The sequence below is a fragment of the Panthera uncia genome (genome assembly GCF_023721935.1).
Source record: "Panthera uncia isolate 11264 chromosome A3 unlocalized genomic scaffold, Puncia_PCG_1.0 HiC_scaffold_12, whole genome shotgun sequence".
Classification (NCBI taxonomy): domain Eukaryota; kingdom Metazoa; phylum Chordata; class Mammalia; order Carnivora; family Felidae; genus Panthera; species Panthera uncia.
The window spans coordinates 29,051,581-29,339,938 of NW_026057579.1; the positions used below are offsets into that span (position 1 = coordinate 29,051,581).

Genomic DNA, 288,358 nt, shown 5'->3' on the forward strand with positions numbered 1-288,358 from the left:
GCAAAAAATTTGATGGCAGCCATAAGACAATTTATTACATACACAAAAGAGAAAAGAGCTCATATTATCAAATCGATTGTTGCTGAAAAGACATTTGCCAAAGAGAGGCTGAACTTCCTAATTAAAACTAAGTTAGCTAGAACTAGGAGGAGTCTCCATAAAATAACCACAAGGACCGTATAGCCCAACACTTCACTGAGTAGAAGAGCAAACGGGGTTCCAAGAAGCTCAGGCAGTGATTTCGGAGCAGAGCGGGGAGAACTCAGGTGTCCTCCTACATGGTTTGGATCTACTTGCACCGTGACAGCCTCCTCCTTCGCCACAGGTGTATGGCCTCATTTTGGTTCTGCTTCAGCCTGAGGTGCTAACATCTTACTGGTGTGAGCTTGGGGTATGTTTCTTTCTTTCTACCCTCAGAGGAGACAGAAAGCCTGTGCTGCCCTCTGGGTGAGTATTGTCATAAGCGCTGCCTCCTGTGCCCTCTTCTCTGTTTCCTGTTTCCTCCACACTGGTCGGCTTCCCTCCCAGTGACCCTGGGCGGGAGTCTCAGTGCCAGGTTGCAGCAGAAGAAACCGAGGCTTAATGAAAGGGTGGGTGAGTTTGGCCGCCACATAATCGTCAGCGCTGGGATTTGAATCTCCATTGATTCCAAACCTCCACTACTTTTCTTACTACACCAACAGCTCCCTCTTGCCTCCCTGGGTGTTCCAGAAAATGGTAGGAGCTGGGTGAGGGCAGAGCAGGTAGCGTCCAGGGCGCCCGAGGAGGGGGGATGGGGAGTAGGGGGACCGGGCCTTGTGCAGAACAGGATTCTGGGAAAGAGTCATGGCGGCGCCCAGCCGCGGCGAGAGGCGCGGGTTGCGGCCTCTGGCTCTGCGGTGGTGCTGCTCCCAGGGATGCAGCGGTGCTCAGACTACTCCCTCTGCCCCCTCACACTTAGTTCTTAAATAGGGATGGCAAAATCAATTTCACAGTTAAGTCTGAGGATTGAGGAAGATCCTGTATGCTGGGCAAGTGTCTGGAAAATACCCTCATTCGGTGAGCGTCTTCAATAGACATGGCTTCCCTTCCTTCAAACTGGGGCATCCACTCTTCCTACAAACGCTTCTCGAGGGCTTTTCTGTGTCAGAGCCAGGTACCTGGACGTGGAGGGCAGTATTAGAAATTAAAATGGGCTTCAGGTTAACCTGACTCATTTTAAGTTTTAGAAAAAAAAAACAAAACAGTTTACAATCCTTTTTCTCAATGGTTTTATTTTTATATGATATCGATTCAGTGGGAACTTTTTTCTCTATAGGGTTTGTCTGGGTTTAGAATAGGGGCTCCTGTCCCCCCATCCCAGCTCTGTGCTCTGCCTTTTTGTGTCTCTCTGGAAGTGGCCATGAAGGATTAACAAAAATTTAGATGTGGCACATTTATGCTAATGTATCTATTGCAAAATCACTTTCCCTTCAATTTCAAATCTCCCAGGGAATAACTTGGCAAGAAAGAAGGTGGTAATTTTTGTAGAAATTGGTAACTCTAAACCTTTTATTCTAAAAAAAGGTTTGCTGCTCATAATCTTTCATTCACCAATGGGTATTTTTGAAGCTGAAGTCTAAGGCATTTACTTTGGTTTTAGGGCCTGCTATTCTGAGAGACTATGATTACCAACTACCATCAATAAGTTTTAACTTCACAACTTTCAGCAAAATAATTTTCAAGTTCTTATAGATAATGCGTAGGTAATACCCTTATCAGTAAAAAGTGCTTAGGATTGCTAAAAAAAAAAAAAAAAAAAAAAAAAGTTAAAAATTGTGAAATATGCCATATGCTAATGATTTTTTTTTTTTTTCTAAGGCCATTTGCCAGTATTGAGATAGGGTTTTTTGCTGTGTGGAAGATATGGAAATTTATATCTTACATCATGATACATTCCACTTCCTTGGTTAAAAATCTTTCATTATCTCTTTTGTAAAATGCATCTTTGGGCTCTAGGAACAAAAACCTTAGGAACTATGAATAAGGGATAAATTTTCCTTTTCAGAGTTTCCCTCCTCTCCCCATCCCCCAAAGGGCAGAAATGATTCGGGAAAGATAGGTATTGACATTTGCAAACAGTAGGTCTTCTAAAGAAAAAAAAAATCTAATTTCTTTGGAAGATGATGTCGGAGTTTGTACACTATTACATTTCAAGTAAATTGCTTGAAGTAGCTCATTACTTCAAAGCACATATTCTGAACTGATCTTAGTTTATTTAAAACTTACATACAAGTACATACACATGTTAACACCTTCCAGTTTTAAAATGTTAGTGCACTTAATTGTAGTATGTGGTTTCCTTGGTGAAATGATGCATACATTTATTGATCATCTAATTTTTCCAGGTGATTTCATGTTTGTGTTTTCCTTATAACCTAGCCTATAAGGCAATTTCCATAATTTCCATTTATAGATTTGGAACCTCAGCAGGGCCATGAAATGTAGTCAAATTTACACATCTAGCAATTGGAGGAATTGCATTTCTAATCTCACACATATTCCACTTCCTTTCCTCTGACAAGCTTGGAAATTAAATCTAGAAAGACTTTTCTCCCAGACCAATGTATCTGTTCCTCAAAGCTCCATATGTAGTAAGGCTGGGAAGTCTATACCTCTTTCTTGGATTTTAAGAAATCGTAGAAGTGTGTTCTAAGTGTGAGTTATGAGGACTCATTTTGGTGTCAAGGAATTCTTTTAGTTTCTGTACTTCCACAGGATGTCCACCTTGGATTTGGAGACGTTCAGCCTTGATTTTTCTCCTCAAGGGTGTGTTGAATCAGTCGGTTCAATGTTTTTCTTCAGAGTATTTATAGAAAATATTAGCAAAACCTGTTGTTTTCTTGATGGCACTATGGCAGTTTAAGTGGTGGGTGAGGGAAATGTTTGTTGAGCAGCTATAGTGTGTAAAGTCATAGGTAGCGGCTGCCCAGGTATAAAACTGGATGCCTCTGTTCTTACCAACCGTATAGTCAAGCTTAAATCACTGTCAAACAGATGATCAAATTGGGTCACGACAAGGGCATACAAAATGTCCTAGGAATTGAAAGGGGGATGGATGCACTTCTGTTTAGGAGGATAAGAAAATACCTTCTTTAAAAAAAAATATTTTTAACGTTTATTTTTTGAGAGACAGAGCATGAGCGGGGGAGGGGCAGAGAGAGAGGGAGTCACAGAATCCAAAGCAGGTGCCAGGCTCTGAGCTGCGAGCTCAGAGCTCGATATGGGGCTTGAACTCACGAACCTCAAGATCATGACCGGAACCACAATTGGACGCTTAACCGACTGAGCCACCCAGGTGCCCCAGAAAATACCGTCTTGAGTAGAGATATGTGATGGGCCCTGCTGGGGCAAATAAGATTTGAGCAGGTGGTGATGGGGTCTGGTTGGAGGACACTATCCAAGCATAGACCCATAGGGAGGAAACTGTGGAAACATTTCAGCCCAAAGCAAGCCCTTACCCTTCAGTGATTATTGCACTCTGCTCAGAGCTACTCACTTTGGCCTCAAACTCTACTTCCAAATCTTTCCTAGTTTTCCTGCATCTGACCTTATAACTGGTTTTCTCACTCATGTCTTCACCTTTCTCTTTGGACTTTCTCTTTGGACACACCCAGCTACTTTTATCTGGCTTTTACTTTAAGAATGAAATGTCCTTCTCAATTACTCAACATTTCAGACTCTTTCTCTACATCTTTATACATTGACCATTGAGGGAAAATAGCTTGTCTGGTCTAGTTCAGCCCCCAGAAACTTACATCCCAGTACGGGTCTTCCTGATGTTGCTGTCACTGGGCTCGCTCAGTCCTCCTAGGGAGAACTCGGTGGGTATGTAAAGAGATGTCATTCTGAAACAGAAACAGCTAATTTAATACCTTGCAACTCTATAATTCTTTGGGGAAAGGAATAGCCAGCAAGGAGGCAGGCCAGATTGTAGAAGCCTTTAACAGCAGATGAAAAGTTTGTTTTTGATTTTGTAGACCAGAGAAGGCAATGAAGATTTGTTAGCAGAGGAAAAAGTCATCACGATGGAAATGGTGTGATGGATCTGGGGCTGTGTAGGCTGTACAGGGACTAGCAGGAACCTTAGTCTGTGGAGAGAGGGTGGAGAGGAAGTGATACATTCTATAGATGTGAACACAAGACAGATGGGAGTTAGTGGCCAATTAACTTAAATTTCCTTTGGGATCATGTTTATCTACCCAGATCTTGCTTCAAATAAAACAAAAACCATGCCCTCAGCTCCTTTTTATTTTACAGCGCAGTTTTTCAGGAAATATTGGCCTCCTGATCTGAATTTGTCTGAAATAGGAGAATGGCCCTTAGGCTCCTGAAATTAAAATGAGCAAATATGCATTTACCCAAACTTGGGATGCTACTGAGTATTCATCACTTTATTCCTCCTTTGTTTAACACACATTTCTCATTTTATTTATCTTGGGCATTGTGTTTTGAAGAAGGTAGGAGGAAAAGGAATGGTGTTCAGATTTGGATGAGCCAGTGTGGATACAGATCCAGGTATGATAGGGTGACATGGAACCACTGACTGAAGTTATTTTGATAATACCTATAGGTACATCTATTCAGTTTATATTTCATAGTCAATGGTCTAGAGGCCTCTGCCAGGTCCAAGTTATAGGGAAGGGAAAAAGATAGTCCCAGTCTTCAGGAGATACATATTCAAGCAACAGACACGTTCACAGATGATATAAAGGCTCCTGTGGAGTGATGTATAAGGCAAGTGAGGAGGAGAAGCTGCAGGTTTGCTGGAAGTCTTCATGCAGGAGATCATTTGAACTGAACCTCAAGCATTGAGAAATTGGGGAAGGAAAAGACATTTCTGGCAGAAATAACAATGTGTACGATAGCATGAAGGCTTGAAAGAATGATAGAGTGATAACTACTGTGGTATGAGTATATTGTAGATGGTTTGGGAGGGACAAGAGGACAGGAGGAAGGACAGGAGAGGCAGGAATGGAGGCCTCAAATCATTGTTTGAGGCCAGTCTGTGTGTGGTTTTTGCCAGCCCAAGGAGTCTGGAACTTCTCTTGAAGGAAATGAGTGCCATGGAATGTGCTAGAACCAGGGCTGACGTGCTTTGTATGTTAGAAATCTGCTCTGGGCTGGGTTACTTGATCTCATACTCCCATCCTACTGCCCCTATTACTTTTCTAGGTAACAGGCTTCTCAAAGGAAGTTGCTGGTTCTCTTTATTTCTTCACTGCCCATTTTGGTTTCTGTTTTCACTGCCCAGTGAAGCTGTTTTTGTTAAGATTACCAAATGTCATTCAAATGGACACTACTTTGTTTTTCTTCTCTTAAACTCTGTAACAACAATCCACATCATTGTCATCCCCTTTCCTGATCTACTTGTTATCTGCTCTGCCTGAATGTTCTTTCCCTCCTACCTCACAGACTTTTGCTTCTCTAATTTCTTTGCATCCTTCTCTTCTCTCTGACTTGTAAATGTTAAGAGTCCTCCAGGGCTCAGTCCTGGACCTCTGCTTTCATACTGAAAAATCTCTTTATGGGTGACTTCACCTACAACCTGGATTTTAAATTCAGTGTGTATGTCGATGAATCCCAAATTTATGTCTCTAGTCCTTGTGTATACATTGAACTCCAAATTTATCACTCCTACTGCCTTTTGGACATCTTCCTGTGAATGTCTAATAGACATCAAAACAGAGTTCTTGATCTGCCTCCTCTTTTATTCTCCTAATGCCAAAAGAGGTATACTCTTCTAGTAGTCTGTATCTCAGAAAAGGACATACGTATCTTTCTAATTACTCAATCTCAAAACCCACACATAGGTATAATCCTTGATTTTTCTCCCTTCTCTCTCTCTCCTTGTATCATATACATTAGCAAATCTTATCAGTCTACTGTTTTTTAAACTTAAGTTTTTAAAATAAGTTTTATGTTCACAGCAAAATTAAGAGGAAAGTACAGAGATTTCCCATCTACTCCCCACCCCCATATGTGCATAGCGTCTCCCATCAACAACCCCCACCAGAGTGGTATACTTGTTATACTTGTTGATGAACCTACACTGATACATCACATTCATCCAAAGCTCATAGTTTACATTAGGGTTCACTCCTGTTGTACATTTTGTGGGTTTGTATAATGACTTGTATCCATCATTATAGTATCATACAGAGTATTTCCACTGCCCTAAAAAATCCTCTCTGTTCTGAACATTTATCCCTACCAACCACCTCCCTTTCCTTCCCTCTCACCCTGACAATCACTGATCTTTTTACTGTCTTCATAGTCTTGCTTTTTCCAGAATGCCATATAGTTGGAATCATAGCGTATGTAGCCCCTTCAGATTGGTTCTTTAACTTACTAATATGAATTTAAGATTTCTCCATGTCTTTCCAAGGCTTGATAGCTCATTTCTTTTTAGCACTGTTTTAGTACTATTCCGTTATCTGGATGTATCACAGTTAATTAACCTGTTCGCCTACAGAAGGGACTTCTTGGTTGCTTCCAAGTTTGGGCGATTATGAATAAAGCTGTTATAAACATCTGTGTGCAGGTTTTTGTGTGGACCTACGTTTTCAGCTCCTTTGGGTAAATACCAAGGAGCATGAATTCTGGATCACGTGGTAAGAATATGTTTAGTTTTATAAGAAACAGCTAGCTGCGTTCCAAAGTGGCTGCACCATTCTGCATTCCCATCAGCAATGGATGAGAGTTTCTGTCGCTCCATTGCCTCACCAGCATTTTGGTGTTGTCAGTGTTCTGGATTTGGGCCAGTCTAATAGATATGTAGGTAGGTATGTAGAGGTATGTAGAGGTTTTTCATTGTTGTTTTGATTTGCATTTCCCTGATGACAAATAATATGAAGCATCTTCTCATAGACTTATTTGCCATCTGTGTATCTTCTTTGGTGAGGTTATCTGTTAAGGTATTTGTCTTATTTTAAAATCAGATTGTTTGTTTCCTTATTGTTGAGTTTTAAGAGGTTTGTGTGTGTGTGTGTGTGTGTGTGTGTTGTGTGTGTTGTGTGTGTGTGTATTTTGGATAACAGTTTTTCATCGATTGTGTCTTTTGTAAATTCTCCTCCCACTCTGTGGTTTGTCTTCTCTTTCTTTTGACATTGAAATATTTTGTTGGCTTTTTTGCCCTGTATATAAATCAGTTTGTTGATATCCTCAAAATAACTTGGTGGGATTTTAATTGGAATTGCATTGAGTCTATAAATCAGGTTGGAAGAACTGATACCGCGATGATACTGAATCTTTTTATTCATGAACATGGAATATCTCTTCATGTATTTAGTTTTTTGCTTTTGTTCATCAGAGATTTTTAATTTTCCTCATACAGATCTTATACATATTTCACTAGATTTATACCGAAATATTTCATTTTCTTGGGTGCTAATGCAAGTGGTATTGTATTTGTAATTTCAGTTTTTACTCCTGCATTGCTGGTAGGTAGGAATATGATTGACCTTCGTGTGTTTACCTTATATCCTGCAACCTTTCTATATTCGCTTATTAGTTCCAGGAGCTTTTGTTGTTGCTGTTGTTGTTGATTCTTTCAGATTTTCTACATAGATGATCATGTCATCTGCAAACAAAGCCAGTTTCATTTCTTCCTTCCCAATCTGTTTACCTTTTATTTCCTTTTCTTGTCTTATTGTATTAGCTAATCTTTCCAGTACATTATTGAAAAGTAATGATGAGAGGGGGCATCTTTGTCTTCTTCCTGATCTTATTGGGAAAGCGTTACATTTCTCATCTTTCTGCCTTTAAAGGTACATCTCAAATCCTTCCATATCTTTCCATTTCTACTACCAGGTAATGTGTTAAACTCTAGGCCACCATTATCTCTTGCCTAAATAACTGATTTTTTGAGCGTCCAGATTTATTAGCACCCAATCCCATTCTCCACACAGCAATAAGAGTAATACTTTCATACATAAATTATATATTTTCCTCTTTTTAATGTAGTTCATGAATTCCCATTGAACTTGGAATAAAAATCTCAAATCTAAAACATGACATGGCCTTCAATGCCCTATATTATTTGGACTCAGCCCCCTTTCTGACCTTATATCCTTCCCCTCTCTCTTCTCATATTCTCTATCCACCAAAATCTTTTTTCTTCCTCTTACCTCAGGGCCTTCACACTTAGAGTTATGTCTGTCTGGAACTGTCTTTCCTTTTGTTTCTGTATGGCTAAATTCTCTCATCATTCAGCTCAAGTGACATGTCTTCTGAGAGACCTTCCCCTATTACACTATTGAAAGTGATCTTCCAGCTACCCTGGAATAAGCTCTCCCTGCTTATTCCCCTCATAACACCTGTTGGTGTTTAAATTTTTGTTTATTTTTGTGTTATGTGCCTCCTCAAATTGGAATGAATGTACTTGAGAAAGAGGTCTGGGGTGTCTTGATCACTGCAATATTTTTAGTGCTAGGCCAGGGCATGCACCTAATAGATGCTCAATAGACTCTTATTTATTACTTATTATATAAGTACAAAATTATGTTATTTCACTCAACCCTGTGCGGCATGCTTTAAATTGTTGATTAGAATAGAATTTCTGATCTTTTCCCCTATCCCTCATCCTGTCCTGTTTCTCACTGTTCCTGGGTGAGTGACCACAACTCTGATGCGGTCAGATTCTAGGATTTCTAGTGAGTATGCATGTGAGAGGTTGTGCACGTGGCAGTGGCTCTTCTTCTGCAGCAGAAGCCTCTCAAGCTCTTTGCCCAGTGGCCACGCTGCTCCAGCCTCGTAGTCCGATCCTGGTGCTGGCGTGAGTGAGGTTTAGGATGAAGGGAGTGGTTCCCAGAGTTCTTTAGGGTTCTTTGTGTTCTGGCTTTGTTTGCAACACAGCTCTGTGCTGAAATTTGAACAGAAGCACAATTCTGTATAAAAATTAGTACTTTGAGTTCATCTTTGATTGAGGCCTGCCATTACAAAGAGGCTGCTTGGCTGGAGGATGGCAGGTTTGGGCATCCTGGGCTCTGAGGGGATCTGTGCTCTCTGCTGGCAAGAGTCCTTGCATCTGCCTCTGGGTGGCTATCCACTTCTCCACTCTCATGTCATATTTAAATTCCTTCACTTTCTACTATCTAGCCTTTTTTTTTTGGGGGGGGAGACCCCCTGAGAGGTTGATTTATACAAGGTCATGTTGCTTGTAGTGGTGCAGCTGGTGTTAGAATGCCTGTTTCTTGACTCTGATCTTAGTGACTTTTTGCCCTGAAATTCTGCCCATGAACATTGCCTGTATGTCATTTTCCAGTTTTTTGCTTGTTTGTTTGTGGATTAGCCCTGTTTTTGTTTCCAAGTTCATAGCAACTTGGACCTAAGTATCTGCGTTGATGACTTTTCTTGTGTATCCTACATGTTAAAAGGAGGCAAGAGTGAGCACAAAAATAAAGCATTTAAATATTTGAAATGTATCGTTCAGGTAAAGGGAACAAAATGTAAACTGCCACACTAGTACTAACTTTGTGATGCATATATTTAATATCATCTTACCTTTGTCATATTAGAAACAATGAAGATGCTTTCTGGAGAAAATACGGACACATCTGCAAAGGAAAAGAAAGTGCTTATCAAGAAGAGATGTGTATACACCTTGAGGTTTCTTTTCATTTTCTTTATCCCGACTAAGCACAAAAGTTACCATGTCTTTCAATAGAATCTTTAATATGTAAATGAAATTAGGCAAATGCTTAAGTTGACATATTTTATGCACATTTTACCAGTTCCATACATTTTCACTGCTGTGCTTATGCCTACTATCTCCCCTTGTGACATCTAATTTTAGATTTTATGTAGGCAAATGTTATCACTAGGAGATGCAGGACAGTTCACATGAACAATAAAATAACAAAAGTGTGGATGGACAGCTGAAGAGATGCAAACGATACTGATTTGCCTGTCTCTGGACAGAGTATTAGAGCATATTGTATTTTTGAGCACTATCATTAACTAAATTTATCAAGCTCCTACTATAAGCGTGTCATTTTTTAATGGCTTATTCGTTCTCTGGGAAAGGCACAGCTCTCTCTCACAACTCTCTGAGGGAGAATTAAAGACAAAATGTAGTTCTTAGGAACATGTTTAGGCCATGATGCTAGATGATGAATAATTTAGTGGGAAGAGTGATTAAACTTTTCTCTTATGCAGAACACGTTTTGGATTATTTTGTTCCCCTGATAATTTCTTTTTGAGGATCACCTTTTATTCGATGCAGCTGACAGCATGGAAATGTCCTAGTTGAGAGGACCTTCCCAGTGACTCCATTTTGGAATACTAAGCATGGAGCCTTGGAAAAGGAGGCATTAATAGTTCAGGCAAGTTTTTGTTCCACTTTGGGAGAAGATCCTACCTTTTCCTAGGTTCATCTTTCCATGCCACCTCTTACAATGATAAAATTTTGAAGGTGAAGACTTGGGTGTGGGTCTGGGTAAATGGTTCTAGGAGTCTGCTTAGTCATGCTCTTTGTCAAGAAGGGCAGAATGAATCCTGATAGCTAAAGTATGGTTCAACATTTGACAAAATAGGATTAAATAGATTAGAATAAAACTTTGGATTTAAGATCAGAGCTATTATTTGCATTAGTCATGACTAATACACTGAGCATACATTGAGCTGAGCATTGTGGCCACCTGGGTGTGGTGTTGAGGGGGGTGGACATTGACAGGGGAAGTGCTGGGAGTGCTAGCCTAATGGCAGAAGCAGCAATCAATGGAGTTATTCTTTCTCCTTCCCTTCCATGTTACTTTGTTAGAACAGGTTGCACTGATACATTCTTCTCCCCGCCCCCCCATCCTCATCTCTGTTCTTCTCTGAGATTTACAATTACATGTATTTTATACTCATTTTGGCAAGTTCCCCAGTTATCTCTTATCCAGATAAAGTCCGTTCTCTAACACAGCCTTTGGCAATCTTTTCCTAGTAAAAGGCCAGTCGGTAAACATTTTAGGCTTACTGGACCATACAGTCGCTGGTGTAACTACTCAACTCTGCCATTGCAGTGCAAACACAGGACATAAATAATACGTGAATGAATAGGTATGGCTGTGTTCCAATAAAACAAAAACAGGTGGTCAACTGGATTTGATCCAGAGGCCCTAGGTGCCAAACAATCTAGTGGATTCCTTGGAAAATATTCTTAAATCTAGTATTCCCTGAGCTTTTAAATGTTTATGATTGTTCTGCTTTAGACTTGATTTTTTTAAATGTATTTATTTTTTAAATTTATATCAAAGTTAACATATAGTGTAATAATGACTTCAGGAATAGAATTTAGTGATTCATCACTTACATATAACACCCAGTGCTCATCCCAACAAGTGCCCTCCTTAATGTCCATCACTTATATAGCCCTTCCCCCGACCCAGCACCCCATGAGAAACCCTCAGTTTGTTCTCTATATTTAAGAGTCTCTTAGGGATTTATCCCTCTCTGTTTTTATATTATTTTTGCTTCTCTTCCCTTACATTCATCTGTTTTGTATCTTAAATTCCACACGTGTCAAATCATATGATATTTGTCTTTCTCTGACTGCCTTATTTCGCTTAGCATAATACACTCTAGTTCCATCCACGTGTTGCAAATGGCAAGGTTTCATTCTTTTTGATCACTGATAAACTTGATTTTTGAAGGACATCTGGACTGGATATAGAATCCTTGGTTCATCCTTTCTCTGTGGCCATAAAAAATTTTTTCTATGCTGCTTTTCAGACCTATGATGCCAACCTGATGCCAATTTGATGCCAAATGATGCCAATTTTTTTTCTTTGTAAGTAACTTTTTTCCATTGCCCTGGAGGCCAGAAAATTTTTATTTTTATTTTTACTTTTGGCCTTAGAGTCCAATAGTTTTCCTAGAATATGCCTTAAAGTTGAAGATTCAGGGTAAATTTTCCCAATTACATTGTGGGTCTTTTAAATATGAATGTTCAGGCCTTATTTTGAAATTTTTCTTGGATTATAACCTTCAATATTAGTTCTATTCCATTATTTTCATTTTCTTCAGAAACTACATTATACATATGCTGGATCCTCTTTGATTGTCTTTGAAAAAGATTTTGAGTTTTACCTTGTGAGTTTTTTTTCTTCTCCTGGCTCTTGCATTACTCTCTTCATTGCCTCTTTTATTTTCAGCAAAATCTATGCTCCGTATTACCTTATAATTTTTTTTTTATTTCTTAGATGATTTTGTCTTTTTCTTCAACTTTTTAAAAAATGTTTTTATTTATTTTTGAGAGAGAGAGAGAAAGAGAAAGCTGGGGAAGGGCAGAGAGAGAAACAGGGACAGAGGATCCAAAGCAGGCTCTCCACTGACAGCAGCAAGCCTGATGTGGGGCTTGAATTCACAAATTGTGAGATCATGACCTGAGTTGAAGTTGGATGCTCAACTGACTGAGTCACCCAGGTGCCCCTCTTCAACTTCTTTCTTAAATTTGTTCAACATACTTTATATATAAGTTTTTTCCTGAGTTTTGGTTTTCTAATTCATGGTGTTAGTTTATATTTGGCATTGCTTATTTAACTACATGCTGGCCTCTTATTGTTTTTCTGTACTTTGGTTGCAATTTATAGAATATTTAATTGAGAGTTTTTGGTTCTCCCTTTTTATTTTCTTCTTACAGTGGTTTCCCATGCATTTTGCTATCTTTTCCTATTTATTCTGAGAGGTCTTGGATTTTTTGAAATAGCAATAAACAATTTATCTATGAAGAGATTTGGGGGATTTGGGATACCTACTGTACCTACTGGATTTCCTTTTTCATGGGTCCCCTCTTGTGTGTATTAAAGAAAATGAATGCCCCCTTTCCTCTTTCTTTTTGGGGGATGTGTGCTGCTCAGTAGTGTCTTCTACCTCTGTAATATTATTTCTTTTCCGTCACTAGCAAGTCTTCAAGGGATGGTTCTTTCTCCAAGCTGGTTCCCTCTTCCCCAGAACTAGTGTTTTCCCAAGACTGACACTGTTACACTTGTGTACTTTCAGGTGGCTTCCTCTAGGTTGTCTAGTAGTTGGTCCACCTGCTTTTGGACACTTCATTGGAATTCCCTTGTTTAGAGTGTCTCCTCTACTGAGCATGGTGTTACCTGCATTTCTCTGTCCCTAGTAGTGTGGTGCACTCTCCAACAAATTTGGATGGTTTCTATCACTGTGCCTTCACCAATCTTTATCTTTATGTAGGGTCTAGTCTGCTGTCAATTCCATTTAGTGTATTTCTAATCTCAGGATATTCTTCATGTCTAGAAGTTTGATTTGGGTTTTTAAATATTTTTCATATATTTGTTTGCCTTCTGGAAAATAAGGAGTGTAGTTATAATAGATACTTTAATATCTTTGCTAACTTTTATCTGCTTAATTTTTTTATTGATACTTTTTTTTTCTTCTTGCCATAGGTGACTTTTTTTTAGATTCATTGAATAGCTGTAATTTTTATTGGATGCCAGATATTGTGAATATGTGTTGTATGCTGGATTTTTAGTGTTTAAAAAAAAATTTTTTTTTGCCTTTTTTACCCCTGGCACACAGTTAAATTTCATGGATATACTTTGAATTACTTGAGGCTTGACTTTAAGCTTTGTTAGGACCTGAAGAACCTTTAATTTAGTGCTAATTTGGCCCACTGCAGAGGCATTGCTCTTTTCGGGATTCTACTCAGTGTCCATCTGTTTGGAAGCCTCTTCCATTTATTTACTTGCTTACCTATTTTTATAAAATTTTTATTTATTTTAGAAAGAGAGGCAGAGAGAGAGAGAGCAAGCAACCATGAGTGGGGAAGAGGGGCAGAGAGAGAGAGAGAAAATCCTAAGCAGGCTCCATGCTCAGCCTGACACAGGGCTTGATCTCACGACCGTGAGATCATGACCTGAGCCGAAACTGAGAATCCGATGCTTAAGTGACTGAGCCACCCAGGCGCCCCAAGGCCTCTCTCATTTAGCCACCAGGAACACAGACTGTCTCTGACCTGTGTGAGTCATGAGGATTGTTCAGAATGCCCCTTCTTGGTGGATTTTCCCTGGACTCCTTAGTTTTCTCAACACCCATGCTCTGATCAGTACTCAGGCAAAGACTCGAGGGGGCCCTCTGCCACTCCTTGGGGTTCTGTCTCTCTCTGTGAGGTGCTCTCTTCTCTGGTACTATGCTCTCTGGGTTCTATCCTGCTGGCTTCTCTGAAATCTAAACTCTGTCTCTGCCATTTGGGGAAACTGAGCATCGAGCTCAGTTTAGATTTCCCTCCCCTGTGTTGTGCACAGGCAGTAAATTGGGGCATTTGCAGGGATCCCTTGATTTGTTTCCCTTCTCTCAGGGACCACTCTTAAGCTGTGCCTTTGGCCAAGGTTGGAAAATCATTGGTTTTTTTTTTTAATGTATTTTGTTCAGTTTTTAAATGAAAGTAGGAAAATTAATTCAGTGCCTGTTACTCTCTCATGGCTAGAAGCAGAAGCCCCATTCAACTCTATGGCTATTACTCATCAGTGTTGACTCTTTGTGCCTGTGGTCCCACAGGTGGGGAAAGGAATCGCCACTCTGGCTGTGCAGCACAGAGTAGAATATGTTTGACATCTGGGTGATTATCTGGGATATCTCTTGCTACTTTGGGGCCAAATTTTGGTGGAAAATAGATAAGGGCAGGGGCCATAACCTGAGGAGGAAATGGTGGTCAGATACCTCATGGAGCTCAGATACCTCATGGATAAGGAATTCAATCACCTCACCCTTAAAACCACTGAGACCAGCAGCAGCGCTGGTTGGCAGTGAGAGGACTCTAGAGAGAGCGGAGGAGGACCATGGGGTGTGACAGGTGCAGCCCAGTGAAACCAGGTGCAGAAGTGGGGGCTGTAGTTTGTTGCATTAACCAGCCCACATCCTGGGGCACTAATACATAAGGGAGGGAGTGCGGAAAGTGAGGCACAGTAGGGGTGAAGCCAGCAGTGGGTGCATTTATGAGCTGGATACCACTGTGAGTGACTGAGGCTCAGTCTTGCTAGAGACTTCCTGAATGACCATTTACAATAAACTCAGTATTATCCACCCGAAGGATAGGGAAGTTGAAGTATTTTCCACAGAGTCTCAGCGTGTGAAATCTCGCATTTCTGGACAGCCCTGCATAAGGTCTAGGCACTAATCTGGTTGCAGGGGAATATCCTCAGGGGACAGGCGTAAAGGTGCAGGTACTTGAGATAGGAGGTTGTCATCAGGCTTGGGGTCAACAGCAACAGCATTTAACATATAATACAATTTGCTTGTTTCCTGTCTCCTCCTACTAGTTGTGAGGACCATGAGGGCAGAGACTGGTTCATGAGCACCACCTCTCAGCAATCCCTCCATCCCCTACTCTCTGCTATAAGCCAATGTGTGTTTTTATAGTTCATAGCTTTATCAGAACCACATGGAAGTGTGGTAAGGAATATTTTTCTAAAGGAAGATAGAGGGAAAGGGATGTTGGGAAGACAGAGCCATACAGATGAACTACACAAGACACATTAGCTGCAAAGCCCCTGTTTTATTGGGGGCACTAAACATAAAAAGAGGGAAAGCACATAGCTAGTGACATCCCTGAAGAAATCAGAAGGCTTCTGATCCCTGGGCTAAAACACACCAAGATAATATACTAGCCACATCTACAGCCTTAGCTGTAGAATAATGAGAAAAGTCTCAGGACAGCAGCTTTGGTGAGAAAGGATTTTCAGGTAATACCACACGTCTGTTGTATGAATATATCTTTGTACTTAAAAAGATGTGTATTTATTTTGAGAGAGAGCACAAGCACCAGTGGGGAAGGGGCAGAAAGAGAGAGGGAGAGAGGGGATCTCAAGCAGGCCCAATCTCATGAACTGTGAGATCATGACCTGAGGTGAAATCAAGAGTAGGATGCTTAACCTGTGAGCCAGGTGCTCCTGTTGGTACTTCTACACGGAACCTTATTTTCTAGTCATTGTCAGGAGTTTACTTATGAGTGTTTCCAGAGTAAAATTTCAGTCATTTTCAACAAATCCTATTATTATTGTCCTGGTAAAATCCAAAATTAAAACAACTACTTCAACTATTAAAAAAAGATAAAATAAATGCCCACTCAAGCTGCCCTGAAGCACCTGGACTATATTAATCTGGATCCCTGACTGTACCAACCAGATGGGAGGCGTGGGGCAGTGGGAAGATCAGAAGCTTTGGAACCAGACCCGTGTGGATGTAGCTTCCAGCCTTGCTGTTTGTAAGCTATCACATTGGGCAAGGTGCTTAACCTTTCTGACTTCCAATTTCCTTAATTGTAAAACAAAGCTAATAATTGAGATGATCCACGTAAAACACACAGCGGTACCTTGTACACGGAAGGCAGGCACCTCATCAAAGGTGTAGCGATCCTCAAGGTCTCGTAACAGAGCAGAGTAAAAAGTGGATCCTAGCTCACTTGGTTGATATGGGACATACTTTTTCCTTTTCCCCCTGTCTCTGCATGACTGTCACAATGATTAGAAAGGAAGACATTTACTAGTTCCAAGACCAGAGTAAGCAGTCAAATCTGCAATTTCCTTTTTATTTTTTTTTAAATATATGTAAACAGGTTTAAGAAAAATGTATGGACACAAACTATATCAACATGTTCCCAAACAAACAAACAAACAACCCAGGCTCTCAGAAGACAGGAGGGACTACGCTATCTTTCTTATTTTTTTTAACAATCATGCACATGATCTTGACAGTGTTCTGATTCACAATAATAACCACTCCTTACTTGCAAGCACTTTTCAGTTTACAGAGCACTTTCACACACATGCCAGTGCTCACAGATGCTTGCTGAACTGGTAAATAGAGAAGCCACAGCGGGCAGCTCAAAACTTCACATTCAAAATACAGACCCTGCCAAATGAAGATGTTTGCCCTTGGCTGGGTCTTGAGGTAGAACATTCCTATATTTGCTCGTCTCGCCCGGTTGGTCAGGTCTTCCCTGAGAGATGCCTGACTCCATGCTTCCTTGGACTTTTTATATCATTTGCAAACATAACATAATTAATCTACCAATCTGTCACCCCTCTGCTCTCCTGAGCTGTGATGTCGAGGCAAAGCTGTCAAGAAGTGTTTTGGACTGCTTTCTGTTCAGAAGACTGCTATGGCTCAATTCATATTTTATTGACTCCTGGAATGTGGCCAGCAAGGCTGGCGTCCTGACCTAGCCACAGACAAGTCTGTAAACTCCACTTAATGATATAGCAACTTGTTTCATTTACCCAATAGGAGGTTTTATTTGCCACTCTTAAGCTCTTCCAGTTTGTTTTGTTTGCTTTCCATTCCTCTGCATAGCTTGTAAACCATTCAAGATCTTTGTGGCATAAAATTTGGTGGTGTTTCTATGACTAACCCAGTCAAGTATATATCATCATTATTGTTCAGAGTGTCACGGTTAGATCTGGTACTTGTTAGTAGTGTCTTAGTATCAGAGTTCTCCAAAGCCCTTTTTGAATGGTGAGGATATCGTGGAAAATGTTAAACCAAGATGCATCTCACATCATCGTTTTTTGTGGTCCAAATGAATATTGACTCTAATTGCTGATCATCATTAAATCTGCTTACTACTATTTTTCAGAAATACCCCCGTGTCTCAACAGGAAGTCCCATGCCCTCAGACATCAATTTTCAGCCACATGACCTCATTTGACCATTATATTTTAATCAGTACTTGATTAAGAAGAATGAGAATATTTGACTAGGTACTTGGAAAAATGGATTCCACTTATATCTTTGCCATTTCAGGCTTTGACAAGTCATTTCACATCTCTGGAATTTGACTCCTGCATTCAAAAACCAAATACGGAAAATCCTAGATTAATGTGCACCCGTATAATATTGGTGTTGCTATTGTAATATATTCTAGGGCTATTTGAATTAGCAATTTATAACACACTAGGAACCAAACATTTTCTGCCCCACCACCATAGGAATCAATGGAGAAACAGAGGAGACAGACAGCTGGAGATAAAAAATATTACTGGTATCACCAGGTTAGAGAACATAGATCTATATCCAGAGTCAGTGTTTCTCTTATCACCCATTTGGCCCAAACCCCCAGAACTGGTAGTCACTCACTGCAAAGGGAGAGCCTGCACGGTTCTTACAGGTGCCTCGTGCCCTTTCCCTCTGGACCTGCTACCCTACTCATTCACACTGAAATGTCCATTACTAAAAACAGGCAACAGGCACCTGGGTGGCTCAGTCAGTTGAGCATCCGACTTCAGCTCAGGTCATGATTTAACGTTTTGTGAGTTCAATCCCTGCATCAAGCTCATTGCTGTTAGTGCAGAGCCTGCTTCAGATCCTCTGTCTCCCTCTCTCTCCCTCCCTCTCTCTCTCTCTCTCAAAAATAAATAGTTAAAAAATAAAACAGTTGAAAGGGGTGTTGATACAAAGGATGTACAAGGTTAGTTAGCGAGCAAGAGGGGAAGGTGGTTTGAGTCTCTATTGCTCTCCCCTTCCCGAAGTTTTACAGATAGGGAAACAAGCCCAGAGAGGTGGGAGTGACTTATTGAGGCTCTCATACAGGTAAGGAGCCGCAAAACAGAGAGAGGTATTTCTTACTTGCTTTTAATACAGAAATCCTTGTTGGAGGAAATCCAACAGTGAATAATAAAGATCAAAGCTGAGCTGCTCTGGGGTGCGTGGGTGGCTCAGTCAGTTAAGTGTACGACTCTTGATCTCAGTTCAGGTCTTCATCTTAGGGTTGTGAGTTTGAGCCTTGTGTTGGGCTCCATGCTGGGTGTAGAGCCAAAGCTGCTCTGATTGAAGTGGGTTGGGAGACCAAGCGATCCACTTGTTATGTGCCCTTTTCCCAGAGGAGGTCCTTGAGGAAGTCCCATGCACAGAGGGCTCTCTAGAGCAGCAGAAGTGATAGCAGCCTACAACAATTACAGTTGCACACTGTATCTAATAATAACAAGTTAACACTTGGTGCATTGTTCTGATGTAATGCTATGCACTGTTCTAGGTGCTTTATATGCATCTTATTTTTTTTTAATTTATTTGAGAAAGAGCATGTGATCAGAGGAGGGGCAGAGAGAGAGAGAGAGAGAGAGAGAGAGAGAGCAAGCACCAAAATCAAGAGTTGGATGCTTAACCAGTTGAGCCTATGCATCATCTTATTTAATCCTTCCAACAGCACCTACCATGTAGATTCTATAATTATACCCATTGTACAGATGCCTTAATTGAGTCAAGGAGATGTTAAATAAATGGCTCAAAGTCACACAGATAGTAAATAACAGCTCAGGTAGCTGGAGTAGTATGATTTTGCAGCTTTTGTTCATCACTGCAGCACTCTGGGTCTGTATGGTGCTGGGTATTCCACAGAAGCTCACCACGAAGGTGTCTGTTTACAGTCAGTAGAAGAGGGAGCTGACCCTCCGAAAGGCTAAGGAACTAAGACTAGAGCATCTATTATAAACCGGAGAGTGGGATTTGCATATACGCTCTGTCTCTACTTCTTCTGTTTCTTGAGTTTAACTTCCGAGCACTGTGCGATGGCATTCACAGTCTGAGAATAAAGGAGACCTGGTTGAAACCTTTATTTATTTATTTATTTATTTATTTATTTATTTTTGCTCATTACTTTCCATCAGGTGACCTCCAGGAAGGTAGTAAGCTTTTTAAATCTCAGTTTGTCTACAAAAGATAGGTATTATAAGTGTTGGGAGATAATTCTCCTTGAATCCTTCAGGTTTCTACACAGCCAGGTATTAACAGCCAAATTGTTTTATACTATCTTTGCAAGAATGTTTATAGAAGCAAATGGTCTTGGAAAGATATGGCGACTCCTCCTAGAGCAAATTTAATCACCCTTGGGATGATAAAGATAGAAATGTCTCCCTTTCCACCCCAGAACAGATTTGCTCACATTTCAGGGTAATGAAGATAATGGGTCTCCAGAGGGGAAGATGAGAAGCTTTGTCAGAACTTTTACATAAGAATAGAGTCTCCTAATCTCAGCGTTCCTGAAACATGACACTGATGTGTCACTTCTGGGTCAAAATGTCTAAGAAGTGGGTGTGCCTTCTTCACAATCTTCCTTTGCCCTCATTGACTGAGTGGAGGGGACAGTGGTATCATAGGAGCAGGGGCTTCCACAAAACCAAGAAGCCTGAATCTCTGCATTAGACTGTAGAAGGCCACCCAATCACAGACACCCACATTGGACTCCAATGTGAGTGAACAAAGAAGTTTCATTGAGGTAAGTCACTTAGAATTCAAGGTTTACTTATGGTAGCATCTAATATTACCTTAATCAATACAGACTGTATGCAGAAATAGCATTTATGAATTGCTTTCCAAATGCCCAATATCCTGCTAAGAAATTTCACATGCACTATCTCATTTAACTGTGGATTCAACCTTAAAATTATTTTTAATTTTACAGGTGGAGAACCTGAAACTCAGAAAGATTACATATTGCTTGTGGTGGTGGTGGTTGTTTTTTCTTACAAGATCACACAGCAAGTAGAAGGCCAAGGTAAGGTTAAAGCCTGGTCTCTCGGATTAAAAAAAAAATTATGCTATCCCTTTCTTTAAAAGCTAATTATTTTATCATAGATTCTTTAAATAAATATGGCTCACATGCAGAATGCCGGAAATAGCTGAGAACGAAACCAGGGATCTCTCATGTTTGCTTGATTCCCTCCCTGAATTGTGTCTTGATCGGTTGTTCTTTGTTTTATGAATTTAGCCATTCTTTGCTCATTGACCCTTGGCTCCAGACTTCAGCCCTTATCCTCGCTGGGGACATTATTGCTCTCCTGATGGGTTAGATATGTTCTTTGAGGTCTGCTGCATGGTCCTCCCTTCTGGCAATTGGCACAGGGAACAATGAATGTGAGAAGCCCCACATTCCACTCTGGCCTTCTAGGACCTGTACTTACCAAGACGACGCTGCCTCACCTCCTTTCCCACTAGGGAATCAGAATGATGCTGATGTTATAAGAGTATTTCCAAGGTGTTTCTCGTTGCCTGTTTGCAGTGCATTGCCAGGCTCTTAAAGAATGCAATATAAATTTTAAGCCCAGTAGTAAAGTATAAGTTACTACATAATAGAACACTTAAATTATGGAGGGGAGAGCATCATCCTGAGATTTCTCAAAGGAGTACTTGTGGAAGGGCTATGTCTGCTCAGTGTAACCCTTGAAAGCAGTAATGCTATCTAAAATCCGTGTTTTTCAAGAACTAGAAAGGAAAGTGTTTAGTTTTTCTAAACTGGCATGTGCGTGTTGTTTCCTCTGGCAGACTGGAGACTCCTCCAGACAGATCACAAAGGCTTCCCCTTCCTTTGTCTCTCCCTTACCCTCAGGTTGCTGATGTACTTAAGTGCTCATAAATTCTGGGGGCCCTTATTAGTCCTTGGAGAAGATACTAACCTTTCCCATAGACACCAGTGAGGTAAATAAAGACCATTAGACAAAATACATACCTATTATGTTGGTATTAAGTATTGAGAACGATTCCCAAATGAATAATGTAGTTATTTAAATTAGATTCACTGGGCATTTGCAAGGTGCCAGATTCTAAGACATGTACTGGAGTTGCAAATGAGCAGAAGACAAAGTTCTGGCTTTCAAGAGGATTATGGACTACTAGGAGAAGTAAGCTTTCACAAAGCAAAATTTAGGGGTAACTAAGAGGTACAAAGTTGTATGTGGCCTATAGCTATTAATGATTCAGCCCCATGAACAAAAATGTTCCCACCAAGAAAAATCCAGGCTCATATAGCTTTCCCAGAAAATTCTACCAAATAATTAAGGAAGAAATCTTATATAAAATCCTACTGAGAGAGAAGACATGATAATATTTCCTATTGGTCTTATGACTTGAATAGTAAAATTTGACCAGGATATTACCAAGAAGAAGCATTAAAGGGCAATCTGACTTGAGAACTTACATTTCTGAAATATCTAGTTTGGACATGATAGATTGCCCTTTTTGACACATGACAGTTCAGTATGTTCATACATTGTTAAGGATTTTTTTATGTGTGTCCATGACCATCATCATTTGCCAATGGTATGATTTTGCATGTCACAAATCTAAGAGGATACACAGGTCACTTAGCAAAATTAAAAAGGGAATTTAGGGATCCGTGAGTGGCTCAGTTGGTTAAGCGTCCAACTCTTGATTTTGGCTCAGCTCATGATCTCACAGTCTGTGGGATTGATCCCCACCTCAGGCTCTGTGCTGACAGTGCCAGCACAGAGCTTGCTTGGGATTCTCTCTTTTTCTCTCTTAGTATAAATAAATAAACTTAAAAAAAATTAGAAAACAAATTTAGAGGAATGAATCTAATCTAAAGGTGTGGAACACCTCTAGGCAGAAAATTTGGGAGAAAATAATGAAAGCTAAGTAAATGGAGACATATTCTATGTCCATGGAGTGCAAGACTCAACCTAATCAAGCTGTCAGTTATTCCTAAATGCATGTATGGATTCATTTTGATTCCCAGCAAATGTCCAATAGTTGGTATGACTATGCACAGAATTATTCTATTTCTGTGGACTAGTAAAGGGTCCCAAACAGCTAATACACCCTCGAAAAAGAGAACTTGCTACACTAAATACAAAGATTGGTTTTGAAGCTACAGTAAGTAAGATAGCAAGGGAGTAAAGGATAGGCAGATAGTCAAGTGGGACAGACTTGAGATCCCACAGACTTACAGACAGATACAACCCCCCCCCCCCCGCAACACACACAAGCGCTTGATTCATGGCGCTGCAATAAGTTGATGCCAACCTCAAGCCATATGCCAAATCAGTGAAAGTCAAAACGATGACATTTCTTGAAAATTGAGAAGAATATCTTCATGTCATTGGGGTAACTTTTTTTTTAACTAAATAAAAAAAAAAGTATTAAGCAGGGGCGCCTGGGTGGCTCAGTCAGTTGAGCGTCCGACTTCAGCTCAGGTCATGATCCGTGGGTTCGAGCCCTGCATCAGGATCTGTGCTGACAACTCAGAGCCCGGAGCCTGCTTCAGATTCTGTGTCTCACTCTCTCTCTGACCCTCCCCTATTCATGCTCTGTCTCTCTCTGTCTCAAAAATAAATAAAACATTAAAAAAATTTTTTTTTAAAAAGTATTAAGCGTAAGAAAAAACTTGATAGAATATGGTAAAATGTAAAACTTCTGTTCATCAATAACCTTCATTTAAAGAGTAAAAAAAGGGGCGCCTGGGTGGCGCAGTCGGTTAAGCGTCCGACTTCAGCCAGGTCACGATCTCGCGGTCCGTGAGTTCGAGCCCCGCGTCAGGCTCTGGGCTGATGGCTCGGAGCCTGGAGCCTGTTTCCGATTCTGTGTCTCCCTCTCTCTCTGCCCCTCCCCCGTTCATGCTCTGTCTCTCTCTGTCCCAAAAATAAATAAAAAACGTTGAAAAAATTAAAAAAAAAATAAAAATAAAAATAAAGAGTAAAAAAAAAAATCGTGAGAAAACCTGCTTGTGATACATGTAACTAACAAAGGGCTTTTACCTAGAAAAAAAGGAGCTCTTAGGAGCTCCTGGTGGCTGTCGGTTAAACATCTGACTGTTGATTTCAGCTCAGGTCATGATCTCATGGTTTGTGAGTTTGAACCCTGCAGCTTGGGATTCTCTCTCCCTCTCTCTCTGATATCCCACCTCAATAAACATTTTTAAAAATTAGAAAAGAAAGTATAAAGATCTTCTATAAATCAATAACAGAAAGACAACCTGACGGGGAGGAGGAACCAGGCAAGATAATAGAACAGACATTACACAAAAGAGGGTATCTAAATGGTTCATACACAGATGGACAGGTGTTCAGCTTTATTAGGTAGCAAGGAAATGCCACATGTGGGGCCCTGACACACCCACCAGAATGGCTGAAACTAAAAAGACACCCGGTATTGAGTGTTGGTGAGGTTGTGTATCAACTGGAACCCTTATTTACTACTGATGGTTGTATAAATTGGTATGGTTGCCAAAAACATAGTTTGCAATCTTCTAAAGTTGGCAATACTATGCAATTTCTTGACCTAGCCATTCCATTCCAAGTTAATTACCCAACAGATGTGTCTACCAGGTGATAAGTGTGCTCATAACAACTTTATTCATAATAACCAAGATAACTCAGGGATCCCCGACCCAAAAAAAAAAAATGAGTACTATATCCCAGTGAAAAGACATGAACTGTAGTAATACAGAGCAAAGCACAACATATTTGCAAATATGTTGAAGGTAAGACATTAGACATAAAAGAATGTGCCCCATATGATTCCATTTGTATAAAAGTCAAAATAGGTATAATTCTAGTCTAAACTGGAGTGATTAAGGATGTATAATTGAGTGCTAAAATAGGAAGAGAAGGAAATGATTACCATAAATTAAGACAGTAGTTCTGTTAAGAGGAAGGGACCTGGTTGTGATTAGGAAAAGCTAGCTTTTGGAATTGGAAATGTTCTATTTCTTGACTTGAGTGGGAGTTATGTGGATATTTATATTAATTTATTGAGTTTTATATTTATTTATATATACATACTTTCCTGGACATGTGTTGTATTTTACACACACACACACACACACACACACACACACACAAGGTTAAAAAACCTACATCTTCCTTTCTTTTATTTATTTATTTTTAATTTATTTATTTATTTTTAAAAATTTACATCCAAATTAGTTAGCATATAGTGCAACAATGATTTTAGGAGTAGATTCCTTAATGCCCCTTACCCATTTAGCCCATCTCCCCTCCCACAACCCCTCCAGTAACCCTCAGTTTGTTCTCCATGTTTATGAGTCTCTTCTGTTTTGTCCCCCTCCCTGTTTTTATATTATTTTTGTGTCCCTTCCCTTATGTTCATCTGTTTTGTCTCTTAAAGTCCTCATATCAGTGAAGTCATATGATTTTTGTCTTTCTCTGACTGGCCATCTTCACTTAGCATAATACTCTCCAGTTCCATCCACGTAGTTGCAAATGGCAACATTTCATTCTTTTTGATTGCCAAGTAATACTCTATTGTGTGTGTGTGTGTGTGTGTGTGTATACACATATACACATGTGTGTGTATATATATATATATATATATATATATATATACACATACATACACACATACACACCACATTTTCTTTATCCATCCATCCATCGATGGACATTTGGGCTCTTTCCATACTTTGGCTATTGTTGATAGTGCTGCTATAGACATGGGGGTGCATGTGTCCCTTCAAAACAGCATACCTAGGGGTGCCTGGGTGGCTCAGTCGGTTAAGCGGTCGACTTCCGCTCGGGTCATGATCTAGAGGTCCGTGAGTTCGAGCCCTGTGTCGGGCTCTGTGCTGACAGCTCAGAGCCTGGAGCCTGTTTCAGATTCTGTGTCTCCCTCTCTCTGACCCTCCCCCGTTCATGCTTTGTCTCTCTCTGTCTCAAAAATAAAAATAAAAATAAAAAGTTAAAAAAAAATTAAAAAAAAACAAAAAACAAACAGCACACCTGTATCCCGTGGATAAATACCTAGTAGTGCAATTGCTGGGTCGTAGGGTAGTTCTATTTTTAGTTTTTTGAGGAACCTCCATACTGTTTTCCAGAGTGGCTGCACCAGCTTGCATTCCCATCAACAATGCAAAAGAGATCCTCTTTCTCCACATCCTCACCAACACCTGTTGTTGCCTGAGTTGTTAATGTTAGTTATTCTGACAGATGTGAGGTGGTATCTCATTGTGGTTTTGATTTGTATTTCTCTGATGATGAGTGAAGTTGAACATTTTTTCATGTGTCGGTTGGCCATCTGGATGTCTTCTTTGGAGAAATGTCTCTTCATGCCTTTGCCCATTTCTTCACTGGGTTACTTGTTTTTTTGGGTTTTGAGTTTGATAAGTTCTTTATAGATTTTGGATACTAACCCTTTATCTGATATGTCGTTTGCAAATATCTTCTCCCATTCTGTCAGTTGCCTTTTAGTTTTGTGGATTTTTTCCTTCGCTATGCAGAAGCTTTTTATTTTGATGAGGTCCCAGGAATTCATTTTTTGCTATTGTTTCCCTTGCCTCCAGAGACGTGTTGAGGAAGATGTTGCTGTGGTCAAGATCAAAGAGGTTTTTGCCTGCTTTCTCCTTGAGGATTTTGATGGCTTCCTGTCTTACATTTAGGTCTTTCATCCATGTTGAGTGTATTGATGTGTATGGTGTAAGAAAGTGGTCCAGGTTTATTCTTCTGCATGTCTCTGTCCAGTTTTCCCAGCACCACTTGCTGAAGAGACTATCTTTATTCCATTGGATATTCTTTCCTGCTTTGTCAAAGATGAGTTGGCCATACGTTTTGTGGGTCCGTTTCTGGGTTCTCTATTCTGTTTCACTGATCTGAGTGTCTGTTCGTGTGCCAGCACCATACTGTCTTGATGATTACCGCTTTGTAGTATAGCTTGAAGTCTGGGGTTGTGATGCCTCCTGCTTTGGTTTTCTTTTTCAAGATTGCTTTGGCTATTCGGGGTCTTTTCTGGTTCCATACAAATTTTAGGATTATTTGTTCTAGTTCTGTGAAGAATGTTGGTGTTATTTTGATAGGGATTACATTGAATATGTAGATTGCTTAGGGTAGTATCGACATTTTAACAATATTTGTTCTTCCTATCCAGGAGCATGGAATCTTTTTCCATTTTTTTATGTCTTCTTCAGTTTCTTTCATAAGCTTTCTATAGTTTTCAGTGTATAGATTTTTCACCTGTTTGGTTAGATTTATTCCTAGGTATTTTATGGTTTTTGGTGCAACTGTAAATGGGATTGGTTCCTTGATTTCCCTTTCTGTCACTTCATTGTTGGTGTATAGGAATGCAACCGATTTCTCTGAATTGATTTTGTATCCTGCAACTTTGCTGATTTCATGAATCCATTCTAGCAGTTTTTAGGTGGAATCTTTTGGGTTTTCCATATAGAGTATCATGTCATCTGCGAAGAGTGAAAGTTTGACCTCCTTCTGGCTGATTTGGATGACTTTTATTTCTTTGTGTTGTCTGATTGCAGAGGCTAAGACTTCCAATACTGTGTTGAATAACAGTGGTGAGAGTGGACATCACTGTGTTGTTCCTGACCTTAGGGGGAAAGCTCTCAGTTTTTCTCCATTGAGGATGATATTACCCTTGGGTCATTCATAATGGCTTTTATGATCTCGAGGTATGCTCCTTTTATCCCTACTTTCTGGAGGGTTTTTATCAAGAAAGGATGTTGTATTTTGTCAGATGCTTTGTCTGTATCTATTGAGAGGATCATATGGTTCTTGTCCTTTCTTTTATTGATGTGATGAATCATGTTAATTGTTTTGTGGATGTTGAACCAGCCCTGCATCCCAGGTATAAAGCCCACTTGGTTGTAGTGAATAATTTTTTTAATGTATTGTTGGGTCTGGTTGGCTAATATCTTGTTGAGGATTTTTGCATCCATGTTCATCAGGGAAATTGGTCTATAGTTCTCCTTTTTAGTGGGGTCTCTGTCTGGTTTTGGAATCAAGGCAATGCTAGCTTCATAGAAAGAGTTTGGACATTTTCCTTCCATTTCTATTTTTTTGGTACAGCTTCAAGAGAATAGGTGTTAACTCTTCCTTAAATATTTGGTAGAATTCCCCTGGGAATCCATCTGGCCCTGGACTCTTGTTTTTTGGGAGATTTTTGATTACTTATTCGATTTCCTTACTGGTTATACATCTGTTCAAATGTTCTATTTCTTCCTGTTTCAGTTTTGGTAGTGTATATGTTTCTAGGAATTTGTCCATTTCTTCCAGATTGCCCATTTTATTGGCATATAATTGCACATAATATTCTCTTATTATTGTTTTCTGCTGTGTTGGTTGTGATCTCTCTCATTCTTGATTTTATTTATTTGGGTCCTTTTCTTTTTGATGAAACTGGCTAGTGGTTTATCACTTTGTTAATTCTTTCAAAGAACCAGCTTCTGGTTTCATTGATCTGTTCTACTGTTTTTTTGGTTTTGATATCATTAATTTCTGCTCTAATCTTTATTAATTTCCTGTTTTCTGCTGGTTTTGGGTTTTTTTGCTGTTCTGTTTCCAGCTCCTTAAGGTGTAAGGTTAGGTTGTGTATCTGAGGTTATTCTTCCTTCTTTAGGAAGGCCTGGATTGCTATATACTTTCCTCTTATGAGCGCCTTTGCTGCGTCCCAGAGGTTTTGGGTTGTGGCGTTATCATTTTCATTGGCTTCCGTATACTTTTTAATTTCCTCTTTAACTTCTTGGTTAGCCCATTCATTCTTTAGTAGGATGTTCTTCAGTCTCCAAGTATTTGTTAACTTTCCAAATTTTTTCTTGTGGTTGATTTCGAGTTTCATAGCGTTGTGGTTTGAAAATATGCACAGTATGATCTCGATCTTTTTGTACTTATTTAGGCCTATTTGTTTCCCTGTATATGGTCTATTCTGGAGAATGTTCCATGTGCACTGGAGAAGAATGTATATTCTGCTGCTTTAGGATGAAATGTTCTGAATATATCTGTTAAGTCCATCTTGTCCAGTGTGTCATTCAAAGCCATTGTTTCCTTGTTGATTTTTTTGATTAGATGATCTATCCATTGCTGTGAGTGGAGTGTTGAAGTCTCCTACTATTATGGTATTACTATCGATGTGTTTCTTTGTTTGTGATTAATTGATTTATATATTTGGGTGCCTCCACATTTGGCGCATAAATGTTTACAATTGTTAGGTCTTCTTGATGGATAGACCCCTCTATTATGATATAATGCCCTTGTGCATCTCTTGATACAGTCTTTATTTTAAAGTCTAGAATGGGGCGCCTGGGTGGCTCAGTCGGTTAAGCGGCTGACTTCAGCTCAGGTCATGATCTCGTGGTCCATGAGTTCAAGCCCCGCGTCGGGCTCTGTGCTGACAGCTCAGAGCCTGGAGCCTGTTTCCGATTCTGTGTCTCCCTCTTTCTCTGACCCTCCCCCCATTCATGGTCTGTCTCTCTGTCTCAAAAATAAATAAACGTAAAAAAAATAAAAAAAAAATAAAGTCTAGATTATCTGATATAAGTATGGGTACTCCAGCTCTCTTTTGTTTACCATTAGCATGATAGATGGTTCTCCTTCCCCTTATTTTCAACCTGAAGGTGTCTTTAGGTCTAAAGTGGGTCTCTTGTAAACAGCATATAGATGGATCTTGTGTTCTTATCCATTCTGTTACCCTATGTCTTTTGATTGGAGCATTGAGTCCATTGATGATTACAGTGAGTCCTGAAAGATATGAATTTATTGCCATTATGTTGCTTGTAGAGTTGGAGTTTCTGGTGTTGTTCTCTGGTCCTTTCTAATCTTTGTTGCATTTGGCATTTCTTTCTTTCTCTCTCTCTCTCTGTGTGTATGTGTGTATGTGTGTGTGTGTGTGTGTGTGTAATACTTATTTATTTATTTATTTATTTATTTATTTATTTATTTATTTATTTTCATCTTCTCTCCCCTCAGAGAGTCTCCCTTAAAATTTCTTGCAGGCCTGGTTTAGTGGTCATACACTCCTTTAATTTTTGTTTGGGAAACTTTTTGTCTTTCCTTCTATTTTGAATGACAGCCTTGGTGGATAAAGAATTCTTGGCTGCATATTTTTCTGATTTAGCACACTGAATATATCCTGCCACTCCTTTCTGGCCTGCCAAGTTTCTGTGGATAGGTCTGCTGCAAACCTGGTATGTCTTCCTTTGTAGGTTAGGGACTTTTTTCCCTTGATGCTTTCATGATTCTCTCCTTGCCTGAGTATTTTGTGAATTTGACTATAATATGCCTTGTTGATGGTCGGTTTTTGTTGAATGTAATGGGGGGGTCCTCTGTGCTTCCTGGATTTTGATGTCTGTGTCTTTCCCCAGGTTAGGAAAGTTTTCCGCTATGATTTGCTCACATAACCCTTCCACCCCTATTTCTCTCTCTTCCTCCTCTGGGATCCCTATGATTCTGATGTTGTTCCTTTTTAATGAGTCACTGATTTCTCTAAGTCTTAAATTGTGCTCTTTTGCCTTAATCTCCCTCTTTTTTTCTGCTTCATTATTCTCTACAAGTTTGTCCTCTATATTGCTGATTCTCTGTTCTGCCTCATCCCTCCTTGCCGCCACTGCATCCATCCATGGTTGCAGCTCAGTTATAGCATTTTTAACTTCTTTCTTACTACTTTTACTTTTTTTTTTTTTATCTCTGCATAAAGGGATTCTAATTTATTTTTGACTCCAGCTAGTATTCTTATTATCGTGATTCTAAATTCTGGTTCAGACATCTTGCTTGTATCTGTGTTGTTTAAATCCCTGGCTGTCGTTTCTTTGTGCTGTTTCTTTTGGGGTTAATTCCTTCATTTTGTCATTTTGAAGGGAGAAAAGGGATTAATGAGGTAGAAAATTAAAATAAAAATAATTAAAATTTAAAAAACATTAAACACACACACACACACACACAAATCGAGTAAATGATGCTATATCCTAGGTGTGTTTTGGTCTGGATGTTGAGTGGTTTCACAGATTAGAGGAGAAAAAGCGGGGGGACAAAAAGGAAATCGTTTGAGAATTTGAAAAAATGAATACACTGAAGTAGACTAAAATGAGATGATGGCAGTAAAATAGGATTTGAAAAAATATACACAAAAGTAAAGAATATGGTAGAAAAAATATTAAAGAAAAATATTTTTAATAAAAATTAAAAATAAATATGAATTTTTTCTTTTTCTGTATTCAAGAAAAAGAAAAGAAATGAAAAATATAAAAAAGATTTAAAAAAAGAAAAACAATCGTTTGAAAATTTGACAAAGTGAATACACTGTAGTAGACTAAAAAAAATGATAGAAGTAAAATAGAATTTGAGAAAATTTACGTAGAAGCAAAAAATATAGTAAAAAAAATTAAAAATATTTTTAATAGAAATTGAAAGTAAAAATGAAGTTTTTCTCTTTCTGCATTCAAGAAAAAGAAAAATGAAAAAGAAAAAAGAAAAAGAAAGGAAAGGAAATCATTCAAAAATTTGAAAAGGCGAATGTAGACCAAAATAAAATGATGGAAGTAAAATAGAATTTGAAAAAATTTACACAAAGTTAAAAAAATATAGTAATAGAAATTAAAGAAAAATATTTTTAGTAAAAATTGAAAATAAAAATGAACTTTTCTCTTTATGTATTCAAGAAAAAGAAAAGAAGTGTAAAAGTGAAAAAGAAAGAAAGAAAGAAAGAAAGAAAAAGAAAATTGTATAGATGAACCTGCTGACAGATTGAAGTAGGACTGAAGTGATTTCGTTTTCCCCTAGGAGTCAGTCTATGTAGCGTTTGTAGTCCATAAACTAAGCGGGTGGTGAGACTTGTGTTCTTCAAGAGCGAAGTTGGCCCCAGTTGGGCGGGGCTCAGTGTAACAGCTCCACTCCGCTCTCCACTAGATGGTGCTGCTAGCCTACTGGGGTGGATTGTTGCAGTGCTCATAGGTGTGTATGTGTGGGAGCGGGAAAATGGCGCCACCCAGCTACCCAGTCTCTTCTCCCAGATCAGCAATTGCGTACCTGTCCTTTGTCTTCAGCTTTCATCCACTCCCCGCTTTTCCACTTTCCATGACCGGGCCCCAGGCAGTACCTCTCTCCCGAGTTTTGTCTCAAATTGCGGCTGTTTGCCCCAGCCCCTTACTTCTGAAGGACTGCAGCTTTGACCCGTTCCGCCCCTCTGTGGGAGGGTCTCACCGAGCAGAGGCCGAATGAGCAATGGCCGAATGTAGGCTGCATCCAGGAACGCTTGCTGGACCCTGCTGCTCCCTGTGCCCCGAGACTGCAGCCAGGTGCCAGCCCATCCCAAAAAAGATCATGAGACAGAGTAGCATCAGCGTTTCAGGGATTATGGAAAATCGCAACACACATCTGGCACCAGGCTTCACCCTCAACGACCTTGCCCCAGCACCAACGAATGTGTCTGCCTTCCGGGGTCTGCTGGGACCAGGTGGCTTCAACAGTCTCTACCAAATGTCCTTCCAGCAGTGGAACCACTTTCCCCGTGTGGCCCGAGAACCTCCCGGACCCCACTCTGTTCCTGAGGATTTGCCCTTCCCACCAGATCACCGCCAGGTATCGAGCTGTGGAGTTGCAGACTTTGCGCTCCCCTTGTTTACAGTCTTAATGGAATTTAAACCCTCTCCTTTCTCCTTTCTCTCTTTTTAGTTTAGTCCCTGCGGTTGTTTCCAATTTTCCACTTTCTCTCCAGCTGCTTTTGGGGAGGGGTGTTTTTCCCGTATTCTCCCCCACCCCCCCCAGTCTCCATCTTCTCTCCGCTCGCAAAAGCACCTCCCTTCCTGTGCCTTCTAACTTCCCAAGCTCACCTCTCCGTGCTGCGTACCTGCTGAATTCTGTGGTTCAGGTTGTGCAGATTGTTGTGTTAATCCTCCAATCAGTTTTCTAGGTGTGTAGAATGGTTTTGTGTTGGTCTGGCTGTATTTCATGGACGCGAGACACACAGAAAAACTTCCATGCTGTTCCGCCATCTTGGCTCCTCCTTCCCTACATCTTCCTTTCTTATCACTTTTCTGAGCTTCTGATTTTATATATTTAAATGCCTCATGGATATCTGCACTGATATTTTCCACTGCACTTCAGACTCAATATATCTGAAATGGACATTACTCCACCCCCAAAATCTGCTGTGCTTGCTGAACCCCCTATGGGTGAATCCATTCCCTCCATCTTCCAAGTCAGGAATCAGGATATCATCACTGACTCTGCCCTCTCTCTTAATCACCACATTCAATAAAGTTCTGTTGATTTTACCCCTTAAAACCTTTCAAATTTTGTCCTCATGTTCACTTGTTCTTGTTGCCTTCTGTCCTTGTTGCTATGGTATCTGCTGTCTGTTGCTTCAACAGCCTCCTAACTGTTCGTCTGTTTTTTTACCTGGTCTTGCCCTTCTCTGTTCCACCTTCCATGTTGTTGTCAGGGCTGGAAAATACTAATCTGATTGTGTCCACCCCCTCATTAAACTTGCCCTGGCTTATGCCAGCTTACGCAAATCATTCTTACCCTTTCTCCATAGGCTTATTCATCTGAAACAGTGCCTTGTTTACCAAAGGTGCAATGGTTAAAGAACAAAGCAATGGCACCAGCTTGTCGCTCTCTCCTACTTCCCACCTTTCTCTTGGGTCATCTTCCCCAATTTGCCCGTGTCTTCTTACCTTACTCTTTCAGTGCATGAGGTGCTCGCAGGTTTTGTAATCATCTCCGCTGCCCTGAGCTCCAGGGAATATGGTAGAGTAAGTGTTCTATGTAACGAATAGTATTCTGTGCAACGAATATTTTTGACTAAATGAACTTAGAGGCAGCTGGTGTTGCATCTCATGAGAAGATTCAAGAGACTTCATTGTCCGGCTGCAATAGGCCTTGAAAGTCAATAGAGCATTCGAGATGGAAAGAATGTCACAAACACAGGAGCAGAAACAGAAATTTGAGTAGTTCTAGAGGAAAGAGTGGGTTGTTCAGTATTTATAAGTTTAGGCCCAGTGTTAGAAGATTGATTTTTTTTTTTTTTTAATCTGCTGTGTCTGCACTTAGGCTGTTCAACATTCAATTTGACTGGAGCTTGATGGGAGGCATTATTTTCCATTGATTATCTTTATTCAATACATGACAGAAGACTGCATTCCTGAACTGGCTGCAAAATCATAAATATTTAAATCCAAGTTATTTGCCATGCATAGAAATAATCAAGTCATGTTAGCTAACTTATATGTTTGGTGATTTGATTATTGATTTTAACAACTCGAATCTAAATTCCATAATAGTTCACTGAAGTGGCTTCGGGGAGATTGTTGTTTTACTACTGCAGCAGATGGTTATCTCACAGACACAGGTTCAAAGAACAAGAGATTTAGGAAATATCTGAATTATCATGTGTCTCCTACATATCAGACAATAAAATAGTCCCAGAGGGTCAAGTGACACAGTCACCTTCCCATGGCTCATTAGGGTCAGAACAAGAATCCAGGTCTCCTGACACCCATGGCCAGGCTCGTACTTATTCTTTTTTTTTATTTTAATTTTGTTTTATTTTTGTATTTATTTTTGAGACAGCGTGAGCAGGGTAGGGGCAGGGAGAGAGAGGGGGAGGGACAGAGGATCTGAAGCAGACTCTGTGCTGACAGCAGCGAGCCTGATGCAAAGTTTGAACTCACAAACCGTGAGCTCATGACCTGAGATGAAGTCAGATGCTCGACCGACTAAGCCACCCAGGTACCCCAAGGCTCGTTCGTATTCCTTATATGAATTGTAATGCACACTTCCATGATCCAGGATCTTTGCTCATAAAGGGAAGAAGGGCTCAGCATCCTGCTGTTGTGTGATTTATGTGCTACAGACAAGAAGGCAGTTTATGCAAGCAAGTAGTGATAATAAGGGTGGTAAGAGTTTGTACTGACTGTGTCACCTACGTGCCAGACTTTGTCACAAACACTTTACCTGCCCCATCTCTGGGCTTCACAGGAGAGTGAGGTGAGAATATTTCACAAACGAGAACCCTGAGTGCCAGAGAAATTAACAACTGGTCCTGGGTCTGTCATACAACCCCTATGATCCCTGATCTGTTAGTAGTTTCAGCATAACCTCGTGTAACTTGGGCTCTTCTAAATGACAGTCCACTGTATGCTGGTGAGAACTTGGCTGAATGTCACCACTTTAGCCTCAGTGGATCTCGTGACTAAGTATGAGTTTTCTGCCTATCTACTTTGATGGAGGACTAGAACCTGGAGAATTAAAATGTGGGTAGTTACCAAGTTCATTCATGTATTGATGAATTTAACAAACATTTGTGAAATGCCTACAGTCTTAAAGATTCTGAAATAGACTTGGAAATCACAGGAGAGGCAGAGTAATGAAGAAATGCATGTTTCAAACAAGGCGTGCCATTCGTTAGCTCTGGGACCTTGGGCAACCTACAGATTATCTATGTTTCTCTTTCTTTTGTGCCATGGGGATCATGGCTTTGTCATCTGGTTATTGTGTAGAACAGTGTTCCTCACCCAGGGGTGATTTTGCCTCCCAGGGGACATTTGGCATTATCTGGAGGCATCTTTGGTTGTTACAAGTAGGGGGCAGGTGCTATCACAATGCATGGGATAGTTCCAAATAACAACTAATTGCCTAGCCAAAATGTCAATACTGCTGAGGTCAAGAAATTCTGATGTAGAACACCTGTACCAGTACATGTATAACAGAGGTGATGTATTAGATACAGAATGACTCATTCTGTGTCTTCCCAGCTGCTGTAGCCAGCAGAAGTTGTCCAGAAGTTCCCAGCCGCTCCTAGCCTTTATGAAAGGCAGAAGTTGTCCATCCTGCCAGAAGTTGTCCGTCCATTTTTCCTCTGAAAACTTACTATAGGGGCCAGGATCACTGAAAGTGTGCTGTCCATAGATAATGAAGAGGTGGTGGGTGTGGGCAGGAGGCGTGGTCCTTAGTTGGTCTTTAGTTGGCAATGCACATCTCCGAGTCTCCTTGCTGTCAGCTCCCTGGTCCACGTAATGGAAGATTTCTCTTCTTCTGCCATTGTGTCAAAAGCTCTCATCTCCTATCCAAGTTCACTTTCTACCTCTTCCTGCTCCTTACCTGGCCAGTCTACCTGGTTTTTGCAAGAAAACAAAAAAGTAAAAACAGAAAAAACATCCCTGTCAACAAAGCACCACCGTTAGTAAACATACACAGGAATCTCCTGTTGCCACTTAGGTCAGGGACTTCTTCTCTCTTTAAGTCTTAAGTGGGTGACTAAACACATAGATGGTAGGGTGGAGGCAATAAGAACCCTCTGGGAGACACGAACAGTGAGGAGGAAAAAGAAGAAGTGTAAATGTAAAATCACACAGCCATGACTGTGAAACAAAAGACATGTGAATTAGAATACTTGTTCTGAGCCTGAAGTAGACTGCATGCTCCATCAATATAATAAACTCTCTGAGAAATGCCTACAATGTAGCTGTCATGATGGTTGGTTGGTTGGACAGAGTCCACAGGCTTTTGGTCAGGAGATCTGCCTGTATGACTGAGCGCCCTGAAGCTAATGTCTCCAGAGTATCTACTGCGTGCTGGGAAATGTGTTAAGCATAGGCATGAATTATCTCATCTCCACTTTTTACAAGTCCTGGGATATAGTTACTGTTATTACGTTTATGTCATCCCCGTGGATACTGGAGTTAGGAGGGAAGTTAAATGACGGGACCAAGAATACACCCCTGGCAGGTAGTAGAGTTGGGGCTTCGTCTGAGGCAGCCTGACGGAGAGATGATACATTTCGCTGCTAGGCTATACCAACCTCCTAATTTTGGACCACGTGTTAATAACAAAAAAAAAAAAAAAAAGAAGAAAGGACATGCCACGGTTTATATAAAACACCAAGTATTTGAGGCAAAGGAGTAATCGCGTAACTAAGTAATAGATTGCTTAAGGTTCCTCTATATTATTAAGCAGTATCAGGAATAGGAATTTTCTAAAATAAATTTTGTGCTTTCAACAGAATCCAAAGGTATAATCGTTTCCTTTGACACTATTTATAAAAGTGATTAATTCCTTAGCCTCTTTTGAGTTCTTTTTTTTTTTTTTGTATAAGATTTTCTTTCCCACTAATGAGGAATAACTTATAGTCCTGATTGTCGTGTTACTTAAAATATATAGTTTCTGTTCATTATTAATTTTGAAATGGAGTATCATTTCAGGGGGGGGTGGTTCTGAAACAGTGATTTTTAAAATGCAGTTAGAAGAGTTTGTCTTTAGAACTAAGAACTCATTTTTATAAAATCTTGCCAGTGTTACGGTTTTATTTTTGTGGTTTCTCGCCACGCAGAGCAAGGGACCATTACTGGCAGGTGTGTTGCATTTGGCTGGACAGGTTGTGATGTTCCCCTGGCTGGTTCCATGACCAAGGTGTGTGCCATGATGATTCATACCTCTTGTGAGAGCTGAGGGTGAACATCACTTCCCAACCCTGTTACATCAGGAGTTTCAAATTGGTCATGGTGGGCGTATTTACACCACAGAAATTGGCATGCCCCACCAATCACGGAGCTGGTGGTTAAATATTTACCAGCATGCCACTAGGCACAGTGAGGAGAGAGGGGTTGGGAGACAAAAGCACAGCCCTTGCCCTGCTCCCTGAGGTGCGCGTGAGTGGGAATGGGCTACTTTTTCTCATTCAGACAAAGCTGCCGTCTGCTCACAGCTGTACCCCCCCCCCCGAGGCTACATCTCCTGAAGGAGGTATCTTCTACTAATTTATGCAAAAGCAACAAATGGGCCGGTAGCAACCCTGAGTTCAGAACAGTGGTTCCCAAACCTGGATGATCATCATCACCATATTATAATTCTTTTAGAAATAGATTTTAGAGATTTTCAGGGATTTTTGATTTGGCAATCCAAACACGTAGCATCCAAGAATGGTTTCTTACCCACTCTTCTTCCTAACTGGCAAACCCCAGTTTTGATAGGTTGTTCACTGAATCAGGGGAAAATATTTCTATCTCTACTTGCAGGGGTTAATCGTAAGTGGTATAAACCAATAAGGATGATCCCATCCCCCTCCCCCTCCCCCTCCCTTTTTGTAGGCGTATGTGTAGGCATATGACCCGGTTGTGGTTATTTATGTGAGGCTAATCATGTTAAGTACATTGGGCTAATTGCATGAGACCACATCTGTTTTGATGCTTCTGAGCAAGATCCAAAATTTGAGAAAGAGACATAAAAAAAGACAGTCCCTTAGATGCTGCTTATTGCTGGACATTGTATAACAGAAACTGTTTTAATGCCTGGAAGTGTTGCAACCATGTTTTTTTTTTTTTTTTCAATATATGAAATTTATTGTCAAATTGGTTTCCATACAACATCCAGTGCTCATCCCAAAAGGTGCCCTCCTCAATACCCATCACCCACCCTCCCCTCCCTCCCACCCCCCATCAACCCTCAGTTGTAACTATGTTTGAATAAGGAGGGGAGCCAGCCTGAAGGCAAAGCTGATGAACTCAGAATGGGACTGTGGAGAAATAAACCCATGTTATAACTGAGCAACACCGGAACTTCCTATTAATTGTTTAAGACATTTTGAGTCAGTATTTTGTGTTGTTTACAGAGGAAAGCAATTTAAACAGTATGTTTTGGATGAGGCCTGGGAATCTATATTTTAAAAACTTTCCAAGGTTTTGGAAAATTTGGGAACATCAGATTAAGAACCCTATAAACCGAATGTATTGTGCAACCACCTAAGCCCCGAGACAGATGGAACCCCTGAGGGCGTTGTACCAGGCCTCGAGCATCCTTGTCCCTTTACCCCAGCATCCTGTACGAAATACCAGTTTCTGTGTGTGGCGTGGTGTGAAAAAGGTTGAGAAGCACTGAACTGCTGTGTTTAATAGTGCGGCAGGAGGAACATAGGACTAAATCACCAAATAGCTGTGTGATCTTAGAAATGCACCTTGTTTATTTGTTTCTCAGTTCTGAAATCTGTAACATCATATAAAGTGAATGGTCATGAATGATAATGGGATAAAATGCAACAATGTGGATATGACCTCCTGGCCACCTTGTTCGGTTTTTTCTCCCTTAGCCCATGGTAGGTGTGGGAATGGGTTGGTGGATATGACCTCCTGGCCACCTTGTTCAGCTTTTTCTCCCTTAGCACAAGGTAGGTATGGGAATGGGTTGGCACCAGCCGCGCACCTCAGCAGAGTCACAGCCCATTCATTTGACGAGGCCCAGACACGATGATAATACTGACAGGAGTTGTTATTGTTCAGCACGAACAGATAGGTGTTGCTGACTCTTTGGAAGCAGTTGTGCAGCACAGGTGGGCCTTAGCAGCTGAGTTAAATCTCATCTCTGGCTCTGGCCCCCTGTGCCCTTACTTCCTGTGGTGTCACCCATTGCTCTGGGTCCCCATCTTTGGCTTCCTCTGTTCTGGGCCTCTTTTCAGACACCTAACAAAGACCTCTGTCTTCCGCAGTTGACTTGGAGCCTCGACTGTCTGAAAAAAAAAAAATCACTGCCAGGAATACAAAATGTATAAATGCAAAAAGTATTGATTATATATTTTCATTTAAAAATAATTAATATCAATAAAACAACCTTATTTCTTTTAAAGTTTATTTATTTTGAGAGAGACAGAATGCGAGCAAGGGAGGGGCAGAGAGAGAAGAGAGAGAGGAAGAATCTCGAGCAGGATCTGAGAAATCAGTGGAGAGCCTGATGTGGGGCTTGAATTCACCAAATGTGAGATCATGACCTGAGCTGAAATCAAGAGTCAGATGCTTAACCAACTGAGACACCCAGGAGCCCCCAGAATAACTTTTTATATCCATGCTGTTTTATTTTTTTAAAAAACAACAATCATGTATGAATCTTCTCTTTTTTACCTTCTTTAAATTTTTTTTTCAACGTTTTTTATTTATTTTTGGGACAGAGAGAGACAGCATGAACGGGGGAGGGTCAGAGATAGAGGGAGACACAGAATCGGAAATAGGCTCCAGGCTCCGAGCCATCAGCCCAGAGCCTGACGCGGGGCTCGAACTCACGGACCGCGAGATCGTGACCTGGCTGAAGTCGGTCGCTCAACCGACTGCGCCACCCAGGCGCCCCTCTTTTTCACCTTCTTAATACAATCTTTACATTCAGTCCATCAGTAAATCCTGAAGCTCATACCTCTAACTATATCCCAAATCCATTCACTTCTTTCCGTTCCTGCTGCCAACCCCTCACCCAGCCACCATAATTTCTTACTTGGTCTACTTCAGTAGCCTTCCAACTTATCTCGCTGTTTTCACTCTTGTTTTGAAGAATTAGTTTTATTTTTCACACATTCATTAGAGTGATCTCTGTATAAACCAAATCTTGTTATTAGGAATTTTCCAAAAGCTTCCCACTTCACCTAGAATCAAATAGAGATTTCTTTCAAACAGCTGAAAAGCCTCAGTATGGTCTAAACCTGCCTATCTGTCCTTTTTCCTTTATTCATTTTTTTTCCCCAGCCATTTCACCCCAGAGCCTTTGCACTTCCTGTTTTGTCTGCCTGGAACATTAATCTTCTGGTTTTTGCACACGGCTGCTCCTTTCCAGGTCTCAACTTTGATGTTACTTCCACAGAAAGACCTTTCCTTACTCAGAGCCTCCCAGCCACTTGTTTTCAAATCACCCCGTGTTACTTCATCCTGTGTACACATCACATTTTAAAATAGTCTTTTAAAAATGTTTTATTTTCCATTTTCTTTTTTCTAGAAAGTAAGGTGCAGAGAATCATGACCTGGCTAACTTATTTATTGCTCTACTCAATGTTTCAAATGACTCTTGCCCGTATATAATCAGCAACCAATAAACATGTATCGAATGAGTGAGTGAACAAATGAAGGAAAATGAGTGAATAACTGATATCATGGAGATAATGCCTTTTTTCTCTCTTTTTTGCATTTTTGTTGAAATTCTAGGTAGTGAATATACAGTGTAATATTAGTTTCAGGTGCACAATATAGCAATTCAACACTTCAGTACAGCACATCCCAACAAGTGATGCTCACCACAGCAAGCACCGTCTTTAATCCCCATCACTTATTTCACCCATGGTCCCACACATCTCTCATCTGGTAACCGTCGGCTTATTCTCTGTAGTTGAGAGTCAGCTTCTAGGTTTGTCTCTATCTTTTTATTTATTTATTTTTTTAGAGGAAAATTTTGCTCTTTATATTCATTGTTAAACCCCAATGTAGTAACACATTTACAATATTTTCCATGGAGCTTTGTAAAATAAAAAACATACAGGCTAAAATTAACAGGACAGGAAACAACAGATGTTGGTGAGGATGCGGAGAGAGGGGAACACTCTTACACTGTTGGCGGGAATGCAAGCTGGTGCAGCCACTCTGGAAAACAGTATGGAGGTTCCTCAAAAAGTTAAAAATAGAACTACCCTACAGCCCAGCAATTGCACTATTAGGTATTTCCCCAAAGGATACAAAAATACTGATTTGAAGGGGCACATGCACCTGATGTTTATGACAGCATTGTCAACAATAGCCAAACTATGGAAAGAGCACAAATGTCCATCAACTGATGAATGGATAAAGAAGACATAGTATGTGTATGTATATATATGATGGAATAATACTCAGCCATCAAAAAGAATGAAATTTTGCCATTTGCAATAATGCGGATGGAGCTAGAGAGTATTATGTTAAGTGAAATAAGTCAGAGAAAGACAAATACCATATGATTTCACTCATGTGGAATTTAAGAGACAAAACAGATGAGCATAGGGGAAGGGGAAAAAAGAGAAGGAAGTGAAACATAGGAGAGCATTATAGAGAACGAAGTGAGGGTTGCTGGAGGGGGGGGGGGGGGGGGGGGGGGCTAAAAGGGCGATGGGTATTAAGGAGGGCACTTGTGATGAGCACTGGGTATTATATGTAAGTGATGAATCACTCAGTTCTACACCTGAAACCAATTTTATCATATATGTTAACTAATGAGAATTCTTTTTGTATTTTTCTTTTATCACTTTCTAAAATGTTAAGCCAGTATTTCTGAAACATTAAAAAATGCCCACAGCCCCGCCCTCCCCACCCCAGCCCCAAATGTTGACATATACACGAACCAATATGAAATGCATTCAAGTTCTTCATGCTTATAGTCCTTATGTGGATCCAAAATCAAAACATATTTGCAAATTACATACAAACAAAACCACAAAACAAATATGATTCAGATTAACAATATGGACAATCTGATAGGTGAAACTAAATCACGACTCAGGGTAAATAAGGTACTGATTTCTATGATGCAGTTTCCTTTGAGTTCCAGGACCATCCTATCCTTTGCTTTTTTGTGCCTTTCCTCTTTGAACTACTGCTAGACCTTAATTTCTGTGTCATGCTGTGAGTTATATTTGTTTGGAATGGGTGTGATATACTGGAGACGCACTTACCTCTGGTCTTTTCTGATTAACATTTCTCAGTTAAGTCCTACTACTAATGGATGCAATGTGATCTTTAATCTGCAGTAAATGCAGCCAGTGGATCATGTTTCAGGCTTGTTTTTAAGGAGATGCTCATCCAGATGGTCCAGCATGGATTTACAATGAGTTGGGACATGCTGTTCCCTAGAGTTCCAGGGAGGCATCTTCAGGAGAAAAGTAGGCAGGCAAGGAGGGATGAGACCAAGCTTTCTAGGGCTCTGCAAGTAACAGAAAGGTGGCACTTTGGGACTGGGGGCTTTGGGGTCAGATCAAATGGTGAGCAGATGGGACCTAAAAGAAAGTTAGCCATGTGGTGATGGAGTATCTTAGAGGGCTGCAGTGTGATCTTGTTCTCATGATGCAGCCAGTGTCTCCTGAAACACTAGAGAATCACACGTTGTTTGGTGAGACTGAATCCCTTGGAGAAGTCGGTAAGGGGCAGAGCTCTGTCTGGAGGTGGCACAAGAAAGGGATGGAAGGAGGTGTGAGGCAAGATTGCTTGGGTGGCTCTGGATTCATCCACACCAGGAAATGAAATGTATTTAGTTATCCAACTAATATCCTGTTTATGTGTAGTATCGAACACACATCTCACTAAGCACATCACACACCTCATATGCACCATGTCTCATATGTGTGTGTGTATTTGCATATCTATATATTCATTTCACTATAAAAGTTGATGTCTGTTTAGATTGAATTAAAAAAGCACAACTAATTACAATTTTAAAGCTTCTAACAAATGTCTCAAACATCACAAAATCCGGGATCTTAAATTTGCATATTTACAAAAACTTGTGACCTTGTGAGCGTATTGCTGGAGGACCCCCTCCCCTTGACCTTAAGGCTTGGGGATGCCCTCCCCCTCATCTTAGGATTTTGGAAGAGGTCAAGGCAAGTGAGGAGCCCTGAAATTTAAGCCTCATTAGTTTCACGGTGTATTGATTATTTATAGCTCTGTAACAAATTACCCCCACCCCCAAGGAAATCTAGCTCCTTAAAACAACAAATACTCGTTACCTCACATAGTTTCTGAGGGGGCTGCTGCTATTTCCAAGTTGCAAAGATCGGACTTTCCCCTATTTAGCAAACTTTTCATAGGATTTTAATTGCTTGGTTGTCTGCAAGGTAGCTGTAAGTTACTTGAATTCAGGGGCCATTTTTTCCTCTCCCTAAATCCACAGTGGATGGCAAACCCCTGACTTGAGGTCAATGCCAGTAAATGTCTATTGCATGAACAAATGGATTGTCCTAGATGCAGAGAGTCAGGGCTCATTTCTAAGGCCATATATGCATTGGATTTCTGGATGATTAGCATTTAATGATCACAGCAAATCACTAGGGCCATAGGGACTCAGCCTTTTTTTTTTTTTTTTTTTTTTTGGATGGAATTTGCTTTGTCTAGAGAAAGGCATTGGGACAAGTTAACCCTCAGCAAATCAGTGACCATATGCTGCCTACTTTATATGGTAGCAACACCACTCAACAGACTGATACTGCATGCAGAGCTTCTTGACGCCAATAAAACCTGCAAAATATAAAAAAGCTCTATCAAGTGTGGTGCCCCCATGGGCAGCAGGAGCCCAGCATGTGGCTGCCCCCTGCTTCACGGGGCATACTGAGGTTGCGCATTCTGCAGACGGGTCTCGGGTGACAGAGTCAGCACATATGTCTTAGAAGATTCCAGCTGTCTGTTACTCCCCAAGAGCACCCATCTTTTCCAGATGCCAAATGTACCTATTTTATTTTAACAATTTTCTTTCTTTCCGCAAATTGGAACACTCCTTGTGGGAATATGTGAACCTAGGACATAGTAAAAATACAAAAGGAAAATTCCAAACATTCTTCTCCAGGTGCCCTTCACCTTGGGCAGGATGATTTGCTTTCTTCATCCTGCACCCTCTTTGCTTCCTATGCACCTGCTCTTTCTCATGCATTTCTCTTGCTTCCCCAGGGAATTCTAAACACCTCATAGGAATCCCACCCACAATCTCAAGGAAGACAAATCCAAGTTCTGCGTTCAAGTTGCCTTCTCCGATCACCCCTGCTTTTTTCCTTTCTGGAGTTCCAATGGTGTTTGCTCTTTGATGCTTAATATAGACCATCCTGCTAAGATTTTCCTGTGCATACACGTCACCTGGTGGGTTTGTTGGAATGCAGATTCTGACTCAGTAGGTCTGTGCCAGGGCCTCAGAGTCTGTGCTTCTAACAGCCTTCAGATGATGCTCTTGCTGCTGATCCTTGGACCACATTTTGAATGACAAGGAAGGAGACGACCTCCCTGTCTTCCTTCTTCCCTCCCTCGCTCCTTTCTTCCCACTTTCTGTAAATATTTACCGGGCTCTTGCGTATTTTACACTTAGCATTTTGTGTTGTCATTTTAGGGGTAAAAATCACCTCTCAATAACTTTATTTATATTTGTATCTGCATTTTTTTCATTTTATTTACCTAGTTTTGTACTTTCACCCATATTTAGAGTTCTTGAAGGCAGACAGTTGTCCACAATACCTAGGTGGTATTTGTTTTATTATTTTAATTCCAGTATAGTTAACATACAGCGTTATATTAATTTCAGGTGTACAATATAGTGATTCAACAATTCTATACATACTCAGTGCTCATCATGATAAGTGTTTTCTTTATTCCCCATCACCCATTTCACCCATCCCCCCACCTCCCCTTTGGTAATTATCCATTTGTTCTCTATAATTATGAGTTTGTTTTTTGCTTTGTCTCTATTTTTCTTTGTTTCGTTTCTTCAATTCCACCTATGGGTGAAATCATACGGTATTTGTCTTTCTCTGAGTGACTTCTTTCACTTAGCATTATACCCTCCAGATCCATCCATGTTGTTGCAAATGGCAAGATTTCATTCTTTTTATGGCTGAGTAATATTCCATTGTATGTATATGTGCCACTTCTTTATCCATCCTAGGTGGCATTGTTGTGTGTGTGTGTGTGTGTGTGTGTGTGTGAAAAGAGCACACCCACTGAGAAAGGCCTGTCTAAGCTCAAGTCCCTGTTCTACCTCTCAAATACTGCAGCTGAGATTTGGACACGTTCCTTCATCTCTGAGCCTCAGTGTGACTACCTGAGAAGTGGGTGTGACAGTTGCTGTGAGTAGAGAATGAAGCTTCTTGCAAAGTATCTGGCTCAGGGCTTGGCTCCTTTGGCCCTGAGAGATGTGCATTCTGTCTCCACCTGCCTGAAACTGATTGGCTCCAAGCATCCAGGGGATCAAGTGCTGGGGAGGCTGGGCAGAGTGTCAGGGAAGCCGGGCAGAGGGGAGGTTTAATTTCCATCCACCCTGCTTCTCATTTTGAAGTTTTAGTTGAAAGATTTCATGGTATGCTGGCAAATGTTTACATTTCTGTTGTTTTTCAATTTTATTTAAGACAATGTTTTGAAATTCCCATTTTAAAGTGTGAGGAAAGATGGTTGATACAGTAGCTAAGCCTTGCAAAAACTACACATTTCATATATTGTAAAAAAAAAAAAAGTAGAGGATAGTACATTTTTTATTGCCAGCGAATTTACCACTCAAGTTGCAATTTCAACTTCTTTAAAAAAATTCTAATATTATTGAGTTTGTTTTTCATTTGAAAAGAATGAAGTAATCCTTGGGAAAAATTTAAAGCCTTGGATGGCTGCGGTGGGACGTGGGATAGGGCGCAGGCCTGCTATAGGGAAGCAGGACTGTGTCTTAGTCCTGTGAGTCTAACCGGCTATGAGTGCTTCCTAAAAATTACCTTTAATATATCCAGGCTCTGTTTCCTCCTTACAAAATGGGCGGGTCAGACTAAATGATCTGTAAGACCCTTTTTTACTCTTAAAAAAAAAAAGAAGAAGAAGCCAACTATGATTCCTATTCATTTAGTTACTAGTATTGGGGAAATGAAAACTTCAGTCAAGTAAAACAATTTCTTATACGTTTTAGAAATAAATGGTGTAAATGAGATTATAGGGAGAAATGTTTAAAATGCTTGAGAGAACACTTCCAAGTAATTTGAAGCCCTTGAAAAGCATGGATTAAGATACGAAAAATTGATTGGTTAATTGCGAACCATTCTTAACTATTCATTACTGCAAGCTAGAGAACACGCCTTGCTTAAATTGAGTCCCTGTAGATTCTTGACAGGAATAAAGAGATACCTCGTTACAAAAAATCTATCTTCATTTATATTTGTTTTGCGGATGCTGCTTGTGACAGAGCAGTATCACAGTGTGGTTCCGCGCATCGACACTGGTGCCACGTTCTGGGGTCACACGCAGGTTCTGTCACTTATAGCCTGTGTGATTGTGGTACATCATTCAGCCCCTCCATAGAACAAGCTTTATAACTGTGGTAGGGTAGTGATGGGGATTAATGAAGTATATTTTGCGTGTTGCCTGTTGTATAGTAGATGTTCAATAATTATATTATTATGATAGCTTCATTTTAATGATTTACTTGAAGTGTGATCTATAATCTTCTATCAAACTACAGCCCTATATTCATAACTGAGGTTTTGTCCTTCAAATACCCATTTCCCATTCAGATTGCACTCATTGCTGCAGTTTGCATTGAGAGGTCATGCCGTGTGATGAGAAGAAAGTAGACAGGGTGATACGTTACTTTAGCAAAGTCAACACTTGCTATCTTTATCTAAATAAGATGGTGGTTGGGTTAGATGATCAGATTAGATCTGTTTGATTTGGGGTGCATGGCCTTTGGTGGGCTGTTCTGTATGCAAGATACTGTATGTAGGGGCACTTTTCTAGGGCAAAGCTCTGTACCATTCAGCACACTCTCCGATGGGTCCATGAAGAGTCAGGAGCCTCCTGTCAAGAGCTTCTTCAGATTCCCTTTTGATTCCACAGTTCCACAACTGCAAGACATTGGAATTTTGGTGAAAGCACTCAGGGGAACAGATTTTCTGGGGAAATTGATAAGCCATTTCCTTGTGAAATAGGAGATTGTCTTTTGACAGTTCCTCTGGCAATAGTATGAACAAGGAAAAATTGAATACAAATTTTCAACTGACACATGACCCAGCTTGTCCCTCTATTTCAATGAGAAAAATGCTACCTATTCAGTTCTTTAGGAACATTTGAATTACTGTGAAGGCTCTTATTCAAGATTTAGACCTGCTTATTCTCTATATAATGATTATGTTAATACTTTTGGGTGCCATTTTTGATTTTGCTAACAAGACAGAAAAGTGTGTAAGTTTTTACTTGAGTCCCACCTCTGATCACTCTATATTAGTCTGGTAAAGTTCTCTTGATTGGCTGTGTTATTACTGAACACTTTCTCCGGAAGGATCTGGAAAGACAGACCTGGTAAAATATGGGCCAGGGAAAAAAGCAGGGAATTTATAAGTTTGAAGCTGGAAAAGAAGGCAAGACTATTTTTAAAGAAAGTGGAGTAAAAAGAGGAAGTAAGGAGTAAAAAGCTCAGAAAGGTGATAACACCAAATCCAGAGGAGGTAGGGTTGATGTTAGGATGGAGAAGTCAAGAGATTGAAATCAGATGACTTTATCAATCAGGATCAAATGACCTACTCTGCAAAACAGGGATAAGAGCTCCCTTTCACGCTATGAAAACAATCAGGCCCCATTAGTGTGCATGTTTTCTTCCTGGCAACCAAGCTCCCACCCCTACGTGGCAGCTCCAGTGGCTTGAAAGTGTGTCTGAATTCCCGAGCTTAGAGTAGCTGCTCTTGTAACTGACCTGACCCGGCCACCTGTGCCCATAGGACACTGCTGTGAAGAGGCAGGGTGCCCATCCTCATGGAGGATGATTCTGTTCAGGCTCCATTCTGTCAGAGTTGCTGCTTCTCTGTGCTACTTCCTCAGGGTAACAAGAAAATAACCAGCACTATTGTATCTAATCCTTCTATGCCTTTCTTCTTAAAAGTTCCCGAAGAGATCTTTAAATTGATGTTTTAAAAAGGCAACAGGCAATAAGTAGAGAACTTCCTTGACATAATGGTACATATTATCTATAATTAAATTATCTTAGGCTTTAATTACTATAATTTAATTATTGTAAAGGAATATCTTGTGTGTACATATTTAAGGAATATTACAAATAATATATAATTTCCCCTAGAGTGTGGTGATGCTTTTAACTATTTAACACTCTTTAGTGTGAAACTGGCTAGAAACACATTTGTTTATGACATGGTTCGACTGGGGTCTTCTATTTCTTTATCTTACTGTAAATCTTTGAACTCCTCTCAATTACTTCTGTGCCTTACACTTTTCCACGATGCATACCAAACCATTTTAGACTAGTAAGTGGTTTCATACTCTTCTTCTCCATCTTTCCATCTGTCTCAACCTCTGAGTCTGTCTCTGAAATATATATATTTCGTTGGCTGGCATGCTGCTTAATCTTTTGCTATTGACATTGCTGTTTTCTGTTACACAAAAGAGCAAACTAGAAATTGTAGACATCTTGGAGGACACATTGGTCTCTGCAAATATGCTGGCTGTAAAACTCATTCTCCTTGTCTGCTGAGGTTGGAAGGGTTCTGTAAGCAGAGGAGCATTTGCAGAGAGAGAAAACAACCCTTGTGTGGGATTTAAATCTTTTATTCATTCATTCATTCATTCATTCATTCATTCACAGACATACCCTGAGCACCTAATATGTCCCAGTCATTCAGACAGAATCTGGTGTATGAAATTGAATATGAAATTTCAGTTGAATATGAAATTTCCCCTACTCTCATGGAACACAAGGTCCAGTGGAAAAAAAGACAGAATAGCTGACAATTACAGTGTGGGGTGAGAAGTGTTATGATAGAGGGAGGCACAAGTGGCTAGGGAAGCTCTGGTATTATAATCTATAAGAAGACTTATATATTTATATAAATATATTTATAAATATATATATATAACATATAAACATATATATGTTATATATATTTATATATAAACAAAAAATATATATAAAATATAAATATTTTAATATATATTATATATATAGCATATATTATATATATAAAAACATAAAAAATATTTATATATTTGGTCTTCATGCCCATTTCTGACACAGAGCCCCTAAAATGCTTGGAATTTCCTAAGTAATGGGAGTAATAAAGGTATCTTTTGAGCTTATGTTAATAAGGTGACCTTTGGAAAGCCCTTAGGTAACTTAAGGATGGGGCTTTGTTGCCAGGGAAACCAACCAGGTGATTAGAATGTTGGAAATTTTAGTTTCACCCCCTGACATCTAGGGAGGGGAGAGGAGCTGGAGTTTGAATTTAATCACCAATGGCCAATGATTTAATCAATCATGCCTGTGTAATGAAGCTTCCATAAAATCCCATAAGGACAGAGTTCAGAGAGCTTTCAGGTTGGTGGACACGTGGAAATTCAGGGAGAGTGGTATATCCAGAGAACATAGAAACTCTGTGCTCCTTTTTATACACCGTGCCTTATTCATCTCTTCCACCTGGGTGTTCTTGAGTCATATCCTTTTCTACTAGACTGGTAAACATAAGTAAATGTTTTTATGAGTTCCAAGAGCCACTCTAGCAAATTAATCAAACCCTGGGGGCGGAGGGTGGGAACCTCTGGGTGTATGTGTAGGCGATTGGTCAGAAGCACAATCTGGAGTGGCAGCTGGCATCTGAGGTGGCAGAGAAGCAGGGGGAGGCAGTCTTATGGGGCTGAGACCTTAACCTGTGTGATCTGACACTATCACCAGTTAGTGTCAGAACTGAGTTAATTGCATGATGGTATGGGGGGCGGGGACACATAGGAACTCAGAGGAATGGCACAGGGCCAGCCTAGGCTGCTCAGGAAAAACTCTGTAGAGGGTTTGAACTTGACCCTAGTCTTGAAGAGTGAGTAGAAATTGTCCAGAGAAAAAGAGTAGGTTAGGAAAGATTCCAGGCAGAAGATGAATATGTGCAAAGATCTAAAGCTAGAGGAGCATTTCAAGTTCATGGAAATACAAGACTGTGTTTCAGTACCATGGAGACAGGGGATTCTTTTTTCTGTGGCTCCTTCCTGAGTGTCACCTCCAAGCATCCTCACCAGCTGGTCTTGCTGCTTCAGGGCTTATTTCTCTCTACTGGCTGCTTTGTAGACTTTTGGCAGTCAAACCATCTTATGCCTCTCCTGGAGGGCTTGCCTTGACATTGTAGAGACTGTCACAAATTAATCAAATGATTAAACAGAATTTGCTACCCACTGTATACAAAGACTTTGGTTTTAGTTCTGTATATATAATTTCTGTCGTGACAGACATTCTGGAAAGAGTGGAAAGAACACAGAACTGGAGCCAGACCACCTGAGAACAAATCCCCATTCTTCCATAAACTAAGTGTGTGATTCTGGGAAAACCACTTAAACACTCAGTTTCCTGAAAGATTATGAATTTTATTAACTGAATTATAGGTTATTGAGAAAAGTAAGTGGGATGATGAATGCAGGTAGAACTTTTAAAGATTAGGAGGTACTAATGATGAGTATTACTGTTACACACTTACACACCTTCACATGTGTAGAGCATAGTCCAGGGTAAATCTGAATTTCTGGGAGGAAAATATCTTGAGGAACTTTTTGAAGAAGGTGAGCAGAGAGCTCCTTGGACCTGAAGTAGGAGGTGATTACAAGAGTGGCAGGACTCATGGTGCTGGTGGATTGGGAGAGTGGGCTTCGCCATACGCCCCATCAAGCAGATGGAGCAGAGACCAATGGGACGTGTGTGTGGGAAGTGGTGACAGAGCGTTAAAGTCTGGGACGTGTGGGTTATATGGGCGGGAACTGGAGTGGGTGGGAGGAGCCGTAGGATGAGGAGCTTATAGATGTGTACAGCAGGAAATAATTTGGCGAATATGAAACATCACATGCTCATCCGATTGGTGAGGAAATTAAGTTCAGTGATGCGCTCCTAGCTGCAGCCATGGCCAGTTACAGAACTGAAATTCCAACGTGGGAATCCCAACTTTTAGTTTTATTGTTCTTAACATTATCCTGAAAGGGGCAAAATAAGAGTCTCTATTCAGTCCTAATCCTAACCACCTCAGAGAATAAATTTAATACAAGTATATTTATAAATATGTTACTTCTTATATTAATTCCTCTTTCTTTCAAGTCTTTTGAAAGACTTTGAACATTTACATTTATCAGGAATCTTTCTACCATCTTCATCAGATTATTTATTCACCAATTCATTTATTCATTAGTTCAAACATCCTTTAGTAGGGTTTCCTATATACTCTAGGCACCGTAAAAAGGAATGGGGATCCAAAGATGAACAGAGCCCTGTCTGTGGTCTCAGGGAGTTGGTCATATCATTTACAAGACAGACAAACAGACACTTGCAGTACTGCACATTGTGCACAGTGGAAGGAGAGATCAGTTTTGAAAGCTGAGGGAGGGTGTCTCAGAGTTAAGATCCTTGGTCTTAGAGGAAAACTAGGAGTTTGCCACTTAGAGGTGGGGGGCGGGTGGAGGTAGGTGAAGAGTAATGCGTTTCCAGGTAAGTGATGTGCAAGAGTCTTTATGCCTGAAAGGCATAGAGAAACTCTTTCCCTGACAACATTTTATAACATATGATGACATTATGGTGTGAGTTTTGGGGAAACATTTTCAAGTCTCAATCAAGTAAAAGGTTACTTAATGAAAAGGACAAATGGCACTCTTTTAAATCCAGGAAAAAAAGAAAAACTCTCTTCGAGCCTAAGAAATAGGCTAATTATTGTGTGGAATCACTTTATGAAGCCCTGCCAGATGGGATTCTGCTTGTGGCTTTTTTTTTTTTTTTTTTTTTTTGCTCCAGGCAGTGGAGGAGGAGTTTTGTGGGATGCATTCCTTTCCCACTTGTTAAGCTTTGGCAGCTGTGACTGGCTGCACACCTGCAAAGTGTGGTGTCATAACAATGACATTGTTTCCATAAAACTGAAGTGATATTTATTGAGCTGTGGGTACACAGAGATGAATAATATCACATGATCTCTGCCTCTGGGGAGCATACAGCCAGGTGAGGAAGACAGACACTTGGTGAAACACACGTACAACATGGTGGGATGTGTGCTGGAGGGCTTAGGAGAGAGCACGGGGTCCATTGTGACTTGTGTTCCTGTGCTGAATCTTGAAGAATAAGTAGAGTCAGGTAAAGGGAGGAAACTTTTCCTCATAGAAGAAATAATGATAGTAAAAACAAACCCTCCTGAAATCTGAACCTGTATGAAGTTTTTGGAGAATGTGGATGGGACAGCAAAGCATAAGGGACAGCTGAAGCAAGAAGAAGCCAATTCCCAGAAACTTCTAGGCTTAAAGGAATGTAGACTTTATTTTGTGAGATTGGGAGAGCCATTGCAAAATTTTAAGCAGAGAGTAATCAGAATGGGTTTTAGTTTTAGAAGAATCGTCTGGCTGTGGTATAGGGGAAGGAATGGAGAGGGGCAAGATTAAAGGCAAGGAGACCAGTTGTCTGGCTCTTGCAACATCCCTGGCAAGAGATGAAGAGGGACTGAATTAAGATTTAAAAATTGTAGGAATTACCAGTTGTGTCAGGGTAGGAGCAGAGGAGAGGAGCTTGGTATGGCTCACAGATTTCTAGTTTAGTTGTCTGGGTAGTCATGCCATTGAATATGATTAGGAATATAGGAGGAAGGGCTGGTTTGGGGTGATGGTGTGTGTGTTGAGCTAAATTCTGGATTTGCTGGATTTGAGCTTCCTGTGGGTCCTTCAGATTAATATGTCCTGCAGAAAGTAGGGTTACAGAGGATAGGACGAGTCTGGAGCTGAGAAGAGATATCTGGGTTTGAGATGAAGACCTGAGTGTCACCAGCATGTAAAAAATAGTTGGAAGTGGAAAATGATCAGAAAGAAAGGAGGCTGAAGGTTGGATTTAGTGAATTCTCTGTTTGAAATTATAAATCAGAGGCTTCAGATCTTATTCATTATAGACACAGCCTTCAGGTGTTTTCCCCATGGGCAGACTCTGGCTGACAACAAAGTGTTAAGTGCCAGGAGCTTTATTCTATAAAGAAATTCTTCCCAAAGCAAGAAATTTTTGGCTTTCACCCTGGGACTGTGTGTGCTTAGCTTCTAACAACTCTTAGTGGTTGGTAGTTTGGATCACATTTGGTTGAATATTTTCACACTAGTTTTTTGAGTAAAATAGTTTTGGATCATAGAAGTGGATGAGTATTCTCTAAGCCTCACAGCTAGTCACCTGTTTTGATCCAAATGAGTTTGGCAGTTTTTTTCTCCATATTTTCTTAGGATACAAACTGGGATTTTACCTTTTGAAAAAGGAGGAACTAAAGACCAAATAATTTGTCATTTCTTTCTACCTCAGTGTACTTGAGTTCTCTAGAGAAATGGACCAATAGAATGTATATGGAAAGAGGAAGAGGTTTATTTATGAGGAGTTTGCTCACACAGTTATGGAGGCTAAGAAGTCCTACTATATACTGTCTGTAAGCTGAAGACCCAGGAAAGCTGGTGGTGTAATTTAGTTCAAGTCAGAAGTCCTGAGAGCCAGGAGCCCTGAGGGCAGGAGAAGATGGAGGTTCCAGCTCAAGCAATCAGGCAGGCAGGGCTGAGTTCTTCCTCCTTCCACCTTTTTCTTCTATTTAGGACCTCAAAGGGTTGGATGGTGCCCATCTACACTGGAGAGAACTTCTTTGTGAGTCCACTCATTTAAATGCTAATTTCATCTGGAACCATCTTCACAGACACACCCAGAAATAATGTTTAGTCAGATAGCTGGGCACTTCATGATATTGTCGAGTTGACACATTAAATTATCAGACTCAGAAGTAAAAGGCATGGGAATACTTGAGTTACCTTGCCTGTCTTTCTCTTCCCATTTCTACTTTCTTTTCTCCATCTCTTTCTATGATTCACTGAGTATTAGTAGAATGCCTATTTTATTTCAGGTACTGTGATGAGGGATTTGATAAACACAACACAGTCCTGGTCATTGAGGAGTGTGGTCTACTGGGGAAGATGGTAATGTAAATGAATACATGTTGGGAAACGTGCAGGGTGGTATCACAGAGATGAGACAGGATGGCCTGAGGGCTTGTAGTAGCCTGTTAATTTGGTGTTCCCAGTGGACTATCTCTTCCAGCATTCCTTGTATGATTCCCCCCCTCACATGGACTCTGGGCTTGTCCATGTGATTAGCTTGAGCAATAGGACATTGACCAGTATGATGTAAGCAGCAGCTTGATAAGCACTTGCACATTGGGTCGTGTCTTTTTGGAATGATCTTTTTTGTAAGCTGGTCACTGTTCTATGAGAAAGACCAAATAACCACATGGAGAGATCCTTTTGAGGCCCCAACCCTGTAGATATAGTTGAGCTCCCCACTAATGGCTAGTATTAACTGCCAGCATGTGAATGAGGCCATTTGTATCATCCAGTTAACCCACTGCCCCAGTCAGTGCTGTGTGAACAGAAGAATCGACCAAAAAACAGAATCATGAGAAATAATACATTGATGTTATTTCTAGCCACTGAGTTTTGAATTGATTTGTTACTATTAGATAACTGAATTTTATTTTATTTTTTTGAGAGAGAGAGCACAAGAGAGCTTGAGTGGGGCAGGGGAGCAGAGGGAGAGAGAGAGAATCTTAATCAGGCTCCAGTGCCCAGCAGGGATCCAGACCTGGGGCTGGATCCCATGACCTTGAGATTATGCCTGAGCTGAAATCAAGAGTTGGACACTCAACCGACTGAACCAGCCATGTGCCCCGATAACTGAATTTCTTGGTAATGGTTCCTCCAGTCACCAAAGCCCTTTTTAACTGTTCTTCCTTCTTTACTTGCTGTTGTGGGCTGAATTGTGTCCCTCCCTACTTCCCTCCCCAGTTCATAGGGTGGAAGTTCTAAGCCCCAGTTCTCTGAATGTGACTGTGTATGAAGATAGGATTTTTAAAGTGATGATTAAGTTAAAACAAGGCTGTTAGGGCAGGCCCTAATCCAACCAGAATGGCGTCCTTATAAGAAGCAGAAATTTAGACACACAGGGAGATGCCAGGGATGCACGCAAATAGTGAAAAGTCCACGTGAAGGTGGCCGTCCGCAAGCCAAGGAGAGAGGCTGCTGAGGAAACTTAATCTGCCTACACCTTGACCTTGGGCTTCTTGGCTCCAGAATTGTGAAAGAATAAATTTCTGTTTTTAAAGCCACCCAGTCTTTGGCAGTCCTAGCAAACTAGTACACCTGTTCCAGCTAAGTATTCACCAAGTAATGCCAATTCTGTTTTGTTAATCTCCCTCCTGTCCACCTCCTTCCTGCATTTTGTCACCTGTATTTCTAGGTTCGTCATTTTCGCTCTGGGTTATTGCAATAGCTGCATTACTGGTTTCCTCTCCTCTTTTATTTCTTCCTCCATGAAGCCACTCTTCCTCCATCTTTTAGATCAGAGTTTCTCGGCCTTGTCACTTTGCTGTTTTGGACCACATGATTCTTTGTTGTGGTTGGTGGAGCTGTGCTTTGCATTGTAGGGGGTGTGGCAGTGTGCCTGGCCTCTACCCACTAGATGCCAGTAGCACCATATAGACTATCTCAGAAATTGCCAAGTATCCCTGTGGTCAAAATCACCTCCAGTTGAAGACCAAAGTCAAAGACTCTATCTAGAACCCAATTCTTCTATCTCCTTGCTCAAAAACCCTGTGATGATTGCCCACTATCTTTGGTATGTTTCCCAGATAAGTCTCTCCTCATGATAGGGAAAGGAGAGGTAAGGGAGGTAGAATGCTGTTTTTGGAAGACCTTACCTTAGTTCTGATCTGAAATCAGGGGCTACATTTGATTAATCTCCTACCTTCTGGGCAGAAGATATTAGAAATCTAAAGAAAAGTGCATCATGTAAAAATGTGAGGGTTTTTTTTTTTTGTTTGCTTGTTTATTTTTTAAAAATCTGACTCACATTTGTTCTGACCTGCAGAAGACGTGACCTATTTTTGCACTTTGTAAAATTGCTAATAGATATTACTTATCCGGCCCTTGCTATGTGCCAGACATCATTATGCTCAGAGTTTTAGAGAAATTAACACATTTAATCCTCACAGAAGCCCTGGGAACGTGATACTATTTTAAATCCTGTTTTGCCAGTGAGAAAATGTAAATTATAAGATTACCCCTAATAGCACAACTAACCTAGGCCAGAGCACAGATTTGAACCTAAGCCAGCTATCTCTGGAGGCATATCTTCACCAGGCTACATTGTGGACACACAGTGGACATATCCTTTCTGTTCTGGGACTGGCTTTGCCACTTACCAGCTCTGTTCTTGGTGAGTTACTTTACTTCTCTGAATTTAGCTCCTTTTTCAATAGAAAGGGGGGACTTAATCCCTACCCTATCCTATCCCTATGTAATGTTTATAGGATGAAATAGTCTACAGTCTAGTACAAAGTAGATACACAATAAGAATTAATTTATCCTTTTTATATTGGTGTAAGAGCTCTAATACTTGATCTAATTATGTCATTCATGAGTTAAGGATAGACGATGTGCAGAGTAACAGGTGTTAAAAATGTGAAACAGTATATACATATTTAATGTTTGAGAAGTGTAGTTTTTTGGGCACATGTGCTTGAAAGAGGCAGCGTGTGCACTTGCCTTTTGGAACATATAATTTGTTCCCAGTGCGCTTTTTTTTTTTTTTAAATGTTTATTTATTTTTGAGAGAGAAAGAGACAGAGTGTGAGCAGGGGAAGGGCAGAGAGAGAGGGCGACACAGAATCCGAAGCAGGCTCCCGGCTCTGAGCTGTCAGCACAGAGCCCAGTGTGGGGCTCAAACTCATGAACTGTGAGATTATGATCCGAGCTGAAGTCAGATGCTTAACCAACTGAGCCACTCAGGCGCCCTGTTCCCAGTGCTTTTATGTATTATCTTATTTAAAAATTTTTTTTTCAACGTTTTTTTATTTATTTTTGGGACAGAGAGAGACAGAGCATGAACGGGGGAGGGGCAGAGAGAGAGGGAGACACAGAATCGGAAACAGGCTCCAGGCTCCGAGCCATCAGCCCAGAGCCTGACGCGGGGCTCGAACTCACAGACCGCAAGATCGTGACCTGGCTGAAGTCGGACGCCCAACCGACTGCGCCACCCAGGCGCCCCTGTATTATCTTATTTAATTGTCCTCAGAGTCCTCCATTTGATTTCTAAGAAAACTGAGGCTCAGAGAGATGTAGCTTACTCAGTGTCATAGAGCTAGTAAATGACAGGCTGTCATGTAATCCTGGGTCCATTTGGTTCTGAAAACTAGGCTCAGATGCATTACTTTGCCTTCATGTGACATTTTTAACTTTCTTAGCTTATCAGAATAGTTAAGTGTTAGGCCGTAATCATGTGAAAAAAATCTATAGGTGTTCATGTTCTTTCTGAAGTGAAGTCCCACAGGGATGCTAAGTGTAATAGCTTAGTGCCCCTGGGCAGAGCTTCCCCTGAGGGCTAGTGTATCAAAAAGAGAAGAGAAGCAGATACCGGAGCCCATAGTTTCATCCTATCTCCGCCTCTCTGTCAGACAGACACACACACACAGGCGCCCTTGCTTGTGTGTGATCTGAAAAGTCATCAAGATAATGCAAAGGGCTGTAGAAAATTACTTTGTGTTAGAAGTACCTGGAGAAAAGAATTTGGGCATTTATGGAAGTAACTCCACAAGAAAAACCCTGAGGAAATTAGACTCCATAATAAATAGAAACCTTGAGATAATTGCTGACTTTGTAATCATTTTAAAGTTCAGTGAAAAATGTAGAAACAAAAGAGAATACACCATGACTGAGATATTTTTTTAAAAAAATTGTATTTGAGCCCCTGGAAGTAGTAAGCATGTCAAAAAACCCACAACTACTTACATAGATACACCTGAGGGATACACATTGGATCCAAGTAAAGAAAAAGATCATGTAAATCATTTCTACATTAGTGTGCGTTTTTGTTATTGTTTTTTATACAGAAACTGTGAAGATATCAGGAGACTACAGAGAAAACAGGAGAAAATGTGATGCAAAATTTCACAGAATAAATGAACTGAGAACATGTACCTCCAGGGAGGTTTGACAACTAACTGAAAATGAAATGGAATAGATTTTATAAAGAAAAACTACTTTGGCAATGCCATAGGATGATCGACACTGGCTCATGTGAACTAAAAAAAAAAAAAAAAAATTGAGATAATTCTTGGTCATTTTGGAGGCCAAAGAATAAGTCTCTCGAAGGCTTAGAGAAGTCCATTCCTTCTTTTTTTTTTTTTTTTATCTCTTCTTATTCTACTTAGATTGTCAGCCTTTGAACATTTTAGTAATAAGGACAATAGTTTAGACTTTAAAGATGGGTGATACATTTCAAGATTATTATGGGTGAAAAAATAGTTTTTTTTGTATGTGGTTAGTTTCATTTGCAATGGAGGAAAATAATTCTAGGGCCCATACTAATGGGTGGGAAACTTAGAGTGGCTGTATGGCTATAGCATGTGTAGGTGTGTCATTATGGAATAGTCCTTTTAAAGTAGAATAACCTGAACTGATCAAAGTGGCGACTTATGACTAAGAATCTTTGTTCTCAAGGACAGATATATTGAAGCATTTTTAGGCAGGAAGGGAAAGTATATGCATTTCTGCTCAACATTTCTGTGCACATACATACACATACCCAGAAATGCGTGCATTTGGTAGAAGTTCATGCCACAGGGGACGGAGGTCATAATCTTCATGACCTAGGACGTCTATAGCCTACAACTCTGGAGGAGTGGTTCTCAAAATATGGTTCCTGGGCTAGCATCAGCATAACCTGGCTATTTGTTACAAATGAAATTCTTGGGCCCCAGCTCAGACCTATTGAATGAGAAGCTCTGGAGAATATCTGCCTGTGTTTTAACAAACTCCCCAAAAGACTCTGGTACATTCTAGTTTGAGAGCCACTGGTCTATAGCATGTAGCAACACCTTTGTCCAGGTGGGGGATGTATAGGACATAATTCTTGCCCTCAAGCAAATCTCAGTCTAGTTGAGATTTTAAGACCTCTATTTGATTAACAAGAATTTATCAGTTTTGAAGGGTGTTGATGCAGCGGAGGCAAGCTATGAAAATAGAGATTAAGAAGAAATAGGCTCTGCTTGATATTAATGGAAAAATGCTTGAAAGTAGAGATGTACTTAAGAATTTTAATGGGAGCTTTCCAACCAGACAAAGGCGGGGAATAAAATTGAAGGCAGGGGGAAAATCGTACATCAACGTGCAAATGCATGAAAGAAATTATTTGTGGGGGGAGTGGCAGGTGGTTAATGTGGCTGGAGCACTAGTGAATGGTTGGAAATTTTGGAAGCAGAACTGCCCTAGTCAGGGCCACTCTTCTCTCATCTTTTGATTATTGCTGAGACCTCCTTACTCCCCTTTTATCCTCCAGTATAGCTCCCCATCCAGTTCATCTTCTGCAACTAGAAAGACTGGACAAAAGTGCCAATCTCCAAGAATCGGCTTATATTTCATTTCCTTTGACATTCCCCAAGGACCCTACCTCCCAAGCTGACTAAGGGGATCTTCCATGTGCTTGTGTGACATCCCCAGATGCATCTACTCTGCCATGTCGCACACAGTACTGATAATGCTCACCTGTTTCCTCTCATCTTATTCTGATCCTGTGCAGGACAAAGGCTCAGGCTTCTTAGTTTCTAACCTCAAGTCTGAGCATAAGGCCTGGCACATCATAGTGTGAGTGAATATTTATTGAGTGGGTGAAACATGAGGAACCATGAAGAGATTCATGTTTCAGGCAAAAAATCCCATGAAGAAAATTTAAGACAATTACTGTTCTTCTCTAATAGACAAGATCATTCTGTATAAGGAAACAATGATGGTGGCAGTAAATTCATAATTCTGAATACCCTTCAAACCTGGTTTTCTTTCTAGCTACTCTTAACTTTGGTACAACTCCTTACCACTAACACAATTACATCCACCTAACCTGAATGATTTCTTCCTTTTACCAGACTGAACACAGCATGAGAAACCTCTGTTAGAACCTGGGTATTGATCTATTTCATGTCAGAGCTAATATATAGTTGGTTCTCATTATTCATGGAGTTGTATTCTATAAAGTCCCCATGAATGTTGAATTAGCAAATACTGAACCATTGCTCTTAGGAGAAATACTGGGTTAAGTTCCTGTGAGTCTATTTTTGTCAACTGATTGACATTTAACTTTGTTTTATGTGTGTTTCTATGTAAAGCTATCTTATTATATGTGTGTATATTAATTTTGAAGCACGATTTATTAATGTTGAGTTATTAATGCTGAGTTATTAATGTTGAACTCATTGCCAATAGCACCATATAATTCATGCCTGAAAAAACCTTGCAGCGTGCATGTTTTCTACATAAGGCATCCCATTGCCTTCTTGACCTTAGGGACACTAGACTATACTTCAGCACTGTGCTTGTGGGCATTTCAAACAACAAAATCAGCAGTAAAAACACAAAAATGTGAAAAATGTGGCACTAATTAAACCATGAAAAGGATATTTGTTTACAGTGTGAGAACTGAAACAAAAAGGCTGAGCATCATCTTGTTTGGTCTCAGCTGGAAAATTGTGATTAAACATTGCAGAATAAAAGATCCATGACCTTAATGTGGTATATAATATAAACAATTAAAAATGAAGCAGACACATAGTTAAAAATGTGCAGAACTGTGTCAACATCAAGCACCTTAATATCTGTGCAATTGGAGCTCCTGCAGGGCAGGGGAGGGGGTGAGAGAAAAGTGATCAGTAAAATAATCTAAACCTCTTCCCCTCCACCCTCCCTTCAAAAAACAGGAAGGGAAATTATAGTCAAAACCAGCTGAAACCAACACTAACAAGAAAATTAAATTTAAAGACAGGTCAGGGCAGCGGCCTTATTACAAACAATGGAATAAATATAAGGATGGCAGTAGATTTATCACCAGAAACAATGCATGAAAGAGAAATAATTATCAGCATAGGTTTCTATACCCAGTAAAAATATCTTTAAAAAAAAAAAACAAAGGAAAATATTTTTTTATAACCATACAAAAGCTAAAATAATTTACCTCTGCAAAACTGCCCTACAAGAAACATTAAAAGAAGTACTTTAGTCACAATAAAAATGATATGCAAATGAAAATCTTGATCTGTACACAAGATTGAGGAACCCTAGAAATGTTAAGTGTGTAGATATAAATCTTACCATAAAGCAAAGCAAAATAGTATAGTATGGAGTTAATAAAATATGTAGAAATAAAATGTATGAAACAGAAGAGAAACGGAAGTATAAAGTTGTAAGGTTTATAAATGTAATCCAATCTTTTTATTTGGAGGTAGGCTGTGATAAACTGAAGGTGTATACGATACACTTTAAATCAAACACTAGATACCATAACAAAAAGTCTTATCCAATAAGCCAAAAAAAGAGAGTATGGAATCATTAAAAACAAACACACAAACAAACAAAAACCAAAAAGCCTCAATCCAAAAGGAGGCGGGAAGAAAAAAGAAAAGGAATGCAGATACCAAGGTAGAAGGTGTATATCCAACCATGTCAATAAGCATGTGAATATAAATGGTCTAAGCATTCTAGTAAAAGGCAGATACTGTCATATTGGATTAAAAAAACTGGATGAACTCTATGTTGACTAAAAGATACATTAAATATCAAGACAAAAATAGGTCATTTGTAAAGGAATGGCATAAGATATTCCATACTAACATTAAAATAAAAGATGATTGGAATGACTCTATTATTATCAAAGTACACAGACTGAGAAATATTATGAGAGCTAGAGTGTCATTTCTTAACAAAATGTTTATCAATTAAAAAATATAAAGCAAAAAGGAATAGAACTACGAGAGAAGCAAACAAAAGCACAACTGTAATGAGAAATTTCCATATCCTCAAATAATTGAAACCAGTAGACATAAGATTGGTAAGGATATAAACAGCATTATCAATCGCCTTGACCGAACTGACCTTTTAGAACAGGGTACTAACCACAGTAGAATACACATTCTCTTCAAGTAAAAATGGAACTTTTACTAAGACCATCTATTCTGCCATAAAATAAGCATAATAAATATTAAAAGAAAATTTGTTCTTTGACTACAATACTATAAGTTAGAAATCAATAATAGATAACTGGAAAAATCCTAAATATTTGGAAATTAAGTAACAAAATTCTAAATAGCCCATGGGTCAAAAACTAAAAGCGAAAATAGAAAGTTGAGCTGATTAAAACTGAAAACACAACTTATTAAAATGTGTCATCTGTAGTGTTCAGAGTTAGCTAGTCAGTGAACTTAGAGGTAAGCGTATGGCATTAAGTGCCTATTTTAGGAAAGAAGTGTCTCAACAGATGAATTTAGTTTTCTCCATAAGAAACTAGAAAAAAAAAAAGAGAATAAGCAAAATGGGATAAACAGAAGAAAATAAGTAATAAATGTAGGAACAGAAATCAATAAAATAACAAACGATAGAAAACAAGAAAACCAAAAGCTAGTTCTCTTATCTCTGAGAACTTTACAGTATGTAATTTCGAAATTTGTAGCTTTTTTTCACGTGGATGTCCAATTAATTCCAGCACCATTTCTGAAATTTGTCCACTGAATTGATATTGCAAATTGCTACCACAAATTCTAAATCTGTTGAAGAGCAACTGACAGTATATTGTGGGTTTGTTTTGGGACCCTCTTTTCTGTTCCACTGATCTATTTATCTTGATACCACTGTATACTGCCTTGATTATTGAAACATTATAATAATTCTTGAAGTCAGATAGCATTAGTGTTACATTTTTTCCCCTTTCAAAGTTACTTTGGCTGTTATAATCCTTAGCACTTACATATAAATTTTAAAATCAGTGTCTAGTGGGATTATGATTGAGTTTGCCTTTGATTTATAGATCAATTTGTGAAAAATTAGCATCTTAACAGTATTGAGTTTTCTCATTCATGAACATTGTATATCTCTCCATTTATTTAAGTCTTTTTAATTTTTCTTAAAATGTTTGCAATTTTCCGTGTACAGGTCTTGCATGTCTTTTGTCAGGTTTATCCCATAGTGTTTCATATTTTTATACTATTTATAAGTGATATTTTTATAATTTTCATTTCCAATTTTTGTTTCTAATATGTAGACATACAACTGATTTTTGCATACTGACATTATGTTCTCAACCTTGTTAAACTCACTTATTATTTCTGGTAACTTTTTTTGTCATGCTCATATTTTTGTCATCTGTGAATGTTTCCTCATTCCTTTCCTGTTTAAATATCATTTTTTTTTCTTACCTTAGTTTACTGGCTAGAATTTCCAGTACAATGCTGAATAGAAGTGATGAATATGGACATCCTTGCTTTTCTTCTTGTAAAAATGAGAATGCTTCTCATATAAATGGTGGAAAGCATTCAGTCTTTCACCATTAAGTGTGATGTTAGCTACATGTTTATTGTAGATGTCATTTATGTTAGGTTGGGGAAATTCCCTTTGTTAGTTTTTTGATAGTTTTTATGGGAATAGATGTTGGATTTTTTCAAATACTTTTTCTGATTCTGTTGAGATGATAATAGAATTTTATGTTCAAGTCTGTTAATACAGTGAATTATACTGGTTGATGTTTATTAAATCAACCTTGCATTCATAGGATAAATTCCACTTATGACACATTAAAAATACATACAAATAAATATGTTGTCATATTTAATTTGTTAAATTTTGTTTAAAATATTTGCATCTATGTATAGGAGTGCTATAAGTCTATAATTTTTCTTTTTTTGTAGTAAGACTGTTTTTTTTTTTTTTCTTTGCTATCAGGATAATGCTAACCTCAGGGAAGGAGTTGTGGAGTATTTTTTCCTTTTCCATTTCCAAATGACATGCTAAACATTTGATGTCATTTTCAGTGAATCTATCTGGGGCCTGGAGTTTTCTTTGTGAGAAGGTTTTTAGTTACAAGTTAAAAGAAAAATACTAGACATAAGGCTACTTGACTTATCTACTTGTTCTTGAGTGAGATTTGGTCATTTGTGTGTTTCAACTACTGCCCACTTATCTAAGTGGGCAAATTTATTGGCATAAATTTATTTATAATATCTCTTTACTATCATTTTCAGATCTGTAGTGTCTGTACCATCTCCTGATATTGATAATTTACATCTCTTCCCCCCCCCCCCGACTGATTTGGCCAGAAGTTTATCAGTTTTATTTAACAAGTGTTGAAGGACATGTGGGCTAATTCTAGTTTTTTGGCTATTAAAAATAAAAGTTGCTATGAATATTTGTGGCCAAGTTTATATATGAACATGTTTTCATTTCTTTGAGATAAATAGTCATGGATACAATTGCTGGCCTGTGTGTTATTGCATGTTTACTTTTTTTAAGAGACTGACAAATTTGTTTTCCAGAGTGGTTGTGGCATTTCACACTCAATTAGTCATGTAGTTATCAACGTTATCCATATTTTAACCAACATTTGTGCTACCAATTTTTTTATTATCCATTCTGACAGGTGTGTAGTAATATTTCATTGTGGTTTTAATGTGCATTTCCCTGCTGGCTAATGATGTTGAATATATTTTCATGTGCTTATTTACCATCTGTGTATCCTCTGGTGAAATGTCTGTTCATATCTGTTGCCCATTTTCTAATTTAATTGCTCATTTTTTTAATTTTATTGACTTTCAAGAGTTTTTTATGTATTTAGAATTTTTTTTTGTTGGATATCTGATTTACAACTATTTGATATTTGTCTTTTCATTATCTTCAAATGACTGTTCACAGAGTAAAAGTTTCAAAATTTGATGAAGTTCAATTTATCAATTTTCCTTTTATGTATTGTGCTTAGTCTAGACTAAGAACTCTTTGGCTAATCCTAGATCCCAAAGATTGATTGATTGATTGATTGATTGATTTGAGTTATATAGTTTTTCATTTTACATATAAGTTTACAATTTATTTTGAGTTACTTTTTATATAAGATGAGAGAATTCCTTCATTGAGTTGGTTTTGCAACTTTGTAAAAAATCAACATATTTATATGGGCCAATTCATATGATTTTTCTTTTGTGACTTATTGTGGTAGAATAAAGACGACTAATTATGGTGTATAACTCTTTTTATACATTGTTTGATTTGCTTTTTATCATTGTTAGATTTTGCTGAGTATTTTTCATGAGAGATAGTGGCCTGCAGTTTTGTTTGTTGGTTTGTACTACTGTCTTCATATGGTTTTGGTATCAGGATAATTCTGACCTCATAAAATGAGTTGGGAAATGTTTCTCTTTTATTTTCAGAAAGACATTGTATGAAATTGTTGATGATTATTCTTTAGATGTTCAGTAGAATTCTCCAGTGAAGCTATCTGGGTATGGAGGTTTGTTTGTTGATATTTTAAATTACAGATTCAATTTACTTATTGATATAGTACTATACTGATTCTGTATTTTATCTTAGTTGAGTTTTGGTAGTTCGTGGTTTTAGAGGAACTGGTTTATTTCTTCTAAGTTAGCAAATTTGTAAGCGTGAATTTTTTCATACTATTGCAAGAAGTGTAATTATAATCTGTTTCATTCCTGATACTGTTTTCTCTTTTTAATAATGTGAGCCACATATGTGATTTATTAAATAGTTTTATTGAAATACAAGTAATATACAAAAAAACCTGCACATATTCAATGTATACAATTTGATAAGTTTGAACATATACATATACTAGAGGCATACACATTTTATTAATTTTTTTCAAGGAGTAAGCTGGGTTTTTTTAAATCAAATTTGTGTGCTTCCCCCCCCCCAAATTTTATGGATGTCTGCTTTTACAAGTGTTTATTATTTTTCCTTCTTGATTTGAGTTTAGTTTGCTCTTCTTTCTCTAGTTTCTTGAGGAAATTTGGTTATCAACTTGAGATCTTTTCTTGTCTCTAATGGAAACATTCAGTGCTATAAATTTCCCTCTCAGCACTGCTTTAGCCACTTGCTACATATTTTGATAACTTGCATTTTTGTTTTTATTAATTATATTCATTTTGTAAATTCCTTTTGACATATGCATTATTCAGAAGTGTATTGTTTAATTCTCATGTGTTTAGGAATGTTCCTGTTGTTTTTCTGGTATTGATTTCTATATGGTCAGAATATACATTTTGTATGTTTCAAATTCTTTTAAATCTGTTGAAGTCTGTTTTGTAGTACAGGATATGATCTGTCTTGGTGAATATTCCTTAGGTGCTTGGGAAAAAAAGTGTAATCTGCTGTTATTGGGTAGAACATTCCAAATATGTATGTTAATTAGATGTCCTGTTAGTTGATTATATTGTTCAGATCTTCTAAATCTTGCTGATTTTCCATTCATAGTTCTCAAATTTACTGAGTGGAAGGTGTTGAAGTCCTCAGTATAATTATGAGTTTGCTTATTTCTCCTTTAAGCTCTATCAGCTTTCCTTTCGCTTATTCTGAGTCTGTTGTTTGGTATGTACACATTTAGAACATTAAGTTTTCCTGGTATATTTATGATGTTATCATCATGTAATGTCCCTCTTTGGGTTTACTAATTTTCTTTATATAGCTAGGTTTTCTTTATATAGCTAGGTTATGTGCTTTTTATGTACTCTGCCAATCTATGCTTTTTGATTGGTGGACTCAGACATTTAAGATCGTTATCAATATGTGACCTCTTAAGTGTACCACTTCTCTGTTTTCTTTATCTTTCTTTCTTCTGATTATGATTCTTACCTTTCTCGTTTCTTGCCTTCTGGTGGGATCCCTGAAAACTCTTTAGGATCCTTTTCTGATTTATTTATCATATTTTTGAGTATATCTTTCTGTATAATTTTTGTAGTGGTTGTTCTGGGTATTACAATGTTTGTGACTCCTAATAGTCTTTTGGTATCTGCATTTTACCACTTTGAGTGAAGTGTGGGAAAGTCACTTGCATTTAGGTCTCTTTGTCTTCTACACTTTAAATATCATTGTCTTGGGTATCAGATGGTATTACTGTTTTTGTTGTAATCATCAGATAAGATTTATAAAGCTCATGAGGAAAAGGATATTCTATTGCATTTAAACATACATGTGATCTTTCTGTTGTCACTTCTTCCTTCTCAATTTACTATAGTTCTTTCTTTTATTATTTCCTTTCTGTTTGAAGAAATTTCTTTTAGCCAATCTCTAAGAGTAGGTATGCTGGTGATAATTTTTTTTTTTTCGAGTTTTTCTGCATCTGAGGATGTGGATATTTCCCGTTCACTCTTGAGGGATAATTTCTCCAGGTAGAATTAATGGTTGACAGTTCTTTTCTCTGAACATTTGAAAAATATTGTGCCACTTCCTCCAAGCCCTCCATGGTTTTAGATGAGAAATCCGCTGTCATTTGAATTGGTGTCCCTTATCTGTAATGTGTCGTTTATCTGCTTTCAAGACCTTTATTTTGTCATTAGTTTTCAAAAGTGTAATTATGATATGTCTTGGCATGGATTTCCTTGATTTGATCCTCTTCGGTGTTTGTTCAGTTTCTTGAATGTGGAGGAGTGTGTCTTTATCAAATTTGGGAAATTTTCAACCATTGTGTCTTCTAATACTATTTCTACTCTACTGCCTTTCTCCAATCCTTGTGGGACTCTGATGATACAAAGCTTGGGTCTTTTTTTTTTTTTTTTTTTAATCACCCTACTTGACCTCCAGACTGCTTTTTGTTTGTTTGTTTTGTTTTGTTTTTTTGTTTTTTTTCCCCCCAAGTATAAGTCCTCTCTTGTTCAGATTGGGTGAATCAATTGTTCAATCCTCAAAGGTAAAACAAAATCCTTGGTTTACCAAGGCCATTTTACTCCATTATCTCCATTTTACTATTAACCTATTCAACTTTTAAGGTTTCCATTTTTGTATTTCTAGTTTATAATTTTCATCTGATTGTTTTGATAAATTCTTTGTCTTGACTGAGATTTCTCAATTTTTCATTTGTTTCAAGAGAATTTGTAATAGATTTTTGAGACATTTATATGATGACTGTTTGTGTTAGTTCAGGCTACCAGAACAAAAATACCACGGACTGATGGCTTAAGTGACAGAAATTAATTTTCTCACAGTTTGAAGGCTGAGAAGTCCAAGATCAAGGCACTGGCTGATTTGGTTTCTGGTGAGAGCCCTCCTCCTAGCTTGCAGATGGCTGTCTTCTCGCTGTGTCTTCACATGGCCAAGACAGAGTGGACTTTGGTATCTTTTCTTATAAGGACACTCATATTATTGGATCAGGGTCCTACCCTTATGACTTCATTTAACTTTAATTACTTCTGTAAAGGCTCTGACTTCAAATATAGTAACATAGTGGGTTAGGGCTTCAATATATGAATTTGGGCTAGATACAATTCAGTTCACAGTACTGCTTTAAAATCTTTGTGAGAGAATTCTAACATCTGATACATACATCTCAGGGTGTTGGTATTCCTTGATTGCTTTTTCTCAATCAAGTTGTGATTTTCTTGATTCCTGGTATCATTTTATTATAGTCTAGATATTATGTTTGGAGATTCTGGGTCCTATTTAAATTCTGTATTTTCATAGGTAGTCACCCTATGAAAATAGATTATGAGTTGTGGTCTACTTTTATTCTATGGTCCCAATGGCAGTTCAGTTTTCAGAATCTGTGCAGTGTTATTTTGATCCTCTTAGGTCAATAGGTAATATCCAAGCTCCCTTTGTTCTTGCTGGTTCTGCTTAAGCGGGTGGAAGTGATATCCCCAAACCAGACCAACAGGTATCTTACCACTGGGGAGGGATGTGGTAGGATCTCTCTTCTGATGCCCTTCCCTCAGGCTTCCCCAGTGTCTCTGGGTAGGAGAGGAGGGTCACAGGCCCAAGAGGACAAAGAGGTTTCCTGGTGCAGGGTGTTCATTGGGACTGGGTCCTGTTTTCCAGTTCTTTCCATGTGTTCCACTCATGCCTATTTATTTTCACTTCTTGTCCACATCTTACCACTCAGTGCAATGTTTTGCATATAGTAGATGCTCAATTGCTACTTCACTTGAATTACTCATCAGTTATTTATTCACTTGTCAAGGGTGTTGGTGGAGGTGGTTTTATTTTTATCCACTCTCCTGAGTTTGTCTAGACAACTGTAAATCAAGGAAGAACCTCTCTAAGATTGTAAGATACAAGGCCTGGATTCTTTCTGTGGAAAGTGTGTACCTTTATGGGAGGAGGGGAGTGGCTTGGAAATGTGTGCTATTCTGTTGAGATGCTTTTCTTTCTATCACGCAGAGTCCTTTTTAGAGGGAAGCAAGAAAAATCATTGCCTCCTCCTGTAAAGGATTTCAGAAAGAAATTTCAAACTTTACATTGCAAAATAGGCTATTTGGTTGGTATGAGAAGAATCCATAAATGGGTAACTATTTTATTCCCTGTCAAGAGGCTGCCTCAAAAGCAAATGTTCCTTAATTTTGATTGATAGGATTATAGCATATCACAACTGAATGAGACATTAGAGAACAGCTGGTCCAAAACCTTTTATGTTACCAGTGTGGAAAATGAGGCTCATTTAAAGTAATGGTTTGTCTAAGACCACAAAGAATCTGGCAGTAAGTGGGCAGTAAGGTTTGTGTTCGTGATTCACAGAGCTTCTGGGTTTGAATTCTAGCTCAGCCACTTCCTGACTGTATGATCTTGGACAAGTCCTTTATCTTGTCTAATTTTATTTATTCAGTTGTGTCCTGAAGACCCAGTAAGTTAATCCATGCTCAGTGTCTGGAAAATAGTAAGAGCTCAATAAATAGGACTCCAGCCATCCAGGGATCACCCAGCTTTAGCTCAGAGAGTTTCCTGCTCCATGTGGCAAACCAATTATGCTTCTCCTGTTAGGCACAGTTTCCAGTTTCACTCGTTTATTCATAAGCATTTGCTGAGCACCTGCTATGCACTCCAGCACTGGAGACACCAAGGTGAGTAAAAAGTCCCCTTGCCCTTCTGGAGCTTGCTCTGTCAAGGGGAGTTAGACTCGTAAATAAAGTGATCAGAATAGAGGCATGCACAAGTCACAGAGGCTAGAAGAAAGGAGGGGGTCTCTCCTATCATGGGAAATTACTTTTAGGATGATTTTATTTTCATCTATTTATTGGAAGATGGCTTAGCATTCATTTATTGGCTGTACATGAAAAATGACTGTAAGGTATTTGGGCCAGTAATGTTCAGAAATTAAGGTTTCTAATGTTAAAAACATTGCTATCAATGTATACATTGAATACCCTTTAGGAGATCAGTGTTTTGGAAGTTGGAGGAACTAGTTCTGAGTCGTCAGTAACCTGACTATGCTGAAGTCAGGTAGAGTCACCTTTTACAGTAGGTTTAGCCACAACCAGGCAAGTAGGAGTTTATTCAGAGTCCATTTGTTGTTTGTCAGTTTTAAGAACAAGTTCTAATTAGGGAATGATTATCTTGGGAAACAGAAGCATGTTCTGAAAATTGTGGAGTGCTATGGGAGAACAGGAGATATAGAAGTTAATTTCATTTATTATCCCAGGACTATGGAAGACTTGACCTAGCTTTGAAAAGCAAAAATGGGGGATGTCCATTATGATGGAAAGGGATACCCTAAGTTAAGACTGGAGTTTTCTAAGTGGAAGATGAATGTTGGGGGCAGCACACAGCCTGATGTGGTTCTCTCATGAGCTGGAGGAGGTGCAGGAGGATGGGGCAGACTGGCTTAGGGGTGAAATTCTTGGGATTGTGAATATCATACCACCCAAGATTGACTCTGGACTTAATGCCACAGGGAATCGGGAGGCAATGTTCAGTGTGAGTACAAGAGCAAGCCTGCAATTATTATGTTGTCAATAAATTCTCTGCTCTTTGCATCTCTATGTTTTAAAGGACAGGGATGTTAAACATATTTAAACAATGGCAGATTTTTCTTGCCACAGTAGCTATTAGACATACATACTTTAAAAGAGAGCATTTTATACAATGCCTTTGGAAAAATCTTATGGACGTACAATAGGGACCCCAATCTGATTATGGCTCTCAGGAATGTCACCTAAAGCATTTGGCTATACCCCTGTGTTGATTGATAATCATGTTGATCTGGCTGCTATGGCCTTGCCTTCTGATTGAATAATGGCATCCTCTGCCATTTCCAGGAAAAGAAATGACCAGGACCGGTCACATTATTGTAGATTTTTTGGGTGCAGATTCTCTTGAGGGCCCCATGTGGGAAATGAGGATTCTCTATCTTGTTTATGCTGAAGTCCAGGCATGAAACAGTCATCACAAGATGAAAATAGAGCAGTCGCTTTTTGCGATTAACTGGTTCTGGGATGTATTTGTGTAAGCAAATTAATGAGCTGGAAAGTCTCATTTTTACAAGTGCTAAATTGTGAAGACACTACAGGGACAGACGCTTCAGTGTTATTGATGTCTGTTCAAATGAGGGAAGGGAATCTCATGGAATACCAAGGAAGCCTTCTCATTTAAAATATGCCTTCTAACTGTTAGCGACATCATTTCAATCTCAGCAGAGGAGGAAATGGCAGAGAATATTTTTCATTTTGTCTGTTGCAGATTTTCCAAAATGCATGTATAAGTTACCAACTATGAAAAGGGTCTTATGAAAATTTTCTTTCCAAGATGGCTAAATTAAAACTTTGAAGTAGAATCTTTCTTGTCTCCCTCCCCCCATCCTGCCTTCCTTTCCTTCTTCCTTTCTTCTGATTCTCCCTTCCTCCTTTCCTTCCTACTCTCCTTTTATTCTTCAAACATTTATTGAGCACCTGTAATTGTCAATCGCAATAGGTGACAAAACTCATAAGGATGGAAAATACAAGTCCTATTCTCAAGAAATTCATAGTCCATAGAGTAAGTGCATGCATAAAGTACATAAGAATGCAATCACAACACAACACAACACAAGAAGTGATTCCATTCCAGTCATTATCAGCTCAAAGGAATTTTCCATTGTTATCTGGTGGGGGGAAGCACCTTAATTTGTCCTTTACCTTTTGAAAATGTCCAGGATTCTCCCAACAGAGCAGTTCATCCTCTGCATCCTCTGGTAAGTGTTTGATGAAATCAAGGTTGCTGAAGAAGGTCCCAATAGCCATTCTTCCAAAAAGCCTGGCCAATTTGATAATTCAGGAGAGTAAATGATTATCAGATCTTCATATCTGGCTTAATGGACCTTTTATGCTTATGTTTGCGTGTGGCAGTGCCATCCTGGAAATTTTTAGCTTTTCATATCAAATGAAGACCCAGTTTAGAAGAGCCTGGGCAAGACCCCCTCTCACAGAATTTCATTTCATGCAGGAGTGCAGAGTATCAACGTCCAGACTAGATCCAAATCCAGGCTGATTTCTGCTATGTGGATAGCGGTTATATCTTTAAGAGTTTTGGTTTAAAAGACATCTGGTGTGTTTGTTTAAAGTGCAGGCCCCATCGGTTACGCTGATTTTAAGTGTCATTTCCCACATCACCTTCAAGCACCAAATTATTCAGTTCTCAAGCTTTTGAGGAAGCTAGTGTTACCCTCATCTTACTGATACAGTCCCAGATTTGAGGAGGCTAAATACACAATTAACAGAGCCAGGAGGTGACTGAGTCTTAGTATGAAGAACCTGCAAGTCTCCCTCCTTCCAGTTCTGCTTCACCACAGGTGACATGGGGAGTAGGTTAAAGAGGAGGCAGACGTGGCATAAGTTTAGTGGCCACAGTGAATAGCCCCTGGCAGGCCATTAAGTGCCAGCTTGTGATACAGTGGGAAAGAAATAGGTCCTCTAGCCACCCAAGGGTTATATGGATCAGATATTAAAACAAGCAAACAAGCTTCACCATGCTGTTGAATCCATCCATTCCATCATTTAACAAATATTTTTTTAAGTTTCTGCTATATGGAGGAAACTCTTCTAGGCCCTCTGGATATAGCCGTGAGCAAAAGAGACAAAAGTCTGCTTTCATTAAAGGAATATTCTAGAATTGCATGTCAGACAACAAATAAGTATATTGTATATTAGGTAAGATGGAGATAAGTTCTGTGAAGGAAAACAAAGCCGATGAGGGTAGCAGAGGTGCTATTATTTGTAAAGAGCAAAGCCAAGGGAGGACTAATAAGGTGGTAGCTCGAGGGGGGAGGCAGTGAGTTGCATGGTCATCAGGGGAACTGCTCTGGGCAGAGAGAATAGCTGGAGTGAAGCCCTGTGGTGGGGACCAGCTTGGTGGGTTTGAGTCACAGCAAGGGGGCCAGTTGGTGGGGCTGAGTGAGCACAGTAGGCAGCTAAGGAGATGAGGTCAGAGAGGTCACATAGCAGGTCACATGCTGACCTTGGGCTTTGGCCTGGTCTCAGAGGGCAAGTGGTTGTGGTTTGGAGCAAAAAGGACTGATGTGAGCTGATGTATTTCAGCAGGCTGTTTGCTACATTGAGAGGGGGCTAAAGGGCCCTGGGCTGAAGCAGGGAGACAGGTCCAGGGGAGGTAGATATGATGCCAAGGACCAGAATGTTAATTCTCAAGACAAGATGTGTGATCCTGTGCAGGCATCAGCTCCTCCGGGCAGACGATGCCCACTGCCTCTTGTTCTATGTTCAGTCTTGGATGTTGGCATTTCACTGTTACCATATACTTTATGCTTCACTGCATTTATTACTTGAACTCTCTATGAGAATTCAAATCAAAAAATCAAATAGCCTAGGGCAAGTCACTTAAATTCTTTGGGCTCCTGAGTGCTCATTTTAGAAGGATGAGAGTAACATCTAATTTGCTAATCTTTTAGAAACATTCCAAGAGAGGTGTATAAAAGAAATGTGTTACTAGAAAACCACTATACAAAGTAGAGGGTCCCATCTGCTATATAACATTACTATTACTTTTCTGATGTCTTTACAGTAATCCTCATTCCATGAACACCAACGTGAAGTGTTTGCAACGTGCCTTTCCTTTGTCCTCCAGACTCTGATGTATCCTACTTTTGTCCCAGTTTTCTTTCACAGTGTCTTTCACATTTGTCCTTCTTTTTTAGCCCCTGGAGCCCAGGTTCTTGTGGAATGATATTGAGGCCACTGAAATGACCTCTTGGGGGCACCTCCCTGCCTCTTCTCTTATCTATTCATCCCATGGTCCCCACCCTTCCCCTGCATCACAACTTCTGTACAACGCACCTGCATCCTCTTCTTCCATGGCATTTCTTTTGGTTGTGTTATATACATCTGATGGTTCCAGAACTACCTTACAATCCCCCACAATATCTCATTGTTCCTATTTCTGTGGTTTGGATTAACCACTTCTATCTAAAATATTCTCCCCTTCTTTGTTTCTGTCCTAAACTCTCCAGTCTTTCCTAAAACCTTTCCTGCTACTCCTACCTACTCTAATTCTTCACTCACTGAGCAACTAAATACTTATGTCCTATGATATTACTTACCTCTGTATATATTCGTATCTTATTTCCTAATATGACCATTTTTAGGTGACTCTTTGTCTGGAGCACAGTGCAAGATTCGTGGTTCCTAGAAGTATCTGCAGAGTCAACCTGGCTCTTCAAAGACAAAAGGAGACCTGGAGCTAAACAGAGTAGGTTTTAAGTCCCAGATCCCCTGACCATTGTCTGTGTGATCTTGGATAAATCTTTTAACATTTCTGAGCCTTCTTTTCTCCGCTTCGTCAGCTTTATATAGCAGTCCCCTTTATCCATGGTTTCAGTTGCCTGTGGCCAACTGTGGTCTAGAAGTGAATGATTCTCCTTCTGGCATATTGCCAGAACATGGAGAGTAGCCTAACTCTATGTCACGATGCCTGTGTCATTCACCTCAATTCCTCTCATGAGGTAGGCCTTTTATTATCTTACGTTATCACATGAAGAAGGATAAATACAGGACAATGCAATGTTTTGAGAGAGCATGTTCACATAACTGTTGCTATACTCTATTGTTATAATTGTCCTGTTTTACTGTTTGTGGTTGGTAACATCTATTTGTGGTTGTTAATAGTAAGATGCCTAATAATTACCATAGGCATGTATGTATAGGACAGAACATAGCATGTGTAGAGTTTGACACTGTCTGTGACTTCAGGCATCCTCTGGGGGGTTCAGAAGTGATCCTCCATGGGCAGGAGGATAGAGCAACTGGAAAAGTAGCTGCCATGTGGATTTGCTCTGAGGATTAGAAATACTTATGTCAAGTGTCTACCCAGACTGGCCACAGAAGTAAATGCTCAATAAATTATAGCTATTGCTTTAATGTTTACTGGTATTACCACAAGTATATATAACCGTTACTGGTATTATCATAAAATAACTGTCACTTGCCATCAGTGTGAACTTAAAGAGTCACTTTTTTGCCAGGAAAAGCTTCTCCACTATTAGGTTGAGAGAGTTGAACTAGATCAATGGTTTTCAAATGCTTTAAAACTATGTCACTTCTACTTCTGTTATAAAATCTCACTTTATTCTCTAGTGTTATTTAAAATAAAAAGTAATTCAATGTTGCGTTTTACAAAGGATGCAACCATTGGCATAAAATGGTTCTTTCTTTTAAAACCGCATCCCAAAGGTAGAACTCAGAAGACTAGATATTCTCTCATGCCCCTTCCAGATCTAATACTTGCCCTAATTCTGTGGCTTTTGAGGGGGATATAAGTTCATTTATGTCTATTTTTTCTGTCAGGAAATGATACTAGACTTTGGTTGACTGGCATCTTTTGGCTCTTCAAAAATCTCGTTTTACATGAAAACCATAATTGCATCATTTAAACATTTATGGGGACCCCTGGGGTTTCTTCTTTTCTCTCGGTTATTTTCTTGGATTGGTACAGCCCTCTTCTAAAGAAAATCAGCCACGTTTTGACAGTGAGTAGCTCCCTCTCCTAGCGTGTGCTACGGATAGTACCAGTCTTCAAGTTCAAAGCAATGGGAAATGTTGGCTCTACAGGATAGGAAAATTTACACACGGTAAATACTATTGATTTCCCTTGTCTGGAGATTAATTTAGAAAAAAGAGTCTGTTATTAGTATGAAGGTGATGTGCGATGATGGAGAAAGGAAGGAGGGGGATCAATACTGGGAGCCACCATTAATGTACTGCTGTCACTATCATTTTGACAGGTTTACAATCAAATGCCATTGATTTCTCATCAGCTTTTCCAGCTGGCTTCAGAAGGGGAGCTTGCTGGGTTTTGAAAAATAAAGACAGTTGCAACAGACATTTTTGTTCTAGCTTTTGCACCCAGAAAGGAGTGCTTGAGATGTGCTGAGTCAGCCTTCACTTTCTGTGTATTGTTACGCATTGCACCTATGGCCTGACAGCCAGGAAGGGAATTTGTATGTATGAAGGGAGGTTTGTGTGCTGCCCAAGGTAGGCATCCTCAGAGGAAGGAATGGTGTCGCTTAGAGAATGGGACTTCCCCAGAGTAGCAGCATCAGAACAAGAGAGAGGGGATTAGGCACTCAGGTGGGACCCAGGACTTTCGAGTGGAGGCGAGGAGTAGAGACCAAGAATCGCTGAGCACCTGCCATGTACTGAAGCTTTACACGTGTGATCTCCTTTCATGCTCAGATCCTCCAGGTTGCAAAGAATTCAAGTTCACAGAGTTCAAGTAACTTGCCCAGGTTTGCACACCTGGAAAATGCAGCTGGGATCTGTTCAAGGATTGTTTGCAATTATTTCTATTTCCCTCTAGATGTTTTAGCTCATGCACATGTTTGCTCTCAGTAATACGTGGTGACTTGCCAGGTGCCCCAGTATAAGGGACTTATATGAATGGGAAAAGTCATGAATCTTGGCCTTTATACTGAAGTGGCTCAATACTCTACTTCCTGACTCCTGATCCCAGCTGTGTATACCTGCTACCCGTAATGGGTGTCTCACTGGACTGAGCACTCTAGCCTACCAGGGGGTGATAATGGTTTTAGATCTCGATCTGCATATTCACAGAACAGCAGTGACAGCAAAGGCCATGGACTTATCCTGTATACACTGCTTCTAGGTACTAACGGGAATTTTCTGCCCCTTGAATACATTTTTTCCCTTGTGAACCTAAGTGTGTTACTTGAAAGAAATTGTTCTATTCAAGTACCTCTCCCTTTTGGTAGCTTTTTCAAAATTCACATTTGGATAGATTTTTAGTCTTAAAATAACTAAGAAAACCCAGTTCTAGGTCATTAGCATGGATGAACTATTTCTGTGCTACAGGAGTGAGGAAGACTGACCTTGGCTTCAAGAGGATTAACTCGTTGTGTTCTCCTCTTGTCTCTGATGCTAAATTACTGTGTGACTTAGGGTAAATCCCTTCCTCTCTGTAAGCATCACTCACTTCATCTATAAATGAAATGATGGGCGTGGAGCACAGCAGTGTTCTTGAACCTGGTTAGAGGGAAACAGGAAGTTTTGGTGCAATGAAATTGCACTGAAATGCACTGAAATGATTATAATTCCTCTGTACTAACAGGAAAGATTTTTCTAGTAGAAAGTATTCTATATTTATTCATATTTCTGAATCTCAAGTGGGATACCACATAAAATAATTTTAAGAAATTACATATAAGTGGGAGAAAAATAATCTAGGTCTACCTACCACATAGAAAGTAAAAGTGAGCCTGCCAGGCTGAGTAAAGACACTTGATATCAGGTGTGATATTAATCAGCTTTTTTTTTTTTTTTTGTATTGCCTGCCAGCAGACAAGCAATAGAGCTAAAATTTGAAAATTTGTTCAAAGAAGTGTTGTAATTGAGAAATTCTATTCAGTAACTTTTTTTTTCTTCTGCGAAGACTAGGGAAAGACTTCATGGGTTTTTTAATATTATATGATGTGATAATGTTTGTGGGGTATCTCATTCATTGCTTGACTCTTAGTAGAAACTCCCTTCCGGTTATCTCATTTGACTTTAGAGGCAGATTATCTCTGTTATCTCTGAATTCCTCCAAAATGAAGTCTGAGAACCAAGAGATTAGAGGTATCTCTAGATCCCCGCCAGAATTGACATTCTCTCATTCAAGGGTTATTTTCCTCTAGGGTAATAAACCAAGACTCCTGGGAGCTCAGAGTAGGGCTACTATTGAAGTGTGGATTTGAAGATGGGGATGGCGACGGGGATATGTCAGTTAAGCAACTGTCAAAATTTTACCCATGAAGGCATTGACTCAGTCCATTGATCACGTGAAGGTAATTCTCTCTGGCATTCCAAGTTCTGTGATGTCTGGTGATAATAGGCAATGCCATCTGTCAGCTCTGTAACTGGGCCCCCAATCTATGTGAGATTACTTAAAGAGGGAAGAGCCGAAACAGAACTTTGCACTGAAGTAAACCTAGGCATATACTGTTAGAAGGGTATCTCACTAGGCTTTGGGATGATATAAAGTTGAATATTAGCAAACTTCTTACCCTCAAGGAAAGATACTCTAGTGGTGGATACTCGTGTGAATACACACATGTACACCTAAGGCCGGATACGGTAACTACCCCCAACACAGGCACAGAGTACACAGGGCAGGACATGTTTATCTTGATACAGAAGGAGCACAGAAGTGTCTCCTTGTTGACACTTGTAATTATCTTTTTGGACTCATCGTTTCTGGAGAATTCCTCAACTTTCTGTAACCTAGGTCTTGCTGTCTTCATTCCTTTGAAATGCCTCACAGAGGAGATACTAGTGATCTATTTTCCAGATCCTGGAGAGTTGTTTTTTTTTTTTTTTTTTTAGAAATTATTATATTTGCACTCTCTATCTTTTTGATTCTGAAAATTGTGGAATATCTTTTTCACTTGGCGTCTATGACACCATGCTTAATAATTTTTTGAATTATAATATTTTGTATTAAAAAGTAGGGAATACATTCTGGGGATATTTTCCCTTTAATATGAGAAATATTGATAAATTGTTACGCGGCCTCTAACATTTTCTGAACTTCATGACTAGTTGTTACTTAGCTATATTGACGAGTCCAATTGTTAGGACCCAACTATCTTACGTAATGGACTTAGTGTCTTTTAAAAGTTTCTAAAGAGGTTAAATAAAAATTCTTAAGCTAAGTCACATTGATAACTAATGCAAAAAGGCTCATTTTTATTCCTTAAAATATTAAATTCAGATAAGTTTTATTTGCTTATTACATATTAATGAATATGGACTTTTTAAAGGTAATGAAACACTTTGCTTTATCGCACTCATATTTATAAAGTCATTGATCATGTTCATAACCTCAGTGTAATCACCAATATTTTCATTGTACCAAAGAAGGATGAGTCAGAGAAATAAAGAATGATTTTGTCATAATGAAAAGTCTCCAAATATAGGGAAGCTGAGCTAGAAACAATTAGCCTGCACCCATAAAAATGTCTTAGATAAAATGTTGCTGTTCCCTCAAATAGAAAAAATACAAAAAAAGGGGGGGAGAGGATGTGGAAATGTAATTTATTCATTTTTGCACATTGCAAGAGAAAGCCTGATGTTGTCATTTGTTCCGTCCTTTTAGAAACACTGTCCATTCTATTTCTGGTTGATTGTTCTGGTTCCTCATTTACCAAGTTCTCCCGTGTACAAGTCCATGTAGGTACTGGGCTTGTGTAAACCTCAAACGCAAAGGAAAACAGAAGATTTCAGACCAATACTCAGTGTGGCTTCCTAGATGTTCAATAAACGTTCATAGGAAACATGGAACCTATTGACTACACGTGCATAGTTTAATTTCTTTTAAATGCTCTTTAAAATTGTGTTTTTAAGTAAAGTTTTAAATACTTCTTACTCTATTTAGGTGGGTCTGCTCATTGGGGTTTTCAAGGAGTCCCCCCACCTTGACAAGACACATCAGATTTCCAGCACAAGAACACTCCTATTGCTTTCTCAACATTTACCTGTTAGACGCCAAATCTTTGGAATTTATTTGTTCAGTATTTTTACCCCCGTCTCTGTTCCATCATGTCTTGAGGGTTGGGCTTATTGTTCATCTACTATTTACATCTTCCTTTCACTCTTTACCTGCCTGTAGTTTTTTTCTTTTTTATTTCCTTTTCTCTTACTTGCCATTTTCTCTCCTTTTGGTTCTTGCTGTGCTTTAACTCTCTGAGATATGCACTCCTGCATGTGCCCCAACAGCCAGCCAAGGAATAAGCAATGTGGTTACAGCATAAGGCAGAGGAAGTGATGGAGATCTCACTGGGACGGGAACCAACCTAGCAATCTTTTCCCTAGGACCCAGCTCTCTGAAAAATGGTTTCTGCCTATTCAGAGTCAAGGGTTCTGAATTACAACCTCCTCCTGGGGCCCAGGGCTATCAGTCCAGGGGAGCGAGTAGGGCTGTTGCTCTGCCAGGATTCATGCAGCCAGAGCAGAGAACTGGGAGAAGCTGGCATTGAGGAAGCCAGGAGGTTCTGCTTCTTCCAGTGTTGCCTGAGCAGGTGTCTGGGGTCTTAGATCATCAACACTGTAGCTGATGTCCCAACTTCCAAGAACGTGGGATGGTGTGTCTTTCTTTATATTCCATACGTATATTTGTGTGCATTGGGTGACTGAGTATACATGTGTGTATGCACGAGTGTGTCCAGACATACTTCTGTGTGGGTGGGCATGGGAACACGTATGTATGAGTTGCACAGATGTGAGGATCTATGTACATGTTTTGGGGAAAGCATTATGTATGCTGAGAGCATTCCATAAATATTTGTAGAGTGAATACATTATTCCATGTATTCAATTCCATAAATATTTATGGAATAGTTTGATGCTAATTAGAATTATAATAAGTGGTAATAATGTAAACAGGGGAAAACTTCCACTAGAATATTTGTGGAAAAAGGGGTTTTCCCTAATATGCATTCAGGAATTATCCATGAGGCAGCTACTTTGTAGAAATCTAAGGCCTTCCTTGCTCTTGTCGCTTTGGACCTATGCTTACTTTCTACCGCTCACAACCTGGAACTCTGGGCCATTGTTTTCCAGTAGATGTTGCTACTGGCCTCATCAGAGGTGTTTGGTGTAGAAGACCACCTTTCTTAATTCCTGGGCCCTTAATTTTGTATAATTCTACTAATACAATTGTGTTGTGTTGCCTAAGACTTTTTTTTTTCCTGAAGGTTTAGGGATAACTGAAAGGAATTATAGCATTGGGAGTAAGACTCTGAATGTTAGATATAAATAGATTGTTTTCAGTAACCAGTATGAAAATAAGCTATATCTCAGAGAGCGATCCACTTGTAATCCCACAAAGTGTCGGTTTCAGTCTCCCCCTAGGATACCCCCATATCTACTTCCAGAGACCAGTCTCACTCTAGAACCATCCTCCTCCTGCCATTTCAGCAAATAGCAGCCACAATTATACAGAAGAGTTCACAGTTCCCAAAGCCCGAGTTGCTTACTCGCTCACGACCGACTGCATATGGGACTTCTGTAAAAAAGTTCAAGGCTGGCCACTTCTCACATCTCTCCTCCACTATGAAATAAACATACACACCCCTGGGGTGCCTGGGTAGCTCAGTCGGTTAAGCATCTGACTCTTGGTTTCAGCTCAGGTCACGATCTCATGGTTCTTGAGTTCAAGCCCCACATTGGTCTCTGTGCAGACAGCACAGAGCCTGCTTGAGATTCTCTCTCTCTTTCTCTCTCTCTCTCTCTCCCTCTCTCTGCACCTCCCCTGCTCATTCTCTCTCTCCCTCCATCTCTCTCTTTCTCTCTCTCTCAAAATAAATAAACTTAAAAAATACATACATTCTTCTTGGGCTCTTCTGGGCCTTTGGGGATAAACCTTGGGTTGAACACCCATTCCTACCCACACAGTGCACGCATTACTCCCAGGACAGACAATAATTCTCAGAGGCAGTACACCCTAAAATAATACAAGAGAAACTTTTCCCTAAGGGAATGGTGATTTTTTCCTGGTCCTAAGGGGGATGATGTTTTCCATTACTGAGCAATTTTCCTTCCCCTTCTTACCTTCTCCCTTTTCCTGTCATACATCTCGTCCATGCCAAGGGACCCACTCAAACTTACGAAATGGGGCTCATCAGAGTCTGATTCCAAAGAGCTGTCTTTTATCTCCAAGCATTCCCAGTTAGCTCCACAAAGACCAGGAACATGCTTTCAGTGTATAGTTTCTGCTTTTTCTTGGGCCAGACCAAATTCTCCCTGTGGGCTACTGTCCCTCCTCACCTGTGACTTATGAGGGGATGGGAGAGGCATAAAGGTAGATTCCCTCTCTGTGTAGCAAGCCCTTGGGAAACAATGGGGAGTAGAAGCACTTCCCATTATGATCATAATTTCATCTTAATTCACATAACAGTTTGTAATTTACAAAGAATATTTACCATGCTCGCACCTGAGGTTAAAATTTACAATGAATGAATGAATGAATAAATAAATAAATAACCCTCATAAAATAACTCAGTAGTTTCGCATACTTTGTCTCATGCAATGGATTATCTGGGACCTATATAGCACTAGCAACTCTCCCTCCAAAAGAGCAAAGGAAGACTCATTTAAGGCTCTTGGAGTATGTCTTGGTGGAGAGATATTTGAGGGGTTACCATCTTTCCCATCCACTTCTGAGGACAGTCACATAATATCTCATCAAGCTGTCTGTCCCTTTATTGGCAGTTTTGACTTGACCTTACAGCTGTGCATCTCAATTATCTCTAATCCATATGCTGTTAAGATGCTAATGGGAAGAAAAAATGTCATTACCTGAAGAAAAGTCCTACAATCCCCACTTTTCATTCTGTGCAATCATCTTGCTCACTTTCCTTCTGAGCCACATGGAAAAGCAAAGGGAACTGAGTGCCCTTGTTTTACTTCATAGAAGGTCACTGGTTAGATACATGAAAGGATGCATTTCTCCCTTTAAAAATAAGGCTTTAAAGATATTTAAATTATCCATGTTGCTTTCTACAAGGCTCCGTTATGTAAAACAGCATTAATGATTGTGTAGTATGAACAAAACTATAGCAAGCCAGACACACAGGGAGCAGAAATGGGAAGGATTTTTATGAGATTTATAAATTTTGCACCTTTATATATTTAATAAAAAGCTTGTGTCTAAATTATGGGAATGTTCTTGAGAATGAGGCATGGGTTTTGGAACCTTTACTATCTGAGGATATTTTAACTGCAAAATAATAACTTGACTGGAACTTCTCTTTGAGTGGATAAGTAGTAAAAATGACAAGGGGCATTCAGAGATGTTTTCATTGTATCCATTCGTCATCTGAAACTTTAATATAGTCAGGATTTACTGAAAGAATAACATACTCCTATATATTAAATGCTGGGAGTGTTATAACTTTGAATGTTCTTGGAAACTATCTATCCAATTACATATGTTCCTTCAGAAATTCAGTGGAGATTACTGGCCTCGTACTTGATAGAAGTGATTTCAGACTGTTCCTTTTTGCAGATAATGACTTCTGTGTTTCCTTTCCCTTTCATTCCAGTACAGCTAGCTTATGGGTTAGTTATAACTCTGAAACACGGTTATGGGGCATTTTCTGAGGTTGGCGAAAAGCTCCAGTTGAGAAGAAAAATATCAGAAACCATTTGTTGGGTGGCATATGTATCTGAATAACATGGCCAGGTCAAATTCAGCTAATTAATACATCATTGTGTACTGAAAAGACTATCAAGTTTGAACTCAAAGCAAGAACAATAACAACAACAAATACAATAGCATGTGCGTATGAATCTTGGCCATGCCCTTAATTCCGTAGCTTTGACCCCTAGTCCTTCCCTGAGTCTCAGGGTCCTCAGTGAAAGATGGCAAATTGTGTAACAGCATCATTTTTAAGATAATTAGGCGGTGAATATACCAAATATCAGTGTATTATAAATTACAATTACCCATTATAACCATAATTTGTTAACTCAAATAGTATTAATTGAGGTCTTTCTGGGTATTGTGTTTTAAGTACTGCATCAAAATAAAAAGATGAAAAAAAGATACCATTTTTGCTTTCAAGGATTTTCTGGGCTATAATATTAATGGTCAGCATTTATAGCACACTGTGTGCCAATAGTGGGTAAAGCATAATTTAACAAAGAAACCGGAATAAAAAGACACCACATACAACAGAGCCTTTGTGTGGGCTAATTATAGGAGCTGAGTTTGTATCTGGACTTAACCAGGGTTCTTGATGGATGTTTCAGAAACCCCTAAAGACTTAGCACATCTAAGGGTCATATTCCTCTATTCCCTAAGGAGGAGACCCTAGCAAGGATCTATAAACTTACACTGCCGGCTGCTTGAATATATTTCAGGGCCCCACAGTGGCTACAGTTAGGTCTGCCTGGGCATAGCCAAACTCAATTGCAGGAGATGTTTCCTCACGAGCTCTAAGGGAGCGTCTGGATTGTCTCCAGTATTGTGCAGCCTGCAAAACCCAAAAGCAAAGGTGGCCATGATAGGGACTGGTAAGTCTTGTGCCTAGCAAGAGAGAGTATGATGGCTTCTTGAAAATAATTTCTCATCTAAGATTCTTTAGAAACTAAGTATCTTAATCTAGAAGCCAGATATGTTAGAATCTGGTTAAATGCTATTGAATTGGTGATTGATTCAGTGTACTGTCCTGAGAAAAACATGGATTCAAGGGTGGAAATTATTTAAATTTTTACAACAAACTGTGTGTTGGGTATTATTTTTATCATTTTAAAGACTACAACCTAGAAGCTTAGAGAAACTAGGTGTATATGTTCATATGTTCTTATGGTTTATGCAGCTGGGGTTCTAGTGCAGACACTATTAACCACAACATAAATACTTAAATTTGAGGGTGAAGTCAAGAGCACCAGATTCTGCCTTGGAAAGTTCCACCGGGGAGGTGATTTGCTTAAAGGAACACTGAAGAATGAGGAGGCATCCTCTAGGATTGAGAATGGCTTTATCAGGGTGAGGGATCCCTCCACCACGGGGGTGGGGGAGGCTGGGGAGGGAGGGGCTGTGAGCAGGTGAGGAACACTGTCAAGTCCACGTGCTACCCGGAGGTGTGCATCACAGGGTATCCAGACCAGCCTAGGCAGACCTTGGTTCGCCATGTTAAAGATTCCTCCTTTATCCTGTAGGAGGTGGGGATTCATCGGAGGATTTTCAGTAGAAGGACAAGCCTTGAGGACTGTAAAAGAGTGAGACTTGAAGCAGGGCATCCCACGGGGCAGTTGAAGCACTGGAGGATAAATGAAATGGCCGACGACTGCAATTCCTCCTTACATTTACGCAATGGCATAGCCATTTGTAAATGGGTATAGGATGCTTAAATAGCAGGGAGGGGGCTAATGAGTACTGGAGGAAGTGAGAGGGACTCTGTTTTTGACCATCAGGAGGGGCTTGTTCAATTGGTATCAACTGTGATGTTACTCTTCTATCGGAAGGAGTGTGAGTCACCGTTGGGTTTCCGCGCAGGTACATGCACGCATGCGTGCTCCCATCCTACCCACCCAGAGTGGGGCGTGGTGTCAGCGTATGCTGAGACAGAAGGCCTCCAAGGCCTCCAAGGCCTCTCAGAAATAAGTGTGCCTAGCATTTCAAAAATCACATTTATATAAAGGAGAGATGACAACTCTACATTAAAGTGCGTACTTGATACAATTACAGATAGAAACAAAATTGTATTGTTATTCTGTGCTTTCTTAAAGAGAAATCACAATTCCCTCGTAGGTTATGTGGGACACGAGTGGCGGATAGCACACAGATCACCGCAGGAGCTGAGCAATGAAAAGAGAGAACTTTTTTTTTTCTTTCCAGTTAAGGATTTTCAGTGTGACTTAGAATTATTAAGCTTGCTTAGACCACAATAAGTATCAGTTAGCTGGAAGCCTAAACACCAGATACATCAAACAATGGAATTGTTCTCACTAATGTCCTTGTAATTGAAAAATATCTATGATGCTTTAAAATGACTTGTTAATGGCAATCACAAGATAAGGGAGGCCCTGGGTGAAGTCACTGACAATCCAACCCAGACTACTTTATGGAGTAGTTGACTGGTTTACTATGGAACGACCAACAGGCCCAGCTCCAGTTCCATAGCAGTGGCTAGCAAAAGTGCCCAACAGAGCAATTTGCTAAAGGACCCATTCACCTGCTTAGTTAACCAAACAAGAAAAAAAAAAAAACACTTTTTTATTAACCACTTAGAAAATATATAGCAATTATTTGTGTTTCGTGGAGTCTAGCCTCACATTTTATGCAATTTTTGCATTATATTTTGTGAAGTTTGAATTTCACTGTAATGCATCGCATGAATGTCAAGGATTTTAATGAATGCATGGGCTCATTCTCTAAGTGCATTTTAAATCCAATCTTCTGCCTTCCCTGCTTCTATTAGTTCATGAATTTAATTTCTTGAATAGGGGGAAACTGAGGGAGTTGTAGTGTGTACGTCAGAATTTAGAGCTTGGGAAAGGTTTTGCACTAGTGGCTTTACACGCTCACGGTGCTATGCATTCATCACTCAGACACATACACACCCATGCCCATGTAGACAAGCCCAGGAGGCTTTTCTTTGTTCTCGGATAGTCTTTGCAACTCATTGTTTATACAGAGTAAAACGCCACTGTGTTTCTCATCTCAAATGACCCTCATCAAGATGCGATACAGAAGTGGTGTATCTCCATCACAGCCTCCATTGGTACTGTGTAATTTCTGTGTCATTAAAAGATGAGAAATTGAGTTACATTACCCGATGTAAGCTTGCAGACAGAATCTATATATTTCAGAGCACAGACCAAAATAAAGATGTATTTCTAATTTCAGATACCTAGTCTCTTCTTAAGTTCTTAGTGCTTTGTAGGCAAATGTATGGTCTATTCCTTACACACAGTCTACAGTGCCGTAATATATTTGTCAGCCTAAGGAAGTCAGGTCTGCGTGGATGGGGGCTTGAGTGTACATGTTTAAGATGTGTGTATGTGTCCTGATTTGGTGCGTGTGTGATATCTAGAGATAAAGGAGTAGAATATTGCCAATCTTGGCACACTATTGAAATGGCACCACCCCTTTTCTTTCACTCACGTGACTAATTCAGGAAATCAACTGGGTAGAAAAGGCAGTAACCTGGATTGAAAATCCACTAGGTGAAGGAAACCTTTCCTATTCTTTATGAAATATTTAACATTTGTGACCTGCCCGAGAGGTGAAATTCACCATATAAAAAATTAGAAACCAAAGTATACTTAACATTAGCTGTCCTCTGAGAAACTAGAACCATTGTAATTTTATAATTGGGTTAAAGGAAACTTGTTTATCTTTTTTTAATTTTTTTAAGCGATTCAACAATTCAACAAATTGGTCCTTGGATGAATCACTGAGCTAGTGATTCTTGGTGAATTGGTGATTTTGAGAGATGATCTTGCTAGCAACATTTTAGATGTATGTTTACTACTGTTTACATACCCGAGTAGATAACTCCTTGAAATCATTTGCGGATACCATGGATTGGAAATCTAGAAATACATCTTGTGCAGGAAGAAGAGCTAAGGAACAAAAAGGAGAAAGAGATAGCAGTTGAATTAGGAAAGCAAAATTTACGAGAAATTATCAGCCCACTTCTGCTTATGTCTCACTGGCCAGAATTTTGGCACATGGTCAATCTTAGCTGCAAGAGAGTCTGAGAAATGCAGGGGTTTTTTTTGTTTGTTTGTTTCTTATCTTGTCCCATTACCCTCCTCAAATATAACTGGAGTTATGATCAGAAGGAAGATAAGGAACTTGGATACTGGAAGAGCAACTAGTAATGTCTGTCTGTCAGAGTTGAATGTTCTCTTCCTTAAACTCCTCACTTTTTTAGTTCATTACTCTGCTGGATTTTTTTTTTAAGTTGTTGTCCCTTTTTCTCTTCCACTGAGTTCTATTTTGCTTAGAACTATAGCAGTTCAGAGGAGAAGGACTCAGGATCATCTGATTCCACCCCCTTTATTTCACGGATGAGAAAAGTGAGGCTCAAGAGTATAGTTACTTGCCCAAAGTTGCATAGTAAGCTACACAAGAAGGAACGGGCACAGAGACCTGGCTAGCATTCATCTCTCAGAGCAGTCTGCCTCTGGGGGGTGAGGAAAAATGTCAAATGCACGGGTTTTTGCTTTTATTTTTCCCAATCTTTAAATTTTAAATTATTTGCACTTCTAGAATTCAATTTCTAGCTAGCCAAGCACAGTTGCAACCCATTGCCAGTCTTTTTTTTTTTTTTTTTTTTTTCATCAATGCTTCCTACACACTTTGTTATGGGATCATGCAGCTGCCATAATGGGAAGGGGAGTTCAGAGGGATTTCTCTTCACCTGCTAATCAAAAAGATTAAAGGCCAGGACACCAAGGCGGCTCAGTCAGTTAAGCATCAGACTCTAGCTTTTGGGTCAGGTCATGATCTCACAGTTCCTGAGTTGGAGCCCCACATTGGGCTCCACGCTGGCAATGTGGAGCCTTCTTGGGATTCTCTCTCTCCCTCTCTCTGCCCCTCCCTAGCTTGCTCTCTCTCTTTCTCTCTCTAAGTCAATAAGTAAACTTAAAAAAATTAAAGGCCAATATTAAGAATAACCTCACAGAATACCACCCAAAACCTTTGCCAGAAAAATGTCCCAAATAAGATTTGTACCCTTCCATTCGAATATAAGATTTTTTTTAACTTTAAAGATTATTGCATAAAGGCTACGTGATAGAGGAGGAAGGCTCTTACAGTGCCTTCCATGAAATGAGTGATCTCATGCAGGTCATTTTCTTGCTCTCTCTTCCTTCTAAAGTTAGGAGAGGTCGCACTGGAATGAGGACCTCAGCTTTGGTTGCACATTGCAGTCACAGCAGGGCACTTAAAATTATTAATGTCTCTATCTCCTCCCCACCCCTGCCAACTATTTTGATTTTATTGGTTTTCAGTCTAGGGCACACTTATTAGCAGTCTTTGTAAAGTTGTCTAGGTGATGCTGACATATAGCCAGAGTTGAAACCCACTGGGCTGTAATAAGCACTTATCTTGCCACTCAAAGTGTGGTCTCCTGACCAGTAGCATCCTATAATGCGGGGGTTTTGTTAGAAATGCCGGGATTTTGGGTCCCTCTCCAGACCTGCTGAATCAGAGTTTGCAAGAATCTCAGGTGATTCAATACACTGTGAAATTTGCTAAGTGCTGCTGATTTCGTGATTCTATAATATTGGGTTGCTTCCTTGCTCAAAATCCTTCAGTTGCTCCCATGCAGTCTAAATTCCTCAACCCGGCATGTAAGGCTCATCTTAATCTAACCCAGCTGGCATCTCTGCCACCATTTCTCCCTTTGTGTGGTCTGATCTCGAGGGACCTCTGTTTTCTCGTTGCCCACCCAAGCAGCCCTTGGTTTGTTTTTGCATGGCTAACATGGCTCCCCGGTACTTACCCAGCCATACACTTCAAAGTCCAGCCAACGTTGGCTTGCCTGGCCCACCATGCATCACTAGCACTTTTTCTTTCTGCTCTTATTTGTAAGTTGTGGGAGTTTCCTGGAATTGTTACTGATGGGGTTTTAGAGTGGTGGCAGGGGTTCAGAGCCAACGGCCAAGAAAGAATTCTTGATGATGTCTTTGGTGCAAAAAAGATGATTGTATTAAAGGGGGACAGGACCCATTGGCAGAAAGAGCTGCACCAGGGTTGTGAAGAGTGATTGGTTATATACTGTGGAGTTGGGAGAGATAAAGTCAAGAGGAAGTTCCTTAAAGGGATTTCCATATACTAAGGAAGACTCACAGATTACTGGAGGCCTAGGCATTGTCAAGCTAAGGTTGTTTTTCCCTCTAGAAAAGCATTAACATTAAGACAGTAGGGAGTTCTGGAGATTAGGCTATTGATAAGATTGCCCTTTTCTTGTAATATTACTAAGATACTTGTAAACTGATGGAGACTATCAGTTTAACCATTTGTTTTCGGTCCTTTCCTTTGTCCTGGGGTAGCCAGGAGTGACTGAGGAATGTCACACATGTCCCACCTGGGGAGGGGATGTGCTAGTTTGTGCTTGGCTCTCAACTTGCCTTATGATCCCTCATCATTTACTATTAGATTTCTTTTCCTTACCTCTCTGCTTAGACTGAAAGGTCCTTTAAGACAAGGATCATATCCCGTTCATCCTTGAATCCCAAGTGCATGCTTGAAAAATATGGTGGATATCATATAAATGTTTACTATCAAGGCTTGCTGGAGGGAAAAGTCCAGTGATATGGGAGTCAAATGGGGTGGATTTTATAACCCGTGATGGTGTGACCTTCTCTGGGTCTCAGTTTTCTTATATAAAAGAATTTAGGTGACTTCCATCTCTGACAGTCTGAGTCCAGGACTTTGCTGGGAACCGGTGTTATCTAGATCATGGTCTCTAATGATTGAGTCCTTATGTATCTACCAGGAACAGCACACACATGTGAAGAGTTTTTAATTCATTCAGTCCTTCATGTGGGCTTTAAATACACTAGCTTATCTTGTCCTTGAAAATAAGCACTGCCACTAGGTCTGTAGCTGAAAGAAATCAGGATGAATTCAGTAAGAATGGGGCAGCTGAATGAGTGAGAAACTGAAAACCCTTGGCTTGGTCTTTCTGTTACCTTGTTTGGTTTTCAAGGGAATTGTGATCTTTTGTCTCTTAAGGATATGGTTTGGGATCGACTGGAAATGGGTGGGTTTTTGCCCCTGCGGACCTTTCTGCCCTTACACAGCTATCTGGTTAATGGAATGAGCCTGCTTCACAGCCCTTTTGCACATTACCTTTTGCACAGCCCTTACACATTACCATTCTCATCCGGCCCCCATGGCAGTCCTGTGAGGGGGACATACAGGGATTAGGGTTGTTCCAAATTGGAGCCGAGGAAGCAGGCTCAGGGAAGTGAAGTGATTTCTCAGTCATTTGCAGTAGTTTTCAAATGGCTGCTTTCAATGCCATCTGCTTCAGAAGCACCTGGGGTATTTATCAGCCCTGCTCCTCGGCCCTACCTGAGCCAGAATCTCTGTGACTGGGGCCCAGGATCCTGCTGGTGACAATCCCCTGAGACCATTCTTAAGCATATTGAAATTTGAGAACCACCTTGCTAGGAAATGTTCTGGGTCCTTTTAGAGAATGAATGCAAGACTCGGGATGATGACATTGTCTCCCTTCCCCTGGGAAGACTCAGAAATTGGGTGTGTTATCACAGTCACCTGAGGAGCTTTTAAGAAAGGTCACCTCACTAAGTGCCACACTAGGCCAAGTGATGCAAAGTGTCCATGAGCAGCCTGGGAATCTTTATTTTTAAATAGTTGCGTAGGTGACTTTGGTACTCAGCAAGGCTTGGGAACGGCCAAGTTGAAAGCGGACTGGAACGTTTTCAAAAGGCTTCAGTCAGCAGAGAGAATAGTTTGTGATCGGATAATCGGATGCATTTAAAATGGAGTCTCCCACAGGCTGTCTCTGCCTACCTTCCACTCTGTCTCCTCTGGAAAAGCCTTTTCCCTGGTCAACAGAAGTACACTGAGCATGTCCAAACTCCTTGAAGTCTTTTCAGAAGAGAGCAAAGCTGACGGAGTTTTCCAGATTCTGGTTTTCTGTCTGAGGCTCTGCCACTCAGGTCGTGCTCCCACTGTAGGGGCCCGAGCAACATGCAGGCTGGGGCCTTGGCCAGCAGCTTCTGGGATAGGACTGCCAGTGTCCACCAGGCACAGCATGAGATAAAGAATAGAAACAACAAGCCCCCACCTTTTATAGCACTTTCCATTCACAGAGCACATTCACATTTTTAAAATCTCATCATTGCCCACAGCGGACCTGTGATGTAGATGTCATACGCATACCTGACAGAGGATGAGAGGAAGCCAGGAGAGGGGACATGCCCTGCTCAGTCATGGTTGTTGAATCACAGAGCTGAGCAGACGACCCAGAGGTCTGGTTTCAGCCCCATCGCTCTCTCCACCGTGCACATCAGCCACTATGTTCCCTCAGTAACCCTGATGAAGCGGGTGTTTTGTTCTTATTGGCATACAGTAGAACTGTAGTTAGAAGTGATAAGCCCAGGGGCGCCTGGGTGGCTCAGTCGGTTGAGCATCCGACTTCGGCTCAGGTCATGATCTCGCGGTTCACGAGCTCGAGCCCCACGTTGGTCTCTGTGCTGTGAATTCAGAGCCTGGAGCCTGCTTCAGAGTCTGTGTCTCCCTCTCTCTCTGCCCCTCCCCCACTCACACTCTGTCTCCCTCTATCAAAAAGCGAATGAATGTTAAAAAAGAAAAGAAGTGATAAGCCCAAAGTCACACAACTACTAAGTGGGTCAGGATTCAGACCCAGCTCTAAAGCTAACTGTTCTTGTTCAGGACTCTGCCATTTTCTTTGAAGGCTTGAAGCATCTGTTGTGTTCATCAAACGTTTTTTGTATCAACCATGGTGAGAGATCATCATGGTTCAAAGTATGCGCCCACATATGCATCCTTATATCTGCATAGACACACGAAACCAAAAGGTTTTGTTGTTGTTGTTGTTGTTGTTGTCGTCTCAACGAATACTCTATTGCTGTACATTCTACTTTCTTGTGTTTCATGATGCGCTGAAGGGCCACGACCTACACTTGGAAAAAAAACATTCTTCAAGGTGCCCAAACATTTGCTTTGGTGTTTATTCACGTCTTTTCTGTGTGTTTGAAAGCACACATGGAGAGACTGAATCAGATTCTTTGGTGGTCAGCCTTGGACTTGCTCAGTTTGGGCACGCCTGCCCGGTTCCTTCCCAGTTTGCCCCAGGCCCTTGTGCAAGCGTCAGGCCTCTGGCCACCTCCCAGGTCACAGAGGTGGGGTTCCAAGGCTGGTGGCGAGCGCCAGCAACCCAGGGGTGCCCTTCATGATGGGCGCATTCTTCAAAGCTTCCCCTTTCTTGATGACTAGGAGCAGTAGTAAACGTGCGAGCAAACAGGGAGAGTTTAGTGTGTTTATTGCTGCTATTGAGAAAATAATGTGATAATAAACAGGGCCGGTAATGGAAATTGCTTCTAAGAATAAAATCATGTTATTATGAGTTACGTGCGGCCCTGAGAAAGCGTGTCACGTCTCCGAGCGCGAAGCGCCTGGCTGGTTGGAGCTGTTCTGCGGGGCCTCCCGCCTGGGATCCCCGCTTCTCACTCTCTTCGCCAATTTGAACTTGTAGCCTCATTGACTTCTTGGCATTGCTGATCTTTGGAAACTGGGCGGCTTGGGCAGCATTGCATTTTAATTAGTGCATTTAATCCCCTGGCCTGCGTGCTGATGCCTGTTACCTTTCTTTGCAGAGTCTCATTAGGTGTGGATGAGGAAACTCTTCTTTAGCGTATGATGAAGGAATTAACCCCGAGCACAGTTTAAATGGCCTGTGTGGAAGAGAATCGCCTTTTTTTTTTATCAGCTAATAGCCTAGCCTGTCATTAACGCAGGCGTACGAGTAAAATGAAGGTTGGAGAGCTTAGCTCCTGTACTAATTAGAAAGAAAATGACAGAAAAAAATGTCAGCTTTGAAGAGCTGACTTGGCTTTGATGACACACAGACTTGCATAGGCTAAGAACAAAATGCCTTTTCAACCTTTTCCTTCAGACTTTGTGCATAATGTTGCCTTACACCCTGTCTTTTCATGCCCTGCCTTTCCGTCTGGGGATCTCTCAACTTCCAGCCTTCCCCTGTCAGATTCTTAGTCCTCTCCCAGGGTTTCTCCCAACGGTGTTATCCTGCAAGAAGTCATGCCAAACCCCAGGGAACGTTTTCTCCCCTACGCAGTTCCCATATTCTGTTGACCTTTTGGCTCAAGAACGTGTCATGGTCTCCGGTTATTAAGCTGATTGCATCACATCCCTTGTTAGATTGCAAATTCGTCTCCTTCATCTTTATTCTCTTTACAGAGTCTGGCCCAAGGTACAGCGTAAGGCAGCTGGGTCCACGATGCGGCAGCCGATGCAAATGGAGTGGAATTGACTATAGGATGTCCACCATGTGTGCCGGGGCTGGCACTGGGTGTGATAAGAGGGGCTCCTAGCGTGCCCATGCGGGCCCCCAAGAGTGAGACTCTCTCGCAGGTTTGCACTGTAGGCACCTCTCTCGCCTCTCAAGCCCTGGCCTTGGTGAGGGGACTGGGAAAAGATTGAAGGTTGCTCTTAAAGAGGCATTTGCTGGATTCCTTTTGTGAGAATAGTTTAGTCTTCTCTGATCAGGGATTTTATAATCGGCACAAAAGAACCTCCTAAGCTCTGCCGTTGTCCTCTTAAAGGGCCCTATTTCTGCAGCTTCCCTCCTTGCCCAACCCAGCAGGGATCCTGTCCTCTACTGATGTATCTGGGGTTTCACTGGTACACTTCTGTGCTTGCTCACCCTCCACGCTCTGGTCGGGCCCTTCGTCTGTCCCTTACCTGGGCTACTCTGGAGCTTTCCTGCCTTCAGAGTCCCTCTACCCTTGGCCGCATCCATTCTACATGTCACGGTATGTCAAGATGCCACTCTGGGTCCCTTCCTTGCTCTTTGTCCTTGTTCTCCTCTTCTTCCTCACCTCATGGCAGGGGGAGACCAAGTCCCCAGAAACTGCAAAGGAGGCGATCACTAGGACATTTGTGGATTTTTTGACGACTTCCCATTTAAGCTGTGATGGCAAGTCAGAGTAACCAGAATTATCAATTAGATTCTTTAAAGATCAGGATGCTTACATCATGATAACATGTCAGAATATTTGGTGGCGGTCTGTCTTTAAGGTAAGGGAAAATTCATTCATTCACTTGTTTATTCATTCAGCAGTTCAAGGGTCCAGTCTGGATGCATCAGGAAGCAAGGCTGATAATGTCCCTGTCTTCATCCTCCTTACCTTCTACAGGGAGGAGGCAGAGTCAATCAGGACACAATGCTTGAACAAGGTCCTGGTGAGTTGTAGAAGTGTCATGAGGAAAACAAACAAGGTAGGGTAGTGAAGGGCTGCGGACGAGCCCTCAGAGGTTGATGACATTTGTACCAAGACCTGAAGATTGCATGAAGCTGCCAAGGGAAATGCCAGGGCCAAGCAAGCGTGGCAGGTGGAGGTTGGGACTATTTTGATGGATTTGAGGAGTAGGAGGAGGTGGTGTGACAGCTGGAGGACAGTGAATACGGGCAAGAGTGGCACCAGAGGGTGTCGGTGAGGCAGGCAGAGGCCAGGTTCAGAATGGGCTTTAGACTTTATTCCTGGTGGAATTGGAAATACTTGAAGGACATTGCCCAGGAGAGTTGCATGATTTGATTTACTATTTCAATGATTACTCTGGCTCATGTGCAGACTGGATTTTAAGGGCCCAGGATTCCACATGGCCACCCATGCAGGTAACTACCCTTTTAGACAAAACACAAAGTTCTGTAACAAAGAGGATATATGGAAGACTCTCTGATTTGTAGATATTCTTTTTATGTTTCTTCTTGTCTGGAAACTTACCTTTAAATTAAAAAAAAAAGCCCTGTTTTTTGTTTGGAATAAATATTTATGGTACTCTTAAAAACAGTGGTAGTTTTTTCTCTCCTTTGTCATCACATTCACGACACTCCTGTGCTGTTCTACATGAACACAATATATGCTTGAATTTTGTCCATGTTCTTTTCCAAGAGAATTGAATGTAAGTCAAGTGGCTGAAGGAGCAATACCATTTCTTTGAATTTGTCACAGAGAGGAACGTGTTATTTACTGATGCCCAATTTTATTTGGTGTTTGGAATAGCAAACATCTTTAGAGATAGGAACAAATTTTCACAGATCTTGAACATCATCTACTATGAGACACTCTCTTGGTAAAAATAATCTCTGCCTCCTACTGTAGTTATCAGTGGAGAGATAGTAAAGATAGCCCTTGATGCCCAATTGGATATGTTTTATAATAACCTTCCATAGACCCACCCCACTATACCCTTAAATCACTTCTTTCTCCTTTGGTCTGAGAAAAGTGGGTTCAGGGAAACAAAGATGAGGTATTTGGGGAGAAAGTGGGTAAAAGAAGGTGTGTGTGTGTGTGTGTGTTGTTTTAGCTTCGTCCCATGAAGGGTATGGGTTTGCCCAAGAGTGATGCCTCTAGTATAAGTCAGTGGTTTTCTGCTCAGGCTGATGAAGCTCATCTGGGCAATTGGTTAGAAGGACATTCCCATCCTGTTATGGGTTGAATAGTGTCTCCCTCACCCCCCCACCCCACATTCCTATGTTGATGTCCTTATCCATAGTATCTCAGATGTGACCTCATTTGTAAATACTGTAGAAGTAGATGGTCAAGTTAGGATGGGATCATGCTGGATTAAGGTGGGCCTCTATTCCAATAAGACTGGTGTCCTTATTAAACAAAGGAAATTCGAACACAGAGTGCACACACAGGGTGACTGCCATATGAAGAGGAAGGCAGAGATTGGGTGACACATCTACAAGCCAGGGGATGCCAAAGATGGCCGGAGACCACTAGAATCCAGGAGAGAGTCCTGGAACAGACTCTTCCTCACAGCTCTTAGAAGGAGCCAACCCTGCTAACACTTTGACCTTGGACTTGTAGTTTTCACAACTGTGAGATGGTAAATTTCTGATGTTTACGCCAACTGGTTTATAGTACTTTCTTAGAGCTGCCCTAGGAAACTACTGCACAGTCCCATCCGGCTCTCTGGGGGAAGGTCCATGGAGGTGGATTTTCACAGCCCTTGAGTGGCTTCTGAGGAGGGGGTGAGGCTGGGAAGCACAGTTCTAACTCCTTGCCCGTCTCTGGGCATCCATAGATGCTCTCACGTCTGAGCTCCTGCCATCCCCGCTGACTTGCTCAGTGGTTTTCAGGACTCTTGTGGGATGTGTGGACATATTGCAACCATGAATGAACCAGTCAAGATGAGACTGTTCACCTATTAAAACAGACATTTGTTGACATTCCTCTTGTTAAAAAAAAATGCAGGTATACTGTCCCCGTATATTGTGTCACATACAGAAAAACCAGACTTATAAGTGCATTCTCAGCCCCTAGCCTTGCGCTGGCCACGCACGAGTGCAAAGGTTGTTAAAGATGACAGCATTTCTAAATTCAAAGAATTTGAATAATGTGCTTTGAAAACTATGGTTCCTAGACTGTTAGCTAACTTGAAAAAGGTTGCTCTTCATTTTAAATGTCTATGACACTCCGTATTCTGACAAACAACAGAAGAAACTTCTTCCCGGACAAGCCTGGGTAGCAGTGTATATATAGAAACCAAAGTCTGGAGATAACTTTTCCTTTTCCTTTCAACCAATCTGACCTTCAAGACTAGCCTGCTTGAACACCAGCACCACCTTTTCCAGAATTATCATCACAGAGTTGTTTTTATTAGAATCTGGGTCTCAGGAACCTATAGCATTCTTCAGCTCACACTTTGGGTTGGAATTTATCAGGCTTGTTCTGAGCCCAGAGGTGGTTTCTTTTTTCCTCCTGCAAGTTTGGTAAATTTCTGCTCAGCCATTTTTATACTGTTGAAGCATGAAGCATAGTTATTGTGCTCTGAAAATTGTTTAGATGCTTTCCACCCACCTCCAGCCAAATAACGGGAGCTAGTTTTTTTTCAAGTAAAAATTTTCCATGGCCTCCTTTGAGTGCAAGAACTGATTCTTTGTCACAGTGGGAGATTTTCTCCTTAGCCTGTGGTGACACGAAAGAAGGCGCGTGGGCTGGAAAAGACAGACTCAAGTTTGAATCACACTTTTCCAACCACCGTTGTGTGATCTTGGGTGAGATTCTTAACTTTCTTCCCAAACCTTGTTTTCCTCACCTCTAATATGGGACAACACCTCTCAAGTTCATGGTGAAGATTGGCATTTACATGTAAAACAATGAGCTATGGTATAGGCTGGTGGTTCTCAAACCTGCATGCTCATTAGAATCACCAGGGAGCTTTTAAGACAAAACTACCCCTCACCCCAGACAAAATGAACGGGATTCTCTGGGGGAGGGATGAAGCTACACATCTGAATAATTTTAAATGCTCCAGGATATTTGGAAGCCCAGGGAGGGACTAGGTAAGCCTAGCAAAGATGGACTTCAGAAGCATCTGTTAAGTGAAAGAAACCACACAAAAGACCACATACAGTGGGATTGCATTGATATGATATTCTAGAAATGACAAAACTCTAGGGACAGAGATCAGATCACTGACTGTCAGGGTCAAAGAGTCGGGGAAGGGGATGATGACCGCAGAGGACCATAGAGGGATGTTTTGGGGTGAAACTGTGTGATATGTTGATGTGTCGTACTCATTCAGTCATATGCTTAAAAAAGTAAATTTTATTGCATGTGAATTATACCTCAGTTAAAAAAAGAGAGAGAGAACTAGTAGGGTAGGTCCTCAATAGCCATTATTCTGATGATGGGATTATGATGATGATGATGTAGCAGGAGGAAGGTAGCTGGTGTCTGAAAACAGTTTCCTAAAGTTTTGTGTTTTTGTTTTTGTTTTTGTTTTTTTGATGAGGACTAGCTGGAAACTCTTGAGGCATTACAAGATAGGTAGTCACAAATCCATAATTTGAAATGTACACATTAAAATGAATGCATTTGACATGCGTTTAGTTCCAGATGTTCAGGTAAGCATGCCGAATGGGGCTTGCTGACACTTTCATTACTGATGAAGAATAAATACCAGATGATCGGAGAGGGTGTTAACATGGAGATGAACATCGGGAGCGTTTTCAAGCCGAATTATCCAAACTCTCTGAGGCTTTCAAGAAAAAAAAAATCACAGGGAAGCAGAGCCTCATGGGAGTTTCTTCCCGAGTCCCTCTTCTGTTAGGGCTGGCAGAATGGTGTTTTCTTCTGCTCAGACTTGCACAAGAAGCCTCAAGAACATGAAATATCTGAAGAGCAAATATGTAGAGAGTAGATATCAGCAGAAACCTCTGGTGGAGGTTTCAGTGTGAGATGGGCCAAGGCTCTTGCTCACGTGTTCTCACACAAACACACTGTCCTGTTCTGCAGGTAATCAGAACTAAGTGCACATGTTGGCTTAATTCTTTGGGATTGTGGTTCTCTAGCACAGAACAGGGCAAACATTCTTCCCTTTTCTTCCAGTTGTTTAACCTTTGACAAGTGATTTAAGCTTTCAGAGTGTTAGCTTTCTCACCCAAAATATGAGGGTGGCTACTTACTCTATAGGGCTGTTGGGTAAAGTAGAGCCAATGTATGCAAGATGCTTGCTCTGTGCCTGCTGGGTGCTAATGAGTCAAATTATGTCCCAAGCACTGTTCTCATAGGTTGATCTGTTTTAATTCATTTACTTTTTATCACAGCCCTAGGAAGTAGATATTGTTGCTGTCATCCCATTTTGTGAACAAGGAAACTGAGCCAGAAGAGGTTGGTGATTTCACAAAGGATAGATGGAAACAGCCTGGCTCCACATCCTCTGCCTTAACCGCTTGGCTCTGCTTAGCGCTGGTACATGCAGTAGGCTTGCCTTAAATTATGGGAATCTGCAGAAAGTTTAGTATCCTTTATTAATCCTTGGGTAGAATTGACTCCCCAGGAATTGTCTGGTACTTTGTCAATCTGTGTGTGCACATGCACATGTGTTTCTTGGGGGATGTTTGCACAAATGCAAAGCAGTGAGTGTTGCAGTATGGCCGAAAGACCTCGGTGAGAATTCCCGTCTTTCCTTTCCTAGGTGTAATGTTCACCAGCTCACTGGCTCTCTTTTGACCTTTAGTTCACATCTGCAAAATAGAATATTTCTGTCTACCTTACCAAAGAGTTTTGAAGGTTAAATAAAATGACGGATATAAATGTACCTAATAGATTGGTCAATATGTATTGGATCTTGGTAAATTTTTCTTTTTAAGATTAAAGAACAAAGAAACCCTTAAGAGAAGCTTGCAGCCTAACAGGGCTCAGGGAGCTTGTATTGCTGGCTTGGCCTCACAGGTTCCGTTTTATTGCTGATGGTTCCCAGGCATAGCCCTGGTCAATGTCCTGCCTTCTGTCCTGTCAAGTCAGGGAGGAGAATAGCACCCATTGCTGGGGAGGACCTTGGGCTTGCAAACACAGAGTCATCTGGTGTTTGGCAACCAAGGTTCTGAATCCATTGCTCTGAGTCCAGGATGGTGCCTGACCCTGAGGACATGCCAGGGAGGGAGGAGGCTTATTATCCCTGTTCTCAAGGAACTCATCAACCAGCTGTTGGTGGCCAGGCTACCCCTGCATTTGAGGGTGGTTAGGTGGGGCCTGTAGTTGTTCCTCTTTGGAACTCTAGCACCTGGTTGAGGGCTCAACATATAGAAAAGGTGTCAGGGGGCACCTGGGTGGCTTAGTTGGTTAAGCGTCCGACTCTTGGTTTGGGCTCAGGTCATGATCTCACAGTTTGTGGGTTCGAGCCCCACATCGGGCTCCGTGCTGACAGCATGGAACCTGCTTGGGATGCTCTCTTTCCCTCTGCTCTCTCTCTCTCTCTCAAAAATAAATAAATTTTAAAAAATTTAAAAAAAAATAAAGAAAGGGTATCAGGAATGCTGAGCAACAACTGGTTGTGGTGGCTGCAAGGGAGGGCCAGAAGTGCTACAAACCAAAGACACAGCAATGCCAGGGGTGCAGACAACTGGGACTTCTCCCCTTAGGGAAATCATTTAAGCCTCTCTTCTCCATGCCAGATGCTCTGGGATGCTGCTTTTTGCACTGGGAAGTGTTGGCAACCTTCTCTAATTGATGCTTCATTAACAGTGGGGAGACAGTCTCCTTTCCATGCTGGAAGAGGATCTGTCACGGAACAGGGAAACACCACCCAAGCTGGTGACCTCTGATTTCATGGTAGCCTTGGAAGGCTGTGCCTGTGGTGTCCCGGAAGGGTCAGTGGGCCAGGGACTGACCTGCACTCAGAAAACCTGTGTCTGTCATTACTTGGCCTTGTGGCAGTAGGGATGTCACACTTTGCTAAGCTTCAAATTTCTTACCCCGTCTGGTATTATTGATGAGGGAGCATAAGGCAAGCTGACAGGCACTCCTGGCTGCCCAAGAACAAAGGAAAGGGGCAAAACAAAGGGTTAACCATAGAGATCAGGAACTGAGTCTTCATCTATTTACAAATACCTTAGTAAATGACAAGAAAAAGGTAATCTTATCAATAGCCTAATCCTCAGAAACCTTTAGACTCTGTTTCCTGTAGCCCCACATCACCCCTCCATAGTGATATTGGGAACAAAGGCAGAAGGAAATGGCAGATAGAACTCAATATCCTTATAACCTGCAGCCCAATGACAAACACTTGAGGCTGGCAGAGTAAAACGTTTGTCCAGGAACTGCCTACTGTCTTAATGCTAATGATTTGCTGGAGGGAAAACAACCTTAGCTGGACAATACCTAGGCCTCCAATATCCTGGGAGTCTTCTTTAGCATATAAAAATCTCACTGGAAACTTCCCCTGGACTTTACCTCCCTCCAACCCGTATAAAACCAGTCTCTCCTCATGGTCCCAGGGCAGCTCTTCCTGCCCACAGGTCCTGTCCCGTGCTTTAATAAAATCACCTTTTTGCACCAAAGATGTTTTCAAGAATTCTTTCTTGGTCATCAGCTCCAAGCCCCATGAACCCCACTGTCACCCTGAAAACCTCATCATTATGACCAGTTAACATATCCTCTGTGCCTGCTGTGTTCCAGGTCCTGTCCCAGGGAATAAAATGTGCCATGTAGGAAAGCTCCAGGATCAGCCAAAGAAACAACTTTGGGGTACTGGCTATAGGCCCAGGTCATCCTCTGGCTCTAGTGTGCTTGCTGTGTGACCTTGGGTAAAAAATCGCTTTCTCTGGGCCTCTGGCTCCTCATTTATAAAGTGGTGATGGTGATCCTCGCCTAAGTCCTTATGATTCTATAGTCAGCAAAATAGAGCTTCTTCCAAAAGGCTTTGTTCTTTTTGTTTTTTAATTTAATTTCTACAGTGAGGGGCAGAGCAGAGAGAGAGAGAGACAGAGAGAGAGAGAGAATATCCCAGCCAGGCTCCATGTTCAGTGCGGAGCCCAATGCAGGACTCGATCCCACGACCCTGGCATCATGACTCGAGCTGAAATCAAGAGTCAGATGCTCAACTGACTGAATCATCTGGGCACCCCAAGGCTTTCGGTTTTAAACTGTGAACAGGGAGACTTCAGTGGCCTAAAAAAGGGTCCTTGCACCTCCTTCTCTGTGCAGTCAGAACTCATTCCCACAGAACCTGGTGTTCTCTTCCCCAGGGAGAAATCAGGCACCGAATGCCCGCCTGGAGCACCCATGGTGGACTTGGACGTGGGGATCCCTGGAGGAGGTGTTCCAGAACTGGATTCCAGTCCCCTGTTGGCCTGGAGCAGGGGAGTGATGTTGTTTCCCACACAATGGATTTGAAATTCTTTCAGAAAGCATTCTTTTGTAAACTAGTGATATTCTGGCTCTGGCCATTAGGATTTGAACTCCCAGGGGGTTTGAATGGCTGTCATCTATTCCTATCTCCTCATGCCCTAGCTTAGTTCCCTGGACATTAGTTCCCTGCACAGAGTAGGGGCTTTATAAAAATCCACTGAAAGGCATTAAGTGCAATTGAATTACTGAAATACCAAGACAGCTGCTGGACTGAACTTTAACAAAAGCCCCGCCAGGCCTGGTAGAGGTCATTCTTGAAAGCTGGTGTGTGTGTCGGGGGGGGGAAGGGGGGGTGGGGGGGGTGGGGGGTGGAAGGTGGAGGCAGGCTTACTCTCTGACAAATAGACAGAGACTGTTTTCCTGTACCCTTGGGGTTTAATCTTTTCTTCTGAATCTTGAAAGCCCATGGCGTTGAGTGCTGAAACCCATTACAGAGCAATTGTCCTTGGAGCTCAAGTTCCCTTACAATTCTTTTCCTGGGAGGCTCATATGACGGGCTCTGACATGACTCCATGAATCATAGACACTTCTGCCTCAGGCTCTGAGAAGCGTTTTTCGCTGGACCGGGTCTACCAAGAAATAGAACTTTATTCCCCTTTCTGCACTGTGAATGTGTTCGTCTTCAAAGAAGGGCTTCTCCGAGACCTTCCCTCTGCCTCCATCTCAGAGGCGTGTGTCATCAAATACAGAAAAGGCCATAGATAGGAAAGAGCAACACTATGGCGATGGATCTCATTGAAGCAGGGCAAGCTTACGATTCGAAGAATCCCACATTGAAAGAATGTGGGGTCAGGAGGCACCCGGGGATGGGAGGCTTAGGGAGTTGAGAGCCACACTCTTGGGAGTAGGTCTGCACCCGTTGTGGCCTGGGGTGTAACCACAGCAATCTTGGGATCATGTGGTCATAAAATCAAGAGGCTTGCTGCCCCCCACATCAATGATGTTGCTCACCATCCTCAGTAGCCCCTTCTGTAGTGTTTTTCGGTGCCCAGGGGTGCTCGCTGACCCCAAGTCCCTTCTCCTGCTGTTCCCTGTTTAGAACACCCTTCCTGGTTGTCCTTTCCCCCATACTTCTCCATTATTGAGACCAGCCATCGATTTGACTGGAAGTTCTCTGGGATTTCCAGCCTGTTCTGTTGTTCCACTTCCATGCCTACCCCTCTATCAGAGCACACCGAACTTGTTATTAGTTATTTGTGTCCAGTAGAGAGTCCTGAAAGGGCTTTCAGTTGGAAAATGACGTGGTGAAGACTGATTTTCAGAGAGGTCACTCTTCTACTTCTGTAGGAAGTGTGGCTGCCAGAGTGGAGAGCCTGGGCAGGAGTGGAGATGGGGAGCTGTGCAAGGGGCTGCAGGGGGAGATGAAAGTTTGCAGTGAGGCTCCAAGACAAACTCTGGTAATTGTTCAGAGGTGGTTCAGGGTGAAGGAAGGACCCAGAGCTCTGTTTACACCGGGGATGGCCAGATGCTTGCAGGAAGCCTGTAATGAGTGGAATCAAACGGAACAGGGGACCTTCAGGGGTTTTCTATTGACAGGTGGTCTGGCTGCACAAGTTCTCAACAAACAAGGTAAAAACAGTTGCTCTGATTTTTTGCTGAGGTGTTTCTCGAGCCAGGTGTAAAATGCTGGCATGGTGAATGCCTGATGTCTCCGAGGGCAGCATGTCTTGGGACTTTCCAGCATTCTGGATGTGCAAGCCAGACAGACAGCAGTTCCCCGGGAGTGGGCAGGCTCGCTGCTCAGCACATTCTACCAGGAGCCTTGACTCCCACTCTTCCCATGGTCCCTCGGGGTCCAGGCCAGTTCCCGCCTAGCCTTAAACATGCAGCCCAATGCCTCCTTCTCAGGAAAGTCACATGGGCTCTCGCTCCCTCTTTGATATCCTCAAAGCTAATTTTAAGGCAAGTATCATATTTGTTTAAGTTTATTTATTTTGAGAGAGACAGAGACAGTACCAGTTGGGGAGGGACAGAGAGAGAGGAAGAGAGAGAATCATAAGCAGGCTCTGTACTGTCAGCATAGCGCCCAACGTGGGGCTCGGACCCACGAAGCTGCAAGATCATGACCCCAGCTGAAACCAAGAGTCAGACACCCAACCGACTGAGCCACTCAGGTACCCCAAGTATCATGTTTTTTTTTTTTTTTAATGTATTGGAGCTGAGAAGGCATATAGTTTAATTTATTCATTGCCCTTTGATAAACACTTTTAAACAATGTTTATTTTATTTTTGAGAGACAGAGAATGAGAGAGAGAGAGAGTGGGGAGGGGCAAAGAGAGAGGGAGACAGAGAATCCCAAGCAGGTTCTGCACTGTCAGCGCAGAGTCTGATGTGGGGCTTGATCTCACGAATCGTGAGATCATGACCTAACCTGAAATTAAGAGTTGGACACTTAACTGACTGAGCCACCCAGTGCCTCACTGATAAACACTGTTGTACCCCACTCCTTGTAACCTTAATCTGACAGCATACTTGTGCACAGGTAATGCTCAGAATTTTTCTTGGGACGAATAAAAGAAATATCAATCCTGTCCTTTCTGAGCAATGAAGACCATGGTCACCCTTCTTCAGTGAGACAAGCAGGGTAGTTGGGATGGTGATACACCCAGACAGACTCAGAGACCATGGGACTGATGTAATGAGTGAAAGTGTGTGCACATGTGAGCGTGTGTAGGAGGAGGGGGGGGGCGCAGGTACCCCCAATTAACAGTGCAGTGCCAGGCACAAAATAAGCACTCCATTACCTGCACATTCTCTCCTTTCCCCATATTCTGGGTGGACTCTTTCAGGGCTATAAACACAAAAATACCCTGAAGGAACCTGCATGACAAGAGCTGAAGCAGGAGAAAGGCAGACAGTAACACCTGGCAAAGGCAGCAGACAACCCCTTGGCAGAATGCCTCAGATTCCCGCCACCCACATTGGTTCTGGAATCGGCCTTGTATCTGAGCCTAAGATTTCCGACTCCTTCTGAAATGACCTTCAATGACCTGTTGTTCGAGTTTCACTCTCCATTCTTGGTGCCAACCCCAAGTTTCAAAGTCCTGGGCCACCATTCCATTCTGGCTCTGCTGCATCACATTTTTGGTTGTTTTCATCTCTGACTCCTCCAAATGTTATTCTTCTACAGAAATCATCTTGGAGGAGCTGCCTAATTTGCTTCACTTTAGTTTTTTCAAAAGCCCCTCTTGCTCCAATAATCTGGGACTGTATTTTAATCACCACAGCTTGAAGGCTTTTCTACATGAAGACCTCCAAAATTTTAGGAGGAGAGATGATGTCCCTTTGGGAAATGAGCTGAGGCACACGTCATTCCCCAGGCAGCCTCTTTGCCTCACACTGTAGAGTTCTCTACTTTCCTTCCATTGGTGAATGGACTTCCAGTCTGTTGTGATGCTGGACTGCACACCCAGAGTCTCGGAGCTGTGTCTTATTGTCCACGAATTCTTTTCAAGAAATCCTATAATCCTGGCTTTAGCCATCCATGATGAGAAAATGTGGCTTTTCAGGAAGGAGCCTTTCCTTTAATATCTACATAAAATAAGTCAAGGGATGTGGGACAATTCTGAGATTGTCTCCTTGACCTATGAAAAATAATACTAAAAATGAGCTTTCCAACTAAGACAATGTGGAAAATGTTTCTTTCCATCATCAGAGGCCAGTCTACCAGCAGATAAATAGAACACCTTGTGAATAATTCAGTTATGTTCTGGGTGTGCCTATTAGCAGTGCTTGAAACAAATATCCCAGATATCTTTGAGAATGGGAGAGTGCAAGGGAAAGGAATATGCTGAGAGCAGGTCTAGCATCCCAAGGCCCTCCGACCAGGGTTGGATGCCTGGATCCTGTGGAGGTTTTGCATCCAGAAGTTACAGGCATTTTTCACTCAGGTCAAGGCCCATCCTCATGCTGTGGTCATGTCATCAGCCAGTGACCTACTGATATCGCTTCTACACTCCTCCCTTCCAGGGCAGCCACGAAATTTTGAGGATTGCCTCCATCCTCAGTTCCAGGAATGGGCTCTGATTTGTCTAATTAATCAGGAAAGTTGTATTCCCTTGCCACAATAATTGGTGTGAGCTACTCAGGCCTAAATTGATGAATCCTTGGCTGTCTTCTGGTCATGAGGATTGGTGGTGTAATGGCTTTATGGTTTATTTCAGGTCATTGATATGTAAGGAAGAATGTGGTGGGAAATATGGGAAGTATCTTCCCACTTTCTCTGATCCTTTGAAAAAATACTATAGCCACTTTGCTTCTTTAAGCTTGAAAGTGAACTCAGTACATAGAGAAGAACAGAGCTGAGTCACTAACAGAAAAACAGCCTACAGCATTGGATTCAGGCAACCTGGAGGTCTCCTTTACCTCTGGGCTTCTGGTTATATGAATCAAATCATGTATTCACTATTTAAATTAGCTCTATGGGTTTTTCTATTATTTGCAACATAAAATAAGCTAACTGATGTAAGGAAAGGGTTATAAAGTTGGTGGGAGAGTTGGTAAAGTCAAAGACTTCTTCGTGATGAGGTCTCCAGAGAACTTGAAGGAGTTTCCCAGCAGAGAGAAAAGCATATGAAAGACAAGGAGGCAATGGTGCTCTTTGGGAAGTTGTCAGTGGTTCTAGGTCTGGTTAGCTCATGCCTCCAGGAGGAGCGATCTGGGACAGTGAGCTCCTTGAGGACTCCATGTCTTCTTCATCTGTGAGTCCCTAGTGCCCAGCACCGTGCCTGGCACATACCTTGTGGGCGAATAAATCAGTGAAGGAATGGATCTCTTATCCATCCAGGCCATTCACATCAACAGGTATAAGAAGGGTTTTGAAAAGACAGTAGTGAAGAACACTGGAAAAATCAGTTGCCAAGTTCAAGACAGTAGTGGCCAGAGTGACATGACTTAGTTCTCTCCGGTGACCCAGTGAGCTGGAGAGACACTGAAGAAATTGGGACATTATGGGACCTGCAGTCAGAAGAGGAATCTTGGAATTCATATTTGTAGATGTAGTGCCTGTTTGTTAATCAAATCCTTTTTAGAAGTGCTCCGTTAAGAGACTTGCAGGCTTGCAGGGATTGAAGATCTGCCTGGTGGGCATGTTTCCTGGAGGTGATGGGATGGCTTGAGCTCTGTGGGGAGTGACAGTCCTGTAAGATTACTCAGAAATCAGCTCCAGGGACTCCGGCCCAAGGACTCCCAGAGTAATTATAGTATCAACTGCATGATCAGTGCCAGCCAGGCCTTCTCAGAAGCCTGAAATCAATCTCTCTCATTTTGCTTTTACTTCTTCACCAATTGCAATACAGAAATCAAATGGGGATAGCTTAGACTTTAACATGTGCTTATCTCTTTTGTGGGCATCACTGAAATCAGAGAGCTCAATTAAGTCATCCAGTTGCCAGTATGGAATCCACGGATTCCTGGCGAGAGGCTCTGAGATCCTACATTTCCCTCTCCAACCTCTGACGTCTTGCTCCGTCAGTCATCCATTCCTCTCCTGTTTCTGAGCCTCATGCTTCATCTTGGTGCTTTGCATCACGAGCATTTCTGTCTTAGGAAACACACAAACCTCACTTCTCCACCAGCCACATTCTTCTCTAGTTTGTGCCTCATTTTCTTCCTTCACATCTCTACCCAAATCCTCAGAGACTGTCCGTACCTGGCTTCCGTCCTGGCCATTCTCCAAAACAGCCCTCACCAAAGGCAACCTTGACCTCCTGGTTGCCAGATTCATTGGACATTAACATGCCAAAGATATTTAGATGCTAGTACAATTGTCACCAAACTGACAGACTTTGCAGAATCTTTTAGAGCAAATAGGGGTAGAAACTAGGAGAGCACACATAATATGATGCTCCCAGAAGAACTGGGATGGGGTGTTCTAACAATGAAACAGCTTTACAAATCTTTGTCTACTTACCATGAGCCTGTGGCCTGGAGAGGCAAAAACGGTCAGCTGAATGTTAGGGCCAGCAAATTAGGACTCGAACCCAGCCTCTTGATTCTAAACACTCACTGAGGACTCACTGGACACCAGGGACTGTTCTAAGTAGTTTACAATTATAAGTCTTACAATAACTCTATCAGGTAGATGCTGTTACTCTCATCCTTATTTTGCAAACAAGAAAACTGAGGTACAGGGTGGTAAGTAACTTGTCTGAGGCCACAGAGCTAGAAGTGGAACAGATGAGATGAGACTCCAGAACCCACTGCTTAACTGCTAGGTAGCCATTGCTACCTTTCCATTGTCTTACCTTTCATTGTTTATCCCAGATTCTTCCCAACCAAGGTGTGTGATATGCCTCAGGTAGTTAGAAGTGGTCCTAGATGTTAATCTCCTCAGCCCAAGGACAGTTGGATGGGACTGGTTCGCTTTCACTGGTAGCTTCCTTGACTCTTCATTCCAATGGGTCACACAAATGTCAATTTTCATGTTCGGCATGACGTGTAACAAATAAATATGGTCCACGTAACGGCTTTATTAAGATAAGCACTCTGCGAGTATCTGTTGATTTATTCAAATAGTTATGTTATTATGCTGTTGTGTATAAACCTCTCAGAAACCTTGTAAATGCCACTTAAAGTTTGCAGCGGGATGGGGTGGAGTTGGGATGAGGGGTGAGCGATGGGAGGAAAGGGAGAGGATCTGAAAGTGTTCATTACAAAGGAATTAGTGTGCGGTTAGTTTCTATGTAAATAACGTATCCTGAATTTCCCATGAGACTAACCCTGCTCTTAATATTCTAAAATGCTCCCTTGAAGTCAAAGTCACTATTAATTATAGAATCCCAGTATAAAATGAAATAGACTTCTAAAGCAGAACTACTACATATAGAAAAAGGGTCACGCCCTGTAGGCTTTTCATAGCCTTGCATTAGCTGTTTGCCCCAAGACAGATTTTAATAATTAAGGGTATTACTAAAAGCATACATTTTTGCTAATTAGTAAAATACATAATCCCCTTAATTACCCCCCATTCTATGCTACTATTATAATAAAAATACCTCTTACTAGTACTTCAGCCTTCAATAATACAATACCTACATTTTCACAATAATTTGTAAAATAGTCCCTTCTCTAATATCTGAAATGAGGGTTTGACATTAATGGGAATATCCTCACATGTCTGCCAAAATCTTTAGGAAGATGAACCTCCCTGTGAGCCTTTCCATGAACTGGAACCCTCAGAGGTGGAGCTCAAACTCTCCCCCTAGGACCTTCCTATTGCTCACATTCCCAGAGTGTTTTGCCCATCTGCTCTGAGGGAACCACTGAAACCAGTTTTGCCACAACACAGGGGCAGAGGACAACATGTGGGGAGTCTGGCTGGAGCAAGGGGCTCTGGAGTCCAGGGAAAGAGGAACCGGGTCAAGTACTTGTTCTCTTGGGTTCACATTTCTGCCCCTTAAGGGTTCACCCTGTCAAGAACTTCACTCCTCTTAGAGGGTCTGCTATGTCCTTATGTTAAGAGGATCATTCTCTGTTGAACTATTTTTCGTTGTACTGAGGAAACACAGCCCTGTGTTGGGGTTGGCTGGTATATAGTTCAGTCTGATGACTGATGGATGTGGTGTTCAGTTGTATGTATGGCTGCAACAAATTACCACAAACTTAGTGGTTTAAAGCAGCACAGATATATTATCTTAAAGTCCTGGAAGTCAGAAGTCCAAAGTGGGTCTCACTGGGCTCAAATCAAGGTGTCAGTAGGACTGAATTTCTTGATAGAGGCTCTGGGGGATAAACCATTCCTTGCCTTTTCCAGCTTCCAGAGGCTGCCCACATTCTTAGACTCATGACCTCTTCCGTCTTCAAAGCCAGCAATCGCTGATCACATCTTTCTCAGATTCCATCACTGTGACATTGACTTTTATGTCTCTCTCTCTTCCGTATTTAAGGAACTTTTCTTGTGTCTACCTAGAGCCCATCTGGATAATCTGGGATACACTCCCTATTTTGAGATTAGATGATCATCAACCTTAATTCCATGGGCCATCTTAATTTCTCTTTGTCATGTCATGTGACATAGGCACAAGTTCCTGGAATGAGGACATAGACATACTGAGGAGGCCACTCTTCTGCTTACCACAACGGGTGGTAGGTCTGGTGGCTGCAGCCTGACTTTTGGATCATGTGGCCCTGAGGCCATTCAGTCTTCTGCTTGGGGCAGCTGGCACAGTTGCAAGAGTTTTTGGCTGGCTTATTGATCAGCTGGCTGATATTCTTGATGTGTCCAGAGAATTCAACAGAAATACTTAAATGCTGAATCCAATTTGTTACCTCTATCGCATTCTTTGCTGCTAGTTGTGTCTCACTGGTGTCCTGAGGTTAACTTAGAGTCTAAAATGCCACTACCACCATCACCACCACATTCTACTACCACTGTCACCACCACAACTACTACTTTCTTCTTCTCCTCCTATGTTACCTCCTTCTTCTTATAACACCTGACTTTTACCAAAGACATCAAACATGTGTCAGGAACCAGGTTAACTTCTTTAACAGAATTAGCTATTTTAAGCCTCACAGCAATCCTGTGATCTAGGTGTTATTTTCCCATTTCATGTATGAGGAAGTTGAGGCAACAATGCACATGCCAAACACAAGACTGATATTATCATGTAGATCTGAATCTCCTTCCCAAGAGGTTGGGGATTGGGAAAAACTAACACGTGAGCTTAACAAAAAGGGACACAGTCTGACTTTAAATGATTCCACTCACCCCTCTGAAGTGCTGTCAGAAGGGTTACTTGCAATATCCATGGGGCTGTCCAGCTATTTAGCATGTATTCAGTGTATATTCTCAGCCAGTCAAGAAGGTCTGATCTGGAGTAAATATATCTCCCAACTGGGACTTTGCTTTTCATAGGTGCATTAAAGAAGAAATCTCAAATATTCAGATAGATGGTAGTATAATTCTCAGCAAGTATCTAAAATCTACTTGATGGAAGCTAATTGTTATAGAAAATGTAGGCAAATGTAGACAAACGACCCCACAAAATAGTTTGAAGGGGCCTTTCTAAATAGAGATGATTCAGAGTTTAGACTGACTAGTCAAGCAAGGCCACATGCCAAACTTTATTTTTTGCAATAACAATATTACAGGTGCCCTGGGCTCCTAACTCTAATGCATTTGGCTGTGGGGTTTTATAAATTTAGGTTTCTAAATTTATATCAAACAGACAGTTCAGGTGGTAATGAAACGCTTTGGGTGAGTACAATTTTCTTTTCAAAAGGAAAGTGACAAAGAATTGCCAAGGTTTGGGGGGATAATGACATACTTTATATTTAGCCAGTGACAATCCTCCACCAAGCTCCAATGTCTTGGACAAACATTACAGAGATACAGATCTTCATGATGCCCTTGAAAGTTAAGTGGTAGGTGACGCAATCCTGGTTTTTTCTGAGTGAAGTGAAGTATGGGGAGGCTGCCCTTTCGAAGGAACACTCCAAGCAGTGTAGATCTTCCAACCTCAGGGCACCAGGACCTCATGCACTTGGTAAGGTTATATCATGGCTTCTGGAAATACAATTATATTTACCAGATCATGCAGGTCTCCAGACATTCATGAGCTTGGGAAAAAATTAATCCCCCCAAAAAATCTCAGACATTTCTAGTTTATCCATTGATGCATCTCTCTGGTTATTCTTTGAGGGCTCTTAAGGGACTGTGGCTTGCTGGGGCTGCTCTAACAAAGTACCACAAACTTGCTTAACACAACTGAAGCTCTCTGAGGAGAGCATTCTCTCAGTTTGGGAGAGAATAGTGTCTGCAAAGCCTGCTTCCTCCAAAGGCTCTAGAACAGGACCCTTCCTTGCCTCTTTCTAGCTCCTGGTGGTTGCAAGCAATCCTGACTTATAGATACATCACTCCAGTCTTTGCCTTCATCTTCACATGGCGTTGTCCCTGTGTTGTCTCTGTGTGGAAATTTCTCTCTTCTTATAAGCACACTGGTCATTGCATTAGAATCTATATATATAATCCAGTATAAACTCCTCTTGACTTGATTATATCTGGAGGGACCCTGTGTCCAAATAAGGTCACCTGCACAGGTACCCAAGGTTGGGACTTCAACATATCATTTTGGGCACAGGGACTATCAGACCAACTGAGACTCAGCCACTGCAGACTTCTCTATGTGACAAGTTGAGAGGGGCAATGGTTGTAATGAATGTGATCAACTTAACATGTTGTCCAGTGACCCAAGTTAACACTCCATCTCCACACACACAGCCAGGTCAGGCCTTAGAAGATGCTGGCTTTGGAGCAAGACTCCAGCATCATGGCAATGGCTTCCTTTCTCTGATGATGCATTCAGGAGCAGTTTTCTGTTTAGACAAAGGAGAAGGTTTGGAAAAAATAATGGTGGAAGAGTTAAAAGGCTCAAAGGGGGAAAGAGAAAAGAAAGAAGTCTGTAAAGTGACTACTGCCCATGAGAAGCCAAATTCTTATAGTCCAGAACCCACCCCCCACCCCCCCTGAGCCCTGTGTCTGGAGCTGCTATGAGCCAGCACCTGTCACCAGCCCTACTGAGGAAGCACGCGATGCTTGAGATTAGCAGTGTGGTCTCGTCCTTTTCCACTTCAATATCAGCAAACTAATCCTGTATCAAGTCAGATCTCCTAAAGCTAGAGGTCTCACTACCATTACTCTCACACCCATAAAAATGTCTCTGGAGAGTGGCTATTTAAGAGGATGTCCTTTCCTTTTATCGAGGGGCCATATAAGAAATGACTAGATAAAGCATGTTTCTATATCTTCTATAAAAATGCTACTGAAGAGTACCCCCTCCATTGTCCCATGTCCCTTACATAAAACTCTCTGTAATGATTGCCTCTTAAAAGTTGCTGCTAGAAAAAGGTTTGTCTTTCCTGTCACCCTGTTTTTCTTGTTAGTAGGGAAAAATAGCACTGACAATTTGGAGGAGTTTTATGGTGGTTTGATTTTTGGCTTTGTTGTCAGAAAACAATGAGGGTCTGAGCTAATACTTTCTACCAGATGTTATGTTATTTGTTTTTGTATTGCAACCCACCTGTTAGAATAAAAGCATCATCTTATAAGATGGCTGGTGTAGGCCGACCTATGGTATTGTCTGCCCAAAACTGGCTCCCGGGACACAAGAACTTCACTGTGACGGCCATCTGGGGGCTACTAAGTCCAGATACCTCAATGTAACAACACCCAGAGTGGCTCTTCGGTATTCTGAATGTCGCTGTAGAATTGCTTGAAAATGGCCAGCCCCACGTTGTGGAATGATAAGTATATACTGTTTGGCACTTACATAATTACATGAATTATAGACGATTTTTTAAAAGATGCATAATTAATAAATATATGACTGAATAGGCCAGAAGCATTTTGGCCAGGTGCCCCTTATGCTACAGCTGCCAGATGACCAGTCTTTTGCTACTTCTTTCCATATGTAATGATTCCATGTGCTCCAGCCCATCCCCTGCCATTTAATGCTTTTGGTTGTTCTCGCAGGCAACATTATCGCCACAAAATCTGGGGGTATCTTCATCAGAACAGCCTTTCACGGTTATATACTCTGTGTAGGGGAGTCTGCAGAGAGATGCTTAGAGGCTGCAGAAACAGCCCAGTGCCTGAGGCAGGGCATAAATCTGGCATCTACACTCACCTTCCCCTTTATAAATTATAGAGGAACTTTGTATTTGTGTGTGTGCGTGAGTGTGTGTGTGTGTGTGTGTGTGTGTGCATGCTTAGATGCTATTCTATTCCCTGTAAGGAAGCATCTTCAGAGTTTTCCGCATACGAATTCATTACCTCCACCTCAGCTCACACGCTCCATGGTATGTAAACAAAATTTTACTCTGTCTAGAAAATGAATGAATATGTGCCTAGGTCCTCTGGGTTTGAAAGCATGCATTTTGAAGAGCAGTCTTTGGAAAATATCAGTGGAGTGCTCAGTGACAGAATGCTGAAGAAAACAAAAAAACAAAAAAAAACATCAAATGCCTTTGGAATTGAAGCAGTGAAGATGACCTACGGCATATTCATTCATTCATTCATTCATTCATTCATTCTCTCAGCAATATTGCTATTGAGCATGTACTAGGCACCAAGCACTGTGGTAATAGTGAAGCATAAATAGACATTTAGTGGGGGTGTCAGGACTTCATAAAATATGATTAATCACACAAATATAAAACTCCAACTGTGACTAAGTGGCATAAAGAAGGAAATGGTGCTGCCAGGAGCCACTAAGGGAAGAAGTGACCTGCAAAGTGAGTTAAGGTCTAGTGGGAATGCCCTTCATTCACAAGAGAGTGTTATTCATTCTCAAGAGAGTGTCTCCCGCAAGCATTTCACAGTGAGCCAGTCCGTCAGTCCCTAAGCAGATGGAGCCTGAACAGTCTCAGAGCACATCAGCGATGGAAGAACCTAGCACAGACCCTTCATCCTACAGATCGGGGTGTTGAGGCCAAGGCCACCATCGTGGGGAGTGTCACCAGAACTTCATCGTCCCCTCCTGACGGTGTTTTTCTCACACTGCTGCCACCCCTAAAACCCTCTGATATGCATGAATATACAACTATTTGGTTGTCTGTTTACTTTCCCTCCCCGACTAGAAGGTGAAGTCCATGAGGACAGAGATTTGTGTTGGTTTCATGTGTTGCCTGGGACACCCTTGGCACATTCTAGGCACTGTTGCAAATACTGAACCCAGCTTGTAGTTGGTGTTTACTAATTGTTATTTCCTTGCCCTTTGTCACCCTTTGCTCAGGTGTGAAGGTGATACCTATGTTCTGTTCTTGGCTGTCTGGTTATCCCAGTACAGGGAGGGTTGAGACTTCCCATGATGAGTCACCTGGGTGATGTTGTTCCCTCCATCTTTTGGTTTGCAAACCAGTTTAACCAGTCATGTTTTGAGGCTGGGAGGAGGAGGCTAACCATTACTGAGTCAGTAAACGCAAAACACAGCGTCAGAGTAAGGAGTGTCCTTACAGGAACAAGAAAGGTTAAGGAAAAACAAAGTGGTCATAACCCAGAGTGAGATCTCCAAGTTAGCCCTGGTTCTGGAAGTAGAGATGTGGCTGACCATAGTTGGACACTCAAAATAATTAGTTAGCATTTGGGCTTCCGTTTGGTTACGTTTGGCTGCAAGGTACAAAAACAAAGCCCTACAGTGGCATAGAAAATTCCATTTTCCTTACAAGTACGAAGTCTAGGCCTGGGCCCCTGTGCAATGAAGTTCCCAAAGATGCAGGCTACTTCCATCTTTCTTCTCTGCCATCCGAAGAATGTTGGCTTTTCTCCTCACACATCCTGCCTCATGATTATAAACTGGCCCCTGTACCTCATGGCATCATGGTTACATTCTCAGCAGGAAGAAGGAGGAAGGGCAAATAAGTGAAGGGGCCATATCAGACAAACCTGTTCCACTTTTAGAAGGAAAGCAAAGCCTTCCCAGAAGGTCTACCCAGTGAATTGTTACATCTCCATGACCAGAATTTGTCATGGCCACTCCCAGCCAATTACTAACCAAGGGGAATGAGAAATCCACCATTAATTAGTCAGGATTCATTGCTCGGTGGTAATGGAGTATGTCCACCCTTCTGAGGATCAATGGATCTCTCTAGTTACCTGAACAAATCATGCCTCCATTAGAAGGGAAGAAGAGGACAGGGGATAAATAGATTTTGTACAGACACTGATAGGGCCTTCCATAAGGCTCCAGCCTCAGCCACTCCATACCCCTGCTCACTTCAGGCTCTGCCCCTCAACTGGGTCCATGCAAAACTCCTGGGAACCTCTTGACCAGCTTCTGTTACTTGATGGATATAGAATACACAACTGGGAACCCAGTTTGGGTTTTCTCATCCTTCCCCATAACTTTTCCTGATACTGGGCCCAGGAACCTGTCAGAAGGTCTCATTCTGAATGTCTTCACTGTGTATGATGTCATCTATTGTCACAGTCAAGTTCCAGCTTATGGAACTGAGTCTATGGAGGCAATGTGGGGCTATGGGGTACTCATTAGACTGGGGTAAGAAGCAAACAAACAAACCTGAGAAAGAATTCTGCATTGGCCCCTTGTTAGCTTTGTGGTACAACCAACATTCTCTCTGATTCTGTTTCTCCTCATTAAATGGTGATGGTCTGAAGGATCCAGTGGGATAACAAGTTTGAAAGTGTCTTGCCAACTGAAAATACCATCATATAGATAAGCTCATATCTTACCTAAGCGAAGCCTTCTGTTTTTGTGCTGTGTTTCTGTTTTGAAAGTGGAGTGGAGTGTGAAACTGAGGAGACTTGCTGTTACAGCTTGAAGAGTTTGGAAACAGAATGGAGTGATGAAGCAGAAGGAGCCCTGGACTTCTCAAGAAACCAGGGTTCAAGGCCCAGCCTTGCCATTTGCTTATGATGTGACCCTCAACATGTTACCCTCTCCGGGTCTGTTTTTATCATTTGTAAGATACCTATGTCATAGATTTACAACAATAATGAAGTCAAGTTGACCATATGAAAGAACTTGCATAGGTGCTTGCACATAGTAGGTGCCCAACAATTATTTGCGAAACTGCTGCTTGATCGATACGGTAGGCCAGTGCATGGTTGGCGATGGCTCCAGAAGTTGTACAAAATCATTTCAGGATCAGTTAGGAAAGCCCAGGGAAGAACATCTCACAGGGAGACCAGTCTAAGGCAGTGGGAGGAGAGGCCGCCCTGAAAGCCCACTTGGAAGTCTATCCTGCCAGGGTGGTCTCTACTGTACTGTTTAGGGGGTTCTTTCGGTTCCCTAGGAAAATTCTCTGTGTTCTATGTGGTCTGCTGAGGCATCACTCTCTCTGTTCAGCTCCAGTTAACTCAACGGGCATGAATAGTCTCTATTTTTTTTTTTTTTTTTTTTTTTTTTTTTTTTTGCGTAGTGAATATGAGAACAATACTATTTGGTCACTGCCCTTGGAATTGGTTGCAGTTTATTGGGGACAGGGAAAAAGTAGTTCTTGAGGTTTTATCTTAGGCCCTAAGGAGAGAATTTCTTCACTGCTGTAGTCCCAGTGCCCAGAACAGTGCTTGGGACATAGTGGTCACTTAATAAATGTTTGCTGAATGGGTCATTATAGGTTTGGATGGGGTAGTCACCTTCAGCCATCTCCAGATTCTCCCTTCCCTCATTGGAGATGATCAAAAGGATGTTTTCGTTTTCTTTTTTTCTTTTTCTTTCTTTTTTTTTTTCCATTGGCAGTTATGACCATGCTTATTCAAGCAAGCATTGGATTATAGTATTGACATTTGGAATCTGAATTAGATAATAATTATTCTAGAAGACCTGCTATATTCCAGGCATTGACTAGATGTTTTATAGTTATTACCTCTTTCTTACTTCATGGTAACAGATGTAGTAGCTTCTCCTCCTTTCACATGAAATTGAGGCTCAGAAGTTAAACTTCAAAGCCATGCATGTGTAAAATCCTATTCTCAACATCATACTCTGCTTAGTTTTCGGCAGTTTTGGTCTCACTCAGATGTTCAGGAAGAATCGCAGTCCCTATAAGAGCTCCAGTCGACACTTATTCCAATGGAATGAGGATAAGTATAGTTTTTTCAGTAAAGAAGAAACTATTTCTCCTAAATTGGATTAAACCAACCCTGAGTCTACTTTATCCCCCACTTTTTGAAAAGCCCATGGAGTCATACAACAGATAAGATTATTGTAATAGCCATACACCTACAAAATCTAGAGAATATTAGCGAAAGACAACTTCCCAGCTCTTACAGAAGTAATCTCAAGCAAGATTATATTTCCAAAATTAGATATACAATAAAAGCCAGACCTACATAACTTTTGCCAAAGACCATAGCCAAGATGTAGCAGTATCTAGAGGAAGAAAATGATTTAGAGACACCAAGATGAGAGCAACTCAACAATTGCATGTTTCCTTCTTGCCAGTTCTAACTGTGCTAACAGTCCAGAAATTATCTTACACATAGATTGAATTCAGTAGGAAGAAGTGTTTCATCAAGAGCTTGCGGCAATGTTTATATCTGAGGTGACATCTACCCATTGCATACAGCCTGCTCTTTCAGAGACTAACACCAGAAATGGAAACATTCCTAACTTCCTAAAAAATTGCAGGGGTTGTTTGGTGGCACCCCCAGTCATTAGGACTTACCTGGTGTCCTTCCTCCCCCTGCCATCCTTTAAATATCTAAATGCCTAAATCCCCACCTTCTCTTTGAGCCCTGGGCTTCTCAGTCCCCAGCTTTGAACTGAACGTGGGTTTGGCCAGAGATAAATCTCTGTCCTGTTTTGAGCAGACACGCACAGGGGTAAGGGTGAGGTTCTCACATCCTCCACTCTCTGTCTTCCTCCTTTGCTCTGCACGACCTCAGTCCATTTGTAACTCTGTGTCCTAGTGGTTGCTGCTACTGCTTTCCTCTCTAAAGACTTCAGCTTGCCCCGATAGGTTCTATTTTGTTCTCACGTTTGTGTCAGCTAAAGAGTCATGCTCACCAGATATGAGACTCATATTTTGTTGCCCTCAGGATCCAGTGAAGCCCTCTGGCACCTGCTCCTTATCTTTCTTCAGCTTTTGAATTGTCCACTGTGAGTGACTTCTGTTCCTTCAATAGCAGCGGACAGTCTTCCTGGCCATCACTTGCCCTGCTGTGTTTCATTTCTGTTTTGCTCCTGTTCCTTTCAAGCAGACCTTGCTGAGTTTTGTAAATATGACCGTGTTCATCTTCTTTCATAAATTGTTCATCTTCTTTCTCTGCTACATATAGAATTTGACTTCCTTTCCTTTTTGGACCCATTGTCTGGTTTCCTGACATATTCCTCTAGATTCTATTTGTGTGTGGATTTTCCTGCACTGAGATATGTTAAGTGACTGAATTCTGAGTTTATTAAACATCTACTCCTCAGATAAATCTTATTTGCTCTCATCTTCCTGAGTTAAATGTCTCCACTCAAGACCCATCTTTCCTGCCGTCAAAAATATAACTTAGGACAAAACTAAATGTATATAGTATTAAGCATACCTAGTCTTTTCTAACTAATAACTTAAGTAGTATGAATGTTCTGGAAGTTCTCTTCAGTGGCATGAATAGTGATTTCAGTACCACCCAAGAGGAGGGTGTAGTGTGGGAGAGGAACTAGATCTCGTAATTTCAAAATGTACCTAACAATGCTTGACATTTTCTGCACTGGTACTCCCCATCTTCTTGGATAAACTGTTTCAATTTTTCCACCTCTACTTGGTATAGCTGTCCTAGTATTAAAGGGTTGGTGGGGCGCCTGGGTGGCTCACTAGGTTAAGCATCCAACTCTTGGTTTTGACTCAGGTCATGATCTCATGGTTTGTGAGTTCAAGCCCCACATTAGGCTCCATGCTGACAGCATGGGGGCTGCTTGGGATTCGCTTTCTCTCCCTCTCTCTGTGCCCCTCCCCTGCTTTTGCATGCTTGTGCTCTCTCTTTCAAATAAATAAACTTAAAAAAGAAGTTGGTTTTATAATTGTATTTTCCAGGAACACTCTTTGACAGCTTTAAGGGGCATGCCTCCCAGAGTTTGGGCTGCTTCTGGAATTGGCTCCTAGAGTTCTTGCCTCCCTTTAGGGGGAGAGTATTCCCTTGTCCTTATGTGTCCATGAAGGAATGGCTCCCAGACACATTGTTATAACAACACTTACAGCCCCTTGTCATCCCCTTATATTTCTCTGAGTGGAAAAAAGAGATTTAGCTTATGAGCTGAATGTTAGGAGTTGAACATCATTGGCCCATCTTTCTCATTTAGGCAAGATTAAAATGACAGATAACACTGTTCCCAATGCCCAAGGCTGATTCTTTCTTGAGGAGCTGCCTTGACTATAATGAATTTCTCTTCCTTCATGTAACAAACTTTTCAAGAGGCAGATTCTGTCCCTTCAAGGGAAGGAAGGGGAAGGAATAAGGACATGGTTTTATCTAGATGTTCTATCTGTGCCTGAGTAGGTAAGTTCAATTACTTATGGGGTGGAGAGGTAAAGTATGGGGTAGGGATGTAACAAAAACTATATGTGGCCAAGGTTAAAACTATGTTCTCCAAACCAGAGCCTCTAGAAATAATGCTAACATATTTTTATCCTTAATGGATACATATTTCAGTTTCTCAGTAGGATCTGAAACTCAGAAAAGGAGAGGGGTGTGATTTATTTACCCCTTCAAATCCAACAGCCTTTGCCCAGCCAGGTCTCTCTAGATTCGAGTCTCCCGTGCTGGTGGAATAATGGCTGACGTGCCTCCTTTTCTATCTTTAAAATAAGTGCCATCCAGACATCTCTCTTTTCCCTTTTCATGTATGTTCAGCCTAATCTCAAAGTTCACAACGTTTCTTGGAGGGAAATCCTTCTCTTCCTCTAGCTCAATCAAGATGTCATTCTTCATTTTTCACGTACTCACAGCAATTCTTGTGAAGGAAGGATTCAGACCTTTACCTTTTTCCTTTATGAGCTGATACTGTTCTTCCTGGAGTCCCTCATTAGATCTGATTTCTAGAGATTGAAACTTCCAAATATTTACTTCCATTGAGTTTTTCTAGATCTTCATGCAATGAGGGTTTTTATTCAATTATATGATAAAGTTTCTTACAATGTTTAGAATGTTCTTGGGTAAAAGCAGTGAAAAAGCCAACTGATTTGGATTAGATAAATGTATTGGTTCACATATCTGGAAATTCAGAGGAAACATAGACTTTAGAGTGAACCAGAGATCCAGCTTCATTCTGCCTCTCTTGGTAATGCCCTTCACTTTGGGTTGGTTTCCTTCTTAGTCTGCTTTTAGCAGTTTGTCCTTCATATCCATGGATAGCAACATCTAGAAAAAGAATAGATGGTCACTTCTGGATATTTTCCAGAACAAGGAAGAAATTTTCTAGAGAGTCCCCTGTAAACTTTTTCTTAGATAATTGCACTGTACTGTGTCTCAAGTCCATTCCTGAAGCAGTCATGGCAAGGACCACTCCTGGGGCTTGGGGGCACATGAGGTCAGTGGGGAGGGATGGATAGAGTAACTAGAGAGGGATTTTGCTTGGAAGGCAGGATGTAGGACCTGGATGTAGGAAGACAATCAGAAATTCTTGCCTTAGCTCATTCCTCTAAAACAATTCACTGATAAAATCATACCTCTGGGGTCGAATCCATGGTCTAGATCACCAAAATCCATGACCATGGCCAGGGGTAACTTGGTACCAGGTAGTGGCCAGCTGATTCTAAAAGGTTATGGACAAATAAAATGCATACTAGAAATCCCAAAATACCTTCCATAGCTTTGGAATTAATTTAGCATAAGAAGAAGAAAAGTCTATTTGAAGTTGCTGGTCTAGAGCCACTTACTTACTTGTAGCACTGGTATTTTAAAGGTAAAATATTCATGTTAATAATAAGCTGGTAATTAATATGGATATTCATGGTTTATAGTCCTGGCTGAGAAACGCATTTCATTCATCAGTGAATAAAACATAAAAGCTCTGCTTGAAGAAAGCTTTAATTACCCAGAAGGTACAACCATTTGAAACCTGCATGTACAATACATGCATGTGTATGCATAAGTGTGCATGTATATACACACACACACACACACACACAACTCAGGGCTTGGGCCCTGACACAGGAATGCCTGCTTCTGTATGGAGGAGAAAGAGAATATTGACCTCTTGCGGGCAGGCAGGTTGCCAAGACTCTGCTGGGTAGTAAATTTTATTTCAATCCTGCCATTCAGAGAAAAGGAAATCCTCTTTTATGTAACCTGGGTTCTCTAAGAAATAGACACTAAGACAGGATTAAATACACAAAGATTATATCAGAGCAAATGCATGTGTAGAAATGGATAGAATCAGGGCAGGCCAAGAGAGCAGTCAGCGCTCTGTGCAAGTCTGGCCCGGGATGATGAACAGGACAGAAATTTGGGGAGCAATGTCCAAGACTGCTGAGCTATCTAAGGAAGGTTCAGCAAAGCTAGTCGTGAGTCCTTGAGCTGAAGTCAGCTGATAGACGTGTCCCCAGAACTATCTGTGGTAGCATCCCTGCTGTGCCCTGTCATTGGAGCCAGAGCCTTCCTGAATCCTGTGTGAGCCTGAGGCAAAGGGAAAATCAGTAATGCTGATTCTGACTTTATTTACAATTTTGATATTTTATTCAGGGCTTTTTTTGCATTAATTCTTATTAAAAATGTTACATCAATTATCATTTATATTTATTACCAAGTTCTTTGGTACCTCTTCAACTTTGTACCCAAGGCATCGTGCCTCCCGCTGGTCCAGGCCTTGATTGGCACAGTGGCTGACGTGGCCTGAATGCAGGCACTGGCAGGTTTTGAGGCACAGCCGCTGGGTGCCGGCCAGTAATGCTCCCAGGAGCAGGAAGGCTGGGAGATGCATTCTGGTGGCCACCATGCCCTCTCCTGGGGGGAAGAGGGAGGGGCCAGGAGAAAACACCCATCTGTGAGAATGGTGGTGCAGTAAAGAACATAAATAACAAAATCATCGTGTTCATTCTATTTGAGAAACTATTGAAAGGAAGCCCAGAGCCAGTAAATCTCTTTGGTCTGTGTCTTGTGAGGATGGTCAGCCACTTGCCTCCCCATACTGGAGGTTGCAGGCACTGAAGTGACATCCCCAAAGCTTCTTGTCTCTGCTCTCCGTGTTTAGCAATCGGTCCAGATACTTCTGTCCTGTCTCTCTGCTTTCAGTGTGGCTGGTAGCTGGCACCCCCAGACTGGCCAGCTATGCGGATGGTGTGCTTACATCTTTGTATTTGGCTTGTCTAGCACTTCTTTCCAGAGCGCACCCTTGGCTGCATGGTCTGTGGACAGGCGATTTGTGACCTCCCATCCCTCCCTCCCTCGCAGGGATCTGCGACCTGACATCTGGGATGTGACAAGCTGGTTTGATCCTTGGGGTCCTTAGACTTTTCTCATCTGGTAAGAGGATTTTAAAAAGTAAAATGAAGGGAGCTTGGTCACACAAACCTTAATTTCCAGGTTAATTAAAAATTTAAGCCTTTTCTTTGTACACGATACCAAAGTGCATGATGTGTTATAAACCTTCTTCCTGACGACTCCGCTGGTTCTTAGAGCAATCATTTACCACCTCTGATTCTGGCTCAGCTGTGTCAGGGGTTACTCTATGTCAGACAGTGGGCAGTAGGGAGTATCTTGATTCTAATCCCATTGACAGAGGAGTATAGGTGTTACTGCCTCCAGTTCACAACTATAAAAGTTGAGGTTCAGGAAAACTGAGACTTGGCCCAGGTCACTCAGCTGGGACATTGTGGTTCTAGAATTCCAAGTCTGCATGCTTGACTTCTGTGGCTGGCTTTTTGCTGTGTTTCTTCCCATGGACTGACAATGAGGGGCTTATTTCTAGGGAAATCTTTGCTGCGTATTGATCTAGGGACAACTATCTTGTAATCTGATTAATCACTAGACATCCATCTCAGTGACAGTCCCTGGCAGAAGAGTTTATGTGAACAGTGTCGTGGCTGGTTTCCACCAGGAGAGACCAGCATTTGCTCCAACTTACTGAACAGACCACTCAATCAAATTTTATAGTTAGTTGGAATTAGCACTCCTGTAGCTGTGAATTCTTCTGTTTTTTTTTTCTTTCAAAAACTGCAGCTGAATTTGTATCTAAAAAGATTCAAAGTTTTCCTTGACTTTGAAAGAATCAAAGATAGAAATGTCCAATGTGATTATTGCTATAAAAACCCCACTAAAAAGGCAAGGAGGGAAACTAACCCTCAAGATAACATGGGAAAATTATATTTGTGTAACATAAACTGAGTCTCTCTAGCTTCTTGTGGCAAGGGATGATAGGTTCACCTTGAATTAAAATTATGTAGCTCTGGGGTCTTTCAAAATGGACTTTATTTTTCTATTTCAGAATGTCACTCTTATGATCATTCCAGGTACAGGAAATGATGTTTTTCCTTGGGCTTCATGTAACCAGTGGGTAGCGTCATTTATACAAACTCATCACTGTGTAATATCTGGTGCTATTAAAACCTATGTGCTCTTAAATATTTATAATGAGAAAAGTCATATTCAGCATCTTACATGCATTATTAACGGTCTCTAAATACATCTTCTAAATCAGTTACAGTGTGTATTGTACCCCTGCCATGAAATTTACCTTCCCAATTCAGTTTGTACATTTGTGGCCAAGGACTGATGGGTCTCCAAGGAGTATTGTGACCCAGATTCGGTTTCCATATGTTCAGTGCTTCCCAGGGTTTTCATATCCGTTCACTTGCTGACTACTCATATGTATATTCATTTTCATATAAAATTAAAATGTCTCATTATTGAGATTTCAAGAACATGTTAAAAGAGAGAGAATACTTGACTATGTTTGGGACAACCTGAGTCCTAGTCCTGGCCTTGCTGTGGACCTGCGTGGGTGCCTGGAGGCAAGTCCGTTTGGGCCTCATTTTCCTCATCTGTGAAAGGGGGACTTTGGATAAGTGGCTTGTTTCCTGCAGAGCATGGGAGGCTCAGGCCACACACCTCTCAGTCTGGAGGACAACTGTGGGACCTGGACAGAGCTCGGCCAGTGAGACATGCTGCTGGGACCGAACAATCCAAACTTCAGAAAATATACCACAGACAAGTGTAATTTCCCTGTTTGGGGTGTGGTGTGGTCAGATTGCACTTTTGTGGCAAGGACTTACTCTGAAGGATATGGATCATCCCCCACTGTTGGCTGTTCTTAAGCAGGAAATGCTATGGCTCTCAGAAGTAGGGAGAGGAAGGTTTTCTTATTGGTATAGACTAAATGTTCATGTCCCCCCAAAATTCATACGTTGAAATCCTAACCCCTGATGTGATGGCACTAGGAGGTGGGGCCTTTGGGAGGTAATTAGGCCATGAGGGTGGAGCTCTCATGAATGGGATCATGCCCTTGTTAAAGGAATACCTGAGGATTCCCTCTCGTTTGTGCCATTTGAAGACACAGTGAGAAGACAGCCTAGGAAGTGGACCCTCACCAGACACTGAATCTGACACACCTTGATCTTGGACTTCCTAGCCTTCAGAACTGTGAGAAATAGATTTCTATTGTTTATAAGTCACCAGTCTATGGTATTCTGTTACAGCAATCTAAAATGGACTAAGATATTTATTTAGTAGAGGTCTAAACTCATAGCCTAGAAAGTATGGTGGGGAAAGGGTAGATTTGATAAGAAGTTAGGTGGGATATGGGTGGGGACCCTGAGATTGGGTTTAGGCTTTAGAGTTATAGCTGCTAAATCCTTCTTTCTGTTTACTTAGATCCTTGGGTCTTCACTTTGTTTTCTTGACATAATTGTGTCTGAGTTCTACCACAGGAAGTTAAGGAGAACCTGTCCCTCCTTGTGGTACAGCTGGGCTGTCAGGGAGCCCAGTGCAGCTGGGCCAAGAGTCAACAGCTACAGAGGAAGAAGCATGGAGACTAGACCAGGAGGCCAGCTGGGAGGTCTGGAGGAACTTGTTCTAGGGCCCATGGGAATCCTCTGGAAAGCTCTTAGACATAATGGGTGACAGCAGGATGATTATCTCCAGGAGGCTAGGGAGGTAAGATCATCTTGTATGCGGTGCTGAAGATCTTAGCTTTCATCTAGGAAATGGGAGGCAGTTCAGGTCTTTTGAGTCAGGCATCAGTGTATCATTTTTATATTTCATCAAGGAAATCCTGGAGGCAGTGTGGGAATGTAATGGGAAAGAGAGATGGAAAATAATCCAGTGTTACTCTTTGCATGTTATGTCAGGCTTCATAAATGCCCGAAACTCCATTTAGGGCTTCAGATGTCTGGTATAATTGGTCTGTGTATGTCAAGCTCTCATTTTGGACTCCAGATTGTCCAAAGCCCTTATTCATCTCTTCGGTAGAGTAGAGGGCAGTTCACTCATGGTTTTAGGTTTTCACTTAACATATCAATAGCCTTTAGTATTTGAGGTCTCCTAAAGGAATAGGAGGGAAAATCTAAGAGAGAGAGAGTGTGTGTGTGTACGTGCATGGGTGCACGTATGCCTGGGTGCCCATGTGCCTGTCCATGTGTGTGCATACCCAAGCATGTGTGTACTGATTGGATTTTATAACATGAAACCCCAAGTGCATGATGAAGAAAGCACCAGCCCAGAAGTCAGTACACCCGTACTCTTATACTGGTCCTAGGCCAATCTGCTGTTTAACTCTGGGTAGATCACAACTGACCTGAGATTCTGTTTCCTTCTCTATCAAATGGAGGTAGGCAGTGAACTAGACCTCGAAAAAGCTTATCAGATGTACCATTTTTATGTTATAAATAACCCCTTCCCTCATATCTTAGAGCTGGTACACACTTTACAGATACTGTGCGTTGTTTAAATTCCATGGCGTGCTATGTATTTTAGGTAGGAAATAATAAGTAACAGAAAAAGAGGGAAGAATATATTAGATTTGACCTTGGCAGTTTCATTTTTAAAAATGTTTTCTGAATGGTGTGAACAAGCAAAAAATAATCTAAGCCAACAACAGATAAACCTTTTACCATGGAAACCATGAGACAATAGATGTTGTGCTGTGGAAATGAGTGAAACCGACAGGATGAACGTGGAACACGCACTGTAGAGAGATTTGTACCTTGTAGGAAACTTGGAAAAATAAGATCTTTTGGTATCTGCACATCAATAAGGAATGAAGGTCTGAATTCAGAAATATGATATTACAGTCACTTATTTTAAAATAAGACACATTTTGATAAATTCCAGAGGAGGATTTTTCAGCAGCAGCACTATGAGACTTTGGGCCAGATAATTCTTTGTCATACGGGGCTGTCCCATACATTGGAGTATATTTGGAAGTATTCTGGGGTACAAACTCGATGACCATAGCATCACCTCCCCTTATCCTGAAGCAGCAGAAATTAAAATTATCTCTAGACATTGTTGAATGTCCCCAGGAGGACAAAATTACTCCCATTAAAAAAAGTTTTTTTTAATGTCAATTCATTATTGAGAGGCAGAGAAAGGCAGAGCTCAAGCATGGAAGGGGGCAGAGAGAGGGACAGACAAAGAATCAGAAGCAGGCTCCAGGCTCTGAGCTGTCAGCACAGAGCCTGATGCAGGGCTCGAACTCTCAAACCACGAGATCATGACCTGAGCCGAAGTCAGATACTTGACTAAGCCACCCAGGCGCCCCATAAAATTACTCCCATTTGGGAACCACTGTCCTACGGTCAAGATTTTTAAAAAGAGGAAGTAAGCATAGGCTTTAGAGCCAGAAAGACCTGGTTTCTTTCTCAGCTCTTTTGTTTGCTAGTTGTCTGACCTCAGACAAGCTACCCATCTGTTGGAAGCCTTGGCTTCTTCACCTGTTAGAAAGAGATAATATTGGGGCACCTGGATGGCTCCATCGGTTAAGTGTCCAATTTTGGATTTCAGATCAGGTCATGATCTCACAGTTCATGAATTAAAGCCCCACATTGGGCTCTGCACTGGCAGTACAGAGCCTGCTTGGGATTCTCTCTCTCTTGCCCTCTCTCTGCCCTTCCCTTGCTTGCCTTCTCTCTCAAAATAAATAACCTTAAAAAAATTTAAAGGAGATAATATTGACAATCTCACTGGGTTAGCGTAAGGGTCAGATTATATAAAATAACAAATATAAAGGGTCTGGACTATAGGTGCCCAGCATGGGAAGGCGGTCCTGGTGATGAACAGGAAAAAGGGAGAAAGCAAACCCTACTCTAGGTTAGAAAAAGGCACACACTGTTAATAGTCATTCCCATTCACATGTGGATGAGAGAACAAATATCATAATCCCAAAATGTTCCTTGTACCTTTAATCAGAAAGAAGTGATATTTACTGAGTACCTACTGAGTATCCGTCAGACACTGTGCTAGCCCCTTTATATTTATCACCTCCTTTAATCTCTCAAGAGCCAATTGTGGTACTCATTTATGACCATTTTCAAATGAGATAACAGAGGTTCCAAGAGATCTGGTATCCCATTGAGTGCCATACAATAATGTCAGGTTTGGTCAATTTCAAAGCCATGATTTCAGATGAGATTGATGGTCAGGGATACTGAAGTTGAAATCATTATGTTTTTATAAGGGGAGAATTATCATGAATGTGAAAGCGTATGACTTTTGCCAGCAACATATCTTGCTTGAACATAAATATTTATGGCTAAGAGAGTTGGTTTCAAGGTGCTGAGTTACAGGGACCATTACACGTGTTCAAAGAAGAATGTGACTCAGTTTGAAGAATATGGAGTGTGTTTTCTAGCATGTACTCACTGCACGAGAAAAGCTAATGGCATGCATTTGATTTATTCTAATATTCAATTAAAAGTCCAGTCAACTAGATTCTCCTTTGTCAGCTTTCTTCTGTAAAAGCTGTACCTAAGAGAAATCTTGCTTCCAGTGCTCCCTGGCCCCAATCTTTCATGCTGGTAGAAGGGAAAACCCTGATTCATGGGTCAGAGAATTGGGTTGTATTGCTTTTGAAATATTGGTGCATGGTAGAAATGGTTTCCAATTACAGAGGACTGAGTGCACAATCCCCATACTGTTCTATTTAAATAACTGCTGAATCGCCAGGGCTGCTTTCCTGTTTCTAGCTCCCTGAACAAGTAAATAATGGAAAGAGGAAAAAAAAATCAGCATTTGTAATAAATAACCGTACGATCTGGTATTGGAACCTCAGTCCTTGGTCATATTTCCTCCCTCCACCATGTTTTTCCTAATGGCAGCTCTGAAATAAAAGTTACCTTATATATATAAAACTTAGAACCCAAGCTTACCTTTTGTTTGCACCTTTAGGAATGTTTGTGACAGCATGTTGCAAGGGAAAATAACACCGACTTTGGAGTCAGGCAGATATAGGGTTGAATCTCAGCTCTGTCATCAGCCAGTGTTGTCAATGGAAATATCTCATACTTTTTGGAGTTTGAATTGCATGAGCTTTGAAGTCAGACCAACCGGGTCAGGAAACTTAATCTCTGTGAGCATCTATAAAATGGATAGGTCCTCATGTGACTTGCAGGGTGAAAATCGGGGTCATATATGTGAAGTCTCAAGCATAGTTCCTGATATAGGTCAGGCTTTTAGGAAAGGGACAACTATTATTGCATCATTAATATCAGTTTCCTTGTTAGAGCCATAGAAGAGATTACATTCAATTTATGTTATAAAATATACTGAGCTGATAAAATGCAAGTTACGCTGACAATAGGTATACAGATGAGTTTTTAAAAATTCTCACAGGGGAATTCTATGTGGATCAGAGGTTGCATTCTTTTAGAAATGGCCTATGGTTTTGTGAGCTGTTCTATGACACTTGGGTGATGGGGTTTGTTAGTACCTGTCATCCAACATTCAATTAGTTGGGGGAGAGATAGGAGGGGTGTGTGTATGTGCCTGTGTGTGTGTGTGTGTGTGTGTGTGTGTGTGGCGGGGGTGGTTGGGGGAGAAAGAAAGAGAGAAAGCACAAGGGAGCATGGGCTTGCTGCCTACCTGTGTCATCAAGATAAGGGGAATGCTTTTTGATGACATTTCCTCTGACTGGCAGGCCGGGGGAGGCAGAGGCAGGCATGCTCAGCGGCCAATAGGATTTAACAGAAGGATCCCAGAAGTTTACTGCATGAATGGATTTAAAGGAGTCATTTGGTCCAGGCCCAGCTGATGCTTGAATCCCTGATACAGCTTGCCAGGAAGACATCTCCCATTCTTTGCCTGGGTGCCTCCACGGTGGGGAGCTCACCACCTCTGAAAATGATCAGTTGTACATTTCAGAGAAGAAGAGAGTTCTTCTCTGGGTGAAGCCTGGCCTTGTCTACCTGTTACTCATTCCTGGGTTCTCGTTCTGACCTCTGGGGTGACACAGAGTAAGTCTATTTCCCCCTTCCAGTAAGGCGTTCCGGATCTCGAGAGCACCTGTCATTTCCCTTGGATCTCAGCACCCTCATTCTCCTTGATGGCTTGTCAGGGACTGTGCTGGAGAGGACATTGATACTTGTACACTGAAGAGTTAGTGACATGGTGGCATGGGGGGAATCGGATATCACTAGAATCTGGGGTTTCTTAGATGTGCCTGTGTACAAAGAGGGGTGTCCTGGTTGGCAGAAAGAGCCTGGGATGTGGACCTGCGTGACCTTGTACCATCGCCTGACTTGTCTATGTGTCACTTTCTATGAAATGGAGAGAATAACATTCCCATCACTTGTGATGAAAAAGTGTGTGTGAAAATACTCTGTAAGTTGTGAACCGTTATACCTGTGATAGTGTGCCTGATGATAATGGCTGAAGACATTTTTATTTTTTTAACTTTTTTAATGTTTGTTTATTTTTGAGAGACAGAGAGACAGAGTGTGAGTGGGGGAGGGGCAGAGAGAGAGGGAGACGCAGAATCGGAAGCAGGCTCCAGGCTCTGAGCTGTCAGCACAGAGCCCGACTCGGGGCTCGAACTCACAAACCGTGAGATCATGACCTGAACCGAAGTCAGACGCTTAATTGACTGAGCCACCCAGGTGCCCCATGGCTGAAAACATTTGTGGTTATCTCTTTAATCAGTCCCAGAGAAATTTCATAGAAGTGTTACCAGCTTGAAGTCTCCTTGAACTTTTGCTATGACGTGTTTGTAAAAGGCGTCATTCTGGGTAGCTGCTATTGACATCAGGCACATGCCTGCACGGGCATATGGCTTTGTTGTTGCCCATGCCAAATGTGGCGTGAAATCATCCCAACTGGAAGCTGGAATTTAGGTCAATCTCCTTCCTTAATGATGAAAAAAAACATATAACAGAACTCAATGATTTGCCATTTGAAACAAAAAAGGGTATGTTTTCTTCTTGTCATTGATGTTGGATCATTTTGCTAAATATTCTTGCTAACTCAAGCATGGCAGCTTTGATGTGGACCTGGAAGCTGGTGGCAGCCAAGCACCAGTGACATCTTGATTACTTAGCATAGAATGCCCTTCACCATCTCACACTCACATTCAGGCTTTATGCTGGGGCACCCAGGAACAGAGGGCAAATGCCAGGAGTTGCCATATCTGTAAGTGAGTGAGTCAAACACATAATCAATCACAGCAAGCAGGTAAGTGCTAAAGGCAGCTTACAAGATGCTATGGGAAAGGAGTGACACTGTCCATGGTCAGCCCGGGCAGTTTTCTCTGCTCTGGACTCCACCAGGATGATCTGTATATGCTTTTGTCTTCTGCCATGGTCTTTGCTTTGTGGCATTTATAGGGGACCACATATTCCTATTTCCCATCAGACTGAGCACTCTTAAAGCCAGAACTCCCCCTGAGCCTTCCAGTTAATGAGCATGGTTTCTGACACAGTAGATAGGGAATGGGCGGTATAACTGAAGGGTGAGTGAAGTGACAACTGAGATTGAAGAAATATTTCTTGAAGCTATTTCTTTTTTTTTAATTTAATGTTAATTTTTGAGAGAGAGAGAGAGAGAGAAAGAGAGAGAGAGAGAGGGAAAGCATTAGCAGGGGAGGGGCAGAGAGAGAGAGAGAGAGACACAGAATCTGAAGCAGGCTCCTGGCTCTCAGCTGTCAGCACAGACCCTGACACAGGGCTCGAACTCACAAACTGTGAGATCATGACCTGAGCCGAAGTCAGATGCTCAACTGACTGAGCCACCCAGGTGCCCCATCTTGAAGCTATTTCTTGGCAAAGTAGGATTTCTATGAGCTACGAAGGACAGTGATGGCATTCCATATGTGAGCACTTGAGCAAAGGCTGGGAAGTGGGGGAACCTCCTTCTTTAGGGAAGGAATGATTCAGAGGGGCTGGAATTCAGGTCCATTGCCATTTGTTGAATGCCTGTCATGGAGTATTGGGGAATCATTCAGAACCCAGTGATTCTCACAAAAATCTTGGGAAGCAAGCTTTATACTATGCCCATTTTGAGATGAGTTTACCGAGACTCAGAGAATAAATACATTGCTGAAGTTCACATAGCGAATAAATGGCCAGACTGGGATTTGAACCCAGATCCGTGTGGCTCTGAAGACCACATATCACATGATCACTGACAGGGCATCCGAGCTGTATTCATTGGAGGTTCACTGTCAACCCAAACTTCACACGCTTCTGAAGCCTACCTCCCCTGAATCCACACATCCCCCACCTCCTACTCCACTGCTGAGGTACCATTCTAAGGGAGGCTTTCTCTGAAAAGTGTTCTGTTCTTCAACCTCATCTTTATGCATATTTTAGTCTGTGGTCAAGTAGGCAGACAGTGTTAGAAATCACTGACTCACTCTCTTTGCTCCCAACCAAGGACACGAGGCCCAGAGTAGAGAGTGCCCTGCTGACCCCCCTGAGAGCCAGGCCTGGGTGCGAGAACGCAAGTCTCCTCACTGCCTTAATTCCAATTGCCTGTACATAGCAAAGGATTCTGGAGAGTTTCTAGTTTTCACTTGAGAGCTGCTGCAAAAGATTTTAACATATGGCAGGTATTTTTGATTGTAGAAATTAAGGGCACTATCCTTAGATGGGGAAACTCACTTTGGAAAAGTGATTTCTATGTTGACAAAATATCTAACTCCACCCATCTGTTACTAAAGTTATTTACAAACACCCATGCCTGGTTTCCCCTAGATTCTCTTCTTCAGAGGCATGCAGGGTATTGGATCAATCCTGTTCCAGCAGGTTCCAGGCCACACAGGCAGAAGAAGCAACCACTTGAGTGAATAATTTTTTGAGCCACTCTCTGTGGGTTGGGACAGATGATCAAGGGCCGTGGAGTCTGCGTAACTAACCCAGGACCTTTTCTGCCCTCCGGGACCACATTGCGTGCACGGAGCACCCACTGCAGGCCAGACACTGTGATGGACATTCTCATATTTATTATCTAATTTAAGTAGCTGAGCGACCCTGTGTAAGGAGTTTAGTTCCTCTATTTGCAGATGAGCACAATAGCATTAAGGGAAACTAAGAGATGTGCCCAAAGTGAAAAATCTAGCATCTGGTACCTTTTTAGCAGTTTGAAACAGAGCGAACAGAAGGTAAAAAGTATTAAGATGCAATAGAAACTATAAGAACGAGTAGGCAGGGGGTAAATTCAACTTCAGTTGGAAATAGGGTATCAGGCCACTTTCCCGTGCTGCACTTCCTACAGAGTCACCGAGGGTGCTGTTTCTATTACACAATTACTGACAAAGTTTACAAGAGGGGAGGTGGTCATGTTTGTGGCCAAGGGGTTAGTGGGAAGAGAAGGCAGGCAACCTTGCTGGGGGCCATTGTTTCAGTGGATTTGATACCACGAGGCTTCTGATGCCCCGGCTTTGAGGGCTAGAACCTAGACCTTCTTGGTACACTCACAGATAGCTCATGCTCGGGGTCAAACACTGACAGACATACCTAGAGAGTAGTGTACAAAACGGATGCCATGGGGGGCCTCGCTGGCTTAATCAGTTAAGGGTCCAACTCTTGATTTCAGCTCAGGGCATGATCTCACTATTCGTGAGTTCCATGAATGGCTAGGAGCTCTGCTGCTGGTGCACAGCCTGCTTGGCATTCTCTCTCCCCACCTCTCTCTGTCTCCCCCTCCCAACTCCACCCCACAGCTCGTGCACGCTCTCTCTCTCTCTCAAAATAAATAAATATTTTTTTAAAAATGCCAGTTTTTAAAGAGACAATCAGAGATGTCCTTTTCCAATAAGATGATGCCCGTTTCCTCAACCCAGCTTACCCCTTCATCTAATATCAGTGTAATCTGGGAGATGGAACTGGCAACAAAAGTGGGTTTGATGAGCTTCGAATTAAAGCAAAAGAAGGTGATCTGTATAGGCCAGGGATGGAAAGTTATGGTTCTCAGGCTAAATCTGACCTGCCACCCGTTTTTGTAAATAAAGTTTTATTGGAACACAGCCATGCCAATGTATTTACATATGTCTCCAGCTGCTTTCATGTTGCAGCAGCAAAACTGAGAAATTGTAAGAAAGACCATATGGTGTGCAAAGCCTAAAATATTTACTATCTTGTCTTATAGAAAAAGTTTGCCAACTCCTAAATCTAGTCCCCATTAAGACTCGATGCACCTATGTTTTGTTTCCTGGTCCCATAATTCCATTTCTTTCGAGCTCCCAATCCTGTCCCTCTTCCTCTCATTCCCACTGTTCTACTTAAGAACCTTGGAAAGTTCCAAATAACTAACACCAAAGCAAAGAAACCTGAGCAGAAAAGGAGGGGATAACTGGCCCACAAAGCACTTTCAAGGCTGAGATGGCCTTACAAATATCTGGAATTATAGACCCTGAAGCCACAAAGTTTGTTCCATTCTCTACTCTCTAGCTTTTCCTGTGTCACTTTTATTCTCACTTAGTGGAGACAGGCTACTTCTCGTTGGGAGAAATGACTGCCAGATGTTTGGGGTCTTGCTTTGTGAAAGGGTTTTATGCCTCTTGCTCATAGCTGAAAGGCCTTACAGAAGCCTGCTGATTGGTCCAGGTTTACTCACGTGCTCATTCCTGGGACCAGTCATTATGTCCAAGGGTGGGAGGTAGTGAGGCCCCATGTGGGCTCAGTTTGGCCCCTGTGGGTGTGGTCTGATTGTGAAAGTAGGAGCGCAGAAGCGGGGGGCCTCTGGAGTGGGCAGCAGACTACACGAGTAGTTACGTGTCGCTTGTTTCCTCCATCTCCAACCCAGCCTGATGACTTCAAGCCCTTTAGCGCTTGCCTGCAGGCCAACTGCAAATCATCGAATCTCACCCACCTCTAGGCACCCTGGGTACTATGGCGGGAGGGTCTTCCTGAGTGCCTTCTGATCATATTCCTAAACGTAAGCCTAAAATGCTGAGACCACTTCTCTTCCTCCCCTTCCCCACTATGGGCTGGTGAACTTCATCTAGTGAGCCTCTGACTCCTAGTTTCCCCCTTACATCCTTGGAATGCCCCAGTGGAATTGCTGTCCCTTTCTGGCTTCCCACAGTCTTTTGTGCATTCCTCTGTGGCAGACTTACTTACCAACTGCACCATATGGTCTGTTTGTTGTTGCCCTATCTTACTGTGAGCTCCAGGAGAGTAATCTTGAGCCTTGCTCACCTGTGCACTCAGACACCATAAAAGGTCCCCCACAGTTACTTGCTTGATGAAGCGTTTCTGCTCACACTTCCCTCCAAGGAAGACTCCTTTAGTGATCAATCCCTCCCCACCCAGGGTTATGGCAGTTTTCTTTACTCAATTCCTCTTTCTGTGCTCACCATTCATTTACAATGGCATATTCTTTCTTTACAAGTGCCGACATCACTGAATAAGGTCTGCTTGAGTAGCAGTTCACTGGACCTGGTCTCTTCCATGTCTCCTAGTTCTTAGAGCCAAACATACCCCACCTTCATTCCCAAGTACCATCCATATTCCCAACTTGTCTGAGAGGAGAGTCTATCACAGTTTTGTTTGAGCAAATAAAAAAGTCCAATAGTTTAGTGCACATACACATGCACACCCACAAGTATGAGTATATGCATGTGTTTCTATAATATGTACATGCATTATATAATATACAGACCTCAGTAAGCCTTAAAAACTTCCAAGGTCCAAATTAGGTATTTTCAGGTGAATCTTTGGGACAGAATGCAAGGCCTAACACAGAGTCTGGGAGCGCCCATTCCAGAGCTGTGTGTTCTATTTGCTTAAAATTTGTACGTTTCAAGATTTGAAGAGAATAACATTTGGAATCAAGGTCCAGGATTTAAGTCTCACTTCTCCCCTTTCTGAGTAATCACAGAGAAATTGTACTTAATGGCAATGAGCCTTTATTTCCGCGTTTATGTCACAGTCCCCTCTTCTGGATTAGTGACCAAACTTAAAAGAGAATGCATAGGGAAGTGATTTAGAAGCTGTGAAATGCCATAAAAGTACCAGTTATGACCCAAATAGAAATTTAAGAATTCAGACATGAAATATTCAATGTGAACTCCATGGGAAAAAAAATTTGAAACACTCCTGCCACAATCTAATATTTCCCCCAACAAAGTATGGTGTGGAACATCCTGGGTAACTTAATTACCTAGTGGAATGACAGCTTCAGCAGTGCTTAACGACTGCCGTCTGAGGACTCTGGCAGGTTTAATATAGAAAGCAAACCGGAGCTAACAGATGTGTCTGCCTCTTCCTGGGTCCCATCACTAGGGAGGTGCAGCTGCGGCTTTGCCTTCATCCCAGGTAGTTTGGCTTTGAAATGTGGCTGTGCTTTTGCGAAACTCCCTCTACTGAAGCTTTATTATCCCTACTTTTCCTGAGGATGGCCATTTTCCTTGACGACTCCATGCTGATGGGTAACAACAAAGATTCTCTGCAGATGATTCTCTGCGGAGTGAATGGTAGGGTGGAAGTTTCTGCTTTCAGAGGTGTGTGCACACTTCGGACAGAGTGTGCTGACAGCCCCTAACAGTGAAGCCAGTGGGTGATGGCACAACTAGTTGTGTGCTCTCAGCAGTGACGCTGGAATATTTGCTGAACTGCTCACAAGCCTTCCTTTTCCCCAGTTTGGAAGAAAACCAGCTTCGGCACTGGAAGAAGATGACCGGAGGGAGGTGGCAAGAGAGAAAGTCAACATGTACAAGACGTTTCGGGGTTTTGACTTTTGCTCTTTACCTTGATTATATCGCTATTTATAAATCTTGGGGTTTTTTTTCTTCAGCTTTATGTAGCACATCCACATCTGCTATATACAGGGTGATATTGGGAGCTAACTACTTGCAAGGTATTCTGGGAAAAGTGTATACCCTGCTCTGTGCTAATGAGAGGCTTTTCGAGTGGCTGTTTATTATTTCATATTCTGAGCTCCAACGAGCACTAGGCAGTAGACCAAACACACACATATGGTCTGTGCCCCGTAAATATTAAAAATGCATTAGTCAGCCTAAGTTTTCTTTTGTATTTTCTAAGACTTGTCAATCACAAACCAATAGGTCCTATTTGTAGAGAAAGAACAGATTTAAAATGACAAAACCAGAACATTTCTCAGAATCCTGGGAAGGACTGGCACTTAAAAAAAACAGTGACAACAAAATTTCAAGTGAGTTGTCTTGGAATCTGTCAGATTTGGAGATGCACTGCTCTCTCTGAGTCTGTGCATCCCAGATGGAGTGGTTTCTGTAGAAAAACAATCATAGTTATATTCAGGAGAGCTTACTTGGCAAGAAAATCATGATTTAATTGATGCTATTGTGACACAATGTAGGAGTTTATAATTGCAATTTGTTATGAAACAGTTGGACTGAATCCCAAGGATGGATATTTTAATGCTCTGTGGGGAAATCGGAAAGAAAGGCATCAGCAAGGACAGATGTGATGGCAGAGTAAGACTGGCTGTTGGGAGGGCTTGCTGCTTGCTATTTGCTTTGGTGAAATTTGGTTTGGTGAAACCACAGAAGTCCCAGGTCCAGCCCCTAGTCTCATAGGACGAGACTCAACTTAGCCAATGTACTAGAGTTGATCATGTTTGGGAAGGCCAATTTATTCTGAGTAAGTCCAGGTATATACACTAGGAACAATCTTGTTTATTTACCAGGAGATGTAGAACTGTAGGACAGGCCAACCCTTTTGGGCTTACCCAGTATACTCCCTATATGCCAACAACACAGGAAGTCAAGATCCCTGGGAAGCTTGGAATCAGGGAAAGGTAGATAGTTGCATAAACTGTGTGGGGCTTCATGTATCCACTTCCACCATAGGCGATGCTCACTGTTGGGTTGATGGAATGCTTTGAGTGGCCCAGCAGGTAACCTGTGGCCCTAAGGGGACTTCGATGGCCACTCCAAAATCTCCCTCAGCAGCTTGTCCTTCCCTAGCCTTCCATTGTTGACATTCTTTCCGATACAATCCTTGCATCTTTCTTTAATTGTGATAATATTTCCAATTACATTAAAATTGGGGCCAGGCCAATCATTTGGCTTCTCTTCAAAATGATGTTCTTTAAATATTCAGCACTTCTTTAGAGGAGAAGTTGAACTCTGCCTAGAGAAGCATCAAAGCAGGAGCCCGATGACAGCACTCAGCCTCTCTGTCATTCCAAAGTTGTTCCTCCCTGGCCCAACTTTGCATTTCTCACTCAGCAAAATAGTGCTCTGCAGAAAACTGCATCTACCTGCCTTCACAGACAGCTTAAAGACCATCTATCATTAGTTAACCCGGCTTAACATAATATTGCCTCTCACCACATACTTCTCCACAAGGTAGATTCTCATAGATTAACTTCATCTTCTTCTAATACTTACACACACATGTTTTTATCCAAAGATGTTTCAGAACACTTTTGAATCAGTGCTATAGGCAGCTACCTGCTGGCTTGCTCTTTAGTCTGGCTAAATTCAGAGATAAATCTTTGCCCAGCCTGGGAACCCTTCACTCTATTTATGATTTACAGTAAATTGTATGTGTAAAGCCTGCATATCTTTGCATCTCTAAAGCCTGTCCATTCAGTTTATTTTCATTTTTGTTTTAAAAAATTATTCCATCACTCATTTATTTATCTGTGCAGCAAATGTTAACTGATCATCTTCTAGATTGTACCCTACACAAATAGATAAAGAAGGATAATACACAGTCTTCATGCCTGTGGGGAGAGACAGGCAAGGAAACAGATCATTGTAACACAGCATGCTGAGTGCAGCAATGGAGACATGCCAGGGATCATGGGAACACAGCGAAAGGCAATCAGCCTGAGAGCCAGAGTGGGGCTTCAGGGAGACTTCCTAAAAGGGAATGCTTGAGAATTAGCCAAACTCAGATGAATGTGGGAGGGTTCATTAGGCAGAGTGAAACCATGATATCAACCATCCTGAGGTGAATCCATGGTTTAATTCCAAAGGTAGCATGAACCCTTTTTCCAATTTGTCCCCTGGGGGTTTCTCTCACTCTTGACCAAGCATTTCCTTTGTGTGTGTGTGAGAGAGATTGAGAACAACACTGGGTGGCAGAACTCCTGGATCTAATAATGTCTAGTACTTTGTTGTTTATCAAGCAAATCCACGTTCATTATGCCACTTAACTTTCCAAAAAAAAAAAAAAAAACCCTTACAGTGATGATTCTTAACTGGAGTGATTTTACTCAGAGGCCACATTTGGCAAGGTCTGCACATATTTTGCATGGCCATACTGGGTGCTGGGAGACTGTTGCTGGCTTCTGTTTGGTGGAGAGATGCTGCTATCATGCACAGAACATCCCTCCACAGCAAAGAATTGTCTGGCCTGAAACATCAAACAACAGTGCTGAGATTGAGAAGCCCCATCTTGAGGTTCTTTGCAGAGGGAAACTGAATCTTTGGTCTAGCTTTATCTAAACTAGCTGTGTGATCTTTGGCAAACCATTTAATCCCAAGCCCTAATTCTTCTACTCATAAAATCCATATTTATTTTGACATTAAATGTTCCAGAAAATCTTTTCCAAATCTAAGAGTCTTTGATTCCCTGGATTCAAATGTTAGTTTAAGCCAACAAATAAGCAAACAAACTTTTGCTGTAAAAGTTACAGTTGTAATACACTGATTCTCAGTACAGTGTTTTATTTGGATAATAAATAATAGATTTGCTCAGCAAGTACTTGGAGTGCCCCACATGGGTGCCACACCATGGTGTGCCCGGGGTGATCCTCCAGAAGGCCCTGCGTCTGTCTCCAGCCTCCTCCCTCTTGCTCTGCAGCAGAAGCTGTGAATTCCAGGTGCCCTTTTGAGCATCTGAAAATTTGGCCAGAATCCACAGAGTGACAATGTGGTTTCCAGAACTTGTTGAGATTATTCACAGTTATCAGTGTCCCTGTCCCTCCTCTTCCCACAAAAACTCTTCAAACTCCCCATCACCTGACATCGTGCACATTCTGTCCTTAGGTGACTATGTCATAGTGTTTTGGGAAAATCTACAGAAAGTCACCCCACTGAAGGGTAAGCCAGTTACTAAAATCCAGTGAAAACTATTATAAACAACTTAATGAACTCTTAATGTATGCATCCTATATCACATCCCTGAAAGATGAATATTACTTTTTCCATTTGACCGATGAAGAAACCAAATCTTGGAGAGGTTAAGTAACTTCCTTTGATTTTTTTCAGAGGAATGATGAAAACTTGACAAAATATGAGACTGTTACATTGGAAACTATTAAACTGGTGTTTCAGATGAGATGGGAGGAGGTTTATTGAGTCATCCCTATAAGACATTGATCCATCTGTGTACCAGGACTGATGAGGCAGTGTTGTATGATAGAAAAAGTGGTCTTCATAAGCTGAATATCCGCGTTTGTCAAATGAGGTAATAATTCTTGCCTTAGAGATTGAATGTTATAATGTATGTTAAATGCAAATTATAGTGCCTAGAATATAGTGGGTGCTCACTACCAATGGTAGCTATCATTATTGCTATGTAATCACTGGTACATATTTAATCTCTAATATCTTCAAAGCTAGAAAGGGGCAGGTAAATGGAAGGATGTGGAATTATGAAACATGAGGTTACCCAGCATCAGGATTTTTTATATGTGTGCCAGACTGATTCCACTGAATCCCCTTTATAGTTCTGCAAAGCTATAGGGCTCGGTCCATGAAAGTTGTTTGGAAAATTCTTATTCACTTGAACTTGTAAATTGAGTCCCTTTTTGGCCATATTATCTACCAATCAATTCAACTACCTTTTTTTCCCCATTCTAACTTCATTCTTGAAGGAAATGTTTCATATTTAGTTTTGATAAAAATAAATCTGGTTTGTTCTCTGCATTAGGTATTATGCTAAGGCACTGTCATTTAATATTTGGGTTCCCATGGAGATACTTCCCAAGTGGGACTACAAAATTGAGGGTTCTTATTGATCCCCTGCAATTAAATGGTTCCTCTGAGAGAGAATCTGACATTAACTTCTCTCTCTTGGTGTTGCCACAAGAAAAGTAAGAGCCAGTGAAGAGGGAAGGTATACAGATGGAAACATTCCCCAGTCTGCTAAAAAGTATTGCCTTCTGGTCAACTCATAAAACTGTAAACACTGTAGTGATTGCTTTCCAGTTATAAAGGCAAGGCCTTTGGTTGGTTTGTTTGTTTTCTAGATGAATAGATACTTGCTGAGTCAAAGTGGATAGAATTACATTGTTCATATCTGCACATATGTCCCAGTCAGGTGTTTTAATTTCCCCAAAAAAGGTTCTATGGGGTTATATCACGCCCACCCCCTCATTTGTGTTCACCCAGAACCTCAAAATATTACCTTATTTGGAAATAAGAGTCTTTGAAGATGTAATTGGAGTTAAGATGAGGTCATACTAGAGTAGGATGGATCCTAAATCCAATATGACTAATGTCTTCAAAAGACAAGGAGAAGACACAGAGACACGAAGCAGAACTCATGAAGGGAGAGGCAGAGATTGGAGTGATTTGTCTATGAGGCAAAGAATGCCAAGGATGTCTGGGAACCACAGCCATGGAATAGACTCTCTTTGTGAATGCCCGTGGGCACCAACCCTCTAAACACCTTAATCTTATACTCCTAGCCTCCACAACTGTGAAACAATAAATTTATGTTGGTTAGGTCACCCAGTTTGTGATAATTTGTTACAGCAGCCTTGGAAAACTAATATAGAAGCCTTTTTTTTTTTTTTATAAAGCCTCAGTGAATAACTTTATCGAAGTGCTTTGGAAGCAGAAATAGTTAAACTGGACAGACCCAAAGATCAACCAAAATTCACCATCATCTTTTCCCAGTAGGTACCACTTTTCTTTAACCTGCCAGGATACGTGTCATATAAAACGGGGTTACAGAAGCTTTTGAATACAGATTAATTCCTGAATGTAAATTTCCAGTTACCAGAAGGTTATCACAACATGCCTTCCTGGCTTAAAATTTTCTTCTGGTCTTCATTTGATTGTTTGCTTTTGTTTTTCAATTGGCCTTGGTTCCAAATTGAACCTGGGAAAAAATAATGGGATTTGATATGACAATAAAATATTGGTTCAGTTTTCTATTACTAGGAGATTTCAATTCATTGTATGAAGAGTATCAGTGGGTTTTGCTGAACGTGTTCCAATTTATGATTAATGTTTTAAAGGAGTGGAGGTGTTTTAAAGGAAGTGTTTAAGGTTTAAATCCTATCCAACTTAAAAACAAACAAGAAAATGGCAAGATCAGCCAGATCTTCTCAGAAGCACCATTATAGTCCAGGTCTTCAAATTTTTGTCCCTTTTTACTCTGTAGAAGACATAAAAGGAAAAAATAAACCATTAAAAATTTAGGACAGGCAGTATATACATACAACTTCAGAGTACTCAAAGATGGGGGAAGGGAGTCCATTGGGAAATTGACAACCAGGAAAAATGTGGAACAGTTTTGGGGTTGGCCTTTGGCAAAAGGGCGAACTGTCTAGGAGTCAGGTCCTTCAAACACATGGCTTTATCTTTAGACTTTTCTGTAAGGTGAGGGGGACCCTTAGCAAAGATAGGGAATAAAGGGAGAGATGAGGAGGTGAGTGATGGGTTATTGAAATCACTCCAATTCCTATCTGGGGAGAGCTATGGGACAGAAATGAGAAAGGTTGGCCCCTAAACATCACAACATTTTCCCATAATGTAGCTGAACTTGGCAGTCTTACCTGCTACTGTTACATCACCTGGGATTATAAGTGCATGGTGAGTACCTTTAAAGCATCTGTATACTCATTGTTTCATTTGGTCCTCATATACACTCATTAACACACAGAACCGTAGGTATTTATGCTCCTATTTTACCTGAGACTCTGAGAATTTAAAGAAATTTCCCTGAATCACATAGCTAGTAAGTAAATGAGCTGGGATTCAGCTATTAATCTGATTGCAGACCCTAGCTTTTATTGAACAAACTCTGCTGTCCTCTTGGAAAATCCCTGGAAAGCTACTTCTTTGACTATTCTGAGAGGCTGATCAGTCCAAGTCTTATCTCTGAGCTGGTCATTAATGATAATATAGCACTAGAAAATAAGCTAGGTATAGAAATTACATGTCTACTAAAATATTTCAAGTTTATATCTTTTCTGAGTATCAACAAACACATTTTAGTTCCCAAGGAAGTCTCCCTTTTCTTCCAAACAGGCACATTTCTTTAAATAGATCTTTTAGGGAATACAGAATAATTTCTAGTGACTATTTCACGGAAAATGTTCACATGGAAATGAGGGATATAAGAAGAGTACTCTAAATTTCCTTGGAGCTAGAGATTGCACCTTTCTTCATGTAATTGAACTCAAGATGAAAGCAATGGTGTCAAAATCATAAAACATCAAACCAGCTTCCAATGTATATTGTTGAACTTCTCTGTAACTCAAGTGTTTTGAAGATGAATCCTGGCTCACTACTCTGAGTTGACCACATGCTTTGTTAATATCAGGGGAACGTCATTAGCATCTAGTGAAGATTAAAAAAAATAGAAGAAGAAGAAGCCATGCTAATAACCAAAAATAATGTTGCCGTGTGCCAGGTATTCTGTATGAATTATGGCTTGTAATTCTCACAAAATTTTATGAAGTAAGGTTGGTTTTACTCAGATTTTTTTTCAAGAAACACTTGAGATAAGGAACTATTAACTTAGAAAAATTAAGAAATGTGCTCAAGATCCTATGACTAGCCCCAGGATTCAAACTCTCATCTATCTGACTCAAACTCCATGCTCTTAACCCAGTTGTAAATCCAAATATGGAAGACTCAGTATTTTGATGCCTCCTTAATGGCTGAAGTGGTAGGTTGCGGAGGCATGTGAAGTATTCACAGCTATGTGTGAGCCACTGCTGATTCAGCTTTCCCCCAAAAAATATTTATTGAGTAAATTTATTAAATGCCAAGTACTATGCCATTTGCTGGTTATACAAAAGTGAACATGACACATATAATCTCTTACTTTTAGAAGAAAGAAACATCCTAAAAGTTAACCCACTAAAAATGAACTATGAGTGGTGGTAAGTACATCGAGAAAAACAAACCAAAGACTGAAATGGAGAATGCATTTGGGGTAAGCGTGGGGTGTTATCTCAGTGAGGTGACACTTAAAATGAAGGATTAGTGGAGCTGGCGGTATGAAGAGTTAAGGTGGGACATTGTCCTCAAGGCAGAGAGAACAGCATGTGCAAAGGCTCTGGGCCAGAAAGAGTTGGACATATTGCAGGAACAAAAGAGATCTAGTGTGATTGGAGCACAATAAGGGCAGGAGTGAGGCCTAACATGGAATTGAGAAAAAAGCAGAACCCAGTTCAAAGAGATGTTATTCTTTAGTGAATGGGAAGTCAGGCAGCAGTGAAAGACATTGAAGAGTATGAGCAGGGAAAGGAGTAGAGACAGGATGTTCCTGGAGCTGAATCCTATGAATTTTCATGATGTTAGAAGACCCATTGACTTGTACTGCCACACTTAAAGAGCCACTTTAATTCTGCTCCTCGCGGAAGCTCTGTCTTTCAACACTTCCCAGGACTCTTGAGTCCTTGCTAAATTCTCTGCAACCAATTGTGTTATAGACTTCTCAGGATTTTCCATATAAACAATTATGTAATCTGCAAATAGAGATAGTTTTACTTCTTTCTTTTCTATGTATATGTCATTTAATTATTTTTCTTGTGTTATTGCAATCTTTAGTACTCTCAACATAGTTTTGAACACAAGTGGTGAGAGTAGTCATCTTTGTGTTTCACATCTTAGGGGGAAAGCATTTCAAATTTCATCAAGTATAATGTTATAACTAGGTTTTCCAAAGATGCCTTATATCGTATTAATGAAGTTTCTGTTTATTCTTATTTTGATGAGGGTTTAGAATACAAATTTATATCATGAATGGGTGACATATTTGTCAATTGCATTTTCTGCGTCTATTAATCATATTGCTTTTCCTACTTTCTAGTGTTATATTAACTCAGTGATCTTAGGGTAAATCCTACTTGGCACAGATATATAATACATCACTAGGTTTTACTTTTTAAAATTTTTGCCGAGGATTTTTTACATCAGTATTCATGAAGAATTTAATTTATAATTTTTATGAAGTTTTTGGCAGGATTTAGTATTAGGGTTATGCTATTCTCATATAAATGATTGAGACGTGTTTTCTTTTCCTCTGAATTCTGAGTTTGTATAAGACTGGTGTTATTTCTTCATTGTTTAATAGAATTTACTAGTCAAACCATCTTGGTCTAGAGTTATCTTTATGAGAAGGCTTTTGATAAGTAATTAAATGTTTTTAATTAATACTAGGGTTTTCAATTTTTCTGTTTCATTTTGTGTCAGTTTTGGCCAGTTGCATTTTTCAAGGAATTTTTCCATTTCATAATTTGATAAATTTTATGCAAAAAGTTGCTCATAGTATTCCCTAAAAACTCTAGTGAAGAACTCTTTTTTTTTTCTTGATATTGGTCATTTGTGTTTGCTCTCTCTCTTACCTAGTTTTGAGAAATTGACAGTTTTCTTTTTTCATATTCACAAAGAAAAATCTTTTGGCTTTGTTTATTTTCTCTATTTTATGTCTTTTTTTAAAAAAATTAATTTTGGCTCATACTTTTTTAAAACTTATTTTGTGTTTACTTTGTCATATTTTTTCTAGCTCCTAGGCTATTAGGTCACTGGTTTTGAACCTTTCTTCTTTTCTAAAGCATTAAAGCTGTAAAATTCCTTTGAATCATTGTGTCACCTACATCCCCTAAATTATATGTTTTGTTTTGCATTATCATTCAGTACAAAACATTTTAAAATTTTCCTTATGATATCTATGGTAACCCATGGATTATTTGAAAGTGTGTTATTTAATTTCCAAGTATTTGGGAATATTCCAGAAAATGTTCTATTGATTTTAATTTAATTCTATTGGGGTCAGGGAACACAGCTTTTAAATTTATTAAGAATTGTTTTGTGGTTTAGCATATGATCTGAGTTGGCAACTGTATCAAGAACATTTGAAAAGAATGTTTATTTCACAGTTGGGAAGTATAGTGTTTTATAAATATCATTTGGGTCACGGTACTTGATACTCGTTCAATATCTATACGGTTTCGGATCTTTGATGGATTTTTGTCTAGTATCCATTTGTGAGAAAGGGTACTTAAGTCGCCAGCTATGATTGTGTAATTATCTATTTTTCCCTTCAATTCTGTCACTTGTTGCTTCATGAATTTTAAAGCTCCATTTTTAGGAGCACATTTATGACTGCTATATCTTTCTAGTGGTTGGATCCTTTAACCATTATGCAGAGTTCCTCCTACTATCTAGTACTGCTCTTTGCATTGACTAATGTTGATATTAATATAAGACTTATTATTCTTACGTTCGTTTACTGTTAGCATAGTATGTCCTTTTGACTCCCATTTACTTTCAATTCGTCTGTCTTCATATCTGAAGTGTGTATTTTGTAAATAGCATATATTGAAATCTTGTATTTTATTAGTTTTTACAATCTTTGTCTTACCTGGAATGTTTGGCCTATTAATGTACAATGTGATATTGTCACGGTTGGGTTAAATTCTGTTATTTTACTATTTGCCGCCTTTTGTTCTGTTACCCTTTCCTTTCTTCATTTGGGTGATTTGATTATATTTTATAATTCCATTTCATTTCAGTTATTGGCTTTTTAGCTGTATATAATATTTTTTTTTGGTGGTATTCGTGGTTACTTTACATACCTTTAACTTTGTACAATCTACTTAGAATTAGTATTATACTACTTCACCTAAGATGTAGAAAGCTTGAAACCACATGGGTCAATTTATCCTTGTTCTTTATGGTACCTATCTTTTTCTTCATGTGTGTTACATATATACTAAACATAAAGCTTCTAAGACAGTGTAACTGTTAAACAGTTCTGAGTATTTTAAAGAAAGTAAGAAGTGAAGTTGCTTTTATAGTTATTCAAATATTTACCCTTTTTTTCTTTTTTTCATATTCTTCATTCCTTCCTGAAGGTTTGTATTTCCATCTAACATTATGTCCCTTTGGCTGAAGAACTTCCTCCAATTTTACTTGTAGTTTAGTTCTCTCAGCAATAAATTCCCTGGAGTCTTTCTTTTAACTGAGCATGTGCTTATTTTGGCTTGGTTCTTGAAGGATATTTTGTCTAGACATAGATTTGTGGGCATGGTTTCTTTCTTTCTCTCCTTTAATTATTGTGTTCCACTCTCCTCTGTTGTTTCTAGTAAGCAGCCAGTAGTTATTTAATCATTGTTTTCCTATACTTAATAGGGAATACTATATAGTTATATAGTCTTATAATATGTGTATTATATATATAAGAATATAGTCTTTTCCTCTTCTTGCTACTTCCAAGTTTGTTACTTTAGTTTTCAACTTTTACCAGTTTGTACTGTACATAGGCATGTTTTTCTTCATGTTTATTATTCTTGTGATTCATTGAGCTTCTTGAATTTATGTCTTTCTTCAAAACTGGGATATGGCAGTCATTATTTCTTCTCCTCTCCTTTTTGTCCCAATCTCTTTCCTCTCCTTGCGAACTCCCGTTTCTTGTTTGAACTTTTGATATTGGCTTATTTGGTCCCTGAGCCTCTTATTTATTTCTCTGTTATTTATATTGGATAATTTCTACTGATCTACCTTTAAATTTAATGACTCTGTCCCCTGTCATTTCTATTCTGCTGGTAAGCACATCCAATGCTTTTATTTATTTATATTTATTTATGTATTTATGTATTTATGTATTATTTCAGATACTGCCTTTGTTAGTCCTAGAATTTCCAATTTCTTAGTGGTTTCTTCTTCTTGGCTAAGATTTCTTGTTTCATTTCTTAAGTCCATACTTCCTTTATGGGAATGTGACCAATTATAATAACTGCTTTAAAATCCTTGTCTGCTGATTTTAACATCCAAAAAGTCACCCAAGAGCTAGGCTTTATTCCTTTAAAGCAGGGGTCAGCAAACTTTTCCTGTAAAAGGACAGACAGTAAGGAGTTTACTTTCTAGGAGCCTCTCACGGTCTCTGTCATACATTCGTCTTCTTATTTATTTATTTTTTAACAAACTCTTCAAAAAAGTTAAAACCATTCTTAGCTAACAAGTTATACAAAAACAGGCCAAAGGCTAGATTTGGCTCTTGGGCAGTAGTTTGCTGACCCCTCCTTTGAGAATGTATCAGATTTTTCTGTCTCTTTGTGCATCAACTACTTTTGGATTATATTAGGGAATTGTGAGTTTTATGTTGTAAAAACCACAATTATGTTAAATTATGTTATAGTCTTGTAAGGAATGTTATTCATTTTGGGGAAGCTGGCTTTAGCTGGCAATTAACTCGGTTGGGCTCAAGCTATCCTTTTGCTGGCAACTCAAACCTCAATTCAGTTAATTTGTTCATAGTTTAAGTGCTTAGTGTCTTCTCTGAGCATTTAAAATTTAGGGTGCAGCCAGAGATTTGGGGTAGAATCTTCCCATAGAATTCAGGGCTCTGCCTCTCCATTCTGAAAGTTTTCCTTCACTTTTCCAGCTGCTGGGGATGTGCTATGTAACTTCTGTCCTCCAATTCTGTAGTTTAGAAAGGCTGCAGATTTTTTTCTCAGTGAAAAGGCTGAGGTCTTCTGTCAGACTAAAAGGCAACAAATTCATCCAGTGCTATTGTGCGTTTCCTAGGGACAGCGCCTCTCTAGAATATTCCTGTGTGTGGTTTTTTATTGTTTTCCAGTCTCTGTTATTAATTCTCCAGTGTTGTTATTGTTGTTGTCTACATTATTTTCCAAAGTTTATATTTGTTATCTCCTGGAGGATTGTTCTGATAGGACCTCATTCAGCTATACCAGAAAGAAAGTTGACATATATTTAATATTATATGTCATTTATAAGCATGCCATTTGGAAATATAAGCAAATAATTTGGTTAAATAGTTCTAAAAATAGTTCTTCACATTCACAGTTCAGAATCATTTTCTGAATCACTTTTTGACTTATTTGTGGATGTCTGTGTTTTTTCATATAGTCTCATCTTTTATGCCATCAAAAATACTGGTGATGCAGCATTTTTTTTTTTTAACAGTCTTCAATTATTGTCCCCAAGGTTTTCATTCTAGCTGATTATAAGCATTCTGTAAATTTTGATGCTGGCATTTTTGATTTTTGTTTTTAATCTTACAAGAGGTTGACTACCTGTCAATAGAAGGCATTCAGACAACAACCATTATTCGTATTCCTTCCTCAAATGGTTATTAAGGGTTTATTAATTGAAACATTTAAGGGATGCTATTATTCAGTAATACAAAGGAGTAAGCGCTAGTTTACATATGTACAGGAAATGAGAAGTCTGTCACAATTGTACCCTGGCTGATAGCAACTGTGAAATGACAGGGATTATAAAGCACATGGCAATTTCAGAGACATTAAAATATGAAAAATGTGCATCTTATAACTGATTAGATGTAAGATTTTAGAACTGGTACAGTTGGATTTTCTAACCCTATACGCTCCCAGATCTCTGAACTTCCTCCCTTCACTAGATTTCCACTTATAAACCAGCCAATCCTTCCATGAGTTCTTGTATCATAATACCTTCTTAAGGGTGGTCAACGTTAGCTAACGCCCACTACCAGTACAACTCAGCTAGTTACAACATACATCACTTCTGCCCATCGTCCATTGGTTAGAACTCAACCTGACAGCCAATCGCAATTACAGTGGAAGTTGAGAAATATAGTCTACAGATGGGGTCAGATGGTAGAGGAAGTGGGTGAAGAAACTAGCCCCCGGAGGCTAACGTTTGCCAAGGTAACACCGCAAGTAAATGTCAGAGCTGGTACGTGACATCTCTAGAGTTCAGCTTTCTCCTGTGTAAAATGGAAATATTAATAATAGTTTCTATACCATAGATCTATTCTAGGGATTATATGATATGCTATGATACATCGAGGAGACTTTGTACCAACACTAGTATTTAGTAAGTCCTACACCATATTAACTCAATTTGACTCAGCCCTCTACAATTTTTTTAGTATATCTTAAGTCTACTCTTCTCTTACCATTTGGATAAATACCATTGATTAAGAAACTATTATGGGCTAGGCACGGTTGGTGATCTTTTTATGCACATTTAGTCAATTACTCCTAATAATCACATAAGGTAGGCTTAATGACCAACTGCATTTCACAGACAAGAAATGAGATTTAGCAAGGTTAGGTATCTAGATTTCTCTTGTCTCTCATTAGCTTGATGTTTTTTGTTTCTTCACAGCCCAGCTCAATTCTTTCTTTCCTTATGGAGATTTTACCTGACTAGTCCGGCCCTCACTTAGCTCCAAGGGACAATACGCGTGTGTGCGTGCACACACACACACACACACACACACACACACACACACACTACTTAGCTCATTTACCTTGCATGATATCTAGCACTATACTGGGTGCTTAAAGGACTAAAAACTATTTTCAGTATCTGCTGTTTTATTAATTAATCAAAATAGGATTTAGAATATACTGCTTCCATTTTATTGTAATCTTTCTAAAACACAAATCTCATGTTATTCTCCTAAATGCTTCAGTAGCACCTAATAACCTACTGGTGAAAACCCAGCCTACATTTCTTGCTGTAAAAGGCTCACTATGACCTCGTCTCTGCCAGTCACATCAGCCTCCTCTCTCATTGCTTCTTTCTAATCCAGCTCAATTAAACTGTTGTAATTAACATGGCACCCAGCCCTTTGTTCCTGCTTCTCATTAGCCTCTTATGTCCTCTTCCCTGCTCTTCACCACAAAACTGAGTCTTCAGGACTCAGCGTAGGGCTCATTATCTCTATGAAACCTCTGCTATTATTCCCAGGTATGACTGAGTACTCATTCCTCCAGGCCCCCACTCCAGCCCGTGTAGGATTTTATCATAGCATCCAGAACATTTTATTGTACTTGTTTGTTTAAACATTTGTTTGTTCCCCTAGACTGTGAAGATAGGAAATCTGAACTCATTTCTGTACACTAGAGTCCACCATCATGGTTAATAAATAGTTTAATCAGTTTTAGTGAATTAATGAGTTTGTTTTCGATGCACTCATCGTCTCTGCCCCATGGTTTGGATACCCTCTTCTGTACCTTACCTGCCATTGAGACAGAAGTCCTTTGGGCTCTCAGCCACAGCCCGGAATGTCCTCACCTGTCAACTGTATAGATTCTTTCTTGTATTCGTCATAGATCCCCCACCCTTTGCCCCACAGCAGAGAATTTACAGGACTTTGCCTAGTGCAACACTAGGCCTCTTACTTGTCAGCACACCATCTCCATGTCAGTCAAGCTCACTGCCCTTCAGAGACCTCCACTCAGGTGCTCAACCTCACCTCCCCTATTCACCTTCTTCCCATCTTACACGACCCCACCTCTGAACATCACCTTGTATAATTTTTTTCCCTAAAGAGTTGTTAACATTTGTATAGCACTTTATAATTTATAAGGATTGTTCTATCTAATCCTCAGAGCAGTTTTATGAATTATTATGGTCATCATCCCAATTATAGAGATAAATACTTTCCTTATAGTGCTGAGCAACACGTCATGGATATCAGGGGTCTCAGAAGAGGAGCTCAACATGATTTTAATGAAGATTTGTTGAGCACTAAAATATGAAAATCACCGGGCTTGTTGCTGTAGGGCATAGAAAGGTGATCAACTTATAGTCTTTGTGCTCAGAGAGCTAATGGTCAGTGGAAAATAAAAATTAAAAAAGATAAAAATGCTGTCACAACAACAACAACAACAACAGCAGCAGCAGCAACAACAATGTGTTTTTAGAGTGTCTGCTATGTGCCAGACATTTTAATGCATTTAATATATTTATATTCATCCTCACAATAATCCTGGGAGGTGGGCATAGCCGTACCATTCTCATGGATAAGGAAACTGAGTTTGAGAGATTAAGTGACCTGCCCAAACTTGCACGGCTAGTAGTGGCAGAGATGAGATTTTAAGCTATGACTACCTGGCTCCAGAATGCTTGCTCTTTCTACTACAGCACACTGCCTCTTTGGTACAAATTACTAGTACAGTGTAAGCTGATGAGGGAGAGCAGAGAGTGGACAGTCCAATACTATTTAGGACTAGAGAAGAACCTCGCTTTTGAATTGGAGCTTGACATATGGAGAACATTATATAAGAGATTTTGGTGTGGGGGGAAAGTACTCAGGTAAAGAAAAATGCCCTTCCTATAGCCTGGGTGTGTGGGAAAAGTGATTAATAAAATGTGAAGAGAGTCTGAAAAGGCTCGTGTAGGGCAGTCCAGTTAGAGGATGGACAGACTTCAGAATCATTGGAAAAGTAGAATCAACCAGAGCTAGGGGCTGACTGACTCTTAAGGAATGTTATCAGCTGAATTGTATCCCCCCACCCCATTCATATACTGAAGTTATAACCTCCAGTACCTCAGAATGTGACTGTATTTGGAGATAAAGTCTTTAAGGATGAAATTAAATTAACATGAGGGCATTATGGCAGACCCTAATCTGACTGGTGTCCCTATAAGAACAGGAAATTAGGGCACAGACACAGTAGAATGACCATGTGAGGACATAGGGAGAAGACAGCTGTCTACAAGCCAAGATGAGAGGCCTCAGATGAAGCCAACACCTTAGACTTCCGGCCTCCACGATTGTGAGAAAATAAATTTCTGTTGTTTAAACATTTAAGCCCCAAGTCTGTGGTATTTGGTTGTGGCAGCCCTGGCAAACTAATACAAGGAGTGATGGAGAGAAAGGGGTCCACTGTATGTGTGTGTGTGTGTGTGTATCTATATATCTATATCTATATCTATATCTATATCTATATCTATATATGTAAGTGGTTGGGAAAGAAAAGACACTGAGTTTTGTAAAGGAGATAAATATTTGTTAATTGATCTTTTCATTGATTATGAATGGAGATTGGCCAATTCCAGGAACTCAAGGGAGGCCATTTCTTAAGCTACCGACAATATATAATTTCATGTGTGACATGGCATCTTGTGGATGTTCCTGGACTGATCTGTGTTCCTTCTTCACTCTGACCAGATTGAGAAGGAAATTTTACTGCTGTGATGTCAGCTCAAGGTTGAAATATGAGTTGGCCCCTCACCTCTCCCAGTGTTTCAATAAAGGTACTACGCCTGATCAGAGATTGGAATCATGCTTAGCAGACCTGCGGCTGCTTTTAACTCTGCAGAAGTAATTGAGATTTATGAACTCCTTATTAGCTCCTTAAAACAAAATGAGGAACTTGAAATTCCCATCTGTCAAGATTAAGGAGGGAAGAATTTATTTTTGCTCTTAAAATCTTTCTTTAATGAAAGTGATTCCTTTTCACCTCTCCCCTTTTATATCACTTGGGAGCAATATCCCTATGAAGAGATAAGAGGGGTTAGGAGTAGAAAAATGGAAAGCCTAAATCGTTATTTTCAATTCCACAAATATGTTGTGCATTCAGTATGTGCCAGAAATCCTGTCAGGGTTTAGGGATACAAAGATGAATAAAACAAGGTGCCTGATCTAAGTTCTGTGAAAACTTCTTTTGACTTAAATACATTATATTTTGCACCTACTATGTGTCAAGAGATTTACAGCATTTTCTCACCTAGTCTTCACAATTATTCTTCAAGGTCATTTTAAAGAAAGATTAACCAGATTGCTCAAGGTTAAACAGTGATCCTCATGATTTGATCCAAATTCTGAATCCAAATTTCTAGAAGACTGGACTGTTCTTTGGTTCAGCCATCACAGATGGCTTCCAGGAACCTTTGAATTCTGGCTTCAAGTCAAGTCAGGCCATGCTGGCTGCCCACCAAGAAGAAGCCAGCAGTGTTGGGAGTTCACCTGGGGGATTTGGTGCCTGGTCAGGTCTCCAGAGGGATATGCGCATGTGTGTGTGCATAGGTGTGTGTGCATGTGCATGTGGAGATTTTTCTCTCCTCTCATCTTGCAGTGGGTTGTGGTCTTGCTTGCACAATTTTTTCCCTAGAGTCTATTTTGTGAAATATAATTGAAATCGAAACGCCAGTGATTTTTAATCATACTTCCAATTTATATCTCATGTAACCATATGCCAGTGTTCTCGGAGTGTTACAGGGATATGAATTATGCTGAAATTGGATTAGGCAAATACACATTTTCCTTAAAAAATAGATACCCAGAGCTGTAATTTAATTCCACCAACTCTAAAGATTCTCTCGGAAATACCCTGTGTATCTTATCAGCAGCTCATTGTGAATTTTCTTCTGGGCTACTTTCTCTGCCTTTTCGTTTTCTTTCAGAATCCACTGTATTTAACAAACATTAGCAACTATAGGAAGTCAATTTATATCAAAAGCATCCCTAAATGTAAGGAAATCAAGTTTTCAAGACCCTTCTTCCATTCTTCAATTTTGGGGGAAGCAATTAAGAACCTTTTCTCTTCAAGTAGATCCTTTAAGCTGTATCAAAACTTGAGTATTTAAACAGTTGTTAGACCAGCGCTTCAGAGCCTACTGGCTGCAAGTCAGGCATTATCTTATTGTTTTGTAATAACTTTATGGTTTGCTGAGGACACTAATGTGAGCCAACAACACTGAAAGGGTGCTTATTCTGGGGTATTGTCACTCTTTACATTCTGTTGGAGTAATCTCACTACTAATAAATGTAGAGGTTTAAATATATAACAGGAAAAGAAACATGATGGAATAGGAGGAAAGATTCTTTCTCAAACTTTCAAATTACTTTGGAGATGACATTATGGGGTGGTTCCAAGTGTGGCTTCAGGGAACCAGATGGCCTGGGTTTGTATCCCTGTCACACTCCTTCCCAACTGTGACCTTGACCAACCTGTTTAAATTCTCTGTGTCTCAGATCCCTCAAAAAAAGTGCTCTGAGGACTCAATGAACTAACATCTATCAAGTGCTTAAAATAACGCCTTGTATATCATCCATATGAAACAGGTTTCCTATTAATGTTATTTGGGCTCCATTTAATTGGCTGTGATTGGGGGTGGCAGGCAAAAACAATGGACTCAAGATCCCAATTCTTGGATCATGTGCATGTTAGCTTATGTAGCAAAAGAGACTTTGCAGATGGGATTAAGTTAAGGATTTTGAGGTAGGGAGGTTATCCTGGATTATCTGGGTGGGCTCAGTATAATCATCAATAAAGGAAAGAGGGAGGCAGGAGGCTTGCTCACAGAGAGGTGCACAGAGGGAAGCAGAGGAGGGGGTTCTGTGATTGCTGACTTTGAAGATTGGAAGAGAGGATGAGTCAAGGAAAGCACGCTGCCTCTAGAAGCTGGAGAAAGCAAGGAAACAGCTTCTCCTCTAGAGCCTCCCAAAGGAATGCAGCCTTGCCATGCCCTGATTTAGTGAGACTTCTGGTCTCCAGAACTGTGAGATAATAAATCAGAAAGTGTTGGCCAAGCCACTAACTTTGCAGTAATCTGTTACAGCATCTATAGGAAACTAATACGTCAGGCCAGTTGCCAACATCCGGGGGGTCCTGACTGCCACCACAATGAAACACAGGCTTGCAAGCTGGAAGTCCAAGCTTCCTCACAGTGTCCCTCCTGGGCCACATTTTCTGTTGCTCCCATATGTGAGTGTTGTTCTACAGCAAAATGGATTTATTTTCTTTTTCTAGTTTGCCTCCTGCTGTATGCAGGATACACATTTTCTCTATGTCACCACATAGGTGTTTTTGCTTTGCCTAGAAAGTCCTTTTTCTCCTCTCCCTATACAAAATTATTTCCCAGTTTTCAATGCTAAGACCAAATATCTCCTAATCCTGGTGGGCCTTTCATCCTGGCTGTGCGCGAGGAGGCAGCCATGTGCAGATCAAACTGATTGGTAGAAAATATTCAAATAACCAAACCATAAGTAGATTCAATATCAAACTTGTATGGTTTTTTTTTCCCCAAGATTTTGTTTAAATTCAAGTTAACATATAGTGTAGTATTGGTTTCAGGAGTAGAATTTAGTGATTCATCGCTTACACCCAATGCCCATTACAACAAGTGCCCTCCTTAATACACATCACCCACCTAGCCCACCCCCACCACCTCCCTCCATCAACCCTCAGTTTGTTCTCTATTGTTAAGAGTCTCATATGGTTTCCCTCCCTCTCTGTTTTTATCTTATTTTATTTTTCCATCCCTTCCTCTATGTCCATCTGTTTTGTTTAAATACCACAAATGAGTGAAATTATGTGGTATTTTTCTTTCTCTGACTTATTTCACTTGGCGTAGTACACTTTAGTTCCTTCCACATCGTTGCAAATGGCAAGATTTCATTCTTTTTATGGCTGAGGAATACTCCATTGTAAATACATACCACATCTTCTTTATTCATCACCAGTCGATAGACATTTGGGTTCTTTCTATACTTTGGCTCTTGTTGATAGTGCTGCTATACACATTGGGGTGCATGTGCCCCCTTTGAATCAGTATTCTTGTGTCCTTTGGTTAAATATCTAGTAGTGTAATTGCTGGGTCATAGGGTAGCTCTATCTGTAACTTTCTGAGGAACCTCCACACTGTTTTCCAGAGTGGCTGCCCCAGTTTGCATTCCCACCGACAGCGTAAGAGAGTTTCTCTTTCTCCACATCCTTGTTAACATCTGTTGTTTCCCGAGTTAATTTTAGCCATTCTGACAGGTGTGAAGTGGGATCACATTGTGGTTTGATTTGTATTTCCCTGATGATGAGTGATGTTGAGCAAACATCAATCCTCTGTTATTGCCAGCCTATGTAGATACCTGGGAGCACATTGGCCCCAAGTAATCTCTATTCTCAGGACACATGAAGACACTTGTGCATATGGAACTATAAAGCAGCAAATCTCTTAAGATGAAAAGTTCCAACATGATCTTTTACCAGAGAATTTATGTTTTGCATTCCATCTACTGGCTGAAGTGCATTGAAGGACATTTTTTTTCCCCCTAGATGTTTCTAGTCTGACTAGACTGGACTACTGGAGATCACAAAACCTACTAGAGACATTTAAACCAGAGACATATTCACTTGTCAAGAATTTCTAGTCTCTTCTTCAACTGGCAGTAAACAGACAGGCAAAGCACTAACGTAAGAGTAATAACGGCAATAGTATCGATACTGAAGATGAAAGTTGGGGTGCCTGGGTGGCTCAGTCGGTTAAGCGTCCAACTTCGGCTCAGGTCATGATCTTGCAGTTTGTGGGTTCAAGCCCCATATCAGGCTCTGTGCCGACAGCTCAGAGCCTGGAGCCTGCTTCGGGTTCTGTGTCTCCCTCTTTCTCTCTCTGCCCCTCCCCAACCCCTGCTCTGTCTCCCTCTCTCTCAAAATTAAATAAACATTAAAAAAATTTAAAGATATCAGTTGAACTAGAATATTTACTTCACAGAAATGAATTTTTTTCTTAGTAAAATCCATTTGGGCATCTTTCAAATTAAAAACATATGTGGAACCAAGCCAGTTTTATTTCCTCTGAAAGCATTTTTAACCTGGGTGGTTGAGGTTGTGGTATCTTGATAAAATTAATAGAAAATGTGGGATTTTAATTCAGATCCCTAGTAATCCAGTGGGTTATCAATGGCTGAGTCAATCTTGGAAGATTTCTCTTGGATAATCTGTTTCCTGAAAGTGGAATCATCTTAGGTAGGTGTCTTCAAGTTGGCTAGCATTTACCAGAACTTGTCTCTTTTCCTTAACATTTAACATTCCATCCTGGAAGTAAGGGCCATTAGAAAAATCTGTCCTTTTTTTGTGTTCTCTTGGTTATCTTATTCCTGCCAGTTTGGAGGATTGATAGTTCAACATGCTTAAGTCCGTCTTCTTGCACATCGTTTCAGGATATGAGATATGAACAAAGTTGAGCATGTGTTATCCCTATTTTGATAATAATATAGAACTGCCACATGTCAAAGTCAATTACATTTTTAAAGTTACTTTTCTATGACTGAAGCATCAACTTAACTATTATTGGGTGATTTTACCTTAATCTCATAAAAATATTGTTCACGGTCATTAGATTTAAGTTGACTACCTGAGGTAAGTTTATTTTATTTTCTAAACTTATTTTTTTTTTACTTCTATTCAGTTTCATCTATTTTTTTTTCTAGTTGTAGCCAGGAAATATCCAGATCTTAATCTGCATTGAATTTACTTAAAAAATTTGTGTATATAACTTGTTAAAAGAATAACTGGATGAAATAATATTTTTATTATGCTTATTATTCAATATTTCCCCTTTTTAAAGTATATTTATTTTGAGAGAGAGAGAGAGAGAGAGAGAGAGAGAAGCAGAGAGAGAGAGAGAGAGAGAGAGAGGGAGAGAAAGAGAATTTGGAGCAGGGTCCACACTGTCAGCACAGAGTCCAATGCAGGGGGCTCAAACCCATGAATCCTGAGATCATGACCTGAGCTGAAATCAAAAGCCAGAAGCTCAACCAACTGAGCCACCCAGGTGCCCCTCCATATTTCCCTTTTTATATTGATGATTTATTCCTATAAGATTCCTCAGTATTTTGGACAAAGAAATAAGGTACTTAAAACAGCTTGTGGTAGAGCATTCTTTTTATGACTGAGATTCAAAATGTTTTAAAAAGTCTTAGGAGCTTGTGGAAGTGAGCCATCCTCCTGAGTGAATAGAAGTGAAAGGTTTTTTTTTTATGTAAATGGAAGGTTTTTTTTAATGAGGAATTGAAATGTACAGGGCATATTTTTAAATCCTATGCTGCAGAAGCCTAGAGCCCTGGAAATCCATGTCCGTTTTTGTCTTGCAAATTCTGTAAATGGACTTAAAGGTCCTGATTCTGTAAGTAGGACCAGTGGGTGCACTGGAAGGCACATCTAAAAATTCCAGAGGAAACTTGTTTCTGGGCCAAGAAAAGAGACTGGGAGAGGTGAGAAGAGATGGGCTGGAGTAAGATGACATGTGTGATGGGCCAGGGGATATATGTGAACACCCAGCTTGTTGAGTGCTCTGGCGTGCTCTGACATGGGAAACGATTTGGGGTTTTCACTTGGAATCTGCCCTTTCATTCTCAGATGTTTTAAAATAGGATGCTTGTGTTTCTTAAATACTTGGTTTGTTGCATCTCGAAGTCCCTGCTTTTGCAAAAGGGAAATGCTAATTTGGACTCTTATGTAGTTGGTTCATGCAATTCTAGGGTATTATTCCTCCTACTGACTTCTTCAAAATCAAATTCTTGAGTGACGGCACGTTTTGGACAATGGCCAGAAGCAGACTTGAATTTGGTTCTTCTGCTTAGGAGAAAACATCTTGACTATTTGCAAATGGATCCAGGAAGTGGCTAAGACATAGTTTAAATGTTTCCTTTTATTATTGTATTAGCTGTAGATGGGAACTATAGCTTATAGTTCTTAAAGATCTATTTATGTAGTCCTTCTTGCACTTAATTTGGAAGCAGAATATTACAGGTAAAGAAGGACATCAGATCAAACAATCTAATATCCTTTCCAAAATAAGAATCTCCTCTGAGAATTAAAGCATAATGTGATATCCTTGGGTCTCCCAGATTTATTGTCTGGAGATCTTTGACTATCTAAAGAGAGTTATAAACCCTCTCCCCTGAAAAACTTTTGCATTCATAAACACAAATTTTAAGGGATTCATAGGCCTCTTGGGGCTTCTGTAGGTCCCAAGTGGAGGACTTCTCCTTGTATCCAAATCCCCGGTAACATGGTCTTTCACCACACCCTCACCCTCTCATCCTTTCTCCGGGGAGAAAGAACCTATGTCTTCCTCAGCTCATTCTGTTATTGTCCTGCTTCTTAAAATGTTCTTCCTCTTATATTGTTGAACTGTACCTCCCTTCAAGTCTATCAGAGGTCCTTTGGACACTACTTTTTGGATTTCTACAGAATAACTGATTTTTTTTCCCCATGACATCTCTTCACATATTAGACAACAGAGTTAGTAGTCAAACCAGGGTTTTGATTTACATTTATTTTGAATTTGTCCAGTCCTCGTTAACCTGGCATTCAACTTCTCACACTAACCCTGCTAGAAAGGCACAGAAAGGATGTGCATACGCTGTGTCTGAACTTGACTAGCTGGTGGAAGGTAGGCCACAGGGTTTGACAGTTTTTGTGAAAAGAAAAAGTTGGCAGGGGTCTTGAAACTTAAGATAAGCAATGGTCTGATTTCTCCTGAAAATGTTTCAGGGTTGCCCACTACAGAACCTCATAAGATCGTGGCCTGGAACAGCTCTAATTTGTAAACTAGTATTTCTGGGGAATGAAGACAAAATTCTGACAACAGCCTTGTTAAAGGTGAAATGCAGGGTTGCCTGAGTGGCTTTGGTTAAGCATCTGACTTTGGCCCGGGTCCTGATCTCACAGTTCATGTATTCGAGCCCCACATTAGGCTCTCTTCTGTCAGCACAGAGCCTGCTTTGGATCCTCTGTCCCCCCCTCTCTCCGCCCCTCCCATGCTTTCACTCTGTCTCTAAAAAATAAACATTAAAAAAATGGTGAAATGCAAAGGAAACTGCAATGTATTTATAAGCAGTCTTACAGATACACAGTACACATCAAATGGCAGGCATGCCAGTTGGCCCATAAAAGACTGAAAAAGACATCTTTTGAAGGCAAAGGAAAAGAGCATTTTATGTCCAAGAAAGATAAGTTTTTAAAACCAAGCAGCATGATACAGTGTTCAGATTCTAGCTCTATTCCGTAGTAGCTCCATAAAAAGAGCAAGTTTGCTTTCGCTCCCTCAACTACTGGATCAAGAATAATAAAACAAAAAGGGGGGATAATGTTACTGGTTTCTAAGGAGGTAGATACATGGTCTCCATTAAATAATGAATGTTAATCACCGTACAGTTACTGATATGTGATGGGGGGCATGGAGATGACTGCATTTTCTTTCTGCCTTCCTCAGTTTAAAACACTACTCTTTCCAAAGTACTATGCCACTCATCCCTTCATTTGATCAATATGTAATTCCCAAGAGATGGGTGGGGCAGGAATTATTACCCACACTTTTTATGGGGAATCAGAGACACAGAGTAATGACGTGCTTAAGATCATAAAACAAGTATGTCGTGAAAACAAATTTAATTCCAGCTTTATTAGGTGAATAAGTGTAATTTTTCCATACTACTGACTTCTGAGCTTTTTATAAGAGGAGTTTGAAATTAAAATTTCCCTAGACACAGGAAGATAAAATAAAATCTAAAATGTCAAAGCCAAATAACCATATGCCAAGTTTACAAATGAAGGATGAGAACTGGATCTTGTAGTCTTAAATGGATCAGTTAAATGAGAAAAGGAGTCAGAATGGCTCCCACTCTGGCTTGTGAAGGAGTGAACACTGGGAATTGCTCTCGTACTGCAAACAACTAGAAAATTGGTCAAAATATATTTTAAAAAAATGCTTCAAGACACCGGATAACAGGCTGCGTAGGACAATGTGATCTCTGAGAAGAGGGAAACAAGTTGAATGAGCCCCATGATCTCCCCATTTTCTGCCTGGAGGCCATTCCCAGATCCCAGCCTAGGGAAAGAGAGCCCAAGCAGAGCTCTCAATTTCCATGATTTGCAAAGACAGAGATGGAAAAGCCTAGGCAGCTAGAATTTTGGAGGCACACATGTGTGTGTGGTCTGATGAATGCATGTGGCTATAGACTGGGCTGAGATGTCAGCATTGTGCACTGTTGTGACCGTTCAGGGTGTTCAAAGATGCTGTCTATTCAGATGGATCAACACTCATGCTGTGCCATTTTTAAAGTTCTGTGAAATAATAATTAGGTACAGATACTGGGTAGGCTTATGGATTTGGTGGTAAGAGAATATAGACACTTTACGTGCTGTTTTTGGTTTGTTAGTGAAATGAGTCAATGTCAGTAGCTGAGAATGAGGAAGGAAAAAATGTTTTGAGTTTTGAAGAAGAAAGATTAATTATGAAATAGTGACCTTGGAGAATAAGAGAACAAATGGAAATGCATGTGTATTTGGGGGCAGCATGGAAGGCCCATTTGAAGTTTATGATAATGAACTTACATTGAGATTTATCAGCATGAATGTGGACTTTTTTCCCATCCAGTTTTATTTAGCTGTTTGAATGTGAGTATACAGTAGAGTAGGGTTTAATCATAGTTTTTAGGCTGCCAGGCTGGAGAGGGAGGTCCAAGAGAGGTGAGGGTTTATGCAAAGGAACTACAGTGGTAGACCATAAATTGAAGCCAGAACTAAGGACATGACCATGTGAGAATGTGAAAAGGTATGAGGTCAGTTGCTAGTGTCATGGAGATTTTGGAGTCAGGCTACTAGAGGAAGGTGTGTGTGTGTGTGTGTGTGTGTGTGTGTGTGTGTGTGTGTTGGAAGGAAATATGTGGACAAAGGTTGGGATATTTAAAATAGAAATGTTGGAAAAAGTATGTTAGTAACAGTGACAAGGTCTAAGGATGTACCAATGGAGGTGAATGATAAATGAAGTAGAAGTAGAGTTTTGGAGGTAAGAAATTTAGAGACCATTGTACTGATTTGATCGTCCACCCAGATTTTGAAATTATCACGAACAAAGATAGGAATAGAGATGTAGAGGTAGAGAGTGACCTGGAAGTCTTTGGTGCATAGAAGGGAGTGATGTGGAGCCCATGGGTGGTGACCTCACAGGGAAGTATAGTAGATGAGAGAATTTGCATCAGAGGAGCGGAGGGCTTTTAGGCAAGATGAGGGAACCATCCTGCATAGTTTACAACCAGCCTCCCTGCTCCTACCTGTCAAATACTGTTTCTCCCCATCACCATTTCAGGCTCTGCTCACCTGTTGATACACAAGTTATCGATACACAAGTTATTGATATACAAGTGCATTTGATCATTTGTTCAAAACAATTTACTGGACCTATTTTATGCTGTGTCTTGTGGAGGTAAATAAAGCCCAAGACTTCCAAGCCCTCCCTGTAGTGGCCACTCTTGTCGATGTTTATAACCCCTTACATGCACAGAGCGATTTACAAAACATTTTCACCCCCATCCCTTCATCTGATTGCTGTGTTACAGCTTTAGAAAGAGAGTTCAGAGAATCTGACTTGTTCAAGACAAATTATGAATCTGGGATTCAGTCACAGGGTCCTGGTGCCCCAGCCATTGCCCTTTTAACCACATAATTTTTTTTTCTGTGTGTCTGATTATCTGGCTATTTATGTGTTTTATGAAAATAGACGTTCACCTTATGTGTCTGCCTTTTCCCTATGCTTTCTTATGGCAAAAGTCCAAGAAACAAGTTCAGCCTAAGGAGGTCTTTGGGGAGAAGCAGAAGAAAAAAAAATCTGCCCAATTAGATGGATTTAGTGAGGTAATGTGTGAAAAAGCTTTGTGAACTGATATGTATTATAAAACTATAAGGTGAATTTTTTTTTCTAACAGACGGGATGCTATAGCAGAGGTTAGAAAACCCTAAACCAATCTGTGTGGCTTGTAACTGTCTTTCTCTGGCTCCTTTCTTGGCCCCTGCTTCCTCATCTGTAAAATAGAATCTATTATACATTCTCTATAGGATTGTTGTGTGGCTCAGATGAGATAATGGAAAAGAATATTCTTTTGAAATGGAACACTCTGTCTCAAAAATACCTTATATTTCTGTACTTTGGGGGAAGTAGCCCAACTATGGCACCTGGGGCTGTCATGGTGGAAGTGATAGGAAAGTTGTGGAGGATCTTTCAAAGCAGGTGGCACATTTGCGATGGCTTCAGATATACTGTGTTAGTTGCCATCCACAGAAGAATTATTTTACTTATTGTTTCCTCCTGGAAAGTGCTGGTTAGTGCTGAGAGATGCATATCTGCCAGGCCAGGTTTTATCTGCAGAGAGCTTAACTACAGCTTCCGGAATAGCCCTTTAGGGGTGATGGGCACTATGCCCCAGGTTCTGTGTTCTGTCCACTCAATAAACCCATTTACACAAAGAGGTAAGTGACTCATAGAGACTGAAGACTGGCTTTTGTTCATAGAGCCTCTGTGTCATACTTCAACAGGACACAGAGCCTTGATTTAAATCATTGCATTTCTGAAAGTAGCTTTGAATTCAGAAGGGATTAAAGTTGCTGAGGGCATTCTGAAGGGGGTGGGGGAGAGAGCGTAGAGGCAACTAGGAGCCCTTGAAACCGTATTACATGCAGATCCTAGCTTTGCATTCACCTTATCTCCATCACCCAGCATGGGACTGGGTACATAGTAGGCTCTCGATAAACACTCTGCTGTTCACTGATCCAAAGAAGAGAATGTTTCCAGGCTCATCGAAAAGCAGCTTGATAGAATTCAGGACATGGTTCATATGATAGGTCCACAGAATAAGTCACTGTTGCATTTGCATCCTGTATCCCATTACAAAGGAGTCTTATTTTCTTTCGTGAATGACTTAAACATCTTCATTTCTACAACATATTTTACCTTCAGAAGTCTTTTGCGTTTATTGTCTTTTTTTCTCTCTTCATCTTCTTTATTTTTTTATTTCATTTATTTTTTTTTTTTTTAATTTGCTCCCTTCATGACCAAGCACAGGCCACTTTTGAGGTAGGGTGCTGGAGGGCAGTTTTTGTTTTTTTCTGCATTTCCTCCTTTATAGGATAAATTTCACTTCCCCTTCCCAATACTGTGCTGTACACGGTCAAGTTTGGTATTTCTGCTGAAAACTATGAGTCATTTTTCACAAACAGGGATTGTCAAGTGCCTGATTCATATTATAGAAACAGCAAATACAGAAAAAGCCCCAAATTGAATGAGCTCAAAATTTTCAGATGAGAGAGGGGGTAGGGAATCACTGTCTTTAGAGAAGTCACTGGCTTTTTAGGTCTTGGTTGTTTCATGTTTAAAATTAAGAGGATAACAGCAGTATAATAGCTATATAGTCAACCTCACGAACCATCTCATGGTTATTGGGTGATATCATTTGCAGGTGTTGCATTATCCTTGTCTTGCTTCTGAAGTTTTATATATATATATATATATACATAATATAATATATATATTATATATAAAATGGACTATTAGTACAGTTTATTTTATTTTATAGGGTATTTAAATTATTGAACTTCAAAAATAAATCATTTTTTAAGAAAAGAATATCATATATACAGTGTTAAAATGGGGATGTTTTAAAATATCCATAGAATGACATTGAATAGTGTAGACAATTTAAGAATTCAGTTCTGATTATGCTGGGTGATTATGCTTCTATGGGGAATGTGTTGTTTTAGGTAGGCGGAGACTGAGCTGAGCTTTCATCCACAGAATGCAACTAAGTGAACATTGTATGAGAATTACTTAGAACAGATAGAAGCAGTTATGTGCCATATGAACTATAAACTCACACAGCTCTTTATCTCTGTAAAGGTAAATAACCTAGGGAATGTGCTCCACCAACTGAATATAATTTGACGTAGTCAGATCACAAGGAAAATTCAGCTGATCCAAATTCCACTGATCCTACCGACATCTCACACCAAAGAGTAAGGATTCAGTGACCAACTTTGGTCATAGCAGGCAACTATTATGGTATATTAAAAGCAACAGAGGGAAGGTTTGGGAGTAGGTATACCTATGGAAAGTAACTGAATATGAAATATAATTATATGGATTATTTGAATATAAAATATAATTCCATAATTATTATGGCAGAATTATTTTCTATATGAAACCGCACGTTGCTTATCTAATATCTATTGTCCCTTCTTTCTCTGCAATAGACCCCTAATGTTATACAGAGTAGCAAGGTACCAACTAAAAGATCTTTCATCTGAGTCAAGGTCCCTGGAAGAGTATTCCCGAAGTCCTACTCTTCTTTGTCAGTCGCCTAAAGATATGTTTCTCTGGCTACAAAGAGAGCCAGGAAATAGAGCCCTTTTTAGCTCAGATACTAAGAACTGGAAGAGAACACAGTGATTACACAGCCTAATGTTTCATTTTAGAATTTGAGGAATAGAGACTCAGAAAAATCTTCCTTCCAGGATTTCTTTGCAGCTACAGAAAGGTGATATGATATGCCTGATGCTAGTGGGACGGGGCTTTTGACCTTACCTTTCTTTTATTCTTCCTGCATGAAATCCGGACACTGTAGCTGGAGCTCCAGCAGCTAACTTCTTACCATGGGAAATCCTTGAAGACGAAAAGCCATGTGACAAGGGTGGCAGCCTAGAAAGATAGATTCAGCGTCTCTGAGAAGGGCGGGCAGCCTTAGCAATCATGGATTGCTTGTGTCTCAACTTATTTTATAGGTTTCCATCTTGTTTAATCAATGTTCCATAAGGTTTTCTTATTGAATGCAACGTGAACTGATATACGGCCATACATAGAAAACTAATTAAATTAAATAATTCAAAGAGATAAAAAACTAAATAATTCAAATAAATTTATGCACAAAAAGAAAATGTACATGGAAGATTTCAGAAGAATGCCCTGCTTCAGTTCTCGTTGGAAGAAAAAAACCTATTCTTTATGAACAAGACCAAAGAAGCTTTCCATGGCACTGCCTTGGGAGTTTGGGATGGTGGGAACCTCAAGGTTATGTGTTTATTTGGCATTTACTGTTTTCAGTGTTCGTTCCTTCTTTGGGAACTTCTTGGAGAAGAAGGGGTGTAAAAGGCAGAAGAAGAGGGTTTATGTTCTAACCCAATGCCATCCTGATAACTTACCTTGAGCGATAGCTACAGTATTGAGTACCCATTTGGTAGAAACTCAGATACAGTGACCTCGCAGAGTGAGGACTATGGATCCATAATCTTCATTTCAAAGATACTCAGAGCCCCAGGAATTTTAAGTATATTACTCCCGATCATAATGTTAATAAATGATAGACCTTGAATTCAAAACCAGATATGACTCTGAAATCTGACAACCAGTTATTACAATACGTCATTGAAAGGCAAACAACCCTGCCATTTATTACATGACCACTATAGGCCCTACTGCTCCTACTATATATTACTATACTATATACTGCCATAACTAGTATATTACATAATTGGTGTATCAGGCACTTTCCAGTGATTATTTTTCAATCCTCACAACAATGTGATAGATAATAAAAACTGAAGCCACTATAGATTAAGCGATATTATTAAAGTCAAGTGACCATTATATAGGAGAGCTGTGATTCAAACCCAGCTCTTGGAAGGTCTACAATATATACTATTTCCACTAAAACTAAGGGTCTAGAAGAATCTAGGCAGCACACAGCTTGGGCATTAGGGACTGGAGTCTCGGAATGGAGGCAGACATCCAGATGTGGTAACTGTGACATAGTGCTTGGATCAGATAAGGAGAACAAATCCGTTGGCATTGAGTCCAGCGTGCAGAACTGGAGTTGTCTATCTTCTCCTTGTCTGGGATTATTGTGCAAGTGGCTTCAGTTAGGGAAGAAGTAAAGGGCTTAACTTCTTCTCTGTGACTGATGTTATGAGAACACTGTAGAGGTGGCCTCCTGAGTTTAGAAATCCTAGAAAACAAATACCCTGAGGTCCAGAGCAAGGTCACACTCCTCTGGCCTCAACAAGCTGGTTTTAGGAAAAGGACCATCTCTGAGCCACTCTCCCATTCAATGGTGCATTTTTTTTAGGCTTCTTAAGTGGTGCAGCTAAATTTGAAAGCCTGCCTGATAATGTGAATACGTAGACACTGAATGATAGATAAAAATCTGTAGTATATACTACAGAAGGAGCCCTGAGGCTTGAGAAGCCACCTTCTGGCAATTTCCTTCCTGTGTGGATGCATCTAAGCCAGGTAATGCCAAAGATTGCCAGCAAACCACCAAAAGCTAGGGAAGAGTCAGGGAATAGATTCTTCCTTCCAAACCTAAGAAGAAACCAACCCTAATGATACCTTGACCTCAGATGTCTAGCCTCCTGAATTCTGAGACACCTCTGTTGTTTAAGCCACATGTTTGTGGTGCTTTGTTAATGCAGCCTAGCATGACACCAATACTAGGGGTTAAAGTAGTATAACACCAATTACAGATGCTTCCTGCATCTACTTCCAGTGTGGCGTTAGACAGCTCACTTGTCTCTGGGTCTCACTGTCTCTGTTTGTAAAATAGGACATAAAGTGATGTGACCAACCCCTCTCAGTTTTCATAGGACTGTTCTAATTTTAAAACTGTAAGTCTCATTTCCTGGGAGCCCTTCAGTCTTGGGCAAACTAGGATGGTTGGTCTTCCTAACATCAGGATATGTGATGTCTATGTCCCTTTCCAACTTAGATCTCTGACTCTAAGCCCTTGCCTCTTTGGTCTTGGGTTTCCCATATATAAAATTCTAGATTTGGATTCACTGGGGGACTGAGTCCTTAGGTCACTAACCATCCTGATTTCTAGTCTTGGCATTGAAAATATCTGTCCTGGAAAATCCCCTGGTCTTGGGCAAAGCAGATAGCTGGTCACCCTTATTGGCAAGGTCCATTCCAGCTCTGCCCTCCTAGAGCTCTGTCCTGCAGGCACAGCCCCATGTGCTGTGGTGGGCCTGGCTGGCCTCATTGGCCTATTTAACTCCTGGTTCTTGAAACATTGTGAGTAGGAAGGGCTCATGGTAAGCTTTAGAGAATCATGGTAAGAGGCTCATGGTAAGACCTTCAAAGGTTTCTCTTCCCAGACAAATCTACACAGAACTATCTAATAAGAAACAACAATCAAACCAATTCTCAGGATTCATACATGCATTTTCACAAGAAATAAGCTCACATGAGATTTTTTTAAGGAGGGGCTTTAAGCAAGCTCCAAAGAATGAGAGCTGGGTCTGGACTATGGTGTGAGTCAAATTACTTTATGTATTTTTGGAAGATAATTCTATTATCCTTAACCAAGGATAGCTTGGTTGCTGATATTATGAAGGGGAGTTGTACTAGTTCTTCCAGGATAGAAGTAAATGTAGGCAGTCTGGCTTGGTTATACTTAGAATACCTGGGGGGTACAGAAGAACCAACCCAGGATTTGGGGCAGAAAATTCATACCAGTTCCACCAATTACATGGCCTGTGTGGACCTCAGTTCAAGGTGTCTCACTGCTCATCTATCTATTGCAATACTAGTGCTGTTCCAGATTGCTTCTTCCTGAGGAGCCACTCCTTATATGAGGATTGGCCTTCCCACCCATTGACATTAGCTGTGTAATGTTTTTTGGCCAACGGAATGTGAGCAGAAGGTTTGGGGGGCGGGTAGTATGTGCTTTGCCATTATTTCTTTTCTCTGCAACAAGACCAGTGTATTTTCTAGGCTGCACTAGCAAAGCACCACAAACATGTGGCTTAAACAACAAAGATGTCTCAGAATTCGGGAGGCTGGATATCTGAGGTCAAGGTATCATTAGGGTTGGTTTCTTCTTAGGTTTGGAAGGAAGAATCTGTTCCCTGACTCTTCCCTAGCTTTTGGTGGTTTGCTGGCAATCTTTGGCTTGGAGATGTATCATCTGATCTCTCTCTTTGTCTTCACATGGTATTGTCCCTGTATGTATGTCTGCCTCTGTGTCCAAATTTCCTCCTTTTGTAAGGACACCAGTCATACTGGATTAGGGCCCACACTAGGGACCTCATCTTCCCTTGATCAATTACAAAGACACTATTTCCAAGTAAGGTCACATTCACAGGAACTGAGGAGTTAGGACTTTAACATCTTTTGAGGGGACACAGTTCAGTCTGTAACAACTAGCACAAATAGAGCTACTCTGGGAGTCTGAGTCCTGGAGTGAAAATATTGTGGAGGAGAGTCATAGCCAAGACATACTGGACAGGTATGTGGGCCAAAAAATCTTTGTTGTTGCAAGCCACATTGTTTATTGCTGCAGCAAAACAAACAAAAAACCCAACTCTGTGGCATGTTGTGAAAATGAAATTAGACAAGGCACACAAGAGAGCTCTGAGATGTGCATATCCCTACGTGGAAGTGAGGATGGTACCCACCATCTTTCCCACTCCCAGCCCATGTCATAATGGGATTTCATCTCTTGCTGTTGAGATCCCCAACCTTAGATGGAAAACCACTAAATTCTGATTGGGGAGGTCTCTTTGACCTTGGCTCCAGTGGTGTCTGACGCGGGCTGTCCCTTCCTGGTATTGAGGTTCAGTTTCCCCATCTATACAATGAGGGATCAGAAACTTTTTATGATTTCAAAGTCCCCTTCCAGCTCCGATATTGTGTGCTTTTGCTCGTGTTTGCCTATTTGCTGGATGGGTTGGATCTCTCTGGTTTGGCCCAGAATCATTTAGCTGCCAAATGTGTGGCTTTGGAGGCATGTTGTTTCTGGAAGGGCAGCTGTGTCTGAATAGCTAATGGATTTAATCAAAGAGGCAGCAAATACTGCCTCATGAAGATATGACTGTGTCAAAGAAAAGAGTTATTTCAGAAACCTCCATCCGAGGAAATGAATAGAATTGTCTGCCTGAGTCAGAAGTAGCCACAGCATGCCTACCGCAGCGATTGGGGTTTCTTTGAGGAACACAGGGCTCTGGAAGAAATGGCCAAATGTTGTCTGCCTCAGGGAAAAAGCCCTAGATTGCTCAGCCTATGTGGGAGAAATTTCAGCTCTGATGCCAACGACCTTAATGTCCTTGGGCAGCTCACTTTCTAGGAGCTGGAGTTTGCTCATCTGAAAAATGGAACTGAAAACAGATGGTCTTGTGATTTTTTTAGGAGTTCAAGGTCATGAAATGGTTTTGAATGTTTGACAGAGTTTGCAAATGCTATTTTTAAAGGAGTACATGATAAAAATGAAGAGGGAGATTTGGAGCAACATATGGGTTTTAATCTCAGCTCTCCCACTTACTCTGGGCAAATCACTTAACCCCTCAGAGCTCAAGTTTACTCATCTATAAAATGGGGATAATTATACCTACTCCACAGCGCTGTTGGGAGGATTAAACGAGATTACACAAATCTAGCGGAGCTCGTTACACATAGCCTAGTGATACCAATTTTTATGTTGTATTGACCTTTGATAGACTTGAAAGTAATGTATAAATTTAAAATTAGGAAGAAATTTGTGACATCTTCTGGTCCATCATTTTACAGATGAGATAACTTAGATACAGAGGGAAATCAAGTGTCTTGCCTGAGGTCACAGAGCTAGGAAGTTATACGAGTGGAACCAGAACCCACATTTCCTGATACCCCTTCTGGCACCTCTTTTCTACTTCACTACACTTCCAAGGAATATATTTCATTCCAAAAATATAGGCTCAAAAGGGCATATCACAAGCTCAGAGTCCCCAGGCCCTACCTTCTCCTCACATCCCTTTGCCATGTCAATCCAACATAGGTGGGTTGACTGGAATTGGACAATATGATAAGTTAGAACTAGGTTGTGCTGATCACTTATTCTGGCTCTGGTTTTAATATTGCTGAAATAATGTATGTCTGTCATGGAACAAAAGTTTTACAACTTGTTTATTTTCCTTCATGTTTGGTTTTTAGCTTTGGGGTGTTGCCCATTGCTAAGATACCTGGTAGCAAGCAGATGTAGGTCAGGGCTGGAGCGAGGGAAGACGTCACAGCCTCCTGGAGGCTTTCTGCAAGGGGCCTTCACACATCATGTTGCGCTCTCCTTTCCCATCACCACTCACTCCCCAGTGCACCACTCACCCCCCACGCTGAAAGTCTTTGTCATGAAACCTCATACCTTTTTATGGGACACACCAGAAACCATTAACATAGTCACTAATAATTTGAGAGGCAGTGATTAGGAAATCATGCTCACTTGCTCTCTTTCTCTCCTGGTACACCCGGCTGGCTCATGATAACAGATCTCCCACTTGGAAGCCTGTCATTTTCTCCACTTTACTCTTTCCTTTCCAGAGGAGAAGAGACCTACCTGATTGATACTATCTGGGGAAAGGTCCTGACAGATCCATAGCCCCTCCTTAGCTTGCAGGACAGATGTGTCCCCGGCTTCTCTTCCATGTGTTAAATCATTAGGGCAGGCTCTGCCCCTGCTGGGAGAATCCCTCAGTCCTCCTGAGACTGTATGTGACACAGAGTAAATGCCATTGCAGCAGCAGGGGTCGGCAGAGGGAGAAGATGAAGCACGTCTGGGCTCTCATCCAAGCCAGCTCCAACTTTGCTTGTCCACTTTTACCAGCAATCAAGCTCACATTTTCATCCTGACTCCTATATGTTTCTAGATTGGTTCTGAAGCCCTTTCACCTTATTCATGTATCAAGGATTGTTTTTTTATTCAGAACTGACTGAAATGTCCTCAATATTTCTTTGGCCTTCATTGCCGAAGGCACTGGTCTGAAATCTTGCAAATGTTCCACATCTCGCTAACCGGGTTTTCATCAATCCGCCCATTTTCTTGGCATGCTCCACTCTGTAAATCATTCTATACATTCATGGAGCCCATTCACCAAGGAGGCCCCAGTCCAGATGGATAAGGAGAACAGGTGTTATCAATAAAGCTTTGGCTCCAGAAATAGGAAATAATAGCCAATACAGGGACATGGCATGGGAGTGCTGTAAAAAGTAACATGTAAGGGCTAGAGCTAGACTGGTCCCAGGATGCATGACCCCCCAACCCAGCCCAGACAGCATCAGGGGGTATGGGTAGGCCCTGGGTTATTTTAAAGGAATGATTGTAGAAATTCCTTTCTAGATCTATAGATATCTCTATTCCTTTCACTATTTATGTTATCTTTGTGAAATTAAGCACAGAATTTACGCTCTTAGTCCTTAATATTTCATCTGTTAGGTGATACTTGATGTCATCTGTCAAATGATGCAAATCCTTACATATCACAATGGTTCTGAAATGGTTGCCTGAAAAAATAGAACAGATACTTTGGAAAATCCCAGAAAAGTATACACTTGTTAGAAATAATAATTGTTCTCATTTAATGTATTAAAGGACATTTGGACAAATATATTCCAAATTTTTACAAGTTATATATTATTATTTTCTTATACTGTACCACAGTCAATTTTAGATAATAGCTTTCTGTATTTGCATAGCATGGAACTGGTAACAAGACATTGTTCTCATCCACTATTTAATTTGATATAATGAACGTCTATGAGAGGGCCTAATGACCTAGGCAGAATGACAGGAACACCTCTCTCCTACTAATTCCCTTAGGGATGGGCAGGGTCCACTAAGCACAAGGGACAAGATATGGAAACTAAGTCACCTGCCATCCTCTGTGTTAAGCAGAACACCAGGCACCAGTTCCCAGCGCCAGAGGAGGACTCCCACTACATGGAGAATGGCAAAGATCCCCATTGTGTTGCCAGCCATCAGGAACAGAAGGCCACACTTTTGTCCTCTGCATCTTTGTATCAGAGTGACCAAGGAAAACAAAACACAGTCATGCACTGAGTAGGACAAGCTTTACCCATATGGGAAAGAGCCAGAGACAGATCAGCTTTGGTAATGGGTGTCAGCAGGTCCAGGCAGGCAGTACACGGCAACTGGCCTGAATTTATCACTCTTATGCCACAGTGGAAGGAGCTCTCCCTCTACCAGCTGAAGTAGGAACTCTTGAAGACTGAGACCTTGGTCAGCACCATCGATGTGCCTGCTTACTGGGAACAAAGAACACTCACTGACCCAGTACCAGGGGAAGACATTCCCATGGAAGTGATAAGCCTGGTATGGGTTGTGCGAGCTCTTTATCCCTTGGTAAGGAAGAGTTTCAGGCCCAAGGCCCATTCTTCTGTGTCTGAATGAAAGGCAAAATACATGCGCATGAAGCTGCCTTTGGACAATGCAGACTTCCCCGCCCACTCCTATCTGCCTCAGCACATGGGGGCTTATAGAGTGGGTTCGAGTGATGGACGTAGAGATATGGGCCCAATGGTCAATCTTGGATTGAGCCTTTGTCTCCCTTCCAGAGTATGGAGGACGATACGGAGTCTGGAGTATGCTTGCCAGTGTCTGGGTCTTAGTGTTTATTTCCCTCTTTGAAAAATTTTTTTATTGTTATTTTTTTTAAGTTTATTTTGAGAGAGAGAGAGAGCACACAAGCGTGCACAGGCAGGAGAGGGGCAGAGAGAGAGAGAGAGGGAGAGAGAGAGAATCCCAAGCAGGCTCCATACTGTCAGTGCACAGCCCTACGTAGCGCTCCATCTCACAAACTGGAAGATCATAACCTGAGCCAAAATCAAGAGTGTAGACACTTAACCAACTGAGCCATCCAGGTGCCCCCTTTCTTCTTTGTTTAAGGGTCTGACCTCAAGGTTTAGGGTGATAATATTATAGCAATGCAGTGTATTTTAGCAAGTCATAACTATATTGCTCTTAAACTTTGACAAGAAACAACTTGCAGGTTATTGTCTCTTATCCCAGTAGTGTAAGTAACCCTAGGAGTTAATAACAACAGCTGAAAAGTGCAGCAATAACAAAGCAAAGAGCTACTAATAGAAAGTTACTCAAAAGCACTGTGTAAATAATTGCTATGTTTAAACAGACATAAGTACAATATGCATATTAGAAACTGTGTAAAAGAAACACACAGGAAACGGTAGAAGATGGGTCCTGTACTTGTAGTGAAATGAATAATATTCATAATTTAATTGTTTAAAAGATCCAAATGTATTAAGTTAATTAAGCATGAAATTTCGGGAATTTTACTAAGTGCAAGAACAGTAGCATTAAAGAAACCATAGGGGAGAAAAAGCAATGATAATCAGAAGGTAATTAATTTACAAATCAAAGGGTAAAACTGATCAATTCAAAGCACAATTTTAAAAATTTGGAGTAAGAATAAATCATGAAAAGCTCTGTGCTAAACATTTGAATATCTCAAGAAAAAAAAAAAACAAGCGAATCTCCTATGAAAACAGAAATGACTAAAAGTGATTCAAGAAGAATGAAAAACCTGAGTAAACCATAGAATTGAAAAAAAAATTAGTGGAAAATTTATGCTTCTACATGATGTCATGCTTGGGCAGTTTTACATATTTTATGTTTTCATGGAATAATTCCTGTGCTATTTAAATTGTTCCAAAGCAAAGACAGAAATATTTACAAATTTATTACACTAAAACCCGACAGTGATAGCACAGAAAAGGGAACCAGGGTCTCGCCTGTAATTCTGAAAATAGATAGAAAGAAAAAAACTTTGTAAAATGTCCAGAAATTGAAATTGAAATCTAGAATTGTATTTAACAATTAGTATACTGTGACTGCATAGGCTTTATTCTTGGAACAAAAAGATATTATATAAAATTAGTTGTATTATTTTAGTTCATCTTATTGATGTATTAGTGAAGGAACATTTTTAATCATCTGTAAAAGTGCTGGGAAGTCATTTAATGAAATTTATGACCCACCCATTCCAGATGAATGAGAGAAAGAAATAAACATACAACCATTTGCAGTGAACTGGGAATATACAGACACTTCCCAAAGATTATAAAGAATATCTAAAATCCAAAATTAATGGAATGCTAACGTTGAATCATTACAGGTATTTCTATTATACTGAGGAGCAAGTCAAGATTTTATCTTAAAGGCCATTATCATGCCTTCTCAAGAAGCTTTAGACAGTTCAGTAATATATACAACAGACATAAGAAAGGAGAAGTAAAATTATCATTGGTAGGAGATATATGAATACACATATAGTAAACCGAAGAGAATTATCTAGGAGATTCAGGAGAATTAGCAACCTGTTTAAATGAACGCAGGTTTAGTAATGTGTCTGGATTTTAAAAATAAAAAAATGAACTGCTTATGTAGATATCAGATATGACTAGCTAGAAATTACAGGGGAGAAAAATAAGATTGCAATAGAAAAAAAATGTTGTTCATCCTCTAACATAACCCAGGAACAACAAGAAATATGCAAGGCATATGAGGAATATGAGGAAACTGAAAATATTTACGGCAAGACATTAAGGAGATGTGAATAAATGGAAAGGCATTTTATGTCCTCATTCGGAAAGAAAAAAAGTAATTTTAGGTCTAATAATATTTCAATTTTTAAAATTCAATAGATTATAATTTAGATTTCAGAGTGGTTCTAATCTGGAAGAACAAAGACATAGGAGAGGAGATTTTGAGGTTGGGGAAAATCTTGACTGTTTTTCCTACCAGATGTTAAAACATGTTTGGAAATGACAATGATTAAAACAGCTTCTGTTCCTGACTCACTGAAGCAGATGCTGCACACAGACTAGGTAATTTGAGGAGAGTTTAATAAAGGGACTATTTACAAAAGTGTGGGCAGATTTTAGAGAGACCAAAAAGGGATTATGCAGGACTGCAGGCTAGCAACAGTGGAGTCCGCAGGCCTGAAGCGGAGTGGAGAGGGCAGTTACAAAACCAGTGATAGGAGAGCAGTGGCCAGGAGGAACATGTGACAGGAGCTGGGTTCTTCAGCAGAGGGAAAGGCTAACCCAAGGCCACATGACCAAGAAGAAACAGTAGCATCACATACTCCAGCCTGATCCCTCTTCCTTCTGCCCAGGGGCAAAAGAGCCTGCTGATGCCATCCACGGAGATCAGAAAATAGGGGACAGATAAGGGTGGACATAGAGGGCAGATCCAGAGAGGACATCTTGAATGGCAAGTGAAAATATCACACTAAATGCCAAAATTGACAATGGGCCAAAATAGATAGTCCTGAAATAAGGATCCAAAATATTCATTCATTCAGTCAACAAATATTTGTTGAGTGCCCACTCAGTGCACAAGGCCATTAGTTACAAGTCAATAAGAAAAGCAAGATTATTTAATGAAGGACATGGAGATTTGAAAGGTCCTTTGGAAAGGTTAGATCAGTGGCTGTATACAACTGTGCCAATGGACTCATTCACCACCCACTCCCACTTCTTTCTAGCTTTGGCTTCTTGTACCTTAGAGGCTGCGAAGCCTAAAACCATTAGCTATAGAGCACAGATTCTGGAGCCTGTCAACCTGGGTACAAATCCTAGCTCCACTATCCATTAGCTGTCGGGTGGGGTGATAACTTTTGGTGTCTCAGTTTTGTCATATGCAAAATGGGGATATAATAATTCCTGCCCTGTAGGAGATTGTGAAATTTAGTTAATATCTGTAAATGTATATAGGGCAATGTCTGGCATCGCGTAGTGTCAGCTCCTAGCATTCACATTCTCAGAATTCTTTGCAGCTAGCATACCACCCAGGGGACACAGCCATGTGTCCTTTGGAGCATGGAAATGGACATCAAGAATTGGCAGTAGTGATAAGAAGCTGGGTCTCGTGGCAAAGACACTTGATTGTTCTGGGGCTCCTGCTGTGGGGTTTCTGCTCACCAGTCCCCAGCGTGTGGCAGTAGTGGATGGCCCCTAGAATGCTCCCATGATGCACCTGGGGATTTTTTTTTTTTTGTCTGTATTGCTGTCAACTGTTTGGCACCCTAACCCTCCCGATAATTCAGAAAATTAGCTTAAACTTCTTAGTAAATCCCTCTCTGCGTCGAGTTGCTCAACTGGCTCTCTTGCCTGCCCTGTACATATCACTGCCTCTAGTCAAAATAAAACCCAGATAATTAAGTTTTTTATTGTAAAAAGTAAAGTTATTTAAAAAAATTCATAAAGTAAATGTTAGCTCTTAAATGCCCTCAGCTTGGAAAACAAACAAACAAATTTTGTAAATATAAAAAACACTGGGAGAAAATCTTGAGAAATTCGGCGACATAGCTTACAACTAGGTCATGGGTCATAACTGGAATCAAAATACATATAGAAGATTTCAACAAATGACAATGGCCATATTTTTAACATTTATGAACATTTTAAAGCAGTGATAAAAATGAATCTAAAAGACGCTATCAATTTATATCAAAATAAATACGATATAAAAACATGTTTATTGGTAACTTAAAAGTGCAAATGAAAGCAAGGTGTTATTTTTCTTCTTTGCCAATTTGACAAAGAAGTAGGAGAAAAAAAGGATTTATCCTTATTCTGGCAAGGAGGTGGTGAGGAAGTCCACTCATTCTCCATTGGTGGGAATAGAAATTGGTAAAATTATTCTGGAGACAATTTGGTAATATTTACCAAGGCTTTATGCATCCTGCTCCTGGATTTAAAAACAGGTCACTCAACCGTGCTTCAAGCTGTGGCTGGTACACAGAAAACAGCTTGACAACAAAATGTATTTCAGGCAGTCACCCACAGGCCCTCATGGACTATTCTGACTGTGGATCTCTGCAGCTAGCCTATCTCCCAACACCCCTTTGGATTCAAGAGCTTCTGGACCTTCAGAGATGCCAAGCCATTCAGCCTTCTCCAGTTTTCAGATTAGATATGACATCCCACCCAATCCTAAGCCCCAAATGCTGCACCTGTCCAGTGTCTCTCTCAGTCACAGAATGACGTCCCCTCCATTTTCCCAGCCATGGCCACAACCTCATCCTCCCCAGCCTGGCTGCCCAGTGGGCTGACTTCTTCTCCATCCCCCTTCATCCTCCTTGTCATGTTATGCAAGGAATATTTGACCAGCTCCCACTCTTGACCCAAAGTTGAGTGATTTTTGCCAAATGCAAAAGTTAATATGTAACTTTCAAAGGAAGCAGAATTGAAGAAGCCTCTTAGCTGCTGAGTGGTGTTTTTTTCTCTATTTAATATTATTGTGTGACTGGAATCACTTACACGCTGTCTCTTGTTGACCACTTTCAAAACTATAATTTCCCATAACTATATTTTCTGTACATTCTTCCTAAGCCTTTTAGGTAATTAACCATTCCCTTCAATCTTTTCTTGATTCTCTCCCTTTCTGGGGGAGTAACAATTTTCCCTCCCATATTTGAATCAGTGGGTTTTGTAAGTCATTGTTTTCACAATTTTGAAACTTCCTATCTTAATTTCCTCCAAATTTTGATCAAAATAGGAGTTGTCTTTAAATGGAGAAAACAAATAGGATCGGCACTTTTTATATACCTTCTTTGTTCCTCACTGTAGCTCAGCTTAACACGGGTCATTTTGTAATCGTTAATTCTCTGTAGAAATCAGAATGAATTTTGAAGAGATACCGAATGGGTTAGATTAAATGGTGAGTGCAGGCAGCAGTCAGGTAACTTTATATTCTCATTTCAGCACCTTTAATAGCTTTTCTGAAGGACTGTATTGACTGTCCTGGGATAGAGGTGGGAGCTGGATATTTATCTGGCGATTGCCCAGTGTAGAGGTTCTAACAGGATAACAGTCCCTTACAGGTAATGTAACCTTACTTTCCTAAATGCTTAAAAGAAATCCAGAAAAAAAAATAACTCTGGTTAAAACCAACTTCTTCTTACTTTAGTAAAATTCTTCTATGTCACAAATCACAATAGCTAGCCCAGATTGGTGTTTATCTAGGTTTTTACTGAGTAAACATAAATATAAGCCATTAAACAAGAAAGAGGAAAATAAAATGATAAAACTAATTTACAGTTAGCCAGACTGTGCAGAACAAAGCCTGTTTGTTATTGCTTGAGGAATATAAAAGTTCAGTCAATAAAAGTTTGTCAAATATCTTCTGTTGTGTCACTTACTGTGGGCATTAAGGTGTTTTTTAAAATGTTTTTACTTGGGACGCCTGGGTGGCTCAATCGGTTAAGCCTCAGACTTCAGCTCAGGTCATGATCTCACGGTTCATGGGTTTGAGCCCCGTAATGGGGTCTGTGCTGATATCTCAGAGCCGGGAGCTTGCTTCAGATTATGTGTCTCCTTCTCTCTCTCTCTCTCTCTCTCTCTCTCTCTCTCTGTGCCTCTCCACTGCTCATGCTGTCTCTCTCTCAAAAAATAAATAAAAATGAAATTTTTTTAAATTTATTTTGACCGAGAGAGTGTATGAGCAGGGAAGAGGCAGAGAGAGAGGGAGACAGAGAATCCTGAGCAGGCTCCACACTGTCAGCATAGAGCCCAACGCGGGTCTCAAACTCATGAACTGTGAGATCATGACCTAAGCCAAGATCAAGAGTTGGATGCTTAACTGACTGAGCCACCCAGGTGCCCCTATTAAGGGTTTTAATAAGACAATTGACAACATATTGGGGTGGGGGAGAGAACGGGGAACTTGAATGCCGTAATTGTCACTCTTCAGATGGGCATGGAATGTTATTAGAATGGAGGAGGGTGGTGACCAGGCCTCCTGGGAATTTTGCAGAGTTTTATAGGTGACATTTGAGTTTGGAAGTAGAATAGAAGGAGTCCATCCAGAGTCTTAAGAAAGGAGTGTACTAAAGAGGACAGGAATGCTCGAGAGTAGCAATGTCAAGGGCAATGGTAGCAAGGCGAAGAAGGAGGAGACTTAGGGAGGTAATTGATAGCGGTGGTGCAGCCTCTTGAAGGGCGCCTGAGACAAATAGGCACATCCAAGGTGTACCCATACCCTTTTAGCCAATAGCATAATTCTTAGAAGAGTTATTTCAAGGAAATAATGCAAAAGAAGAAGAAAAAAACCCAAGGTGTGCAAAGCTATTGATAGTAGGTATTTATAATATGAAACTATGAGGGAAAAAAATCTCAAAATACAACTATTCAGAACACTTTACACACAAACAAGTAGTGTAACACGTTTGCAGTTCCATTAGAAATAAGAAAAATTGCCTTACAGATACGGCACACCCATTATCAGTATAGTTGTAGAAAACCTAAAGCAGGAGGATTAAAAATAGGAAAAGAATTACAAACATTGCAAAGTAGGGAGTCAAGATAAGTTCCTTTCTTTTCATGTGCAAAGGTTTAGGATGGTTTAATAGTAAATACTTTAAATAGTTGTTACAGTCCACACACAAGATAAGAAACGTCAATATGCAAGTCCAAACTTCTGGGCCGGGACTTATACTTTGGGTCTAAATTTCTGATTTAGGGTGATAGTCAATAAATAGTCAACTGTAAGCATGATGTGCATATGACATATTCACTGCGATGCACTATATTGCTCACAAATTGTTTCAGTCGGTTTCACAGGATTCAAATCACACAGAATATACTCTCCACATTGGGATTAAAGTAGAAATCAGAAACAATATGATATCTTGAAAGTATTTGGAAACTAAAGGAACATCCTTCTACACAACCCTTGAGCCCAAGAAAAAGAATAATAAACCCAATAAATTTCTTACTAGATTTATGAAGCCAAAAAAAGATAGAAAACACAGTGAATGGGGGCACATCACTGCAGAGTCCACAGAGATTCAGAGACAATGGGCGTACATTATAAAAACTTTATGCCAATGAAAAAACAACTTGCCAAAATGGACATATTCCTTGAAAATCTTCATAGGTGACTGAGATGCACAGTCAAGTCTTACAACAACCACAATCTCTGGTTGTAAGGATACCACATATTCATAAGTGACTGCTGTCAGGCCATTTTTCCGATTCTTCCCACCATACCTCCAAACAGCTCCTATCTCTTCTGACTTAAAATCTTTAAAAACTCTAGTTTGGCCACAGGATAATGTCCTGATTTTTAAATTTGTGATTTAAATTTAAATTTTTAAATTTAAATTTGTGCGCGCGCACACATACACACACACACACACACACACACACACACACCATGACCCGTTCTAGCTTACTTATCTAGCCTCTTTTCATTCTCTTCTGTATTTTATGTTACAGCTCTAAAACCAAAAAAAAAAACTTAGATACCAATTTTGTTGACTCTAAAGTGTATGTTTTTCATATTTCAACATCTCTGCTATTGGAATGTGTTTTAGGATTAATGGAATTGTGTAACTAATTCGCACATTGCTTTTGTCTTAGTGGTACCTGCCGTAATAATGTAATCCCCATAGATGTTATGGTCCTTTCATGCCTCTTTGACTAAACACATAGAAAGAAGTCTATCTCGCTTCTTTTTCCCTATTTCATACAACTGATGATCTGAACTCGCAGCAGTTATCACAAAAACATTTCCTGCTTCAAACTGACCTTAACAAAATACTATTTATTTATTCATTGCATTTTTTAATGTTTATTCATGAGAGAGAAAGACAGAGCATGAGTGGGGGAGGGGCAGAGAGAGAGGAAGACACAGAATCTGAAACAGGCTCCCAGGCCTGTCAGCACAGAGCCCCACGTGGGGCTTGAACCCATGACCCATGACCTGAGATGAGGTCGGATGCTTAGCTGACTGATCCACCCAGCCGTCCCAAAAAACTATTTATTGAGTGTCTACTATGTGCTAGGGGCTCTATGCCATGTGCTTTCTTTGGTGTTTTTTATATCAAAGCTCACAGAGGTTAACTGAATGCCACAAAGGTCACACGCTAGCTTAAAAACGGCCAACTAGAAAACACAAGTCTGTTTACGCCTAAAGTCTTTGCTCTTGGTAGCTCCGTGATCCCTTTCCTAATAGCCCATTATTTGTCAAGTTAGGCACACCGTTTTCAGAGTTCTTACAGTATCTATTTCACCATATTGTAATGACTTTTCTTTTGTATCTTTCTGATTTATGAGGTAATGAAATGTTTTATTCCTAGATGCTTAAGACTTAGCAGAGTGCCCATAGTGATACCAAAGAGTAAATATTTTAATAAGTATGTTAATATTTAATGAAGAGTAAATATTTTAATTTTAATACATGATAAATAGTGCATATAATAAATATTTTAACTTTAATAGTAAATATTTAGTAAAAGTATCCATGGCAATGAGATTTTCCTGGCCCTGATGTTTTTTCCAACCATATACAGTGGGAGGTGGTATCTCTGACACTGGAAAAATCAAACAAGCCGAAGATAGGATTATGGGTAGAATTTAGAAGTCTACACTCTAAAGCAGTGGTAACAATTGGCTTTGATCCCTGTCTTGACTCTTACCTATCACTAGTTTACCGGACTATTGGGTTCAGAAGGATTCCGAGGCTATACTAGCCTGGCTGTACTAGCCGGGGTTGACCCCTGTGTGGCTGTCTTTCCTGGGCAGAAGTGGGGAGAGTATGTGATGTATTTGCCATCCACGCTTGAAGGAATCTAGCTCTGTCCGTCCTCAGGGCCTCTGCCCGTTTGGAAAGGTCTTCCTCTAGATATGGCTGTCTGTCGGTTTATTCAAAACTCTGTTTAAATATCTGTTCATCGGAGAAGCAGACCCACCATTCATTCTGCAATAGCACATTCCTTACCCCCATCACTCACTGTGCCTTTTTCATGCTTTATTATTGTTTCTTGCTCTTGTGGGCATTTGGCATTATATTGTGCACGTTTGTTGCTTTGCTTTTTGTATGTGTCCCTATGTGAGCTCCGTGAGGGCGTAGATTCTGTTCTGCTCACTCAGGCGCCCGAAGAGTTCCCAGCACATAGTTGTTGTTGAGTCAGTAACCAAGTCTGAGGGCAGTATCCTCTCTGTCTTCTTCTCTCACGGCAGTAATGGCAGATAGTAAGTATGAGAAAAGATGCCCCTGTCCTAAAAGAAATTACTATGTTTAAGGTGGATCAATTTTGTAAATACCATAGTGCTTATATAGTCTGTATCTCTAGTCCTTTATAATTATTTGTTTCTTTTCTAACTCTTCGCCTCTTGTCCACCTCTCTGTTTCCTGGTCTTTACCATTAGAGGCATTTTCTGTTTCTCCAACAGGAGAAATTTCCAAAACACATTTTACTATCCACTCTAAAGAACCACCCTCTTTATTTCCTTAATGGATGATTTTAATGATTTCAGATGGCCCTACATTTTAAACTGCTCTTCTCCTCAAGCCATTTCCTCTGGCTTCTTTGAAAACACTCCACCACGCTGCCCAGACTACGGTAATTGGCTGATTTGCCTATATCTCAAGGTCAGTTTGAGTAGCAGCCCGGATGTTGAATTTTCTTTCCTTTGATTTTGGGCCTCGTGCAAGATGCAGAGCCAAGTTAAGAAGAAGAGAAAAGCTGTCCTGTCGTGAACGTTAACCTTAAATGTAAAAACCTTAGGAAAAAGTATAGAACAGTTGCCCCATTTACTCTCCATGTATAGACAGGCTCCAGTCATGGTGTGTGGTTCCAGGAACACATTTAAGGAGGATATGAGTTAGGATATGGTTTCTGTGCCTTGTGACAAAAATCCAAAATAACAGGGTTTACACAAGATAGAAGTTATTTTGCTTTTTCCTAAAGGTGTTAGCTTCTGTGGCATAAATGTGAGTCATAAATCTCTCGGGAGCCCAGGCCCATTATCTGACCTTCTCTAACACATCTTTAACATTTCCAGGGATTTGTCTCTGTCTCCGAAGGCAAGTTGCTCACTGCTCCATCTACCTGCCAGCCAGCACAACAGAGAAAACAGAAGAGGAAGGATGCAGCCATGTCCTTTAAGGGCACATTAGGGCATTGGACATACTATTTCTGCTCACATCTCATTTGACAGAACTCAGTCACATGACCACACGTAGGCACAGGGAAGGCTTTGGCACATGGTCTTTATTCTTGGAAGCCACATAAACGTCTAAGTGTGATAGTTGCTTCTGCTACAGAAAGGGAGAATAGTGATGGGCATACAGCAAACAGTTTCTGTCACAGGAAGAGAGGATGGATTTTTTCCAGAGTGTGTAGGGCCATCCCTAAACCCAGGAGCCATCAGCGGATTATTTGAAGTTCTTACTGATTTCCTTTATAGTCTGGTGGGTGTGATGGAGCAGTGGTTTCTGAGACAACTAACTGGTCATTTAGGTGGAATCACCAGAAACAGTTCCTCAGTTTTATAGGTCCAGAAATATATGGGCATAGATTATGCCAAACAGACTCTCAAAAGTTTGATATAGAAATCAAATAAAGAATGTAATTTAGAGTGAGAAAAATCACTATCGATTGGCACGGGCAGTTTGCGTTAACAATCATCTGGGAAGCTACTAAGGAAAGCCAAAGTATAATTGGGATGTTGCTGGTTGAGTAGAAAGAACAAAAGGAAACAGCTCTTCCTCACATTCAGTGAAAGTTCATCAAAAATAAGAAATTCAGGTGACTTCCCGCATCTTAGAACCGGCAGGGAATGTAAAGATTATCTAGTTCAGCTTCCTCGTTTTAGAAATTAGGAACAGGAGTTCAAAGTGGGGAAATAACTTGCTGGAAAAACAAATCCCATAGCTCATTAGAGGCAGAACCAGGGCAAAAACAAACAAACAAATAAAAAAACCAAAACAAACAAAAACAAACAAACCCCAAAACAAAACCCAAACCAAATAAAACATATGTCATTTCCAGTACAAGCAAGGGTCTTTTCCAGTTTAATTTACACCAAATTTCATTCATTGTTTCATTTATTTGGTCACTTGGCAAGCTTAGATATTTAAAAAAATGTATTTAGGTAGAGAAAAACATAACCGTATAATGACCACCCAGATTAAGAGACAGAAGGCCACCAGCACCTCGGAGGTCTTCCTAATGCTCCTGCCATTCACTACTCCTCACCCAAAGATAGCCACTGTGGTTATATATAACACCACAGATTCGTTTGCCTGTTTTTAAACGGAATAATACATATGCTCTTTTGTTCAGTATCATGTAAATGAGATTTATCCATGTTATTACATGTAAGCATAATTCACTGGCTTTTATTGCTATAGAAGCCACTATGTGAACACAGCACAAATTCTTTATCCACTCTGCTGTTGGTGGTGATTTGGGTTATTCCCAGCTCTTTGCTACTACTGCTGAAACCACAATTAATGTTCTCGTACACCTCTTTTGTTATACCTGTATACGCATTGCTAGGGCCTCATATCTGTATGGAATTGCTGGGTCACAGTGTATGAGTATTTCCAAACTTAGTAGAGACTGGAATTGTCCAAAGAACCCGGATCAGTTTAAATGCCAGTCGGTAGCGTATGAGAATTTCAGGAGCTTCACATCCTCACCAGCATTTGTCAGTCTTTCTCATTTGATCTGATGGTTGGTATATAGTGTAAAAAGGAAATAAAAGAGAACTTCCTTGACTTCATAAAGAGTTTCTACTAAACACCTACAGCAAACATTATGCTTAAGGTTGAAATTTTTGAAGTTCTTCTGCTACTCTCAGAAACGATGTGAAAGTACTTGATAACATTGTTTCTGTTTAATCTTATACCGGATATTCTAGTCAGTGGGGTAAAACACATAAAATGAAATAAAATAGGGGCACCTGTGTGGCTCAGTTGGTTAAGCATCGGATACTTGGTTTCGGCTCAGGTCATAACCTCATGGTTTGTGAGCTCAAGCCCCACGTTGGGCTTTGTGCTGACGGCGTTGAGCCTGCTTGGGATTCTCTCTCTCCCCCTCTTGCTGCCTCTCCCCCCTCATGCTCTCTCTCTCAAAGCAAATAACTAAACTAAACTAAAATAAATAGGGGTATTTAAGAAAGATAGAAAAAGGAATGAAAGAGGATGAGTGCTACTGGCTATTAACCTCACAATATACAGCTCTAATAATTTATATGGTATAGACCTGAAGCATTAAAAGGCACAGAACAATGGAAAATAATATAAAATTAAGAAATAGATTCACATATATATTGCAAAAATGTAGCCTATGATAGAGGTCACGTTTCAAATCAATAGTGAAAGATGGTTTGGCTTACTCAACTACATAGCCATTATGATAATAAACTTGGATCCATACTTCATGCTTTGTATCAAAATAAATTATGAATAAAATATTTAAGTGTAAAATAATGAAAGTATAAAGCTCCTAGAAGAGAGCACAAGAAAATTCTTAAAAAGGGGGACCTTTTTTTTCCTTTTTTTTAAATGTTTATGTCTAAGAGAGAGACAGAGCATGAGCATGAGCAGGGAAGGGGCAAAGACAGACGGAGACACAGAATCTGAAGCAGGCTCCAGGCTCTGAGCTGTCATCACAAAGCCTGATGTGGGGCTTGAACTCATGAGCCATGAGATCATGACCTGAGCAGAAGTCAGATGCTTAACCGACTGAGCCACCCAGGCGCCCCAAAAGGGGGACCTTTCTAAGTAAATTATAAAATGAAAGATTAACAAATTCTATTCCATAATAGCATGGCAAATCATCCCAATGCAGGCAAAAATGTTTAGAACTCATTAATCAACAAAGGGTACAATAGTCTTTTGTTTACAGGCAAAGAAAGGGCTGATTATCCCCAACATGTGAAGAGCTTCTATAAATTTCTAGTGGTAAAAAACAGACAGCTTTATTTTTTTTAAAGTTATTGTAACTGACAATGTTCAGAAATAAAAAGAAAGGTTCAAGATTTTTGGATAGAAGATTAATACATAAAAATTAATAGCATATATCAAAATAATAGCCTTCATCACCAATTTGATATATGTACATTCAGTTTAGATATAACTAACTAAAAGATGTATGAATCAAACTAACAGGCAAAACTACCAGATTTTCAGAGAAAAAAATCTAAAATTCTATTAAACATATGAAGACATCATTAATGTTTATAATATATAGACCAATGGGGGGGGGGAAACCTTGAATCCTATCAGACAAATGGACAAAGATATAAACAGGCAATCAGATTAAGAAACATAAATAATGTACATGCTAAGAGATGCATAAGCTCATGGGTGTTAAGGGAAATGCAAAAGAAAACAACCACAATATATCACTTTGCTGGTGTCAGAGTGAGAAAATTAGGAAGTCGGATAATGCCAAGTGTTGGCGGAAAGTGTGAATGCAGGAACTTGCATGCTCTGTTGCACAGAGTACAAACCAGAGCAATCACTCTGGGAAACAACCAGACTTTAGTCCAGTTAGAGGTCTGCCCTGAGACCCAGAAGTCTCTCTCTGGGTGTGTATCTCCCACAGATGCATGAGGGGCACTAACAGGGAAGTTCCTCTCTGCACCCTTGTTGTGGTACAGAACTAGAAGCAGTCTGGGGGAGTCTACTCACTAGGAAACAGAGAAGTATAACAGTATGATGCACAGAACAGAATGTCATACAGCCCTCCGGAATCGTAGATGAGATCTACGCAGAACAATATGGATAGATCTTAAAAAGTGTTGGATGAAAAAAGTAAGAAACAATATGAGGTACATAGCACAATGTCATTTGTGTACATTTAACATATGTTCACGCGAAATAAAAATGCATGCTTCTGTGACCAGACACAAATAGAGGAATGTATATCAAGCATATTAGATTGATCTTCTATGGTGAGGGCAGTGGTAGAAAGAATGATGATGGAAATAAAGGAAATTAACCAATAAAGAATGAGAGGTTACATGGATTAATGATGATAATGTGTCATGAACACAGGCATATGATAAACTCATGCTCCACAGCTGAGCATCCTGAATTATGAACTCCTTTTGTGAAATTGTGTGTATTTATATAGACACATGTGTGGGTGCGTGTATCCTGAAATTTTTCATATCCATTTCCCTAATAAGTCCATCTTCAGAAATGTAGTTTAAGAAGTAAATCAAAATATAGAAAAAAAGTCTACCCAAAGATGTTCTTTGCAGCATGGTATTCTATACTAAACAGTATAAACAATGTAAACGTTAACAATAAAGATAATGATTAAATAAACCATGGCATATCCATTTAATACAATACTTTGCAAGCATTCAATTGATGTTTACATGGAGTTTGTATTGACATTGGTGATGTCTACAGCATACCAATATGTGATAAAATATGTGATATAAAATTTGATTTATATGAATACAGCTAAAATGGAGACATGTATTGAAATATTATCAGGAGAAAATACATATAAGTGAATAGTGGTTTTATATGAGCAGTAGGACTATAGACAATGTTTTCCTTTTTTCCTGCATTTTTCAAATGTAACTTAATGAATAGTTATTACTTTCAAAAATGTAAGACAAATTATACCAAAAAAAAGCAAGCATTGTTCACAGATTAAATGCAAATTTCCTAAGAAATATGACCAATTATGAGCTGTCAGTACTTTTCCTGAGTACAAGGAAACAACAAATTATGAGGCCACCTGAGCTCCTGGAGCTAGGGAACAGCCAATGGGTACTGGTTTCTTTAAAGTGGATAACAAGATATTAAACTGGATGCTTTGACTAAGTCACAGATAGAAAAGAGGTAGGATGCTATAATAAGAACTAGAAAAAATCCACTGTAGATAGTGAAGAACTCATTTAGATAACTCAGTCTTGCACCAAGGAAGTACAAAAGGAGAGGATCTTTGAGGGGGTGCTGGTTTACCATAAGTGCCACACACCCCCTACCCCCCCCCAAGAGGTGCAATGGATCAATCCTGCCTTAGCTCAAGTCTAGCAAGAAGGACTTCAGGGAACGATTGGAGAGCTCCATGTATGTAGCAGTTAGGATTCCTTCCCAGGACATTCAGAAGACAAGAGACTGGCCCGCTTCCAGGTTTATCCAGTAAAAGGACACTTGAATGTGTTCCTTGCACCAGATGTCTTACATTTCCTGATCTCTTTATCAGCCTTTCTCCACCATCTTCTCCACATACATCATCCTGTCCATGTATACTGCCACCCCCCCAGGTGCGTGCGCGCGCACACACACACACACACACACACACACACACACACGCTCCAAAGGAATGGGAATCTATAGTTATCAAGGAAGAAAAAAGAGAAGACAGGCAGGGCGGGTGCTCTACAGCTGTTCTACAGTCCCAGAGGCAGGGACTGTAACCTTTAATAAAGTTGGAAATTGGCTCCTTCAAGGGTCTGAGTTTTCCAAGTACCAAGTGAGACTGTGTTTTGTGTTTAGAGTGACAAATGGGATTTTCTTCGATCTAAGAGAGAAGAGAAAATCTCAGGGATCTGCCTCACTTCATCTAGTGACAGGGGAGAAGCTACCCTTCATGAGTGTATTTAGGATTAAAAAAAAGATGCTTTCGATTTTATGACTTAACGCCAATTATTTCACTGACAGTGTGGCAATTTGGCAGATAGATTTCCTGGGTGTGAATACTGGAAGCAGCTGGGTGGAAGCTACTCGGAAGACTGGGGCAAGATCCAATTGTACTGGTTCTCAAAGTGGGGCCCTGGAATCTGTGGGGTCCCTAAGACCCTTTCATGGGGTGTACTAGGTCAAAACTATTTTCATAATCCTAAGATTTTGGCTTTTCTACTTTAATTCTTTCACGAATGTTTTTGCAGAGTTCTGCAGAGGTTACATGATGTATGAAGGAACAGATTGAATGCAAAGGAGACGTAAGAATCCAGTTGTCTGCTCTTTAGCCAGACATTAAAGAAATCTGCAAAAACGTAAGCCAATAGCACTCTTCTCACTTTTCTTTTTGGAAAATATAGTTATTTTTATTAAAATTATTGTTTATGTAACATTTAATGTGTTTATTTATGCTATTTTAAACACATAAATACTTTTTCTAAATGTGACTGTTAATTCTATCATGGCAAATATTGATGGGTGTAACTTACATAAACAAAAGCTCTAGTGGGCTTCCCAATAACTTACAGGAACCCAAAGATCCAGAAAGTTGAAAACCACCGTGCTAATGAACTAGGCAGGTACTCCAAAGGGGAGATTGGGTCTAAGAAACAGATGTCTCTACAGATTGAGGAATACCATATGCATAAAAGTTTCCTCTTACTTTAAAAATCTGACTAAACACCCAATGAAAACATACTTTTATAATAAAGAGCCATTTGTGTAAGATCCCTATCCAATCTGCACCAGAGGCAAACCATGTAACAGAGTTTTCAGTTTCAAGGGTAGAGAAGTTAATGGTAAGTGTTGGGCCCATCGAAAGGAGGGAATGCAACGAAGAGTGGACTGGTTCTCCATGAAGGAGGATATAATGCCTGGAGAACTAACTCTCTGGCCACAGAAACACAACCACAGGTAGTTTTTGGGGGGGGGGGGGTTCCAATGCAGCTGAGATGCAATTATTGAATAACATATTGGGAGGGGGTTATTTCTCCTTCCCCTAATAGAGTAGTTCCTGCTTTCGTTAACAAAACAAAACAAAACTAACAAACAAACAAAACCACACCCATTTGTATCTTCCTCACAGCATCTTTATTTAGGTGAAATTTCAGTAAATCTTCGATTTTTATCAAAATATTTGAACAACTATTACATACTTGAAATTCTGTTAAGGAGACTAGAAAATGAGTAAGATAAGATTCATTCTCTCCAAAGATTTACCACCTGAGTGGAGACAATGCAAACCCATTCAAGAATTAGGAAACCTGGGACACCTGGGTGGCTCAGTGATTTAAGTGACAGATTCTTGGTTTTGGCTCAGGTCATGATCTCAAAGTTGGTGAGTTCCAGCTTCGCACTGGGCTCCTTCCTGATAGCACAGAGCCTGCTTGGAATTCTCTCTCTCCCCCTCTCTCTCTGCTGCTCCCCTGCTCATGCGCTCACTCTCTCAAAATAAATAAAATAAACTTAAAAAAAATAATTATGAAACCTGTAGTCTCAACGGCAAAAGAAAATTCACTTAATAGCTTAGATTCATTGGATTCAACTGCATGCCTTTTATTTACAAAGCACTGTAGGTGGATATTTTACCGCCATTAAAAATGTTAACTTCTGGGGCGCCTGGATGGCTCAGTTGGTTAAGTGTCTGGCTTCGGTGTGTGTCATGATCTCACAGTTCGTGAGTTTGAGCCCCACATCAGGCTCTCTGCTGTCAGCAGAGAGCCTGCTTTGGATCTCTCTCTGCCCCTCCCCTGCTTGCACTCTCTGTCCCTAAAAAATAAATAAACATAAAAAAATTTTAACTTCCTCCTAACCCTGTGAGTTAGAATTTATGATCTTTTCAAAGGCAAAGGGATAGGAGCCCAGGGCAGTGATTTGCCCAAGATCACACAGCCAGGAAGTGAGGAGTCAGATTTGTAACCATGTGGTTTTCAAAATCCAACATCCTTTCCATTATGCCATCCTCTGCTAGATGATTTACTTACTTAGTTTTATTTATTCCAGGCTATTTCAGTCTCTAGTGAGTTCATGGTTCATGAGGAATCACTAATCTCCTTCAGAAATGGAAATGCCGTAGGTTGAGACATAAGATATCCTTTCACGAGACTGGCCATGGGTAAACATTCATTCACTGCAGCATCTCATGGTAATGCTCTCGTAGCTGAGTTAAACAGGTCTCTTCATATGTATAAGTATGTCCTACAGCCAGAGCTGTGCAGGGCCTGACTCATGCCATTACCCTGCTGTTAGGGCTGGCCAGCTATTAAAACAGGCATCATTTTGTACAACTCTTACAGGCTGCTGCCAGAAAAATTTAATTGAAGTCTTGTATACATTTTTTTTAATCCAAAATTTTAGACTTCTTGTAAGGAATTAGAAGCAGAGTATGTATATATTGGTTATTTTTTCCTTCTGTTTACTTTTGAGAGATCTTTCCTCCAAATACTATAATTAGCTTAATATTTATTGACCAATAAATGACTCTGAGGTGAGGACTGCCTTGGACTCCTGGTGACGGACAGCAACTCCTTAAATATTATCTAACAGGTGAATCTCTATTTCTGAAGTTCAGGATGAAAAACAGAAGAACCTCAACATTGAAGCTTGATTCCATTTTGACATTTAGACATGCGTTTGAGAATTTTATTCCAGGAGACAGATAATCAAATTGAGGCGATTAGCCTATGTGTTAAACAGTCGGTCCAGAGTTTGATTGTGGTTGTGATTTTGAACACCCTAATACCTACTTCTCTTAGGTACATTGTTTTGAAAAATTAAGAGTTCTTCTTTGTCCAACTGCTAGCAGAGGCATAATAAAAATATTCCCCCATGTTAGTAGGAAACTTGAAGTGGAGTTTCCCTACGAGAAAAGGGTGGAAGGAGACATTTGATTGTTCCAGGGAAATCTTGTGAGAGACAGAGAAACATAATGGCTTCAGATCAGAGCACCTGAATTAACATGCTGTTTCTACTCAATGCAAGCTGTGTCATATTGAGCTGGGTGCTTACCCCTGTCGAGCCTCAGTATCCCCGTTTGTACAAAGGGGACAGTGAGATCTGACACAGGTTAGTTGTAAGGATGACAATGACTGTGTAGGCTGCACATCTCTGAGTAATGTCAGTAGTTATTACTCTGATGATGTGGACTTATTTGCCTCCTTAGATTATTTCATCACTGTAGACAAATCTAATATTCAGGACACTATCATGGGTAATAAAATAGTTTGCAAAGGAAATAGAATCACCCTGGCCCTAGAAGGTTGGAGACTTAGGATATTCTGTTAGTGTTTGTTACTTAAAATTACTCTGATGGATGGATTCTTCCACTAAGCAGCCTATATTAAATTCCAAATGTAATCCTATTGGAAGAATAAACCTACAACATCAGCAATACTCCTTGAGGGTTCTTGTCAATTTGACAGATTTGACAGGCAGACAAATTTAATTTATTAAAATATTCTGTCTAGCGTTTTTAAAAGACAAGGGGTTTTTATACTGTAAATGAACTGTTTTCACGGCCTTATTAAAATAAATGCATAAAGTCAGCTGTTTGTCTTTGGAATTCATTAACATGAGGTTCAACACATAAAGAATTGCTCTCCAGTCACACCTATATACACCTGGACGTTTTGACTATTTCTCCGTCTTTGTGAAGAATCTGGGATTTCTCCATTTTCAAGCAAATGAGAATTCCACACAAGAAGGAAAAACTTGCTTATATGCTAGATTTCATGGACATATGTATTAAAATTATTAGAAGAATTTAGAAAGCCAACACTTGGCATCAAAGCCCATGGGAAAGACCTGAGCAAATTCAGGGTGTCCTTCTGCAACAGGCTTAGATTTATTTTTCTTCAAAGAAATTCTGTTATTTGAATTGAAGGAATATTGTCAAAGTTGATAGATTTCCTGTTTTCTTCACAGGGCCATTTTTAAATTAAACACAATGCACTTTGAAATTGGAATGTTTATATAGACTGAGAGCCGGTATCAGTTCTCAGAGTTGTCAGTTTCCTGCCGGCCATATTTCCGTGTCAGCTATTAATTCTGCCTGGCAAAATGGTCTTAATCTTGACACATTTTGCACAGTGCATCTGAGTAATGTCCTCATGGTTTCTGACATTTTGGTGGCTTTTTTCTCTACAGTTACCTTGCCCCTTAAAACTGTTCTGCCCTCCTGTCTGTGGCCTTGGCCTCTCTCCCTGTATGAGAGCATCTTCTCAGATGGCCTAAAACCATCACTGCTCAGGGCCCCCAGCCCTTCCCCAAGAAGTCCCAAATTTGCACAGTTTCTCGCTAGAGAATTTGTCCTAACCCTGTGAACTAAATCTTAGGCAACCGGTTCACCTATCAATCAAAATCTTGCCTGCAGAGCTGTACTGGGAGGCGAATTAACTGGTAAATTAAATGCTAATAACCTGCCAATCTCAGTAGTTCCACAGCAAAATGGCTTTGATTCAATATATGTAAATCTCACATCTACAGAATTTGTAGGACCAAACTTACTCTAAAAATAGCATTTTACATAAAAATGACAAAAGAGTGTCTATTGGATTTAAATAACATGCCAAAATTATCTATTTTCCCATCTGTTAATAAAGATTCAACAAAAATGTGTAGTTGTCTTAAAAACACCATTCAGATCTTCTACGCAAGTCAAGGACTCATTTCTTGAAGTTGATGTCTCCTTCCAAGTGCTTCTTCCTTTGACCTTCTATAGTATATTTTTTCATTGTACCTTGGTAATGACCTACATTCCAGGCTGTAGTGGATTGTGGCTAATAGTGTACCTCTCTCCTTTACCAGATGGAGTTCTTGAAGTCTAGACTATGTTTTGTATTCACATGATGTAAAACAAAGGCTTGCCTATAATAGGGACCCACCAAATGTTTAGGGAGTTGATCTCCCATGAGAACATTAATTTTTAAAAAGCGCTTACCATTGTTCTTAGAGCAAAAGAGTTGCTTTCTAATTAAGTTAACTGAGTCAAATGAAGTCAGCATTGGTTGAGCATCCAATGTGACCAGTTACTAGCTACTAAGGAACCAAAGATCAGAATGCCAAGATCCCTACCTCAAGATTAAAACCCAATTCAGCAGGCAATCTGGTTCCCATTAACTTAAGTAAATTGTGTTTGACATAGTTTAGGGGCTGAAAATTGGAATATTAAGTGAGTAGAGTGAATGTTAAATGCTCAGATAAAGAACTATGGGAGCTTGTGAAGAAGGATTAATTTGGCTTGTTGTTGAAGTAGAATGTACTGCAGGAGAAAGAGGGCTTCACGGAACAGCTAATAAATGTCCTGTGAATGAAAGGATGAGGAGGATTTTGACATGTGGATAAGAAGGCGGGGAGGATGTTCTATGTAGATGAAAGCTTGAGCAAAGGCATATAATGACATGGTTTTTGGAGAAAGGTAAGTGGTTCAGTACAGAGGACTCATAGGGACAATTTAATGTGACGAGTCAAGGGATGAAGCTTCAGAGTTTGGGGGATAGGGGACAGACGGGGCACAGCTCGAATGATGCCATGCAGTCTGGATTTCATCTGGCAAGTTATGGAAAACCCTTAAAGATTTTAAGGAAGTAACATGGGCAGAACAGATCTGGGCTGTCAAGCACTTACTTTGTTGGTCTGTAGAGGATGAAGTAACTACCTCTGCTCCCATTTCCTTGTGTAGATCCTGTCTCATAAAATTACACACAAATAAAACAGATGTACGCAAGGGGCACTGATTCTGAAATGAGGATGGTGAGGCTGCATAATGAAACATCTCATCTGCTGTCTCCTCTAGAAATTGCTCTCTGGGCAAAAGCAGTTTTACCATAACCCGTATTTACCTAGGTATCTAATCCCAAGTTAGTAGTATTTCATTCCAAAGAAGCACTCCATTCTTGAGTTTTGACACTTCTTTTCCTCAGCAGGATATTATGGTTTAAAAATCTCAAATTAAAATACCTTTTCTTAAGTACAAATAGCCATAACCATGACCAAAACCAGATTAAACTACATTAATGTCCAGAGGTGCTCAGAGAATACTATTTCACTGGAAAAATACAGGGTGCTTCTCCTAAGAGTTTCAGGGAAGATCTCAAATATAAAAGTATATATATTTTATAAGACATTAATGTAGGTACATTTTTAGTGCTCAATTGCACTTCAAATTATTTCAAGTTATTCTAGCCGTTCAGCTAGCTAGAGGTCCAAATGTCATCAATCCAAGAAGACTGGTTTTCTCCTGCTCCCCCTGCTGGAATGTTAGGCAAGGGGATTGTTTTCCTTCCACAGATGCCATAGGTGATTTGCTTATTAGTAAGTTTGGGAAAGATGTTACTTTCCAAAAGGTGAACAGGACTTGGATGTTTCAGACGTGTTCTGCGCCAATGGAACATCTCTGGTCTTTGAGGGCCCGCTGACTAAAGTAGCCCATATGGGAAATGTCTTGTCTCATTTTTACTTCGTGCAAGTCAACCCCCAGCTGCCTTCTAAATTTGCAACTCACAGAGCTATCTCACCTAGGTGGAGATTGAATTGCCAAGAGGAGACAAATCTGCATTTCCATCATAATGAAACTCATAACGTTCATTCATGAAGAAATGCTGGCATCACTATAATGAGGGCAGAGAAGCCTTTTCAACTATGTATGGCTAATCTCCCATCATCTATAGTCTAATATAGATTTCTCACATTTCTAGCTTATTTTCTAAACAGAAACTAATTTTCTACGGTAGGGTTTTTAGGGAGAATCATGTAGATGTTGACACTTTTAGCCCATTCTTACTGTGGTTTGGCTCAGAGAGAAACCACGGGCAGTATGTCCCACATTCTTTTGGAGGGGCCGGCTTTTTCTCCCTCTCCCCACTTCTTCCATTCATTCAGGAGACTGACTGAGCATCTATTGCAAGTGCTAGACTTTGCAGGTGCAAAAATGAGTAAGTCACAGAGCCTTTCCCAATAGAGCTCAGTCTAGAGAGAGACAGATGTAAACAACATTTATAGTAGGGGAGAGTCTGGGGGAGGTATAAACAAATTCAGTGGGAACACACAGAAGAAAACTACCAAAGCCATATCAGGGAGTAACATGGCGCTACTGTGAAGGGCAGGTAAATAAGAGTTCTCCCCTCAGGAATCAAGAAGGGCAATCAGATAAAGGGGACAACATAGAAAGTCATGAAAGCATGAATGAAAACTACATGTTCTGCCTACTATTTTATGTGGCCTTAGTATAAGCTGGTGGCAGACAAGGGCTGGACCATGGAGGACACTGACTGCTTCATAAGGAGTTTGGTCTTTATCTTGTGAGCATGAGTGTGTATTTTATTTTTTTTTTTTTTCAACTTTTTTTTTTTATTTTATTTTTGGGACAGAGAGAGACAGAGCATGAACGGGGGAGGGGCAGAGAGAGAGGGAGACACAGAATCGGAAACAGGCTCCAGGCTCCGAGCCATCAGCCCAGAGCCCGACGCGGGGCTCGAACTCACGGACCGCGAGATCGTGACCTGGCTGAAGTCGGACGCTTAACCGACTGTGCCACCCAGGCGCCCCATGAGTGTGTATTTTAAAAGATCAGGGCACCTGGGTGGCTCAGTAGGTTAAGCGTCCAACTTCGGCTCAGGTCATGACCTCGCAGTTCATGAGTTAGAGCCCCATGGTGGGCTCTATACGGACAGATCGGAGCCTGGAGCCTGCTTCAGATTCTGTGTCTCCCCCTCTCTCTGCCCCTCACCCACTTGCACTCTCTCTTCCTCTCTCTCTCTCTCAAAAAAAAATAAACGTTATTATTTTTTTAAAGATCACTGTAGCCACACACATTTGGATAGAGGCACCAGAAGGATAGAGACAGGAGGGGAGGTATGGGATAGCCAGGTGGGACGTGAGGACCGGATTGGGATAAGTAGCAGGTGGGATTAGAAACAGTGACATAGAGTATTTCTGATTGTATCTGGGAAAGCGCTCCTCATATCCTCAGATAAAGGATGGCAAGTCCAACAAAACATAATCAAAAGAGTATAAGAATAGAGATGCATGAAACACCCATCAACACAAACATGCAACCAACTCTCTCAGTGATTAGGGAGTATGTGAACCCTTCCTTCTGCGGCTTCTCCTGGACTATGTGCTTGTCCCTGGACCTGAATCTGGCCTTGGTCTTAAAATTTTGACTCATGAGCAATCTGATAATACACTTCCATGCTGTGGATAGAGGATGTGTCCTTAATTTGTCCACTCTAAAAGATCAGAGGTCTCTGGCTTCTTAGAGATGTAAGGTCCTCCCTGAGTAGAGTGGCCAGGTGATGTCCTGGACATGCAGTTACATTTGAATTTCAAATAAAAAGATCATTTTTAGTATAAGTGTGTCCCAAATATCACATGGGATACACCTACACGAAAATGATTAGTCTTTATCTGAAATTGAAATGTAATTGATTGGCCTATATTTTTATTTGCCAAATTGGGCAACCCTACCCTTGAGACTTGCTTTTCTCTGGCTCAGACCTGGGGCAGACAATTCCACTGAGAAGCAGAAGGCAGGACAAAACAAAGCATGTGCCGAGAGCCGGGGAGATGTTTTACAGAATCATTGTCAGTACGATCCCCCTGGATTTGCTCATTCCCCAGGAGAATCTGAAAACAAGGGGCTTGGCAGTGAGCAAAGAGCTGGCATGTTGCAGGACTGTTGGAGGGGAAAATGATTGAATTTAGAATAATAATGTATTTGTTAAAGCAAATATCAGTATAGTCATAACAGAGAAGCCCTCAAGTTTCCCATTGTGGCATGAATAGAACATTAACGTCTATATTGTAGATTGATGGCAAGAATTTTCTTGGAAAGCACATAAGCAGTAGCCTTATATGATCTCTTTCTATTTTTTGGAAGACTGAATACAGTTCAGATTAACATTTGAGGCATTTATTTTGTGCTTGGAATTTAAGACATTGGCTCTGTTCATACCTAATATTTTACAAGCCTCTCCCCTTTGGACAAAATTAAGTTCAGAACTCATGTTCACATAAAAAAGTAATTGGATTATAAAAGCCAATGGGCATAGCCATTATTTGGATATTTTCATGTATAAATGAATAATGTTTATTCAGAAAAACACCCATGACCAAACTCCGTCAAATCTAATTTTCTCAGAGAGTTAAGCTCATATTCTGGTAGGTTTTTCCTTACATAACTGAAGAAAATTCTTAGCAAGAGCTTTAATAATAAGCTTCTTTCTGAAGGAGTAATATTGTGATTTCATGCAAGAAAAATCTCCCCTTGACGTAAATGAGAGATGAAGTTGTGGGAAGGTATAGTCAGAGTTATTAGTTTGCTTTCCCCTTTCTAACCAAATGACAAGAACATTTTGTCTTTGGATTCTTTGATAGTTTTTTTTTTTTCCTGTTAGCAAATAGAATATTCAGAATACCTTTCCCTTGATACTAGTCTTAAGCCTTATAAATTATATTTTTGTGGGGTCTTCTGAGGTGGGAAAAGCCTGCCAATTTCAATTGGAGTGATTTAGGTTTCCTTGTAGAGAAGCCACATGGTGGGATTCCTGGTTTTCCTAGTGATCAGGTGTCACCGAGAACACCTGAGGTGTAGACATGCCTCACTTAGCCTTATATGTACTGAGCACCTACTCTGTGCCTCAGCACAAGTCGCAGTGAACCAGACAGACTGATTACGCTCCACAGCACAGGGGACTATTCATCTGGGTGCTTGTTGCCAGTAAATGCAAGCATCACGACTCACCCACAGCCACAAAGCCAAAGACGATTTTTCCTTTTCCCCAACATCTTCAAATACCCAAATTTCTTCTATTGTAGGTTCAAATGAGGTAAACATACAACGTGTGAGTGATGGCATCAAGGGGATTTTATAAATTATTAAATGGTCAGAAAATAAGATCTCGGCTTTCCTGCCTTTGGTTAGAGAATAGGCGTCCCCTGTTGCAAAGCTTATTCATTTCTTTTATCATGTTCCAGCTTTCCCACTTGCTCTTGCGTCTTATTTTGTAATTACTTTCTTATCTTTGCAGCTTTCCTTTGAATCTTAAGTCTTTCTAGTTAGAGAAACAAGGAACATATACTTCTGTAATTGAGACAAAACTAAGTGCGACTCCCACATTTTCTTCTTTTTCTTTATGCTCCGTTTCAGGGATGGCCAGCTGGCTGTCCAGTTGTTCACTAGCTGTGAGGACCCCAGAGAACGTCACCTGTTTTTGTAGGTCTCAAGTCACTCTCCATTTTGTCTTAAAGAATCTTTGTGTGTGCACACGTCTGTATATATCTCTGAATGAAAACACGATTACTAGCTGTTGGTAGGAATGTATCTACGGACACAGATGGAATGCATGCATTATGTAAACGTGTAGTAAGTATATGTGTATATGCAAATGTGTATGTGTACACAGATGTCCGTGTGTAAATGTATGTGTGTATATCTGTGTGTGTGTATATATATATATATATATATATATATATATGCATATACACACATACACACACACACATTCTGCCAATAGCTAGTAATTGTCAACCAAAAAGGTCAAGTTCGGTGTTAACCATTTTCTAAACACAGTTCTTCGTGTTTCTAGAAACCTGAAAGTCTGTACTTTTCACCTACAAACCCATTATCCGTGTGGCAAGTCATGTCTGAAAGCCAAACTTAACAAGACTCTCTTCACCTGTTTAAAAGCAAGAAAGCAGAAAGCTTTGAAGGTACGCATATGGACAAAAGGAAATTAGGTTGCTCTATGATGTTTGTGCCTCTGGTATTAATTTCACTGAAATTCCACTCTGCTCCATTTATTCGATGACTAAGAGATTGAACTCTTAGGGAAGGAAAGAACATATAAACATGTAATTAACCAATAAGGTAATGTTTGAAGACTGTTAGGATATACTGATTATTCAGATTAATTCATTATTTTGTGAACACCAATGGCATGCATTTCTGAAAAAAAAATCATTATTCAAACAAAAGTGTTCACCATGAAACACGACACAAAGAGGAAGATAAATATCAAACATGTTTTTTTAAAGGTGGTAAAATCATGTCACATAATTGGTCTTACAGCTGCTTCTGCGTTTGATGTTCTAACCTGGTGCAAATGTGTGTTATCTGCTAGTGAATCCATATTTAGTCTTTCTTTTAATAATACACAGTCATGACTGGGATTTAAATTTTTAAATATTGAGGAACTTTACATATATATATCTATATATATATATCTATATATATATATCTATATATATCTATATATATATATCTATCTATATATATATATATCTATATATATATATCTATTTAGCTCAGACCTGGTTTTGTTCAAAGTATGCCCATCCTCTCTCCTCCTCCCCAGCTTTTTGTTTTTGTTTTTGTTTTTGCTTGTTTTTTAATAACAAAATCTGTAGCAAAGCACTCCTCGGAGTACAAACGTTCATTCTTTTTTAGTATTTGCTTTTTCAGGGTCAGCCTCTGAAGGTGGAGAAGCAACAGAGGCACAAGGGTAGGTTTCCTCTCTACCAGAGAGCAGGTGGAACCCAGTTCCAGCTCGGCCACACTCAGCATCATGAAAAGTACAGTGAAGCTCCGTTCTCTTGAGGAGAACTCCCACCAAAAGTAAATTCCTGACCTCTATCAAAATGTTAGGGGGCTTCTGGCTTTAATTTTTAGAACTCTGATAAAATCCGGGGATCCTCCATTCACTCAAAATAAAAAAATCAAGTATACCCATGGCATCTTTCAAAGGAACACCCACCCATTTGGTTTCACTCACACTGTTAACAGTGCCCTCAAAATACACTTTTTCAGGAGAAAGTTACTAGATAATATCTTGAGAATATCCTCTCCGTGGCGCAAAATGCTTAGGATTGTTTTGCCATTGGCTGTTATTAACATGGACCAGGGGTCCCCTCTGTAAGGAGTGTTCTCCTACTGTGAATCTGTACGAGTCTTACCATCAACCCAGTCCTTGACAGACCAGTACAGGAACGAATGCTACTTTGGCGGCCAAACTCTTACTTTTACTGACAGTCGAGTCTTAGAAAGTATAAAGGTGCTGGGCCAGTCCTCTGTTCTTATAGTACCGTCTCGGTAAGAGAAAAATCAGACTATGTGCCATCACAGGAAATAAAATGTTAGTATTAGGTGTGATCGACCGATGCATTTCTTTTGCTTAAGCCCCACCCTCTGAGTGACAGGTGGAGGACAAAATGTCAAGAAGTTCTGCTGGAACAAGTGTTCAGGATGGTGTTTAATACAGCAGAGAGCCAAGATACAGTGGGAGGACACAGTAAAGAATGTGGAGAAGGTAGACACAATAAAGAACTTCGGTTTATGATCTGCCATCTGCTATTTGAAAGAGGAATAAGTTAGGGAATTAAGTGACTTTTAGTTCCCCATACATGCAAAGGTAAGTTAGTTATTACAAAAGTTTTGCCGTTGTATGCGCTGAAAGAAAAGCATATGCATTTAAACATTTTTTAAAAAATAAATCACTCAATAGGCTTAAGAAAAATACTCTAGTTCATATTTCATTGATCTGACCTTTTGATTCAAGATCAGGGAATGAATCCAAGGTGGAAACAAAAAAAAACAAAACAGAAATGAACCATTTCACCATGAAAAAAGGCATTTCCAGTCTCAGCTAACCTCGACTAGTTTTTATTGCATTATTTTTGAAATGCCAAGAAACTGGCTTTGGCCATATTTGCCGTCCAACTAAATCACAGCTGTCAAAATGCAGTTGCTTGCCACAATTAGCTAAACACCATTATTTGACAAATTCCCTGGGAAGGGACGTAGATGCTGTAGGTGTCTAACACTGAATCCATTAACAGTCAGTCAGGCTGGGGCTGCAGCACAGGGAGAGAAGTTGGTACATCCTTGGCCAAGGAAGGGGTTTCCAACGGCCTTAAGTTTTTGGAAAACACACACATTTGCCCTGGTCCTACAAGTTCTTTCTGGTTTTCAGGAATGAATTGTGGGATTGGCTAAAGAGGAAGGGAAAAAGCCACCGATTCTAGAGTCCTTTCTTAAGGACATCAAGGGGAGAGGAAGAAAAAGAAATGCAAATGTGAAATGGTAATGGTATACAACATGGGGAAAAGAAACCTCATTGAACCCGCTAGCAATTTCCACCCAAGCAGTGAACCCCTTAACTGACAGAAATTCAGTACAACATACACACTGATTAACACCTTCACCATTACGAGGACTGCCGTTTCAAGCCAAAAATTAACTACAATATGCAAAAACAGAATTCTCATAAGATTTGAGAAAAATAGAGTGAAAAGGCAATGTTAGCTAAGCTCTTAGCTAAATCCACTCTTAATGGCCCCCACTATTTAAACTATCATGGATTAAAGCCATGAAAATAAAAATTTCAATTTGAAATTTTATTAGCATGTTGCTAAAATGGTCAATAAAAACATCAACACGATAGGCTTTGTTGACATAGTTGGAAAACTGCTCTCTCACTTTTAAAACTTTATTTCCACTTCCCCACCGTCTAAGATTGCTATGTTAGGAAAAGCCAAACTAAATATTCTGGCTATGGTGTTGTAATAATGCTGGTTTCTTGAATGTTGCCATATCTTCCTCCTCTCTCTCTCTCCTCCAACCCTTTAAAAAATAGGACTCTTTCTGAAATGCAGCCCCATCAGGGAGCAAACTAGGGTTAAGAACAACAAGCGGCCGTCTCCACACATTCAAGTTCCCAGACACCAGGTGAACCTTCTCCTTGCCGGGGGCGGGGCCCGCGCTCCTCACCAAATCAGCTGAGCCATTTTCCTCCCGGGACCAGGAAGGCTTCCCTTCTGCCAGCGAGGGAGACTCACAGGCAAATGGGGTGGGGGTGGCGGTCGCTTCCCTCGGTGGAAAGGACTGGAAGCAAACATTACAGCTTTGCCCGGAGCCTGGAATACAAATGTCAGGAGACTTGGGGCTGGAGAGCTGGAAAAGTCCCGGGCAGCCTCGGGATAACCCGGAGTCCCAAAGTGCTCTCTTGTGGAATTATTCACAAGTGCCTAAGGGACAGGCTCGATTTCTTGGAAATCCTGCAATCTGGGGACACGTTCATACGGGAGGTGAACAGTGCCCTGGAAAGATCATTTCTCACCTCCGACTGGTCTGTGTGTGCGCACTGGGGGCGGTGATGGTCCCTTTATAGGAGGTCGGGTGACAGTCACTGACTAGCGACCTGTGGGGAAAGCCACGTCCTTGCTTGCTCCCTTCAGCCCTTTCTCCTTTCCCCCGTTACAACTCGAGGGGAAAGCGCACGCTGGGTTTCCCAACACCATCACCACCACTGGGGGGGGGGGGGGCTCAGCCAGGCGCGCACAGCTGCCCTTTCGTCCCGGGGCCAGTTCCTGAGACTTTCGGCCACTTGCGGAGAGGTGCGAGGGTGCAGCCTGGGCACCGGCCGCCGCAGGAGGGCGCTCGAGAGGGGACGGGGGTCGCGGATCGCCGGCCAGGAAGCCCGGGTGCTGGGAAGGGAGCGGGGCGCGGGGAGACAGGAGGCGCAGGTGGCCCCCCCACGAGGCTACTCCTTGTCGTCCACGAGGTCGGCGAGCTCCTGGAGCACTCGCAGGCGGCCGCTGGCGTCGATGCGGCGCTTCTCGCGGATGAGGTCTTCCAGGCTGTGAAACCTGGCCGTGTGCACCTTGTTCTCGCCCAGGTGCACCTTGAGATAGTACTGCTGCTGCGGGGGCTGCGTGCCGGCCGGCACCTCCCCTCCCGCCTTGAACTCCCGCTTACCAAAGCGGCACCAGGCGGCGAAGCTCTCCGAGTTCGTCCAGCAGATCTCCTCGCTCTTGAGGCCCAGGTGGCCGCAGGCGTTCTGCACCACCAGCTCGGCCACCAGCGGGCGGTAGCGGTACCAGCTATTCACCACCCGGCCCACGTTGGCCGCGCCCGCCTCGTACAGGCTGTCCTGGCGGATCTCGCCTTGGTGCAGGTGGATGATCTGCCCGCCACCCACATAGACGGCCCAGTGCGGGGCGGGGGCGGGCGGCTCGGGCGCCGGCTGCAGCCACAGCAGCTCCAGCAGGTCGCCCGGCTCGCAGAGCGCGGGCAGCGCGGTGACAGCGTAGACGCTCAGGTCGGCGCCCTGAGGGCCGCCGCTCACTTTGGAAAAGATGCATTCCTGCCCCCGGAAGGCGGAGAACTGAGTTTCGTTGAGGACCAGCTGGTGCAGCAGGTGGTGGCGGTGGCGGCTGGGGCTCTCTGGGCACGGGGTGCAGCCCGGGGGGGCCTTCACGCCGAACTTGTCGGGCTGGCCGCGTTCGTCCAGGTCCTCCTCCTCATCCGAGAAGAAGTAGGCGACCCCAACTCGTAGCTCGTCCTTCTCGATCCCCGACGGGTCCCCTGTGGGCAACTCGCTGTAGTTGAGGTGGGTGATGCGGTCCAGTTGGTTGCCCATCAATGACGCGGCGAGGCGAGGGCCAGGAGCCGGGATCTGCGGGAGCACAGACGAGAGGCAGAGACACGATCAGAGTCCAGCTGCCCCTCCCCGGGACGTGCAGTGCCCCTGGGACCTGCCCGTCCGCCCGCCCACGCGCCGGCACTGGAGTCACCCGCTCCTCCCCAGCGTCAGGACAGGTGCAGAAGCCACCCGTCCTTCGGGAAAGAGCAGACGCCACCACACAGCCTCGGACCCCATCCGGGAACCCGGTACAACTCCCACAAGAGAAGAGGCAGGCAGCGGGAAGGCGCGAGGGGTCCCAGTGGGGACGACAGAGCCGGTTGTTAGCAGCGAGAAGACCGACACCCAGGAGAGGACCGAGGGGTAGGTTGGAAGGAAGAAGGGGCGCCTCGGGCCTCAGAGCTTGGAGCAAGCTGCGCTCACATTTCTGTCCCCACCCTCGCCAGCCCCCCTCTCAGTTTTGCGCTAGGTCGTACTCCTCCCCTGACAGCGCCTCGGACAATGACACTCGGGCACATTCGCAGGCACTCACGACACCGGCAAAAGCTTGTTCACCTGGGAGTCCAGGCACAGACAGGCGAGTATATCGATGTGATAATGTCACATATACACCATGACGAACCTTCGCGACGGCACACTCAGACTCCCACATTCGCACACAATCCTAACCCCACGCTTGCACGCTCGCCAGGGCACGCACACCCACGCACCCGGGCACACCTGCCCACACAAGCAGGTGCGCTCCGCCCCGTACTTCTCTTGCCTTCTCCCCAGCAGGGCCAGTCGGGCTGCGCCAGGGCGAGGCCGTTCTGTCTAAAATAACCTAACAAAGAGGAAAGGGAAGGATGGGGGGAGCCAGTGCGGTGTCTGGGTGCGGGTGCGGGTGCGGGTGCGGGTGTGGGCGTGGGTTGAGTAGGGAGGTCCACTTTCAGCCAAAAGACCCCTTTTCCCTCCTACCCGGCACAGGGTCCAAACAGTCGGACGAAGAAAAACCGTTTCCAAGGCAAAGAAAGCCGCCTCTCCGTACCCGTGATTTCCCTGCTCCCGAAACCCCAAACTCCTTTAAAGTCTCCTGGTCCCCATGGGTGCTGCGGAGGCGGCGGTGGCTGGTGGGTCCTGGGAGGCGCGTGGGGTTGCGGCTCCGCTCTGCCCCGCGCGGAACGGTGCGGTGCGGTACCCGGCGCGGTGCCCGTGCGCCTGCCGGTCCGCGCTGGCTGGCTGGGGTGCCCGGTCCACCTGGGTACTCCCGACTCCGTTCTGCTTTCCCACGGCGGAGCCGAAGACTCTAAGTAGCCGGAGCAGCTGGTTCCAGGGCCCGCCCCGGGCCGCGCTCATTGGTTGGGGCGGCTGCCCGGGCCGCGTCAATCTCCGCGAGAGGGGGAGGGGAGCAGGGGCGGGTCTCCAGCGCGCGCTCCGCCCCGGCCCGCCCGGCCTCGGTGCACCGGAACGCGCACGGCCCCCGGGAGTGGAGGCGCGACAACCCGCGGGGAGCGCGCGAGGGGCGCGGCGCCGCTGCGTGGCGCCGCTGCGCGCCACCACCGTCGCCCCCCGGCTTTTCCTAGCTGGTCGTGACTGACGGCCCGAGCTCTGTGTCTGGGAGTACAGACTCCAGCGACGAAGCTGGGTCTGCGGGTGAAGAACCCCCGTGTACCCAGGCACTGAGGGCGGCCCGGGGCGGGGAGCGACGCTGTCGGAGCCGGGCACCTGGGCCCTGGTAGGGCCCCCAGGAGTCTCGGTGCCCGACGGCCGTAGGCTGATCTGCCCACAGACCCCTTCCCTGCCGGCACGGATGCTTTGCAGATTGTGCCCACGGCGTCAGCTGCTTCTCGGATCCGCGTGAAACTGCTGACCCAGCACTGGCGCCCGGTTTAAAAGGAGCACCTTTGACAAATGCTACTGAAAAATCTGAACCTTGGCCAGCCCTTTCCCTAATTGGGCCTATGATTTGGGCTGCAATTTTCTATGAAAGGAGAGCTTCACCAATGCCAACGGCCAAGCCCCAGAACTGCCTTCGTTTAGGGATTTTTGTTTGGTTTCGTGGCAGAAGGGTGTCCAGCAGTAATTAATGATTGCATTTCTGGATGGAATGTTAATGAATGAACGAGTTCTGGATATTGGATGTGGAAAGACGACTTTCATACATAGGACATTCTAGAGCGACAGTTTAAAAAGCTTATAACACTTAGACATCTGGTTCTACTCTCGAGACTGGGCTCTGAAAGCTTTTCTGTGAAGCCTACTCTTTCCCCAGGGAGACTAGGGTGCTTCCTCTTTGTGCGCCCTTTGCAGTTGGCATAGACTCTTAGAGCTCTAACCTCCCCCCCTTTTTTTAATGGTAAACCTGTGTTCAATTTCTTGCTCTTTACAAAGTGAACGATTGGACAGGAGGATTGGCCTGCGCTCTACACAATTTTGTATTCCGGACGTCTTTCACAATGCCGGCTGTACAACGGGCTCCATCGTCAATAATAAAAATGGAAATAGCCAACATGTACTGGCTACTTATAAGTGGATAGACACTATGCTAAGAGGTTTAAGTAGGTGAGAGTTAATGTTAATGCCTCTGGAGAGAATTCTCTGGTACAAGCACCACAACAGATGAGAAAACAGAGGCCCAAATAGCATTGACAGCAATCTCTCCAGGGTCTGTGGAACTCCAAAGTCGATCTTTAACCTGTCTGTACTGTTCCTTGGGTTAAAAAAAAAAAAAATATCTTGTTTTATAAGACAAACCTGGTGTCCCAGAGAAGTTACCTGAGCACTGACACACATTATAAAACCTTTATTTTTTTATTTTTTGGTAGACAATTTTGTTTAAGCACTGTCCAACTGCTTTCTGAAGGTCTCTGTTTATCCCATAATCTTCAAATACAGTGATTTATCAAAATTAGATGTTTGATACGGATAGCTGGAAAAATGGTTTTAAAATGACCATCTGCATACATTTGATGTAGGTAAATCTCTTTCAGAAATTTGGCCATGTGCAAGTTATAAGAATACAAGTTGCCATCCTTGGAACCGACCACAGATTGTGATGACCTTTTTTATACTCTCTATAAATGATAGACAACTGGTTTTGGCCCCGAAGTCAAGGGAATTGAACAAGTGGCCTCCGAAATTGAGAAGTGAGTCATTGGTCCGGTTATGAACTGGACTTAGTGATCTCTGGGAGGGAATATCTGAAGAGTTCATTACTGGTGTCTGAGAGGGAGGTGAGGGAGTCATTGAAAGTAGCTCAGCACTTGGTGTTGAATAACCTCTCTCTCTCTCTCTCTCTCTCTCTCTCTCTCTTTTAACCTCCTGTCCATCCCAGGATCAAATCTTGTGCACATTCACAAGGTATTTGCTGGGATGCCGTGTTCTGTCTTAGCCGTCCTATCACATAACTGTTCCAGACTACAGCATAAGCAGGTGGTTCCTCTTTGCTTACTATCCCAACATTCTAAAGGATAATGAACAAAAAATATTGTCAGGGCTTCAAAATATAGTGCCAAAAGTTTAAAACATCAGCATGCAACTTTTTGAATCTCCTTTCCGTCGCCTTCTGTAGGGGTAAAAAAACAAAACCAAACACACACACACACACACAAAAAACAAAAAACAAAACAAAACAAAACAAAAAAAAAAAACAAAAAAACCTTAAAGTTTTAGTAATCAAAGGGAGAAGAAATACCCTGAGAGCCCACCTTGAAATATAAGGCAGAGAACACACTGACTCTGAGATATGGAAAAGGATGAGTCAACGTATAGTAAGGAACATGCATCTATTCTTTGTAGCTTTTGGCAACAACAAAGATAATAAACCAAGAAATAGGCCAGTCAACTCAATGGAGTTCACTATCAAAAAACCTTAGCTTTTATTTGCATCACAAAATCTTGTTTGCTAATTGTTTTGTCTATTATTCTTCACCCCATCCTGCCTTTTTGCAGGGAGGAAATGTAGTTTTCCAAAAGAAAAATAGAGTCATCAAAAGCACAAACTCTGGAAGCCAATTAGTTTGAATTTTCCTTCAACATTTTCCATCTGGGTAACTTGGAGCTGCTGGGTGTTGGTCCCTTCAACTGTAAAATGTGGTCAAATAGTGTGTAGCTCATTAAGTTGTGTGCGATCATGCATACACACAGTTCATGGCACATGGTGACCTTTCAATAAATGCTACCTATAGCTATTCTCATTGGCAGATGAGGGGAGAGGGTTCCATGTCCTACTTGTTAGGACAACTGTCCAGTTCTGTCTGTCCTTTGACCCAGGGAGGAGCTAACCTAAGATGGGTTGTCCAAGGCTGTCCCTGGTTGGGGTGTGGGACTGCTTCGTTCTTGAGGTTGTAAGAGCCTTGTCTATCCCGAAACTAGTTCAACATCTAAAGCTCTGTATTGATTTCTGTGTGCAAGCCCTGGAGCGGATCACATCCTGTGTCCTGCAGTATTTTGAATTGTTTGTAAATGAACATTTTCTTGTGTGAAGAATATGTACAGCAGAGTGTATATATATATATATATATAACCTTTAATTGTATGTCCTTCCTTAACATTTAGCCTTTCATGAACTCTCTCCCTGTCCTTGACCACCTTAGGCACCCAACATACCCACCCTGACCTTGGCTAAAGAACACTTTGCACCTCTGGGACAGAGACAGTAGCACAGCTTCACCAATCCCATTTCCTCTCCTCTGGGCACACAGCTAAATTGCATGCCTATGCTGTTTGATGGGTACCATCTGACTGAGTCTGACCAGTGGAATATGGGTGGAATTTTAGTAAGCCACATCCAGGCTTGGCCCCTGAAAGTAAAACCATTAACATGATCTCCCATACACCTGTGTTATCCCATTGGGTTGTATGTAGAGGATCCATGGGAGAATCTGAGGCTTTAAACGATGGCAGAGCCCCTGGATGGAAGGAGGCAGGGGTTCCTGAATGACTACGGACAGCAGGAGACTTCCCCTCTAAAACGTTCTGTACCGAAGTGTGATGTGAGGGAGAAACCAATCTTATGGAGTTAAAGCCACCAAAATGTTTTCTATTTGTTACAGCAGGAATCTATCCTGATAGGTATACCCTTCTTTATTTTAGAAATATCTCTGAACAGCAAATCGTCTATTCCCCTTCCCTTTTTCCCCTAGTGTCTGTTCTCACTCTGAAGATCCACTTTCCATTGATGGAAATCCTAGTGTCTCAGCATGTTCACATCACCCAGGATTTAAGGAAATCAACAATGGATGCGCCAGTCCCCTCTGGGTACTATCCCATGTCTCCCACTTATTTTTTTTTTCTCTAGATTCACCTCCATGTGCCTATCTTACCTGCCTTCTACTTTTTTTCTAGACCACACAAACGGCAGGGTCAACCCCTTGCAGCTAAGACTAAAGAGAATCCTGCTTCCCCTTAACCCCTCTGTATGTGCTCATGCTCTCACTTCCCGTTTCTTCCGAGGTGCCCTCTTCTAAGTTGTGATTCCACACTGTCACATTTTCCCAGTTCCTTCCTATGTTTTTAGTGGCTTCTTATCATTTTGCCTTTGAAGACTCATAGATGTCCTCTGGGAAAAACTTGTAGCACTTGTGGGTTGAACATGCTCCTGGATGTGGATGATACAAAGATATCTCAGCCCAGTATTAGTCGTTTCTTGGTGTTCTTCTCAGATTTTTAGGAGAGTCCATGCCTTTTGCACGGGGTCACTTCCATATGACAGTGACGGTAGAGCTCTGGGTAGGTCTGGGTCACTATTACACATATGCTTTCTGGCTTTTCCTTTCGTTTCGAAGGTCCTTCCCTGCCATCCGCATCTACCATCTATGAAAATTTATAACCCATTCGAGCATCAGTCCCCACCCCCGACATGCGTCTGTCCTCTCGCCTACATCTTGAGATGTGGCGGATGTGTCAAAACACTTTTCAAACTGAACTAGTATCATTGGTTGATTTTCTTTTCTTTCTTCCTTAATGGACTAAGAATTCTTTGAGGAAAAGCCACAAATCTAGTTCAAATTTATAATCCCTTTGCTGAGCCTGGGGTCTAGTGCATTGCACACAATCATTATAGACACCTTGCCTGACTCAATGCGTGCCTGAGCAATGATCACCATTTTATTTACTGAGCTGGCAGTGTTTGGTTTTGTTTCTGCTTTCACCCATTGGAGTGCCCCAGAAACTAGCCCAGGCTCAGAATTAGACGGCGTGTGAGAAGGTTTGCTATGTGAGAAGCAGTATTGGGTTTCCAAATGGTCCTCTGGCATCATCAGGAGCCTGGTAGAACTACAGACTTGCAGGCAGGCTCTACCCCAGATTTCGGGAAACCTAATGTTGGAATGCGCTCTGGGAATCTGCATTTTAAACAGTCTCTCCAAGCATTCTAGAGGCAGCAGAGCAACCACCGGTTAAGCACTTCTCAAATTTAAGAAATCATTCTTATTCTTTGGGGTACAGTGAAGCCCTAGAAGAGTAGGCTCTGGATAAATACTTGGAATTATGTTCTGTAGATGTTCTGTGGTCCATTGCTAACAGAAGCAAGGCTCATTTTAGACTTGGGTATACTAAACTGGTAAATGTATCCATTTGCATTCAAAGGTGTGTGAAGTCAAGTGGTTTTTAAAAAGTCTTATAGCTGTGTGGCAGAGCTGAGGATTACTCTCTCTCTTCAGTTGTTTAAACTCCCACACCCCAGTCCACTTGTCTAACAGGCTGTGGTTAGAGCAGGAACTTGAGTCAACAAGGAAACCCTGCTCCCCGATGGTTAATTCCTCCTTTGACGATTGATTGATGATGGACATTCTTGGGTTGTCCTGCAAAGCACAGTTTCTCTGCCTTTTGTATTGCTTGATTTCCTTGTGGTATAGTTCTTTTTCCGGCCCCATTTCTGGCAAAGATCAGTCCACACCCCTGTGCACTGAATGCCGTCTCCTTGGGTCTCTTCAAGAACCTCCCACCTCTTTGCTTCACCTTAATTTATAATCCTACGTCTTCTCCCAGCTCCTTTCCCAGTTGCATGTAAACACTTTTATTCTCTCCTATCTTAAGGCCGTCCCCTGACTATGCATCTCCTTTGAGATACACTCCTGTCCTAGAGGAGTTGTCAATACACATTGTATCCCAACCTACCACAGGGATCTCCTGCGCCATCACTCTGCCAAACAGCTCCTACCAGGGGGACCAGTGATCCACTGGTATTGAATCTGATGAGTGCTTTTGGGCTCTTATCTTACTTGCCTTCTCGAAGCATGTGGCACAGCAGACTATTTCCTCCTTATTGAGATAAAATTTTTCTACACCTTCCGTTGTATCTCACTCTCCAGGTTTCCTTTCAACTTCTCTGGCTGTTGTTCTTATGATGTTTTGTGGGCTCATTTCCTTCAACTTGTCCTTTCGGTATGGGTTTTCTTCAGGATTCTGTTCTTAGAGTTCTTAGGTTTTCTTCTCAATGCGTTCTCTCTCATTGCATCATCTTGTCTGTTTCTTTGACTTGCGTCACATTTCTGTGTGATGATTCCCTAATGGAAATCTCCAGGCCCCATCTCTTTCCTGAACTACAGATCCAAATATCCAACAGCCTAGAAGCCATGTCCTGGGGCTGTTCCACAGACACCCAAAGGGCAGTATGTCCCAGGCTGAGCACCTTCTGGAACGCGGTGCTTCCCTTTTGGTATGTCCTCTTGTGGACAGGCACCATTGCCCTCTTTGCGAGCCAGTTCCTGGGCACCATCATGTTCCCCATCACCTTCAAGCCCCTACGTGGCCATACTCTATTCCTGGTGTTTCTCCCTCCTGCATATCTTTCTCCTCTTCCTGCATCAATCCATTCCTGTGCTGCCATCTTGGGCCCAAGTCAGCAGAAACTCCCATCGAAATTGGTGCTGTAACCTCATTGCTTCCCCAGTGTGGTTCCCTCAGCCATCTCCCATGCTGCAACCAGAGTGATTTGTACAACATGCATATCTTTACACCCTTTCCCTGCCCTGCTCTCCATACGGTCCTCAGTAATTCTCCCACGGATGCTGGGAAAACATCCGAAGCCCAGGCACGGCTCCATGATCCAGCCCTTCACTGGATCTTCTCATCCTCTGCTACTCGCCCTCTGGCTTTTTGCTTCAGCCGTACTGGTTAAGGAGATTTGTTTTTACCTGTTTCTCTGCTTTGCTGCTCTTTTTCGTGTTACTGCTTCTGTTCCGCCTGCTAAGATTCTATCCTCCACTCTTCCCCTGGCAAGAAAGTCTGTTCTTCAGGTCTCAGTTTAAATTCACTTCCTCCTGGCAGCCTTCCCAGACTTACCAAATCTGCCGTGGGTGCCCTTCACAGCATTGCTACTGCACCCTGTTCTTTCCCTACGATCTGACATAGGCTCGTTCTTTGTCTATGTGCACTACAAGGCTGTAAGCTCGTTAGGAGTTGGGACCGTATCTGTGATGTCTCCCTGGCACCCACCCCAGCCAGGATCTTCAACACTGAACTCTTTCCATGCTACCAGGTGGAAGTTTAATGCATATTTCTTGAACAGAACTGCACTGATAGTGATGGCAATTGTGAATCAGAGGAATTCTCTGTGTTTCTTTCCCTCTCTCCTTGCATCTTCCCTGCCTTCCCCTCCCGTTTAAATTCCTCATACAACCTGTTCTATAGGGTAGGGCATCTATGGTAAGCTTGTAATCGATACATTGATAATTGATAGAGACACTTTAGAATTTAGTAAAAGGGGAAAAGTGCTTATTTTCAAACCATAATGAGTAGAGTAGCCACTTAGATTTACATTTCACTTGTTCTAGGCGTTGCCTTCTGGTGTCATGGTGCTTTGTTATAACTACCAAGGCTGATTCATTTTCTTTTCCTTGTCCGGTAATTGTGTGTGTGTGTGTGTATCTATATCTATCTATATCTATATTTATAATGATGTATTTATTTATTTTCCAGTTGTCCTAAGTTTGACTCTAACCACAGATATTGCACGTAGTTAATAAAGTGTGCTTTCTATTTAAAAACACATACTTAACATAGCACTCCTCCTAACGCACACTCGGCCTATTTCTAAATCACTGAGGGCAAGGAACGTAGCGTGTGTGTATTCCCAGGCTCCCATTCCATCGTCTCTCTGGCTTTAACACTGTCCTGATTTCTCTCCATGTCATTGCCTCTGATCTTAGTACCTGAGCTTGTTCCTTTTACACAGCAGAGTAGCCTTTGTGTGTGGGTTCTGTCTTAGAGTGCCTGGATTCAGATCCTGGCTCCACTCTTATTAGCTGTGTGGCTTTGGGTCAGATGTTTAATGCCCATATGCCTCAGTTTACTCGTGTTTAAAATACGAATAATAGTATTTTTCCTGAAGGGGTTTTGGTGAATATTAAGTGAAATAATGTATTAACAATACGCAGCATAGTGTCTGGCCCAGAATGAGGTCTTAGTAAGTATTAGGTATGATTAAAGAACTCGGCCCTGCTGAGTCCAAAGCACTTTATTTCTCTGTATTCTGCCTTTATAATGTTCTGTATAATGGTATTATGGTGATTATTGTCATATCGGAGTCATAATTTTAAATCTGAGTATGAGACCCAGAACATAGCTCAGATACTATCCACAGTATTAACTTGACATTTGATTTCAAAGCATGTATTGAACTTGTGCTCAGAACAGATATAGGGCTTGCGCCCGGAGAGCCAAGGTAAAGAGAGCACATGTCCTGTTCCCAGTGGTCCTCATGTTGGACACGGAGAGCTGACCAGGATATGAGCGAAGGCAAATGAATAGGAGCTATAAAATGTTTTAGAAACGTGTAAAAGTTAGCACAGAAGAGGCAATTAGTAACTAAGGGAGGGGTCAGGAAGAGGCTGTCATACAGAGGGACTGTGCAGAATGGAGAAGACTTTTCTGAGAAGATAACAGTGATGTATTTCCGTTAAGAGGGGCGGCATATGTAATTGCTCAAGGGTCATGACAAATCTGATGTTTCCAGAAAACCTCAAAGTGGTTTGGTGTTAGTAGAATGTGCAATAGGCTTGGAGGGGACCTTATGTGAAACCACTTTAGATATGGGTGTTAGGAAGACCATTCTGGCCCATAGTGTCCCATTTATACTGAAGGGGGAAAGGGGCAGAGGTGAGATCACTGACCAGGCTGTGGCTGGAGATCAGGTGTCTTATAAAGCCTCAGGCCACTATAACAAATACCACGCATTGGCTGGCTTCAACGAAAGAAATTTATATCTCACGGTTCTGGAGGCTCAAAGTCCAAGGTCAAGGTGCCAGCACGGTCAGGGTGAGAACCTCTCCCGGCCTTGCACACAGCTGCCTCTTTTCCGTGTGGCCACATGGGGGGAGGAGCAAGAACAGAGAGACAGACAGACAGGAAATGCTCTTCTGTCTCTTCTTATTAAGGGCGCTAATGCTATCTTGAGGGCTCTACCACCCCCAGATTAGGACTTCAACATGAATTTTTGGGTGACAAAGACATTCAGTCCATGGCAGTGGATAAACGAACGCTGAGGGCCTGGAATAAGGCAGAGGTAGTGGCGATATAGAACACGGGGCTTTGAGCTATCCATAGGAAGTAGATCAATGGGGGTTGGCGACTACCTGGATAATTGGGATAATTGGATGAGGTGGGTGATTTATAGCTCTCTGGATTAGACATGTGAGTCATGCCTGGGGTGACCTGGGCAGACTGGCTCCATGCACTGCAAGTTGCTTTATGAAAAAGTATTTCTACTCTTTGTCCTACAGATCATAGCTCTGCAAAATATGAGCCACCCCCAGCTGTTTCTGAATTGCTGTCTTCCATTATTAATAATCATCCAGCAGGGCTTATTTTCGTACTGTTCTCCAAATACACAACACGACTTCTTGCCTTTAGAGCTTTGATCATGATGCTCCTTCCACATCGCGGGTGCTCTGAAGTCCCGCCCTAGTCTATCCTGGAAGGTGACTCTATTCTTACCTCTGAAAACTCCTAGCCCCTCAGAATTGTGCTACTCTGTTGCATCTGATGCTCCACTACATTTCACGGTTTTTCTGTGGCAGAGACAATGCTGTGTTCTCATCACTAGTTCTCTTCCTGGGGACACAGGAAGATTACTTCCAGCTTCCCCATGGTTAGGGCCTCACCAGGGTGAAGGGGAGCTGATGCGATATGTTGCCTCCGGCCTGAGGCAGAGAGCAGCCTTGAGAACTCTCCAGGTTTCGCCTCTTCCGTCCGTGCATTCCCAAGGGGGAGCTCTCAAGGGTGGGGTTGGAAACAGAAGCAACCAGGGATGAGAGCTGCCAAAGAGACATAATTGACTTGCAGTTAGATTTTCTACGAGTGACTCAAACCAGCAACGACAGCTTTCTTGTGGCCAATGACCCAGATTTGGGGATTGACTTGTTAACCCAGCAGAGTGTGATCTGTCCTGACTAATATGACCACTAGTAGTATTTGGGGTCCCTGGTGGTGTAGGAACAAAACCAGGGATACTTTCTTTCTTTTTCTTCTTTCTTTTTTAATCTCACACTGTGTTTCTCTTGGTTCCTAATAAATATTTTTTAATAGAATTGAAAATTTTTTATAACCTAATGATAGAAGAGTTTTCTCAGATGGAAGAGAAGATGAAAACCCAATGTCAACAGCTCCATCTACGTTTGTTTTCCCCACTTTCCTTCCTTTCTCTCTCTCTCTCTTTCTTTCTTTCTCTTTCCTTCTTTCTCTCTTTCCTTCCTTCCTTCCTTCCTTCCTCCTTCCTTCCTTCTTTCCTTCCTTCCTTCCTTCCTTCCTCCTTCCTTTCTTTCTCCTTCCTTCCTTCCTCCTTCCTTCCTTCCTTCCTTCCTTCCTTCCTTCCTTCTTTTACTTCCTTTCAATTAATGCTTTGCCTTGTGTATCTAAGTCTGTTTCCTCAGGTCAGAAAATGAGCAGTGTTCATTGTCCAGGATTTGAGGATCTTTCTTCATCGTATTCTGCTGAATTATCCTTTGAATTCATGGTTAATAAAGAGAGAAAATCTTGTCCTTCTGGTTATTAACATTCTTTGGTAGAAGTAAGCATGCACTTGTAATTATTATTATTATTATTGAGGAGCACAGGAATGCTGACCTCAGCCAGAGTGTTGAATGTTGCTCTGGTGCCAAAGGGACTGGGTCCTCCTGTTCCCACTTGTGGATAACACAATCTTCTACTGCATTTTCCCTTAATATCTCTGTTTAGATGTAATGCCGTCAATTTGAAATGTGTATATATTGCCTTCTGCCCTTGAGGACCTTCATCAAAATGAGTTGTTTTAACTAAAATGAGACACTAACAATTTCCTCCTGCCCTGCTATTTATTTTGTCACAAGAACCCTGTGCAACCATGAGACTTTGATTTTGCAAGTTTATTATCTTGAAAGTGACTTTCAAAATATCACAAATAATAATATATTATAGAAAAGCAAAAAAGAAATTCCATATGGAGGAGAGTAGCTACTTATGAAATCCTCAGGTCATCTTCTCCCAGGTTGAAGAACTGGTGGAAATTCTCTCTCATCTAATTCGCATGGCTGGTTTTAAGAGAAAATTTGAGACACAGCACTTTCTGTTTTGTTTCTGTTTTCTTGTTTTTAAATGCAAGCTGCGTGTTGAAACCATATTCTCTTTTTTCTATCTCAAAGAAAGTTTCATATGAGACAAAAGGTGTTAATGAAGCAAGGAGAACACAAAATGAGATTTTAACTCAATCTTTATGCAACAAATAAAGTGTAATAATACCTACATAATGAAATGTGGGAAATACACAAAAGAATTAATAGAAATCAATTCAGATATTAATTTATATCAATAAGGCTATGAAAAATCTAGTAAACAAAAAATGTAGCATTTCCATATATATATACACTTATTAATATTTATGTATTTTTATATTTATGTCCTTATATGCCACTTAATTATAGACTTATTTTACTTGTAAAAGTATAGATTGGCATCCAGATCAAACTTTACACCTCCCAAATAGAAGATATGTTTTCTTTTCTAGAACACATAAATATTTTCAAACTGACTATATTTTTGGGCATAATGGAAATGTTTATGTATTTCTCACAGTGTACATAGTACAGACATTATACTTATACTTCATTGAAAAAATTCTTTTTTTTTATTATATAAGTTTCAGGTATATGCCCTTATAATTCAACATTTTATGCACTACAAAGTGATCATCCCCAAAAGTCTAGTTACCACCCATCAGAATAATTCTTTCTCTCTCTCTCTCTTTCTTTTGTTTTAGAGAGAGAGAGTGAGAGAGAGATCACAAGCAGGGGAGAGGGACAGAGGGAGAGAGACAGAGAGAGAGAGAGAATCCCAAGCAGGCTCCATCCTTAGGGTAAAGCCTGATGCAGGGCTCAATCTCACAACCCTGAGATCATGACCTGATCTAAAATCAAGAGTTGGAAGCTCAAGTGACTGAGCTCTCTGAAAGTGTCAACTGACACTGAAAGTGTATGTTTATAATGCTTTGAAATAAATACATATATATTTGAAATATATATAAATATAAATATATAAGTATATAAATATATATAAATATATAAATATATATAAATATATTTATATTTTTATATATTTAAATATATATAATATATATATTTTATATATTTAAATATAAATATATATAAATATAAATATATATATTTCCCCCTCCCCCACTGAGTCCTCTTTCTGGAATGAAGGGAGAAGGACCAGAAGAGTTAGTTTTCTACCTTTTGTCAACTCTGTTGTGCTAACAAGGGCAACCTGGACCTGGAGTGGGAATGTGGAGACTTGGGTCGTTTGTTGGTCACCACGTCTCTGGGAGGCTTTGAATTAGCACGCACCTTCTTATGGGACTGCTCTCTAGTTTGTGAATTACATAGACTCTGAGTCCATTATGGGTGTTAACCAAGAGTATAAATGAGAACCAATCAGAGAGCATCCTTAAAACTCACATTCCCGGTCTCAGGAACGATTGAATCAGGGTGTGTGTGTGTGTGTGTGTGTGGTGGGGGACAAGATACCAGTAGTTTCAAGGAGCTTTTCAGGAGACCACGTGGGCATGGATCCATAGGTTGGCATCCTGTGGATGCAGGCATTCGGTAGAGTTTTGGTGGTAAATGGAAAAGAGAGGAATCTGGAGCCAGAATGCACAGCCCTGCATTAGGGACTGGGAGACAGCCCTGAGGGGCTGGGTGGCTGCAGAAAGGGGGCGGGGCAAGGCAGCACCAAAGCTGAGGCACACCCCTGCATCCTCACCACGCTCTGTATCTGGTTTATAGTGTGTGTCTGCCTCTGTTTGCAGTGATGATGACTGTTTTTAAAATAGCAGTTTAAATTTTTTTAATGTTTATTTATTTTTGAGAGAGGGACGGACAGACTGTGAGCAGGGAAGGGGCAGAGAGAGAGGGAGACCCAGAATTGGAAGCAGGCTCCAGGCTCCACGCTGCCAGCACAGAGCCCGACGTGGGGCTCGAACCCACGAACCGTGAGATCATGACCTGAGCCGAAGTCGGACCGTCCGCCGTCTGAACCCCCCAGGTGCCCCTAAAATGGCAGTTTTACAAAAGCAGTTTCCCAGCTGCTCTGGGGGTGGGGTAAAGCCTATGTCCTGTGCCCCTCACTCCCCCTTTCTGGACCTGGTGTTCCTTCTCATGGACTAATCTAGGAACAAGACATTACTTTCCTGACCTCCCTGGAATGCTCGTTTGCACCCCTTTTCAGTCATTCTATTTTATTCGTGTCTCCTTCATTGTGTCTGGGGACTGTCTGCTTCTAGAAGCAGGGACTAGGTCTGCTGCTTTTCTGCGCACTTCCTCTCCTTATTGTGCTGGGCACACAGTAGGTATAGTGTGAATGTAACTTCAATAAATAAAAGCGCGATTCATGTAGATCAGTGGAATAGGAATAATTATTCGATGGAAACACTGATAACTTGAATGCATTTTATTTGGAAGAGATTCGGTTGTGTTAATACCCACACGTGCCTTTCCAGCATCACTTCAGACTAGATCCTGAAGAGTGGTATCTCCCCATTACAGGTAGAAAAACTGAGGCACCGAGAGGTCTAGTGTCTTGCTCAGATTGCATAGAATGCAAATCCAAGAATAAATATTGATAATTAGCCTCTCCGGTGTGCATATCAGCTTATTCTTCCCAACAGTGTGAGCCAGGAGGCACAGGGGTTACTTGCGTTTTGGAATTGAGGACCTCAGGCTCAGAGAGGGGAAGTGTCAGGCAGGAGGTGACTGGAGGAGATAGTCTCAGTGAGATAATGTTATGACAAACAGGACACCCTCATAAGTCCCTACAAAACGCTAAGTACAAACCCCTTAAGAACAGGTAAGGTGGGGCCATGCTCTAAGGGAGGACAAGGCACTTGGGAAAGGAGGACGGGGGGTTGGGGAAAGTCGGTGGGTTAACGTGGATCTGGAGCTCAGGAGATTGGGGGTTTCTCCTGACTCTCCTATAAATTTGTTATGTCAGCTGGGGAAGGTTAATTCCTTTGCTTTGGCCTGTCTCCTCACCCACAGAATGAGAGAAACGAATCAGGTTATTTGTAAAGTTCCCTATAGCTCAACCGTGCTGACTGAATTAGGTAGGGATGCCATAGTAGAAAATAATGACCGGTTGAACGGTTTTAGAATAATGGTATACTTTACTGATTTTCATGATTCCAACAAAATTTTATGGGCAACATTGTGTTTAAGTCAGATTATCCCCCGAGACCCTTCAACGTTGGGGACATATAAAGATGACTGAGATACAGTTAGTCACTGGAGCCGTTTGCACAGTAGCCCTCCCCCTTATCCGCGGGGGTATGTGCCAGACTCCCATGGATGCCCGAAACCACAGAGATGTATACTATGGTTTTCCCTATGCAAACATACTTATGATAAAGTTTACACTGTCACATGGGTGCAGTAAGAGATTAACAGCTAATAATAAAACCATTATAACAATACACTGTCATAAGAGTTATCTGAATGTGCTCTCTCTCACAAAATCTCTTACTGTCCTGCGCTCACCCTTCTTCTTGTGGTGACATGTGGTGAGAAAAGGCCAACCTGATGACGTGACGTGAGGTTAGGCTACCGTCCACCTGCCTGGGAACCCCCTTGGCCACGCTTCACTGAAACCTTGGAAAGCAGAACCGTGGGGGATGGAGGAAGGGGCTACTGTGATATTTCAGCGTCACGTGGTCATGGAGGCCAGCATGAAGCACGTGTCACCCTCTTTTAGGCTCTCTTCCCTCCTGTCACCGAAGGCCATGATGGAATAGGCATCGGTCACCCCGGCCCCGCTAGTTTTATGATCCTGGGTAAAAAACTCAGTTTCTTCCTTGAAAATTAGGAATAAAATGATCAGACTTGCCCCTTCCAAGGGGCCCAATAACCTGTGTGAGAGCATTGTGTAAACCGTATAGCACCCCCTAAAGACTCCTGCAAGTGTGAGGGATTCCTTTTTTTTTTTTTTAATTTAATTTATTTATTTACTTAAAAAATTTTTTTTTAACATTTATTTATTTTTTGAGAGACAGAGACAGGAAAGACAGAGTATGAGCGAGGGAAGGGCAGAGAGAGAAGGAGACACAGAATCCGAAGCAGGCTCCAGGCTCTGAGCCATCAGCACTGAGCCCAACTGGGGGCTGGAACCCATGAACCATGAGATCATGACCTTAGCCGAAGTCGGATGCTCAACCAACTGAGCCACGCAGGTGCCCCTAAATTTTTTTTTAATGTTTATTTATTAGTGAGCGAGAGAGAGAGAGAGCATGAATGGGGGGGAGGGGCAGAGAGAGAGAGAGAGAAGGAGACAGAGGATCTGAAGTGGGCTCCCTGCTGATAGCGCAGAGCCCAATGTGGGGCTCAAACTCACAAACCGCAAGATCATGACCTGAGCCGAAATCAGACGCTTAACCAACTGAGCCACCCAGTTTCCCCAGGGATTTTTTTTTTAATTTTTTTTTTTAACGTTTATTTATTTTTGAGACAGAGAGAGACAGATCATGAATGGGGGAGGGGCAGAGAGAGAGGGAGACACAGAATCGGAGGCAGGCTCCAGGCTCTGAGCCATCGGCCCAGAGCCCGACGCGGGGCTCGAACTCACGGACCGCGAGATCGTGACCTGAGCTGAAGTCGGACGCTTAACCGACTGAGCCACCCAGGCGCCCCTCCCCAGGGATTTTTGATGACTATGCCAGTGACCTCTGGTCTTTTGTGTGGCTGCGGGACAGTGAGGAACTCCCCTTGCCTGGATCACTCAACTCCGGCCTCAAAGTCGGGCTCAGGGACAAAAGTGAAACTCTACCGGTTAGCTTTATCTAAATCCCTCTAGTTAGCTGGCTTGTTTCCCAGAACCTCATCGAAATGGAGTATGAACCAACCAGGTTGGCCAGCCCAGAACGGAAAGTAAATACCATTAGGACCTCACCTCTGCTGGGTGCTGCATTTACCCACCCTCATTACTGGCCCCAGTGCCTTATCACAGTGTGCAACCTTGAACAAGTCATCACTTCCCTTCCTGGGCCTGAGTTTCTTGCTTTTTTCAAATCTTAGAGGGTTTGACAGGGTGATTTCTGGACTCCATCCAACCTCTTGAATTAGCAGGATTTTTACGTGAAGAGTTTGTTCACATATAAAACAGCATCAGGGACCCTCCAGTGTAAGTGTGGTAGCTTCAAGCCAGCACATCCTTGTGCTGGCAGGGACAAGGTGCACCGGATAGCCCCCTACTGACTTTTTCCTTTTTCTGTTTATCCCCCTAGCTGAGTCATGCGGGCTTGATTGGAACACAGGCCTGTTGCCAGATGTAAGCATGAGTCCCACTGCGCTGCCTGGGAGGTGACACCAGCTCAGAAATCTTGAACGTGAACTCTTTAGCAGCTGGGGATCAGAGGCTCTGGGCAAATATTGGGATCAGGTCCAAACAAACCGAGGGGTGAGAAGGCACTCCCTGGGGCTCCTGGGAAGGCAGCCCTGCCTCTTGTCCTCACGCGGCTGGACAGGGCCATGGTGCCGAGACCTATACTCCAGACATCTTGCTCCTAGGACACGGATGGTGATTGCACACCCTACCAGTTAAGAAACTTGTATAATTTGATAGGATAATGCAAGGGTATAGAAGGTCAAACTGAAAACAGAACAAGAATATTATTATCCTGATGGCAGCACAGTGATTTCTGAAGGGTAGGAGAGTGGGGAGGGACATGCTTCTCGCTGGTTCTGGTTCTGAGAGTGCTCTTTACATTATAATGTATGGGCTGCATTTACCTGACAGATCACTTTCCGATAACTCATTGAACATTCACTGTCTTATGCATCTTTCTGTGTCCATATTTACGCCACAGTTTTTAAGTTAAAAAAAAAAAAAAAAAATATATATATATATATATATATATATATATATTAGGGCGTGCAAAGCATACAGAACACGCCCATATATAGGGCGTGGCAAAAAGTCAGCATTTAGTTTTTATGGGGGCAGTTGTCCTCAGCTGGCTGAAACTAATCAGGAATGTCCCTCTCCCCTCATTTCCCAAACGTACCCCACTGGCTAGAGTAGCTCACAGGTGCAGAGAGGCACCTTCATAGGTAGTTTTGTGGCCACACCAACAGTTCCAACTCCACCTCTGATCCTTACTGTCGGTGTCGACAACTTGTTTCTATCTGAGCCTCGTTCATCCCCCCTCCTCGTTAGCAGACATTATTAGGTCCTTGCTATTTGGCAGACACCATGGGAGTAAAATCAAAGATGAAATGGTGAGGGATTCCCCTCTTTTGAGGGATTAGACGTCCACCATGGGTACCATGGGTAACAGATCCGTACCATGATGTTTTTGAAGGGTCAGGCTTCAGTTTTCTCATCTGTAGGTCTGACGACATATTTATAGGCACAGGCACATCCTCAGAAATGGTAGTTGTTGTCTGAGTGGCTGTCATGAAAGAGCACTGTCAGTGGGTCCTAGCTGGCGAGTGCGTGGGGCTGGGGATCTCTCAGCTGGCTTCGGAAGCACAGATGTGGTGTCAATTGACAAAGCAAAGTTGGGAGGGTATTTAAAATTCAATTTTTGCAATTCAAGCAGAGTGATGCCCGCCCCCCTCCCCCCGGAAGTGCAAGTGGGAGGGCCAGTGCTCAGGCCCAGCTGAGCTGCCGGGGCAATACTCCCAAGTGTGGAAAAAGCTGTGCTCACCAGCTCCAGCCACCATGTCTCCTGGAAACTGTACAAACACTGTCACATTTTAAAGAACCTCCTGGGATTTCAGAATAAACCAACTTTCTCATTTTTATGTACTTATTATCATTATTATTATTATTATTTACAGTTTTATTTCTTTATTTTGAGAGAGAGAGAGAGAGAGCATGGGTGAGGAGGGGTGAAAGAGAGAGAGAGAGAGAGAGAGAGAGAGAGAGAGAATCCCAAGAAGGTTCCACACTCAGCGCAGAGCCCAACACGGAGCTTGAACTCATGAACCATGAGATCGTGACCTGAGCCGAAATCAAGAGTCAGACGCTTAACTAACTGAGCCACCCAGGCGCCCCCAACTTTCTCGGTTTTAGAATAAAAAAAGTAAAACAATTTCAGCCTCCCTAAAACATTGAAGTATGCTGTAGTATTAGTAATTAGTTGTGGATTTCTATCTTTTGTAGGGCAGCATTTTGTTTTAACATAATTTTTTCTATAAATGTTTTATTTAGTTTGCTGTGTACATCATCAATTCTTTCTGCATTAGAGTTCCATCCTTTCATCTTCCTTCTAGCTTTCACACAATGATACTGTAGGGGATGATTTCTTTAAAGTTAATATGTGAGTCAACGTGCTAAATAAATCACAGCACTCATTTAAAAACCTTTGGTGTATATGCTAATCCCTTGCTCCAGAAAATTCAGTTAATGCATCTGGGTGCACAGCCAGACCTCTTCTAACCAGGAGCTCAGTGTTAAGCAAGCTCTCATGGCAAAGCCTCCCTGTCCGGGAGGTGCGTGGTGGGGGTGGGCAAGGTGATTTTTCCCAGCCCTTTGCAAAGCACATAAATGCTTGTCTTCTAGATATTCTCATTCTCTTTTTGTGCCCTCATTCTGCCTCCTGGCTCCTTTCCTCCAAGTCTTTAATGCCCTTCTGCCGGACCTGTTGGCCAGATCCCATCCCTCCAATTGCTGAACCCCATTTATACATTTTCCCTAGCAGGACTCCTACTCCCTCCCAACTTCTTTTCCTAGATTCCTTTGTCAGCAATCTGTTCTGTCCACTTGACCATGCCCAGCATTTGATGGATGCTGTGGAAGGTCAAAAGATCACAAAGACCGTCTCAGCCTCCAAGGACTCAATAGACCAGTAAAGGGAAAACTCTAAGAATCTGCAGAAAAGTATGGGCCCTCTTCATAGGAAAAATTATACACACGTTGCCCTAGGAAGTCCCTATCATCTCTGAATCATGGCATCCAGATTAAGAAGCCTGATGAGGGGCCCCGGGGTGGCTCAGTAGGTTAAGCATCCGACTTTGGCTCAGGTCATGATCTAGGATTCTGTGTCTCCCTCTCTCTCTGCCCCTCCCCTGCTTGTGCTCTCTCTCTCTCTCTCTCAAATAAATAAACATTAAACAAATAAGAAAAAAAAAAGAAGCCTGATGAGAACTGACATAATGGAAATATATATATGGTAGAGTTGAGGCACTTCCCAACTAAATCCCTATTCACTTGGGGTTTTGTCTCTGAGTGACATAAGAGAAGAAAACACGATAGGCTGCGATAGCTATAAAACAAGATAGAATAAAAAGAGAAGGCCATGGAAAATGGAAGGCAATGGGAAATTCTTTGTAAAATAGCATTTACCATATCAGACCACATCAATAACCAATAAGTACTTGAAGTGAAAACTGGTGCACCTTCTCTTTCTTTGATAGACGTTAAGAGTATTGTTTATCATTACCTGCTTCCCCTTCCCTTCTGGACGCATAAAAGCTTTGTCGCTTTGTAGTTGAGTAGGACTATATGACCTGCCTTGGAAGCGACATCTGTCACCCCAGGCTGACACAGTGGAAATCCCACTTGCAATTCTCCAGCTGCCTTTCTCTTTCCCCACCAGGCAGGAAACTTCGTGTTGACATGGTGGGGCCACCCAATTGAAGCGAACGCACTATTGAGCAACACAGAAGTGTCACTCAGGCCTGCACTAGAATCTGCATGAATGGACACATCAACCCTTTCCCTCGTGGAGTTTTGGGAGTTTTTCTTCTTGCACTGTACTCTGTTGGAAATACTAATGCATCCACTAATGCATCTCCCAGGGGCACTGGCACTGAAGAAGAGGGGCATGCTGATTTCCATGGATCTCTGATTTGTGGATCAATAGTTTTGAGCAGTAGGTTCCTCCTTGTGTATAATACCTTTTTGTCCTCCTCTACATAGAGCATAATAAAAATGTCAACCACATCTGTATGTCAAAATAAAAATAGCCAAAGTTTTGACCTCTCTTGTCTGAAATGTTGGTGGCTTCAATTTTAAAGGAATAATTTGTTACAAAGTGCCTTACAGCCATTGCTAGAAGTGTGTGTTCTAGTTGGTTCTTTCCCCAGGAAATTGTGTGAATGGCATGTGGGAGAGAAGAGGGTCAACACATGACCACTAATGTGATTAATTAAAGGGCTTAGTATAAATGACCGGTGGTATTTAGTGGTACATTGGAGGGATTAATGCTGGTTAAACACATGGGTGGCGGGGGCAGATTAATGAATAATTCAGCAGCTGTGAAAGGGTGGGAGCATTTTTAGATGGAGAAATTAATAAACATCTCTACCTCCATATTACATGTGAGGGATCTCACTTTAATCCTTTAAATGCCTTCACCCTCTGTAATTGGGTAATTAGTTTAGGAGACCGTGTAACAAATACCCAAGGAGAATGAAAAACAACAAACGCATATGAATAAATAGGAGCTTTTAATTTTATATCAAATCAGCACTTTCCATTTCTTTTCTTGTTCAGGTGTAACAATCCTCACAGGGGTCTTACTGCCTTTCCACAAGGATGGGGGCCAGTTGCGTGGCCTTAAAAGTGTTGCAGATGGTGCAGAACTGGAAACCTACTGGTACTCATTTAAGTGCCTTTTAGCTCATTTCTGAGCAGGCCATCAAAAAAGAAGTTAAGGCTGGACCCGGGGAAGCCATCTATGAGGTGGACACACCAGACCTTAAATGAGACTTGGTCAATGCTCAGTGATAAGAGAATGTCACAATATATTTTGTATTGTTTGACTTTTGAGTCTTACCCCTTCTCCCTTCCTTTCTTCAACTACCCCCCCTTCTTACTGGCATTGTTTCTCTTTCTGTGACCTTTTCCTGCCTTCACCGCAGAGCTAGTTGCTATGGGATGTTCGAGACCTCCTCCTTGAGAAGTTCACAATTGACCTGGAGTTGGAGGAATGAGACATAGACCTGAGAGAAATTAACTAATTATGAGACAATACATGCTTTGTACAAATTGGAGGCAGGGGGCAGGTGATGAGGTCTCCGTGGGCCTTCATGGCATTGGCTTCAGATTTATCTTTCTCCTTTCTGCTTCTTCACATCTCCCCCCCAACCACATGCCTTTATTTTCTTCTCCAGCTCCATGGCCTGTGCCTCCCCTGGATAGCTTTGATCTTTGGTGCTGCAGATTACTTTTCAAATACATTATTTTGTCTATGTAACTGGTCATGGAAGGACAGCAGCTATTAACCCAAAAAGATAATTCTGACAGATTCAGTATGATGAAAAAATGGCTGATTGTTCTTTGTTGAGCCTCAGAGATGGGACATCTTCTTTGGAGTGTGAACACAAGGCCAAGAGAACCTCCATAATGAAGAGAATAGGAGGCTTAGGGAAGTGAGGATCACAGTGAGAGGTTTGGGGCTTACCCCTATGGGGGGCTGTGGCTTCAGGCAGAGGCCACCTTCAGTACTGAGGTCCTTCCAACCTCTTATTTTGTTATTTTCTTCCCAAGTAACCTTTGTGGGCTTCTTCCTTTTGTGGGAGGGGGATGGATTAAAACTGTTAACGTTTACTAGTGCTTGCTATGTACTAGGCATTGTTTCAAGAGCTTTACTTTCCCTTTTTTCTACCTTCCTTTCTTTCATTATTTCTTCTTTTTCATCATGGTAAGAGCACTTAATAGGAGATCTATCCTCTTAACAAATTTTTAAGTGTATTGTTAACTATGGGCACTACGCTGTACAGCAGATCTCTAGACCTTGTCTATCGAGGGAAGAATGGACAAGTAAAATGTGGCATGTAGAATATTACAACATAGTAGAATACAATAGAACATTTATTATTCAGCCTTAAGAAAAGAAGGAAATGCTGCCGTTTGAGACAACATGGCTGGATCTTGAGGACATTATGGTAAGAGAACGAAGCCAGTTACAGGACAGATGCCACATGATTGTACTTATGTGAGGTATCTAAGATAGTTAAGCTCATAGAAGAAGAGAGCGAAATGGTGGTTACCAGTGGCTGAGGGGCAGGAAATCGGGAGTTGCTCTTAAAGGGGTATAAAGTTTCAGGTCTGCTGGGTTCTGTGTATCCCAGCAGCAGCCTCTTGCTGGGGGCTAGGACTGCATCCTCAGTCTCCAAATCTTCTCAGAGAGGCCAGTGTCCCCTAGACAAGTGGTGGATACCTCACTGACCAGTCCCCTTTTCTAGAGCTTTCAGTTCCCATCTGTAGGTCTTGTGGGTCTTCTCCCAGTGGGTTTTGTTTCATTAACCCTGGAAACCTGAAGGAAATCCCGTTCTGTTCTTGGGAAAAATTCACTTAACACTTCAGTCTCCTGCTCTGTGCACCATGGAAAGTTAGTATATTTGTTGATGGTGAAAATGAACTCTTTGAGACAGTGTGATACCCAAGTTTTGTCACTGCAGTCTTTTATTTTAATTAATTTTTTTAAAAACATTTATTTATTTTGAGAGAGAGAGCAAGGGAGGAGCAGAGATAGAGGGAGAGAGAAAGAATCCCAAGCAGGCTCTGCACTAAGAGTGCAGAGCCTGATGGGGGGCTTGAACTCACAAACTGTGAGATTATGACCTGAGCTGAAATCAAGAGTCAGACGCTTAACTGACTGAGCCACCCAGGCACCCCATTTAAAAAAGAAAAGTTTATTTATTTTGAAAGAGAAAGAGAGAGAGAGAGAGAGAGAGAGAGAGAGAGAGGAAATATCACTGCAGTCTTTTGCATGGAGATCACTCTGCTGGATTTTGTCTCACGACAGAGGCCCAGTTCTGGGCTGTCAGCCCTCACCAATGATTGGCACATGCCTCTCAGAAAGGGAAAAGTTCTCCACATGCCTCTGCAAGGAGCTTCCTTCTCTGGAGTTTTAGAGTCTTAGTTCTCATTTCTTCGCTGATTCTTTGAAATGTGTATTTGTTTAATTTATCTTGCTTTTCTGATCGTTTTTGGTGAAATAATTACTGCGCCTGGAAGATCTCCCTCTTTGCCAGAAGCAAAAGTTCTCCAAACGTAGTATCCAATTTACCGGAAGCGGAAAGCCAACATTATTACCACGAAACCATTATTAGACAGTTCGGCAGAGCCAGCCAACCAACAAATAATGGATATCGGGTGGGGGTGTCAAGATTTTACAACCAGTTACTTACTATGCAGCTAACTCAACAAACAACACGTCACATTCTTTATATAGCGTTGAACAGCTTACTGGGTCCAGTAGCAGAGATGTTACTAATCTCTACTTTAGAAAGATTTAAAGGTCATCCCTGCTTTGTTTTTCAATAGGAAGAGTCCAGGCATCAAATACCACCTGTTTCAGTTATTTTAAAGCAGGGAGAAACAAGGGGAGAAAATTCAGCTCCTAAGAACTTCTTGAGGGAAAGCAGTCTTTACAAGACCCACTTCTGAGCTACGATACTGCTCAACTTTGCTACAGGTGAGTAGCATCATTTCACAAGCAAAGGCAATTCCACTTCCCCCGTCTGAGCCTCCGTGCGCCGATCCCCAACATGAGGGTGTTGGATTAAATGATAGTTGAAGTGTCTTTTCTTTGATTCTCTTAATGACATGAGATTTACTTCTGGGATTCCCACTTTTTGCCCCACACATTCATTGCTCAATAAGTCAGTTTGTGAAACCATACTCGAAAAATTCCATATCAACGAGTATAATGCTTCCCCCTGGCTCTAGGTTTATCCCTTATCCAGAACGTCTCTAACTGACGTGTAGTAGTGCAGTCCTAATACAGAAAATCTGCATCATTATCTTTTATCCTGCTCTGTATGGCAGGATCCACTTCAGAAACTTTGAGGCTAGTCTAATTAGGAGTCATGACATTGATTTAGACTCCAAGGTTAAGTTGATGCCAACCCCACCCTCCAAAGCACCCGAAGTCCCCTTGCCCCTCCCCATAGTCCCCTTGCCCCTTTGCATTCCCCTCCACCATACCCTGTGTTTCCGGTGTGATTTTTAACGCTCAGTGCCTTGTCTCAAACATCATCCTTTCTGGTTCTTTCTATCAACGTTTATACCTCAGACCTTCCCCAGTTCTATTCCATCAAAGGCTATAGCTTCAAAGTTTAGAACTGGCAGGCCACCCTGCCCTGAAGTAATCTGAAGCCACCACTCCATTTGACACATTAGACCAGTGTTGTCAATAGAAATACAAAGTGAGTCCCGTATGTAATTTTAAATTTTCTAGTAGCCACGTTAAAAAAAAAGAAGTAAAATGAAACAGGTGAAATTAGTAATATATTTTCATCAACCCAGTAGATCTGTAACACTATCGTCTCAATACAAATTCACTATAAAATTTATTGGCGAAACATTCATACACTTTTTCTCATTTTAAATATCCGGGATTCTGTATGTGTTCTATACTTACGGCATACTTCAAACCAGTCTAGGTGCACTTCAAGTGCTCAGTAGCCACCAAAGGCCAGTGGCTACCGTAGGGGACAGCACTGGATCAGAACAACAAAGTTCAGAGGAGCAAATGGCTTGCCTAAGGTTGTGCAAGTAGTTGACAACAAAGCCAAGTCTCCTGATCCCTGTTGCAGTGCTTTTCCTGAAATACATCCTGTTTCTGAGAGTGATGCTCCTTAGGATGGCTTTGAACAGTTTGGAAAACAGATTGTATGAATCTATAGTGATTTGGTGGTGAAAAAAGTAAGCACAATGCTAAAAAGGAGGTTATACATTCAAGTAACTTCTGTATTTTAGGGGGTTACTCTTATATGAGGAATATTGGAAACAGATGATTTCATTTCCAGTGACACTGATGGACAGAAGGAGTTTGTCTAAATTGCGATGTGAAAATCTTTCTTCTTTCGGGTATATGTTGTTTGTTACTCCAATAAATATCATCCATACTAGGATCTAGGCACTAGGAAATCACCGTGCATTTCCATTAAAATCTATAAAAGTGTACATTTTAAAAAGAGCACTTATGTGAGGACAGGTCATGTCAGGACCTGAGCGTGTCCTTTTCCATCTGTGTCTAATTGCCTAGCATCGGAGCCCAGCCTAAAGTCTTGTCTCTGGCTTTAAAACTCCTGTTATATTAGACCCATTTCAGGACCACTTGTGCACATGGGACTCTATAGATAAAGCCTTGGGGTCTGAAAGTCCCACACCTCATCCTGCAGTATGAAATTTTATTCAGGAAATAGTAAACATTTCCAAGATCTAAGTTGCATTATATTCAAGGCTATTAGGAATCCCAGTGAACAAATGTCTCCGGTCCTTGGCTTTGAAATCCATACTCACCATATGTGCTTGGTAACATCATTTCTTTAGCATCAATGCCCTTCTTTATAAACAGGGAGAGGATTATATCTACCTACCTGGTGAGCAGGACTTCGTTTTCGAAGATGTGTTTGAAGGGACACTAGTCACGGGATGTACTGGGATTCTCTGGTCAGCCGAGGGAAATTCTGCATGCTCTTCAATATTCCAAATGCATAAGAAAATTTTTAAAAACCTGGGTATGCAGAAAAACCATTAAAAAAACACTTAATGCTTCCTAAAGTTTTTTGAGCAGAGAATTATTGTATTTTTTTCTCCCCCACTATTTATTCCATGCAACAAATGTTGTCATAGAGAGTTTTGAAGGCCAAGTGGCTAAAAATACGTGAAAGATATTTAGATACCTAACAATATTTTCTCAACAACTCTTTTCACTGTACTTTTAAGAATGTCTCTCTGTCCTAATATCAGCCCACAGATTCCCCAACACCTCACTTTCACCTAGAAGCACACAATTTTCGTATTACTGTCCTATTTGCTCATCTATTTTTCATATCAGTTAGATAATAGATGTGATACAAGAAAGAAATTTTGGCCACAACAATCAGAATTTAAGACCCAGAAGCCACCATAGTCTTGAACATTTCACCTGTCACTCCCCTCTCGCTTTCCTGTCCCACACCTCCCACCTTCTCCATCCTGTCCTTCTCCCCCTACTTCCCTCTTCCCTTTTCCTGCGTTATTTCTGATGACCTGACACACTCATCCAGGTCAACCAAGTTTTATGAGTCCTTAGATTTGAGAAGAGCACTGTGCTAATTCTGGAATCAAGAAGAAATTATGGTCTAGACATTGCTCTCAAAACGCTTACGTTTTGGTAGAGAGGAGGTACATACGACAAATTGTTCAGCTGGAGTGTGACTCATGTAATAACAGGATTCTAACAGGATTCTGTGTAGTGTAGACCCTGGAGTGGTTGACTTTACTGGGGAATGCGGAAAGGGCTATTTTCGTTGGATGCTTCACAACGTGGAAGATGTCCGAGTGGATGAGTCAGCACTCTCTAGACAGCCAAGGGTAGGAAGTTGGTTCCAGTAGAGAAGGCAGAATACGGAAAGAGGAAAGTTGACGTTAAGTCATGAGGGGCCTTGTATCCCCACTGCCCTCTGGAGTGTGACTTTTTAACATTTTTAAGCCTTGCAAGTCCTTGACATTTTACATGGAAGCTCAGAATTTGCTTGGTGGCTTGTCTGGCTGAAACAGCAAAGGAGCTTCTGGTGGCTTCCTACTTATTGGAAAGCCACTGTAGCAGGACAGGTTCACATTTGTGTTTGCTCGTAGATAAGCAATAAATTTTTGTTAGAGAATGAAAGTTTCCCCAAATAGGGAAAGAGGTAAATGAAAACATTCACTTTATTGGCTGCTATTTTAGATGAAAGGCCCAGGATCCATCTTTCTATTCAGTAACGCATGGAAACAGCTTTCAAGAAAAAGAAGAGCTGACATCCATTAGTTGCTCTGCTATGAAACATGCTAGAACGTATTTTAAAAACAGTTTAGAACTAAATTTATATCCATTTATGTCTTCTAGTCTTTTGAGGCCTTTTAGTGACAGACAAGTCCAAACTGCATTTATTCACGTGGGAGCAGAATTATCTTTGATTACCAAGTGCTTTCTGCTGGCATGGAAGCTATAATAAGCTGCCTCAGGGACCAGTGGGGCAGGTGTGCTCTTGCGAAATCAAGATGGGGAAGGCTTGGGTGGAAGGAACTTTCTTATAAACAGTATAACAGTTGTGTTGACTTCCATCTCCCTGCGTAGCCATGGCTTTAAATTTGAACTTGAAAGCATTAGAGAGAAAAAGGTTTGGGTTACTTTTATGGACAGTCCTAGCTTAGCATGCCTCGAGGGACAGCTCCATACTTACCTGGGTGTCTTCCATCAACCCCCACCTGATGTGAAGGGCTTTTCAATCTTTAGCCCTGCCTATGGCAATGGCACAGACTCAGAAGAATGTTCTGACCTAGCTTATCAGCCTTTTTATCCGTATCTTGGCTCTTTTCTCCCATATAGAGAAAAATGCAAAACGGAAGCTTTGGTATATTTGGCCTGTTTTGTTTTTAAATTCTTTGTTCTTCTTCACAGGGTAATATATTTTCCCCATAGGTAAGTTTTTAAAAATAAATATATTCAGGGGTGCCTAGGTGGCTCAATTAAGCATCTGACCCTTGATGTCAGCTCAGGTTATGATCTCACAGTCATGGGATTGAGCCCCACGTCTGTCAGGCTCTGTGCTGAGTGTGGAGCCTGCTTGGGATTCTCTTTCTCCCTCTCTCTCTGCCCCTCCTCCACTCGCACTCTGTCTCTGTCTCTGTCTCTGTCTCTCTCTCTCTCTCTCTCTCTCAAAAGTTAACAGTTTAAAAATGGTTTTTTAAATTAATTAATTAGAAATACATACATTCAAAAAGAAGGACTTAAAGGCTACTGGTAATACCTTACTTCTGGAATAACTACTATTAATATTTTAGAGTATATCCTTGTATATTCTAGATTTTTTCTTCCACAAAAATATTACAGTGTTTATTTAAGAAATGAGATCAGGTGACACAAATTGTTTTATAATCCAATTCTCTCATTTTAAATACATTAGAAACAAAAATAATTTTAAAGTAAATAAATATAACTCATTCTGTTACACATCTTTACACGGATGCACGCTATTTCATTATAAGGATAGATCTCAATTTATTTAAACAAATTCTTAGTTTTGGATATTTGCTTTTCAGTCTTGCCCTATTACAAACAGTGTTAGGAACATCCTAGTGGCTAATTTATACTTGTCTCCTTAAAATAATCTACTCAAGTGGAATTTCTGGGTCAAAGGCTCGGTACAATGTCAGTGGTATTGGTGTGCTTTGTAAAACTGTCTTGAAACATTAAGGTTATTCTTTATTTTTTATTTTTTATTTTTTATTTTTGAGAGAAAAAGAGTGTGAGTGGGTGAGGGGCAGAGAGAGAAGGGGAAAGAGAATCTGAAGCAGTCTCTGTGCTGTCCGTACAGAGCCGGACACGGGGCTCGAGCTCACAAACCATGAGATCATGACCTGAGCTGAAATCAAGAGTCAGAAGCCCAACCAACTGAGCCACCCAGGCGCCCCAAGAATGAAGGTTATTCTTACTGATACTCCAAGTGTGAGTGTATGGGGGCATTTATTTCCAATCAACACTACCAGTTCTAGTAAATGTTTTGGTCAGTTTAGTATCACTTAAAATTCCTTGGGCTCGATATCCTCCCCTGCTTATTGGATTGAATAGAACATTGACCAAAGGGACGTGATAAAAACATTCAATGAAATAAGTGAGGCAGAGAGGGGCTGCATAGCAGAAGCTCAGGAATGTGTTCCCAGTGGCTTGGGGTTCATTTTGAGAACCTGCCTCATAGAAACAGCTCATTGATGGGCATTACGTTGGAGCTGTAGAAGCTGCCCTGTAAGGATGAGCTTACAGAGCAAGACCATTCTCTGCATCCTTGAGAAGGTCCCTCCTCTGGCGAGGAGATAGACGTGCCTCGAGAATGCTTAAAACCAACTGAAAGTAGTGTGAGCCAGGTGGGCTTGAGAGGCGGTGCAGGGAATCCAAAAGGGTGGATAATGTAAAAATAAACATAATCATTGGCAAATGCTCAGAAATACTAAAAAGTATAAAGAGAAAGATGATCTCCTCTAGAGCTGTTTTCTCGGAACTGCATTTTGGCATTGTGCCACTGGCCTATATGGAACGTTGTACTATTTTCCAGGATTGGGAAGCAGTAGAACTTGATGGAGAAACACGTCAGGCATGTGGAGTGCGAATTCTGGCCCTGCCTTTCACTTGAATGTGAGCTATTCTCTAAACCAGTTTCCAGGTTTGGAAGGGATGATGATGATACCTTGTAGGGGTGAGGATCAGATGGGACAGAGTGACAGCCACGTAGCACAGAGCGTGGGGCTAGAAACCACCCCTACAAGGAGGGGCTGTACCTCTTTCCTATGCTTTGGCACTCTGTCCTCAGCTTACACGAAGGCTACTGGCAGGGTCTGGAGGTGACTCCCTGGGTCACAGAGGACAACAAACATTACCCCACCACTCAGCACCTTCCACAGTGTCCCCTTGAGCCAAGAACCTTGGGAGAGCTTTCCTTCCTGTTTTCTTAAACAGAACCATTTTGCTTTGTTTTCCTGCTAATGCTTTGTCCCGTCTTCATGAGTCACAGGGTCTATTGTCTCCCTCTCTCTCTCTCTGTTGGTGGAGAGAAAGCTTAGGGGTGAGTATGCAGTCGATCTCTATCTAATGTGCAGGGCTTCACGGAACACATTCTATATACCAGCCAACCTGCTGGTTCTGTCTTATCTTTCTCATATTTATTCCTCACTTGCTTACGTTTTTCCAAATTTAATTTTATCTTGTATGTGTGTTGTAAACAACTTTAAATTGTTTTTAGAACAAGGCAGGGTAAAACTAAAGAAATAAAAATGAAAGAGAAAATAAAGCTCAAGCATGGTACAGCCACTCGGAGGTAAATCCTATTTATATATTTTTGTCATTTTCTTCCCTCTCACTGTCTTCATCCATCCATCTGTCCATCCATCCGTCTAGCTCACCTGCAGGCATACAATGTATGATTTTCACATAGCAGTAATCACATTTTCTTTCATAATAAAAAGTTATTCATAAAATCACTTTTAGTGGTTGTCCAGCCTCCTATCGTACAGATAAGCCATAATTTATTTATGCTTCTGATGTTAAAATTTAGATTTTGTTTTCCTTTGCTGCATAAAATTCATCTTTCTGACCATGATCACTATCATGCCTTATACGTTTGTATAATGCTTTACTTTTGTTTGTTACAAAGCACTTTCATATACATTATTGGCAATAATCTTCCTCCTATTAAGTGAAAGTAAAGCCTATAATAATCTGTGTTCATCCCGCAGGGTTGACAGGGAGGAGAATGGTATTCTCTGTGTCACCACTCCACGAGTCAAGCAAGTCTATAAAACATGGAAAGAAAACCTCTTCTCCCTTTGGTGTGGTGGAAAGTTTCACTAGAGAACTTGGTGGGAAATAAGGTGAGGGTTAGGGATGAGTCCCCGCCCCAGGACGTTTCCCTTTCTCCAACTCCCCGAGACTGTCCCAGACCATCCGTCCAGGAAGGGGAGAGAATCCTCCTTGCTACCTCTCCGGTGAGCCTGGCCTTCATGGACTTCACCAAGCCTTCCTTAGAGACCTGGCCCCTCATTACTTGGTTTTCGGTGAAAATACCACATTCTGACATCCCCAGGTATTTCCAAGGTTTTGAGTTGGGTATTTTTTTTCCCAGTCAGCTGGGCAAAACCTGAAGGGCATTTTTAAATAGAGGATCTTTGGGCTTTGAGCTTTCATCAAAGATTAGGAGCAGCATTTTAAATGCCTCTGCCTAAGAACTCCTGGCGTGTAGCTTCCATGCTTGTGACCAAGGGTGAGGCCTTTTTACATGCCTCTCTGGTTATGGTAGTGTATTCTGTGTCCATCTACCGAGTATTTAATTTCCCACTGCTTTTGGAGTCAAGCTCAGACACCCTTCAAAAACCACTGTTCTGTCTATGCATATCCTCCTGGTTTAGGTAATATATCTATGTTAGCAAACACAGCTCTTGCTTGTGATATTTTGCGAGATGCAGGTCTGGGTCGACCCCAGACTTGAGCACTTATCAGCTGTGTCATCTTGAACACCAGTTATAACCTCAGAGTTCCTATCTATAATAAGGAAAACACTCCTCTCTCGCCATGTTGTAAAGACTGAAGTATATGTGATTACATGAGATACCGCCTGTGAACATGCCTATCACTTGGCCAACACCTGTTCCATTGCAATTATTCAATTTTGATTTGAGCATTTGACCTGCTCATCTCGAGGGAGTCATAAGCGCAGACAATCACCAAACAGTTGGCCTGTGGCTGTGACCATTCATGGGACCTTATCAACAAGCTCACAAGCAAGGTAGGTACTGTTATCATTCCCAAGTCCATTGAGAAGTTAAGTGACCTGTCTAGGTTTAGAGCTAGAAAGAAACAAGGCCATGGTTTGAACGTGGACAGTCTGGTTATAGAACCTGTGTTTTGTTTTGTTTTGTTTTGTTTTTGTCTATTCAACAGTGTTGCCTAAAGCCTAACAAATGGTTAAGGACATGTTTCTCTTTAAAGAATTACTGAAGATGTGAGTGCAGTTATCCTGGGGACCCCTGACCTAGTGGTGCATCCTACCGCTGGCACATACCTCCTTCTCCCTCCCAGCCAGTTACCGTCTCATCCTGGATCTCACTCCGGTGTCAGCAGCTTTGTTAAGTCCTGTCACAGTGTGAACAAGAGGCCTGTGCCACCAGGATATTTACTTCTCAGTAGAGCCAAAGAAATCATCCCCTCTTGTTCCAAAATAAAGGGGACTGTGAACCAGGGTACAGACTGTCTAAACTGGGTCTTGTTCCATACAGGAAAATCCTGTGTCCTTCTAGAAGAGACTGTCAGATTTCTTTACTGAATTGTGGCATTTAGGAGCTAACTTTTACTCTACAGAACTCTTAAACTTCCGTGGCAGCACGTGGTTCACAAAATATTTTCACTACCTCTCCCTGGAGGTCACCGTGGCAAGCAAGTTCATGAGGGAGGCCATTCCCTCCATCCCTGGCTCTCTCTTCCCTCCTGTTTGCTTTGCTGAGTTCCTACACTAGGCTAACTTTTGAGACGAATCTCTTCCACTCTCCTGTTGAGTAGTAAAATGGGATTGTGCTTCAGAACCTTGGTGTCCTGCTGGCTGGGACTTGTTCACCATTCAACATGCTCTTTCCAAGTGGTCACCAATGTCAACTTTCGGCATTGAGTCTCAGCATTGGTGATTCAGGATGAGCTTGTGAGAGCCTCTTGCAGGGACGGTGGGCTGCAGGCCTGACCTTCTGCCTTCCTAGGGAATGGCTCAGATCAAATCAGCTGGCACCTGATCAAACTTGTCTGAGGTTGTAGCTAAGGCGGACAGTAGCTGGTAGTGCTTAAGTTACTTCATGCAGAAAGAGGTATGGTTAAAGGCCAATGTGTCCTGACAGTGCCTTTAAACCAGGACAAATCTCCTATAAACATAATTAATCCATTCATCCATTAATTAATTTGTTCATTCTGAAACAGGTATGTCCTCTACGTGGTAATGGAGTGCACTTGCTGTGCCCATTCTATCTCTAGAATACAAATGTTCAACCTCTCCCCCCCCCCCACTCTTGGCCATCAACAATGAGTAAAAGCTCTGATGATTACTAGGTTCTCCCATATAGTGTCTTTCTCCTCTCCCTACTGGGTCTTGGAGGACAGAGGAGGGAAAGTAGGGGATTCATTTTCAGTTGACAAAGAAGCACTGGTGGCTGGGAAGGAGGTGGCCTTCGTGAGTTGCATCCAAGCACGATAACTGGTCCAGGCCCCCTCCCATAGTGGCTGTAGACCTAGGAGGTCATCATTTTCTGCTACAATGAGTCTTTGGTTTGGGGCTGCCCACTCCCTGGGGCTGTGATCAGGGGAGAAGTGACAGCAAAACTGGCAAGGACATGTACTTTCAAGGTCACTCAGCTGAGGTTTGGGCCAAGGCAGGCCAGTGGAGATGCTGCCATTTATTCCCAAGAGACATGAGGGTGGCTGGATGGTGTGAAGGGGTGGTGAGCAGGTGTCTCCAATAGAAAGTTTGCGCAATGAGGAGGAAGGCGCCGAAGGCTGACCCAGGTCAGAGTGCTATTGCACACTGGTCTATCCTGCTATCAGGTCAGAATACAAACATTTTTAGCTCTCCCAGTTAACTTCTAGTTTTCGAACATAGCTGCCTCCCCAAATGTCAGCTAAGGTATGTTCAGGCATGTGTACTTCAGGAACCCCGTCTTCTCTCTACTTTCCCTTCCTGGGGATGAGCTTTGTCTAAAATGTTAAAGCACAGGGGCTCCTGGGTGTCTCAGTTGGTTAAGCATCTAACTCTCGATTTCAGGTCAGGTCATGATCTTGCGGTTTGTGCGTTCGAGCCCTGCACGGGGCTCTGAGTTGACGGTGCGGAACCTGCTTGTGATTCTCACTCTTTCCCTCTTTCTCTGCCCCTTCAGCAACCTCTCTCCTTCTCTCCCTCAAAATAAATAAACTTAAAAAAATGTTAAAGCACAAAAGGTCCCATCAGGGTGCCATCATTCATCTATCCACTAATTCATATGGTGAACCCCAAAGACCAGGAGGCCGTAAATAAACCACGAATATTCTAGCCATGGGCCCAGTGATGAACTTGATTTTTTTCCTACTGCTCTCGTTCCTGAGAATCTACTTGGGTTTTGGCCTTTGGACTTTGTCTTCTATTACCGGCTGGAGCACACCCTGTACATACACGCAGTTAACGGCTGAAGTGAGTTTCTCTGGCTTGATGCGGGCACCACCCTTAGGATGCAGCTCATACTTAATCCCTTGGTCCTTGGCATTAGGGTCTCTCTCGGTAGCAACTCTGCACACACAGCCCTAGGCCCTGGAACTTCGCCCTGGGGCCAGCCAGGCACCCCTCATCATTCCACTGGGGGGAGGGGGCATTACTTACTGTGCTTTGTCCTGTTACAAATTGTTCAGAGTCCAATGTGGGTGATACATTTCCTGGTTTAATTTATTTCTCAAGTGTGCCTTTATACTATCTTTTCCTGAGGCACAGGGTTGGGGTTTAGCTTGTATTGTTGGTAGATTTGGAGACATAAGTAAATTACACTTGAGTAAATTTGAAAATCAAGGAATCTGCCTCCTTTACACCCAACCCCCTCCATGGCCCAATGTCAAAAATGCCCTTGATCCCCAATTGCTTAATAAGCCATGAACGATAAAATAGAAATAATTCCTCTTGATACGAAGGAATCCTTTCGATGACTGATTTGAAAGAGCACTAACCTACCACGAGAGCTTCTTCGAGACTCGTCTTTGTCACCAACTAGCTGTGAGACCTGGCGCAGTCATTAACCTCTGGGACCCCTTGTCCGCTCTTGGTAAACAGAGGGCACTGCGTGAATATTGTGTGATATCCTAAAAGGGTGGCACATCACTAACGATACAACACAAACAAATAGTGAGACCTTCGATTCTACATAATTTTGTTTTTATTGTATGGATAAACCTTGATATTTGGAAAGTAACAGAATTATGTTACTCTCTGTATAGCCATTTGAAGTTAATTAGGCAGTGAATCTTAATTACCTACATTAGTTGAGCCTGGTAAAGTAAAATGAAACAGTTCCTGCACATCGTCTTCCAATCTGCCATTAACAGCAGAAACAGAGAGTCAAATATTCATACACTTGGTCAGCGACCACTGAGTCTAGGGAGTTTTAATTCATGGCTACATTTTCATCCCAGCCTAACATCATTTCCAACCCTGGGATAAGCCTCAATCTTCTCTCTAGAAAGGAGAGTAGGAGAAGCACAAGGGCTCAGTAATGTGCACGCCCACTACCACACAACATGCGAGATGGCAATTCTTAAAAACCTTTACTCAGCCTATTAAATAGCTGATTTCATTACACGCCTCTCCCTCAACTAGTACCTTGTTCATTGGCCAATAGCGCAGCCTGCAATCAGGGTAGTGAAATATCTCGGAGTAAGATCATCCTCATTACAAGAGAATGTCTCACACGATCTGGATTTGAAGGTGGCATCTCATAGCCCCCTCCCCTACTACCTACAGCAAAGGGACTTAGAGACCACCCGTTTCTCTGGTCCTGTGGCCCACTTTGCTGATAGGAAAACTGAGTCTCAGATGCGTCAAATGTTTTACCCAAAGTGATGCAGCAGCGGAGGAGCAAACTTAGCAGTAGAATCCAGGCTGTTGATTCCAAGTCCATTACCAAAAAGTGTATGCTTGGTTTGGTGAAGTGGAATTTAAAATACTGGGGTCACTTGGCTGGCTATCAGTTAAGCGTCTGTCCCTTGATTTCAGCCCAGGTCATGACCTCATGGTTCATGAGTTGGAGCCCCGTGTCGGGCTCTGCACTGGCAACACAGACCCTGCTTGGGATTCTGTCTCTCCCTCTCTTTCTGCCCCCCCCCCATTTGTTTTCTCTCTCTCTCTCTTTCGAAATAAATAAACTTTTATTTTTTTTAATTTTTTTAAACATTTATTTATTTTTGAGACAGAGAGAGACAGAGCATGAACGGGGGAGGGTCAGAGAGAGGGAGACACAGAATCTGAAACAGTCTCCAGGCTCTGAGGCGTCAGCACAGAGCCAGACGCGGGGCTTGAACTCACGGACCGCGAAATCATGACCTGAGCCGAAGTCGGCCGCTCAACCGACTGAGACACCCAGGCGCCCCTCGAAATAAATAAACTTAAAAAAAAAAAGAATAAAATGATGGGAGTAGAAAGAAAAGAATTTCAAAAGAAGATGAACTAAAAAAAAAAAAATTTCCCCAATGGGCTCTAAGCCCTTTGATGCCTGCAAAGCATTGGAAATGGATCTTGGTTAAGTTTCCTTTTGCAGCTGTGCAGACTTAGGCTTCTTTTTTGTACCTGGGAACATGGTGCATTATTCATGCAAACGGAATCTATTTGTTCTGAGACTTTGCAGAGAAGAAAAAGAAAGTTAATGGCAAAATTAAGGGAACCAGTGATCTTGGCTGCCTGCTCTTTGGCGGAGAAACCTTAAACAGCCATCTAAAGTTAGACGTGGAAACCCTCCTTGGGAAAGGGGCCTGGCTGAAGACATTAATGAGAGCAGATCTCTGGATGCTTCTGGAATCCTACTGACTGCTCCTTGCGTGCAGCACTATGGTGGTTCTGGTGTCCCTGCCTTTCAAGTTTTCAGGCACTTAAGTATTGGACACCTCAGTCAAAATGATGTGGAATCTATTTGTTCTCAAGGTGTGTTTTAAAATGTGCAAAATAAATAATATTTGGATGCTGTGAGATGTTGGAATGGTTTCATGAGGGAAACTGGTGGGTTTTATATAGCACTACTCAGTAGTTAATAGGCACTTGCTTAAAGTCCGGCACTTGCCAGGGAGCGCAAGGTCTTAAATACACGGAGCAGAATTTCTCAGGTGATCTTCAGCCCCCTGTGGCTGACACCTGAGGCCCTGCATGAATGCAGACGGGCAGGCCCTGTTCCAGGGCTGCTGCAGCTGATTCTCTGGGGATGTATCCGAACATTTGCGTGGTTAACCCGCTTCCTCGGGGCTCCCGACACAGGAGACTAGTGTGCCGGGGGGAAACTCTTGCTTCCATTGCTTTATTCAAAGCTGCTTATGCCATTTGATGTCTAGAACTACATGAGCTTAAATTAGGCTGGTAAGTTGGTTTGGAGCAAATTTGTGACGGGCCCTGTTTTCCATGCCAGGTCGTTCAGGCTTTTATTCTGTAGGGATTAGGTAGCTAAGCACCCTCTTTGAGCAAGGTGGAGCACGAGACTTGGTTTTTAGAAAAATAACTCTGGTAGCAGTGGGGGATCTGGAGAGCGGTGAGAAGACCAGTTCAGTAATTCAGAATTAGTTCTTAGTGACTATTTCTCATGAATTTATGTTGCTGCGAAATCATCTAACAGGAAGGGGAGTTAATGATATCATCTGTCCAATATAAGCTTCTCTTTCTCCATGAAGAGAAAGGCGCGGGGCGGGGCGGGGGGGTCTTCTTACTCCTTTCCACCTGTGGGAAAGTCACTAGACTAGCGCAGTTATGATCTTGTTTGGTCCAGTGGTTCTCAAACATTGATGTGCAGGAGATTCACCTAGAGGACATGTGAAACTGAAAAATGCTGGGCCCCAGCCTGGAATTTCTGATCCGGTGGGTCTGCCTTGCAGCCAATAAACTTGAGCTTCTAACAGGTTCCCAGGTGATGGTGATGCTCCTTGACCAGGAACACCGCTTGGAGAACCACTTCTTTCCCTGGCAGTCTCAGGAAACAGGAAGTTCTGTTTTTCTGTTGAGCTTTTAAATAAAATAACCTCATAGGGCAGGAAAGGAGGGAGGTGGGGGTGGGGGCTGCCACCCCCTTTGGTCGGTGGCTGGGGAGGGGGTGCTCTGCTCAGAGCTGGAGGGCTCTCTGGGCTGTGGGGGCAGAGGCTCAGCTCCAAAGCCAGATTTGAGGCTTAGAGATGGGGTTGCCCACACTTGGGCCTATGCTTGGGGACAGGAAGCAGTGTAATCACAGGGACTGTTTCTCATTCCTGCGGCCCAAATGATGATCCTCTAGGAGGTGCAGCCTGTCCGAAGAGGGGCTGGCTCCTCAAGGCTGGGAAAAGGAGAGGGGGGTGCTCAGATTATCCTGTTGGCTCCTCCCATGACCCCTGAGCTCTGCAGTCCATGGCTGTCCCAGTGTCTTCCAGGTGGAAGAATCAGTTTAGTGGATTAAACTCATTTACACTGGTTTTATTCCCAGTGTGGGGTGGCCCCTGCTCCAGCTTTCTAGTCTAAGACCAGCTGCGTAAGCCAGGGTGGGCCTGCCTGGGGGCCCAGCTGCGTCACTTAGGTGGTGATAGACTGGGAGACTCTCTTGGGACCAAGGTGGACAAGGAGCAATCTCCAGTATTTGTTTATCATTTGATATTTCTATTCTCTGGCTTTCTAGACAGGAAGAGAGCAAGAGGGGCCAGGAGTAGGATTTGGGCATCAAACATCTCATACTCTTTGCACCGTTTAGAAAGAGAGCTACCTTCCGGAGCTTCTGAGTACTTGTTCACGTGGGCTCCTGCCAAGCTTTGACCTAGAAGGTTGCAGTGTGTGATGTTGCAGTGACAGGCTGACATTATATTACTGGGACTTCAAGTCACAAAATGCAGCTGAATTGTGCGTCCAGGATATTGACGTGTTAACTCTAGGGTTTTGACACAGAGTTCTAGATCAGCTCACCGAGATTCTGTCTCAATTGCATTTTGGATTCCATCCAGGGAAGGCCTTGGCTTCATTCAGCTTCCAGAGGCTGTGGAATTGTTCCTATCCACAGGGTCTCGAGTTGGTTCTAGATTTTTCCTTTCGTAAGCCCTGAGCATGGGTGTGGGTTTCAGAGGCCATTGCCGAGCTCAATTACAGAGAAGTGGTGCATTTTAAATCAATGAACAGATGAAAAGGAAGATTTTCTCCTTTATCTGCATCTTGGTGAATGTCATCTTGGTGGATGGAGACGGAAAGCCTATGAAATGGAAAAAGCATGAAAACCTCCTCTGTCTGGAACAGACTGTTTTTGGGAATTGGTTTTGTCAGTTGTGTTGGAGCAGAATTTGCTTTAAAAAACAAACAAACAAGTTTTTATTGTCAGATCAGAGGGGAGCAGTGAAGTGAAGGGACAAAAGTGAGGGAGAAAGTGCTGATTGCAGAGGAAGAGCAGGAAAGGCATTTTTCTTGCCCCAGAGGCTGAGGACTTTGGGAACACGATGTGAATGGGACAAGAGTGGGCATCCACATTTAACTGCGCTTAAAGGAAGAACTAAAAATGAAGGGGATGAGTTGATGGTTGCCAGATCAGCGACTGGATTTTTCCCCTAACATTTTAGCTGAGTTAAGCAATACCTTTCTTAGAGTGAACCAGAAGGTTTTCCAGGGCAAGGCTGTCTGTGGCATTTTTATGTTTGTTTATTTTTGAGGCGGGGAGGGGCAGAGAGAGAAGGGAGGGGAGAGAGAGGGAGACAGAGGATTGAAAGCAGGATCTACGCTGATAGCAGGGAGCCCAACACGGGGCTGGAACTCACAAGCCCTGAGATCATGGCCTGAGCCGAAGTCAGCTGCTCAACTGACTGAGCCACCCAGGGCTCCTCTCTGTGGCGTTTTTGAGAGCTCTCTCAGCAGCGTGGTGAAGGGTGGATCGATCGGAAGAACAACTGGGAGCCACCTGCAAACCGGGGACAGCCCAGGAGATGGTTATGTGATATCTGTTTGGATTGCTAAGGGCATAGCAGCACGGTGGCTTTACTTAGTTCTCAAGATAACACAGTACCTTGTGCAAACAGGTGTGGCATGTGCTGTGAGGGGAGCTTGGCCAGGACATTTATGGAGTAGAGAAGATTTAAGACAGATAACAGACTCTGTTTCAGCCAGAGAGGTCAACAGGATCGAAATTAGGCCTGGATTTGTTGTAGATGGCTGGGGAGAGGTCTCCTGGGTGGCGGGCTTTATTTGGTTTCTGGCAGGCCTGGGGCTGACTGGATTCGTCCTCCCCAGGCAGGGGGACAGCACAAGATAAAATCTGGAAGTATGTGTGCTCGGCCAGAGAGCAGAGGAAAAGGAAGGAAAGATCAGTGATCCAGCAAAAAGGGTTAGCTCCACGTAGGGCTGAGAAGAAAGAGAAGCAACTTAGAAAATAGGTTACCATTTCTTTCAACTTCACCCGGCCTGCTGAGAAGGAGGAAGAGAAAAACAGAGGAACAAGAACACTCAGAGACTTACCCTTATGTGATAGGAAAATGAAGAAAAAAGAAATAAATTTTGCTGCTAGGAAAAGAGAAGAGGTTAGTCAAAGCCTGGAAAATTCAAAGGTTGAGGGATGGGAAGATTTACAAGGAGAACCCATGGTCTAAGGGGCAGTTCATGCGTTTGCTGAAGGTAATTTTAAACTGAGATGAACTCAGAGAACCAGCAGACGACCCCTAAGAGATGAGCTTCGTCAACCCTTGTGACTCGAGAGCAAGAGGTAGACGTGTAACCACCGGTCCACAGGAATACAATATGCCTTGGCGTCCTGCTGGGGGTGTATAACAGCTTGGGGAAAGCCAGGCGGTGAAGTTGCTTTGGTGAGCTGTGTGTTCCAGCCATCAAAAATGCAAGGAAATGTCACAACAGATGATGTCCCTAGATAGAGTCTACACAGTTCAGGCTGGAGGCCAAGCACATACAGTTCAAAATGGAGATGGAATTTCAGAGGGTCAGATCCTAAGAGGGAGTGGCCACATGGGATTGCCTAAGTCTTTCAAGAAGTTGAGTTAGTCCCAGGACAGGGGAGGCTGTGCATTGGAAATTTTTTTTCCCTCCAAGAAATCAGAAGGTCACAATGAGCCACTCAGTAGAAGATCTCTCCTTACTGATTTTATTTAGATTGGGACCCTTGGGACACAGAAAAACATCTGGGCAGAGCTGAAACCCCAAATATTTTCTCCCTTTTCTCAGCAGAAAGCCTCTGTTGTGGTTGGTGTTTGAGATAGCACTGTGAGCCTGGGTTGTTCTCTGAACTGAGTCCGAGGTTCTAGCTGCACACTTCCATGTGTTCCAGCCATTCTAAGCCTGTGTTATCTATATTTTGTTGGCATTGGGGGCACCTGGGTGGCTCAGTCGCTTAAGCGTCCGACGTTGGCACGGGTCGTGATCTGTGATCTCATGGTCCGTGAGTTCGAGCCCCGCGTCGGGCTCTGGGCTGACAGCTCAGAGCCTGGAGCCTGTTTCAGATCCTGTGTCTCCCTCTCTCTCTGCCCCTCCCCTAGTTGTGTTCTGTCTCTCAAAAATAAATATTAAAGAAACCAATTTAAATTTTGTCGGCGTCAATTTGGTGCTGTGAAATTCTTGTGTGTCCTTCAGACTCACTAGAAAAAATGGCCCTCATGAGAAACTTGGAGCTACATGGACTCTTTTGCATGAGCTAAAAGCTGTGCCCATGCCAGCAGAGGGTGACTTGGAACGCAGCTTCTGCCAAAGAACCCAAACTGCCTCTGAGTGAGACATATCTGGCTGAGGGACAACAGATAGGGAAGGAGGGGACATATTAGTTTCTAGACTATTGTAAGGAATTACAAATGCAGTGGTTTAAAACCACACAGATTTCTTATCTTACAGTTCCCCAAGTGCAAAATGAGTATTAACTAACTTCACTGGGCTGAAATTAAAGCCTATGTTACTTTCTTGAGGTTTAGGAGAGAGTATGTCCCTTTTCCGTTGCAGCATTAAGAGGCTGCCCACATTCCCGGGCTTGTGGCCCCTTTCTTCCATCGTCAAAGCCAGTAACATTACGCTGAGTCCTTGTCATACTGCCACCTCTCTGGGTCTGCCCTCCTCTTCTGCCTCCCTCTTCCTCTTTTATGGACCCTTATGATATTGGACCCACCCAGATAATCCAGGATAATCTCCCTATGTTACTTCTTTAAGTTTATTTATTTTGAGAGAGAGAGAGTGAGAGTGACAGTGAGAGAGAGAGAGAGACAGAGAGCATACGAGCAAGGGAGGGGCAGAGAGAAAGGGAGAGGGAGAGAATCCCAAGCAGGTTCTATGCTGTCAGTACAGAGCCTGATGTGGGACTCGATCTCACAATTTGTGAGATCATGACCTGAACTGAGATCAAGAGTCAGATGCTTAACCGACTGAGCTACCCAGATGTGCCTAATCTCCCTATTTTAAAGTAAATTGATTACCAACCTTAATTTTATCTGTGACTTTAGTACTTCTTTGCCACGTAAGGTAACATATGCACAAGTTCCAGGGATTAGGACGAGGACATATTGGGAGTGTGTGGGGGGGGGGGGGCGGATATTATTCCGCCTAAACCAGGGAGCAAGGAACTTTGAGTTTAGTTCTCTAAATTTTAATTGACGAAGCAGAGATGATTCAGTGTTTTGTTTTATTCCCTCTCTTGGAATGTAATAATCAGGAGGTCCATATTCAAGTTTGAGGCATTTTTATGTCACTGCTCATTGTGTATCTTGTTAGGCGGAATGTGGATGATATGGCTGGGCACACTGTGAAATAAACAGACTAGGTGGTGTCTTTTTGACCTAGGATGCAGCGTGTCTGTGATGCTAATTTAACCAATGTCCTATTCTGACTCTTTCCAAGGGCCTCTAGGGACAAGATTTGAATGGCCCAGGTCATAGAAGGAGCAGTTGGAAGTCTATGCTTATAGGCAGAAGGAGGAGCCCTCAACGCACTGATGATCTTTCCTCCATTAGCATGAAGTGGGGGTGGGGTCCCATTTGTTCTTAGGCCTAAGTAGTATTGTCCAAACCAACTTTATTTTATTTTATTTTTTTTTAAGGGAATACAATGCCCTTTTTTTTTTTTTTTTTTTTTTCCAAACCAACTTTATTAAGAAACCCTATGTGGATGGTTCTTACCAATTTCTAAGACTAATAAAGTTGTTACATTGATTCCCATTGACTGTCAGATCTTTGAAATTACAGGTAAGGGTTAAACCCAGTAGGACAGAGAGTCATTGGTGCCCAAACCTACTGCACATCTGGTGGGGGGGGGGGGCGTCGAATAGAAATCCATAAAAGCAGAAGCATAACGATGATGCTACAACACTTCTCTCATCTGACCAAAGCTGTGACCTAAATTAATATCCACAGCTTTATAAACACATATGCATTTTTATGGAGTCTTAACCCACAATGCTGTGATCTTCATCATTATCATCTTCATTAGAGGCAGATGGCAGCAAAGTGTTGCCTACACATTTAGATAATGTTCAAATAATTCCTGTAAAAACAACCAGGCAGCCTAATCCAATCTCTGAGGAGCTATAATGGGAGCAGAAGGGGCAGGGGGTGTATTCAGTGAACAATTGCTCTGAGAAATTAATTTGTTGGGTCAAAAGTTGGAGAGTCTTTCAAATTGACAAATGGAGCCCTTGATACTAAATTCTCATCAGTATCATTGGGATACATGTTTGAAATCTATTTTATTTGCTATTTTCCTATTACAAAAACTTACGGTTGATTATGGATTTGGAAAATACAGAAAAGCAAACGCGTATACAGATGTATTCCAATTCCCACTCCTCAGGAAAAATCGCTGTGAATTGCAGTGAACATGCTTTTATTTAGATCCAGTCCAGCCCTTCTATGCTGGTGCCTGCCCTTGAACCTCTCCTCCATGGACATTCTGGGCCCTGTGGGATTAACTCCCAGAAATTCCTACACTGGTGTCTTTCCCTGATACAGGCTGCGGGCACCAGCCACGTTTTATTTCCTGCTGCCCCTCTTTTGAAAAAACAAATCTCAGTATCCTGAAACATTTGTTCTACTTTTGTTACATCCCTTGGGCCAGGCAACCTTGAACGCAGGAGCCATTGTGCAGCAGTGAAAAGGGTTCTAAGGAGGAGGGCTCAACTCTGTTGATCTGCTGAGTATTTGTTATATTCTGAATCCAGCATATTTTTCAGGTGTTTTTTTTTTCTTTTGATAACACAAGATGTTTTGAACTCTGTGAATCATTTTTTACTTATTTTTTTAAGAGACAAGTAGATTAATAGGAATGGCCTATGTTTATAATCTCTTTTCTAGAGGAAGCTGAGAATACATTGTCTTCCTCCTTCCCTCCCTCATCATTCCAGGTTAAAAAATAATTCATTCCAGGTTAAAAAATGGGCAGAAAGATTTTTTTTTTTTGCATATTGTTTTAGGGCCTAGATACAACAGCTGCTGCAACAAGTCAATTTTGAAATGATGTTCCTAGGAAAGAATTCTGAAATGAAATACATTTTTAAAACTTTTTGTCATTCAATACAGCCATTTTTTCTTCAGTCTGCTACTTCACTGGTTGTCACTCTTTTCCACAGTTTCAAAAATTCTTTGCGACGAACTGCATCTATTACTAAAATTAAGTATTTTCCTGGGCGAATAAAAATACTTTGTTCAGCGATTGTTTTCAAGTGCTGTTTGATTTTTTTCAAGAATCTTGTGGTGTAATCAAATCAGGGTTTATTTCCTAGTGACTGGGGAGGAAGCCTACCAGAATGTTTCATAACTTTATTTCCCTTTCTTGTTGAACGTATTTCTGACTTATAACACATGTAATCCTGTGAGTGGGCGTTTATTGTGGTGACCTCACGGCCACACCACTAGTGAATGGCAGACCTGAGACCAGAGCCGAACATCCTGTATCTGATCCTTTGCTCTTGGCACTCACGTACTTTCTATCCAAAAGGACTACAGCCTTTTCCATTTAGGTGACTAAGGAAATATAAGAGATTCTTAACGAGAAACCTTTTACTTGTAAAGGAAATTCTTTTTCATATTTGCAAAGCTTTAAGCTGCAATGTTGGCTTTTACTTCACAACCATGACCAAACTCATCACCTGCTCGGCAGAGAGCATTCTGGAAAGATGGAGGAGGAAAATGGGCACCATCATGTTTTCCCCGTGCTGAAGGATCCTCTGTTGAAATGTAATTTCCTAGAGCTCATCATTAATTAGTTCAACCAATATTTACGAAGCACTCGCGCTGTGTCAGAGACTGTTCTAGTTCAGGAGGTAAAACAGTGAACAAAATAGACAAACAGCCCTCCCTCCCGGAGCCCATATTCTAACAATTGTCTCAGTAGTTTTGAGTTGTGTTAATATTCCTGTTTAAGGCTGTCTTTAGCATCACTTATCTGAATGCTGCCATTCTAATTGATAATTTTGGTGGCAGAACAACCATTACTATTTGCCAGATGCTTCCAACATGTCAGGCACCATGCTAAGCGAATCGCACCGAATCTCCTTGAATCCTTGTAATCACCCATCTACCAGGCTGGTGTTATAATTGTCACTCCGTATCATTAGTACATAGAAGATCCAGGAGTTTAACACAAAAGGGTCTGTCCTCTTAAAGCTGCGCTCCTCACCGCTGTCCACCCTGGTTCATCTGAAAAATTATGGTGTGAGATTGCAGGTCTAAGAAACCAGTTCGAAGTGAAAATTAAAATTGCTTGAATCTGGGGTCAGATAGACTCAAAATATAGTGGCTTTCAAAGCAAAAAATATGACTGTCCTATAGGTCCCATCATGAGGTGGTGAGTTAGAAGTGCCAACTTCAGGGCAGATGGTGAGGTCCATCTCCTGACTCTTCTGGTTTGTGATGAATGTCTCCGTTACTGCAGGCAACCTACCGACAACACTCATCAGCAGGTGTCTTCAATTTGTTGTAGTTGATTGAGAGCAGGAGTTGGAAAGGAGGCCCAGTCCTCAGGATTCTGACCACGATTTCACCATAGCTTTGGAAAGAACAGTGGGCTCCAGGTGGCAGGGGGGATGTAGATAAGCACGTATGTGCAAACAGGGGGGATGAGTGGGGAAGTCAGCAAAGTGTGTCGGGTGACACTAATAACTGCTGATGATTGCGAGATCCTCCTCCGGCAGGCACCCCTGCTCAGGGGCTGACGTCCATTATCTCATTTAATCCTCCTGGCAGCCCCTCGAAGATGTGGTGGAGGCTGAGAGCAAGGAACTTGCTTGTGGTTGCACTGCTGGCGGGTATCCAGTCAGGATTGGACTCCAGGTAACCTTAAATCTTCTCCACTATGTGACGTTGTCCTGAGGACTCAGAAGGGAACAGATTAAGACGGACTGGAGAGACGGTGAGGAAGGCTGCTTGGAGGTGATCCCTATGTACTTGAGTAAAACAATTCCTGCTAACATTTTTATCCCTCTTACATCCCTTCAACATTTCGGGTGTGATTCAACGGTTTTGACCATCTACTTCCTTACATTTATTTGGGCGTAGCTAACCCATATGGCATCAGTAATTATAATTAGCTAGCTAATCGGTTATAATGATCACACTCTATTGCATGTCTTAGCACCATTCATATTTATGCACACTTTACTCTCTCCATTTTTCTTCCTGCAGCTACAGAACGCTGAGGTTTTCTTTCATAGTTTTTTGTCTTTTCCTTCCTGTATTTCGTCTCGGATTCTAGTACTGAGCCAAAAAGAAATTACATAAGGCAAGCTTTCATGGTATTTTCAATGAGAAAAAAAAAATCACAAAAAACCTCACAAGTATTTAGAAAAAGTCTTTAGGTACTTGGCCTTTATCGTGAAAGCTGTTATTATGAAGTCAAGTAGAAATGATAATCCGTTTGGCCTTACAATGTACCCAACCTATGCCCAGAGATATGGCTAATCTTTACTGCTCTGTTACATGAATCAGAAGAAAGTGCTCCCTCCCTGCTTGTACATTGCCAGGCAAGAGGGAGGTGCCTTGCTGAAAAGAAGCAGGTATCTCTTCCTCCAGGTAGATGTGGCTGTGAGCCAGGATACAAGCTTGGCAGGTGGGGTGAGGGGTGGGTTGCAGCCCCCACGCACTGATACACCAGGAAGCTTTGTGAAACACATGAATGGCACAGTCATGCATGCTCTGTGGTCTTGCCTTGCCTGTCATTATTATGGCTACGTAGGTAGATGCCTTGTTTCCTCCCACAGAGGAAATAGCAGGTAGAATGCTGAGTATTTTGCATTCATTTCTCATAGTCTTACAATCTGTTAGGCGGGTAATAAGGAGACAGACCCAGAAGTTAAGAGCACATAGTTATCAAGTGTGGGAGTCAGGATTCAGACTAAGGTCTGATTAATTCTAAAGTCTGGCTCATTCTTGCTGGTAAACTACTGCCTCATCTCTGTACTGGAAAAATCTTCCAACTTGTTGGATGGCATCGTTAGCATTTATGAAAAAGAGTAGCAAACAGAATCTTGTGTTGCTTGTGCACATCAGACGTTTCCCCATTTCTGTGTTCAATCTCTTTCTATGATGTGTTCCCTCTTCTTCTCATCGGTATGTATTCAAATCCTAGCTATCTTTCTCGATGCTGATCTCATGCTGCCCTCTCCATACAGGTTTACTTGAATCACTTAAATATGGACATAATCTCTCTCTTCCAAATCCCCAAAGCACATTCTTTTTCTGCACTTAGGGGTCTGATCTTGTTCGAAATTCCATGATGGCTGTACGTCTATATGCTTTCCCACCACCCCCCCTGTAAATTCTTGGATTCTGGGACTATGTATAATTTTTCTTTTGTCTTTTTAAGTCGTTTTTTGTCTTTGCATTTTGTCTTTTTATTCCCTTTGCTTGGCATAATATAGTATAGGAACTTAAGTTTGGTTGGCTAAATAAATGATTGAATTAATTAATTATAAGTCAACACTAATTAGGGCTTATTTTTTAAAAACATATTTTTGGGGGCACCAGGGTGGCTCGGTAGGTTAAGCGTCTGATTTCAGCTCAGGTCATGATCTCGTGGTCTGTGAGATTGAGTCCCGCGTTGGGCTCTGTGCTGACAGCTCGGAGCCTGGAGCCTGCTTCAGATTCTGTGTCTCCCTCTTTCTCTGCCTGCCTACCCCCCTCCCCGCCTACATGCTCTGTTTCTGTCTCTTCCACAAAAATAAATAAGCATTAAAAATTTAAAAAAATATTAAAAAAAATGTATTTAAACCACCCATGCAAATAGAAATAATGACAAATTTTGGGTAACATATTTTAAAGAAAACCTTTACAAATCAAAGAACTGACATGGCAAATGTTATGGGTTTAATTGTATCTTCCTCAAATTCAAATGTCATCATCCTAGTCACCTGTAACTCAGAATGTGACTTTATTTAGTAGCAGGGTCACTGCAGTTAGTTGTGAAGAGGCTAGAGAGAAACCTTGCATTACCTAGAGGGGAAGAGCAGTTTGAAAGGCAGCAGATTTCTCATCTGAAACCATGGAAGCCAGAGGAAGTGGCACAAAGTGTGTCAAGTGCTGAGAGAAAAGAACTTCCAACTCTGGATTTCATATGCAGCAAAAACATCCTCTAGGAATGAAGGGAAAATACGAATGCTTCCAGAGGAAGGAAAACTAAAAGAATTTGTTGCTATCAGAATTACCTTCAAAGTACGATTAAAAGAAATTTTCTAAGGAACCTAGGTGGCTCAGTTGGTTAAGCATCCGCGTGCTGAACATGGAACCTTCTTAAAATTCTCTCTCCCTCTCCCTCTTCCCTGTTGCATGAGTGTGGTCTCTCTCTGAAAAAAAAATTTTCTAAAGAAAAAATGACAAAAGAAAGAGGCTTGCCCATAGAAGAAGGAAGCACAATAAAATGTATAAACCTAGAGATAATATAATCGGCTTTTTGTCCATGAATTTTTAAAAATTATATTTTGTCGAAGCAAAAATTATAATGTCTGATCTGGGGCTCAGTGTATGTAGAGGAAATTAGTCATATATATTTTATTTTATTTTTCAAATGTATGTATTTATTTATATACTTTATTTATTTATTTATTTATTTATTTATTTATAAAACTGTTTATAGAGAGAGGGGAAGAGAGAGAATCCCAAGCAGGCTCTGTCAGTGGATAGCCCAACATGCAGCTCAAACTCACAAACTCTGAGCTGAAGTCAAGAGTCGGATGCCCAACCAACTGAGCCACCCAGATGCCCCAAGTCATTTATATTTTAAAGGCAGGATGAGTAAAGGGATGTATACAGAACTAAGATTTCTATATTTTACTTAAATATGAAATGTCCATGTAAAGACTCTAATGTTATACATGTATATGGTAAAACCTAGATTAGCCATGAAAACTACTCTTCAAAGTGATACTAAAAAGTGCTAAGTCAAAATGAGACTAACAAAATATTCCAGTAATTCGTTAGAAGGAAAGAAAAAGGAAGACACAGAAATGAAAAGTAGAACAAGCAGAAAGCAAATAAAAAGGGCAGATTTAAGCCCTAACGAATCAATATTTAATTTGAACATTAATGGTCTAAATACAGATTAAAAGACAGATTGGTAGAATGGATAAAAAACGGGACCCAACTTTATGTGTCTTCAGGAAGTTCACTTAAAACATAACAATATAGGTAGTTTTAAAGTAAAAGGATGGAAAAATGTGTCCTGCAAATATAAGTAAAAAAGATATTCAGTACTGCTTTGTAAGGCACCCTTTATGTGACCCACAGGACAGGAGGGTTCTTGAATGTCTGAGAGGATGGTATGTGGAGTGGTTAATTTTACACTTTGGTAATTTAGGTATGCAAGTTGTAATTTTTAGCAAAATGACCAAAATAATTATAATGGAGTATGTAACCTCCAAACCAGTGGAAGAAACAAATACGACGAGATAAACAGCCAACTTAAAAGGAAGGAGAACATGGGGCACCTGGGTGGCTCAGTAGGTTGAATATCCGACTTCAGCTCAGGTCATGATCTCGAGGTTTGTGGCTTCGAGCCCCGTATCAGGCTCTGTGCTGACCGCTTGCTCAAAGCCTGGAGCCTGCTTCAGATTCTGTGTCTCCTTCTCTCTCTGTCTCTCTCCCGCTCACGCTTTGTCTCACTCTGTTTCTCAAAAAAAAAAAATACATGTAAAAAGAAAAAAAATTAAAACGAAGGAGAACAAACTTGCCATGAAACAGGTGGGGTAAATAGAAAGATGGGGGTGGGGATGGGCTTCGGAGGGGAGAGGCTAGAATGGATGGTTTCTAAGGGACTGGCAATGAGGTGGTTCCACAAGTGTTCCCTTCAATGTATGTTTTACATACTCCTCACGAGAAGAATTTTAAAGGGGGTTGAAGGGTCCAAGTTCTATTTTTCAATGGGTCACCCCTGGGAAAGTGGTTTCTTCCATGCATTGGAAAAGTGGGGATTCAGTCTGTCCTTGCCTCTGTTTCTTATGTCTTTAAAGCTTTGCTCTGTGCTCTCCCATCTGGTTTAGTGTTCTCTCACGACCTCACCTCTGAAGGGAGGGGTCTACCCTATAAACATTTCTCTTTGCCGGAACCTTCTTCTCAACTCTTACACGTGCTGAAGCCTTTCTGCTTCCTCAGTTCACCTTCTAACCTAGCTTCTGCCTGTGTTTCTCCTTCTTCAGTCAAATGTCTGGGTGGAATTTTCTAGAGTCACTCTCCTCCACTTTCCCACCCATGCCTTCATTAAAACATCATACTAGTAGAAACTCTTCTTGCCTAACTCATCAATCATCTGCTTGGAATAAATGCATGCATGCATTCCTTATACCTTTACCATTTGATTTCTTAGCAGCATTTGGCAAAGAAGACCACCCACTTGCTTTGGAAACTCTATTCCTTTGCCTTGAATTTCTATTCTTGTTATCTTCTTTGATCCCTTTTCATCAGTATCTTATTTAGGCTACTCTTTCTATGTTCTTGTTTGTTTTTTCCTTAGGACTTTCCCCCTTCATATTCTACCTATCCTTTTGAGTTAATTTTATAAATTTCTTTGGCTTATTTTTGTTTGGCTATTTTTGTGTGTGTGTGTGTGTGTGTGTGTGCGTGTGTGTGTGCGTGTGTGTGTTCTTGTTTTGATTTCTGCCTGGTGATACTCTCAGATCTTTATTTTCAGTACCATCTATCTTCTGAACTCCTGATTTATATATTCAGCTAGCCACTTCTTAGATCTCTCATTGAAATATCTCCTAGGCATCACAACCCATCCTGTCTAAAATGGAATGTCCCGAACCTGCATTGCCCCCTGTTTCCAGCACCCAGCTGCCCTAAACACAGATCTGGGTATCATTCTTGATTCTTCTGTGGATACAGATTCATAAGGTCCTACTTCTCTGTTCCCCGGCCACCATTTCACATCTCTACAACTACCCCCTCTCTCCATCTCCCATTCCCACAGGGACTTGGCTATTCTTGCCTTTTATTTAGATGACTGCAGTGACTTTAAGACAAATCCTCCTGCCCCTATTTTTCCACCCCCAATCGTTCTCTCAGTGCTGCCGACCTGACTCTATCCTGCCTATAATTTACTCGGAATGGGCATGTTTCTCACCTACTGGAAACCTCTTCCTTGGCTTCCCATCTCCATTAGGATTTAGTCCAAACCTCTTAATAAGGGAAACATGAGTGCCTGCCATGTGGGGTGCCCAAGGCATCTAACATTCTGGAATCACACTGTCCATTTAATATTTAAACAGCATGGCTGTAACCTCCATTCCACAGGAAACCTATCTGCCTCCTTGTATCTCAGAGTTCTTGTGGGGAGAATGGTTGGGATTTTTTTCTGGTCATCTGATCAGAAAGTTCCCCATTGAATTCCTGATTGTTCTACTTCTCACCTCACATGATTGCTGAATACTTCCTACATATTAGGCTTCATTCTGGAAGGCCTGCTCCTGTTTTTATTTTCTTCCAAAGAACTTTAATGCAAGGCCCTAACTGGCAGTTACGGGGGTTGGGGTACTTGGCAGTTAGGGGTTTTAGCACAGTACTTGGAATAAACCGAAAGCAGTCATTAGTTATTGCTGTCATAAAAGTTCCTTGGCCTCACTCCCCACTTCTCTATCTCTTTACTAGAAGACTTTCCTCACCTCTTGCTATATTAATCTATGTTTTTAATTATCCTCGTGCTTTCCCCTGGGCTGTCCATGGAGACAGGAAGTTCCGTCTCTTGTCGAGAGCCATTCATCTCTCTCTACCCGCCCTCCTTTCCCACATCAGGCTATAACCAAGGTTCCTCTCCTTTCTCAAGCAATAGATCCATCATGGTGTTTCTCAAAACAAAAAATCAATTACTCCAGAGGTGAATTGTGTTATACCCCTGGAATAAAGAAGAGTAGCCATAGCAGATGTCTTGTTTACTAAATAGCACTTTTAATTCCTGCTACACGTGGCTATACAGCCCTTTGCTATGTGGCCGCGACTTCTCTCTTGCTCTCTACTGTGAGGATTTTGAGTGGCAGATAGCCCTTGTACTTCTAGAGTCCTCTCTGCCTTCGCATTGCCTTCTTCTCTGCTTCTTGGAACACCTCACCACCCATCTCTTTTGTAGCTAAAACTTTCTACAAGTCACATTTTTAAGTTAACCCCTTCGGTGAGGATCCCTCGATGCTCTGGACTGGGTTAGATGCTCCTGACATGTGCCTTCAACCCATGCTGTTTCCCCTACTGTGGGAAGCATCCCATTTCACCATAATGATCTGCCTGCTCTTTGAGGGCAGGGGCTGTTGTCATATTTGCCACAGTAAACTGTGGCAAATAAAGTCTTTGATACACTATACAAATCAAAACACACCTGATATAAGTGAAAAACACATTCATGACTCTCTTCTGAGAAGCTCAGAGGAATCTTCATTGTCCTTCTCTACCAATTTTGGAACGGGACTGCCAGTCAAGCAGGTAGACAATACTTGCTTCCCAAACTGGACGATTTCTAAAATTCTTACCTATCTCTGCTGTACTAATACTCTGTGACCTTAGGTCATTTTTTTTTTTTTACAAAAGTAAAATAAACAAAAATGCTATTATTTTTTATAGCTTCCAAGCAGAGTGAAAACATTTGGTCTTCCCTATTAGATTGTATCATGCTTCTAGGACATCTTAATTTAAGGCAGGCACTCAGAAATAGCTAGATTACTAGAATGGTAATTTAGTAAATCCATGTAGCATGAATTTTCTATCATATTTGCTTACAATGGGACTCATTTATATCCTATTTTACTTTGACTCATTTGATTTAATTGTTCTTGAAATATTCTACATTCTCCTTATAAACTTAGATCTTCAGAGTATTTCTCTCATGTAACAAAGTTATTTTTTATAGACTTAAGGATAAAAGAACTACAACCCCATTCGTCCTTCCAAAAACCTTTGATGAGTTATTTTAAAACTGATTTAGTTAATATTTATGAGGTATTATAAAATCATAGTGACATGCACTCTTTCTAACAAATGATATCAAAGTTACCTATGACTTTAAGCAGTTTTTACATAATGAAGATAATTTAAAACTCTTTGGATCACAAGAGTATTTCAGATAAGTGTCTGATGGGAGCCTCACAGTCACCTCAAGCAATAGGGGATTGAAGTACTTTTATCCCTATTTTACAGGGGACAGCATGGGAATGTGTGACTTTAATGCAAGGCAAACATTAGTAATATCCTTTTTTGAACTTGTAGAAGATAGACGACATTTCCTAGTTTGATAATATATTGTATTTACACACAAATATCACATGAAAAATAAAAACCAAAATAAATAAACTCCTAAGAGAATATAGTTGTGTCAAGCACAGGTTAAAAAGAACTAAAACTTTGGGGCGTAATAGCCGAGCATGTGCAGTGCAAATGTACTTGAAGACTTTTAAGTTCCTTTATAGAGTTAATCATTAGACTAAAGTGGTAAAAATATGAGGTGACCTTCACATTTAAAGCTGGTGTTATCAAGCTTCTGTAAACAGAATATTCAGTTAAGAAAATCCATTTTTAAAAACGATAAAAAATGGGTTTGCAGCATCTCAAATTCTAGAATTCCATAGAATGTTAGAGCAAAAAATGATCTTTCAGATCTGCTAGTGTTATGAAACTTCAAAGAATGGCAGAATTCTGATGGCACTGAGAGACGCTCTAGGAGTTCCCCGGGACAATGTCATGTTTGGGTCCGGATACGTGAGGGAATTTTCATAATCCTTAATGCATGGAGAAAAAAAAAACTAGCAATTTTTTCATAAACTCATATATGAAATTAAAGAATTGATTTTAATATTTTAATGGTTCTGATATTTTAATTGTTCCTTGTTTTTAGAATTGACAATGTTTTGGTTTTACTCGGAGAACTAAAAATTGGCAGCCCTATCTCAGCTCCCCTCTGTCCTTCTTTGGGTGTGTGTTAGGGAATTTTATTAGTCTGTGGCATTCATCATTGCTTGAAACTGTGGCTCCTGATTCCCATGCCAGGTCTGCCCCAGCAACCTGTGCCAGTTCAGATAGCTGCTTTTCTTCTGGGCCAAATCCAGCAGCCCATTAATATTCTACTCACTAATTCATAGGCATTAAAAATTAAAAATCTATCCCTTTTGTCAAGTACTTTTCCTTTTATTAATGATCAAATCACAACTGAGGCAATTGATTAATAACCTTTGTTGCATGCATTTCCAGCTTATTGATAAGGTCCGTCCGAGTACTATAGCGAACATGAAGGAGAGCTTATTTAAAAATTATCAGAGCATTTAAAATGAAGGTAACTAAAACCAAGCCGGTCGCAACAGGAGAATTGTGGGAAATTCATGGGGGGGGGGGGGCGGAATTATTTTCAACGGTAATTTTAAGTAGATTCATTCTCGAGCATTGAGCCTCCAGAAGACAGCATCTTAAATACAAATTTTATCCTCAGATAGCAGGAAAACTGTTAACAGCTGGAGTCCAGGAAGGAAAATGGCCTTGAGTATGGTGAAATTCCACAACACGCTATAAAAACAAGCGTCTGATATTCGTATTTATATAATTTATCTTGAGAGGGAGGCAAGCAAATATTTAAAAAACAAAGTCAATGGTTTTCTTTTTATTTGTTCAGACAAATGAAAAGGTCAGTAACTGAACTCCTGATGTGATGTGCTCCCAGGAGACAGGACCGCTGCAGTGATTTTTTGAGCCTTGTAATTACTGCCAGTTTGCAAAGAGCATGCACATTTACATAATATAGAGCCATGCGTTATCCATACGACAAAATGCAGGCTACTACAGCTGGAGCTGGCAAAATTAGCTGGACCTGTGGGGGAATTAACTGTTTTAGTTTACGTGGAATGTTCCCAGGATGCCTAGAGAGGGAGATATTTTAGAGGTTGATGATAGGAACAGATTTTTCCTGTGATGCCTACCATTTCTGTAGATGGCACATACAAGTTGCAACAAAAATTGAGCAGCAAAAAATGAGAAGCGATCCCTTATCTTTATCTGAGGCGCTAATATTTGCCAAACCACTTTCAGTCTGTTCATCCCTGTGAGAAGGTGCATGGAGCACAGGTGGGGGAAGTGGGGTTATCACGGAGCATGCTCAAAGAAAGCCACTTGGGTAGTGTTTCAAGCGGAATGGAAACTAGGGTCACACCACTGCAGATTCATCCTCTCCGCCACACCCCAAATCAAACAAACCTGTTTGTTACTCAGTGTCTTAGGAAATGCTTACCTCTTCGAGTTTACAAGCATATTCATTTTATCCAGAAGATGCCATCGCCTTCTCCTGAATCCTGTCATGACCACGTGCTCTTACACGTTGAGTCTTGGAGCGGGGATCTTGTGGATGAGGGTGTGAAGTGAAGTGAATGCCCCGAATTCAGCCCAGATCCAATCCCATGATTTGGTAATTGTCTCCAGGCTTGTAGCCGGCTGTCCCCAACCCAAGCTTGGTCCTTGTCAAAGCGGCTTTTACATAGAGAGGATAGTCACGGTAGCCTTGTCCAACCCTCAGAGGGCTGAACAGTCATGTGAACAGATGAGTAGGTGTGAAGAACTAAACTAATACCGATGTTGGACCCCTAGTATACCCATCAATAAATCAACGGGCCTGCCCCAAGCTGTGGATGGCTCAGTTTCAGGTAGGCTGAGTTTCTCCAGCACCGACGCTTTGCCCCTTCTCTTCGCCTGGTCCAGCTGTAGCAACGTCCGCAAATTTCTTGAGTTCTGTTCCCTTGTGTGACTTTTGGTGTCTGTCAACTTCTAGGGAGATCTCTTTCACTCTTGTAATCACCTAATGATGTTGTGACTTCAGAAGCTGACGTCAGTTTACATTTCATTCAGATTTCAAAATGCACGTGAATGAAGTTCAGATTTTATCTCCGGAAACCCTTAAGACTTCTGCCTCCTTGTCCTGCCTTGTGATTGTTCTGGGTTCCAAAGCAAATCTTGACATCGAAACACGGCTAACTTCCAAACCACTGCCGGAGAGACCCAACACGGAAGAGCCAATGATAGATGTGAGGTGCACAGGGTGGAGTTACGGGTTGTACACCGAAATGGCAGGAGAGTTTCTGGGAAGCGATGACTCACACTCCTGAGGGGACATGGACAAGGCAAGGCCTCTCTTCCGACACGGGCTTAGAGAAAGGCAGTCTTTGATTCTCTCGTCCTCTCAGATTCTAGGTGAAGGATCCTTACCCTTCCTTCCATCTTCCCGTATTTCCTGCCTCCCGTAAGGGAGGACAGAGCTCTTGTTGTGCCCCAAACCCAGAGGTACAGAGGATGTGGAGATGCGCTGATCAAACTCTTACAGTCTGGATAGCTCAACTCTCTCTGTACTCTGGGTCCGCATCAGCAGAATAGCTTCAAGTTGTTCTTGTTTTTGCTTAGGCTAAGGCAAAAGATCATTTCTGCTCCAAAGAACAGATGTCAAGATGATGATGAGGGGGGCTGAGGTGGCTCAGTCAGTTCAGCATCTGGCTCTTGATTTCAGCTGAGGTCATGATCCCAGGGTAATGGGATCAAGCCCCACATCAGGCTCCATGCTGAGTACGGAGCCTCCTTGAGATTATCTCTCTCTCCCTCTCTCTGCCCCTCCCGCTCTCCCCTGCTCATGCTGTCTCTCCCTCTCTCTCTCTAAAACAAAGAGGAAGAAAAAAAAAAGATGATGACGAAACCAGACTATTTAGGAGTCCCTGCCCCAGCAGTGACCGTGTACTATGACAATGGCAAGGAATCGCCATTGTTCCATTGTTGTGTCTCTGATGCTGTCTTATGGCCCCGCTCTCTGTCCACTCCTCCTTACACTCGGGTTCCTGCCATCTTTAGGGACTGGGGGCATCCCCATTGCTGTTTATTTCAGTTTTTTCTTCTCTTTCCTCTTCTTCATGTTTTGCTTCTTCCTAACAGTAATAATAATTATTAGCATAGTCATTTGTTACTATGAGCAGTAAGACCAGGCTCCTGTATGAAAGGAGCTCACAAATCAATACAAGGGAGCAATACCCACATGCTGTGGCAGGTCTCTGGAGAAAGCCTTCCACGCCAGCCTGGGCAATCAGGGCAGGAAAGCCTTCCATGCGGGGTGGCTACGGTGGAAGTTCACCAGGCAGACTGGTGAAGACGATGGGGAACGTGCTGACAAAGATTTCCTGATACAGCAAACAGCACAGGCAGTGGCCTGAGATGTGGTGGTAAAGGTGGGCGATGTATTTGTTTGTTTAACTGCTTCCCTTCTGCAGATTCTGTGCCTTTACTGGGGATAGGAGCGGATTAGGGCTATAGCTGGAGACCGGAGAGAGCCAGGTTGTCCCTGGAGAATGAGGAAAGTAGATGCCGAGTGCTGAAAATTTTTCCTCGAGACAGCGGATGTCTCATTAACAAACCTAGACCCCAAGCTCTGAGACTGAATTCTCACCAGCTGGACCCATGCCATTATGACCAAATCATGAGTGACAGATGAAAGAAAGACCTGAGATGCAAACCACATACCAATTTAGCAAAAGAGCCCTCCCAGGATTTCCTCAAAGATCCTGAATGCAGAGAAATGACACCATTTCCTGACTTAATAATGCAAGTTTGAAAACATTTCTACTGACCTATTCCATTTGTATCGATTGACTTACTTGTGCATGAGAATTGCCTTTGGTGATGATGGGCATTGTTTTTGGGAGACCATGGAAAGCTTTAGACTTCTGTTCCTCAATTTTCCCACTCTGAGATACAAAAGCTTGCTTTTCCAGAGGATGAGATGAGGTTCAGGAAACCAAGCCCCAGGAAGACTCGACATAGCGGCCTACTATGGTCAGGGTCCTGGCCTCTGCCTCACAAGCTGGGCTCTCTGGAGCATGGTAAATGAGAACATTAAACCATATGATCACTAGAGCTCTTCTGCAATTTTACATTCTGCTGAACTTTGAGTTATAACTGTTTACCTTTGAGGTATAACTGTTTATCTTCCCAGGGCAACTTTTGGTAGACGAGTGGCAGTGGCCATCTGAGGGGGACCAGGATGTGCCTGGGGTGGGGGGGAAGAATAGACAAAAACAGGAGAACTCCCATGTGAATGGCTGGTTGTTCTGTGACAGGCCTCTTCTATCTTGATGCTCAGTGCTCAGCTCTACCCATCTAAGTCAGTTAGCATCAGGTGTAGACGCCTGTGTCATAGCAAACTCTTCTGCTTGCCTACACCCTTCGGAATCTGCCAGTTCCCTGCCTGAGTGTGATTGCAGAGTTCAGCTCTGCAGGAAGTTAATTTTTCCAGTGTATGTCCTGCTCAAGTGAGTAGCTTCTGTGACAAGCTTTGGCTTTCTTACTTTTCCACTCTTAAAATTCACATGCTTGGTCCTGCGAAGAATGGGAAAACATGGCAGCTTCTGAGGGCTCTGGGTCAGAAAATGGAGGACACACAGTTGGAAAGGCAGACCCCTCAACGATAGATGACAGAAACAGTTTCATGATGGAAGCTGTGTGTCTTTTTAAGGTCTACAAACAGCCAACTCAAACCTCAAAATGAGGCCATGTAAAGAGAACTCAGTAAAAATCAAGACACCTTGAAACTTACTTAGAATGTACCATTTTAGGAATAGCCATCTTCCGGATTAACTGTGAAATTATTATTCATACATAACCCGTGACATGACCTTATAATGTTTTGATGCAATTCCCCCTTCTAGAAACAGTGAATAAAATGCAAAGCGAATATTTATCCCAGGAAAACTTCCTAGGTTTACAGAACAGTCTTGCTATCTGTTGACACTTCCCAGGTGGATGTTCAGGCTTTCTTTGACATGCTTGAACATCATGCATGAGCAATTTGGGTTATAAAACCAGTTTGCAAATAAATGAATTTCAGAAATCTGTTTGACAAGAAGGCAAAATAGTGATCAAAGTGTTCAGTTGATTAGAAGGGGAATAGAAAAAATTAGGAGACAAGAAGAAGCAGGAATGAAGGGCAGGATGCATGATGTGTGCATATGTGATCAAACCTGCAACCAGACAGCTCTGAGGCCTCCGGAGGACAGACACACTCCCTCTTGGTCTTTTGGGAGCTTATGGACTAACAGGGCTGATGGTGGATATACTCTTCTCCTCTCTTACAAAGTTCCTTCACTTATGTTCCCTCCTTTCATCTTCTCAGCAATCTGCTAAGGAAGCAGGAAGGGGCAGGACCGCAAATCTTGTTTCACAGACAAGACAGAGGGAAGGGACTCGCCCAAGGAAACCCAGTTTGTTTGTTTGTTTTTTAACACAGCCATGATAGATGGGGGCTTGCCAGTGGGCAACCACTTCCCTTATAGATGGCATCCGGGGTCCACCTTTCCCTTAAGCAAAGCCCTTGTTCTGTCATAAGATAATTGGAAAAGCATCTCACTTGCGTGTGTGGCCTTTAGTGGTCCCTGTTCCTGAGACCAGACTTGCTCAGAAATCTCTCTCCAGAATTTGTATTCTTCATTTCCTATATTTTCTTGGAAAAGGCAGATATTGACTCAAAGATAATTTCTGTCTTAAAGGAAAGAAGGCAAGAGGGTGGAAAGGACGGATGGAGGCGGCAATGTGTATGGATTCCCTGGAATATCACTCAGCACTGAGTGTACAATGACCCCCACATTTCTCAGCTTGGACCGGTCGCCCTTCTCTTCACTGTCTTTGTGCTCTGACTTCAGGGATGGCCTCAGCAAGGCACACGTGTCGCCTGCTGTTTCTCAGATGCACCCTGCACTTGCTCATCACTTCCCAATAGGGAGCAGGAGTCAACTCTCGGGTCTCCTCTTCCTTCTCTTTGCAACTTTATCCTGGACTCATTGTGATGATGGCCGACATTCGTTGCAGTGTGTATTACTCTTCTGTTGTTGCTATAATACATATCTATAAACCCAGGGGCTTAAAACAATGCGAATTCGTTATCTTACAATTCTAGAGGTGAGAAGTGTGAGGTGGGTTTCGCTGGACTCAAATTAAGGCTTGGATAGGGCTATGTTCCTTCTGGAGGCTCCAAGAAAGAATCTGTTTCCCGGCCCCTTCTAGCTTTTACAGGCCACCACATTCCTCGATTCACGGTCTTCTTCATCCATGTTCAAATCTGGCAGTGTGGGGTCAAGCTTCTTCTCATGCTTCTTAAGTTTCTTCTCGGCTCTGTCCACCTGCCCTGCTTTCCACTTGTAAGGATCCTGAGTCTTCCACCCTGGAAGCAGGGTCCTCACTGGCTTATTCACCATTACAACCTCTAAACACAGTGAATGGAGGCTCAGGACACGTGTCTCCTCCCCAGACCACTTTTCTGCATGTCCCCTCCCCGGAGTTCCCCACCATACTCTTTGCTAGGTTCCCAAGTCCTTGAAGGCTATCTTGGGGTCTCACCCACTCAAGGTGTGCCTCCCACTACCCAGCACAGTGCACATCCACCACTGCGTGTGGTACTGCCTCCCTGCACAGAAGGGTGGGCAGGGCTCCCAGCCTGTAGCATAATGTGAGTTACTGTCCTCACCTGCTTGCAGGGCACAGATCCAAATGCACCCTTGAGGACAGTCCTTCTAGCTCTCTTCTTCTCCGTGTCTGACTGGTATTTCTAAATGAGAGAATTCTGACCAGCATTTCTAAGTCTTCTCATCATCCCCCTGATCCCTCACCAAAAATGACTCCTGAACTCAGAACAGTGAGGAATACCGAATGCAAAAGGTCAAAATACCACTGAAATGCACGGTTGATTCCTGCCTAAAGTTCACAGGCTTGTAGGTGCAGCTTGGCAACTGCCTCCTTTGGGAGTCCTAGACTGGATGCTGCGTTTCGTCGTGAACACTCTGAAGACAGAGCCCGAGGAGAAGCAACTACAAAAAATCCCCACCATCTGGCAACTTCATTTCTGCCATTTTGATATTAATTGCTAGTATCTTAGGGAAGTTCTAATATGTGAACTTTAGAGTCAGAGAGCCTGGGGTTCAGATTGCAGGACAGCCATTTCCTTTATTTTTATTTCTTTACTTTTTTATGTTAAATATAATTTATTGTCAAATTGGTTTTCATACAACACCCAGCGCTCATCCCGACAGGTGCCCTCCTCCCTGCCCATCACCCGCCCTCCCCTCCCCCCCACCCCGCATCAACCCTCAGTTTGTTCTCAGTATTTAAGAGTCTCTTATGGTTTGCCACCCTCCCTCTCTGTCACTTTTTTATTTCCCCTTCGCCTCCCCCGTGGTCTTTTGTTAAGTTCCTCAGGATCCACATATGATAGCAAAAGTAATATTGAAGGAGACAACCAAAATGGGAGGCATCAAAATCCAGGACAGCCGTTTCCTAAGTGTCCTTTGTAGAGTGATTCATCTTTTGGGCAGGACCCCTGGGTACAAGGCTGCGGGCTGTTCGGTGCACAGCCTCAGTGGAGGCTGTACACACAGAGCGCAATGAAAACACCACCCCCTAGAGTTGTGCGTCGCCAAAGCCCCGTCTATAGCTTCACTAACCTGCAAAATGCGGATCTGACCTTGCCACACGTATGGCTTATGGGTGCAGATTCACAATATTGTGCATTTAAGGCGCTTGGCGTATATTCAAGTCACAGTAAATATCAGTTGACGCTGTGGCTTGAAGCTGGCTCCTGGGAAGCTCTCCCGCACCCCAGGCTGACAGTGTTGTACAAAACCTCTGGCAAGAGGGTGCTTTCGGTTCTTTCAGTGCAAACAAACATGTAATTTGGCTCCTGATGGATTGGGGTTGATTATTGTTTACAACCAAGTGTTCCGCTTTCATCGGAGTGAACTCATTAGGCACAGAGAATGAAACAGGTGTAGCCCTCTGGAGAGTCAGCACCATCCACAGCTTCTCTGCCCTGTCACGCTGGCTTGGGCATAGAGAAAGGAAGGAGTGTGGTAGGGCAAATACCGCTGCCTGGGTGATCTGTCTGAATCTGGACTCAGAACACAGTGCCTACCCATGGAGCTCTTTTACTGTAGCAAAGGAAGAGTCTGACTCCAGTTTTGATGTGCACCCCTGACAGCTGTCCAGCTCTACCCGCCACCCCTTGCGCCATATCTGGACAAACTGATAAGAAAGCCAGGCGTGTCCTCCCTCTGTACCAGCAGGATGTTCAGGCTGTGCAGCCCCTGGACCTCGTGCACAGGTCACTCTGACCCAGGCTCCTAACCACGATATCAACCGAGCCACTTTCCCCTCCCTTCACCTGAATTATCCCTCAGCAATTTGGCTGCCTGTCCTGCTTGCACGAGAAAGTTCCATTATGTGAGTAAGAAATCTTTTTCTAACCATCTTGGTACGGGTACGGCACCATCAGTCTCAATATCAGAACCAATTTTGAGTGGAAGGTTGGTTCCATCTTCCACTGGGCAGCCATAAAACACTAATTTTGCCCTTAATGCTTGAGTTTGGAGACAGCTAGGATGGAAGGAAAAGAATCTCCGACGTGAGGTTAGAAGAGCTGAGGTTCAGTCTTGTTTTAGCCAGTCATCAGCACTATGGTGTTCGTGAAGTGGCTTACGTGCGTTCACGTTTTTGAAATGAGGCATCGTGATCAGTCAATGGATAAAGACTTTAAAGAGCTTAACATTGTGTTCACATGTAGTAGGTGCTGGGTTCTTATGCTGATTCAACGGGTCAGTGGCTTTCAAGTGCTTAACACAGTGCCTGGTACAGAGTGGGTAGTCAATGAGTTAGCTTTCTTTCCTGTCAGCTTTCTCTTTTCTTGATATTCCTTTATCACTACTAAGAAATTCAGTGATAGATCTTTACTTCTTGCTAAGCTCCTCTCTCGGTGTCCTGTCCAAACCTGGTACCAGGTTATCTGTCTGAAAATTAAACTCTGGTCGAGAGAAGACACCGGATTCCATGACGCTAAGTAGCAGAGTGGGCCAAGGGTTGGAGAGGCGGGAGGGAGTCAAAAAATCTAGAGTTGTTATCACCTGGTCTAGACAGTAAGGCCTTGGAACTATCATCAACAAAGGCCATATGAAAAGAGGAAACCAGATTTTTGGCTTTGAGGGAAGAAGTGTGTGTTTGGGGGCAGAGTAGAAGTATATTGGCAGATTTGCTAAAGTAAAAATCATGGACTCAGACTTTTATGACAGCGCATTTGGGAAAAAGGAAAGTAAGCAATGAAGAGAGGAGAAATCACACGTTGGAGTGGGTGCTGGCAGGGAGCTCAGAGTCTAAATGAGAAGGTGATGGTCAAGAAAGGACTCTTGTAAAACACTCAAGGGGGTTGCAGTTACAAAACACTCCATAGTTGAGGGTCTTGTCATTTTGAAGACAGCATTAAAAATAACGATAGTTGGGGCGCCTGGGTGGCTCAGTCGGTTGAGCGTCCGACTTCGGCTCAGGTCACGATCTCGCGATCTGTGAGTTCAAGCCCCGCATCGGGCTCTGTGCTGACAGCTCAGAGCCTGGAGCCTGTTTCAGATTCTATGCTTCCCTCTTCCTCTGACCCTCCCCTGTTCATGCTCTCTCTCTCTCTCTGTCTCAAAAATAAATAAATGTTAAAAAAAAATTAAAAATATAAATAAATAAATAAAAATAACGATAGTTAACATGATCTGCTTTTGCTATGAGGCAACAAAGCTATCAATGATGATCTTTTTCTTGTTAGCTCAGTTTTAGTTGCCATTTCAGAGAAAGATTTGATAATCCTTGTTGTTGCCTGAGATTTAGGGTGACCTTTCTTTGACACCTGGAGAACTCTCTTCTTTCAGAGGAACAGTTCTGTTTTCTGGCCAACTCTCCTTTGTGGAATAACAAATTCTAGACTGTCAGAGCTAGAGTGACCTTACTGATTATCCTGAAGGGTTCAGCCCTTCTTGCTGCAGGGGAGGAGACCAATGCCTAAGTAGGTTAACTTCCCCAAGTCATACAAGCAGTTAATGATGGATTATCTGCATTTTTCCTGTGTCGTACCACAAGTGACCGTCTCTCAGAATCATGAGAAACGTTATTGATCCGTTCATACATTTCATGTGAACTTGAGGGGTTTTTTTGTTTATTTTTTTTCCCTAAACTTTATCTGGTCTCTGATAAGATGTTTTGAAATTGATCCCACCTTACAATGACCTTCCATTGAATCTTAAAATTAGAGGACAACATATTAGTGATAAACCTTCACATCCTGTACATGCAGGAGTTCTTTTTCCAACATTTCCGATCGGTAAACATCTAGTTTTCTTTAACAATTCCAGAGACAGGAGCCAATGCAGACTTTGAGTCACTCTGCTTTCTCTTACTCATTTTTTAGCCCAGTGCCCCCTGCCTGAACCAGCCTATCCCTTCTTCATTTTTATCTTAATTCCAAAACTTAAATCCTTTATTCTTTGGCCAGAAACATTTTTTTTTTTTCTCAGAAAGCATTTTCTCAGTTCCACCTAAGCTTTCTTGACCCTCTTCTATTGGTTTGTTTGACTTTTTCATCAATTGTTAAAGCCTTTTTAAAATGAGAGCCTATTGCAGAGCTTGGTGAAATGTTTGTAAAAACGAACAGGCCCACCATTTTTTTTTTTTTTTTTGCTTTCATTTTGATGATTATGATTGTCTCTTTCATGTCACAGCCCCCTCATGGAAGAGGCACAGTGCAGGTAGTATTGCTACAGACGATGAAACCAAGGCTGAGTGAGGCTACTTTGTTCCCAGACATCCACACGGCTGGGAAACGACAAGATCTTGAACTGGCACATTGAGCTATATATATCATTTGAGGGGCACCTGGGTGGCTCAGTTGGTTAAGCGTCCGACTTCGGCTCCTCTCGTGATCTCGCGGTCTGTGAGTTTGAGCCCCACATCGGGAGCCTGGAGCCTGCTTCGGATTCTGTGTCTCCATCTCTCTCTCTGCACCTCCCCCCTCCTCAATCAATCTCTCTCTCTCTCTCTCTTTCAAAAAAATAAACATTAAAAATTTTATATATGTCATTTGAGCTCAGTTTTGTTTTTGACAACACTGTGTGTTCCTCTCTTTAAAGCAATGTCTTGGTGACTAGAGGGCTAGGAGGTATTTGGAGGAATGTGGGCGAGTTATCTGTATCCCTAAAATCAACCCTATGCTATAATCTCTTGCCCCATGCCTTGTTTCTGATAGTCACCATGCGTCATATGTGATTTACTTCTCACAGTTTTTTCCGGATTGAGTACTCATTCCCTTTCTCTCACCCTGCCTTCATATCTGGCCTAGATCTCTTCGTATGGAAGCACAGAGTTTTTCCAGATTGTGCCTAGCTTCCCAAATTCACGGCAGCCATTTGCCTTTGGTTTCTACACTGGAGTTTTGCCTATGAAATGTGTCCAACTATTCCTAGGTAATTTCTCAGTTTCAGACTAATTCTAATCATGTTGAAACAAAACAGACTTGTGAGACATAAGCTCACTTTCTAGATTCTGACAACTGGCATTTTTTCATCTTGTTCTAGAATTAGCAGTGATTTGAAGGAGGGATGGGGAAGAGTAGGCAGCTCTTGGCAGCTGGCACGTTGGGGGTCAGTGAATGGGGAGGAAGACCAGGAACATGGCTCTCTGCTCTCTGACCCTCAGCATCATCGCTGGTGAGACAGGCCCACTGGCACTGATGTGCCACTCTGCTGTGCGTCCATGATGGCACGTGGGAAGTGCCCTCACAGTGACGGAAACACTGGAGGCCCGCAACAAATGGCGATTTCTTCTTTTATAACAAATGATATCAGGCCTGAAAAGTGCTGTGTGAACTTCAAAGGTCTCATTAGTATTGTTAGTTCCCTCTTTCTTGGGTGCTTAGAGTTTCACTCTTGAATTAAGGGCCACTCCCTTAGCCTTTTTGGAACAACATTCAGTCACAAAGGTGGCCTTTGATCTCCCTAAATAGGCCCCACCCTGGGTTTTAACTACAGTTATAATCTCCAACTAATCATAGTGTAAATGCTGGTAGCTTGCAGCCTAGAAGGGGTGAGGTTGAGTGAGCTGGTATCCTTACCCACCACTTCAGCGTCTCCATTCCTAGATTAACCAGATAAGTGTGAGAAAGAGCTCTGATTTCCCCTTTGGGGAGTCTTCCTGTGAAAGAAACTAGTCATTCTGGTCAAGGAAGCTGTGCTGTCCTACCCAATCCCCAGGGGGTAGGCAGAGAACAGACAATAGGAGTCAGCATAGTATTCAGAAGCATGAGCCTTGGAATCCGACAGATGGGTTGAATCAAGTCCAAGATCAGCCATTCTGCTGTTGTACGTACTCAGCAAGGCACACTATGTCCCCCTTCCCTCATTTATAAAAAGGAGGCCATGCTGCCCTCTCACTGGGTTGTGCGAGATCGAAAACAGAGAATGTGTGTGAGGCTAAAGGAATGTTCCTTTTCTTTCCAGACTTTCTGTTGATGAGCTGATGTCTGCCCCATCAGGGTGCTCTTCCTCTCCACGCCAGGGAATGTCTCCCTCCCGAGTCCCAAACAGTGAGTATTTCCACTTACATGGTTTCACAGCCTGCCTCAAAGGCCAAAAAAGAACATATTCCTTGTACACTTATTCATTCATTTACCACACAATAATAGTTTTTATGACGGTTGAGCAAATGTGACGTGAAATATCTCAGTTCGACTGTGTTCCCTCATGTTTGTGCATTTAACCCAGGTTCCTCTTTATGAGCTTCTGCTCTAGCTCAGAGATTTCTTTCTGCTGCTCTTTGTTCTGCTTGTAGATGTATCTTGCTGGGTGTCCAAAGTGAGAGAGAGAGAGAGAGAAAAAAAAAAACAGAAAACAAAGAAGAAAACCATTTACATGTTATGATTTATTGCCAAAATGGTTATGGTGGTGAGTGGGGATTCACTCTAGTTTATGAATAATATATTTACACTATTATGTCTCCCGGTGAATTTGTAAGATTGATGTTCAAAAGAGAGACTCTAAGTATGATGAATCGCTACCACATAACGGTAGTCAATCTTTATCAGCTTCCATTCAAAATGAGCTGGAATGGTAGCAGGGATGCTCTGAGAGGTTTCCAACTGGTGCTTTCTGCTACATTCTCCCAATTCCTTTGGAGAAACGACATTGAGTGTCAGAGCCAGTTGTGATTGCGTGGGTGGGTATGCTGGGATTTATTAATAAGGAAGGGGAGGCAATATGTACGATTCAGAGAGAATTGGGGCTTTTGGAGTGACTGAAGCATTGTAATGTCAGCACCTGAACTTGGGCTGCCTTCAGACAGGCAATGAACTTCATGGAGATTCAAGCTGGCGTTAGAGAGACGTATGTAGATGGAGTGAGACAGCATCCATTTTTCGTTCAATGACTTGTTGTAGCTGGAAGTAATGGAGCGTTCTGGCTTCACTCTGCTTAGGTTTATTTAGTGCCTACTGTGACCTAAGCCTTGCTAGAGGCATTGGGATACATCAGAGAACAAAGTAGAGGAGGCCCTGCCCTCTGGAAATGTAACATGCTACGGGGCCAGAGACAGAAATAAAGTGCTCAACAAGTAAATACGCAGGAAGTCAGGTAATGAACATGTTACGCTGAAAAATAAAGCTGGGTTGCAGGGATGGAGAGTGCATTAGGGTGGATACGGGGACGATTTGCCTTTTCATTTTTAATCGACTCGGGCTATTTGAGGACCAAAATAAAGGAAATGAGGGAGCAAGCCAGGAGGAATCCTGGTGAGAACGTGGCAGGTCATAAAGGGGTGGAAGCGAGCTTGACGTGTGTCAGGTGATTGGAATGGGGGAAGCACCAGAAATGGATGCAGAGTTGGAAGGCAGCGCCTACGTCTGTTGGGAGCGCCGGTGGAGAGTGAGGGGAAGGGCAGTGGGAAGAAGCTGAGGCCACCCATGTGCTGAAAGTACTGCAGCACGTGCTCAAGGCCTCCTACGTGCTGGGCTTTCAGGGGATTCAGAGCATCTAGATCCTTACGTATCCCATACAGATCTGTGTTGCTCCCACTCTGAGCTAAATCTCTCAGAAACCGCGTCCAAGAAATGCTACTACGTACCATGTTGTACGTATTTAGATCCGGGCCACCTGGCCTCACCAGCCACATGACTCCAGCCCAGTCATCCCAGGACTGCCTCTCTGCCCCCAGAGTGGTTATGCCTCTGAGCCTCCCTGCAGCTGGCACAAGATTTTCTCTCTGTCAGCTTCCCTCCTGGCTCCAACATTTACCTTCTTTGTTTTTTCGGCTAGGTTGGTTGGTCAGGGGTTTTGCTCTTAACGTAACGTCCTTCCCGCTTCACCACATCTTCAGGCACTTTTCCTACCCACTGCCCCCCGGGGTCATCTCTTGACCTCTCTCCTCCTGGCCTTTGAGGTGATCACAGGGCATGAGTAAGACAGATGCGCCCTCAAGCATCTTTCGAGGAGAGGACACCGGCCAACCCACCGGTGCAGGTTGACTTAGATTGAGATGCGTGCTCTGCTGGAGGAGAAAATAAAGCGACCTGTGGGTCTGGAGAAGGAGGAGAACTCCTGTCTGCCAAGGGAAGGAAGCGGAGGCTCACAAAGAAAGTGACCTTTGACTCGGGCCTTGAAGGGTGAATGCTATAGCGCCGGGCAGAAGGGGCGAGGGCTGGGAAAATGCATTCCACGCAGAAGGAGCCATTGGTGCCAAATATATGCATATATAGTGCATGGTGTATTTCATGAGCTCGAGTCAACCACAGTGTATGAAGGGAAGCAGTAGACCATAAGACAACCAGGGAGAGGGCACTTTATCTCAGAGGCCGCGAAGAGCCACTGAGAGATTCTTAACATGGCTGGAGGGAGGTATTGTATTAGATCTATTAGTCTTAAGGGAATTGTTCTTCCTAACACGCCATGAATTGGTGGAAATGTACACTTTGATAATGATGAGCCTGTGTGTTGTGCCTTATAGAGAGAATCAGGGGAGGTGTAAAAACCTGCAGATTTATCATTCATCCGCATTTAAAATGATGCAGACTTAACATCTATGGGTGCTTTCTGTGTGTCAGGAATTTATCTAAGCCCTTTTTATAGAGATGATCTTATTTAATATGAGGCTATCAGAAAGGTACGGTTACTGTTTTAATATCAGAAACAAGGGAAATTTCCCAAGTAAGGGAAGGATGAGGGAACACTAGAATCATACAGTCGGATGACAAGGGGTCTTTGAGGCCATGCATAGCTTTCCTACTTAGTGAGGGAAAAAAGAGGAAGCCAGCCGGGAGCAGTGCTCTGTCCTCAGTCACCCATTGTTAGCAGTGGAGCAGGGGCTGGAGTCTGGGTCCAGTGGCAATGGGTTCTGAACTAATCTCCCAGCAGGAAGATTGTGCTGGGCACAAGCCCCCTCCCACCCCCCCCCCCCCACTGGGGTTCAGCACACCCTCTGTCAAGTTAGTCACAGATGACGTATATAAGCACCCTCCTTTCCGTCAGGTGACAAGCCCAAGAAACCACTACCTCATCAATGATTGACATGTCACCATTAGTGATGAGTCCATTTGGGTTAATTATCTCCTCCCCCTTATGACCTTTTAAAATTGGAATGGCCCACAGGGGGGAGTATTTCAAGTGTGCACTACCTTAGCCTGGGTGAGTGTGTCAGAGGAAGTTTTGCCCCAACTGGAAGAAGATGCTGGGTCGCATTGGTGCCAGGAACCGATGGGGTGAAAAGAGGCTCTGAGGGCAGGATGCATGCATACCCCAGGGGACTTTTGGTTAGTTTCAAATTTGGACCCGGCACTAGCTTCCTTCTATTTTTACACATTCTAATTTCTGCTTTTCCCCTTTTAGGACTATGTGCAAAGGCCAACCTTACCTGCCTCTCTAGCCCTGCACAATATTTTAGTGAGGATTTTCCGTAAGCACCTAAACACATTCCATCCTCTACTTCTGTGGCTTCCCATTCCTTTTTGTCTTTTTCAGTTCGGTTGCTTTTGGGCCTGCTATTTCCAGAAATCCTTCCTGAATCTATCCCAGTCAGCAAAATGAGCACACCGTTACACTGTGAATTCTTCAGTTTGGCCCTAGGCGATGCATGTGCTATAACTCTGAGCAGACCCTTTCATCCATGTGTGCTGCTGAGGAAAAGCAACATGACGGGACAGAAAACCTGGGTTCTGGTTCCAGCTCCCCCACTCACTGACATGTGACAAGTCCCAGGTTCCTCCTCGGTAAAGTAGTTCACCTGCCAAGACGTGGGAGATTGTATCAAATGTCCCGTCCAAATGTAAAAACCAGGAGCCTGATGGTTGGAACTGGAGAGTGAGTTCACCATTTCTGTTGGTATCTTACCCTGCTGCCCGAATTAGAGGCACATGGCACTGTGAAAAGAACACACAACACACCCAGCTTTCAGCTCTGCTCTTGGTTTTCTGCCTGGTCTTGGAGAAGTCTGTTCAACACCCTTAGTCTTGGTTTCCTCACCCACAAATTAGTGATAAGAATATCTACCTCATATACCTGTGGAGATGATTAAGTGAGATAAAATATAAAGGTGCAGCACATGTGATAACTTTTAAAAAATATCTGGGGGCACCTGGGTGGCTCGGTGAATTAAGCATTCAACTCCTGATTTTGGCTCAGGTCGTGATCTCATGGTTCCTGAGTTCGAGCCTCACATCTGGCTTTATGTCGCACTGACAGTTCAGAGCCTACTTGGAATTCTCTCTCCCCCCTCTTCCTCTTTCCCTCTCTCCCTCCCCCTCCCCCTTTCTCTCCTTCTCTCTCTTCTCTTCCCCTGCTCTCTGTCTCTAAATAAATAAATTAAAAAAAATTGTAAAAATAACACAAATAACTAAATAAACAAATAAATAAAAAGTTTGAGTTACAGCCACATAGAAGAGAGATGTTCAGCACGTGTTACAACTGAGGTTTTATCTGGTTGGATTTGACGTAATTGTAACTTATCAGCAGACTCTCAATCGTCAGAAATGAAGGGTTCTCTGTGACAGAGATTATAACACATTTTAACTCCAAGGTTGCTACTGAGTTTGCAATCAAGGACATCCTGGAGAATTCATAATTAACTCAGTGTTTGGTAGACTCTCATTCCTACTTTTGACTATTTAGCATAAGGACATATATAGCTAGATATGCACTTCCAAGATTAAAACAAAATCAATGATTTCACACACATATCTATAATCATTAAGAAGATGTTTTCAATAAACCATAACGAAATTTATTATTTCACCTATAAGACTAAATGGATTTGCAGATGAGTAAGGATCAGGTCAGCTCATCTCCTCCTGTGAAATTGCCCGTTCAGATCTGCCCACTGCAATAGATTTAGCAGTGATTTGCAGCAAATTAGCTCAAGTGATTTCACATTACAACCTTCTGCTAAAGACCCTTTCCTAATGGGTCCTGTTTTTTGCTGGGTCTTCAAAGTCATCCTTTGTTTTTGTTCTTGAATTTCAGAAGAGCTCAGGACAGTTTAGAGTAGTCCAATAAAATGTCATAAAATTGATGAAAGGATGTAAAGAAAATGAGCTTCAAGGCCAGAAAATTAAACCTCAAGTACGCTCACAGGCAGGTAGAAGAAGCGATGAAGAGCGATGGCGAGAGAAGTCGTCATTTAACGTACATTAACCAGCATTTATTTACTGAGCATGCGCAGTGAGTTACAGACCGCATTAACCGCGTTTATTTACTGAGCACGCGCAGCGCGTTACAGACCAGCATAGGTGTAAAACCCGGCGCTTGGCTTTCCGGGGTCCCTCGTCCAGCCCACGGAACAAGAATTACCTGTGCCTGAGTGCGTCTGAGGGATTTGAAGCTCGTGAGGTATGTTCATTTTCTGTGCCTGTTGTGACCAATCACCACTGTCTTAGTGACTTAAAACCACACAAATATATTACCGTGAAAGTGCGTAGGTCAGAAGTCCAGCGCGAGTCTCCCTGGGCCAAAATCAAGGTGTCAGCAGGGGTGTGTTCCTCTCGAGGCTCCGGGCGTTTTCCTTTGTCTTTTCCAACTTTGAAAGACTGTCCCTGTTCCTTGACTCGTGGCCTCTTTGTCCATCTTCAGTCTTCTCCTGCCTCCCTCGTTCACTTCCAAGAACGTGTATTAATTTTTCCAGGGCTGCAGTAACAAAGTATGAAGCCACAAATTGGGTGGCTTAAAACAGCTGACATTTATTTGTTTATTTTCACAGTTCTAGAGCCTAGAAGGCCTAGGTCATGGAATTGGCAGGACTGGTTCCTTGTGAGGGCTGTTCCTGACATCTTGCCCAGCATCTGGTTGTTTTGGTGGCAATCTTCAGTGTTCCTTGGCTTCTAGAAGCATCACTCAGACCTCTCCCATGACCTCTGACCTTCATCTCACATGGCAGTATCCCTGCGCATGCTTGCTCCTGTCCAAATGTCCCCTTTTTCATAAGGGCACAGGTCATACTGGATTAGGGGGGGCCACCATACTTCAGTATCACCTCCTCTTAACTGATTACATCTGCAATCACCCTATTTCCGAGTAAGGTCCTATTCTGAGATACTTGGGGTTAGGATTTTAACATAGGAATTCTGAGGGACAAAATTCAGCCTATGACGGGCCCCTTGTGAGTACCTAAGGCCCATCCGGGTAATTCAGGATAATTATCTCCCTATCACAATATCCTAATACAGTCATATCTGCGTATCTGAAGCAGGTCACATATTTACAGGGTATGTAGGCTAGCATAACCTTATGGGGGTCCATATAAGGGCCCTTGGGGGTCTCTTACTCTGTTTACCACAGAAGGCTTCTGGGTTCAGGTATTATTGGAGGCCTACAGGATGGAGGGGGGATTTGTTAAAAGATTTTTGGTGCAGGACACTGGAGGAGGAAGGAGCTGTATCCCCAGGATATTGGAGAAGAACAAACACCCTGCATTCAGCAAACCACATGGACCTGTACAGTTGGACAGCTTTATGCTCAGGCATCTTTTTACTCAGTTAGACATGATCTACTGTCCTTTCCATCTTAATGCACCTTCTCCAGGTTTCTCTGGTACCACAGTCTGTTTGCTCTTGTCAACCACCTTCAAGATTCCTCCATGTCTCTCTGTTCCAGGGTGGCACATCACAGCTGCTGGCCAAAGTATGCTTGCTGCCTCCTTTTGTAAATAAAGTTTTCTTGGAACACAGCCACACCCACCTGTTTGTATTCTGCCTGTGGCTGCTTTCATGAGTAGCTGCAGGTGAGATGTGGTGTGGCCGTCAGAGGTGAAAATGTCTATTGCCCGGCCTTCTACAGAAAAGGTCTCCCAAGGGCACTTGGTGGTTCAGTTGGTTAAGCATCTGACTTTGGCTCAGGTCATGATTTCATGGTTCATGGGTTCGAGCCCCGCATTGGGCTGTCTGCTGTCAGCACGGAGTCTGCCTCAGAGGATCCTCTGTCTCCCTCTCTTTCTAACCCTCCCCCTGCTCATTCTCTCTCTCTCTCTCTCTCTCTCAAAACTAAATAAAACATTTTAATTAAAAAAAAAAAAAAAAGGTCTCCCAGTCTCTGTTTTCTATTCTTCTCCTCCCAACTTTAGAGGGCTCCAGAATTCAATCTTTTATTTGTCTTCTCTTTTCCATCCACGTTCTTTAAGTGATCTTAGCCAGTCTCCTGGCTACTGCCTCCCCACTGCCTCCCCACTGAAGACATTCAAACTGAGATGACCAATTCTGACCCGTCCCCTGTGAGCTCTGGGCACAAATATCAAACAGTCTTCATTCAACATCTTCACCTGAATAATTACATGGAATCCCAAAGTTGGTTTCCAGGAAAGAACTCGTGAATTCCCCCAAATACCCTGATCTACTTCTCCCCTCATCAGTGATATCAGACATCATTCACTCAGTTGTTCAAGTCAAAGCCATTCCAGAAAGCCTTGACTCTCCTCTCTCTTGCACCCCCACATTCCCTCCACCAGCGATCCCAGGAGAACTATTTCTAGAATGTTCCCTAACCTTATTCATACTGCCTTATTGTGTCTACAGCTGCTGGTGCCATGCACGCCAGCATCTGTCACTTGTGCTATGGCACCTGCTGTCCTCCTTCTTCTTCCCACCCTCTCCCTACAGCACATTCACCAAGCGGCAGCCTAGTAATCTATAGTAAAGCAAATTTGATATTTCTTTCTCTGCAATGGATTCCCATCTCAAAAAAAAAAAATAAGAAAAAGTCAAATTTCTGTGCCACACCTGACAAGACATCCATGGATGTGTGTGGTTTGATCTCTGCTCCTACCAGTTCTCCCTGGCTCAGCCCGCCCCTGCTTTTGTCGCCATCATTCTATGGCTTGAACATACCAACCACATCTTCATCTCTGGAACTTTGTGTAGTTCTTGTTCTCCCTGTATGAAATCTTTGTTCCCTATTTTTACATATCTGGCCCTTTTTATCATGGTGACCTCTGTTTCAATGTCACCCCTCAGAGAGTTCCACCCTGACCATTCTTGCTAAATAGTCCCCCCCCTTTATATCTGACTTTGTAAGTTGTATTCATAGAGCTTTTCCTTTTCTGAATTTATCATTTTATTGTTGCTTACCCTTGCCACAAAACTCACCCTTCTCTCTCCCCCTTATGCGACACTGGGATGTCAGCTGTGTTAAGGCAAGAATTTGGTCTGAATTAGCAAAGACTTCATGGAAGAGGCGACCCCAGAGCCTCCTAGGTGATATTTCTTTATTTATGCACATATTTAGGCATATGTGCATGAGTCTTTTTAAATTTTTATGCTTTTATTCTTCTCCATGTTAAATAATTTTTTCACTCAGTATTATATTATAGATACTTCTGCATCTTTAATAAGTATATATTTTCAAATCATAGGTTATGGCCAGAGACCATCATATTTTATGGATGTACCTCATTTTCTTAACTAGTGCCCTAAAGTTGGACACTTGTTCTTCTGCCATTGTAAACACATTGGGATAGTGTCTACGGCAGGCATTTTCAACACTGGTATTTTTATAGGGCCAGATTTCAGTCCATATTCACAGTAGTCCAGACTAATTGTTGAAATACAGAAAATCTGTTATCAGATTACACACAGCCAACCAGTTTGTACTACTCAGTAAGGACCACTACGTGCCTCAGGTCTCAGCTCCCTGGCTGAGGTCTCTCCCAGCACCCCTCAGACCTTCCTACAGCCTGGAACCAGCAGTTGATGCCTGACTCAGCAGGGCCCCTCCTGGATTGAGGGCAGGCCTCTTCCGTGTCATACACTGCAGGAACAGTTTTGAATGTTTGTTTATAAATCTTGTGCTGCCACACCCTTAAAGTTAGATAAAAGTTATGCATATCACACAGCTTGATGCAAATTGCAGAAGTTATTGCTAGAAAATTTGTTTTAGCTGAGCCTTTGTACGTCTTGAGGTTGGAAAGGCTGTTTAATTACAACCTTACCATCACTGGGTATTGCCAGTCCTTAATTTTTGTGAATCTTATTGGGGAAAATTTATCTCCTTTTTGTTTTATTTGCATTTGTTTGAGAATCAACAAACCGAGCATCCTTTTATATGGTTATTGGTCATTAAACATATTCCTTTTTGAGAGAGACTTTCTGCTTCTGTGTTTTGTCCTCTTTGGACTGTGAAATTTTAAAATTTTATTTCTCTTTTGAGTCAAATTTGAGGTATAATTATTTTAACAGTCTTATTGATACCTAATTCACATACCTTGCAACTCACCATTTAAAGGGTGCAATTGAATAGACTTTAGCAGATTCACAGATTGATGCTGTCACCACCACAAGCTAATTTGAGCACATTTCCATCACTCCAAGAAGAAACTTAGTACCCGTTAGCATTCACTCCTTATTACCTCCTGCACCCCAGTCCCTGGCAAGCATTAATTTGCTTTCTGTCTCTGTGAATTTGCCAACTATGAATATTTTAGATCAGTAGAATCCTACAATCTGTGATCTTCTGGGCCTGACTCCTTTAACTTAGCATAAGGTTTTCAAGGCTTACCCATGTTGTAGCCTATATCACTAATTCATTCTTTTTCATTGTGGAGTAATATTCCATTGTATAGATATACCATATTTTATCCCTTTATCAGTTGATGGACATTTGGATTGTCTCCACTTTTGGCTTATGTACATAACACTGCTGTAGCCATTCACGTACATGATCCCGCCATTCCGTTTCTGTATATATACCCCAAAGAATTAAGAGGAGAGTCCTAAAGAGATATTTGTACATCCATGTTTATGGTAACATTATGCACCAGAAACAAAATGTAGAAGCGACCCAAGTGCCCATCGAGGGATGAGTGGATAAGCCAAATGTGGTATATATGTGAAATGGAATATTTAGTCTTAAAAAGGAAAGAAATTCTGACATACACTACAACACGAATAAACCTTTAGGACCTTGTGCTAAGTGCAAAAAGTCAGTCACAAAAAGACAAAAACTGTATGATCCCACTTATATGAGATACTTACAATAGTCAAAATCCTAGAGACAAAGTAAAATGGTGCTTTCCAGGGATTAGGGAGAGGGGGAAAATGGTATTTTTTAATAGGCATAGTGTTTCAATTGTATAAGATTAAAAAGAGTTCTGGAGATGGATGGTGGTGATGATCATACAACTTGATGAATGTATTTTATACCCTGGAACAGTGCACTTAAAAATGGTTACGATGGGGGAGTCTGGGTGGTTCAGTCAGTTAAGAGTCTGACTCTTGATTTCAGCTCAGGTCATGATCTCACAGTTCTCAGATCCTGCTTGGGATTGTCTCTATGCCCCTCCCCCACCCATGTGCACTCTCTCGCCAAATAAGTAAACTTCAAAAAATGGTTAAGATGGTAAATTTATATTATGTATATTTTGCCTCGATAAAAAATTAGGAAAAAAATCATGTACTATTTTTTATGTATAAATATATTTCTATTTCTCTTGAACATGTAACCAGGAGGGGGACTGGTGAATCACATGGAAACTCGGTGTTTAAATTTGGAGAATCGCGAAACTGGTTTTCTAGTACTGGTTACACCATTTTATGTTCCTACCAGCAATGTATGAAGGTTACGGTTTCTCCACATCCTCCTGAAAACACGTTATTTTCTCTCTCTTTTCTTAATATAGACATGCTAGTGGGTACAAAGTGCTATCTCATTGGTTTGTCATGTATTTCTCTAATGTCTAATGATGGTGATTATCTTTTTATGTTCATATCAGCCATTTGTGTACCTTTGCAGAATTATCTAGTATCTTTTTATGTTCATATCAGCCATTTGTGTATCTTTGCAGAAATATCTAGTCATGTACTTTCTTCATTTATTGTTTTTTTATCTTGCTGAGTTGTCAGTGGTCTTTATGTATTCAGGATACAGTCCATTATCAGATTATTTGCAAATATTTTTTTTGCTCTGTGGGTGTGTCTTCACTTTCTGGACGGTGTCATTTGCAGCAAAAAAAGTTTAATTTTGATGAAATCAATATTACATATTTCCTATAAACCAGTGTCATCTGACAGATATAATTTACATGCAGTAAAATTCACCTTTTTTGAAGCTTAAATGTCTGTACGTTTTGACAGATACATGTTATCAAGTATCTACTACATAACCAAATATAGAAGAGTTCCATTACTCCAACAAATTCCCTTGGGTTTCCACTGATTTTTCTGTTACTGATTTTTTTGTTTTTTGGTTTTTTTGCTTTTTCAAGAATATTATAAATGGAGGTGTCTGGGTGGCTCATTCAGTCAAGGATCCTACTTTGATTTCAGCTCAGGTCATGATCTCATGGTCATGATATCATGCCCTGCGTTGGACTTTGCACTGAGTGTGGAGCCTGCTTGGGATTCTCTCTCACTCTCTCTCTCTCTCTTTCTGTCTCTGCCTCTTCCCTGGTCTCTTTCTCTCAAAATAAATACATACAAATTTTTTTTTTTAAAGGAACATTGTAAATGAAATCACAGGCAGTAAAATATCAGATGTGTTTCTCTTCGGTGAATGGAATTCTGTCAAGAAGTGCTTTATATTCAAACTGACACCTTTTATTTTTTTTAACCTCTGCTCCTTGTTTTAATTTTAAGATTTTCTGCTCATTTAATTTTATGCATGACTCCTTTATACTGCGTCTGTACCATATCATCTTAGCGTTCCAATCAGGTATGCAAATTTTCTGGCTTTAAAGTTCTGAGTCAAGTTTGCAAAGAGGTGAGATAAAACTTAAGAAGAATAAAGAAATTATAAATGGGTTAGGTTGGCAGTTCTCCAGAAATTTTTTTTAACAAGATGTTTTCTTCAAATGAAACTTTGCGTAGAGGCTCCATACGTAAAAACACAGAAGTAGAGCTTCTCTTTAGATTTCTGAATAGAAACCTTGCCCATGCCCTCCTTCTTCTCTTCAGAGAGTGGTTTGAGTGTCAGTGGACTTGGTCATGAGTTACCCTGAGTTGAGTGATCTGCCAGGAGCAGCTTTAAGATACTGGTCATCAGAGGCGCTTGGGTGGCTCAGTCAGTTGGGAAACCAGCTTTGGCTCAGGTCATGATCTCAGTCCATGGGTTTGAGCCCCCGCATCAGGCTCTGTGCTGACAGCTCAGAGCCTGGAGCCTGCTTCGAATTCTGTGTGTGTGTCTCTCTCTTTCTCTGCCCCTACCTTCCTCTCAGAAACAAATAAACATTAAACAAAAAAAAAGATATTGGTCATCAGGATCAGTCTTAGGAATGAAGAAGAGGGAGAAATACGAGAACAATTAGCCTAATTACAGGGTTCTGATGTCGGCCAGAGGTTTTCCTCTCTGCTTTTCACTGCTGTGAGCTCCTAAGAGGAAAAGAAAATAGTTAGAGACAATGACAATGATCTGCACCTCAGAAGGGCTGCTGGAAGTTGGTAATAATAGTCCAAAATCTTTCCAGAAGGTAAGTATAGAATGAGCATGATTAAACAAATAAGAGAGATGAACATTCTAAAAAATGAGATCCACAATAGAATAGACCACTTTTGAAGAGTCTGAAGTAGATTTTCTAGTCCCATACGAAAAGTCACAGTAAAGAACACAAGATTCCTTCCAGCACTGAATTCTGCATCTGTGGGCAATGGCATACACAGAGCTCTTCTGTGGATGGATGCCTACTGACCAGCGTTTGGCTTCTGTTGTTGCCACTCCCACTGTCTATCCTAGAGGTGCAAAGAAGAGCGTCAGAGTGGCCAGTGATGGGGATTCCTAAAGTAAGTTTGTCTTAAAGTTTTTAATCCCAAACTTAACACAATTAATAAACCCCAAACTCAGAATTTCTAATGTGCTGTTTATTAAAATAGCGTACATCTGCTTAATTTCAGGCCCCTTTCCTATGACATGAGAAATCTTTGAAAAATAACGAAAAGGGGCTCTGTAGGTATTGTGATGTGTGTATTTATTCTTTCAGTGATATTTCCCCATTGTGCCTGCCTTTCCACAAACATTCTCCTTCTTGACTCCACTTGGGACCATCGAGCTACTTGGCTCTTTTGATAACCACCACAGGGATGCACCCGTATATCCTTTGTATTTTTGTGCATTCCGTTGGATTCTCTCATGCCCATTGGGATCCCATTAGGTGTGAATAATGTTTGCCTGTCAATATAGGGCTGCTTCAACTTGTTTCTTTAATAAGGCTACTCATAATCATGTATTTTGGGAAGGAATTTGGAGACTAAAAAAAATAGCAAGTGTTCCAAGCTTCAAGTTAAATTCAATATGATTTTATTGAACTGGCCAGTCTGCATTTGGTTTGGATTTTTTTTTTTTTTACTACATTTCCTGCCTACCCCGCCCACCCCCCAGGCTCATCACCCTGGTTGTTTCAATTTTGTGTAATTTTGTAGTTTTTCTACACATGTGTGATTGGTTCATCGGTTGATAGGGCTGTGGCAGTTTCTGTGGGTCAGGAGGCCAGGCACAGCATAGCTGATCCTCGGCTCAGGTTCTCACAAGGTTTCAGTTAAAGTGTCAGCCAGGCTATGTTCTCATCTGAAGGCTCAACTGGAGAAGAATCATTTTACAAGTATTCAGGTTATTGGCAGAATTAATTTCCTAGTGGCTCTAGAGGGAAGGCCTAAGCTTCTTACAGAATGGAGGCAGCCATGTTTGATCTTACGGTCCGTGTGAGCTTTCTCAACATGGCCACTCACATCATTAAGCCTGCAAGGCTAGGCTCTCACCTCAAAAAGGGCCCAGCCTTCTTTTTCCTTTTAAGAGATTTCACCTAAGTCAAGCTGCACCAGCCTCTTGATTAATTCAAAATTAACCCACTTAGGACTTTTATTACATCTTCAAAATGCCCTCATCTTTTCCACATATTATGTTGGCTTAGAAGCAAATCAGAGGTCCCTACCACTCAGGGGAGGTATTTACACAGGGTGTGAACATTAGGGGGTGGTGACCTTTGGGGACCAGACACCACAGGTGTAAACAAAATTGACATTGTAGAGAGCAAGAGAAGTATCTCAAATCGCAACAGTTTGATATAAGTCAAAGGGGTTTGATAGAAATGGAGTTCTCAGAAAGCCAGTGTCCAGTCTGGGAAAGTTCCCAGCTGCAGACTGCAGACTTGAAAGAATCAGAAAAGCAGGAACTGGAGTCTCAAAAATCACCAGTGGGGAAGGTTAAGGGGTATTTAAGCCATCAGCAAGGGCATGATGGTCTAACCTCAAAAGTGCTAAAGTTACGGCCATTTTTTTTTTGTGCTGTTCTTGAACCTCATTTTGTGGGCATATAAGCTACTTTGAAAGGGTTGACATCTGGCGAAAATGTAGCAAGCACTGTCCTAGTCATTCAAACACATTCTGTCATGTCATTGTGTTTTCTGTGAGGATAAAATGAGAGAATGTAGTGCTTTGCAAACTGAAAAGCTTTCAACAATGACAAAGGTGAGCCCCTCCTGTTCTCATGCCATTAGTGGCTTTCTTGGATGTCTCGTGCTACTCCTGTGTTTTGCTCTAAACCTTCACCTGTCTGATCTCCTACTCGGTGTCTATGTCTCATAATAAGGTTGTGTAGAGTCTGTCACTATATCCCCACCCCTGGAAGGTTGCTTGCAGGACAGCGAGGGGCTGTGTGCACTTGGGGTGCCATGGATTTGGGTCTGCGATACCAGGAAGGGTGCATCCTATTGTAGGGAAGCCCTAGCTTTTGCACCTCGACAGGTAAAGTGTCTGAATGAAGTTTGTTCGTATGATTGGCCCTGAAGCGATGAAAGACTATGAAATAATAGTTAGATGTTGTTTAATGATGTAATTGATGCTATGGGGGCCCTCTGCTAGCAAGGCACGTAGGGGTTAACCAAAGGAGATAGGAGAGTGTTGGGCAGAAAACCACAATTAAGTGGCTGGAGAGCCCAGCAGGGGTATTTGGCATATATGTGGGGGTTTGAGAGACCTAAAAAAACCAACACCCAAACAAAAAACGAATGAGAGAAAACAGCGTTTTGAAGTGCTTGCAGTGAGTTAGGCGTTGTTCCAAATGCTTCACACAAATTAATTTCATTTGTTCCTCACAACTCTCTTATAAATTATATTTTGTACCCATTTTATAGATGAGAATGCTGAGCCGTAGAGTCGTGAATAAGTCAGGCAGGGCCACACGGGTATAAAGCAGCCCATCAGCTATCTCCATACTTAAACAGTGCTGCATGCCTGCTCAGCCCACAGTCTCACAGACTCTGTCGCCACACCTATCACCTCCTCCAGGAGTGATGGCATAATCAGGCAGCAGAATAGGCAGAGGTGGAGGCAAGCGGGTGACTGGTATCCAGAAGACGTGGCAGGGGAGAGCTCCAGGGTGGTTACATCCAGGGGCAGAACACAATCTCTGGGAGAACCAGAAAGATCAGTTTCAAGGGCCCCTTTCCCTGAGCTGGAGGCGCCAAATCAGGGAGACAGGCTACTGGGAGCAGAGAATGGGATGTGCGACGAGGCTGACCTGATGCCGAGCTGTAGGATTTCTGTCTTCGGGTTGCTCCACAGGACCCTACTCTTAGGGGCAGGGCTGAGCTCGTGGGAACATTCCAGCTGAGTCCTGGAAGGCGGCAAGCCCAGCAAGGCATGGCAAGGAACTCAGCAAGCACTCACCTGTCATGTGTTAGGACCTGTTTGGGTGTGAGGAATTCAGAGAGGAGCGAGATCATTCCTGCCGTGGGAAGGTTCCCAATTAAGCGGCACGGCCTACTGTTTCGTGTACATAATGGACCATTGCCTCTTTCTGTCACCAGAATAGAAACAATTGATGTT

The 288,358-nt window shown here is 41.6% G+C and overlaps 1 protein-coding gene and 1 long non-coding RNA gene across 3 annotated transcripts; one reads left to right on the forward strand and one right to left on the reverse strand.

Annotated features, from left to right (window-relative positions):
- The first annotated feature begins 20,415 nt into the window (after positions 1-20,415).
- LOC125937664 (uncharacterized) lies at positions 20,416-226,597 on the forward strand. Its single transcript, XR_007462458.1, has 4 exons — positions 20,416-20,512; positions 74,382-74,485; positions 189,966-190,073; positions 226,216-226,597. It is a non-coding gene; the product is annotated as an uncharacterized LOC125937664 (long non-coding RNA).
- LRATD1 (LRAT domain containing 1) lies at positions 201,987-206,440 on the reverse strand. Of its 2 annotated transcripts, none has more exons than XM_049652505.1 (2): positions 206,203-206,440; positions 201,987-205,208 (listed from the first exon to the last, which is right to left on the reverse strand). In XM_049652505.1, exon 2 carries the CDS (start codon positions 205,170-205,172, stop codon positions 204,294-204,296), a length of 879 nt encoding a protein of 292 aa, XP_049508462.1. In that variant the 5' UTR covers positions 205,173-205,208; positions 206,203-206,440; the 3' UTR covers positions 201,987-204,293. The 2 variants fall into 2 exon arrangements, with proteins under 2 accessions (XP_049508462.1, XP_049508463.1); XM_049652506.1 differs by having other exon boundaries at positions 206,133-206,440.
- Positions 226,598-288,358: the final 61,761 nt, after the last annotated feature.

Coding starts and splice junctions, on each gene's coding strand:
- LRATD1 (XM_049652505.1), bottom strand. CDS start 205,172: ATGGGCAACCAACTGGACCGCATCACCCACCTCAACTACAGCGAGTTG.